Source organism: Vanellus vanellus (assembly GCF_965231255.1).
Source record: "Vanellus vanellus genome assembly, chromosome: 1".
NCBI lineage: Eukaryota > Metazoa > Chordata > Aves > Charadriiformes > Charadriidae > Vanellus > Vanellus vanellus.
In genome coordinates, this window is record NC_138905.1 from 149,180,665 (window position 1) to 149,424,457 (window position 243,793).

The 243,793-nt window shown below is 40.7% G+C and overlaps 10 protein-coding genes across 13 annotated transcripts; 3 read left to right on the forward strand and 7 right to left on the reverse strand.

The window, feature by feature from the left end:
- Nucleotides 1-17,022: 17,022 nt before the first annotated feature.
- Nucleotides 17,023-42,079, reverse strand: TSGA10 (testis specific 10; the record flags this gene model as incomplete). Its single annotated transcript, XM_082492835.1, has 14 exons — nt 17,023-17,071; nt 19,957-20,091; nt 24,411-24,515; nt 24,848-25,050; nt 29,210-29,395; nt 29,943-30,053; nt 32,215-32,383; nt 32,612-32,667; nt 34,210-34,364; nt 37,010-37,125; nt 38,538-38,689; nt 41,254-41,331; nt 41,489-41,662; nt 42,008-42,079. The coding sequence occupies 14 exons, from the start codon at nt 42,077-42,079 to the stop codon at nt 17,023-17,025; spliced, it is 1,761 nt and encodes a 586-aa protein (XP_082348961.1).
- Nucleotides 42,080-64,284: 22,205 nt separating this feature from the next.
- On the forward strand, nt 64,285-66,182 carry LIPT1 (lipoyltransferase 1). Its single transcript, XM_082484561.1, has one exon. The coding sequence runs from the start codon at nt 64,983-64,985 to the stop codon at nt 66,099-66,101; it is 1,119 nt and encodes a 372-aa protein (XP_082340687.1). The 5' UTR covers nt 64,285-64,982; the 3' UTR covers nt 66,102-66,182.
- Nucleotides 66,183-70,800: 4,618 nt separating this feature from the next.
- MITD1 (microtubule interacting and trafficking domain containing 1) lies at nt 70,801-73,271 on the reverse strand. Its single transcript, XM_082499036.1, has 7 exons — nt 73,090-73,271; nt 72,696-72,797; nt 72,432-72,568; nt 72,263-72,349; nt 71,488-71,603; nt 71,090-71,150; nt 70,801-71,002 (listed from the first exon to the last, which is right to left on the reverse strand). Exons 1-7 carry the CDS (start codon nt 73,241-73,243, stop codon nt 70,907-70,909), a joined length of 753 nt encoding a protein of 250 aa, XP_082355162.1. The 5' UTR covers nt 73,244-73,271; the 3' UTR covers nt 70,801-70,906.
- A 146-nt stretch (nt 73,272-73,417) lies between these two features.
- Nucleotides 73,418-77,444, forward strand: MRPL30 (mitochondrial ribosomal protein L30). Its single transcript, XM_082499025.1, has 5 exons — nt 73,418-73,511; nt 74,035-74,115; nt 75,956-76,102; nt 76,951-77,024; nt 77,108-77,444. Exons 1-5 carry the CDS (start codon nt 73,461-73,463, stop codon nt 77,238-77,240), a joined length of 486 nt encoding a protein of 161 aa, XP_082355151.1. The 5' UTR covers nt 73,418-73,460; the 3' UTR covers nt 77,241-77,444.
- Nucleotides 77,031-87,759, reverse strand: LOC309686362 (lysozyme g-like). Its single transcript, XM_082499012.1, has 6 exons — nt 87,735-87,759; nt 86,970-87,059; nt 86,158-86,354; nt 84,981-85,119; nt 84,035-84,177; nt 77,031-77,211 (listed from the first exon to the last, which is right to left on the reverse strand). Exons 1-5 carry the CDS (start codon nt 87,739-87,741, stop codon nt 84,044-84,046), a joined length of 567 nt encoding a protein of 188 aa, XP_082355138.1. The 5' UTR covers nt 87,742-87,759; the 3' UTR covers nt 77,031-77,211; nt 84,035-84,043.
- A 5,027-nt stretch (nt 87,760-92,786) lies between these two features.
- On the reverse strand, nt 92,787-99,058 carry LOC309686348 (lysozyme g-like). 2 transcript variants are annotated; one of them, XM_082498993.1, is made up of 6 exons: nt 98,884-99,058; nt 95,687-95,760; nt 95,204-95,305; nt 94,776-94,972; nt 94,518-94,656; nt 92,787-93,497 (listed from the first exon to the last, which is right to left on the reverse strand). In XM_082498993.1, the coding sequence occupies exons 2-6, from the start codon at nt 95,742-95,744 to the stop codon at nt 93,364-93,366; spliced, it is 630 nt and encodes a 209-aa protein (XP_082355119.1). In that variant the 5' UTR covers nt 95,745-95,760; nt 98,884-99,058; the 3' UTR covers nt 92,787-93,363. The 2 variants fall into 2 exon arrangements, with proteins under 2 accessions (XP_082355119.1, XP_082355118.1); XM_082498992.1 differs by lacking the exon at nt 98,884-99,058 and having other exon boundaries at nt 95,687-95,846.
- A 12,144-nt stretch (nt 99,059-111,202) lies between these two features.
- On the reverse strand, nt 111,203-122,905 carry LOC309686216 (lysozyme g-like). Of its 2 annotated transcripts, XM_082498784.1 has the most exons (6): nt 122,874-122,905; nt 116,328-116,402; nt 115,384-115,473; nt 114,140-114,336; nt 113,747-113,885; nt 111,203-112,361 (listed from the first exon to the last, which is right to left on the reverse strand). In XM_082498784.1, the coding sequence occupies exons 2-6, from the start codon at nt 116,368-116,370 to the stop codon at nt 112,231-112,233; spliced, it is 600 nt and encodes a 199-aa protein (XP_082354910.1). In that variant the 5' UTR covers nt 116,371-116,402; nt 122,874-122,905; the 3' UTR covers nt 111,203-112,230. The 2 variants fall into 2 exon arrangements, with proteins under 2 accessions (XP_082354910.1, XP_082354909.1); XM_082498783.1 differs by lacking the exons at nt 116,328-116,402; nt 122,874-122,905 and having other exon boundaries at nt 115,384-115,641.
- Nucleotides 122,906-125,844: 2,939 nt separating this feature from the next.
- TXNDC9 (thioredoxin domain containing 9) lies at nt 125,845-136,226 on the reverse strand. The gene is made up of 5 exons (XM_082492438.1): nt 136,196-136,226; nt 134,164-134,380; nt 131,782-131,900; nt 129,686-129,940; nt 125,845-127,382 (listed from the first exon to the last, which is right to left on the reverse strand). The coding sequence occupies exons 2-5, from the start codon at nt 134,350-134,352 to the stop codon at nt 127,265-127,267; spliced, it is 681 nt and encodes a 226-aa protein (XP_082348564.1). The 5' UTR covers nt 134,353-134,380; nt 136,196-136,226; the 3' UTR covers nt 125,845-127,264.
- Nucleotides 136,227-136,626: 400 nt separating this feature from the next.
- On the forward strand, nt 136,627-175,311 carry EIF5B (eukaryotic translation initiation factor 5B). Of its 2 annotated transcripts, XM_082481705.1 has the most exons (25): nt 136,627-136,798; nt 146,282-146,328; nt 151,673-151,798; nt 151,890-151,974; nt 152,374-153,019; nt 153,497-153,717; nt 153,896-154,046; nt 155,562-155,657; nt 156,789-156,875; nt 158,324-158,413; nt 160,809-161,104; nt 161,708-161,815; nt 161,972-162,082; nt 162,976-163,043; nt 164,162-164,303; nt 165,803-165,934; nt 166,593-166,775; nt 166,910-167,071; nt 169,499-169,630; nt 170,942-171,073; nt 171,183-171,259; nt 171,380-171,544; nt 172,676-172,814; nt 173,427-173,588; nt 174,523-175,311. In XM_082481705.1, the coding sequence occupies exons 1-25, from the start codon at nt 136,691-136,693 to the stop codon at nt 174,628-174,630; spliced, it is 3,774 nt and encodes a 1,257-aa protein (XP_082337831.1). In that variant the 5' UTR covers nt 136,627-136,690; the 3' UTR covers nt 174,631-175,311. The 2 variants fall into 2 exon arrangements, with proteins under 2 accessions (XP_082337831.1, XP_082337832.1); XM_082481706.1 differs by lacking the exons at nt 136,627-136,798; nt 146,282-146,328 and adding an exon at nt 137,556-137,674.
- A 3,713-nt stretch (nt 175,312-179,024) lies between these two features.
- On the reverse strand, nt 179,025-243,490 carry REV1 (REV1 DNA directed polymerase). The gene is made up of 23 exons (XM_082479378.1): nt 243,425-243,490; nt 229,369-229,435; nt 228,447-228,579; nt 226,925-227,093; nt 218,560-218,709; nt 215,709-216,424; nt 213,802-213,909; nt 212,149-212,265; nt 207,299-207,428; nt 206,337-206,465; nt 205,530-205,684; nt 203,168-203,287; nt 198,805-199,025; nt 197,709-197,881; nt 193,437-193,539; nt 191,120-191,276; nt 190,553-190,755; nt 187,752-187,985; nt 183,590-183,698; nt 182,304-182,515; nt 181,969-182,125; nt 180,839-180,941; nt 179,025-179,431 (listed from the first exon to the last, which is right to left on the reverse strand). The coding sequence occupies exons 2-23, from the start codon at nt 229,423-229,425 to the stop codon at nt 179,320-179,322; spliced, it is 3,768 nt and encodes a 1,255-aa protein (XP_082335504.1). The 5' UTR covers nt 229,426-229,435; nt 243,425-243,490; the 3' UTR covers nt 179,025-179,319.
- Nucleotides 243,491-243,793: the final 303 nt, after the last annotated feature.

Consider the following 243,793-nt stretch of genomic DNA (forward strand, 5'->3'; position numbering starts at 1 on the left):
AAAAGAAGCTGGTGAGCCTGTTCTACAACATAGAGGCCACAAACAGGAGGACAGGAGGACAGCTACACATCACGCTAACCAGTGGGACCCAACGCTCACAGGAGCTGCTAGAAGAGCCCCCTTCTCCTGTGCTGAACTCTGCCAGTCTTTCACAGGAGCCAGTAATGCTCCTCACTGTATTCTGAAGCTCAGTTTACCAGACACGTTACCTTCACACCATCAGGGCACCCACACTCCTTCGGACACATGTACAGGGAAAGCAGGTACCTGTGAAATTCCATCCAGCAGAGAGAAGAGCAGATTTCCTGAAGTTGCTTCGGCTGATTGCAGTATATGCCGTGGTTTCTCCAAACTAATCAGTTGTTTCAGAGAAACATGAAACTTATGAGGAGAACGTGTCAATTCATTCACAATATATGCTCCTCTACAAATACATAACACAGATTGGAACTGACAATTAAGATGACCCACACCCTATATAAGCCTCACAAAAACTGCCTAGTTATTCACTTTTCAAGCTTGGCAAACTAAGCCTCCATACTCAGTGTCAAGCTAAAACATTTGTTAAAATAATTCTTGGCTGCCTTCCAATCCAAACAAATTTATCAGGGAGATATTTCAACTCATTTTTGACTCAAGCAAGCAGAAGTAGGGAGGTAGAAAAGTAAAGGTATAAAAGCCTTCATTAGCTAGAATATTATTTTTTGTACAACTTTTTCTTCCACATAAGGATAATGGAAGGTTTCGGCTATTTTTGAGGTCACTGTCTCCAATTAAGAGTAACGCATGAGCTTTAAATAAATCAGACAACCGTGGAACAATTTTAATCCCTGAATGAATAAATCCCTTGGGGGACCTGGCTGCAGAAAATCAATGGGCAATTCTATTAAGCCTTAACATCAAATAAGGCACAATCTGGCTTCTACAGCGAACCTCAAAGCCACAAATCCTGTCATAAGAATTTATCAGATTTGTGTGATCAGTCATCAGTGTACAGAGCCCGATTACGCCCAGAATGTCTTCTGCTTACAGCAGCTGTTGAAACAGCATTGTGCAAGATCATCTTTGGGTTAGGGGCTATAATCTTATGTGGAAAAATAAGAGAGTAATAAGTGTTAACTGGGTGAATACTTATTTATTCCAGGGAACTCCTACCCTTATCAGCACCCTGCTGCCCACTGACCTTACCTCTAGCTCAGAAGCGTTAAGAGGAGTGTCAGTTGTGACTGTGAGAAGCTCAGCATTTGCTTCCACAGCCTTTCACAGCAACATAGAAATGACCTCTCCTGCCCTACAGACTAGAAGTGCTCTCTCTAACTGTGGGATCAAACACAAATCATTCATACTGTGCTACAAAAATACACCACAGGCTGACACAAAAAAATAGAACTGTGCTTCCTCTCCCCTGCAATAGAACTAAACCCTCACCTACTGACATGTCTCAGGGTAAGGATAAAATCACTTTGTCTGGTGTGGTTGATACAGCCTAGCCCATACCTTGGAGCCTCTATGGTATGCCTCAGGATGCATCTCTTCTTGTAAATTAAACGCTCTCAGGACTGTTCTATGGCACTGGAGCCAATGGCTTGAAATCAGACTGCTAAACTCTCATGGTCCTTGGAAGATGGCGACTACATCCACACTGCTTGTTGAAAACCATCACCAGCCTTAACGAGGACTGTGTCCAGGGCTGTTCTAACAACCTGAGAGGATAGGTGCCCAGTGCCTGACTCAGGAACGTTCCCTGTGCTGTTCAGTAGAACAGATGCATTTTCCCTGTCCAGTTACCGAAACTGTTCAGATCTGGGGCATGTCCAAGGTGCATGACAGCTGCCTGTTGGCTCACTGAACCAAATTTCTTTTTCTTGAAACCAAGGCACGTGAATAAGGAAAGAGGGTGAAAATAACTCACATACAGCTACTAGCCAGACAGATCTGTGATACAGACATGGCACACCCGGTGCTCAGAAGTTCAGAAGTACTCACTCCGAGCATCCACTCATTAGATACATAGTTCTAAAGGGTCAAGTTTTCAGAGCCATTATATGCTTAAAGGTAGAGCTGTCAGCCATCACCTCTTGCAATGAATATGAATCATTAACTGATAAGATGTACAGTGGGATTTCCAGGTTAGGTGCCTCAATCCTATTGCAGCTGACTGGAATTATATCCCTGAAGATGTTAAAAGCCTCTGTATAAGAGAGATGCCTCTGTTATCCCTCAGCACCCAAGTACAATGTCTCTAATCCACTTTGCTGGCTTATGAAAGAAATACAGAAGCAATACTGCAAGCAAGTGTTTTCCTCCATCTCCTGGGTAAATAAAAAATATCACCTGCATATTTCAGCTTTGAGATCTTGCTTCAAGTCTGTCTCTGAGCAAATAAATTGAAGTCTTGGGGGGGTAAAGTTCAACATTGCCTGGTAGCATGAGACACAAGACAGGCAGAAAAAGTTAAGTAGTTTAATTCACACTGGTTTGGCATTCTGTCAAAGGGGGTTTGTGGAAGTAATTAAAAAAGGGAACTTGAAGTCATTAGAAAGAGCAAATAATTTTCACAATGACACTTTACGTTTTTTTTCCCCAGCATCCTTTCACTGATGCATGTTATCCAGAACCCCATAATCTGCACAATCAATTTAAAACACCAATATACAGTTATCACTTCACTTAAAAAAAATAAATTAGTAACGAATCAGAGCAGTCTTCATCAGTTGGTTCAGCAGCAATTAGATAAGCTGGCTTTACAGTCTGCACCATACTTTCTTCCCACTTTCATCTCACAGAAAGATGTGAAAAAGAGCTAGCATATGAGATAAAAAAAAATCATACATATTGTCTACTATAGCACCCATTATTTTGAATCAAATAACCTTTGAGATAAGTATATATTTGAAGTGAATATTTGAGAGCAGTAAACTGGACTGTATCTTCCTATAGAGCAGGTTGGTGCAGAACAAGAAAACCATGGACCAGACATAGTCTATGACTTCACTTTGATAATTTGGGACTGAGTGATTTTGGGGGGATGCATTGCGACAGGAAAGAAAGTGAATCTGAGCCGTGTCAGTTGTGTCTGACAGCTCTCCCCGGGCTGTGGAAAAAAAAAATACTCTAATTTCTGCGATAAAGCATTTAGCACACTGGGAGAAAATTATAGCACACAGTGACACAAGATAATACGCCACATTAACTGTTCCCATAAACCTTAATAGCAAGTAGGAGGGACAGAAGTAAAAAATGTTATCCTCCTTATTGTAACAAGGGCCGTCTTTTTTCAAAATTAACTTGGATGTACTCATGTTTGTAAGCCAAATTTAAGACACCTGAAATAGGCTCCATTTTCATAAACTGTTGAGCACTCCTCTCTGAAAAAAAAAATCAGTCCATCTACCTTCAGTGTCCCAAAGATACTAACCAACTAGGAAAATTCAGAACACTTCACTGAAATACACTAATTTGTCTTTTTTCAAAAGCTCCTTTTCAAAATCCTGGGAGAATATTGCTGATGAAGATAGCATTTTCTTTTTCATGCTTGGATTATGTGCCAGGGTAGCAAAATCCAGCTACCACTGCTGTCCTGAACAGATGAAACAAGACACCAAGAAGGAGGATTTCTATGCATCTGCATATTCATCCATGCTTACAAAACCGAGGACGCACAGATTTAAGAGACTGATTGACTGATTTTAGCTGTTTGCTTAAACAGTGATCAACTCCAACAAGTTTCTCATCTGTTCTTTTTGATTCACACTCTTTTGCACATTTGTTCATGACATGCCGTTGAAGGACTAAGGACTGATCTCTGTTTGGCTAAAGATATCAAGCAAACTCTATTTTATTATGATGCTGCCACCTATAGTCTTTCTGAACACCACATTACCCCGCACAGTTTTGATTTTGATTAAAATTTATTAAAGTTACATTGTTTATCCCTTGATAAAACACTCAACACCAACATCCACCACCCCCACCGCCCCAAGAAACAGGAAATAAAAGGTTTGGGGGGACACTCTTTTGTCATCTTTTCCCCGTGAGATCCAACCCCAAAGATCTTCCCAGTTTTGCCTGCTCTGATGTTCTCTGCAGACTTTGTCATCAGCACAGCTGAGAACAGATGACCCCAAGGTGAATGCTTAACAAACGAGCATGAGCGGTTACTTCCAAATAACAGAGAACATGCCTCAGCACACTACATGACCAGCCTGCAGTGCAGAAGACAGGGACAGAAACGCAATCTAAAGTTTCTGCAAGGCCAAATGGAGAACTCTCACCAACTACTCCTATACATACTTCATTCATGCTCTACTTTTGTACACTAAGTACCACTAAGCAGTGACATTAATTTTCTTCCTCTCCCACCATTTTTCTGTACAATGGTTTTTTTTAAGCTAAGATACCATTAAGTAAAAAACAGATCTTAATGAGATCAGGTTTGTATACCTTTTAGCTGCAGAGCAAAAGACAAAGTGGTGTAAATTCTGGATCTCTCTGCTTTGGAGTCTTAGAAGCAGGGACCTGAGCCATATATGCATCTTTTGCACAGCATTCCCAGCTATGAAACTGTCAACTCAGTGATGATGCATTAAACACTGTACCAACTCAGAAGGTCCATAACTACAGAAATTAGGAGTTCATTCTTCTTCTAGGCGTGGAAGAGGTTAGAAGAACAAACAGCATGTATGTACCTCCTTAACCTCCAATTTATCCAAGTATCTATATTTCTCTTGCACGTTTCAATGGTCAGCTGATGCAGTGTAGCCCTTGCTTCTGCCCAAACCCCTAATACCTTGCAAAAAGCTTAGCGATACTGATTCTAGTATTAACGAAAGAATGTCACAGTCGTAAGATTTCAGGAGTTACTAATTTTGATGGCATACAGTGCCCCTTTATCTACACATCTGAGTCCTTCTTTAAGCTCCATGTTATACATATTGTATTTATAGCTTCTTTCTTCAGTTCTAGAATATTTTCCATTAAGAAGGAAAGAAATCTAATCAAGTAGAGAATAAAATAAACCCCATAATTCTAAAATACAGGCAGCTGATAGCATTGTATTAGACAATGAGTTAGAAGATGAAGCTGTTCCTTTGTTATTCTATTTTTCTTTAAATAGCAGAGTTGCCAAAGCTGATGTGATAAAAGAAGAATGACATGGAGAAAGAGAAGCTGGGTAATCTTCCCATCTTACTTATCACTTTTCAATACAAAGGGGTAAAATTGCAACTTGCCTCCCCTGCCCAGTACGTTCATGTGCTACAGATAAAATAAAAAATAAATAAATAAAAAAATCAAAGCACACTGAGTTTTTAGCTTTTCAGGAAGTCAATTTTAAACAATGCCATTCAAAATAAACTGACTTTCAAAAAAAACCCCAAACTCTTTCGCTGTTTAAAAAAAAGCAGAGCTATTGTTTATTTTTATCCACAGAATAAACTGTTTATTACATTTATGAAGTGCTTTTTATAATTCTGTGTACTCTAGAGAGTGTATCTCCCTTGTAAATTCAAACTTGCACATCATACCTAAACCCATACGTGTATCCATAAAAGAAAAAGCTGTACTTCAGTACAGTCAAAACATTTTCCTTGGAGGATTCTTTTTAAAGCTACTTCTGTCTTAGCTTAACAACAGACTTCATCAGAAAACCAGCTGGTAGAGGACACCACAAAAGTACGTACCACCTTGTACACACATGGGTTTCCCATACCTCCGGGGCTGACTGATGAAGTCTGCTCTGAAGCAGCTGAGAGCACGAAGAACCGCGGGCCTGAGAACTCTGGGAAACAAAATGTACTGGAAGAAATACCAAAGAAACGTGTCCTGTTTTATCTCATTCTCTTTGAACATCGACAGGCTAAAAAACTGTTCGCCGTAAGTAAATACTCTTGTAATTACATTACACCAGACTCCTTCAAGGTCATGAAGAGTCAATGGTGACAAACTACAAAAAAATCCTACTGTCTCTCTCATACCTGTTTTGACACATACTTCTCCAAGTCATCAATTCAATTTTCCTCTTGAATTATTTCAAAAATTGTCAGAATTTAAGGCATCGCCAATGCATACAGTGAAACTTGCTCCCAAGGTACATTTCAAACATGTTCTACAAAGGTAGATACACCATCTGCTGTTTAAAGGACTCTAAGACAGTTTTCTGTTAAATTCCTACAACTCCTGGATAAGCGACTATCGCCAAGTGGAATTTTGCTGGCTCCAGAGAAGGCTATACAGAATATGGGCACCAGGAGCAGTGGGACTTCCAAAACGTATGAACACAATAAAATGTTACCCTTGAAATCAAAACAATGATTATCTAAGTCTCAGCTTCATTAAAAACATTGCTGCTATAGGTTTTGCAGAAATACCTACTAACACATTTATACTATACTCCCAGACTGCTGTCTGTATTTTCCCAGGTGCTGACAGACCCAATTGCATGTTTTTGAACTGCCAAGACTTTTAGTTTCACCCTGTTATAACTCTTCAAACAGATGTAGGCATTTTACACTCAGAATTCCACGGCATACAATGTTCACACTTTATAGATACCAAAAATTAAAGTACTCCAGAATTATTGTACTGATTGCATGGCTCACTTTTATATTTAATTTTAAAGCCTTACATTTTAAATGTATTTTGGAGCAGCCAAAGACCCCATTGCCTTTTACATTGGTTTACACTTTGCTTTATCCACATCTACCTGCAAAACGTTAATCTAATTTGATACTGAATTAGAAAAATCTTCCCATTAATGACTATATGAGATCACAGACATTTAATGAGCATATCTTAGCTTAGCCCTCTTCATGGGTTATGGAGGGAAAAAGGCTGCAGTACTACACCGAGAAGGCACTGGGGAGGGATGTGTGCCAGAATTGGCCTATTCAGAAACATAAACTGAGAGGATTCGACCTTATCAAACCCAAAGCTGAAGGACGGAGAAACATAATTTTGAGGGAGCTCTGCTGGCTTTAGGATGAGTAGCAATCCACAGAAATGATTCGGTACAGATAAAGCCATCTTCCACAAGGCATAATTTTGTCCACAAATGGATATTTCACTGTAACAAAACGGGTAACTAAATGGTCTCCTTCCCTGACCTTTTTGCATAGCCTCTCTTTTCTTTTTAATAATACAGAACCATAAATCTGTCAGTAAGAGAAGACTGTATATTTAATACCTTGGACACATTACATTTTAGTGGTTGATGATTGAATTTCCATCTCTCCTGTGATCGTTAACTCTCTTTCAGAGTATGCAGAACTGGGAAATGAAGTAGCTTTTTCTGTATGAGTGTGTTGCAATCCTGGCATGTACAGCCTTTGTTTTACTGCCTTCCAACAAAGATTGCCATGTTCAAATGGATGTCCTTTAGTATTTTGGACTCATAGAAACCAGACACATTCAGTTCATCAGCACCTAGAGTCTCAGAAATGCGCTTCTAGGCATCTGAAAACATAAAGGTAAATGAATTGTTGTATATATCCAGGAGTGCACATTTAATGAGCCAAAGCCAGTGCTTGCTGTTAAGAAGCAAGACTTCAGAGGGCAAGAGAACTAATGTACTCCAGCTGTGCAGGGCACTGGACAAGAGATCTGTGACACTAGTAAAAACAGACTTAGGAAACACCTTTTATTTCTGCCCAGCAAGTGCTCTGCAGGGTCCTTATCCACTGCATGCTTTGGTTATAGTGCCCCAGTCAGAGACTGGTTGCGCTGGCAACGCACATCTGAAACCAAGAGTGGAATGGCCGGATGCTCTGTGAGGAAATGGCCATTTATTACATCTTCACACAAACACAGGGAGAACTTGTCTCTGTGTCATTAGACATCGGTGATTTCACTTTAGTCCTTCTGAATCTGAAATGTAGCTTTGCCACTGCAATAAACATTTGCCTGAGACATTTCCATAATTTAATCATATTTTCAGTTCCTCAGTAACAGTTCAGTGCCAGTCCCTGCTAATATAGAGCTCTTTCTTTCCTCCTCTTTGTACTCTTCCATCGTGACAATAAATACTGAATCTGCCAGCCAAGTAACCTATAGCTGTAAATGTCCTGCATGAAAGGATAACAGAGGATGTCAGTACCGCTACAGGTCACATGCGAGCAAAGCCCTCTTCTCTGGAGAGCTCAGTGGCAGGCAGAAGGCACTCATATTCCCATGCACCACATCAGGAGCAACACTACTGCAGCAAGGTTACTGCCCAGGTTACTTTCAGAATCAGACTATATATAACTGCAAGCATACTTCACGATAAACAAAACATTTTTAATTAAAAACACAGTACAAGTAAAGTTCGCAAGGTCATTGTGAAAGCAAAGAAACAAGACCTTCTACTGTCTATCAACTCTGACGTCTGTACACAGACAAATTAATTACCCATTACTACAACCACAGAAAGTTCCTACTTCATCACCGGATGAAGCTAAATGCACCTGCTCCCTTTCCTTTAATGATAAGCCAACTCCTACCATGAAACTGCCTTCTTTCAATGATTAAAGAGCTACAAGGCAAGAGCCAGTAATAATGTTACATTTTTTCCTTCTGTAATCTAATCTTTGCCCTGTAGAAACTGCTGATGAGAGCTCGCTTCCACTTAAAATTTACATAAAAACAATCCATATCATGTTGGATGCAAAAGGACTGGTGCCTCAGTATTTATTGGCATGGTGATATGAGGAATGAGAAATTACTCTGATGCAAACATGATACACAGCCTTGCATCAGTATCAAACAGGCTTTGATGCATGGTTACTATTTTTGGCAGCTAATGATAAGTGAGTGATAAAGCAAATGAACTTCTTAATGATGACAAATACAAGAAAATATACAGCACTGACTAGAGAACATGACACCCAGCTGAAGAAAGATTTATGGGAGCTAATTATGGTATGTTAGACTTATAATGGAAAAACAGTAGAAGAGGAAAAAACTTCTGCAAGATCTTGTGTGTGTCAACCTGGAATAACAATTTACTTTCAGACAAAGGATGTAAACATATAGTTCACTGCAAATTTCTAGCTGATATTTATATTGCTTTGGTATTTATACACATATAAAGCCTAAGACATACGTGATTTTATGCAAATTAATTACAATTGAACTAGCTATAGAAAAAATGTAGGTTTTTAACTAGCATGAAAATACGCAAATAATTAGTGCTTATGCTGGTATTAAATATATGTGGGGTTTTTTCAGTTAATTGTACGGCAAAACTGGCATGATGATGTCTTCATGACTAAAATAAATTTCATTGCACTCTTAGAAGAGATCCCCACACAGCAACCTAAGATCTATCAGCAGCAATCAAAATTCAATACACTAAATATACTATTGGCAGTAAAGTTTGTCAACAGAAGCTAATACAATAACGAGAAAAGTTGACCTGTGACATTTCAAATCTTGCATCCAAAAACACATTAGAGGGGAAGAATTGACCATGTTCGAGGATAATTTCAGGCCAGTTAGCATTTTGCGGGATGCCTGAGGAGTGGGAGGGGGAAAAGTCAAAGCCTTTTCGGGGCGAGAAAACACCCCCACAAGCTGAGCTCGTCCTTCTCTGGAGACATTCAAAACCCGCCTGGATGCGTCCCAGTCCATCCTGCTCTGGGTGACCCTGCTCTGGCAGGGGGGCTTGGGCTAGATGATCTCCAGAGGTCCCTTCCAACCCCTATCATGCTGTCAGTCTGTGATTCCAGAGGAGCGCAGGTCCCTTCACCTTCGTCTCATTTCACACCTTTGATAAACCTCTAAACGCCCATCGCCAAGGAGCCTCTTTGCCTACACGGAAACCAGCGCCCGTGCCTTCCTCCTGCGTGACTTCAGCCCCTAAATTAAACGCCTATTTGGATTCAGATTAATCGTCTCCCATCACTATACTCTGAGAAAAACAGACCCCCGGAGAACACAACGGGAAGCGCAGCCCACGGCTGTCCCGCCGCGGCGGACAACCTCCCCACCCGCCCTCGACGGCGGCGGCCGCAGCGGCTCCACCTGGGCCCGACGCCGGGTGAGAAGGAGCCGGCCTGCGGGGCTGCCCTCGCCCTCCCTGCGCCGACCCGCCGGACGGGCGGTCTGAGGCGAGGCGGGCAGCGGCGAAGCCCCGCGGGCAGGGCTGAGGGGATGGTAGACCCCGCCGGCGCCCCCCTCCTCGCACTGCCACGGCCAAGCCCGCAGCAAACGGCCTACCCCCCCCCCCCCCCCGCCTCCTTCCCTCCCCCGGGCAGCGTCCATCTTTGGGCACCTGCCGCCGCTTCCTGGCGGGTTTCCTCGCCTCCCGGTAACATGGGGAGCGGTGGAGCCGCTGAGGCCTCCCCCACTGCTCCGCGGAGACTTAACTTCCAGGCTGCCCGGCGGCGGGGCTCCGTGCTGCCTTCCTTCACTCACCTGGGTCCCGTTGCGAGGAGCGAGAGGCGGCAGCCCTCCGCCGCCGGCCGCGGCGCAGCCCGGGGCACCGTCAGCCCGCAGGCGGCTGGAGAGCGGTGCCCGCGGCTGGCAGCGCCCGGGAGGCGACGGGGAGTGAGTCAGGCGGCAACCGGCCCATCCGAGTGCGCCGCGCCGGAGCCGCTGACCTGCAGCCACCTGCCCGCAGCCCTACCTCACTCCTCCCCGCCCGGCGGGCCTGGCAGCCACCTGCGGCGAAGGACCCGCCCGTAGCCGCGGGGCCAAAGGCGAGGTGAGGCGGCAGCACTGCCCGGGGAGCCGACGGGCGGGGCGCGGCAGCCGGGGCAGGCCAGGCTAGGCCCCTGCCTCGGGCCGGCGGCGGGACAGACGCTGGCTCCGGCCGGGTCCCTGAGGTACACGGGGCTGAGGGAGAAGGGAGCAGACCCGCAGCTGTGAAAGAGTTGTTTGGCCACTCGGGCTTTCTGCCTGGGCTTTGCTTTCCCTTTCGCCTACCCCGAGTGGTGTATGGTACCAACCGGCCGTCACCAGGTGTTTCTCTGGTTTTTTTCCTCGAAGAGGTTAAAGAGTGTAGGAGTTGGCAGGGAAACTGCAGCAGATAGCTACAGTCAGTAGGTACACTTGCTAAAAGCAGATCAGACCCAACTGAAAAATCAGTCAGGGCCCTTACAGCAGTATGGGAGTGAAAGGCTGCAGCTGAAGCTGCTTGCAGCTGTGAATGGTCATACATTTGGATATTCAAATTGCATATTTGAAGCTTAGTTTCCATGCAAGGGACAAGAGATGAAGGCTGGAGGAACTGGCTGGAAGAATTGACAAGAATAACGTCAATGGAATAGTTTCCCACTTTGGCATCTATCTATTCCAATAAAGTTCTCTCAAACTTAACAAGTTCTAGTTTCATCACATAGCGTCTTTGTCTCTACAGACAGTCTCTGGTGTAAAGTCAGTGAGTCTGACGGCAGCTTTGCACAGAAAACACAGGCGTTGCCTGAGAAAAGAAGACATACCACACTGCATTGCCTCATGGTCCAAGGTAAAAATGTTAGAATGAAAAATGCAGTGGAGCTTGCTTGTTTCTTGTGACAGTGGTTAAGAGGAGCAGAAATGAAAACGGAAAACTGGTGCACTCAGTCTTAGAATGGGAAAACATTTCAACATTACTTCTAGAGCAGCCACTGTGGGTCAAAAAAAAAATTCAATTACAGGTTTTATTTCTGTTGAGTAGCATTTTTTTTTTTTAAATGCGTATGCTATTCTGGCAACAGTAATTTTATAAAATACTACTGTGTGCAGGAAGGACATCCTGTTGTGTAAAGCAAATCTGAGAAGCACATTGTTCACCTGCTAGGTTGCACTGCAGCTCTGACAACAAAGAAGTTTTCTGCTTTATGTACTTGATATAATTGCTTGGGTGTAGGCTGCATTCAAGATAAAAAATAGTGTTTGTTCTCCCACCTCAGGAAATAAAAGCCCTGAAAATACAATGTAGATGAGAAGCTAGGAAACTTAAAACTAAGCTTGGACTTTTGTATCTGCTGAAATGAAAAATTAAACTGCTTCATGGGTTTTAATAAAAGTCAAATGTGGGAGAGCCTTGAGAAAAATCAAATTGCAATATATTAGGGAGTCAGGTCAAAAAAATCCATTGTATTGAAACATCATGTCAGGCCATGTCTTATATGTAATGTTTTAATTATAAGAAAACTTTGTTTTTTCAAAGTTTATTAATAAAAATTCTGATCCTTGTCATGAAATAGGGTTGACATAGTCAGTCCAAGTCAAGTCACACGAAAACTTTATCCGTCTTATCAAGCTAGTTTTCTTATGTGTGGAAAGTGTCCAAAATGTAAAACTAACTGTGAAATATCTTTCCACGTGTTCAGGTAACTGTATGTTAATACCACAACAGCAAGTATGATTCATTCATCTTTATTTCACATACTCCCTCTGCTGGAAATGAATATGAAGGTTCAGTGGATCAGAGGGAAGATCATTAAGAGTGCAAGGTACATTAAAAAAAACTCCTGCTTCTTTCATTGAAAGATCACACTTCTTTATAGACACTCCAGTCTGTACAGTAAAATAACTTTCATTCCTTGTTGCAAGGCTATTCATACTGAAATCACAAAGATGTGGAAAGAGGAGATAATGCAGATTAACTAGTTAAATATTCCATATATACTTACTTTCTATGCCTTCTATTGTATCATTTAAGATCTGCTAATATTAAGGTCAGATTAAATAAATATACAAAAGCAAGCAAGTAACAGAGTTACTGATGCTGATAGCCATGTGTCTCTCTAATACTGCAGAGCCTATACTGATACCAACAGGATTAGCTCCTCTCAGAAGAACGGAGGAGGATAATAAAAAAAGCCACTGTGGTACTACCAAAGAGTATCCCACACCATGAACGTTCTTCCTGGTCAAAGACTAAAACCACTTGTTTTAACACTGACAGCAGAATCTTAACTCCAATTACATGTTGCTGCAGTTCAAGCTTTATTAGTGACTGGTTTTCTGGAGTGGAAACAGCAGGATGAATCAGAGATACATGGTTCCAAATGCTGCTGAAAGGTTGCTTGTGTAGATTTTACAAAAAGCAGCGAAATAGTTCTATCCAGCAACATGAAAGGAATTCTTCCTCCTTTGTGGGACTATACGGGTAATGGAGATACTGTTTGGTATATATAGTAGCTCCTATTTCTTCTTAGATGAAGAAAAAGAGACCAAGGAGGGAGGATACCAAAGGGACTGAATTCTTTCTTCTACAAACGCTGTAAACCAGTGATGCTGAAGTAAAAGACCTTCTACTGGTTAATGGTGAAAGTTTCCATTGCCATGAGTAAGCAAAATCAGTTGGAAACAACTCTATAACCAGTGGCTAGACATTAGAAAAATACTGCTGCAGAAGAGCACCTTTTAAAATGCTCTAGGATTCTTTGTTATACAGAAGAGATCATTTTAGATCATCACAGAGTAGCTGAGAACAAGTTTAACATGCTCTTATTTCATATAAAACCAGAAATTGTGTTTTCAGGTTTGCCTATATAAAAATATTGTGGTAAAAGGCAATTAAAAATGTATAAAAAATCAAGTATAGCATTGTTCACAGTTGCAAATTAAGTGTCACAAATGCAAACAAATGATAAATAGATTTTTGGTGTGTGTTTCTTTACAACCAAAATACTGTAATAAACTAAGAACATGAAAATCACCCTCCCACAAGTAACCCACATTATGAGGAGATAGATACTATCACAAAATGTGTAACACATTTCAGTTTGGGCATATACCAGGTACTTCCCAGTTTTTGAAGAAATTAAGGCATGTTACAGATTAGAGAGTTTGCAACCAAAAGTAAAGAACTGCAAATACTCTTGTTTGAGCTACTTATCTCACTTTGCTTAAGGATGAAGCAAAGTTTCCTATTCAGCAATGGTCTGAAGGTTTTTAGACTACTGGAGCAGTACATAAAATTCCCAACCTACAGTGTTCAAGTCCTCTTGGGCTGTTACTACAGACATTGCCAACAAGCAGGTTTTTTGTTAAACTGAAAGGTACAACAAAAGCAAGTGCAAGGTCCTGCACCTGGGGAGGAAGCATGCTAGGCACCAGTACAGGTTAGGGGTGGACATGCTGGGAAGTAGTTCTGAGGAGAAGGATCTGGGGGTCCTAGTAGACAGTAAATTATCCATGAGCAAGCAATGTGCCCTTGTTGCCAAAAAGGCCAATGGAATCCTGGGCTGCATAGGGAAGAGTGTGGCCAGTAGGCCGAAGGAGGTCATTCTCCCCCTCTACTCTGCACTGGTGAGGCCACAACTGGAATACTGTGTCCAGTTTGGGGCTCCCCAGTTCAAGAGGGACAGGGAACTGCTGGAGCGAGTCCAGCAAAGGGCAACTAAGATGATTAAGGGCTTGGAGCATCTGCCTTATGAGGAAAGGCTGAGAGAGCTGGGACTCTTTAGATTGGAGAAGAGAAGGCTGAAGGGAGACCTTATTAATGATTACAAGTATCTAAAGGGTGGGCTGAAGGAGGATGGAGCCAGGCTCTTTTCAATGGTTCCCAGTGACAGGATGAGGGGTAATGGGCACAAGTTAGAACATAGGAAGTTCCGTTCAAATACACGGAAAAACTTCTTTACAGTGAGGGTGACAGAGCACTGGAACAGGCTGCCCAGGGAGGTTGGGGAGTCCCCTTCTCTGGAGGTTTTCAAGACCCGCCTGGATGCAGTCCTGAGTAATGTGCTCTAGGCAATCCTGCTTTAGCAGGGGAGTTGGACTAGATGATCTCTAGAGGTCCCTTCCAACTCTGAAACTCTGTGATTCTGTGATTCCGTGATTTTTTGCAAACTTCAGCAAATTCAATTAATTCTTTCATTTTTTCTGTCTTCCAGTTTGTGACTGTATTAGGTCAGATGTAGCGGAGTTGCCGCTACGCTGATATTATTCTCTGAATATACTTACTTGAATGATTTATTTTTTCTAACCATCAGTAATTACAGTGCAATTAATTGCTGCCAGAAGTCACTTGAAGTCTATATCCCATCACCATTGTCAAAAGTTCCTTTGGCCCCATCCATCACCTGATGATCCCTTTGCAATTTGCCTGCAGAAAAACAAGGTTCTCATTTCTGTAATATTTTCTACACAAAGGCTAACCCTAATAATAAAGGCTATTACTTTATCAGAGTACTCTAAAAAAAAGCAAGTTTATTACGTCTTCATATTTATAGTCTCATATTCCCTTAATCCTTTCTACTTAAGAGAAGAATTTTGAAGTCCAAATTGCTTAAGAATCTTGCGTTTTTACTTTGTAGGTGAGTCCCTCATTACTGACTTCCTTTATGATCTTATATGGAAAAGCTATCATTATTGCAACTAAGGAATTACATCTTAGGACATGGGCTTCTGTGTAGTATACCCAGTCCCCAAAAGAACTCAGCTTTATCTACTTTATCTAATCTCTCCTCATCTTCTAAATGATAGAATATTAGTTTTATAGACTAAGATCACATTTCTCAAACTTTTTTGTGATCATATTCCAAAAAATCAATACGGCAATATGACTGCAAAACTACAAATCACTTTCTCATCTTCCGGGATGATGATATGATCACCTTCTCTCATCTGCGAAAATATCTGTACAATATGCCTTTTAATAACTGCATAATGTGGAACTAGTTAATATCATTATGTCTGATCCTACAGTCTTTATTACTTGCAAGTAGTCCCATTAACACTGGTGATTGCTGAAATGAGTTTTGTGGCTGTCCCCCAAATAAAGAATGAAGAATCAGGACCTACAAATTAAAATCAAATCACCTGTGCTGAAAAATATTTTTCCTCTTATGGAAGATAATCCTAGAATTTATGTTCGGGGGTGTGTGTGTGTGTATATATATATATATTTTTTTTACATTACTCATCAAAATACTTTTACAGGCTTTTTAAAGCTACATGTTCCTAAAAAGCAACATAGAATCATATCTACAGCTCATATCAACAGCTTTTAAAAGGCAGTTAGGAGCATTCATATGGGTTATGCTGTCTTTAATCATTACTCAAATATGAATGTTAATGTTTAGTAGTCAGGTTATCACAAACAAAATCCATATGAAGGAACATACATGCAAGATGTACATTTAAACCATTACTATGACCAATGTGCCTTTGCTTTCAAAAAAACCCAGAGACCTTCTTTATAAATCTTTTAAGAAGATAGCATGAAAGATGAATCTATTAAAAAAATCGATAAGTTAACGAATTAAACAGGAATTACTTCTCTATTTACAAATACAGAAGTACAAACTTCCCAAATTATTTTTAGGAGAGAATTTTACATTTTCTCTTGCATTTTAAGTGTGAGAATATAGAACACAGACAAATGTTATGGCATAAACAGCAGAAATTCTGAGCAAGTTTATGTGCCAATAACTACCACCAAGCAGTACTCACTCATATTGAAGAACTCTAAGTAGAAACTTCATGCAGCTTTAATAAAACTGTTAGAAGTTGAACACACCTGCAGTATGTATGGAAACATACAAAAAAATATGGATCTTCATAGATGGTTATCAAAACACTGGTATCCGCTGGCATTACTATTTTATTTATCCAAAATAATAAGTCACTCAGGTTTGAAAGAGAAAAAAACCAAACAAACTCTTTCTATCTTGAGATGGCACAGCATTCTCTCAAGCATAATACTCACATAGTTCAGCAAAAATACATCCAAATCATAACACCTGAATATAGACACTTTTTCCCCCAATAAAGTTTCATACTGTTCTTTGCTTTCCCTTTTTTTCTGGTTATATCAATAACCTTTGAAATTATGCACATTTTTTAAATAAAAGCACACTGTCAGTTCAGTAGAAGGAACTTCCTTTTTTTTGTTTGTTTGTTTACTGAGATGGGCCATCTCACACAATAAGACGAGAGCTGGGAGAGAAAGCTATCTAGACTGATTTCTTCCCACTGAACAACATTAAGAGGGCTGAAAAACCTGTGCAAGCATTTGTGAAATATATTTAATGAAATTTAGCATTCAGCAGGGAAAAATCATAAATGAGCATTAAACTTTAACTCTCCAGGTGGTGTGCAGAGTCTTCACAAGCCATTGTAAATATAACAGTATAAGTCCTTGAAACAAGAATTCCTAGAAAGAAAAAGAAATTTAATTTGTTTCATGTTCAGTGAATACAGCAATACATTCTGTTGTTTCCATGTGCAAAATTTTAAGGTTTTGATTCTTAACACACTTTGAGCAGGCTTCCCAGTCTCTTCAACAGTCAATCCAGATCATTTGAAGGATTAGATTTTATTGTACAAAAGTGCTATAATGCACTTTGAAGTGAAAGGCAAGCTTTGGACTCCTATCTCTTAAGAAAATCAGACAGAGAATGTCTTTCCTACTAGGTCTGCAAGAGAAACTACGAGGGACATCTTTTTCACTTTACTCAAACAAGGAGTCTGGTGCAATAAAGACAGAGAGAAAAATGGAAGAAAAAGTAACTGTCCAATTTACTGCTGATATCACATTCTCAATAAAATAAAGAGGTGCCTGACTGCCTCATTTCCCATCACAGTCTGTCTGCAGCCCAGTACCAAAACACTGTAGAGAAGGAAGGGTATTAATGGTGATTCCAGCACTGCTATCTCATTATACTTCATGTACTGCAGAGTCACGCATTAGCTGTGGAAGAAGCCTCTCTACCAGTGACTAGTTGTTTTCAGTCCATGGTAACCTGTCTTCAAGCAGTTAAAAAATGATGTTTCGCCTCCTGGAGGACTATTTCTAGTAGTATTTGGCTTCAAATCCAACAGGAACTTACACCTATATCATGTTTCATCAATTCCCCATACATCTGTTTTAAAAGTCTTAATTCTGCAATTCTGCTGATGATTGCACCCAAATATTTGCATTAATATTCTTGATTTTACTCTCAGGCCATATTTTACATTTTCTCATTTGTTATGGTCTCAATGAATTTTTCTGAATCTTTCTAGAGGTAGCTGGGAGAGAAATTATTTCACCATTCATAAATATTTCAGACATTTCTACTATTCCATCTTTTTCTTGATAAAAACTGCAAGTTTAACAAAATTTATCAGGAATTTTAGTATTCTGGCCATTAGAGCACTCACTCAGACATAGGTAAATCAAAAGTAAATCACTTATACAAAGCAGACAGACCCAGATTCAGATCTCTGCTCTTTCTCAGGAGAGCCTTATCAAACAGGCTATTTTATTCATCTCTGTATCACTACACTACACAGACCTGTTGAATACTTTCCAGTTAAGCTTTAAAAACATAGCACAGACTGCCAAAGTTTCAGTTTTTATTGCACACGGGGTTTTTTATGAAAACAATACCAAAACATTTAGTATAAATAAATAAGTAAGTAAGTAGGTCTGGAGCAACCTTAGTTCTTCCCACTTAGCCAAAAATGTATAACAGAGCTGGATGAGGAAAAAAAGTTACGAATTACATTAGTATCCTGAACACTCAAAAATGGAAAATAACTAAGCAGAAAAAAAAAAAAAATGAGTTCATTTGCACTCAAAACCTACATTGATTTAATTGAGAAAGATTTAGCTTAAGCCAGCTGAAGATTTTAAGCAAACAAAGTATTTATACCTGGCTCACATATTTCATTTTTAGTCCTTAAACTTATTGTTCCCTAGGAATGTGCAAAAGCAGATCATGCCACATAAGGCCAATCAGAAGGAAAAAAAAAAACACCAAACCAAACAAAAAAACCCCACAAAACCCCAAAAGCAAACAAGAAAGGAGTTGAATTCATAATCTAGTTTGTAGAAGATTAGTCTTGATTTGGTATTTAGCCAGAAGTTTACTAATTAGAAAGGAATTCTATCACCCTGAAAAGGGAGTGATACAAATAGAAAAAGCACCATAATCATTAGTTATCAGTGTGGTGGCTACATGGATTGATCCCTTTTCTTTATACCGTATCAAAAATAGAGTAAAGTGTTATGGTAATTAAAAGTAAATGAAACTGTTCCAGTTCTTATTTCAACAAATTTAAGAGCTACACTGTACTCAAGACTAAGGAGTAGACACGGTTTTATCAGAGGAATGAGGACTCCCTGTACTTCCTATCAAAGACTGGCAATAGCTACAAAATCACTGTCTTGCACAGCTGTCTTTTCCTACTAAGGGCACCAGAACCAGCTCACCGACCCAAGGACCCTTGTTTCATATTCTTAGGACCTGTGTACTTAGAGGAGCCTTTGATAACAAAGATTAATCAAATGCCAAAAGTAATAATGTCAGTTAATGAAGTATTAGCAAAATTCATCTTGGAAATACATAACCATCTCAAAAGCAGAAATGATTTCCTGCAAGTGATGAGTTGAGACTTTTTGCCCCGTAACTGGCATTTTTTTTTTTAATGCGTGCTGCCATCAAGCTACCAAAAAAGCATGATGCAACAATCATGCAGCTACCAAATATGAAACTCAGCTGAGACTGAAACTGACAGGGAAGTAGCTGTGCATTGTGGAGGCTCCATTTCACTGATTGTAAAAAGGAAAGCTGCGCTTGCTTCTCCTCAGGGTTACAAGTGTTTGAAGACTTCTAGAATGCATTTATGTTTCTTGTAGAAAATGCACATGTATAGAGTAAAAACTATTCTGAAAACTACTAGAAGGAGAAAGGATGGCTTTTATGTAGGAAAGATGAAAATATTTACATCTACACCTGCACAAAATGGTGGCAAGTCAAGCAGACATTTTCCATAGCATTATTCTATTACTTTTTTAAGAATTTATGACTATAGCATCTCAGTGAAAGTAGTTGCTATTAACCATATAGTTTTGATACAGCTCAATAAAACAAAACAAAATGAATATTATCAAAAGACTGTTATCCTGAATCTTTAACTTTTCTTGGAGCAATGTAATTCCATGGAATTCAGTCAATATTTCAATAAGAAATAACAGAGTTCATGCTTTTTCTCCTCCCCTCCCCCTCTTCCCCCCCTCAGTATTTGAAACTTAAATGTTGTTGAACCACTTATCCTTCCAGGGACCAGTCCGAAAACCAATCAGGAGATTGATGATGGAAATGTTCAGGTGATGATGTTCTTAACGTAGAGCTTAACTGATATGAGATTGTACGATTCTGGCATCGAAGCTCCTGTACAGCGCATTCCCTAAATAGACATTATCTTACAATAAGACTAAGCACTTTTCAAAAATAATCAAAATGATCTCATAGTCACTATCATCATTTTCTTTTTTAAATTGTCAGCTTTTTTATTCTATTTTATTTTAAAAGGAGACGTGATGTTCATCATATCCTTCTCTGAAAGACAGATTAGTGACTTTTTCTGTATTACTTCCTTACTCAGATTTAGTTCTAAATATCCATTGTCTCTATTTTCCATAAAAGACAGAAGCTAGCCATGGTTGCTGCAGGTTAAACTCTACAAACTATAAAACTCTCCTAATTTTAAGGTTATTCACAAGTCTGCAACATAAGGACAATCAGTAAAAACAGCAATGACATTAATGTAAGAACAGTTTTGCCTGTGGTATTCTTGTGCTGTTTGAGTTGGCAAGGCCAGTGTGCTAGAGTCTACCTGAAGTGCCCTGAAACTGATGGGTACTTAAGAGATGCTGGACTCCCCAGTGGGAAAGTTGTAAAATGGTAGTCTAGTCATTTTGACAGCAAGGGGTGGAGCCTGGGTACTGGATCAATCCGTAACTCCTGCATCTAGGTGTATGGGGAGGAAGTATGTGGGATTGGATAATACGTTGGAAAATTTTGGAGGTACATACTCATCTGGGATCCTGGTTTCAGGGTGCCAATTGTTTACATGAGGAGAATCTAGTCTGTGTTGGACTGGGAAACTACTAGGAAGGGTGGCTACAACCACCCCTCAGTTTCAGCATATAACCCCAGTAAAACCTGGAGAACGGTTCATTATAAATGAATGGGTGTACTGGGAGGATAGCACCGACCCAGGCTGGAAAAAAAGGACTCCAAGTTGCCCAAAACCTTGCAAATGAAGGTATAACCAGGACTGAAACTGACTCCAGCGTGCCTTAGCCATTACCAGAGAGCTGCCTATGGAGCAGACCACTGAAGCAGATCACCAAAACCTGCAGCAGAGGGATCAGATCCAGCACCAGCTCACGGATCTGAATCTACAGGCAAGAAAAGGGCTCGATCTAGCAGCAGCAGCCCAGTGAGACGGTAAGTCTTTCACCTAGCTACCAACATCCCACAACCTTGTGCCTGGGGAGGTGTCATATGCTCTGTAAAGACCACAGAACCAGACATCGACGTTGACTGCTAGTCTTACTAGCATTATTGCTTTTAAGGTCTTCACTATGCCCATGCTGTACTGTCTTTAATGGTCAAGATGGTGCTGGCAATGGTGGGAAGTCAGAGTGCAGCTGCTTGCAGCTCTCACAGGGAACACTGCCCTGTAGAATACCAAGTTTGGGTATAAATTTAGCAAAACTGTGACCAGTGGGGAAAAGTAACCATGGCCAACTTTTTTATTTGGGAAGAGACTAGGGCAGAGAAAGGAAGGTACAAGGGCAGCAAAGAAGGGTCAAGAAACAGAAAGGGGTAAAAAGATATGCAAGTCATGCAAGTAGGGTTGTCCAGGGGTATCTGACAGTTAGTCCCTGTGCTTGGTCACCACAGCCAGAACAGGACAATAAATCAAACCTGTTGTCTAAACTGCTTCCACAGTCAGGAGGATGGGAGAGATGGGGAGGTGCTTTTTCTGAATGGTAAAGAAAAAACCCAGGCAGATGGATTAAGCCTCCTAGTATCACTGTGTTGGTGCTTATTCAAGGCCCGACAGCACTGGCACTTCCACCTCCTAATTTCATTCTGTGCCAAGGCAGTAAATCAATATGACTAGCTAAGTCAGTGTTAGAACAAGGATATCATCTACCCACTTGTTTAAACTGACAACAAAAAAACCCCAGTCAGTACTGACATCTTCTATTTCCATTATATACTATCATGATACCAACTTTAATGATAGTATTTTTCTTCTCTGGCTAATTTTCTGATTTTCACTTGCCACTACCAGAAAAAATAGACTGGCTGTAAGAAGCCAACTTGGAGCTTTAATCCCTTTCCCTGCAAGCAAGAGAGATAGATACCTGCTCTGGTAAAGCATGACTTTCTGAAGAAAAACAGAAAAGAAATAAAATTCTTGTAACCTTTGTGGGACATTGATGGGACACTGTTTTGATTTTATGAAAAAAGCTCTAGCCTTTCAAAGATAGCTAAATCTAATGTCAGCCTCAGATTTCTATATAAGAACATTTCAGTCTTTGCTATCTAAGATTTATGCGTGTTGTTTTTGCGACTGACTTACAAACTGCATAATGGAACCCAGCTTTGTTCTTTCCAAAACAATTCAGATAAATATGTTTGTAATTCTCTTGAAGTAGAAGAGGAATGCTCTTCAAGAATGAGAAATGTTGATCTTTGTCTCAGATAGGCTCAATCTAATATCCATTTTGCTAACCATCTGTAAACTAATATTGATACTATTGCAGCTATAAACAACCACATGAGTAACAAATTATCCTTAACTAGGAGAAGAGATTAAGTATGGAGGCTGATTCAAGTCTCTGCCAATGAGTACTTCAAGAAGAAACACTTACAGTCCCTACCAGGGAGCACCCACACACCATGAGATGGATGCATTCACACAGGGGGAGTAGAGAAACAACAGTCTGAAGAAGATCAAGTTTCTTTTAAAACAAAGGTACTCCTGTATTAGCATACAGCCTGGCTCATTCTATGCAGCTGAAGGAGCACAAATGATGCCACCTTTAAACTGACTTGCACATCTAACCCAAAAGTTTAGCAGTTTTTGCCATGACTTCAGGGTAAAGGAGGATCCAATTTGAAATTAAATCATACACTGAAACATTTAAGAAATCCATCTTTGAAATCTATCTGGTATAGAGATGCCCTCTCCAAAACCCTCATCCTTACCTATAAGAGAAACAGAGTATCAACAAAGCAATTTACTACAATTAAACAAGACACCTGATTCTCAAACCTGTGCTATAATCACATCACTCTGCTTCTTTTGGTCATCTCTTTTACATACCCAAAATAATGCCTGACATGGTAATATTTTATCCTCAATACATCCGTGAAATAGAGAAGTACTGTTGTTTCACAGATAAAACTATTTAAGACACTGAGACTACATAGATAAACTAACTCATGAAGCAGAGCAGGGACTGCGCCCTGGTACTGTGGCCAAATCATATGAAACAGCTTGTACATATTGTTAGGTGCTCTTCCCACCCAAAAAAAAAAAAAATAGTACCATTTGGGAATCATCCCTAGCACCTTCTGTGCCCCAAGCAGTACCTAGGAGAAAGCAGGTTGGTATGGGCTAAAATCATTCCAGAGCATGTACCAACAATTAAACTGTATGGACAAGCATACAGTTGGATGGACTTCTCAAGTCAATGCTCTGACCTGGTTTTAGTTCACTAGTACAAGTGTAGCCAAAAGGTAGCCATTTATATCCCCCTGTACTCGGCACTGGTGAGGCCTCACCTCGAGTACTGTGTTCAGTTTTGGGCCCCTCACTACAAGAAGGACATTGAGGTGTTGGAGCGTGTCCAGAGAAGGGCTACAAAGCTGGTGAAGGGTCTGGAGGACAAACCTTATGAGGAACGACTGAGGGATCTGGGGTTGTTTAGCCTGGAGAAGAGGACGCTGAGGGGAGACCTTATCACCCTCTACAAGTACCTGAAAGGAGGTTTTAGAGAGATGGAAGCTGACCTCTTCTCCCTGGTGACAAGTGATAGGACAAGAGGAAACGGGTTCAAGTTATGTCAGGGCAGGTTTAGATTGGATATTAGGAAGCATTTTTTCACTGAAAGGGTTATTAAACATTGGAATAAGCTGCCCAGAGAGGTGGTGGATTCACCATCCCTGGAGGTGTTTAAGAAAAGGGTAGATGAGGTGCTTAGGGACATGGTTTAGAAGTGGTGGTGTTTTTATCAGGGTAGGTTAATGGTTGGACTTGATGATCTTAAAGGTCCCTTCCAACCTCACTGATTCTATGATTCTATATTGCAGAACTAGTCGTCTACAAATTGTTTGTCTAGCCAGCTAGTCACCTAGATTCTCACTATAGATCAAGACAAGCATCACTATAAATGAGTGAAGACAGACGAGCATCTTCAGGAAAGTGATCCATCCCATCCTAAAACAGGCAATTCTGGAGGGCAGTTTATCTTCACTGTCTCGTTCCATTGGCTATAATCTAGACAACTAATTTAGACAGCATGTATAACAGCTACACAGACTGAATTCAGTGACATGAATAGCCTCTGAACACACAGGAGATGTACAGCAGAGCAATATCACACTTTGCTGTTTATCCTACTGATTAGTCCAAGTCTTAGTACTATATTGGTTTTTACCACAATTAGATGGAGGAAGCGCAATACAAAAACATATACTTGCCTTTCAAAGCGCTCAGTCCCCAGCTGACTTTGGGTGATATCCAGTTCCAACTCTAGCTGAGCTACTCTGTTTCTGAGCTGAGTAAAATCTTGACTCTGCATAGCACTGTAAAGTCCATACACTTTGATTAGATAGCAACTATAATCCTCCAAGTATATTACCAAATGCAATTATCCAAAATTAAAAGGGCATCTATAAATGCAATTGAGATTAAGAACATTTTTTTTGGAGTAATTGGAGTAAAATATAACACTACACAGAAAAGTCCATTAGGGTATAGCTGGGGAATCAGAAGCAGGTTTTTGGTATCTTCTGATGTAACAGTAACCAAGGTACATTGGCCATTTGAAAATGCAGCTGGATATAAAACCATCTGTGTGCATGTTCACTTGGAAAGAATGAAAAAACCTGCAATATTCTCCTGGTCATTTACTCACAGTTTATTTTCTGCAAAAGAAAGCTGTTCCTTGAGAAACTGAATGTCAGAGTCTTTTTCTTGCTTTGCTATCTGTGACTGAAATTCTTTCTCACGACTGGACACAAGGAAAGATTCCAGTTTTTTCATAGACGCTCTTTCATTTCCCAGTTGTTTTCTCAGCAGCTCTATTTCAGAATGGGATGACTCACACTTGCTCTGCAGCTAAACAAAGATTTTAAAGTTTTATCTATCTATTATGGTAACCTTAAAAAAAAAAGAGAGAGAGAAAGAGAAAAAAGGAAGTCTGGGATGTATGACCAAAGTTCACTCTCACTCCAAGATGGATGATTCATGTTGTATTTGCCCTCAGTCAAAATCCTGTGTCAGATTTATAAATTCACCCAATGTATATATCAGAATATAAATGTACTTGATAGAAATGACAAAATGCTATGGAATATACGGATCAATGGATACAGACTATAGACTGAAACGTTAAAAAGATGAAGGAAGTTCTACATTTTGCTGAGGCAAGAAAATACTGATTAACCATTTGCATGCAGGAAATGACACCTCGTATAACAAACCTATATCTGGATCTCCAGCACTTATATTACTTAAAGGAGCACTAAGAATAAATTTGAAGGGAAAGGGAAAATGAATAAAATCCAAAATGAGATGAGATTAAGCATCTATGTATCTTGGGGGTATATATATATTATACGGAATAATATCCATAAAACCTAGGATGTTCCACTGAAAAGGGAACAATGGATGTACCTGAGACATAGCTACACAAACAGATTAAAAAAAAATCCCAACAAAACCCAAAGAAATAAACAAAAAACAAAGCCAGAGACAGCGAGTCAGGAAAATGTGTATTGAGTCAGCTACAGAGACACAGAAAACTGCCTGTTTTAATTTTAGTGTTAGCAAGCTAGATGCTATTTTTCCTTCATCTTTTCATGTATGCATTTTATTATGTCTAACTGAGTCCATTTGGGGTACTGCAAACACTTTTATCTGTATTTTACTTGAACCTAGTTTACATTAAGCATAATAATGCTCACCCAAAGGTCATAGTAAACCTATGAACCAAGACTGCACCTCTCCAGCACATTCTTCAGAATTTTCAGAGGATAACCATTTATGTCAGAGGATAACCATTTATGTGTTCAAAGCAGATATTGAGAGAACTAAGGTCATAGGCCAACAGGGAAAAAAGAGAGGGGAAAAAAAAAGGAAAATGCACACAGAAAAAAGCAAAAAGCTTTTTTCACTTTCCAAAGCAAAACTCAAATTATTTGGTTTTACCAAACTAAACTAAAGAATACTGAAAACTGTAGACAGCATAAGTTATAGGAAAATAAACAGTACTAGAAACACTGAAAGAACAGTCTTATTCAGCATTGGGTTTAATTTCCAGTTCTGAATACATATATGCTGCAATTTAGTAATGCAGATTTCTGCATTGAAATACTATGTAAAATAAGAACCCTATATGACAGTTATACATGGCTGATGAAAGGTTACTGGTTGAAAGGTATGAAAAAAAAAAAAGTGAAAATTTCCCAACCTCAGACTTTTCTCCAACTCTCCAACTGAATTTCTGCATTTTTCTCTCCTGAAACTGTTGCTGCTCTCCAGAGTCCCAGCAAACCCCTTCAGTGACAATCTCACAGAAGGATCCAGGAAGGCTTAGTCATATTAGATCTCACAAAAGCTTCAGACAAACATCTTATGCTGGAAATCTTCCCTATCGAAAGCATTGTAGAGTATTCCACAAGCATACCAAAGACATCACACACATTTGGCTGGAACAAATACCCAACAGTCAAACAGCAGCTTTACCCATGGCGTATGAAAAAGGCATAAAGGTCAAAAGAGAATGATGGAAGCCTGTAAAAAACAAGAAATCATCTCAGCTGGAGCAGAGAACGGACAGGACAGTGATAGAATCATACTGAAAATATCTGAATAATCTGAGTATGTATGAACAATTTTTCAGAGTTTATCCAAGATAAGGTTTTAAAGATTTGCCTATCCACTATTAATTTTGTAGGTTTTGCAAAAATTAAGGTCAACAGAAATTGATTTTCAAGGGAAATTAAGGAGAGATTATTAAAACTGATACTTCCTAAAGTAGTCAAGCATTTTAAAGTCCATGTCAAGTTTCTTTACTAATAACCTACTCCAGCTACTCTGCTTACTTAGTGACTAGATGTAAAATCCAAGACATTTTTCAAGAAAACAACCAGTAATTTTACTGACTTTTGATTATTCATAAAAAACTTTGCAAAGCAGTGAGCTTTTCAAATAGTATACAGCATCTACCCTCTGAGGAGTAAGCCCCTAAGGAATGCCAAATTAAACACTTAAAAAATTGAAACAGTAATCATCAACAGGGATTTGTTTCATCATTTGAGATCCCAAAGTAGATTTAGATCCCTTAAGTATAATGTTAGCATAAATTTATTTTTCTAATATATTTCACATACCCTTTCTACCTTCTCTGCAGCGTAAATTAACTGCTGATTTATCTAATCCTTCTTTGACTTTAATGCAAAGTTCTTGTGTAGATGTGAGATTTGCAAGTATAGAGACTCTCTCATGATGTATTTTTGAAGCTCTACATTTTCACAAGAGACTTGCTTAAGGCAGAAATCTGAGACTTGTTTGCAGCATCTGTTGTTAAATGCTACAGTAAAGGAATATCAGGTAATCAAAACTCTACTGCAAAGAAAATTTAAACTGCTTCCAAAAACCATACAAAAGTACTCTGTGTAATTATGGTGAATTTTAAGAGGCAGCAGTAATTTTTTCTAGAATAAACTTTAAAGTTATTTCTTTAAATAACTCCCATATATAAAAACTAGAAGAGAAAAGTTCTTGCTTCTGACAGCAAAATCAGCTACTGACATTTTCAACTGTATTCCTAGAATTCTACTCCTCCTACAGAGCTCATAAGGTTCAAAATTCTGCCATGGGCCCCATTCCATTTTCAGATTAGACCCTCTTATTTTAGCAATAAAATGTATTCTTGCATGTAGATGATCAGTGAATGCTTAGATACCGTCAGTTATATTTATACTGCTGCCACCCATAAACTCAGGCATGACCACGCAGTCAGTAACAGAAGTGACACTAAAGAAAAGTCCACAAGCCAGCAGCAGCAATTCTGACTCCAAGCATTCATAATTTTGTATATTTTAAATTAACATAGCCTAGGTTTTTCCCTTTTGAAAAATGCCTGTACTTTGCCCTGTGACACCTGACTTGTATTTCTGGTCACTTTTAACTACTTAATTTTCAGTAGGTGGCAGAATGAGTCTGGGAGGTTGTTGACAAAAGCAAAGGGAGAGATAAAGCACTGGGGCTTCTTGAAGGATTTCTTAGGAATGAGACCAAAAGAGATGGTTGTAGGGGGAGCACATCACGTTAATTCTAGCTCTGTCTTGCCTAAAAAAACCACAAGGATTTAAATATTAAGATTTTTTAATACAAACTTTTGTGTTTTAGATATGTGCTTTACATGTAACTGCTATGAACCTGAACATGATACCAAATTTGTTGACACAGTTTTCATTAAGAGGCCTGTTTATTATCATACTTAATATCAGGCGTGTGGGAAGGAATTAGAAGGATAAAATCTCTACCCATCTGAGGCTGGCTGGACAAACTAGGACCATGTACCAGTTTTATTATATTAAAAAAAAATGTCAAAACCTGCCAATCTTCTTGTGCTGTTTTGCTACTGTTATGTTCTCATCTATTTCCTGAACAGTAGCAGCTCAGTTCCTCCTGAGTATCTAACGTGCACAGGTAGTCCTCAGTAGCCTATGTGATATACAGGAAGAAGAGATTATCTGCAACAAAAATGGTAACAACCCAAAACAGAAGATAGTTTATATGTTCATAACTCATTTTCAAAGCCATGCTGTGCATGTGCCTTTAAGTTCTTCAGATTTTCAAGGGGGAAGAAAATCTCTGGGACACCTAAAGCAGTGGAAAGAAGGTTGAAAATCTGGAAGAAAGAAAAGCAGGATCAGGAATGTAACAGGTGACAAAGCACTAGGTATGTTTCAGGTATGCTGTGGAGTTGTGTGTGACATTATGCCTTCAGTCACTCAAACATGACAGCATTTTATAGCTTTTTTTTTACCTTGAAATATGCTATTATTTTTTAAGATTTTTTTTTCCAAGTGTGAGTAATGGAATTCTAGTGATGTTATTAAATAAACTCAAACTCCATACATTTTATTGTAGCAAATATCTCTAAAATATGAGAAGTGGCATTAAGCATAATTTTAAACAGCTGCGGGCTTAAAATACTGCCAGACCATTTCAAGGGTGAGCTATGGAAAGAATGATTTCAACTTACTTGCTCTATCTCTGTTCCAAGAGACTCCATTTTCTCTTTCAACCTGCGGTTCTCAGACTCCACACTGATCAGTGCCTGTCTAACAGAGCTACGGTCTGCTTCTGCTTGATGGCATTTTGCTTCCCAAGTTTCTCCTTGTTCACGGGCTTTGTGGCAAGTCTCCAAAAGCTCACAGTTCTCTCTCTCCTAATACATAAAGCTTGTTTGTTTAATAATTTACAGCAAGCTTCACAAAATAGGGTATCTATAGATCTACAGCTATGAGATGGTCTTGGATGTTGTCTTTCCACTGAAAACTTTGCCATTTAGCCAAAACATTGAGAGAATTCTCAAGAACTAGTGTTGTGTTCAAGATGGCTGTATTTTAATGCTCAAAAGGCATCTGTTAAAAATGGCTAAAATAACATTACAAATATGAGATATAGCACTGTATTGCAGAAATATTTTTTTAGTATTAATTCCATATGGTAATACAGTCCCAAGTGTCTGCATTATTCACTGTCCAAATTCTTAAGTTTAATAAACACCCCCCCCCATATATATATAAACACAGTGAAATACACTTCCTTACTGCACAAACAGGTAAGAAAATGTGTTCAAACTATTAGAAACATGTTAGTAGAATGCAAGTAAGTTTCAGCTAGGAAGCAAATTCTTCCATGGAAGTATGGTTAAAATTTCATTTTAAGTTAAAACAACAGCATTTACTAACAAGTTTAATCCATATACTCACTTTAGACTTCAGTACACCCTTCAGCCTGACAATATCTGTGTTTGAATCCTGGACTTTCAACTGCATATCATCAAGCTCATTCTGGTACTTTGCTAGTTTTTTATATAGTACCTATGAAGAAAATTTGTTTCATAAGGTTAAAGTATACTGTTTATACTTTTACCAAAAACCCCCAGAATTAGTGTGTATCTAGTACCTACGGCTTTATTAATTAGTTATTTAAAGGCTATATAAAATTTAAACCATGTTTATTTCTATAAATAAAATTTTGCATATGTCAAAAATATTCACCTTCTTTGGCTTGCAACTAATGCTAAGTCTTCTTAAAAAGAAAAAAAAAATTTAATAGAAGAATGTAGCAGTTAAGAAAAAGACAGATGGTTTATTTAGCAGCTAGGTGGTCATTACAAAATAGCCTGCAGGACTCAATCAGTTCCCTCTTTTTTACATGTTACAGTTTCTTAAAAGCCCACATTGGAAAAAGCAGAAGACAGCTAAAAATGGAATTAACTAATTAAGTGGTTATCTCCTAATCAGGAGAAATAAAGCCGCAAGTATTAGGAGAATGCACACAGCTCTGGCAACTATTGCTTGGGAAACAGAACAGAGTGAAGAAAAAAACCTGCAGAAAGGATGTCTTGAACTGCCCTGTTCAGAAACTCTTCCTTCCTTACAAAATTACTATGACAACACTCAGTTGCAAGAATGAGTGGGGGCAGTGTAACGGGAAAGTAGGCTATGTAGAAACTCCTGTTCCTATTGTGAAAAGGCTGGGAATTGCTGAGAAAAGTTCTGTGAACTTTTTCAGTAAGCCCAACTGAAGAAAAGGGAACACTACTTTAAATACTTTGAATGTCACCTAAATTAATGGAAGAACTCAGAGGAACCATTACATATTATAGAGGCAAGCCTATTAAAATGTAATTGATCCTCTGAGGCTAAAACTTTGTTTCTAACTGTTTCTACAAGCATTTAGGCATTGCAAAGAAAACCATGAAGCTTGCAAAGGTAGCTAGAAGCAGCAGGAGGATTTGGTTTGTACCACCTGACAACAGTATCAACTGTGATTCTGAGAGAAGGTAAAGATTAGCAATTCCCTGGAGTAATCTTTTTCAGCAATCCGCATTTCTAGTGGTACTTGCTACCAACCTTTGGTGCTTAAAGATACTAGGACCTCCACTTTTCTAGCATACGCAAGGAGGGCACTAAAAAGAAAAGATTAATGCATTTGAGAGAAGAGTTATTTAGCATGGGAGTTGTCTCACCTAATTTTCACAGCATAGAATTAGGTATCCGATCTAAACTAATTAGCTACGCTTCCCCTATAATGAAGGGGGAGAGACAGGTAAAGTGAATCACTTTAAAAATTGGGATGGGATCAGTCTCCTTCTGGAATACTTTTCTTCACTTAAAAGGGAGCCTTAATAACTTAAAACTTTTGTATAGCTGAAGTCAGATGAAGTTAATCTGCTCCTTCAAAATTGGGTGGCGCTTCTTGAGGAAGAGAAAGCCAGGTAAGCAGAAAGTATTTTCAAAAACAAAGACATCCTAAGCAGTAGAATAAGTGCAGCAAAGAAAGAGCAAGTATCAGAAAACCTAAATAACAGCAAGAGGTTTAACAAAAAGAAGAAAACGGAACATTACACAGTGATGAACTAGTATAGGTATTAAGCTTAATTTCTAGCTGTTTGGAAAACACATTGAGGCACAAACAGTGTGTGTGCGTGAGACTTTAGTTTTAAGTATTTTAACTACTTTCATTAGTCACAGCACACAGATAAATAACACAGTAGATAATGTAATGTTTTATTATAACCAAATATTTCCAGCATCTTCTATCCAAAAGCCACTTTAAGTAATACTATTAATAGTTTTGAACCTTATTAAAATGTGTACTGTGTTAAATTATTAGCAAGTCAAATTCATAAGCTTGTAAATGCCAGTCACAGCACAGGACAAGAAATACTCACTGGCTCTGTTATAGTACTTTTCCATATAAGCAATAGTTATAACTGCCACAGTGTTTTCACATAAAGATCAGAAAAAAACATTAATTAGCTGTTCCTCAAGATAAACATCCAAGCCACTACATAGCAATAGCTGGTCCTCTTTATGCAATTGAGCTGAGCAACAAGGGAAAAAAATCAGAATTTGAAAAATAAGCTTAAAAACTAATTTGCAGATTTCCTTCAGATGAGGGCCCAACAATTCTATGCACTACTTGAAAAATACGTAACTTTCCTTTTTTGTCAAGGTTTCTCTACAAATATACCTGATTTTCTTCCTTAATATTAGAAAGATGCTCTTGTAACCTGTCATTCTCCTGAGCTAATGATTCTCTGTTCTTGTTAGTCTGTGCAAGTTCTTTGTTGGTTTCTTGTAGCTGTTGACGCAAACTGGTGATATCTTTCTCACAGACACAGAGTGCTTCAGAAGATTTTCTATGCAGCAAATAAAAAATACTTCAGGTATGACAATACTGCCCAACATAATACAAATGATATCTTTTCCAGTAGTTAAGTTTGCAAGTCATGAAACAAAGCTGTAACATTTTAATATTTAATAGAGTAAAAAAATATTTATACATTAGCACATCCTATGAATTAATTTTTTAACTAATGCTGTAAATTAATCAAAATTTAATAATGATCTTGAGATTTTACCCTTACTTTGTGGAATGCTCCATCTCAGAAATCAGGATCTTGAAATCTGAAATTACTTTCTCCTTCAAAAGAAATACAAAATAAAAATAAACCTCTCACCACTCCTCAGTATAAATGGAAAAAAATATTAAATAAGATTATCTGCATTTTCCTTTCATTCAGCTAGCTGATTAACTATTTCACAGAATCACAGAATCACAGAATTATCAGAGTTGGAAGGGACCTCTAGAGATCATCTAGTCCAACTCTCCTGCTAAAGCAGGATTGCCTAGAGCACATTACTCAGGACTGCATCCAGGCGGGTCTTGAAAATCTCCAGGGAAGGGGACTCCACAACCTCCCTGGGCAGCCTGTGCCAGTGCTCTGTCACCCTCACCGTAAAGAACTGTTTCCGTGTATTTGAACGGAACTTCCTGTGTTCTAACTTGTGCCCATTGCCCCTCGTCCATTTGCAAAGTTTAATGCAAAATGGACTGTGGTTTTCCAAGTTTCATCCTGTACTGTTTAGAGCTGAAAATTCCGATAATCTCATTTGGCAAATAAAGGAAAAAAATATTATTATCTTCTGCAGAATATAAAAATTTAATTAAAATTTTTAATCCTTTGTGGTTCTAAAGGTAGCCTTTGGCTCAAACTCCCAAAACTAAATGATGTCTTCTGTCTATTAGATAAGTTATCACAGCTTTTCTACAATGAATAAACTACCAGAGTCTGGTAGTTTGTAATTGATAGAACAATAATTCTGTCACTGTACTTCTATAAAGTACATAGCACAAATTGTATCATTTCACTCCTTTGTCTTTGGATACAGATATTAAAAGAAGTATAGATAGCCTAAGGAAATGTCTTATAGACAGCCATCTCTTCTCTAAAATGGACACCATTTTACAATTTACAGTTTTTAAAATGCAAAGTCAGTGCTTTGATGGCAATCATGGCAAGATGATTATAGCTTGTCCTGTAATTTATTTTCTTTAAGATTTTGTTAAAAATCAGTGCAAATTCCTGAGTTAAGAATTGCAACAGATAAAAAGTACCTTCTTTAGTTTATCCTAAATAAATATCCAGATGACTTAAGCTGAAGTGAAAAACAAAGTTTCAGAACTAAGACCTAACCAGCTTCATTATATAGTTTGAAATCACACTGGGCAATAAACTGATGCAATTTCCTTAGGTAAACTAGTACCGTAAGGTGAAAAGAATACAATTCAGATGCTCCTTCAATGACAACAAAGGCAATATTATTTGGCACCCTGCATCTCTAACATCAGTGGACCCCAGGGAAAAATTTAGGCTAAGTTTTATGATAAACAAAATATATTATTGGCTAATTTACTCTTCTCCACTTCAGAAAAAGTACTTAAAGACTCCTCTCTTGATAAGTATAAACCATACAACACACCAAACATGAGATGCTCAACACTGCTCAAACCTACTGCTTTTGAAGTCAACATGAGTTTTATTATTGCCTTGAAACTGGAGCAGAACTAGGTCAGCACTGAGCACTATTGCAGATACCAATATAAGATAGGTGTGATGACCCAACAGATCCTTTCACTATTTATCTTTTCTGATTATGTGACTATTTACATGTTAGAACATACTTTAATTGCCAGGCTTTCCTCAAAAGTAGCAATCTTCTCTCTTCCTTCTTCCACACAGTCTTGCAAAGTTGCCTTCTCTTTATCAAGTTGTGCAATTGTTTCTTTCAAAGCACCGATCTCCTCTTGTTGTACAAGACTTTGTCTTGAAAAGTTATCTGGACACAATCAGAAAGGCCTCATTTTTATTAATTCAACCCATTTGAAATAAAGACTATTTTGATACACTTCTAAAGCATAAAATAACATGGCAAAAACATGAAAGAAAACACTGAAGCATGTACCTTTTCAAAACATAAATAATCTGACTAATATTTATAGCACTGCATTCTTCCTTAGATTGAGGCCTCAAATTACTTGGCTGAAAGCAAACCTTCTAACAATTACAATAGATAGAAGCAGTATGTAGACTGTAGTGTGTAATGACTGATGAAATAAGAGATCGATATCTTGATATTAGCCAGTTTTTCTGAAATAAATGTTTAATTAAAGTGAACTTTAAGTAAAAAAGAATAATGCATTTATAAAATTCAACACCACTTAAAAATTGCAAAGATCATGGAATCACGGAGTTTCAAAGTTGGAAGGGACCTCTAGAGATCCTCTAGTCCAACTCCCCTGCTAAAGCAGGATTGCCTAGAGCACATTACTCAGGACTGCATCCAGGCGGGTCTTGAAAATCTCCAGAGAAGGGGACTCCACAACCTCCCTGGGCAGCCTGTGCCAGTGCTCTGTCACCCTCACCGTAAAGAACTGTTTCCGTGTATTTGAACAGAACTTCCTGTGTTCTAACTTGTGCCCATTGCCCCTCGTCCTGTTACTGGGAACCATTGAAAAGAGCCTGGCTCCATCCTCCTTCAACCCACCCTTTAGATACTTGTAAGCATTAATAAGGTCTCCCCTCAGCCTTCTCACAATAATGAAAAAAGCAATCCACTCACTACAAAATCAAGTTCTAAAAGATGTCTCTCCCTATCTTCATTCAGCTAATAAGGTGTTACACACTACATTTACCTTTAAATGGTCAGAGAATCAATTCTTATATGATCTACATACATTGCATTCGCAGAGGAGAAACACAGAAACCCTTCTCACAGTGAACCTTTCATCTCATAAAAACCATGCAGGCTGGCGATTACTCTTTAAGTATCAGTGTAATGGTACTTATTGAATGATATTTATTAACCACTTCCAGGAGATAAAACATCCAAAGTAAAATGATCTGTAGCTCAGTCTTTTAGGGACATCATAGCATTTCTTCACATTCTATTTTTTCCACAGAAACTCCCTATTTCAAAATGCAAGATGAAAGGCACTCAAATTTCCACCCCATATTTTTGGATGCATGGCTCTGAAACCTGCTAAGAGAGTGTTCAAACCCAGCTCTAAAGAAAATTCTGATGGAGCAACTAATCCTGGAAACCATTTCCAGATACTTTAAGTATCTGGACAAGAAAGTCCTTCCCCAGCTCTCCTGTAGGTCCCCTTTAGGTACTGGAAGGCCACTATAAGGTCTCCTCGGAGCCTTCTCTTCTCCAGGCTGAGCAACCCCAACTCTCTCAGCCTGTCCTCATAGGAGAGGTGCTCCAGCCCTCAGATCATCCTCGTGGCCCTCCTCTGGACACAATCCAACAGGTCCATGTCCTTCTTATGTTGGGGACTCCAGAGCTGGATGCAGTACTCCAGGTGGGGTCTCACAAGAGTGGAGTAGAGGGGCAGAATCACCTCCTTTGACCTGCTGGCCACACTTCTTTTGATGCAGCCCAGGATACGGTTGGCCTTCTGGGCTGCAATAGCGCATTGCCGGCTCATGTTGAGCTTCTCGTCAGTCAGCTCCCCCAGTTCCTTCTCGTCAGTGCTGCTCTCGATCCATTCTCCACTGAGCCTGTATTTGTGCTTGGGATTGCCCCGACCCAGACGTAGGACTTTGCACTTGCTTTGTTGAACTTCATGAGGTAGGCTTGGGCCCACCTCTGCAGCCTGTGCAGGTCCCTCTGGATGGCATCCCTCCCCTCCAGCATGTCTACCTTACCACACAGCTTGGATCATCAGCAAGCTTGCTGAGGGTGCACTCGATCCTACTGTCCATGTCACCAACAAAGATGTTGAACAGCATGGGTCCCAGTACCAAGCCCAGAGGAACACCACTCATAAGTGGTCTCCACTTGGACTCCATTTTAATAGCATAAGGCAGATCTAACATTAAATATCATTAGCTATATGTTAGCTTCACAAATTCAATACTGCATTTGAGAACAGATTATGTCAACTGCACCTATAGAAAATAATAAAAGACTTCTAACACAATACAGTTGTAATTTTTAAATTGAGAACATATTCCTTGGCACTATGGGAATAATAATTCCTGTATCCACCTCATTTTCCCCCATAATATGAAAAAGGTGCAACATACAATATAAGATATGTACTATAAAGGATGTTTTCCTGATTACATCATCATCACCTTCTGATGCCAAGAGGTGCTACTACCACCTTAGTGGATCATAAATATAACTGATATGCTCAGACACTGCACATTGGTACCAACACACATTGTTCAGCTGACAGTATGTACAGTCACTGAAACTTACTTGCAAGAGATTTATTACATAATTTTTAAATGCAAAAAACTTCCATTAATGAATCAAAACAGATGTTTTGCCCTTAAAATTTTAAAACTGTCAAAAGTATATTTATTTGTATTCAACACTTTTTCTTTCAACTCATAAGAAAAAAAGAAAAAAGCAGTAATATAACAATTAGCCTATTGAATTTTATTACAAAAACTGTATCTGTCGCTCACCAATTTTTTCATCCAAAAGCATAATTTTCTTATGAGTAAGTTGTATTTCCCATCTTTTCTTAGCAAGGCTTCGCTGAGTCTCTGAAAGATTCTGTTCTGTTTTTTCATTCAATAAACTGGAAAAGCAGAAGCATTAAACAGGAAAATTCAGAAGTTTATAAATTATTTTTTTCCTTTTGAAATGTCACAGAAGTTGCAAAAGTTAAGGAAAAGCGAGATTCTTCTGTATATTTTAGACTATTTGGGGTATTTTATGAATGTTAATCTTAATATCTGGATATCAAAGTCTGAATGCTCCTGTAAAGAATCATAGAAAAGTAAGAATTCTTTACAACAGGTGGATGTAAAAACTTCTCAAAAATTATTAAAATAAAAATTATCACTTGGGATATACGCTGGAATGCTTGACCTGTTTCAAGGTATGCCCAAGTCATACATTCAAATCATGTGGAATATTAATAATTCTCAAACTGTGGAAGAAACTGAAGAGATCTATCAGCCTGGTTTGGGTGGAAAATGAAAAGATTTTACTAGCAGCAACTAATTTTCAACAACTCAATTTTTGTAGTATTCCTAAATCTGACAACTTATTATAAAAACAGCAATAACTCAGGACTGGCTTTGCAAAGAAGTTCACGTTATTTTAGAAATCACAGTATCCTTAGGAATGTATTGTAGGCTAGCATAATATTGCACGCTAGTACCCAGCATTCCCACCAATCAAAATCCAATAAGAAAACTACAACACCCATGTGTTGACTACACCAGTCACTTGTAAGGACATATAGGTTTACGAGACTGTTCGCCTGACTGAATTATATTTAAGGAAATAAAAGAGGAAAAAGTCACAGTATCTTCTCTTGCAGTCTGCTCAGTAGCCTAGTTCAGTCTGTGAACTAGTCCTCCTTATCTCTCTGCACAAACTTCACACGTGCTTGATATTTCCCTCCAGTCAGTAAATTATCCTTTTTTATCTTGCACTCACTGGCCTATGCTTTCTTACCTAAAGGCTTCGACTGAGTCTAGTCTCACTACATGCTTCTGAACATAGTTAGGAACTCCAGTTGAGCAGCAGGGCATAAACCCTATGCAAGGCTTCAGTTTTATCTCCTCCCATGAAAAAACTCCAAGACTAAGAAAAGGATGTCTGAAACTAACTACACATCACACTCATTAGTTTATGCGTGTTTGCTTGCCCCTATAAAAACAATAAAAAATAAATATATTTTTTAATTCATATGTAATTTACCAAAAATCATCAATCCCTGCAGCTTCTAATAGAAAGTTCCTAACTCAGAGTGAATTTTACTTTTTCACTGAAGATGGTTTTCAGCATATCATAATATCAACAAGCCAAGACATTTACATATAAATAAGCAAAAAAGAAAACAATTTCATTCCAAAAAGATTGCTCATAAGAACAACTATCGTAAATTCTTTTCCCTTTGAGCTATATAATGGTTATGATAACTAATGAACATAGGCTGACGTTACTTGCAAACTAATGCAATTATATACTTGTACTTACCTAAGTGAAGCATATTCAGCTTCCTGTCGGCTCAGCTCAGTTTCAGAGTCCAGTGCTCTTCTTGCCAATCTTTTCATCTCAGTTTCCAGAGAATCAATGGTGCCTTTCATTAGTGTCACTTTGGACATCTGTTCTAACCGTTCACTATCTAACTATAAATATAATTAAACATTAAAAGCTGAAAAAAGACGATTTATACATAGAATTTCTCCTATAAATTCAAATTCTACTCTGTTTTTAGCACAAATCTTTTACTGAAGGAGAAACGTCCAAGTATCTCATTTACTCAGGGCCTGACTCCAGGTCTACTCATGGTAGTAGGCAAAGGGCTGAAACTTCTTTTGAAGCACAATCAATTTCCTGTCTTTCACATATCTGGGAATATTTTAATTTATTAACGTAAATTTTAGGTTGGTCATTATGCCCAAGGGCAAAAATGTTTGGCATTGATCAATATTTAAAGTTTTCAGTGCAAAATAACATAACAGAAAACATTACTATGAGTATATGAAGGGAGAAATCCCAGTTCAGGATACAACACTACCAATGATGGCTTCTAAGTTAAATAGCTATGACGATAATTGGATAGAGAAATCAGTGTAAAACACTTGCATAAAACACTATATGACCAAGTTACCACCATGAGGCCTTTAGGTCTATACCCAGAACAAAGAACAGTTCCAAAACCTCCTGCATAGACTTCAGGAAAGCTAGTTTGAAATCTCCAATTTAAAGAAAAATGTGTTTCTTTATTAAAATGCTTACACTTAACATTCAAAGAGCTGTCCTTTCTAAATTATTTGAAACAGCTCTTTTAAGGTAAAAAATTCTCACCTCATCCCTCTCCTCATTTACTGATTCTTTCAGTACTAATTTCTGGGTTACTATAATCAAAGATCAGACCTCTAAAGAGCAGGTCCCTGGTACACAGTAACTTTTTCAGTACTAGTGCCATAAATTTCATATTGATGTATCGCCCTCAAAGGGTACCAAATGAACTGAAGAAATAAGATGATGACATAAACCACGACTATTCCCAATATTCACTACACATCATATGTCAAGCATGTGATTAAAGCTAATTTACTACTGGGAGTACTCAGAGCTATTTAAGCTTACAGTGTTTTCTTCATCACAGAGGCACTCAGTTTAATATTCTAATCCTTGGAACTATACTTATAAGCTTGGTAAGATTTAGAAGGCTGAAGAGGAAAAAGAAAATGAACCAGAATTTATAACCACAAGGTCTAGAAGAAAGATACACTACAGAAATCGGTGTTAATCTATTTAAAAATCAAGTTCTACCCAGACTGTAAATATGTTTAAGATTTATATTCACTTTATTAATGTTTTAATTTCCTATTTTAGTGCCAGATGTTAACAAACAATCGCACACACAAGTAACTTAAACCATATTAAACAGGACTTGCCAGAACAGTACAATTACATTTGGTTTTGGAGCATCAGATCTTAATAATATATAATTATAAGATAATTCACATTGGAATGGACTCCAGGTCTCTAGTCTAAACTCCTGCTCAAAGCAGGGTCAGCTTTGAGGTCAGGTTACTCAGGGCTTTCTCCAGCTCAGTTTTGAAAAATCTGCAAGGCTGGAGACTGCTTGACTGCCCTCATGGGAAATAAGTATTTCCTTGTATTCAGCCTGAACCCTTCTTGCTTCAACTGATGCCCATTGTTGCTCATCCTTCCACTATGCACTGCATTGAAAAGCCGGTTTCTGACTTCTTGATGAGTACTGGCAGGTAGGACTTAGGTTCCCCTTAAGCCACCTCTATTTCAGGTGGAACAAGTCCAGTTCCACCAGCCTCCTCTCATAGAGAACGTGCTCCAGACCCAAGTATCTGCTTAGCCCTCCACTAAACTCACTCCAGTTTGGCAATCTCTTTCTTGTACCATGGTGGCAAAACTGGATGCGGTATTCCAGATGTGGTCTAATGACCGTTCAGTAAGGGCGGACAAGCTCAGTAAAGAGGGACAATCACTTCCCTTGAGCTACTGGCTGTGTCCTGTTCACACAGCCTAGTACACTGTTGGCCTCCTTTGCCACCATGGCACACTGCTGGCTTATGTACAGCTTGCTGCATACCAGGGCCTCTGGGGCCTTTTCAGCAGAGCTGCTCCCAAACCCATTGGCCCGCAACTTGTATTGGTGCCAGTGGCTCTTCTTCCAAAATTCAGAACTTGGCATTCATTCTTGTTGGACATCATAAGGTTCCTGTTGTCCATTCTTCCTACCCTGTCTTGGTCTCTGTGGACAACAGCCGTGCTCTTCAGTACATCAACAGCTTTCCCTAATTTGGTGTCATCTGCAAACTTCTGAGAATACATTCTATTACCTCCTTCTGCGCACTGGTAAAGATGTTAAACAGGACAAGCCTCAGAACAAAAACCTGTGGTGCTCCATGTTAACACTCTGCAGGCCAAGTAGTATTAACTGTGACCTGATAAGACTGTCCATCCAATCAAATTTTCTGTCATCTAGCTGCCCACCCATCCAGACCATAACATCCAAAGCTGGATACAAGAACACTGTGGGTAAGAGTGTCAAAAGCCTTGCTACAGTCTTGGTAAATAACACCCACTACTCTCAGCCTGTTGTTTCCTTATAGAAAGCAGTTAGGTTAGTCCTGCAGGATTAACCATGAACATCACCTGTACTACATTTACAGTTCCATAAATAATAATTTTCCCTTACATTTTGAATTGTAGTTTCTAGCTCTTCAATTCTCTGTTCCAAATGAGCCTTTTCATTAAACGCAGTCTCTTGGGAAATCTGTATTAAATAACAACAAAAACACATAGAACAAGTCTGAACTCACCACAGACATGTAATACAATTAACTCTCAGGATTAGAACAGAAATATTTAGCAACTTTTAATTACACTACTAAGTAGTTTTCATGTCAAAATAACCAGGGGAGGAATCAAACCTTTAACTGCTCCCTGAGGCTATCACGTTCTGTAGTCATCCTCTGAAAATCTGACAGTGCTGTATCCCTTTCTATCTCCACATGTCTTAACACAGCTTGAGCTGTCACAGTACTTTTAGGAGTCCTGGGGCATTTGATAAGTTCCAGACGAAGCCGGGAAATCTCTTCCTGTGCCTATTTTTGAAAAAGAGCAGCACAACAGAAATATGGAATAGATAATGTAATAAATTACTGTGGCATATGGCTGGTAATGCAAAGCATCCTAGAAACTGTGCAATATCAAAGATGAAGTAATGATTTGCGCGTATATTCTTTGATTCAGGAAAGCATTCTTAATTCAGGACAGCACTTACAAACTTGTATTTAACTGACAAATTCAAATCACAGAATTTCCATAACTTTATTTCTATTTTTTTTAAAAAAACACATTGCCTTTTTTATACAAAAACAAAAATAGATTTTTTTTCTTGCACATCACCCTGTTATTTTAATTAATCATATAAATGTAAATACAATTACCCGTTCATAAAGATCGACAATTTTGTCTCTCTCAGCTGTTAAAACTTTTAAGTTACCCTGAATTTCTGCCATACGGCGCTCAAGTTTTTTCAGCGTTGACTTAAGTTCTTCACGTTCTCTCAATACTTTCAAAACTTCTGGGTCAGAACTCACTCCCTTAAAGAATAAGGTGATATAAGGTTAAAGTAGAGAAACAAAACTTGATACACTTTTTTATTACATCTGGTATGGAAATTTCTAAAAAAGATTTAATAAGCCTTCAAACTAGTAACCTCTGGACAGTCAAGACTGTACATCACAGTATCACAGTATGCTAGGGATTGGAAGGGACCTCAAAAGATCATCTAGTCCAATCCCCCTGTCGGAGCAGGAACACCTAGATGAGGTTGCACAGGAAGGCGTCCAGGCGAGTTTTGAATGTCTCCAGAGAAGGAGACTCCACAACCTCCCTGGGCAGCCTGTTCCAGTGCTCTGTCACCCTCACTGAGAAGAAGTTTCTTCTCAAATTTAAGTGGAACCTCTTGTGTTCCAGCTTGAATCCATTACCCCTTGTCCTATCATTGGTTGCTACTGAGAAGAGCCTGGCTCCATCCTCATGACATTCCCCCTTTATATATTTATAAACGCTAATAAGATCACCCCTCAGTCTCCTCTTCTCCAAACTAAAGAGACCCAGCTCCCTCAGTCTTTCCTCATAAGGGAGATGCTCCACATATATATTTCTTACTACCAGAGACCAGATATACATACCATTTCCTAAAATACACATTTATTTGAGTAGCACACATCTCTTATAAATGGTACTGATAATCAAGTTAATAATTACTTAAAATGTAAGCAGTTTCAAAAACGATTTAAAGTGATATACATGCATGCAGCGTAAAGCGGCAGTTAAGTTCACATTATTTTCCCACTCCCACCTTATGCATCTCTGATTATAATCAATTCATATTTCTTCCTGGTAATTATGGCTTTGGTAATTAGGCATAAGATAAACCAGTATTTTTTAAAATGCATTCCTCCTCTTCCCAAGTGTTTTCCAAGCTCACCTGGATGGATGAATTTTTTTTTGACATGCTGCCACAAGTAGAGGTTCACTTAGGACTTGAAAATGTGTTTCTAAATACCTTCAGCAATTTCTCAGCCTCACTTTTACAGTATTCGCTGTCCTCTTCCAATGCCTTAAAGGTATCAAGCCTTGAAGGTGATGCCCCTTGCTTTATTTCAGTTTCTGTTTGTAAAATAACCTGCATGTGCAAAACCAATAGATTTCATTCACTGGAATTGTTCACAGGAATCATTCGAGCAGCCAGGGATCAGGTTAGACAAGCTAAAGCCCAGATAGAACTAAATCTGGCCAGGGACATCAAGACAAACAAAAATTCCTTCTTTAAGTATGTCAGTGAGAAAAGAAAGATTAGAGAAAATATGGGCCCTCTCCGGAAGGAAACGCAAGAACTGGTTACCCGGGATAGAGACAGAGCCGAGGTACTCAATGACTTTTTTGCCTCAGTCTTCACTGTCAAGGACTGCAGCCACACTGCCCATGACGCAGCATGCAAAGGCGAGGACTGGGAAAATGGAGAACCGCCCACTGTAGGTGAAGATCAAGTGCGAGACCACCTGAGGAACCTGAAGGTGCACAAGTCCATGGGACCTGATGAAATACATCCGCGGGTCCTGAGGGAACTGGCAGATGAAGTCGCTAAGCCACTAGGCATCATATTTGAGAAGTTGTGGCAGTCTGGTGAGGTTCCTGCCGACTGGAAAAGGGGAAACATAACCCCTATTTTCAAAAAGGGAAATAAGGAAGACCCAAGGAGCTATAGGCCAGTCAGTCTCACCTCTGTGCCTGGCAAGATCATGGAGCAGATCCTCCTGGAAACTCTGCTGAGGCACATAGAAAACAAGGAGGTGATTGGTGATAGCCAGCATGGCTTCACCAAGGGCAAGTCATGCCTGACAAATTTGGTGGCCTTCCACGAAGGGGTTACAGCCGCAGTGGATAAGGGAAGACCAACCGATGTCATCTACCTGGACTTGTGCAAAGCGTTTGACACTGTCCAACACAATATCCTGGTCTCTAAATTGAAGAGACATGGATTCGACAAATGGACCACTCGGTGGATGAAGAACTGGCTGGACAGGCACACTCAAAGAGTTGCGGTCAATGGCTTGATGTCCAAGTGGAGACCAGTGACGAGTGGCGTTCCTCAGCGGTCGGTACTGGGGCCTGTACTGTTCAACATCTTTGTTGGCGACATGGAGAGTGGGGTCAAGTGCACCCTCAGCAAGTTTGCCAACGATACCAAGGTGTTTGGCGAGGTAGACATGCTGGAGAGGAGGGATGCCATCCAGAGGGACCTGCACAGGCTGCAGAGGTGGGCCCAAGCCTACCTCATGAAGTTCAACAAGGCCAAGTGCAAGGTCCTACATCTGGGTCGGGGCAATCCCAAGCACAAATACAGGCTCAGTGGAGAATGGCTGGAGGGCAGCCCTGAGGAGAAGGACCTGGGGGTGCTGATTGACAAGAAGCTCAACATGAGCCAGCAATGTGTGATCGCAGCCCAGAAGGCCAACCGTATCCTGGGCTGCATCAAAAGAAGTGTGGCCAGCAGGTCAAAGGAGGTGATTCTGCCCCTCTACTCCACTCTTGTGAGACCCCACCTGGAGTACTGCATCCAGCTCTGGAGTCCCCAACATAAGAAGGACATGGACCTGTTGGATTGTGTCCAGAGGAGGGCCACGAGGATGATCCGAGGGCTGGAGCACCTCTCCTATGAGGACGGGCTGAAAGAGCTGGGACTGTTCAGCCTGGAGATGAGAAGGCTCTGAGGAGATCTTATTGTGGCCTTCCAGTAACTAAAGAGGGCCTACAGGAGAGCTGGGGAAGGACTTTTTACTCAGGCATGTAGTGATAGGATGAGGGGAAATGGCTTTAACCTGGAAGAGGGCAGGTTCAGATTAAACATTAGGAAGAAATTTTTCACTTTGAGGGTGGTAAGGCACTGGCACAGGTTGCCCAGAGAGGTTGTTGAGGCCCCATCCCTGGAGGTGTTCAAGGCCAGGCTGGACGTGGCCTTGGGCAACCTGATCTAGTGAGAGGTGCCCCTACCTATGGCAGGGGGGTTGGAACTCGATGATCTTCAAGGTCCTTTCCAACCTAAACCATTCTATGATTCTATGAAAATAGAGGACCTTCTCTAATGAATGATCCTTCAGTACAAAATAGGTAAACATGCTCTTCAGAATGAAGATGAAGCAGATATCTAATTAAAATAAATATCCATTTAATACTTTAAAGTAACTTCTGAATGTCTGTATTTTCTCATTTTTGTTATATTGCAGAATATGTCTGAATGTCTTTCTAAAACAAATCTAACAGGACAGAAAAGGACACAAAAGCTAAATGCTAATTAACTTGAAATATAGCTGTTTGAAACTAAGAAGGACAATTAAATAGACTTGTATTGGAATATCTAATGATTTTTTAAATATGAAAGAAATTAGGCCTCTATGTTTTCTTAAGATCTATGAACCAGGAAAACTATGACATAGTGGCTATCACAGAAACGTGGTGGGATGCCTCGCAAGACTGGAGTGCCACAATTGAAGGCTACAAACTCTCCAGGAGACGGGAAAGGAGAGGTGGTGGAGTGGCTGTGTATGTCAGAGAATGCTATGAGAGCTCAGAAATTAAGTATAGTGATAACAGGGTCGAGAGTGTTTGGATTAGGATAAGGGTAAATAAAGGTGATATCGCTGTGGGAGTCTGCTGTAGACCTCCCAACCAAAGCAGTGAGGTGGACGAAGCCTTCTATAAGCAACTGGGAGAAATATCACAGTCGTTTGCCATTGTACTCGTGGGGGACTTTAACTTCCCCGATATCTGCTGGGAATACAACACGGCAGACAGGGAACAATCCAGGAGGTTCCTGGAATGTGTGGAGGATAACTTCCTCATGCAGCTGATAAGTGAGCCGATCAGGGAACGTGCCCTCCTAGACCTGCTTCTTGTGAACAGGGAAGAACTTGTGGGGGAAATAAAGGTTGGAGGCCGTCTAGGGCACAGTCATCATGAGATGATTGAGTTCTCAATCCTTGGAGAAACAAGGAGAAGGGTTACCAAAACTGCCACCTTAGACTTCCGGAGGGCAAATTTTAATCTGTTCAGAGGACTGCTAGATAGAATCCCCTGGGAGGATGCCCTTATGGATACAGGAGTCCAGAAAGGATGGACATACTTCAAGAAAGAAGTCTTAAAGGCACAGGAGCAGGCTGTTCCCATGTGCCGAAAAACAAGTAGGCGGGGAAGGAGGCCAGCCTGGCTAAATAGGGATCTCTTGCTGGATCTCAAAAAAATGAAGAGAGTCTACGACCTTTGGAAGAGGGGGCAAGTCTCTCATGAAGACTATAAAGATGTAGCGAAGCTATGCAGGGAGAAAATAAGGAGAGCCAAAGTGCAGCTAGAGCTGAACCTAGCTACAGCTGTTAAGGATAATAAAAAATGTGTCTATAAATTCATTAATAACAAAAAGAAGATTAGGGAAAATCTCCCTCCTTTATTGAATGCCGAGGGAAACATAGTTACAAAGGATGAGGAAAAGGATGAGGTGCTCAATGCCTACTTTGCGTCAGTCTTTAGCAGTGGAACTAGCTGTTCCCTGGACACCCAGCCTCAAGAGCTAGGAGACAGGGAAGGGAAGCAGAATGAGAGCATCACGATTAAAGAGGAAGAGATCAGTGACCTGCTATGCCGCTTGGATGCACACAAGTCTATGGGACCGGATAGGCTACACCCAAGAGTGCTGAAAGAGTTGGCAGACGTGCTTGCCAAACCGCTTTCCATCATTTACAGGAAATCATGGCTAACTGGGGAGGTCCCAATGGACTGGAGGGTGGCAAATGTAACACCCATATATAAGAAAGGCAAAAAGGAGGATCCAGGTAACTATAGACCTGTCAGTCTAACCTCGATACCAGGGAAGGTCATGGAGCAGGTCATCTTGAGTGCCATCAAAACCCACATAATGGGCAACCAGGGGATCAGGCCTAGTCAGCATGGGTTTATGGAAGGCAGGTCCTGCCAGACAAACCTGATCTCCTTCTATGACAAGATTACCAGAATATTGGACGAGGGAAAGGCTGTTGATATTGTAAACTTGGACTTTCGAAAAGCATTCGATACTATCCCCCATACAATTCTCGTGGAAAAACTGGCTTCGCACGGCCTGAATGAGCATACGATCCGCTGGATCAAGCACTGGCTGACTGGAAGGTCCCAAAGAGTGGTGCTCAATGGATTTAAATCCAGCTGGCGGCCGGTCACAAGTGGTGTGCCTCAGGGCTCAGTGTTGGGACCATTTCTGTTCAACGTCTTTATTGATGATCTTGATAAGGACATAGGGTGTATCATCAGCAAGTTTGCAGATGACACCAAGTTAAGCAGGAGTGTTGATTCCCAGGAGGATAGGGAAGCTCTACAGAGGGACTTGGATAGACTGGACCATTGGGCCAACATCAATGGCATGAGTTTCAACAAGGGCAAGTGCCAGGTTCTGCACTTGGGCCACAATAACCCCATGCAACGCTACAGGCTTGGGGAAGTGTGGCTGGAAAGCTGCCTGGCAGAAAGAGACCTGGGGGTTCTAATTGACAAGCGGCTGAGTATGAGCCAGCAGTGTGCCCAGGTGGCCAAGAAAGCCAATGGCATCCTGGCTTGCATTAGAAATAGCGTGGCCAGCAGAAGTAGGGAGGTGATTGTGCCCCTGTACTCAGCACTGTCAAGGCCACACCTCGAGTATTGTGTCCAGTTTTGGGCACCTCAATACAAGAGAGATATCGAGGTGCTGGAGCGAGTGCAGAGGAGGGCAACGAAGCTGGTGAAGGGCCTAGCAAACAAATCATGTGAAGAGCAGTTGAAGGAGCTGGGACTGTTTAGTTTGAGGAGGAGGAGACTGAGAGGAGACCTCATCACTCTCTACAACTATTTGAAAGGACACTGTAGAGAGGTTGGTGCTGGTCTCTTCTCACAGGTAATTAATGACAGAACAAGAGGGAATGGCTTCAAGCTCCAACAGGGTAGATTTAGACTGAACATTAGGAAAGAATTTTTCACAGAAAGAGTGGTCAGGCATTGGAATAGACTGCCCAGGGAAGTGCTTGAGTCACCATCTCTGGATGTGTTTAAGAGATGTTTAGATGTGGTGTTGGGCGATATGGTGTACGGGAGAACATTGTAGAGTAGGGTAGATGGTTGGACTCGATGATCCCAAGGGTCTCTTCCAACCTAGACAATTCTATGATTCTATGAAAGGTAAATTTTTGAAATGGAAATAAAGTAATGTGCAAATGAGTATAGTTGAAATCTAGGAAGTCATGTAGGGTCCTAAAACAGATTTTGGAGATGAACTGCAATGTCAAAGTTCAAAACTGCACGTCAAATCCCTCTTCGTTACAATCTGTCTGTTGGAAGTACCTGGACTTGTGAAAGTTTAAGCACCTAGGAAAGAGTAAACTCTGTGAAATTTATTTTTTTTTGTTAAGACACAGGTCTTTAAATTGCTGAAAAGCTACAAATTAATCACCTAAATCTATCAGTGAATCTACCTCTCAAATCCCAAACTTTCTGGCTGAAGAATCAAAATCTTTTGGGGGTAAGTGAGCAGTAAGCTCTATATGCTCAGAGTGTTTTTTTTTCCCATAGGGGGTTCTTTGCAGGATTGTGGTATAAGCTCAAATATTTTACATAGGAAAGAAAAAAAAAAAACACCAACACCACCCCCCCTTGAAATTTGAGACAAATCTTTAAATTACAGTACAAAATTATTATCTTGAACACATAAAAAAAATCCCTATCAATTTATACTGGAAGCAAGTAAATGAGTCCGCTTAATAAATTCAAATGTTGATTTAAGTTAGCTTTACCACTGGCAGATATTTCTACAATTACAACATTGTATATATTTCAAAATATTCCAACATCGTAACACCTTAAGGAAGATAGAATGTTAAGATAAAAATTTTAAAGAAAAAATGTTTTAGCATTTTAAAATTAAATTAAATTAATTAAAGCATTTAAAAATGCTTTAGCAGGGGAGTTGGACTAGATGATCTCTAGAGGTCCCTTCCAACTCTGAAAATTCCGTGATTCTGTGATAATGTTACTTCTTTCTATTTTGCAAATGATTCGTAAGGTATTCAAAAGTTATATGCAATTTTGTAAAAAAATTATTAAGATTCTCAAAAGCAAAGTCATTATAGGCTAGTGGCAAAACAGAAACAGACTCCCATCCATCTAGAGACAGAGAACTACAAATTAAAACAGATATGTTGATCCACTCTATAACTTGTCTACTATCGATGAAAACAAAGCAAGTGAAATTCACCTGTACTAGTAGTAATTTCATGCAGAAATGAACTGATTTCATAGCTACATGTATATTAAGGATACATGTTTAACTCACAGATTTTAGTGTTTTCACTGTGTGTTCCAGCTTCTTTATCTACTGGTGTCAGCTTCTTTATCTACTGGTCAGCTTCTTTATCTACTGTCAGCTTCTTTATCTACTGGTGTCAAATTTGAATCTACCATAAAAAAATTGAGTGCAAGAGATGCATTAATTTTTTATAATCCTTAGTGCAAATTCAGTATTTTAGCTCAACTGTTCTAGTCCAAAAGAGCATTTTGTACATGTTTTCTAGTTTAACTAGGCTGAAAACACACAATTTAGTAACAATAAACTTTATCTTGAAGGGAATCAGTTAAAAGTTTTATCTTCAGATGCAGTCCAGGATTAGGAAAAACAGTAACAGCTGAGTTACTCTCAGGTGAGTGAATCAAAAAGGAAGCATGAGATACCTTTTCCCAGAACTGTCTTACCAAGAAACCATTCTGTTTATTATTATTATTATCCTGTGAAATCAGAAGTGATTTGCACTGAAATTACATTCTTTCCAACTGCAGGCATGATTTTAATCATTAACCATTCCACACTTGAAAAATACCACAGTGGCCTGAACCTACTCCTCCTTCATCCCAGCAAATGTACTTCAAAGCAGAGACGAAAGCTAGAAATTCATCCCAAAAGGTCAAAAAAAAAAAAAAATCCAAAACCCAAACAGTTCCCCATGATATTAGCAAAAATCAAAATATCACTGCACAGTATTAATTCTAATAAGTAGATACCTTTGCTTCCTCAAGCTCCTTATCAGCAGTTTTTAACAGCAAGTCTCTTTCCAGCTGCTCAGATAGTTTGCCAATTGCAGCAAGTTCTTTACACAGATTATAATTCTTACAGGTGAACCTATCCACTTGACTTTCAGCCACTTGCTTCTTATCAAGCAGATGTATGACGTGTTGCTTTAGCTCATGGTTTATCTTCAGATCTTCAACAAGGACAAGGAGGAAGAAAGTATTCTACTTCAACTCCAAGGATTTGCAGGTAGTATTTCATGATAAGAACTAATGTACACTTAAAAAAATCAGTATGTGTTATTCACAAATGAAGACTATGCACACTACTAGCACCATTTTGAAAAGATTAATTTTGAAGGGTTTTGGACAATGGAGAATCTGATTCTTAATGTTTATGTTAAAAACTAGCTCAAGGTAGGCTGCCACTACAGTTATTCTCCCATAGTACTGTAATAAGAAATGTCTCTCCAGGCCTGATCTCAAGTTTCCAACCTTACTCACTATTGTTCTGTTGCATCTTAGGAATGCCCTTCAATCATCCTCTTTGAGTTCAGCCCATATCCTTCACACATACTTCTCAAAGGCCAGCAGAAATGTAGCAGATCAAGTACTAATACTAATTCATCAATTAATCAATAAAAGTTTAATAATTTTCTGGAAACTATTGTCTTCTAAAAATATATATTGTATGGCCTTTTTGTAAGCAATGAGAAGTTGCTTACTATCTTGCTACTATCAACTTATTGTTACATCTCAGTCTACAGGAACATTATTGCCTCATACAGCTTTTCAATTTTCTGAGTCCTCAGATCTCTGAAATCCCAGCCTAATCAAGATATGGATACAGTGAGATGCAGAAACTCCATTGTTTGCACAGGCTGATCCTGTAATGAATGAGAAATCAGTACAGCTGAATACCGAATTCTGCAAGGTTCACTTGATTCTAATAGTCAGAGAGTTTTCTTCAGGTACTACTAGCAGTGCACAGAAATACATTTTGAATTATTTAGGAAGACCTGAAAGATGCTTTATGACAAAAAAGCTTTCTGGGTGGGCTCTGTCCTGTGACATTCTGTAGCAGTTAATTTTGCCACTTCTTCTGTTCAATGGGTATACAAATATATTAGGAGAGTCAGTGAAAAAGCTATGAATTTATTTTCATTGCAATTTTATCTTTATGTTTTCATCAAGCCTGATCCAGCTAATGCCACTAAGTTAATAACAAAGCACAGTTATAAACCTGAAAATATCATAATTACAGAATGGTTGAGTGGAAAAGTAGTTAGAAAAATAACAAAAAAAAAAAAAAAACAACCAAAACCACCACAGAAAGCATCCACAAAAGGCAGTAGAGATGGCATCTCTGCCTCTGTGTTTTGGGATTCCCACACTTTTATTAAGTTATAAAATTTGGGGAGAATACAGCTCTGCTATTACTGGAGGAAGTTCACAAGGATGCCTGCTTTACACGATGGGAACATGAGTGCTAATGAAGGGCAGGGAGGCTGCTTTGCATCTGAATCATAGAATCATAGAATGGTTTAGGTTGGAAAAGACCTTGAAGATCATCGAGTTCCAACCCCCCTGCCACAGGTAGGGGCACCTCTCACTAGATCAGGTTGCCCAAGGCCACGTCCAGCCTGGCCTTGAACACCTCCAGGGATGGGGCCTCAACAACCTCTCTGGGCAACCTGTGCCAGTGCCTTACCACCCTCAAAGTGAAAAATTTCTTCCTAATGTTTAATCTGAACCTGCCCTCTTCCAGGTTAAAGCCATTTCCCCTCATCCTATCACTACATGCCTGAGTAAAAAGTCCTTCCCCAGCTCTCCTGTAGGCCCTCTTTAGTTACTGGAAGGCCACAATAAGATCTCCTCAGAGCCTTCTCATCTCCAGGCTGAACAGTCCCAGCTCTTTCAGCCCGTCCTCATAGGAGAGGTGCTCCAGCCCTCGGATCATCCTCGTGGCCCTCCTCTGGACACAATCCAACAGGTCCATGTCCTTCTTATGTTGGGGACTCCAGAGCTGGATGCAGTACTCCAGGTGGGGTCTCACAAGAGTGGAGTAGAGGGGCAGAATCACCTCCTTTGACCTGCTGGCCACACTTCTTTTGATGCAGCCCAGGATACGGTTGGCCTTCTGGGCTGCGATCACACATTGCTGGCTCATGTTGAGCTTCTTGTCAATCAGCACCCCCAGGTCCTTCTCCTCAGGGCTGCCCTCCAGCCATTCTCCACTGAGCCTGTATTTGTGCTTGGGATTGCCCCGACCCAGATGTAGGACCTTGCACTTGGCCTTGTTGAACTTCATGAGGTAGGCTTGGGCCCACCTCTGCAGCCTGTGCAGGTCCCTCTGGATGGCATCCCTCATCTCCAGCATGTCTACCTCGCCAAACACCTTGGTATCGTTGGCAAACTTGCTGAGGGTGCACTTGACCCCACTCTCCATGTCGCCAACAAAGATGTTGAACAGTACAGGCCCCAGTACCGACCGCTGAGGAACGCCACTCGTCACTGGTCTCCACTTGGACATCAAGCCATTGACCGCAACTCTTTGAGTGTGCCTGTCCAGCCAGTTCTTCATCCACCGAGTGGTCCATTTGTTGAATCCATGTCTCTTCAATTTAGAGACCAGGATATTGTGTTGGACAGTGTCAAACGCTTTGCACAAGTCCAGGTAGATGACATCGGTTGGTCTTCCCTTATCCACTGCGGCTGTAACCCCTTCGTGGAAGGCCACCAAATTTGTCAGGCATGACTTGCCCTTGGTGAAGCCATGCTGGCTATCACCAATCACCTCCTTGTTTTCTATGTGCCTCAGCAGAGTTTCCAGGAGGATCTGCTCCATGATCTTGCCAGGCACAGAGGTGAGACTGACTGGCCTATAGCTCCTTGGGTCTTCCTTATTTCCCTTTTTGAAAATAGGGGTTATGTTTCCCCTTTTCCAGTCGGCAGGAACCTCACCAGACTGCCACAACTTCTCAAATATGATGCCTAGTGGCTTAGCGACTTCATCTGCCAGTTCCCTCAGGACCCGCGGATGTATTTCATCAGGTCCCATGGACTTGTGCACCTTCAGGTTCCTCAGGTGGTCTCGCACTTGATCTTCACCTACAGTGGGCGGTTCTCCATTTTCCCAGTCCTCGCCTTTGCATGCTGCGTCATGGGCAGTGTGGCTGCAGTCCTTGACAGTGAAGACTGAGGCAAAAAAGTCATTGAGTACCTCGGCTCTGTCTCTATCCCGGGTAACCAGTTCTTGCGTTTCCTTCCGGAGAGGGCCCATATTTTCTCTAATCTTTCTTTTCTCACTGACATACTTAAAGAAGGAATTTTTGTTTGTCTTGATGTCCCTGGCCAGATTTAGTTCTATCTGGGCTTTAGCTTGTCTAACCTGATCCCTGGCTGCTTGAACGATTCCTCTGTATACCTCCCAGGCTACCCGCCCATGTTTCCACTCCCTATAGGTCTCCTTTTTCCTTTTGGTCATATCCAGGAGCTCCTTATTCATCTATGCAGGCCTCCTGGCTTTTCTGCCTGCCTTCCTCTTTGTAGGGATGAATGTACAAACAACACTTAAAATGACAAAATTGAAGTCCAAGTCATGTATACACCCTCAAATAACTGACTATACAAAAAGTGGTTCTGTTGCTCCATACAGCCAAGCTGTATCATATCTTAGAGGTCTTTTCCAACCTAAATGATTCTATGATTTTCCCCCCTCATCTTCTCTTGAATGACCAAGGAAGTTATGGCAAGCATTCAGAGATACCATATTTAGACTACAAACTTAAGGGTTCTTCATGGAATATACCATTTTAGCTATTTACTCTGCTTTATACAGACAGAAATTACAATTTTTGCACCTTAACTAATTACAGTTGTGCTCACAATGCTATATGATGAAAGCAGTCTGTAAGCAGACAAAAATTACTGATTACTTAAGGGTTTATAGACTCAAAACCCAATACCACGCTATTGAAAATACTCATAGCCATCAAAAATCATAAAGACCAACCTTCACTCTTCTCACGTCACTGCATTCTAGCTCATGTCAGCTTGTTGCAGAAATACAAACTGAGGAGCAGAATGCTACCATTTAACTTCCTAGGCACAAAAGGATGCAGAAAAGCATCTTTTTGTAGTTTAGCTATACCAAAATAGAGGAAATACATGATAATAAGAGACAAGGACATAACTTATGAATTATCTCCATCTATCAGCATCCTCCCAAATATGAAGCAAGGCCAGAAACACTTGCAGATGTTCAAATTCTCTGCAATTCAGCTGATCATAGGGATATGGAGCTGGTTAGCACCAACTCACAGTACTACTGCTTATGTTTCCTCACAAATCCACAAACACTTTGAAATACGAGGAAGAGAAAAAGCATTCTCTGCAAGCATTCTCGGAATAACTATGATAAAGTAGGGTCGCTGGAATGAGTCCCTTGATGAAAGATGAACACGCCACAGTGAGACAGGGTGAGTGGCAAGCACACCAGTGTCTCACAGTGCTATTCAATGCCTGACAGTCTGCTCTTGTTACAGGACATGAAGTAGCCCACAGATCTAACAACAGAATATGAACATTGAATTACCCACCAGCAGGAAGCTATCACCACCAGCATGAGTACAACAGTTTCTCTCCATGCTCAGATTACAAAGTTTCAAGGAAGCTGGTTCAATGAGTTATTTCCCTACCACATTCAGCTTCACCTGAATCAAATCTCTGACGCCAATTATCAGTCTGACCATCAGCCTCAAGGTGTTTTTAAGCACCAGTATAAGTGATAGTTTTGTTTAGGACCAAGCTGACTTAATTTTGGGTATCTACAAAGAGGCATTTCTAGATAATGATTCCCATGATCGATTTTAGGCATTCATCTTAAAATTGATCATGCCCTAGGAGTACCTCTGACAATAAAGACAGCCTAGACATCTCTGTTACAGTCATGAACACAGCTGACATGTCAAATGAGATGAGGTGAAACCCATCCTAATATTGTGTTCTCTCTGAAAGCAGGACTCGCAACTTTCTCCAGTTTTATGCACTGCCCTGGTATTTCCAGAAAGGGAAGAGAACAGATCAGAGTAATTTGCAAGCCATCAGTACCTTCAGTACCTCACTGAGCATGGAGGACTTAAATTTACAGATAGAATACATAGTATTTGCTCACTCACAATACTACTTTTACTCAACTTGTGAAAGAGAACTTTTTGAAAAAACATGACAATATTTATATACCCCATAATAACTATTCTTTATGGTTGCCATAAAGTGGGAAGACTTAGCTACCGCTGTTGACCCATTTCACCACCATCCTCTGAACCGCGATAACGCAGCCCCCTTGCCACTGGGATGAAACTTCACATTAGGACCAGTCTAAGCTTCATGCAGCACTAAAGACACCTGAAGCACAACCAAAAGAATTCAGAGTTAGTAAACTTTTTTGACTGATTAAGTCCCTCAAACTATAGAATCCTCTAGGTTGGAAGGGACCTTGAAGATCATCGAGTCCAACCATCAACCCAACACTGCTAAAACCACCACTAAACCATGTCTCTAAGCACCACATCTACAAGCCTTTTAAATATCTCCAGGGACGGTGACTCCACCACTTCCCTGGGCAGCCTGGTCCAATGCTTGGTAACCCTTTATGTGAATAAATTTTTCCTAATATCCAATCTAAACATCCCCTGGCACAACTTGAGGCATTTTCCTCTTGTCCTATCACTTGTTACTTGAGAGAAGAGACCGACCCCCACCTCGCTACAACCTCCTTTCAGGTAGTTGTAGGGAGCATTAAGGTCTCCCCTCAGCCTCCTTTTCTCCAGGATAAACAACCCCAGTTGCCTCAGCCACTCCTCATAAGACTTGTGCTCTACACCCTTCACCAGCTTTGTTGCCCTTCTCCGGACACGCTCTAACACCTCAATGTCTTTCTTGTAGTGAGGGGCCCAAAACTGAACACAGTACTCAAAGTATGACCTCACCAGTTCCAAGTACAGCAGGATTAATAATTTATGATGCTCTTTTCCTTCTTGTTCTCCACAGTGAACACAACACCAGTACCTGAAACGCCCGCACCCCCTGCACCCCCCCCTCCGCACCTCTCGCCGCCGGCCGCTCGGCGCACACCACCCCCCGGGCTCACGGAACAGCCGGGCGGGGCGCCGAGGGGAGGCCCGCCGGTCTCTACCTCGGGGCGACTCACCGCTCCCCCCCTCCGGCGGCCCTGGGGAGCGCCGTGCGCTAATGGCGGCTGCCGGGGACAGGTGAGACACCCTCGGCCCCGCTCCTCCGGCCCGCCGTGCCCCAACAGCTGCCTCCCGCTGCGTCCCCCTGGTGCCTGGCAACGGCCGCGGGGCTGAGGGGGGCAGGAGGCGGGAAGGGACGGCCCAGCGCTGTCGTTTGCCTGCTCCGGGTGAGTCAGGGGTATATGATAGAGACAATAACACATTGTCTACTGATTGACTAGTAGTGATTCATAACCTAAAGGACAGGCCTGATAAAAAATGGACGAAGCAAGAAGTCTTGAGACATTGCCAAGGACAGCTCCTGATAACGAATAAGAGTATGCCTTGAAAAGCGGCTGAAACCAACCCTGCGGTCTGGACCAAGACCAAAGAAGAACTGAGTCTGCGCAGGGACAAAAAGTTACTTGCGGTGATGAAGAGGAATCATCAGCCTTCATCGTCAGGACCCTCAGCGACCACCACCAGGAGGCATTGCGCAAGCGCAGTTGGGAGGAGTTTATGAAAATGATTTCTTAGAGCTAATTTTAATACAAAGCGGGGACAGGTTATGCATATGTATAGGCGTATTGGGAAATCTTATGATTATGTAATTAAGTACTATATATATTTGAGAAGGCTCCTGCATTGGGCGCACACAATTGTGGTGGGGCGACCCCCTGTGCTGCCCAGTGCTGAATAAACATACCTACTTTACAACCTTCTCGGTTGTGGAGTCTCTGGAGTCTCATTTCCGCACATCATGGGGCTCGACCCCACGTCCCAGCTTCTCAGCCCTGGGGGCAGCCCACCGGCCTTTCCGCCAGCGGGCATCTCCTCGCCTCCCCCCTGCCGCGGCCACCGTGGGGCAAAGCTCTCAAGAAGGCCAACAGCATCCTGGCCTGCATCAGCAATAGCGTGGCCAGCAGGGCTAGGGAAGTGATTGTCCCACTGTACTCGGCACTGGTGAGGCCCCACCTTGAGTACTGTGTTCAATTTTGGGTGCCACAGTATAAAGACATTGAGGTGCTGGAGAGGGTCCAGAGAAGGGCAACAAAGCTGGTGAAGGGTCTGGAGAATAAGTCTTATGAGGAGCAGCTGAAGGACTTGGGGTTGTTTAGGCTGAAGAAAAGGAGGCTGAGGGGAGACCTTATCACTCTCTACAACTACCTGAGAGGAGGTTGTAGCAAGGTGGGCATTGGACTCTTCTCACAAGTTACAACCAACAGGATAAGAGGAAATGGTATCAAGCTACACCAGGGGAGGTTTAGGTTAGACATTAGGAAAAACTACACTGAAAGGGTTATCAAAGACCAGAACAGGCTGCCCAGGGAAGTGGTTGAATCGCCATCCTTGGATGTATTTAAAAGCCATCTAGCTATGGTGCTCGGGGACATGGTTTAGAAGTGGGCCTGGTAGAGTTAGATAATGGTTGGACTTGATGATCTTAAAGGTCTTTTCCAGCCATAACAATTCTTTGACTCTATGATTACATTCTCAGAATATTGCCCTTCCCCCTGAGGCTTGGGAGTCCTGTGGGAGAGAAACCGAGCAGCTGCGATGGACATACTTCTGGCACAGCACCAGCACAACAGCTTACCTAAATGGCTCTGTGTAGTGAGCACACAGTCTCTGTGCTTTTATTCTCTGTAATCATGCTTTCAAAGGTGGTCATAACATCCGTTGTCCTTACAGGTGTGTATGACTGAAATGCTAGAGGCAAAACAAAATGAAGGGTTAGAAATAATCTTAAAAAAATAATTAAAAAAAAAGATGCAGTGTAAAATATTGTATGAAATTATCAGTAAACCCCTTTTTTCATCAATTCTGATATAAATATTTGTGAGCACTGCCTTCATAGAATTTTTAATTATTTCTCTACTTGCTTTCACCTTGGGAGGTTTTTGAGTAACTCTTATCTATGAAAATTAAGCTTTCAGATATCAGGTTTATGACTTATAGCATAGTTCCTCAATAAACATTACTGAAGTCAAGAAAATGTGCTCATAAGTCTTTTTGGTTTTAAATACAAATGAATATTGAGTGACCAGTTGCTGCTATACCTTTTTTGAATGGCTTTTTTGTTGGGGCGGGGGGAGCTAAGTGAAGCCTCTCCTCAAGTGACATAATGTTCTCTCCACATCTCGACAGATAAAAGGACAGCTTCCTCAAATAATAGTTCAATTCTTCATAGTTATTTGGGCATGGAAACAGGGAGGTGGGTGACTATCACAGATTGGCATACTCTGACATATGCAATAATAATACGTCCCATTGTTGGTTTGAGTGGCATTCTTTGTTTTTGAAGCACCTTTAATTCAAATCTCCCTGGGCCCATCTGCATACATGCAGCATAGGCCTCACCCCTGATTAATCCTAAAGCCTCAGAGGAAGACAGGGAAAGGCAGCAGGAGCAATGTTTACACGTCAGAAGATTTCAGAGACAAAGTCAAGCAGCAGTGCCTTGTCAGTCCAGCCCCAGGAGAGAAGACGGGTATTCTAAAACTGCCAGAGCTGATCAGCCAGGACAGGCAGTGAGCTCAGGGAGCTCCGCTGAACACCTCTACTCTAATTATGTTAGTCTCCTTCAGAAAGTAATATCCAAGGAGACACTTTTACAGATGAAAACGCCAACAAATGCCATATAATTTCTCTGGCTTGACAAGAACAAAATAACTGTTAGATGAGAAAGACTTAGTCTTATGAAAATAGCCTTCCTTTAATTAAACCTTGTCTTCTATCCGAAACCCATCTAATTTATGTATGTATTTGTAAGATATATGTGCCAGTTGTATTGCCCAGAATAAGTATTACCTTTAACATTACACTTGTTTCTTGACAGTGTCAAGCATTAGCTTCACACATATGATAAACCCCAGTCTGAACTCATTCCTGTTTTTTAATGCTAGGACTAACATATTAACTGGTTCACAAACATTGTTAAGTTAAAATGTCACGGTATTACAAGGCTAATTATGCTTTTCTTTATTCCACGGACAAAATAATATGAAAGAAATGATTTCTTATGTTTTCTTATACCCCAAGACAGGAGTTCTTATTTACAGCACATCTAGCTGCACGTCTCTTCTTGGAATAGCACAGACAGGGATGAGAAGACTGGCGCCTTTGAAGAAAGTGATGTGAAAAGGGTAAGGAGGCTGTGTGAATCCTGTGACTCCTATTGCCTGCTCATGTCTGGCACGGATATGAACAGTCTTTGAAAGAGGCTGTTCTAGGTAGTCCTGAAGTCAAGCTGAGAAACCCAAGAAAATGTACTCTCTTCCCTGTTAGGCATTAGCACAAATTTTATGTTCTGGAGACAGTGCTGGGTGAATGACAGGCTTTTTTGGCAAGCTGCCACTATTAAGCACACATGGATAGAGCGCACGTTTTTGGAGATTAGGAGTGAGTAGTAACTATGCTCCTCATCCAAAAACAGAAGAAATTAGAAGATTTTAATTTCCAGAAAAAGAGAAAGAGAAACAAGTCTTTTTCTTTCCCTCTCCTCATCCTGGATTTCTTATAAGTCTTACTTTCTGATTTTGGTATGGTGGAAATCATCAAAGAAGACTCTGCACTATCATGTTTATCTCCAAAAGACACGTGAAAAATAGCATTTCAGGTTTTCGTAACTTTATCAAAATTATTCTTCATGAAAAAATGATTTTAGGAGTAAAATTATATAGTTTTAATTGGTTTTGTTCTGGTATGTCTATGGTTTTCTCTAAGTGACGTATAGTGAGTTCTCTCCTACATGTTAATGCTGGTCAATGTTGTGCAGAGCAGTTGCTTTTCTTTTTGTGTACCAAACAAAGCTTTGTTGATCAAAGAAAAAATGAAACTCATATGCAGGATTGTTTTCAAAAGCAAAAATAATCACCGCTGTGTTTTGCAGATACACGATTTATACAATAGTAATTGAGACATAAGAAATTTTAAAGTCAAATTCAGAAAGGTTTTTATGTAGGTCCACAAAGAAGATGGCATTATTATAGCTTCACGTGACCTCTCTTATATTAACCTCACCCTCCAAATCTCACAGTTTCCTACATAAAGCAGTCCTCACTAGACTGAATGAAGAGAGAAATAATCACGGTGTGTACACTTTATCCATTGGGAAAGTATCAGATACCACACCTGGAAATTTAGGACAAATTAGGCCAGATGTGGAAACATTATAGTTTGTTCCAAATTACACCGATTGTTGGGGCTAGGGCAGCCGTCAAGGATGTTTTTCTGTAACAGAACGCATGGCCTGTTTAAGGAGTCAGAAAGCCACTAGTCCTGTTAGCCAACATAACATGGCAGAGATATTTTCTGGTTTTGATGTTAATTTGATAGACTTGCCCCTTTCCTGTGTTTCCAGCAGAGAAAATGAAATAATTATTCTCACTTCATTATTAGAGTAGTCACCGAGCTAGCTGATGGGAAATTCAAGCAGTTTACATTGACAGCAATGTGAATGCAGTAAAACATGAACGCAGAATTGCTTACTGGGTAGCTGGGCCGTGAGACTTGAAACCACAGCAACAGCACAAGTCTGGCTTATTTACTGGCCTAAGAAAAACAGAGACCTCCAATCATTACAGGGAGGTCTTTGTTCTAAGGACTGATAGGAAATGGGGAAAATCTCTCTAAAATGAGTTGGGAGAATGTTATGTTTCTAAAGACTTTTAAAAGTTCAAAATTTATGATGACAACAGCAGAGCTAAGGTGACCAGAGTACCTCTTACTGTGGAAGTCCAGTTGGCAAGTTGTATATTTAAAGTCAAGTCTAGAAACGGAAGAAGATATCAGCATTGTTATGACTTTGTTCAACCTCTCTTCCGCTAACACGAGCCGCCTTCCCCCCTCTTGCCCCAGTCACATCTTCATGCATAATTCAGCTCCTGCTAGAGCAAATGAAGAAAGTAATAAATCCTCTTTAGGCTGCTGCCTGGGACTCTGTGAATGTTAACACCGGCTATGCAGATGGATGTTTGCCTCAGACCTCCATGACAGGAGAGCACACAGAGACTGAACTCAGAGTTGCATTCCTGAGAGAAACACTGGAATATGTGTCCCGAAGGCAGTTTTTGCTGGATCCTACCAGGGACTGACTCTATATTCTGAGTGTCTCTGTCAGGATCTTCTGCTGGCTTATAATGTAACATAATCCTGTTTATAAATTCATACTTTTTGCTTACTGCCAGAATATTTCTAATTATCTTGCTGGGTTTGTCTTCGACAATAGCCACTTTTCAAAAGAGTTATTTATTGTTGCATGTCTATTATATCATTCAGCACATCAGAAACAAACCCATGATATTTTTACCTGTCCACCTAATATTCTGCAGACCTCACATTTTTAGCAAGTTTTGGTTCCAATTAAAGGAACAGAATTGCCTTGTTTAGGCCCACGGTTTTCAACTTGAGTGTAACAGCTCACAGTATCTTTTTAGTGACACCCCGTGGCAAAACGACGCATTGCAGATTTCCAGATGCCAAAAAGGAAACAAGTGGTCCAGCATTTTTGTTTTTCAGTAACATCTGAAGTCCCACAAGATGCTTTTCACTTCCTCTAACCAGCGTTAAAGTGCCCAGGTTCAATTTTGCATTCTGCCAACTGCCTCAAAAGTTGATTTTCCAATACTTGGAACACTAAATAAACACATTTTTACAGGCAAACACCACATGCTTTTTATCCTATGCATTTGAGAATAGTTCACCCCAGTGAATAGTTATCACCAGTCTAATTTAGCAACAAGTTATGCCCATTTCAAACTGCTTAAAATGATTACCAACTTTTTTTTTTTTTTAATGTGACAATACAACATGCCAAACGCTGGGGCACACACCACATCACACTCATTTTAGAGTTTTTCTCCCACTAATGACCATCAGTACACATCTGATGATGGTTTGTTACTTTTTGCTTGCCCTGATAGACCCATACATTTCTTTTAAGAGTTTGGTAAGGAACTGTCTTGCTCTTAACAATCCCGTTCTTCAGTAGGAAACAACCCCGAGCTCACATCGTTAATCTCTGAAGCCTTTCACCCTTTATCCACCTTGTTTTCTCCTTCACCTTTCAGGGAATATAGCTATTCTAGTATTATTTCTTCAATCAGAAGGTAAAGGCAATTCAGGCCCCATCATAAGCAGTTTTCTTTATTGGTAAAGCACAGTTACTGTGCTGGGAGAGGCAGTAAAGATCAACACCGACCTATTTTCTTTAGTACCACTTACCATTTACAATCTCTTACAATAGGAGGTTTGTTTTGTGAGTCGTGGTTTTTGTTTTGGTTTGGTTTGGTTTTTTTTAACCAGGCTGAAGAGCCTTAACTTACTCAGCTGCAGGTTGCACAGCACCTAATCATTCTGACTCCTTCCCAGCCTCCCCCACCTTCACCACCATTGTCTAAGACAACTTTTAATCTGAAAAGGCCATGAAATTGATTTGTAAGCCAAGAAAATATTACTGTGTTTAATAATAATAATTGGGGAGCTTAGAAGTTACCTTGTATTGCCAAAGAAACTTTTTAACTGAATTTAGCCAATCTCTCATGATTTTTAAGTATGGTCAAAATCTCCTCAAGGTTTATGAACTTTCTTCAAGAAATAAGTTTTAAAAGTCTTTTTTGACACTAAAAAAAGTCTTTTGGTAGCGTAGATAAGTGTTTGAAGGTGTCTGAAACAAAATTTCAATTCCTTCTAAAGCTGAACGAAACTCAAAAGAAACCTCAAACTGTTAACTGAACAGAGGTATGAATTCAATGTAACAGAATAGAGAAGCACTTCCCACCACATGGCCAAGCTGAGAAGAAATCACATCACCATCACACTTGTAGTAATTGCCTGTACAGAAGCTCCAATTTCTAATAAGTTAGGCAGTGACAGTGTTATAAGTTGATCTCACAAATTGATGCGAGACAGAGTCAATTAAAAATTTGGAATATTTATTTAGCAAGCGGCAGCAAGCAAAACAGCGCTGGGCGGCCCGGGAGTCTCACTCCGCCAACGGCTCGCGCCCGGTTCCTGAAAGTCCCTGGTTTTATACTCTTCTTTTTCCGGTAGAGAGGTACTCTGCATCTGCACGACACGACTTGTTGCTAGGGGGTCGTTTTCTGCTTTCCTTTTCCTCCTGGTTGTCGCAGGGATGAAAGATTCATGTCTTCCTCACATCATGTACTCTTCGTCTTCATGAGCCCCCCTCCCCTCCTCCAAGTCTTTTTCACATCCTACTTTGTTTGCATAACCTGACCTTTGCAGTTTTAGCCTTGCTCGCTCAACAGGATGCTGGCTATCTTGCAACAGCAGGTTCAGCAATTGCCTTTTTGTAAAACAATGTAACAATATAAGTTTCTAGGTTTGGTGAACAAACAGCGCTGAGCTTATCACAACAGTACTGAGAAAATGCAAATACCAGCATCTCATTTTATTCAGAAGAGGGGATTTTTATTTTCATCAACCATCTTCCAGTGACAGAAGGAACTATAACAAGTCTTCTAACTGACTAATTTAATAGATATTCAGGGAGAACTCAGCAGATGCAAATACCTTGATAGCGAATAACTTCAAACTACAGAGCTATTTAAATTCATTGTCTTGAACGTCTTTATTTGCTTAAAATATTTCTATCATCTTGATGATTTTTTTTTTTTTTTTTAAGCAGGGGAAAATCTGTTTAGATAGAGATGAGACAAAGAAGTTTCACAAGCGGAGATTTCACGGAACGCGGTTTCCCCCCTTTCCCGGGCCGCCGTCCCGCCCCCGCCACCTCTCACCTCGGGAAGCGGAAGGCGCCGCGGAAAGCGCTGAGGGGCGTCCCCTCCCCTCCCCTCCCCTCCAGGTCGCCGTGAGTACCGGACGTTGCCGGGGCAAGGGGGTGCATCGCTGCGGGGCGGGACGGGACGGGACAGGGCCGCTGCCGTACGGCGAGGGGCGGCCCGCCGAGGGGAGTCACCGTGGGGCTGCTCCTCGCAGGAACGGCTGCGCCCGGAGAGAAATGGCGGCAGCGAACGGTACCGACGGGGTGAGGCGGTGGGGCTCGCCTGGCCTTTCGGTAGGCAGCTGCGGGCTCCACGGCAGCAAGCCCCGCGCCTGGCTGGCTCGTCACCGACTCAACAAGATCGTGAACTTGATGCCCTTGTTTTTCCTATCCGATCAATATAAAAAAATCCCCAAACCTAATAAAACTGGACTGCTGAAAGTTTAGCAGAATACACAAAACTGTATCCGCAAGACTGTATTGAGTGAGAGAAAAATACAGAGTTTAATTCCATTTCTTCCTTTGGTCTTTTAGGCACTGAGGACTGTGAGAAGCCACTCTGACAAGCCCAGCTTTTATGTTAAGTACGCGTCGGGGTTTGAACGGCATCACTCCTGTCAGGAGGACATGCCTCGCAGCTCACAGCAGCTGAGGAGCATTGCTTCTTTGGGAAGAGCGTGACTGCATTGTGACTGCCACTGGCCATTCTTTTCTGTCACAACAGTGGATTGCGCACTTGCCACATTCAGCTTTACCAGATCAAGCGTTCCTTCCATCTGCTGTTCAGTTACTAAAAACATGGTACTCCGCTCATCATTAAAGAACTGCCTTCAGCTGTTCTGCATCCTCAGGACTCCAAAAGCTGACTTCAGAAACACTAGTGGAGGCCTCATTATCCAGTCTATTTCTAATGATGTTTACCAAAATCTAGCGGTGGAAGACTGGATCCATGACCACATGAATTTAGAGAACCGACAGGTCCTTTTCCTTTGGAGAAATTCCCCTGCTGTGGTAATAGGGAGACATCAGAATCCCTGGCAGGAATGCAACCTCAGGCTATTGCGTCAAAAAAACATAAAACTAGCCAGGAGAAGAAGTGGAGGAGGGACAGTTTACCATGACTTAGGCAATATCAATTTGACTTTCTTTACAACCAGAAAAAAATATGAACGAATAGAAAACCTGAAACTAGTTGTGAAGGCACTGAAATCCTTGCGCCCCCAGTTAGATGTACATGTCACTGACAGGTATGACATCTTGCTAGATAGACATTACAAAATCTCAGGTACTGCTGCGAAGCTGGGACGGACAACTGCTTATCACCACTGTACGTTACTCTGTAATGCAGATAAGTTTGTTTTATCTGCTGTGCTAAAAAGTCCTTATAAAGGGCTAAAAAGCAACGCCACTCCTAGCGTGCCTGCCTCCGTGAAAAATCTCTTTGAAGAGGATCCTAGTTTAACTTGTGAGATGCTCCTGGATGCCATTGCTGAAGAATATGCTACACAACACCAAATAGATCATCACATCACCGTAATAAATCCAGCTGATGAGACTGTGCTTCCTGGAATTAATAATAAAACTAAAGAACTACAAACCTGGGAATGGGTGTATGGAAAGACACCGAAGTTCAGTGTTAACACTTGTTTTGACGTGGTCTATAAAGATTCTGTTCTTGACGTTAAAGTAGATATGGATGTAAAGCATGGAAAGATTGAAGTCTGTAACATTGATCTGCCAGAGCAGTGGCTGCCACCAGCGCTGTGCAGTGAACTGGAGAAGAGCCTTACCGGCAGTAAGTTTTGCCCAAATGAAACCACTACGCTAGTGACAACGTTACTAAGAGTGTGTCCACAAGATGATGAGTTGCAGAGCAGGTGGAATCTGCTGTGTGAGAATCTGATAATGTTAATGTAACTTGCATTTTGAAAATATAAGTTAAACTGCTGCTGCTTTTTTAATTTATTGAAAACAAAATTAAAACATTAATTTCTATAAGCTGAATTTTTTTCTTATTAAAGTGGTTTAATCTTGTGCTTTTCCTTAATATTACCTACTAGCAATTAGATTTCACACTGCCAGTGCCCGGGGTTTCCAAACTGTGGGATGTAAGCCACTACAATAGGCTGCAGCCCTATATCGCTCTGTGCTGATAGACATCGTCACTGCTTACACCAGGGAAAATGGTGAAGGCATCCCAAACTGGCTCTGTAGCAGAGTAGGTACAAATGGCTGACACAGATGGGATGGGGTAGATGGAAAACTGTCGTTGTGTTGCTGCAGTGCATTCCCCGGCCTGCATCCCACTCCTTGGAGTTAGTAGCTCAAAAGTCACATCTCAGCCCCGGAGCTGTGTGGAGAGGGATATCCCCCAGGTTTCTGGTTGAAACTTGCAGAGTGCTGGTGACACTCTGCCTCCACTGTACTAGCATGGCAGTAAGCTAAACTTGCCACTGTGTCGTGACTTAGTACAGCAGTTCCAATCTGGATTAGGGCTTTTGTCCATGGATGTGCAAAAGCAGGGAAAGGATTAGGAAGTTCAGTGTAGGGGTTTATGTGCTGAGGGCAGGAGAGGTTAACTGGGACGGAGGCCATATGTGCTTCCTTTGTACCTGCACTGCCTGGCACAAAGCTGGGAGTTGCTGCTGCCATAGATACCTGTATCTAAGCCAAAAGTGAGAATACTTCTTCTACATTAAGAAATACGCTTGCAAATACAGATCTAGGAGAAAGAGGTTCCTTATGTTGCCACCTAGGAGAAAATTTGCTAATGAAAGGCAATAGGGAACTGAAAATGACAGTTTTCACATTAAATGAAACCAATAGCTCAAGATAAAGTAACATTATGAAAGAAAGGCTCAAGATATATTTCACTGTTGCTGCTGAATAAGCAGACTGCAATTTTGATCAGGTCAGAACAGGAGCAGTTTATTGATATAGGAGACAACCCAGGGCAGCAGTGACAAACTCCACTGTTGTGAACTCTGCACAGATGAGGCAGTTACACAGTTTATATACCTTTATGTTATACAACTCCTTCTTCACCAAACTGTCCTTGAGTAGTAGAATTAGTTACATTTGGAGTGGGAGGTTCATCAAGCAAAAAGCCATAAATTCACCCTGTTGAGGTGTGAGCATATCAAGGTAAATTCCAGTCAGGGCACAATATATGGCACAATAAAAGCCTTTTCCCAGAAGGTTAACCGGGGTGGTAGGACTTCAAAGGAAAGTGCAGTATCCAGAAATGAGCCGGATAGTTACAAAGGGTTTGTTACCAGATGACATATGGGTTGTCCTGAAATACCAACACCATTTACTACTTTTGAAGATAAGGGAACTGCAGGAAAATCAGAGGGACATAAAGTGGATCGAGAAAGGGCAGTATCAATTAGGTAAGAAACAATCTTGCTGTTAATAGGGCAAGATAAATAAGGACCAGTCTGGCCTAAAGAAAGTACAGCAGCAATTATGTTTATGTCCTTGGGGCTGTCCTAATCACATTTCTGAGGCTGGGGCATGAAGGAAGAGTTAGGTAGAAAGAGGGTGATTGAATCCTGCTGGACTTAAAAGACTTATGATTAAGTCTGTAAGGACATTCTGACTTCCAATGTCCTTGTCCACACAGACAACCCTCGGCTGAAGCTCCAGTAGGGATTTCAAAAGGTCACTTACCTTTCTGAGTGGCACCAAGGGGGTTTCAGCAGGGAGCTGTGTCTGTGGTCCTCCCAGCCGAAGCAGGACGCGTGAATCCAAGCCACAGCACCAAATTCTGTCACAGAATAACTGGAATGCAATTTTGATCAGGTCAAACCAGCAGCAGTTTATTGCTATAGGAGAGAACACAGAGCAGCAGAGACAGCCTCTGCTGACAGGAACTCTGCCCAAGTGGGGGCAATTACAGAGTTATATACTGCTTGGTTGTACAATTCGTTCTTCACCAAACTGTCAGATAAGCAGGTTGTGCTAAGCAGGGACTGAAATTCTTCAAATAAGGAGGCTCTAGACAGTCAGATTAGGCCGCCCTAGACAGCATATCCTTTTATGAATACTTCAGTCCTTTGCTAATTAAATCCTGTAGACAAGACCATTAGCAGCAAATATTTCTTAACAAGTAAGGCCTGCAAAGGCCTATGAGGTGTTACTATATTACTTGCACACTGTCCTCTTTAAAAGATGGCACTCAGTAGGAGGAAATGACATGGCAGAAGCGACCTACCTTTAGCTAAGGAGCGCCTTCAATGGGGGTGAATCCAGCCCTCAGCTAGGACTGGCAGTCACACTGTAGGACTGGACGACACTCAGCTGACTCCAGCGGGGAAAGTGGGTTAAACTCATCTCTGCAGATGATGCCAGGACAGACAGTTCTGGCTGCACAATCCAGGTGATGACCTGACTACATAAGTGTGAGTGGCAGCACAGAAGAACATGGCCTGGAGTCAGTAAAATTATTGTGGAACTGTACTCTTTGATTTCTCTGGGGTTTTTTTCCCCATTTATTGATGCTCATTCCTTTTCATACATGGTAAAAATTGCAGCGTAAAAATAGGTAAAAATTGCAGGGCAGCACCAACTGGTATGTCACTAAAGGCTTATATATACATATGTACAGATATTGCATAACCACAGGATCCACAAGGAAATCTGTAGTCTTAGCTGGTGAATTATAGTCTAATTAGAAAACAGAAAAAGTTCTAGCAATGAACAGGCAAAAGACGGAAGACCATGCTTGCCTCTTGTATTTGTAGAGGACCACATCATAGGGGCTTGCTGCTCAAACAAAGGCATATGGTATTACAGAATGCAGAAAGCATAAAGATTTTTATTTACTTTCCAATTAAGTACGAAAATGTAAAGTTAATCTAAAATATTTAAGGTGGCTTTTTATTTTGCCCCTGTACGTTTGAAATAGCTGAACTAGGTTAAAAAGATACAAAGCTTCACATTTGGGAAGCTTACTGTATTTACAGTGAACCTTCTCCCAAAGGTGGCTGATCTATAAGGCATTACCCAGCCTCCTTGAATTACCCTACATAGAACAGAGAATTCAAACAGATGACTAAAACTAAAAGTAAAAAAAAATAACCTTTATTCCCATTAAAAATAGGCATATATTAAACACAACTGAATAAAATTGACAATGACTATAGACCTAGTATCACAGCAGCAAGCCAGGGAGCTTCTATGGAACATTTTGGGGGAACAACTGGTTGCATACAGCTTCTGTGACATATGTTATTCTTTTTGCTGGTGTAACACTGAAAAGCTGAGACATTATTATGCAAAAGGATAAAGAAGGCAGACCACTGGCAAATTGTGACCCAGAGAACAAAGCAAAGACCAGCTCTTTTTCTTCTTAATAGCTGTGGAATAGATTTGTTGCATTAGAGGCAAGAATAAAAGAATAGCAGCATTAGATGACAGATGGTAAAAGAAGAAAAAAGCAAATAATAATAGTAATAATAAAAAAGGATAATGGAATACACCAGCTATCAGAAAAAATAAATACAGAAGAGAGAAAAAGTTCTAGCAATGAACATGCTACTAGAATGTGGAGGCCTATTGTAGTATAAGATGCAGAAAGCGTAAGGCACCTATCAGTCCTGAGGCTGTAAAGATTTTGATGGGACCTGCAAAAGAGGCCCCTGCCTGTTCTTCGTATCAGAGTAAACAACTTTGCCGGATTCTTGCTGACAATGAGCAAGAACTCTCGTATAAGAAGAAAAAGAAGCAGCAGCTCAGGTGATACCTTCTGGTTTCCAAAGGATGAAGGAAAGACAAGAAAAGACTTTGTCTTCTTTCCAATTAGCATATTCCTTAGAATCATTATTAACAAAGTTTTGCGGTATCCAACTTCTGGAAGAATTTAAAAATCAATTACTATATTTTTAGGGGACTACCTTAGTAGCAGGGAAATAGCTTACTGCACTTGAGGCTGGCATGACTAGCTGAAAGGACATTAAACTTGCACATCAGGGAAAAAAGATTGGGAGAGGATCATAAAACCTTTCCAAACCTAATGCAAAGGGTGGAAATCAGGAATGTGACCATATATAATGGAATAAAAGAACACACAGGAATGACAGGGGAAAGAATATAGCTGTTTGCGTCCTTTCCAGCCCAAAGTCCATCATGCAGACACGTAAGATGACCCTAAAATGTCTGTATACTGAACACTACAATGTTTGCAAGGAGCTTGGAAAATGGAATGTTAGATTTGGGGTTACTATTAAAGTCTGTGAAATCAGGTATTATGGGATTGACCAAAACACAGCAGAATAGCAGTCATGGCTAAAATACAGGAACTAAAGGAAATAAATAAGGCTGCTTACAAAAGAGGACATGTAGCAGCCCAGCTTCAAATGTTTGTGAGGTGGTCAAATAAAGATATAAAACCCAAAATTTGCTCAAGACAAAATTAATAGTAAAAATAGAAATGACAATAAAGAGGCCTTTGGGTGTATTGCGGGTCTGTTATAAAATCAAGATGAAATTAGATGTGGATTCAACTAATGAAGATTATGGGAGAAGTACAATGGAGGAATTGTACAGTTGTGTTTTCTCAGATTGAAAATTCTCAAATATTGTTAAAAATTATAAAAGCTGTGCCGGAGTAACTACTTAGAAGAGTTGCTTCTGAGGGTGGACAGCTGGACTCAAGCAGCATCTTCCAGTCTTACTTTTTCATGCTTATAAAAACACTCATTAAAAGCAGTCATATCTGATCACATTTTCTTCGTATGTTTAGTATGAAAGACATCCACTGTTGTTTCATGACAAGGTCGCAAGTCAAAGTCACAGTATCCAATGCTGAAACGACCCTGCAGAAATTAACAGAATTTACATGGTGAACATAGAACGAGCTCTTCTACAGTATAAGTTAATTAAAGAGGTCAAAACATTCTTACCTGTGGTTTCTTAAAATAATCAAGACCCCTTCCAATCTTAATCATCCATCCGTTGTTGAATCTGTTTTAAAAATTCACAAATTTGAATCTGTGAGTATGCTGAATAAAAAAAATAGTTATATCCACATGATGCACAAGCTTCTTGTTTCAATCACAATTGTTTCCTAGTGTAGCCAATACCTGTATGAACCATGGAAGACACTGTTCTGTATAAAGAGGTATCTACTATTATGTTCACAGTTAGAACACATGAAACTATGGAGGGCTGATTTTATCCAGTGAGGGCCACTTCCTTCCACTTTGTTAACCACAGCTGTAATTAGAAATTGTCTCAAAAGTTAGGGTTAAGTAGTTTGACTTCAAATAACTGGCATTCACTGATTTTTCGTATCACCCACCTAATTTCTCTATCATGTATTGAAGATGAAAATTCAATATTCAGTGTTACTCCGTAATTCCTCAATGATTTTTGTATTTCTTCCAAGCCACTTATCTGCTGACTCCTCCCACTACCCTGTTAAAAGTAAAAATAACATGGTAGGTTGTTTTTTTTAACCATGTATTCTACTTCTGGTCACCTCTTCCTAAACTCACCACCAAAACCTTTTTTAGTAATAACTTAAACAAAAAGAAAGTAACTTGGATGAAGGCAGATTCACAGTTTCAAAGACAGGATAAAGAGCAGACATTACAGGTACACTTGCTAAGGAGGAGCTCACTCTCAGCCCTTTGAAGCTAGATAGGAATTGCTATTTGAGCCAAAATAAATGCAGTGATAGTTTGAGATGGTTTGGCTCATCAAAGCCTCTAAAATGACAACTATATACAGCTTTGGAAGAGGAAAAAAAACCATATCTCAATAGATGCTTTGGTTCTGATGACATTTTCCACAACAAAAGCTTCACAAAAATATCTTTTCCGCTTAAGATTCTGCTTGCCAAGAATTTATTAGAGTTACCAGAAAACTCTGAACTTATCCTTATGTTCAACTATCACACTTTCATTTTTCTCTTAATCTGTGTTTTCTGCTGAAGGCATCAGAGCTTCAGTCTAACAAGTACTGATAAATAAGAATAAATCTATTATTTAAAAATAAGTATTTCATATATATATATATTTGCACGTGGTATCACCTGATTACGGGGAAACAGAAACCAAAATCTAGACACTTACTTCATCATAGGAAGTGAGGAGGTGGATTGTTTTCACTTTGCACGGCCCCTTAACTAGCATCTCGCAGAATCGTAGGAAGTTATACAACTGTAAAAGTTTTATTTGATTTAGTAACCTAGAATTTTTTTAGTAGTTACATCTGTATCGGCTACACTGAGTATCTACTTGCCTGATGAACATGCCTAATGTACGGGTCCTCCACCCAAACTTCAGAAAGAATCTCGGTAAGGTACTCTTGGAAAAGCTTTTCATAGCCGAAACCTGTAGCATTTTCCTCTATCCTGATTTGCTTATGGTATTTGCCATCTGAAAACAAAAGAAGTCTCTTTTTCAGTGAAGATTCCCTGTTAATTTCCTGCTAATCACCTTGCCCATAAAACATTCACGTGACAACAGGTCTTTAGGTGAGAAAGGGTACATCGCAGCTCCATACCTTGTTTCTCTTTTTCAACGTGTTTTTTAATGTCTTCGGCTCTGGTCATGTACTCGGATATTTTCTGTCGGTAACGCTGCTTTTTGGCCTCATCTTTCGTGGCTGTGAATCAAAAGGGCACAGGCCAGTTCCCCTCGAGGTGTGTGTGTAAGCGTGTGTGGGGGGTGGTACTGAGGCCTCCGTCTCCAGCTTTCCTCTCCCTCCCCATGAGGCGACGGGGGACCGGGGTCAGCCCTTGGCGCCAAACACGGCTGGTATCTCCTCAAAACCACTCCCGGCTGGCGGCCCCCGACACAGCCGGGTGGTGTTTAACAACTAACCGCCTCAACGGTTGCAGTAAACGGCTGCCAAACCGCCCCTCGCCCGGCGCCACCGCCGCCTCCCCTCCCGGTACCTTTCACCACCTGCAGCAGGAGATCGATGCCCTCCTGGTAACACACCAGCGACTCCTGGAACCGAGACGCCAGGTCCAGCTCCACCGCCCGCTTCACCGTCTCCGCTCCGGCCCGCTCCAGCGCGGCGGTGCCACCGCCCCCCGCCTGCGACATGGGCGCCGCGGCGGGGACCGGGGACCGGGGACGGTGGGGACCGGTACCGGCACCGGCACCTGCGGGAAGTGAGAAGCTACGCATGCACCCGCGCAGAATAGAAACCCAAGCGGAGGAGGAGTGGGGAAAGGGGTTGTGCCTCACCCTTGTCCTTCCGCCGGCGCGGAACTGAAGTGCCGTGGCGGTGGTGCCCGGCCGGAAGGCTGCGCACTGCAAGATGGCGGCCGCTGCGGGCCCGACCGCCCTGGCGCACTCAACCGCTTGGAAGGTGGTGGCTGTGGCTGTGGCTGTGGCTGTGGCTGTGGCTGTGGCTGTGGCTGTGGCTGTGGCTGTGGCTGTGGCTGTGGCTGTGGCTGTGGCTGTGGCTGTGGCTGTGGCTGTGGCTTGGTTCGGGCGCGACGCGGCCTCTGGTTGTGTGCGACCCGTCTGCAGCGGCGGGGGAGGCCTCCCCCGTGAAGCGGCGAGGGGCGGCGGGGAACGGTCCTGTCGGCGCCCCGCAGCCGCCGCTGAGAGGGGGAAGGAGAGCGCGGGGGGGTTGCTAGGGGCCAGGCTTCGCGTTGCTGTGAGCTTCGCCCCCTCGGGGCGCCACCGCCACGAGTCCCGGCCGGTGTCTCTCCTGAGAGGAGAACGCGGCCGTTGGGAAGGCCGGGGAGCCCTGTGTCAGCACCTTCTGTTCTAAACGCGGGATGTGTGCTCAGGCGGTCCGAGTTTGGATGGCTGGGTAATGTCTTTGCAAGTCTGAAGAGCTGTAAGGAAAGTCCCGACAAGTTATGCCCTGCTCTCTTTTGCAGATGCTGGGAAAGAGGATGGAGGGGATGGCGTCCACAGTGTGGGTTCGTTGTCTCTTTACCAGGTCGAGAATTCCAGACTCGGTACGTGCTTCAGTAGCTGAGGAACTGAAAAATCGGTATTAGCCTACTTAATTCTGTGCTTTCTGTGGTATGACATGTTTCTAGAGACTGTGAGGTGAGCAGGTTCACGGTGTGCTGCGTGAAGAGCTGGCTGAAGGGCAGGGCACAAAGGATTGTAGTGAATGGGACTACATCTGACTGGTGACCGGTCACCAGCAGTGTTCCTCAGGGCTTAGTCCCAGGGCCAGTTCTGTTTAATATCTTTATTAGTGATCTGGATGGAGGAGTTGAATGCGCCGTTAACAAGTTTGCTGATGATACCAAACTGGGAAGTGCTGTCAAATCTCTAGAGGAGCTGGAGGCTTTGCAGAGGGATCTAAATAGATCAGAGCATTGGGCAATCATCAGTGGCATGAAACTTAACAAGAAAAAATGCCCAATTCTGCACCTAGGACAGAGTAATGCTAGGCACAAGTATAAACTGGGAGAGGAGTGGCTGGAGAGCAGCCCTGCAGAAGGTGGTCTGGGGGTGCTGGTTGACAGCTGGCTCAATAGATATGCCCAGTTTGCTTTATGTATTCTTTAACCTGATCCTGAATCCTGCTTGCTTCAGCCTTTTCACCTGGTCTCAGGGGTCTGGGATTCCTGAAGACTGGTCTTACTACTGGAAACAAGTATAAACTGGGAGAGGAGTGGCTGGAGAGCAGCCCTGCAGAAAGGTATCTGAGGGTGCTGGTCGGCAGCAGGCTCAACAGGAGTCGGCAGTGTGCCCTGGCAGCCAAGAGGGCAAACCACATCCTGGAGTGCATCAAACACACCATAACTAGCCAGTCAAAAGAGCCCGCTGTATTCAGCATTGGTGTGGCTCTTAGCTTGAGTATTGCGTGTGGTTCTGGGCCCCACAATTTAAGAAGGATGTTAAGGGTCCTTGAGTGCATCCAGAGGAGGGCAACAAAACTGATGAAAGGGCTGGAAGGCATGTCCTCTGAGGAGCGGCTAAGGATGTTGGGCTTGTCTAGTTTGGAGAGGAGGAGGCTGAGGGGTGACCTCATTGCTCTTTTCAGCCTCCACTTCCCTGAGGAGGGGAAGTGGAGAGGGAGGTGCTGAGCTCTTCTCCCTGGGATCCAGTGACAGGACGTGTGGGAATGGTTCAAGATTGTGCCAGGGGAGGTTTAGACTGGACATTAGGAGCATTTCTTTACCAAGAGAGTGGTTAAACACTGGAACAGGCTTCCTAAAGAGGTGGTTGATGCCTCAAGCCTGTCAGTGTTAAGAAACATTTGGATAATGCTCGTAACAACATGCTTAACTTTTGGTCAGCCCTCAATTGGTCAGGCAGTTGGACTACATGATCGTTGTACGTCCCTTCCACTGAAATATTCTATTCAATAAATAACTAAAACCAAAGAGATGGGAAGTTTGACTTACATTGTACATTTTTACATTTACCTTTTTAGCTTATGTTTTGGCAAGATACCATCTAGTGTCATTTGACTCTTCCTTAAAATCATTCTTAAAGCCTGTGGAAAAACTTAGCGTTCAAAGGCTAAGCAGAGGTTCTTCAATGAGATGTATGTGAATTAAGTGCTGTGCCGGTATAGTATTGTCCGTGTATTTCTATGCAGTTGTATGGCCAAACTCAAGAGTGAAAACCATTATAAAAATCAGTTTGACTTAATGTTGTAAAAGCTAAATTTGAGGTCACTTGTTGGTGCTTTGACCTTCTGAAAAGAAAGGTAGTTTAATATGTTAGAATTTTTATCAAAGTTGAAGTATGTTTTAGAGAGTTATTTTGCTAGCTATAATAATAATTCTGATATTTAGGAAGAAAACTTCTGTTTTTGTGAACTTGTTATTCTAGGTATTTCAGCCACGACCTGGAGATCATGAAAAGTATGGAGGTGACCCTGAGCAGCCTCACAAAATTCACGTTGTTACTAGAATAAAAAGTGTAATTGGTCGCCCATATTGGGAAAAGAAGATAATACATGATCTTGGACTGGATAAAGTATGATTGCTGTTCTTTGTTTTTATTGTGTGCATCAGAAATGTAGAAACATAGGGTAGAATTAAGGTGGTGGCTTTTTTTAAGGACCTTGATTTTGCAGTCTCAAAACTCAGATTGCTTTACAGCTGCTATAAATGTAATTGAGAAATCGATGTACGTTTAAGAGCTGAGAGGAACACTAAAGGCAAACACTCATTTAGTGGGAATTCCGAATATCGCTGTATGGTATTGTTCTGCATGCCTGAGGAGAACCTTACCTTGAGAATTCTGCTAAAATAATGAAAATAGATTTGTAAATTCACTGAGTTCAGTTTTCTCTGTGGGTCATATTATTCAGATATTGCTGGTAGGCAAATAAGACTCAGTTATTAATGAAAAGGATTCCAAATCCAAAAGGGATGATACATTTTCAAAGAGACTCTTAAAGAGTTTGTGTGAAAGATGCATTTGTCCAAATTTTTTAGGCCAACTGCACATTGTGCAAAAATTTGTCTTGTCAGTGTTATGTTATAGAAACAATGTTTGGTTGATCAATTTAAGATCTGAAGCAAGCAGTCTTACCTCTAAACTACTGTATTTACATCCATAGTATTTTCAACAGCTGGAAGAAATTGGGACATATTGATAATGTAATGGGAATAAAGCTGAAATTGTCCTTTTACTGGAATCAAGAGTTTGACCAAGTTTTGATTTTGTGTTTTTATGTATGTTCTTGGTGCAAATCATATTTTTCTAAATCTTATGTTTGCAAATATGGTTTATATTTTTAATGATAGTGTGAAAAGTTCAGTGAACAGAGATTTGGGGTTTGGCAATGCATTTGTAATACCAATTCTATCTTTTTATAGGCGCATCAGCCAAGACTGCACAAAAATATCCCTTCTGTGAATTCCAAACTGAAAGTTGTTAAACATTTGATAAGGTTTGTGAACTATTTGTTTAATTTGGAACACTTAACTCTATTCTGGTCATAGGGCTTCACTAAGCAAACTCTTTTGCCTGTAGAATACAGCCACTGAAGCTACCTTATGGGTTGCCAACAGAAGAAGAAATGTCGGACACCTTTCTTAGCAGCAAGGGAGAGCTTGTCATTAAACGGCATCTGAAACCTGTGGAGCAGAAAGAAATTAAATCATAAGGTGTGCTGATTGGTTTTATATTTTATAAAATAAATAATTTGACTCCTGAGTGAAGAGTTTGTGTGTGAAATGTAAGTTTAATTCTTACCCTGTCTGGTATGAGAGGCAGAGGTGACACTGATGTTTAAAGAAGGATTACATGTGTACAGATATAAAATTCAGTGTTGGTAATGTTTGCCTGAAATATTAAATGAATGATAGGCTTTCTGTCCTTGTGTTTTAATTTTGTGGCTAGATTACTGCAGTTCATGGCTAGCTATTAGAGAACTTTATCAACAAAGTCAGATAAGCAGAGAAGTAGGTAAAATAGATCTACCTGATGATGGTCATGACATTTCCCAGCTAACAGTAATGGCTTACAATGGTGGTGCATGACTTCACCTTTACTGTGTGAAGGAACTGGAAATTAAAAGCCCTCTGTTTACCAGTTACATGAGAATCAACTGGCTGTCTGCCAAGGGTGTAATTTGATTGAGTCAGGCATTTGGGGATGATTTACCTTGGTCATCCAGATCTCACACTTGTTCCTTAGCAAACAGTCTATCATCTGGCCTCCTCTGTAGCTTAAAAAGTACCTGAACTCCCCATTTGGGAGTAACAGGAGGGGTGAATAACATCTTAGTAGGCTATATAATTAGTCTTTCAGGAAACATGTTATCTCACTTCATATGTATTTCTTAATCCTCAATGTTTAATAGTAATGGCCTAAGAGCTGCAGTCTGTGTGAAAGTTGATGCTTTTCCTGTTATAAAATTGCAAACTTTAGAAATGTTAGGACCCTGAACCATACCTCTTTGCAAGTTAGTAATTATGGGCTGGCAAGCTTATAACACCTTCTACTGAAGGATCTTGAATAGTACTGTGTGCATATTTTTATTTACAGTTTTAAGAGTTGTGGCTGAAGTTCAGAAGCTGCTGCTGTATCAAATGATAAAGTAGTTTTCATTCCAGTGAGCATAAACTCCATAGTTAACCATACTGTGAGCCTCTCCCGCACTAGACAAACTGTAGAGGAGTTAATCTTAATGACTGTATGTTGTGAGAAGATCAGAGGGATGCAGTCGCTGAAAATGAGTGTTTATCCTTTCTGCGTGCTTCCAGAGAAGAGTAAACACCAGTAGGAGTTCAAAGGAATAGACAAATCAGTAGAGGGACATGAAAGCTGTATACACAAGGTGCAGAAGAAGGAAAGTGGTATTGAAGTGGCATTGAAGAATGTAACGGCTCCTACCAGCAGGCTGAAGGCAGAAACACAAAACTGAGCTGAAAACTCTCAATTTCTCAACAAGCTACAGGCTGTAGTTAGATGGACACAGAAAACACCAGTGTCAGTTTGAAATGTACAGAATGACAAGGAAAAAGAAGCAGCTAAATTAATGTTGCTTTTCTGTCCACCCACCTTCCTTCTAGCATCTGCATACCATCTTGCACTGCAGTGGCTTATAACTGTGTGGTGTTGACCATATTCTCACAGGGAGTTTCTTAGTAAAGCTGAAATTCCAGCCCTTTTGAAGGACATGTAGTGCATCCAAAGTACAGGTCATGGTTAAAAGAGATGGCACAAGTACTAGGGTCAAGGAAATTAGGCAAAGGGGTCTTGTTGCTGAGGGATAGCAAACATAAACATTGTACTGGGATTAGTGGCCCAGGGCATCAAAGCCAGGAATTGCTCAGCCTTACTAAGCACGATCGGGATTTGTGTCCATGGCACTAGAGCCTGGTGAACCTCCAACAGCAGGAACGCTGTCAGTTCTGTCATATACTGTTTGTGTATGAAGATGGATCTTCTATTCATTGCACTATGTAGATGCTAAAACCTTCAAAAGTACTGCAATGTAAACTGGAAAGACTGTGTTAATAAACAAGCTTGATTAGTGCTGAGCACAACTTAAAAATGTGTGATAAACTGCCTAAGTTAGAGCAGAGCTACTAACTGCTTCCCCAGTACAGAGAATGGAAAATGCTTTAGAGTACCCTGTTATTTATGGGTAAGATTTAGCTATGAGAGATGTTTACAGCTGTCTTTAAGTGACAAGCTGGCAGTTTTTGTGAAAAATTGTGTTTTCTTACAACTTTTAATACATGTGTAAGTTTTGAGGGGTTTCTGAAATGGTATTTCCTCCAAGGTCACAACTGTCATATAGTCAATCTGCTATCCCAGACCTTCTCTGTATAAGCATACATTCTCTGAAGATTTGCTCTCAGGTCTAAAACCTGAGCCAACAGGGTGCACAAACATTGTGTGTGTCCACATCCTTTCATTAATGGAGCATTGTAAATGCTTCATGTAAATCTTCATGAAGCACAGGTAAGAGATAGTGCCTTTTTGTGCAGGGAACAAACAGGTTGACTTAAGATGATAGTAAAAGTCCAGTTGGAAGGTACCTCGCAGGTCTCTAGTCCAACCTCCTGCTCAACGCAGGGCCGGCACTGAGGTCAGACCAGGTTGCTCAGAACTTTGTCCAGTCAGGTCTTGAAAACCTCTGAGGCTAGGGACAGCTCAGCCTTTCTGGGCAGCCTGCTCTGCAGCCTGGCTGTCCTCACAGGGAAAAGGTTATATGCAGAATAGTCTTGTATCCAGTCTGAACCTCTCTTCTTTCAGCTTACGCCTGTTGTCGCTTCTCTTCCCACCTTGTGCTACCGCAAGGAACCAGCCTGGCTCCATCTCCTCAATTATCCCTCACAGGTAAGTGCTGTGGGGCTGCTGTTAGATCTGCCTGAAGCTGCTCCTTCTCACGGGGCAAGTGCTCTGGCCCCAACAACCTTGGTGGCTCTCCACTGACCTCTCTCTACTTCATTGGTCTTTCCTGTGTTGGGGGGCCCAAAACTGGACACTATTCTGCAGTCTAACAAGTCTGTGTAATCCCTTCCCTTGGTCAAGCTGTGCTTCTCTTCATGCAGCCCAGGGTACCCTTAGCTGCCTTTGCTGCTTGGGCATGCAGCTGGCTCACACTGACCTTGCTTCTTGGGTAGGAACCATTTGCTGTGTCTACCTGCCGTAGCATTTAAAGTATATTAAAACAAATCTTTGGTGTAATATGTGGTAGCAATGTGGAAACGTACTGTTTTAAGAATAAATTTATATTTCTATGCTATTGCTCTGTTGCAGGTTCGCTTACTGTTTCAGATTTGGTAATTAATACTGTAGTGCGAGTACATCAATTCTATTAATAGCATCAGGATCTTTTTTAATCACAGGTACAAAATACTAGCTATAAAAAATGCACCATATTTAAAACAAACAAACAGACAAACACCCCTACATGCTCTTTGTTATTTCTACTTTAGCCCCTAGTGATATGCTTGAGCGTTTTTTTTAACCACTCTAAAACACTTACTTTCCCCTCTTGTGTCTTGAAATGGCTGAATGAACCCAACAACTCTGACGCTAAATCTCCCCAAAAGCTTTACTATATGACTGATTAAAAGGATCTGTTTATTGTGCATGAACTTGCATCAGATTTTATAAACTATGTGCCATTTTAAAAACATAATGTACATGTTCTTACTCCATGCCCTGCATTGAAACTAGTATGTAGCTTCAATAGAAGCATTCATTACAGCAGCTTGAGTTTTACAGATTGTTTGCAGCTGTAAAGACTAAAATGAAGTAGTATAAAGGGCAAAAAAAGTTAAGGATAGCTTAGTATTTTCCCTTCTGTCACGAGAAACCACGACTTTGGGGTCACATCACCGAAGTTAAGAGCAATTATTCTGAAAGGATATGATACACTGTGATATACTCTTCTGGTAGATTAAACATATACAATATGTATTGCAAATATTCAGTTCCAAAATTGCAAATTGTTAACAACCAATTTTGTACTGCTATTAGACACGTGTATTGACAGATAAAATCTAAGGCAGATAAAATCTTGTTAGGCAGTGATAACTTTCTTGTAGCATTAATCTGCTGCTTGAGAAACTGCAAGCACAGAAGCACAGATGAAAACTCATCTTGAATATTCTCATGAAGTGAGATAAAAAATAAATGGCAAAAGATAGGTTACAGTTTGGATTATTAGCAGTGCTGTCATTTAAAGTGACTTTTAGCCTAGGTGAAAAAAAAATCCTTGAAAGCTTGCACTTGTTTCTGGCTTCATTGCCCTCCCCCATTCTTACTGATTCTGGGTAAGAAATCCAGGGTTTTTTTAATTAGAAGCAAAGTATGCAATCAGTAACCCAAATCTAATCACAGAATCACAGAATTTTCAGAGTTGGAAGGGACCTCTAGAGGTCATCTAGTCCAACTCCCCTGCTAAAGCAGGATTGTCTAGAGCACATTACTCAGGACTGCATCCAGGCGGGTCTTGAAAATCTCCAGAGAAGGGGACTCCACAACCTCCCTGGGCAGCCTGTTCCAGTGCTCTGTCACCCTCACTGTAAAGAAGTTTTTCCGTGTATTTGAACGGAACTTCCTATGTTCTAACTTGTGCCCATTACCCCTCATCCTGTCACTGGGAACCATTGAAAAGAGCCTGGCTCCATCCTCCTCCAACCCACCCTTTAGATACTTGTACGCCATAATAAGGTCTCCCCTCAGCCTTCTCTTCTCCAGACTAAAGAGTCCCAGCTCTCTCAGCCTTTCCTCATAAGGCAGATGCTCCAAGCCCTTAATCATCTTAGTTGCCCTTCGCTGGACTCGCTCCAGCAGTTCCCTGTCCCTCTTGAACTGGGGAGCCCAAAACTGGACACAGTATTCCAGTTGTGGCCTCACCAGTGCAGAGTAGAGGGGGAGAATGACCTCCTTCGGCCTACTGGCCACACTCTTCCCTATGCAGCCCAGGATTCCATTGGCCTTTTTGGCAACAAGGGCACATTGCTTGCTCATGGATAATTTACTGTCTACTAGGACCCCCAGATCCTTCTCCTCAGAGCTACTTCCCAGCAGGTCCGCCCCTAACCTGTACTGGTGCCTAGAATTCTTCCTCCCCAGGTGCAGGACCTTGCACTTGCTTTTGTTGAACCTCATTAGGTTCTTCTCTGCCCAGCTCTCCAGCCTGTCCAGGTCACGCGGGATGGCAGCACGGCCCTCTGGGGTGTCAGCCACCCCACCCAGTTTGGTATCATCAGCAAACTTGCTGAGGATACACTCTGTCCCCTTATCCAGGTCATTAATGAAAATATTAAACAAAATTGGACCAAGTATTGACCCCTGGGGGACACCACTGCTTACAGGCCTCCAACTAGACTCTGTGCCGCTGATCACAACCCTCTGAGTTCTGTCCCGCAGCCAACTCTCAATCCACCTCGCTGTCACCTCATCTAGCCCATACTTCCTCAGCTTCCTAATGAGGATGTCATGGGAGACAGTGTCAAAAGCCTTGCTAAAGTCAAGGTAGATGACATCCACGACTCTCCCCTCATCCAGCCAACCACTTATAACATCATAGAAAGCTATCAGATTGGTCAAGCATGATTTACCCTTGGTAAATCCATGTTGACCACTTCCAATAACTTCCTGTTCCTCAATATGTTTGGAGAGGACACCCAGAATGAGTCGCTCCATTACCTTCCCAGGGACAGAGGTGAGACTAACTGGTCTGTAGTTCCCTGGGTCCTCCTTCTTGCCTTTTTTGAAGATTGGAGTGATGTCAGCCTTCCTCCAGTCCTCAGGCACCTCTCCTGTTCTCCATGACCGTTCAAAGACGATGGAGAGTGGTCTAGCAATAACATCCACCAGCTCTCTCAGCACTCGTGGATGCATGCCATCAGGGCCCATGGACTTGTGAATGTCCAGCTTGGCCAAGTGGTCTCTGATACGGTCCTCCTCAACTGAGGGAAAATCTTCCTCTCTCCAGACCTTCCCCTTTGCCTTCAGAGTATGGGATTCATGAGGGACAGCTTTAGCAGTGAAGACCGAAGAAAAGGCGGCATTCAGTAACTCTGCCTTCTCTGTGTCTTCCACCACTAGGGCACCTGTCTCATTCACCAGTGGGCCTACATTTTCCCTAGTCTTCCTTTTTCTATTGATATACTGGAAGAATCTCTTCTTATTGTCTTTAACTGCAGTGGCCAAGTTGAGTTCTGATTGAGCTTTGGCCCTTCTCATTTTCCCCCTACATAGCTTTGTTATATCTTGATAGTCCTCATAAGTTGCCAACCCCCTTTTCCAGAGAATGTAAACTTCCCTTTTTTTCCCGAGGTCCAGCCAAAGTTCTCTATTTAGCCAGGCTGGTCGTCTTCCCCGTCTGCTCATTTTTTGAGACAATGGGATGGCCTTCTCCTGCGCTTTTAAGAGCACCTGCTTGAAGTATGCCCAGCCTTCCTGGGCACCTTTGGTCTTCAAAACTGCCTCCCAAGGGACACTCTCAACCATGCTCCTAAACAGGCTAAAGTCTGCCCTTCGGAAATCCAAGGTGGCAGTTCTGCTGTCTCCCTGCCTTACTTGATCAAGAATTGAAAACTCTATCATTTCGTGATCACTGTGCCCAAGGCGACCTCCAACCTTTACATCCCCCACAAGACCTTCTCTGTTAACAAACAGTAGGTCCAGTAGGGCACTTCCCTTAGTTGGTTCCTTCACCAGCTGTGTTAGGAAGTTGTCTTCCACACACTCCAGGAACCTACATGACTGTTCCCTCTCTGCTGTGTAGTATTTCCAGCAGACGTCTGGGAAGTTGAAGTCCCCAACAAGAACAAGGGCAGATGATCGTGAGACCTCTGCCAGCTGCTTATAGAATACTTCATCGGCTTCTACATCCTGATTGGGAGGTCTATAACAAACTCCCATCACGATGTCTGCCTTATTGGCCTTCCCCTTAATTCTTATCCATACACACTCAATCATTACCTGAATATCTCAGTATCCATTTCTCTTATAAAACTTGGCTCTTGCAACCACATCATTGGCGTAATCATTGTGTGTTGTGCCAATATCCATTCTGTTGTAGGTCTGGACATTTTTAGGTCCCGCATTATAGGCTGAGATCCCACCTGAAATGAAAGTGAAAGAAACTCATAAACAGAGATGATACTTTGTGCATAAATAAGCAAACAAACAAACCCCACAGCTTACATGCATTGCTTTAGTTTGTAGCTCTCTTTTCACCAGTATTGTTTGCAACAGTATTACGATTTCCAGCTATTTTTGTCACCGAGGTGCTCCTTTTGTGTTCTGACTTTGTGAAGAAATCAGATTTTCCTCCTTTGCATCCAGACTTGCTGATCATTGTCCCCTTGCTCTATTTTGCTAACATAACATCTTCAGCTGTATGACTGTTTCCTTTTGTGCATATTCTTTCGTTCCTGCCTGCATTAATAACCTCAGACATATTTGTCTTATATTTGGAATAAAGGGACCCAACCATAATGACTGCTTCAGCTGTAATCAGAGAATATAACCATCAAGAATATAACCATATTTCCTCCAGAGGACCATACATTTTCAGAATTAACATGTTCCTTCTTCAGAGTTCCCAGGATAGTAGCTTTTTTGTAGGTGAGTATGGAAACACAAAACAAGTGAAATGGGAAGAGGAGACGGAAAAACCCACCCTTGCTCCTTTCAAGTGAAAAATGTCATGATATTTGCCAGCTTTTCCAAAAGCCTGCTAGAAAGCTAACCAAATCGTATTCCTCTATTTCGTTTAGTGAGCACTAAGGAATATTATTCCACACCTCAATAAAACAAACAGGGGGACTGGGATGTGTTTATTTTTCTGCAGTGCTTGGTTTTACAGCGTTACCACGCTTGACTTTTATATGTATGAAGTGTTTTAAAGCTGGCAAAACTCTACCTTTGAGCTGCTGTTCCTTTGTCCAAGTTGGGAATTTCTTCTGGATTGCCGTTATCATCTCCCGTAAAATCTCTGTGCCTTGTGCCAAGTGCTCTTCACTGTCCCATGACCCGACAATGTTATGGTACCGTTTGTCAACCTGAAGGTGAGACAGCAATATCAGCACACCAAAAATGCCACTATTTATCCAGAGCTCTTCATTGCTTACAGGCTGCTTGTATTCATTTTTGATCTCTAATCTCATGATTTACCTCTTTTGTAATTGTACAGGGCAAAAGCAAGCAGATGCGTGAATAGCAGACGATCAGGGCACTGAAGGGGAATACCTGCCTGCCCCACCTCCTTGTCTCTCAGAGCCTTAAACCAACTCACCTGCTGCTGTAAAGGTGTCAGGGTGCAGAAAGCTGGCTTACTGTTCCTTAAGCTTTTCCAGCTGCAAGGAGACTTCTCCTCTCCTCCCCACCTGTGTCAAGGGTCAGAAACCCTGTTTCCTCTAGGGATCTCCCCTGGATCTCTGCCCCTGTTCTCCTTCTCCTTTCTTCTTCTCTTTTCTCCTTCTCCTTTCTTCTTCTCTTTTCTCCTTCTCTTTTCTCCTTCTCCTTTCTCCATCTCTTATCCATAGGTTAGTAAAGCACAAATCTGAGGGGGCTGGAGCTGTTACAGAAGCGGATCCCAATGCGTGCAGCAAATGTTTAGGGATTGTGCGGATAAGCATGCAACTTGGCAAACCAGTGAGGCGTGAATGTAGGCATGAATAATGAAGCAAGATTCCCCACTAGCCAGGCCCCTGTGGTGCATATAGGGTAATTAACCTGACTGTATGTTGCTGCAGCCTACAGGCCTCTGTGCTCAGTTAAAAAAAGAAAAAAGCTTTTTAAAACAAGATTTATTATCTAAAGTATGAAATAAGAACAATTAATATCTTAATTCCCAAGAGAGTGCTGGGAAGCAAGCAGCGGTTTCACGGTGCAAAAGCAGTCTGCTTGTGCCCTGACACTCAGCAGGGTCCTTCCTTGGTGCCGGGAGCTGACAGCTGGGTCAGCATCAGCTTTATTCTGGCCAAAGACTTGGCAGAAAAGTTTTAGGGGGGTGCCTTTCAATGGGTCCCCTGCTGCTCTTCTGACTTTCTGCTTCAAAAGAAGGATGAGGTTTGTGTTTTTAAGAAGGTTAACTGTACCTGCATTAAACCAAATCCATTTCCGTGGTCACCCCAGCCGCCCTCCAGCACTGTTCCAGCGTGCGACTCTCGAGAGATAATACCAGCAATCACAGCTGGATCAATACACTTGCTGTTGCCAACTTTTATAATTTTGGCTCGGTATTTCTCCATGTTCCTCAAATCTTTTCTTGCAATTGTCTCCGAGGCAGGAACTCCTACAGCACAACATGCATGACTTTTCCTTTTGTTTTTAAAATCAGAAACAAGTTGTTCTAACAGTCATTATGACTGAGATGACATTTTGAATCCTTCTTAATGTACTTTGGGAGAAGCAATGATAGAATTGACCAATTTTGCTAAAGGGCAAGTGCCCTAGAAATCAATACACAGATGATATAAAAGACTTTTTTTCTAATACAGAGGGCAGTTCTCTAGTGTGCAGACTACAAGGCGGGCAGTTTGTTTTAAATCTAAGGTGGATTAGTCCCAGATTTAGTTTCTTTTTATTTAGGACTATAATGGGGAAATGTTCAGAAACTTAGGTCGTGAGGGAAACCCTCTTAAGGGAATGAGAAAAGCAGGCTCGATAGCAGGGGTTGGATGCACCCAGCAGACCTTGCATTTTGTTTGTGACAGTCTTGAATATTTCTCAGACCATCTCAAAGGCAACTCCATTCCCAACATAAACTTACATACCCAAGTAGAATCTTTATTGGTTGTGGAAAAATCTGCTTGCTTGGCAATGACTGACAGCCAGAGACTGGGATCCATAATCAGTGTGAGCTTGTGCGTGGATGTAAGGGGAGATGAACAACTGAATTAGTGCCTACCTGCATAGCTCAGACCTTCCGGTTTTGCGGTTGCTTCCGAAGCTCCAGTCGTGTCAACATTCAGTATATTCCCATAACGTTCCAAACAGCCTAAAGAGCAGTATTTACAATGAAATGTCAGACCAGCGCGGACACATACTGTTAAAATGTTTTCAGATCCATGACTGAAACCCGTGGCATCCTTTCAGTGCAGGTGCAAGCCATTTGTGTTAGCAGATGCAGTCATGGTATCGGATGCTCTGGAAAGGATTAACTCTTGGTCACGCTAGCCTAAAGCCACAGTGTAGCTTGTGAGGTGAACTAGTGCTTTGTGCACAATTCATCTTCCCTAATTTTAGCTTGCCTAAAACTTAGCTGTCTAGTCTAAGCTTGTGACTTGGACTGCCCCATAACCAATGAAGAAAGGCACCTCCAAAAGGCAGATTTTCTATTCCAAAATAAAAAAAAACAAATCTATGAGTGTCAAAAGAAATCCTACACTACTTGCTGGCTCCAGCTTGCTTTTCCATAGCTACCATCAACAGGAAAAATCAAAGAGAAACATCCTTCGATTACATCCATTACAATTTATCTGACTTGCCATTTGTCTGTGTTTATCTGTTGCCTCAACACACCATCGCAGAAGGGAGAACACACAAACAGCAACTGAGAGGAACAATGCTAACCCCAGCCCAGCAGTTGATGGAAAACAGACTTTGGTACAGTGAATTATTTCAAGAATATTAGATATTAGCAATACAAGAATATTGGACAGATATCACAGACCTGACATGTTTGCTGCAGGATGTCTCCCCACCTTCTCGCTGCACTTCCTAGAGACAAATGGGCTTTTTATCTGCTGGTGGTGTTTTGGAGCAGCTGATTCAGGGCACTTCCCAGAAGCCGCTGGTATTACAGGAAAAGGAAACGCCCAACAACTTCTTGTGCATCCACTCAAACACAACAGGGTTTCTGCTCAACTGCACAAACACAATTACAATTTTAAAAACTAAACACCTTTTAATTTAATTTAAAACCCTGTTGCTAACAGTATGGAACTAAGACGAGCCTCGTCTGAAAACAACTGCTCCCCTCCAGTTGTTGGGAGCAGTAATGTGCTGACAACCAGTAAGCAGGACACTGGACTGTCGGCTGTAATAAAGTTTTTGCAGGCAAAGACCCAGCAACAATAACAAGATACAGAGCTGCAACCACTGAGAATTTGGATATGCAGAGAATATGCCAGGTCCTTGTTGCTGTCCCCTCTTGTGCAGTGAGAACAAAGGGGAAGGCACAAACCCAAATTAGCAGGCAGTGGGGATCAAAGCCACTGTAGCTGTTCAGCAGTAAGGAAAAAAGCCACTGGATGGCAGACCTCCCCATCCCTGCTAATCCATCCAGACATGGGTCTCTCCCACGGTAAATTTTGTGAGGGTGAAATGCTGTTTCGGTCTTTCATCAGCTCTTTCACATTTTAAGGCGGGGAATTTGTCCTGTGTCATAGTGTTGAAAGATTCAGTTCTGTAAATTTTTCCTGTACTGTTGATGCCTCACATTGAGAACCACCTGCAGGAAATCACAGCACCCCATGCACAGAGCTCTTCATGTTCACGATTACAAGTGAGTTCAAGGACAGCTGAAACATAGGGAAGTATCTCTGCCGAGAAAGAAAACAAAATAGATACATGTCATACAGGAGTGACATAAAAAGATATTGAAAATTCAAAACAATGCTGAAGATGATTCACAAACCATTACTCTCCAAATGGCGACTAAATTGCAGGTAGACAACATCCACAGGTTACTTTGTCATAGAAGGAGATCAAGATAGTCAACAGGACCTGCCTTTCATAAACCCATGCTGACTGGGCCTGATCACCTGGTTGTCCTGTACGTGCCACGCTCAAGACAATCTGCTCCATTACCTTTCCTGGAACTGAGGTCAGACTGACAGGCCTGTAATTCCCCGGTTCTTCCTTCTGGCCCTTCTTGTAAATGGATGTCACATTTGCTAAATTCCAGTAAACTGGGACCTCCCTGGTTAGCCAGGACTGCTGATAAATGATGGAAGCTGGCTTGACCTTCTGCCAGGTCCCTCAGTACCCTTGGGTGGATCCTATCTGGGCCCATAGACTTGTGTGTGTCTAAGTGATGTAGCAGGTCACTAACCTTTTCCTCTTGGATTATGGGGGCCTCATTCTGCTCCTCATCCCTGTCTTCCAGGTCAGAGGGGCTGGGTTCCTGGAGAACAACTGGTCTTACTATTAAAGACTGAGACAAAGAAGGCATTAAGTGCCTCAGCCTTTTTCTCATCCTGTCACTATGTTTTCCCCGCATCCAATAAAGGATGGAGATTCTCCTTAGCCCTCCTTTTGTTGCTAATGTATTTATAGAAACACTTTTTGTTGTCTTTTATGGCAGTAGCCAGACTGAGTTCTAGTTGGGCTTTAGCCCTTCTAATTTAGATAAATACTCAAGTATTTTGGAAGTCTTGTTCATGACTTCACCTAAGTACAGCAAAGGTTGTTCTTGTTGTAAGATAAATACTGAAGATCAATACTTAAATGCTTGTACTCATTGTTGGTTAAAAATGAAAGCCAAAAATGGGAAACTACATGTATTTTTCCATTTATGTATGTGCACTTGCTCTACTCTGTCCACATGGATGTGGCAAACCTGTTTACTTCTTTCCCTTTCCTGGCTGTCTATTACATAGTTGTAGACACATATACCTGTCCTTAGCATGTTTTTTCTTGTCTCAGCCATCCCAGTTCTTCAGTCTCTTCAGGTCACAATTTTTCACTTCTGATCATGTTTGTTGCTGTGGTTTTGAGGTTCTCCAGTTGGTCTCCATCTTTGCTGAGCTATGGCAACCCAAACCCAACACAGTCCTTAGCTGAGGCTTTTCTGGTGCTGATTAGCATGAAGACTTCATGTGTCTTGCAGAGGGTACGCTATGCTGTGTATCCTAGTGTGTTGGTTTCCTTTGCACCACAGCACGACACTTCTGCCCTCCCCACTCCCGTCTCCCACCCCACTGCCTTGCTCTGGCCCTGGGCTAGGGATGCTGGCAGTGTCAGTCCCTGGGCTAGAGGACAGGAGATGGTGGATGCTGGAGACTAAATTCCCTCTGTAGCTGTGGGAGGCAAATCCTGGCACACAGAGCGCAGGACACTGTGGTGGCATGGATGGGGAGAGGGTGAAGTTGCCACCCATCCATGTGGAGGGATGTCTGAAGTGAACATCTGCTGTGAGGTGTGCAGCCAGCTCCGTGTGTTTGTAAGGAGGACCTTGTGAAGATACATATAAAGCCAATTATATCTTTGCTAAGGCAAATGACAAAGCTTTGGAGGCTTTTTTCTGAATAAGAAACAAAAAGGCAGGATGTTTTTGACATGTATTTATTATATGACTACCGGAAAACTCTGCTACATCAACTGCCAGGAAGTAGAAAATACAAAGGTGATCATGTTTAAATCTATTTAAATGCACAATGGCCCTTACCTCACCTGATGTTGGCTGTCACTTCATTGACAGGTGACATTGACCTCACCTGACATTGGGCTCAGGGGGGTTAGTATGGAGACTGCCAGTGCTAAGACCTTGGCTTCAGATGTATTACTAAGCAACTTGGTACAAGGTAAGACAAGAGAAAGTAGCTTTAAAACATGTATGTTGAACACAAGTAATTTCATAGCAGCTGTAGCTGAAGTGTCAGCAAAGTGCCGTCCAGCTAATGAAGCCTGTGGGTTGGTGAGCCCTGGGACAGGGACATCCCTCTGTGCTGGTCCCAGGAACAAGTGGCATGAGGCATCTGCAGAAGTGGTTGATCAGAGTCAATCTGCAGGACTAACGGGGTCGATATAAGAGTTGAATAGTGATCAGCATTTGTTACCTCTGGGTGATTTCTATAGCCTGCATTTAAAAATCAAGTGAATCAGCTAGGTTTCCAAGCGTATGCTGTCAGCCACTTCTCCAGGGTGGCAATGAGGCAGACACCTCCCAGCCTGCCTTCCTATGCAGACTGTTCACAGCACCATGTGGGCTGTGGTGATGGCAAGCAAGGTCTTGCTAAGTCGAGGTGACCTGCTCGGACAAGTCTGTAGTTACAAGACAGGTTCAAGAGCAAGCCAGCAAGGAAAGTCAGCCAGGCAAAGTCAGGATCAGTAGATTACAAAGTCAGGTGCAGGCCGACTTCCAGCGCAGCTCAGGTGAGGACTCGGGGCAAAGTTGTGAGCACAAATGCAGCTCTTGAGCCAGCAGACAGAAGGTGCATGGGAGTGGAGAGCAGATGAGGCTTGTCCTAGTGCAATATCAGAGCTGACCTTCAATGCAGGCAGCCAGACCCTCAGGAGAGAGGGAGAAGAGGCTGCAGAGCCTGTCAGTGCAGTCAAAGCCCAGACAGCGTGGTCACCCCAAAGCTGACTCTTCTCCAGGCTGAGAGGAAACAGCTTCCTCAGCCTCTCCTTGCCTGTCCTGTGCTACAGCCCTTGACCAGCTTGGTGGTCTGTGCTGGACTTGCTCCAGCGTGTCAATGTCCCTCTTGTATCAGGGAGCCCTGAACTGGATACAGTGCTCCAGGTGCGGTTTCACAAGCACAAAAGAGAAGGAAATGATCACTCCCCTCCCTGCTGGCTAGAATTTTGCTAATGGAGCTCAGGGTGCTTTTAGTCTACATCTCCGTGAGGGCCCATGATGTCCGCCAAGACCCCTAGCTCCCCTTTTTGCACAGCTTACTTTCTAGACAGTTGCATCCTAGCCCATACTGGTGCATGGGGGTATTCTGTCCCAGGTGTAGGGTTTTAACTTTGTTTTAATTGGTCATCATGGTGTTACCATCAGCCCATTTCTCCAGCCTCTCCAGGACCCACCATTTGGTATCATCTGCGAACTTGCTGGAAGTGCTTTGTGTTCCTAGTACTGAATTGCTGCTAAAGAATCAAAGCAATACTGGCTGCAGGTTCCATCCCAGGGGGATGCCACTAGCAACTGGCCACCAGCTGAACGCTGTGGCACTGACCACCGTGCTTTGAGCCCAGCAAATTTCTAGCCAAATTTCTACCTGCCTACCCAGTTCATGTCTCACTAGTCTGGCTATAAGGATACTAGAGCAGGTTGGGGCAAAGGCCTTGCTAGGTCAAGGTATACCATATCCGCTCCTCTCCCCTTTTCTATAAAGCCGGTCATCTCATCACAGGAGGCAAACAGGTTGGCCAGGCACTATTTACCCTGCTTGAATCCATGCTGGATGTTTTCAAGCATGGTCTCTGATTGCTCCTGGGAGGATGTGTATCGTAACTCTGTGCACTGTTGATGGGTTTGGATTGCGTTTTCCTGACCATTTAAGACACTTCCAGACTGTGTTTTTTCTAGTTATTTTGACATACAGTTATTCCCAGTCCCAGAAGGTGTGCTCATCATGGAAGAATAAAGGAAGCCCCCTCAGAATGCAAGCAGAATGCTGGTGGGACAGGCCTGGCTTGCACTGCTTGCTGCCAGGCCAAAACCAGCTCTTACTTTGGCTGTGGAAAATGAGTGTCCCTCAGTTCTGCAGGCATCTACCCCTCTGCTTTCCTTGCCTTTCCACTCTTCCACCCCCAAAATAGTTCAGTTCCGTGTCTAGAAGGAATAGGAGAACTAAAATATGCCAAACTCAAAAGACTGCTGTTTTTCTGAGTGTTACTCTTCTGCAAGCAGCAGAGAGGGAAAACAAATTTATGAGCAACAAATGTGTTTCAGCCTGTTCCCTTCTCAGTTTCTCTATCTGCCTAAAATTAACATCACACTTATCCAAACCTTGCTAACACACATAACAGTATGAGTACATTGGAGTCCTGCTTCATTTGCTAATAACATTTTTATTCAATTTCTCTTTGCTTGTTTCTGTACGACTGAAAACATCCATCTCTATTCTATGCATTTATATGAAAAATTAGTATTCAGAAAAAAATGACTGCTCCACAGTATAATGTAAATATCGAGCTGCTTTGAAAAAATAAATCATGAAGCTAATACCCAAGGAAGTATTTTGCCTTTTGATTTCTTAAGAGAATGACAGATTTTGGCAGAAATGTGTTTTAAGATCTGGAAGGCAGCAAATTATCAACAGCGAAACAAGATAGTCCTTGTAACTCAGAGGAATGTGTAGATAGCAGAACAAATTATTAAGAATTTGGCAATATCACTTTCGTAAAATCCAAACCGTATTGCTTGTAAAGAAACTACCTGACTGGTGTCTTACTGAATATTGTTTTAAAAGCTCGTGGCTTTAGTCTGCAAATTCTTATTCATGTAAATCATTCCTGAACATTTGCATCTGTATGGGTTTGCAGGGTACAGCTGCTCTGAGTCTTGGGTCCCTCGGGGGAGTCATGCAGTTGATGGTAAGGAAGTTACTCGGTAGGGATTCCTGAGTCTAATATCCATGTTTCTTGTAATACTGGGCTCGTGCAACCACGTCGTTGGAGTAGTCGTCATGGGTGGTGCCGATGTCCATTTTGTCATAGCTTTGGACATTTCTAGGACCAGCGTTATAGGCAGAAACCCCACCTGAAATAAAACACCAAAAGAAGTCATACAGACTTAAGAAAAATAGGGAAAATTCCAGCCTGATGTGTTCTGCTTTTACTGGTTTTGAAAGCTTTCACTTATGGGGACTTTGGAAGGGGAGTAGGCAGCATTATTGGAGCTTCTCTGACTGAAGTGATGCTCTGCATGCAGCTTACATTTATTCCTGAATCCATCAAAACATTGGAAAGATACCTCCGGTTTTGTGTTCACAGATATTTGCAGCTTGATCAATTTGTACCATTTACCTGGCCCAAGACAAACCCTTCATTTACAGTGAGCTTGTTCAGAACACAATAGAATAGAATGGGATCATATCATATCACATCATATCATATCATATCCAACATCCTTGTAACTTCTCACGCATCCTTGAAACTTAATGCTCTTAAAAGAGAGTTAAAACACATCCGCGCACTGCATTATGTCTGTCTTGCAGATGCGTATATGCTACTCCGTATGTCGTGTTGAAAAGCAGAGGTATCTGAGAAGGCTGGGAAACGAGCCTGCCGTGGCACTCCAGCGGTCCGAGGGGGGTTGTGGGGCGCAGCCCGCTTTGAAGCAGGCAGCTTTTCCACATGGTGTGGCACAGTTTTGCGATTCCCTGTGAGCAAACACCTCCACTCCTTTGTCAACAGAGATATGGAGTGAACTGCTGGCCCCATTCAAGTAAAACATGGAGCTGTTTGTTAACCTATATGGCTGTAGGAGATTTCTTGTGGTCAGGTAAGGAGAGCTCAGTTCATATATAGAGTAGATTTCAGGTGTATAAATATTTGCCACATGGTGGTGGAAATTCAGCAAGGCTGCTATACTCAGGAAAGGCAGAAACAACACAGAATTGACAAAGCTCGTCTTTTGCTGGTGAAATAAAAGAGGGGTGAAAAGATAAGTGACAGCCTGTTAGAAATGCGGTTTTTGAGGAACACGAGAACTAATTCAGAATGTTCTTTTCCCAAAGTTTTTTTCTCTCCTGGACAAAACCTGTGGCCTGTTCCTTACCTTTCAGCTGTTGATCCTTTGTCCAGCGTGGGAACTTCCCCTGTATTGTCTTTATCATCGTGATAAGTATTTTTGTGCCCTGCATAAGATGAGTTTCGCTGTTCCATTGTCCCACAGGTTTATGTGAGTTTTTGTCAACCTAGAAATATCAAAACAAAAAGAAGTCATTTCCCTGCTGTAACTGATTATATGTTTAGGGGGCTTACTTTTATTTATATGTTGTTTTTTATCACGTTTTAGTGGAGTATCAGCAAATACCTGCATTAAACCAAATCCGTTTCCATTGTCACCCCAGCCATTCTTCAGTATTGTGCCGGCATGAGATTCCCGGGAGATGATGCCAGCGATCAGGGCTGGTTCAACACACAATTTTTCGCCAACTTTCTTAATGAGTGTTTTATATCGATTCATAGCTCTTAGGTCCCGTTCAGCAATCTTTTGTGAAGCCCTAACTCCTGTAATTAAAATCAAAGATATTTTCTTAATAACCCTTACAACCCAGAATTGTCTCTCACCTCTCTCCTTTTAATACAGACAGAATTGCATCGAAATTTTGTTTGCCTTGCCTACAGGGATATTACGCAGGCTCAGCAGCGAGTGTGTGTTCAGCACTTTGGAAATGTGAAGGATTTGGGATTACTGGGCCACGGAGAAATGGAGCCGTCTGACAGAAGAAGGATACTCACCGCAGTACTTTAAACCCTCTGGCTTTGCAGTTTTGCATGAAGCCCCAGGGGTTTTAATTCTGTTTACACTGCCGTAGCAATCCGTGCGGCCCTGGGAGGCACCTGCAGAGGCGATAGGGAAAGGCTCAAGTAATAAAAACCTTTTGTGGCAGCAGGGAAAACCCAAGGGGAGTCTGCAACCCGGAGAGGACGGGCTGCGGGGTGCGGGAGCCACGTGGGGCTGCCTCTGCCGCTCCTTCTGATGGAAAGGAGGCAAGGTCCTGCCCTGCACCCGCTACTCTGAGCCCACCCGTCCCTCAGAGGCCACCCCTCCTTCTGCAAGATTCGCAAGGGGACCCAAGTGCTCACTCCTCCACTAGAGTCTAGTGGCAACCGAGATTTTTGGGAGGGGGTGAGGAGGTGCATCAATGTCTCCTGCTTCCCAACCACGGGGCATTTGTCCCCGGCTGCTTGGGGCAAGGCAGCGAGGGACATCGGACTTACCCAGGAGGGCAGCGAGGCCCAGAAGCACAAGCATCGGGTACATGGGGTGGTTCTTCATGAGTATGCAGAACAGCCTGAAAAATTGATCAGTCAGCACTGGCACGCATGAAGACATGAATATATCTCACTGCCCGCTGAATAAACACAAAGAAACTCTTTCTGAGCTGATGGAGTACTTGTCTTGGGTGGGTTGGCAAAGCGATACACAAATGGAGTCTTTTTTTGTAAGAGACCCCAATGGCACCTTTCCTGCCCTGGCACAAACCAGGCTGCAGCCGTTCACGAGAGACTTGTAACTTCTCATTTCTGCTGGTGTTTCAAACCTGCATCTTCTACGATGTCTTGGTGACTTCCTCCAAATCTCAAACCCCAATATTTAATTCAGAAAAAAACAAAATTAGTAATGTTCAGTGCCCAATGCTGCTGCGCCCCCACCATGAACGCCCTTATTCCCTGCCCATATTCTGTATACAAACCACCTTCACCGCACCTGGACAGCTTTTGCCTGAATCTTCTGAGACCTTCTTTATACTCAGAAATTGGCACTTCCGAGATGCAAGCTGTCTAAATCATTGTGGCTATATCTACTTTAGGGTGAGTTGTACTCTGGGAGCACCCATTTTCCCTCACCGGCTGTGAGGGGAGCCTAGGGAGACAGGCTCACGTATGGATGACAGCCAAATAAATTTAGATGACCTAAATTCAGAACTACAGGACAAATCTCAATATACTTATTCAAGGAGAAATCTTACATGGCAAAAAGCTGCAGCCCCTGGGCCACCAGGGAGAGGGTATTGCTGAAAGGAACGAGAAGAGCTCTTACCCTGCGTGGTCGTATCTTACCTACTTGTCCACAGCTCAGCTTCTGACACAAACTGAGGTTTGGAGAAGTTTAATATATAGGGAAGCTACCTTCCGTTCGGTGGTAATCCGACACTGAGATTAATTGTATTGTGCTGTTGTTTTGTGAAACTTAACAGCTTTTTTTTTTTTCATGTAAACAGAACCTGTTGCACTATAGACATTGGCGTGGTGGCAAGTATGTTCTCGGGAGTGGCATTTCCCGGATTTCCAAAGAGAGAAAAAACACCTTGTTTTTCTCTGGGCGTCTCTCCACCACGTCTCTCTACAGTTGATATTTCACACCTGGAAGGAGCCGTGGTGAGCACTGAGCTAAAGACCCGGCATCCAGCTGTTCTGGAGTTGTTTGCCCCAGTCCTGTCCCAGCATCCTGGGTTATGTCCCTATTGCTCAAGAAAAGAGGGCAGGGACTGACCCTCAGGTACTTGGCACAGAGGGGCTCGCAGCCCTACTGCCTGGGCTAGTACTCTCCTGAGTGTCTGTGACGGTGGCCTCTCTGCCCCTGCTTGGGTGGATTCTCCTGTGACAGCGTGCTCTGCCGATATTGCTTGTCAGCAGACAAAAAACAATGCTGCCTTGTTGGTTCAGCTCTTTTTTTCTTTCATAATAGTTTTTAATGAGCCCAACGCATCTCTCTGAAATGATTCACACAACCCTTTGTCTCAACATTTCTCTCTGCTGTGAGGGAGAGAGGTTTCTGGCATACTCCTGCTTGCGAGTAGAGGGACTGTAATGAGCCAGGTGTTTTCAATCACCAAAACTATGTTTGCCACCTGGGGACAGACACCAATGCTAAGGATACCGGCGTCACCTTGGCAAGGGGTTATTTTCCTGCATTTGCCCAAGTGAGAGGGTCTTGGAGCTCCTTGCCTCCATCTGCTAAGCTCCTCGCCTGCCCTCAGGAGACCTCTCATTCCCTTCGCTTGCCAGCCACGTTTCTGCACACTCACAGCCCTTTCCCTGCCACCTCGTGTCAAAAATACACAAGGGGGAAAAGTGTCATCTGCTGTGGGTGGGGGAGTCTGGTTTGTGTCTTTGGAGGCTGCAGTCAGTCTCCAAAGAGTGTGTAGGGGGCAGAAAGCAAAGCACAGGAGGGTTTGTTGGCTTTGTTAGTGGTGGGACTGACTTGTTCTGCCAATGCCCTTCTTTGCAAGCCCCCATTTCCTTCAACAGTGTGGATGCACAGGGTCTTGCCCCACCTCTGACAGCATCTTCACAAGATGGAGCTGCTGCACAAGGCTGTCTGTGGTGAAAGGAGTGGCATGCTGCTCCTCAAGGTTTACCTTTGTTATTTAATACCTGGGCAAGGAGTGCCTCGTGGACCTGGCATATTTGCCCAAGAAGACTGATATTTTAACACTATCTCTTGGAAATCTCACGGAAGGAGAAGCTGATAATGAAGAGTGGAGTGGGGATTTCCACCTGCTTTTAGTTGGAGCAAGGCAAATAACACTGAGCCGGTTACTAACCAGTTGCTGTTGTCACTGAATTAGCTGAATTTGTGTCTTCACCCTCTCTTTGTCTTTTCTGAGATCACCCTCAGGCCCCAAGATTTCACTTCTCCTGGAGGGCTTGTGCTCCCATGGTGGGACCGCAGTGTTGCCTTTCCCAGACGCTCTGCTCTTCTCTGCCCTGCAGTTTATTCTCCCCAGTATTCTGCAGTCGGAGGAATGAGGGGACCCAAAACAACCTTCTGAAAGCATTGCTTCTTTACCTCTAAAAGCAAAGCCCAGCTTTGCAAGGAGAAGGGCTACAGATGCCAAAGTGCCACTTAATATGCTAGTTGACTTGTTTCAATCCAGGTCTATTTTACTTGGGGTGTTGGCATCACTGTTTACTGACTCTCTCTTGCCCAGCCCTTGAATGACTGATGCCTAAACCATGTTGGTGCTCCCAGAGCCAATGCTGGGAGCTCCTCTGTGTGGCAACCTGCGCAGCATCTGTGCAAGCAGCTCCTTCACATCATGGATGGAGTGATGCTCTTCACTTATAGAGAGAAGCAGTGACACATTTATTGATATAAAACAGGGATTTAACAATGTTTGATAGTAAATGTGACAGTGTTTTAGCAAGATTTGATGGTAAGGCACAGTTTGTAATTTACTGCATAGAGGACAGGGTAAGACAGAACTGTCAGGGAGACCTTCCCGTTGAGTCAAGGTTCAGAAAGGACCCCCTTGCTTTCTAAAATCCTTTTCAGAGAGGAGGCTGGTTGTGGCTGGATCCAATCCTAGTCCCTGATTTGGTCAACAGTTTACGTCGGAAGGTTTATGTATGTGCAACCAATCCTTTATATCACTTAGCTAAGAAAGTTTAGCATGCTAGTAGTCACTTACCGAGGATCTTGCTGCAAGGAATCTCTGAATCTCGAGAAGTAGCCTTGAGAGATGTTCCTACTCAAGGGGAGATCCTGGTGTGCAGCCCACTGCTGTGCAGGAGAGCTCAAAGGGCTCTTGGGCTGTTCACTATTTATGGGAGTAAGGTGATTGACTTATAGTCATATTTGCATGTCGACCACAGTACCAGTATTGTGGTTAGGTGGGTGCATTGCTCAAGTTAGCCCTTGGCTATTTCGTTATCTATCTCCCGCAAACCACGTTGAGCTGGATGCAGCCATCACAACTAGATGCACCCATTATGACCACCACGGGAGGCTATCACTTGGGCAGGGCTACGGGGGACAATGGTCAGGTTGGCGGTGGAGCACACTGTCACACTCCACCCCGTGACTATAGTCAATTCATGTTATTCTCACAGAGTAGTGGTACGGTCTACCTCTTGCCTCTGTGCCATAAATAATATATTGGTAATTTAAGTGCTTACAGGTCCACAGTAAGTAGATAGTGAAATATTGCTATTTGCTATGTATTAGCTTGTATGTTTTGGAGGTTTGGAGCTGGGCTATTTTTTTTATCATGTACCAAACTTTTATATACAATATGATTATAAGCAATAGACACATTAATCACAACTGGGTGAAGCGTGAGATTAAAAACTCCCATTGCTGTTGGTGACCATCCAAGAAGAGTTTCCCACCAATGTTGTTCTCCACCTTTCTTCACTCTTTCCAAGACGTGGTGTACCTCTTTTGTATCATGCTGAACAGTGGTTAGCGTGTTGTGTCCATTGTTTTGGACTCATTCTAGCAGCTGACACAGGTCATCATGTTCTAGTAGTTTCTTCACCAATGTAAGACTCATTCCAATGGTGGTAGACAATAAATCTTGACTCAATGTATAATGAGACTGTAGCAATTAATAAGCTGTAAAGTTACAAATGCAAATATTTGAGTGATTGCTTGTATCTACAGTAATGTTGTATATGAATACAAAATCACAAAGGGCTCTCGTAAAAACACGTCCCATCCCAATATATACAAGTACAGTTTCAGGGGTTTCATCAGGATGTATTTCAAAATGACAAACATTTTGTTCAGTGCCAAGACAAATGTCTTGGGCTTTGATGGTGTTACTCTCACAAATAAATCCTTGTTCCTGTACAACACATGCGTTAATATCAACAGTCTGCCATTTGTTTCCATTTTGTTGGGCCCATACGCTATGTTCTAACGGAGAGAGTATAGCTCCATCGTGATTTAATCCTAGCACAATGATTGGGTATATGGTGTATACCAAAGCATCATGTATTGTTATACAACAATAAAGCTGTAGCCTTATTGTTGATGGGGTCATAAGTAAAAATGACTAAATACCACCAGGATTGGAATTCCCTTTCAAATTCAGTTGCATTGTCCCAGATTACCTTTTAAATTTCAGTGGGTAAGGTGCTTTCTTCACCTTCTTTTATAATTGCTGCTACCATAGATCGCATCCACAGCTGAGCTTGGATTAAGAGCTAGAGAAACATTATTTTGGGCTGCACCAAGTGCATCCACAATCAATTGGTGGTCCCTTTCATCAGTTCTTTCCCTCTGAGACAGTATATCCAATAAAAGCCATTGGTTAGTTCCCAGTGCTAATAGAGAAGACTGCAATGGGTGTAAGCAGCATTGTCAGGGTTTGAAAGAGTAACATGAATTTCCATTTGCCATCCTGCGGGGTGCTGTAAAATAAAACAAAGACTTGTTTTGGCATGGAGAGTCTGAACAGTTTACTCCATTAAGAAGAAGGAAAAATCCATCGTACACTAATTCTATTATTTGTTTGCTGGTGGTAATATCTAATGCAACAGCCTTATATTGCCATTTACCATTTACCTTTCGTGCTGAAGCATCCATAAACCAAATATTTTCTGTCTGTATACCCTCAGTGAGGCGCAGTGCATCCAGAATGGGTGAAGGGTGAAGGCTGTTGTAATGCTAAAGTGTCTGTGTTTATAAGCATGTGCAATTTGGAGACCTTAGTGTGTCCTTCAGTTAATCGCGTATGTTCTGCAACTCCTGTTAGGTAGGCACACCATTTTCTGACAGTGGGTTTTTGTGCAACTCTTTCTGGGGGACCAGTCCCCTTTAGGATTTCTTCTAGTAAATTAAATGGTCCTCTAGTTTGCACAGGTGTATTTTCTCAACTTTTTTAACTGCTCGGACTAAAGATAAAAGTCCTTTTTCCCATTCAGAGTATTGTCCTTCTGTTTCTTTAAATGCGGTTGAGCTGAACAATAAAGGTCTTTTTAGCCCATCGGGGCCAGTTTGGAACAGGTTATAGTAAGCAGCATGTACTGCGAAACCCCTTTTGGTTCTAACAGGATCGCAGGGGTGCACTGGTCCCAGTGCCCAATATGTTTTTAATTCTTCAATTAGAGTTTTCACTGCCTCATTATTTTCTAATTTCCACTCCCAGGATTTGCCTTTGCACAAGAGTGAGTAAAATGGATGGGAAATAATAGAAAATCCAGACACATGCTTCCTCCAATATCCTAAAGTTCCCATTAATTGTTGGAACTCCTTCTTTAACTGGGGCGTTTGCAGCTGTTTGATTTTTTCTTAAGGTATCTGGAGGAATCACAGCACTGCCTGCCATCCAACAAATACCTAAAAATTTTACTTCTTCACTTGGTCCTGACATTTTCCATGTGGGATCTCAATTTCTGCTTTATTTAGTGCTTGCCACAATGCTGCTGCTGCTTCCCCCAGCATCTCAGGGAAAATTCCTCCAATTAGAGTATCATCTATATATTGGTACAGTTTCACATCTTGGGGGAGTGAGACTGCCTGTAAAAGTTCAGCAAGTGCATGTTGGAAGCACAAAACAGTAGCAAAGCCATAAACACCTGGTGCACAGAGCAGACATGAAAACTGGGTGAAGACCCGGTGGTTTGTGCTGCCATGGCACTGGGGAGGAGCGAGAAGTGGGGTGGAGTCCACGTGGTCCCATTTTTCCACTTTTCACAAGAAATGTTTTGTGTAACAGCTAACAGCACAACCACAAGGAGCAAGAAATATTTTGTGCAAGGGCTAACGGTACAACCACAAGGAACAATGGCTTGACCACAGGCCCGCCCACTCACGTTGTACAATAGGCATATAAATATTACCCCGAATTTATACCTAATTGAGGGGTGAGAATTCAACTCCAAACTGTAGGGACAGATCGACGGGTTTGTCCTTCTTGCCCCCGAGCCCCCCCCCCGACCCCTCCAAAAGGGACACCTTTTGGTAAGATTTGTCCTTGGCCATGCTGAGTGCTTACCTGGGAAATCAAGCTTGTGACTGCAATCGTATCTTTAAAGCTATATAGCTATACTGAAGTTTAGTGCATTTATCACCGGCAAACTTAAAGAATCTATATGTTGCACAAAAACATACTATTAATGCACCTGACTGCTCTTTTGAATGCGGCCGGACCTACAGCAGACAGGTTGTTCGTGTATCCGGTGTCAGGCTTATAGTCATGGCAAAAGTTGATTTCACTAAATGCAACAGTGCGGCATGAACAATTGTGGGTGAATGTTTATACCCCTGTGGGCGTCTGTTAAAGGTGTATTGTATTCCCTCCCAAGTGAAACCAAACTTCTCTTTATCCTCTTCCTTGAAAGGAACCATAAAGAACACATCTTTCACTTCTAGTGCCGCCATTGCTCGGTGTGCAGCTGCTTGTAAAGTAGCTGTTAAGTTTGCAATGTTTGGTACAGCAGCTGTTATCGGGGCTGTATTAGCAATTAAGTGTTGATAATCAACTGTTAAACACCACCTCCCACCTCGTTATCACTTGGGCAGGGTTACAGGAGATAAAGGCCACTTTGGTAGTGGGGCACACAATCATGATTTGTCCTCTCTCACCGCATGCGCTGAGATTAGATCTACATTTTCCATTCTCCCTTCTTGCTGCATCTTCATAAAGCCACAGAAGCACAGAGTGACCGAGGTTGGAGAGGACCTCGGGAGGTCTCTAGTCCAACCCCTTGCTCAAAGCAGTATCAACTTTGAATCTAGATTGGGTTTCTCAGGGCCTTGCACTGTCAAGTTTTGAACACCTCTGAGAATGGAGATTCTGCAGCCTCCCTGTGCAACCTGGTACAATGCTTAACCACCCACTGTTTTTTGTGAAAAATTCCTTTTCTTTTATCAAGTTCAAATTTGCCTTGTTGCAACATGTGACTGTTGCTTCTGACCCTCTTGCTATGTACCTCCAAGAAAAGTATGACTCCATCTTCTCTATAAGCTCCACAGAGGTGTCTGGAAATGTCTCCCCAAAGGCTGAGCAGACCTAGTTCCCTCAGCCTCTGCTTGTATAAGTTGTGCTCCAGCTTGGTGGCCTGCACTGTCCTACAGCACGTCAGCATCCATTTTATACTGGGGAGCCCAAAACTTAGCACAAGTGCCAAGTAGATAGGGGGGATCAGTTCCTTGGACTTGCTGGTGATGCTTTTCCTAATGCAGCCCAGGAGTCTGGTAGCTGCCTTTGCTGCAAGGGTGCATTAACCACTCGCGGTCAACTTGTTTTCCACCAGGACCCTCAGGGCTTTCTCTGCAGAACTGCTTTCAAATTGGCTGGTCTCCAGCATGTCCTGTTGCCTGGTGCTTTTTCGTCCCAGGTGAGGGACTTGGCAGCACCTGTAGTTGAATTTAATGAGATTCCTGTCCAGCCTGTCCGCATTCCTCTAACCAGCAGTCCTGTCTCACAAAGCACCTGTGAACTTGCTGGCAGTGCTCTCTGTCCCATGTTGGTACTGAGGACACAGAACAGTACTAGCTGCAGGATCAGTCCCCAAGGGATGCCCCTAGCAGCTGGCCACCAGCAAGACTTTGAACTGTTGGCCATCAACCTTTGGCCACAACAGCCCCGCGAGCTCTACAGCCTCCATATAGAGCAACCTGACGGTCCTGCTACGGAAATAGTTTGGGTATATATTAAGTGCATGACACCTACCTATAGTACATACAGCAAGGGCCACAATGATCCAGTCAATAAACAGTATCCACGACCTATCATTAGGCAGCTCTTCACTGATCACAGCAGTCATACGGGAGAGACGATTCTCGTTTACCCAGAACCCAGACTGCAGGACACTGGATCAGATCAGAAGCAGCTACTCTCTTCTCTCCTGTGTCTGGCAGGAGGGAAGGACAGCCTCTGGCAATTAAATGCTGCGGGGAAGATGTTTGTGGGATAACATGGTCCTCAATACGGCCCTTGTGGTTCAAGCATGCGGCCATGTCTTCTTAGAGATTGTCTCTGTTCCTAAGGAAAAGGTACAAAAAATATGCTGCCAGGATTTTAAGTATTATGACAGGAATTTATATTCCTGATTTCTGTACCCGTGCATATATCCAACCCTCTCCTGAACTTTTGTCAGTTCCTTGATCTGAATCAACTGAGGTGTGGCTGAATAGACAGGGAATTCATAAAATAAAACCTGATTTAAAGGACAGAAACGGGAACAATTTTCTCCTTGCCTGCCTTCCAACAAGAAACATTTCCGGTTCTTGGAAATTAGGTGTTTTTGGAAGGCTGAGGGCTGCAGCAGGGCAGCTGGCAGGGTGAAGGCACAAGAGAGTCTCAGGTCATCTGTGTCCTCACTGTGTGGGTTATTTCATGCTCTTGAACATTTCTCCTCTACTGCTAATTAGCTTAATAAGGGTAGGGTAAGAAATGAATGATCCTAGTTATGCCTTCAGGGGAAAGACTAGGCTGATACAAGCTTCCCAAAGAATTAAACCCATTTAAACTGTGAGAGGTTACCCAACCAGGGGCAGGGAAGCAGGATGTTTTGGGTCCTGGGAGGTCCCGCACTGGGGGCAGGTCCCTTGCCCCAGGGCTGCACCGTGGCCTCGTGGGGAAATGGAGGGGCTTGTAGATAGTTGAGGCACGTAAGGAACTGGTGAAACTTCATGGACAAGAGGAACAGCCTAGAAGGGGCAGGCTGCACCTGAGCTGTAATGCAGCCAGGCTGTGGCACTGGAAATCAAAGAGCTTGTAGAGGAGCATTTCCACTAGAAGCAGGGGAAAGCTGAGAGATGCAGAGGACTACCTGATCTGAACTGATGTGACAACATGGTCGACATGGTTGACATTCAGTTCACCTCTGAAAAAATCAGGAGGAAATAAACAGCACAATCACAATAATTGTTTATTGCTAAAGACAATTGTTTATTATTAAAGACAAAATAGACAAATACAGTGTCAATGGTTTGGTATGTGCAATATTAAGCAATGAAGTGAGGGCAAACTTAAAAGTGCTTCTGCATGGTTGCTAGAGGCTCCAAAAACAAGCCAGAAGAACCCAAATGCCTGGTGCCAAATGACAACCTGAGACAGCAGGCATCTTAGAGACTTGGTGGAGGCTAGAAAACCAATGAGTTACAGTACTGCCAGCCTTATACAAACAACAGAGTATGATGTAGAGGTGAAGAAGTGATGCTGTATGTGAAGGATAAAAGTGTAGCAGCATTAAAATGTTACAGGAAAAGAGAAGCACCCTAAAAACCTGTGGGTGGAAATCCCAGTGGCTATTGCTAAAAATGCCACGGTAGAACTGTACTATTGATCCTTTATGAGGGCAGTGATAGTGGTCATTGAGACCACAGAAGCAGCAAATACAGGCCGGTGGTATGAGTGGGAGCTTGTGTATAGGCTGTATCAGCACCTCGTCAGGATGTGATGCAGAAGCAGAATTTCGGGTGGCAATAAATCACTACTTCCAGGAAGAGATGATCTGGGAACCCACAAAAAACAAGTACTAGGGATAAGTACAAGGGCTTCATTTGAGGAATGCTAGTGGGAAACTGCTCTGAGGTTGCAATCCCACAATATGATCCCTTTTAACACTGAAATGGGAAAAAGCAGGCCATGTGCATCCAATATGGGAGTATTTGTTTTCAAGGAAGACAACACTCTCCAGCAAAAAGGAGCAGCCCCAACTGAAGAAGGCTGCAAGCATCCTGGAGGCTATTAAAAAATACCATGCTAGAAGCCCACACTAAAAGGATGCCACAGCTCCGGAAGAAAAGAAAATGTTGCCCCCTCAAAGGAAAAGTTAAGGGGACGGCCATAGGAAAAAGGCTTCTATGCAGGAAATGAAAACTTATCCATATGAGAATTGGTGGTAAGTTGACACAAAACACAGGTCACACATAAACAAGGAAAAGGGTTTGGAGAGTGCCTTGCAAGGGATGCTCAAGCTGCTAGCAAAAGGTCTTCAAATACATCAAAACCAGCCAGGGGAATGTTAGGGCTGCTTGGTGAAAAAGGTGTGAAAGGGGTACTCAGGGGTGACAAAGCCTTACTAGTCCTTTGTAGCCTTCATGCCCCTCTTTACTGTGGAGGCTGTGGGGACTTTCCCACCCTGGGACAGTTGGTAGGAGCCAGATTAATTCAGTAGTAAGTACTGTAGCAAATAGCCTTTCCGACAGCGAGTCTGCCCCAGATGGGACAGTTGGGGGCACTGAGCTGTGCCACAGCAGAGCAGGCAGCCTGGGCAAGGGCTCTGCTGCTGGGCAGCATCAGTGCCAGCATGCTAGTGGGTGGCCAGTGTCACCCCCAACTGCAGCACTGGGTCCAGAGGGGTCCTTGGGACCACAGGCTGGTGCCTGTCCCTGGACCACATAGGCGAGTGTATGTTAAAGATAAGATCACTGAGGTGATGGATAAACCTTATCAGCTGGGAGACAGGCAGCCCAGCTCCCACAAGGAGCAATCCTGCCTTGGTTCCTGATGGTCTTCTGGGATGGTGTCAGTGAGTACATGGATAAAGGTCAGTTGGTGAAGTATAGCTGGGTCTTCAAACAGGATTTTATAAAGATTCAAACCAGCATTACCAAGAAACCTATGGCCATGGCTTTGCCGCTGTGGAGGCCAACAGCACCAGCACATCCCCAAAGCAACTGGATGGATTTATGGACAACAGCGCCATACAAAGGATGGACGTGACTCCTGCCACTCCTGTTAAACAGCTGGGGATGCTGGGGGAATAGGAGGAAAATGGACTGCAGAAAGCAGCCAAGCTCATGCGTCCTCCCCAAGCAGCATGTCCTCCTGATGCTGCTGGAGACAGACTTCAGGGGTGACTGACCAACCAATATTACCCATTTCTCATATTCATCTGACATCCCCAGATTAAAGGGAAGCCGGTGTTGACCTTTCTGGCCTGGATAAAACATGAGGTTGTTTTTATCAGGAAGAAAACCCCGTAAGATGAGCCTAGTATTTTGGGGTGTGGTCCTGAGTGTGCCTGAGGCAACCACCAGAGAAACACGGTCCTGGGAACAGGTTGCTGGCTAGGAAATCCCAGCCCACTTTTTCAATAAGTAACGAAGCAGAACAAACTCAGTTATTCAGCACTTCATTGCTGTGGTGGCATTTTCCTTTGTTTTCTGTGTCTCTCTCTCGAGAGACACGGATGCGTGGCTCAAACTGATCCAGCTCCAGTCAGTTATCAAAGCAATCTGTTCGCCCACGTGGCTTACGGCTCTGGCCCATGGGAACTTGCTTTTGGCAGTGGTTTCCTACTGCTTCAGTTACTGCTGAAACTGGTTGTTTAATTGCTCCCTCTGCCTGGTGTCTGTGAAAGCCGGTCAGCGCAGCCCCAGACTTTACACAGATCCCTGCCTGAGCCGTTGAAGGGATCGGCCCACACGACCGGCAGCTTAACAAATGGGTGAGAGAGTAAGTTTGCCACCTCACATCTGCTGTTTATTGTAAGAAGCACATTTCGATACATTTCCCAATACTGACATGGGTTGTAAAACCAAAGCATAGGGCCCTAACAGAGAAAATTTTTGTTCCCTGTCTGTAATTTGTTGTCTTTTCGATTTGCTGACTGCTGATTCTGATGCAGCGCTATTAGCCTGGAAAGGTCCTTAAACAACACCTATTGCATTTCCCCACCCTATAGTAGCATGACATACAGCTACTTTAACATGTTGGTTTTGCTTCTTCTTTAAAACACCCAGTGAATGTTGTATTGCTTCATCACCGTGAAAGTTTTTTGAGGTATCCAACACAAACCTGCTGCCGAACTCAATGCTACTTGCCTTACCCTCAAGGGGAAGGGAAAGACGTGGGTCATTGCCCTCCATTCCTTTTGCATATTAGAAAATCGTAACTGTGTCTTCTTTCCCTTTTCTGGAAAAAAAAAAGAAAATCTAATTCCTTGTTTCCTACAGGCTGTACCTTCCACTTGAGTTGCGATCCTCCTGAGCACTTTTTTGTTGGTGTGACAGACTGTAGCCGAGCCTCATTGATGCTGACAGCTGCAGAGCTGAGAGAAGAATTACACCAGGTGCTTCATACACAGTGCTATGATAAAGATAAAACCCTAAATGGGATTTTGCCTCCTCTGTTTTTCTCTTCCTCCCTCCCCCCAGCCCTGGCATTGACTTGTTCAGTTCCTGCTGTCCCCCTGCTCCCTGCCCCAACCCTTTCTGCAGATGGTGGCCTGCCCGCTCCTCCCCTGTTTATACTCCTGCTTGGGCTCCTCGAGCGTTTTGCACCTGTGTTTACTTTATTTCGGTACTTTGAAAACTAACAAATTTTCATAGTTTTTAATCATTAGTGGAAGTGCTCGTGTTCCCTCTCGGTGTGGCCATCACCCATGGTTTGATAGCTCTTGATAGTTCACCATTCATTTTCTGACCACAAATTTGAGAGAAACTGATGTAGGACAGGCTTGTGAGGCTCCACTTGAAATATCTTACCAGTTTGACCACAAGCTGCTGACAATCAGTGCTTTTTGTACTTACCTTAAGGCACTTCACATACGAGGGCACTTCCGATTGCTGCCTGATCGGGCTCATGATACGGCACAACCACGGCTTCTCTCTTGGCCACTTACCCAGTGAGATAAGGACTTTGGTTGGTCTGAGGTGGTTTTTCCCTGCCAAGACAGGCTGCCAGAGCCCTCCTGACTGTTTCTTGCTGCTTCGTTGTCCCCAGGTGTTCATGAAACAATCATTCAATCCTTTAGCATCTTTCTCGGTGTTGCAGCCAGGTGCCCTGGCCTGTGATTCCCTGGCCCTTTCTTTCCCCTCTGATTTGGCTTTTCCTTAACAGATGTTTTTTCCTTACCTGTTGTGGTGGGCTGACCTTGGCTAGATGCCAGGTGCCCACCAAGCTGCTCTATCACTCCCTGCCTCAGCAGGACAAAGTGGGGAGAAAATAAGGTGGAAAAAAACCCTCATGAGTCAAGATAAAGGCAGTTGAATAAAGCAAAAGCAAAGGCCGCATGTGGAAGCAAAGGAAAACAAAAGATTTATTCTCTTATTCCCATCAGCATGTGATGTCCAGCCACCGGGAAGTAGGGCTTCAGTATGCGTAGCGGTTGCTCTGGAAGACAAATGTAATAACAAATGCTCCCCCTCCTTCTCCTTTCTCTTAGCTTTTATTGCTGTGTAGGTGTCATATGGTACGGAATATCCCTTTGGTCAGTTTGGGTCAGCTGTCCTGGCTATGTCCCCTCCCAAGATCTTGCCCACCCCCAGCCTACTGGTGAGGCGGGAACGTTGGAGAGACAGCCTTGGTGCTGTGTGAGCACCGCTCAGCAGTGGCCAAACCACTGGTGTGTTATCGACACCTTTTTAGCTACCAATACAATGCACAGCACTATGGGGGCTGCCATGGGGAAAGCTAACTCCATCTCAGCCAGACCCAATACACCTGTGCTGCTGCTTTGGTGTTACTTGGTATTAGAACACGTGCCTTGCAAGCTGCCTGTGTTTTTTTAATCAGCCACGGGTCAAAGGAGTGACCAAGGGTGCAACCGCAGCAGCCCTGCGTATGCCAGCCAGACGAGTAACTTCCAGTAACATGGGCATGGGTGACCAGAAAAAGATTGGAGGGGAAAAGCAATCTGAACTCACTATCAGGAAAGCTTTTGATCAAATCTTAAGGCAGTCCACCAGTGTTAAACTTTCCTTAATTATTTACCCCTCCCTGCCAATTTATCAAGCAATTATATTTCAACTCATTTTCTGCAGAGACTTGCCTTACTCACTACAAAGTGCTGATACCCTAAAATAATATTTGAAACAAAATATGGAATTCCCATAATCAGGACTTTTAAATAGACTTTAAAAATAAGTAATTATTTGTAGCAATGCTGCAGAAGCCAGCAGGCAGGACCGCAGGCCCTTGGCTGCTGCTACCAGAACATGAAGCAGCAGCTTCATAGGTAACACATGGAGAAATTGAACTCCCGAGGAGCTCATGGATCCGCAGGGATGGCAACACCAGTAGTGATGACAGGGAGCCTGCTGGCAGCAATTAAAGATGTCACAAAGGGAACCAAACAAAGCTCCACTCTTGTTCACCCTCTAAATTCAAAAAAACACCTTTATACACGTAGGCAGCAATGAGATTCCCTGCCCCGTTTGAAGTTTATACTGATCTACCAAAAATGCATTCATAGGTTTTACATAAGAGGTTTGTATAACATAAATGTTTATATAACATAATGCACCAAAGACTTCAACCTATGAATTTTACATAAGCTATTTCAATTAGAAGGGATCAAACCATGTGATATGTCTCACAAGTTTGTATTACAAAGCAATGATTTTACTAAAATTATCTTAGTATAGTGCAGAATTCACAAAAGACTAAATAATATATAGTTTAATACTGCCGATTGCTCAACGCTGAACTGTTTTCGGTAGCCTTAAGAAAAATCGGTAACATTAGCAATGTCCTAGAGCTCCCTCTGGTCTCCAGAGATGATAAAATGAGTTTGCTTGCAAATACGTTAATCACGCACAGTCCTTGCCGCAACAGTAAGCAGATGAGTGACTGGCAAGACAAGGAGCACAGCATTAAAATTGCTCCACTTGCCAAAGCCGTATCAGAATGAGCTCTCACGCTGCCTGTGTTGAACCTGCCTGGCAGCCCGGGCACACGCACAGCGCAGCCCCATGCTGCCGGGCAGGGACCACCAAGCAAACCTTTTCTGCACTGGCAATGGTGACAGCCAGCACAAAGGTGCCCTGATGCCTCCCAAATGGTTATTCAAAAGGTTAAATGTGAATGTCTTCATTCCCCTGTTCACAGATATGGGGTGAGAAGTGCGGCTCGGGCTGCCTCATGCCCTGCCTCCCAGCCCAGATCTTCTCATCCACCCCAGTCTGCAGCACCATTTTCCTCTCCGTGTTCTCAAAATTGAGTTTTAGACCCATTCCAAGAATACTGAATTGGGTTATTTACTCAAGTTGCAGGTTGCTGCCCACGGGGCTCCATGAAATTGAAAAAAAAAAAAAAGATTGGGATTCAACATTTATCTTTATTTTCTCTCTTATTCTCAGTGTTATTCTCAATAAACCTAAATTTGCACCCAGACCCGTCCACATGGAAGAACACTTTCAAACAGAGCTTATAAACCCAGAGCAAATTCACTCCTAATTAGAAGCTGCGATTCCTGGCAGAGGGACAGATGCTGAAACTTTTTTAAACTTGGAGGAAACCCAGCATAAAGGTGCCAAAGCTAAAGCAGGAAAGGTTGTGGTTTTTTTTTTTGCCAACACTATTGTTGCAATACAGCTCCTGAGGTGAGCACGTAGGGGGATGGCTTCTGCTTGGAGGGCTGCTCTCTAATGGAAAGGTGTTTTGCGTGCCTGCTGTGGCACTTGCAGTACTTCCCATACAGAGGATTGCCCCTGTGTGAGGATGATTTTCACCCTGAAGAGGTCTCCAGCCCCTCCACAGCCGTGGTCTCCGGGACTCAGGAGACTAACAGAAGCATGTTTAGTGTTGCCCCCTGCAAGGCTGGCCACGGGAATACACAGCTAGTGCAGAAACATGCAGAGAGCAGAGGCTCGTTGAGCAGTCTCTTCATTGTCCACTAGCTATCACAATCAAGGGGAAGGAAGATTTCAATTTCTCCCCTTTGTTGACCAGGGAGAGAGAAGGAGGTGGATGGAAAAGACGGGAAGAGCACAGCCGATGCCCATGGAGAGCTGATTGCACGGCCACACCTGGGGGACGCACAAAAAGCCCTGGGTTCAGCTCTGAATGAGAGGAGGCACCTTCCTCACCTACCACTTAAACATTGATGGTCTGTCCCCGCCTGCCTTTCAAAGGCCCCAAGCTCATGGTTTCTCTTCCCTGCAGATCCTGTAGACGGCAGTGTTAAGCTTGCCCATCGATGAGTGGGGAGCTGGGGTTTGCTGGAGCAAGCAAGGTGTGGTTGCCAACAGCATTGGTCGTGCCAGGAGACCTGAGGAACTGCTCTGGGTACTATGATCACTACTGGGCTAGTCTATGTAGAGGAGAGGCTCAGTGGTGGGGCAGGTTCATGAGCTAGAACCCATGTCTTTTAAAGTACTGGGCTCGCCTAATCACACTGTTGACGTAGTAGTTGTCTCTGTCGCATGGGTCTTCCTCATAGACCTGGAGGTTGCCCATCTTTGCACGGTAGGTGCAGATTCCCCCTGGAAAAAGTTAAGAAGTTGTTACCGGCTTAGAAGTAAGAAATAGAGATTTAAAAGCAAAAATTCCTAGCCAAAAGGGCCATGCATCTCACCAAACCTGCACAACTGCTTGGGAAATTGCACATTATTGACAAATTGCACATATTGACAAAAAGTGACTGATTTTGTAAAAGCCTTATTTCTATGGTGAAGGAACCCGTGACTGTCTCCAAATGCAGGTGGGAATGGCACACTTGTCCCAGAAAAGAGTGTAATCTAAAAGGGCAAGTATGGGAGAGCAAGAAATAACATAGGGTGAACAACCCAGCAGGCAGATAACAGGACTATAAGCAAACCTGGATCCCAACCTTCCTTGACACAATCAACTTAACAGCCTCCCACAATAAGCCTGTTGTGTTGCAGTGCCTCAATTTCTGCCTTTCCCATTGGCTTTTGTTTGGTTGTTTTCTACCTTATTTATCCACCTAACAGCCTTCACTTGTAGGATGAACAGAAAAGAGGATAACTTGAGACCTATTCACGTTCACTGAGCACAACGCCTTTTCCAGGGAATGTAAGGAGGTCCTGGATCCGGCCATTCACCAGCGGTGGCCCAGGCACTCAATGTAGTGGCCCTCTGTGGGTGGTTGTCACTGAAGTCAATGGGCAACCTGCCGAGGCTGTGCCCGACACCTTCGCCCAGCCCTACATGGGGTGCCTCCGTGCCGCTGCAGCAAGTCCCAGGCAGGGCTGGTTTCCCACTGTTTCCTACTGCAGAAAATCTACCAAGGAGCTTGGTGTCCCACCACAGTCTCTCTTCTGCAGGCAGAAACACAGGGGGGCCTGTGAACAATGTTTTGAGCTGGGAGATTGCATCTATATTCAGACCTCTTGCCGGTCTGTTGTTTTGGGTTGCCTCTTTTAAAGTAAAAAACTTTTCAGTTTTTTTTTTTTCTTTTTGTTTGGTAAGAGATGCTGTAAAATCTGCCAGACTGATGCTCTTTTTTCCTTAAAAGTGACGCCGATGAATGCACAGCACTCCCATCACTGAGGGGCCTCTGCCTTATTGTAATACAAACAACAAACAGACACCAGGTATTAATTAAATGTTATTAGAAATCTTATTGGGATATTTAAATGCCAATAAAAAAGATGCACTAACAGACCAGCATGTAGGATACCACACTGAACCTACACCAGTATGAAAATGCCTCAATGTGTGCACCGGACTGCAAATTGCAAACCAAAGTACTAACAGAGAAACGTAAAAGAGGGCTGTTAATTTTTTTCTGGTTTAAGAATCTCAGCTATTCATGTCTTGACAGTGCAGATAACGCAACTTTCCCTCTTTGATTCCAGATATAACCTCGAGTGTGTCCCTTTCTGGTATAGAGCCCATCATGTACCTCTCAGCTGCTGGTCCCAGGTCCAGTTAGGATGCCTTGCCCGTACTTCATTAATTGCAAGAACCAGGATAGTTGAGCACTGATTTATGTGTTCTTCACTATCCCACATTCCGAAAGGGGGGAGTTGCTGCCCACCAAGCTAGAAAAGTCAAGCAAGAAAATGGGTTTCCCTCTGAGCACAACCACCACTGTATCTTCCCCCTCTTCTTTGTCCTCCTGGGATGTGACTCATGGAAGTGACCTATTCAGGATAAAACTTAAGCACAACCTTTGATGTAGAAGGAGCGCATTTAAGTGCTATCTTGAACACAGAACAGTCAGGTGCTAAGGTAAAGCCCTGGGATATAGACTAACATTACTGTTCTGTTACTCATACTTATTGTCCCCCTGTACCTGCATCAAGCCGTACTTGTGCCGACCCTGGTCCCAGCCGTTGTCCAGGAGCAGGCCAGCACGGCTCTCCTGCGAGATGATGGCAGCGATGAGTGCCGGGTCCAAGCACAGGTTTCTGGCTACTCTCTTAATTGGCATCTCGTATTTCCTCAGGCGTACTATATCTGCCTCAGCAGTCCTCCGTACCATGGCAAGTCCTGCAGCATAGGAAAAGGCAGACTTACACACCCTCCCATCCACACCCCTCGCTTTCACCTTGAGTACATGTATCAAAGGAGTAACTCCACCAATTTGGGCAGTGGTGCTTGAGGAGCAAGCACAGCCCTGTTGGCTCTGGCCATGGCCGGGGAGCTGCCATGCCAGTACCCGAGGATGACGAGGGGAAGAGGGAGGCTTCTCAGGAGGTGGGACTGCATGTTTTTGGTCTTCTGCTGCTGCCGCACCTCCAGAAATGCGGCTGTGGAGTCAGAAAAATGACATTTCAAAATACATTTGAAAAAAGAGAGAAATGCATCACTACCAACCAGCCAAACGGCAGTAACAGCTACATTGTTAGTCTGTGTATAGAAAGGTGGGATGTTTTTTTAAGTAGTTTTGGGATAGCTTGAAAACAAGAAAGTGAATTCAGATCCATGCTTGGACATGCGCAGTCATGTGTCTGCCCTAGAGGTCCAAGGTACATAGCAAAGTCCCTGGAGATCAGGGGGGTCTGAACCTGATGTAGTCAGTTGTGCAGTGACATGGGGCAATAACACAAGGCAAGAACGAGGGAAATGGGAAGGAGTTACCAAAAACGGGTCACCCAGAGGTAGGATGGCTACACACCTGGGACTTTCCCCCTGCAAAATGTGTTTCTGGCAGGTGGTTGCTGGCCAGTTCAGCCAACAAACACACCAGCACTCAGGACCTGGCTCTGTGCATCTTCTCCTTTGAGCAGACAGGCCTTAGGGTTTTGTGAGGATGCTGATGCTAAAGACCTGGCTGATGAAGAAGTCGTTTCAACAGAAAAGGGGTTGCACTGTTTCCCTTTACTTAGAGACTGAGGATCCAGACTGTGGGACCTGAGGTTTGTCCTCCAGCTTCCCATCAGATGTGGAGGTTTCACAGAACATGCCACTTGGGGAGGAGAGGTGTTGGGTTTTCCCTTTTGCTAATTGAATAGTTGCACCACATTTAATACAAGGTGAAGCATCTCTCTGTCAGGTACAAACAGGTTGACAAATCAAGCAATGAATGATACCTACCGCAGTCTGGGGCTCTTACGGCTGTACAGGAGATTGTGGGGGCTTGAAGAGCACTTACATCACCATAGCAACTGTAACTCATGGATGGAGCTGAAAAATTAAACGGAGGTGTTTGAACACCTGAGATCTCAGAGCAATATTGTACAGCGTGCTGCAAGTGACTACAAGTCAAATATGAGGGATTCATCCGGACCCGTAATCCACATCACCTTGTGTTGGCCATGCTTGTATCATTGCCACTGTTCTCCATCAGTATTATTATCAATGAAAGCTAGAGAACAGAAATTTGTTCTTTTCTAATTGAATAGGTTGAAGCAAATGAAGGTAATGACAATTTAGATGAATAGGTGTCTGTCCCGTTAGGCCTAATGGCTGGTGTGGGAGAGGGGAACCACAGCCTCCACATTTATTTCAGAGGGTTTTTCCCATTTGATGTGCTCTGATGTCCGGGACCCCTCAGATGGCAGCTGCCAGTACCTGAGCATCCTGGCTGGGAATGTCTCCTGTATCCCTCTGTAACTTGGTGAGGAATTCATTCAGGAGAGTGCTTGCCTCAGCCTGGGTCAATTACCCTGCTTCCTCAGTAACTGAGGAATGAACAGCCTCCACCAAACAGCCTGCGGCATTTGTGAGACCATTTCTGAGTAGGCAAAAAGATCGGATAAGGTTAGCTTGGAAAATCAAGAGGAGTTATGTCTGTGACTCCCATTTGGTGCCAGTCCCATACTCCAGACGTGCTGGTTTAAAGGAGGCAGGTGGGCAGCAAGCAGCCTCATATGGCAACCGAGGACCTTCAGCCACACAGGACCTTCAGCCACACAGGGTTTTACAGTGCCCAGCAGAAAGGGCACCTCAGGCCTGACTGCACACCTCCTTTCCGTGGTCCATCTGTAAACAGTTCCCAGGTGTTTTCAACAGCAAATCAAACCCAAACCCCGGCTCACCGACAAGGGCTGTAAGGCCCAGAAAGAGCAGTGCGTGGATCATGGCGATGGCTCTCCTCAGCTGCCCCAGGAGACCTGGAAACACAGCGGTTTGCAAAGTGCGAAGAAATCAGTGCTGGTTTTCAACAGCCCTGTAGCAAAATTTGCGTGCCAAAAGCTCCCACCCCAAAGCACCGGATGGGGATGGCATTAGCTGAAGATGGGTTGGGGAGCAGAGGTACCCTCACCCCCAGCATGCTCCCCCTCTCACCCCCAGCATGGGAGGCAGCCACCAGCTTCAGAGAGTGGTGGTGGGAGGAGAAGCAAGTGAGGAGAAGCAATGCTCCTTATTTGCTCCTTGTTTGGTTGATACAGGCTTCTTCTGCAGCTGAATGTCTCCTCTGTCTCATGTGCCACTACACCATCACATCGAGAAGGAAGGGCTGAGCCTGGGGAGCTCGGAAGCAGGGAGGTCCCTATCAGCAGCCTGAGACCTTTTTCAGCCCCTGTCAGTTTTATATTGCTTGCTCACATGGCCCCTCTTGAACACCCATAGCATGTCTTTACAATGAGAAGGTACAGTACATTTGCTTTAAATATATATGTGTTTGAAGGCTAATGTGCTACAGAGTGCACACATCCTTTGCCTCTCTGTTCAAAAGGCAATGGGATTTTTGCTTGGCTTTTGGAAAGATGAGTTTTCAAAAATCAAGCAATATGACCCTTAATTCTCTGCTAAAAGTATACAAGGCAAAGATTTTGCTGGTGAAATAATACTTCTGCATTAATTCTTGGGTGTGATTATGGCAGATAATCACTTTAGTAATAAATGCGCCAGTTGTGCTTATTAATAAAATTCCAAAATGTCATCAGATAGTAGCTATCACATGGAAAATACATTGACTGTACTTGCCTTGCTGGTGAATGCATTTAAACTGAGCAGGTTTTGTGGCTTACAAATGTTTTTTTTTTCCCCAAGAGGGTTTCAAATACCAAACATGCCATGAGTCTAGTGGGCAATCATCACACAATGCTATTAACGCTTGAAACGCCTTATTGATTTTAATAATGTGTGACCTTTTCTCTAGCCTGTATTTCTACTGCAAACCAGGCTGCATGGATGCACAAACACAAGTAGTCCACTCGTGTCATTGGAAAGACTCCCTTGTCCTGAGGGAGCTTATTCAGGCCAGCAAACACCCACGGCCGGAGCTGGGTCCACGCAGTAGCTCGGTTTGAGGTCTAACACTAACGCTGAGTATTTGCAAGCCTGGATCCATACAGCTTGACCTGATACCTATGAATTCAATGGCAAATCCACATGGGGCCCCACTGAAATCTACAGGCTGTAGCTGTTTCCATATGCTGAAAATTGCTAGATTATAAAGTTTTAAGTTATCGGCCTTTTTTTTTTATCCCCTCCCATCATAAAAATCATCACAGGTCTTAGGTAGAAACAGCGCAGCAATCACAATATTGACATAATACGAAATCAAAACAAAATCAAGGCTTCTGGCTCTAAATAAATATCCTGTGAGTGAATTCAGACTCACCTGTCTTCAGTCGCCCTTCCTCTGAGGTAGGTCACTTCATGACTTTTATATATATATGTATGAAAAGGTATCCACCCTATGGGCTTTGGAATGTTAATTCCTACCTAGTGTGATGACATTTGTTTTAAAATACAATAAGTAATATATATTAAGAGCTTAGAACTGTTACGATTCCTTTCATCTGAAGATTTTCACAAGCAGTGGTTAGTAAGACTCAGGACAACTCTGTGAAAAGAAATAAATACTGTTTTTCCTCCATCAATGGGCACAATGATGCACAGTAGATGACTCGCAGAGAGCATCGCAGTGAATCAGTGGCAGATGCCAGGCAAAAATCAAATCCCTGTCTAGTGCTCTCCTTGCTTTGCATCTCAGATTAGTCTGAACACGTTTCTGGAAGGGGTTTTGTCTTTTTTCCTCAATGATTTCAGGTTGGCAAGCTTTTACCTGAGTACCACAGTTTCATATGAATACCAGAAAGGACAATTAAAGAAAAGCATCTCACTGCTTCATTGCTTGCAGCAAGCCTAATTCAGGAGGGTGACTTGAATACTTTGAGAACAGAGGCAGGGTTTGACTTTCAGATTTGGGGAGGCAGGATGCTGCAGCTGAAATGAGGAGGAAGGGAACTGATCTCAGCAGCTGAAGCTGGTGGGGGAACAGAGAGTGTCTGAAAGACTTGTACCGTGTGGCCAAGACACTTTTCACGTATGCAAAACATTAGTCGGTTGGAGACTGAAAGACGGTCTGGGAGGTCAATGCCCTCTAAGCCTGTCCCCTTCCCCGTATTTTTCTCTTCCCCAGACTCTGCCCAGCATGCGCAGAGGCTAGGAAAGCAAGATTTTCTTCCAGTAGCTTTCTCTTCGTTATTTTATACATCACAAATCCATCTATTCCCATTGCTCTCTTTTGGGCTTGAGACATGGTGGGTAGGAAAGACTCTTTTGGTCAGATACTAATTACTGGGTTCAAAACCGAGCAATGGTTATTAGTCTGTAAAGCACAGGAGATTATTAAATGGGCCTCATCACCTTAAAAATCAACAAACAGAAATATCATGGACTTACATCCTGAAATAATATGAAGGAGGGAAGCTTCACTGGAGAACTTAGCCCTGTTGTTACAGGAGGGTTGGGGTATGAGCTAAGGTGAATCTTAAGTATAAAACTTAAATGCTGGAGGGGGGGGGAGCCAGAAGAAATGAGCTGTGAAAAGGTCAAACTGCACAGCTCGATGGCAACAAAATAGATATATTAATTTGCTTTCTATAGAACAAGATGATCTCTATTAGAAAGAGATGCATTCTCTCAAATAGATAAAAATAATTGAGCATTAACATCCAGTTATCTTTTATAAAAACAGTATCATGTTAGTGATAATAAACCACTGTTCCTTAGTCACTGAACCTGTGGTTATGCTGATGACTTGGGACCTGTTTTTGAAAAGGAACCTCCAACCTTAGATAAGATTTCTTTCCTAATGCGTTGGTCATTTGCTGATGGTCCTTAAGATAAATTTTTGAATTTAAATGCTGTTTGTTTTTGCTATATATTTTCTTTCTCATTTATTACCCATGTAATCACAGGTTTCTACCTTTCACAGTACTGTCACATGAATTCTTAATGCCCACTCTACATTGCATTGCTCTTTGAATGGCGTATGTTTTAAGTACATTATTTTTATCTGTGCTGTTGTATGCTCTTAGGTCCCTGGGGCAGATTCCTTGTATTCACATAATTTCCAGTATAAGGCCAAAGAAGAGGATATTTTTTCAGCAGCATTATGAATGGGACTTTTTCTCACTAAAATCTCTTTATCCTCACAAAATTTGCCAACTGCCTTTTAGAGCAAATGCTGAAAGCAGCAGCCTCTGTGGAAACAAGATTGTGCTCACATACATTGAGCGGGGCAGGTCTCTAAGCCACTGGGCTTGTCCAAGGCAGCACCACCTAAAAGGACCTGCAGGACACTACAAAACATCATCTTCTGGTCAAAGATCTCTGTGAGACAGTAAACCTGGAGCACTGAATTCAGGTGAACCACTTCATGAGAGTGGGCTGTGTCTGTGACTACTACAGCACTATTTTTCATTTTTATGCTAGATTTAAATTGGAAAATGATGTCAGTTACCTCTGACAGCCCATGACCTAACATAAGGGATGTATACATAGCTGTGATATGATTCTACTTTTGATAGGCTGAAGAGGGGATGAGTTAGAAGGCATCTTTCTGTATAAGTCTAAAGCAGCTCTTTCTAAATGGCAGGACTTCATAAAAAGAATGTGCTGATGTCCCTGAAAAATGCTACCTTCTCTCATAACACTACTGTACCTCTTTTTGTATTTTTCTCTATTATTCTTGGTATTTTGTTTAGAAGCACAAGTTTTTGGATTCATATGGTATTGTGAGACTCCAGAAGGACAGCAAATTGCTAGTCCTCATGGCTGACAGTAGGGAAAATATATGAAAGCCATGGAAATACGATGTGATTATTAAATTAATATTAAAGAGAAAGGACACAAAGTTTATAATTTCAAAAAACCTTATAATTTTAAGCCCATTTTGCTGTTATCTAATTTTTAAACATAAAGGATGCCAGTATACATTCCCCTTCTGCTGGATTTTGGTCAGCACAGTGTGTGATTTGCAGGGAGGGTAATGGAAGGTCAAGGAAAGAGGGTAAGTTCACTTATCAAACGATATCTGCAATTTCTTAAGCTTAAGAAGCAGGAAAGCTTCCTGGTATTCACAGGGGCATCCTGGCAACAAGCTGCAGTCAGTGACCACAGACATGACTTCCCCACGGTCTTCTGCCGACACTGTTAGTTACACTGAGCTAAAGGGAGTACAGAGTGGACACAAAATGCTACCCGATAGAACGGCATCTTCCACCTGTTTTACATAAGCTAGAAAGGCACAAACCTGAGATCTAAAGCACACCAAGGTCTGACCCTTTCTTTCCTACTCACAGATTTCTCAGTTTTGATTTGTTTTTTCCCCTCATGCCAAGTGATCTACCAAGGTGATTTTATTTTAATTCCATTTAATAGAGATGCGATCAAAATGGAGCATAATTTTGAAAAGCATTATGTATTGCACATGCTATTCTCCTTCAGGTCGAGGGTGATATCATCTCATGTCACTGGGCGGTGAGAATGCTAGCTAAAATTACCTGGAACAATACCCGTACTAATTACGATCTCTGTTGTGAGTTTCAACTCTGGTTTCATAACATCGGGAGGCAGATGCATTTCTCAGGTTGTTCCTTTTGTCTGGGATGTAATTATAGGTAACACCGGGTACTCGGACTTTATAACTGCTTTATAGGGAAGCTGCCCACGAGAGCTGACGCATTGGGTGCCTACCACTAACTGGCCAGTTAAAGATTCATCTGTAGCATCACCTCAAACCAACCCTCTATAGCTGTTTTTCCTACCCTTTAAAGCGATATAGCCAGTTTAATAGTTACATTTCCATAGCATTTCTTTTCTACATCTAGTATACCTGTAAGTATTGATAGCAAAGGTGTTCAAACTTGTAAGACATGAGGCTCTCCATTTTCACTGTGTTCAGAACTGAACAGGTGCTGAGGGCCCCAGTCTTTTCCTTTATCTTGCCTTTCTGAAAAAATGCATTGAAATGGCATTCTGCCCTGCACAAAGCATCTCTCTAGCCATCATGTAAAACAACTAAGACCAGAAGTGTTCATGAGGTGGGAAAAAAAAAGTATTTTCTTTCTGTTCTCTAAAACAAGACTTTGAATTTTACTGTAGGAAAGGTCCTCAGTTCACATCCCAGCTTGAAGACAGTCTATCACCTAAAGCGAGTCACTTGAAGTTCGAGCCAGGAGAGGGGTTACGCTCATAAAGCATGAACCAAGGCACTGTTATGCTCCAAAGCTGTGTTCCAAGTACTTGGCTGAGACATAATTCTGCTCCTGTTTAAATCTAAAGTGGCCCAGCTGGAGGAGCTTGGTCCTTACATCCCAAAGTCTGGACACTGGATTCTGCATTCCAATGCCAAAAGCTCTGGGTGAGTGGGAGTTTACAGTGCACACACGCATTTACTCACAAAAAGTGGGTGCGATGCCCTCTTTGTTTAAACCAGCCATGGCAGACAGAAGACCACTCTTAGAAGATAACCTCATGAAGGCAGAAACGCACACTAACCTCCCTTTTGTGTAGAGCACTCACACCCCTCACCAAGACTGGATGCAACGTGTTGAGGTTGTGTTACTGCACAGCAGAGACCACCACTATAGCCCCTGTAGGGACACAGTTGCATCAGCTTCATGTTCCTGAGACTGCCCTGGTGTTTCATATTGAACGGAGGGGGGGGGGGGGAAATCAATGTAATATTTTGTAGTAAGTGTGGCAAATACACAAAGTACTGGGAATAGGGAAGAGAACCTTATCTACTCTGAAATCCCTAAGTTACAAAGTCACATTTTCTCTTGCCCACAAGCCTGACACCCTGCTCAGAAGAGTCAGAAGGGAGGGTGGAAAGGAATGTTACACTTGGGTAAAACATTTTGTAGTTGCTCGCTTTGGCAGCGGTCAACAGCCTTCTGGGTGCCTTGGATCCTGCCCCAGGGCACCACCTGCTGGAGAGGAAACCGACACACCTAATCCCAAATTCTGGATTCCAGGAAGAGACTGAAATTAGATACCAGGGCACCTAATTCTTGATGCTCCTAGGTCCTTCAGTAGAGCTAGTCTTGTTTTGGTTTCCCACATACAAAATGAGGATAGTACATTCGTGACTCACAGAGATGTCAAACTAACACCCATTAAAAATTTATTAACTTTAGCCATTAATCATGATAACTATTAAGAGCATTTCTGTGTGTCTGGAATTCATGATACAAAGTATTGAGGCCTGTCAACATTTTAGAAACCAAACAGGAAACAGTTTCAGATTTTTTTTCTAGGGCAGCACACTAACATCAGAAATAATTAGCAAGGAGGAAGAAGATCAGGAAAGGAATTAATGTGGTTTTGTGTATTACAATTACCTGATTTTCATACAATGTCATCTTGGGAAAATCCAGTGGTTCCTGAATATTGCATGGTTTGTGAAGCAGTTAAGTCAATTTTTAAACCTTTTTTATAAGAGTCACATGTTGAAATCATACCAGGCAGATGATGTCTGAACAGTCTGTGTTCAAAAAGGCAAAGTATATTAACTTGGATTGAACATTGAGCTGACACAGCTCCTGCATCAGTGGTGGTTTACTTTAGGCAGCTCAAACCACAGCTGTAATAGCTAATCCAAAAAATGTAGCCTTAGAATACGCACCTCACTGGATCTCTAAAAGCAAATTTTCTTAACTACCCCCTCTTATAAACAAGCACCAAATATCTCTCAGTGTACATGCACTTAAAATTAATCCACCAAATTTGAACAAGATTCTTTTTGGTGATGCTCTGGTCTCTTATGTACTACTGTCACCGGTTTGATGTGTTAGCTTAAACTGATGAAAAAGATATGGGCACGTGTTCCCTTTTGCAGCGTCCGATACAAAATGGTGTTCTCCAGGGGGACAGGTAACAAGGAGCATCTGGGGGACTGGAATGTCTTGGATCACCACAATCATATTTGACAGGCTTAACGCTGAAGGCTCTAAAGCGTGATCCAGTAACAAAAGATCAGAGTAGCAATTCAAGCAATTACTTCAGAGCAGTAATTTGCTCAAATGTGTTGGAATCTATCTATCTATCCTTTAAAGGGGGCTTAGGGACAACATCCCCCTCAGAAGAGTTCTAAAATATTCTACTGTAAATTCAAGTACCCCCCACTTCTGATTCCTAGAAAGGCTTTCCTTAAATTCTGGAGTGTAACCCTCACTCTCGAACTGTCGTATACAGCTGAGAGACAGACAGATAAACCCACTACTGACAGAAATTTCCCTTAAAAAAGTGGAACACACAGCTATCGAATATGCAATGAGTACAAAACCCAGATTATTTCTGCATCAGCTTGTGCTCGCATGTCTGTGTGCATGCATGTGTGTGTACACAAGACAAAATAACACCATCCCTCACACTGGCTTGAGGACACCAGCTTTACTCTTAAATGGAAGACAAAGGGCTCATTTTAGAAACTGTACTGTTCAAAGCCCAACTTTCTATATGAACTTGTGTAGAAAAGTATTCCTTATGGAATTTCTAAACAGGAAATAGCACAATGTGGATTAGTTGAAACAGAGGACTGGAAGGCATCAATTAATCTTTCCAGTCGGCCTCCCTTAGTGACCCCTATGACACTTGTAGGAAATCCAACCTGCTAATAGGGTCTCAGAGCAGTTGCTCAGTTGTTGCCCTCTCCAGAGTTTGTTTCTCAACCTCTCTCTTTCGGGGACCAGACTTCTTCATACTTCCCAAATCCCAAAGCTCAACTCAGCACTTAACATTTAGGTAGATTTCTTAAGCAGACCATCACAAGTGTAACGCGGGATCAATCAGTGATCAAAGAGTGCCTAGTCAAGTCCAAATAATCCAGCAATAAAAGCTGAATAACACAGATCATCTTTGATTATTATTGTCGCCATGCATTTCTTTAATGATTACTTCATGCAAGCATCAAGTGCAGACCTAAGCACTAATCGTTACTAAAGTTGCATGCTCAGTTCATGCATAAGCCCCATAACTTCAAAGGCTGTATGTGAACATTTTTCATCTCTTTATAGTATAATACCCTTTCATGGCTAACACATGCCAGACCAGGTACCATTATGTGATTATAGGATCAGGAACCTTATTTAGTCATGTCCTTACATATATGATCTATCTGCTGTAAGGAATTAGCCACATGCAACTTGTGTCCCTTCTAGATATTGCCAATCATCATCCATCAGCCACACTGCCACTAGATCGCTGTTGACAAAGTTAAGCGTTGTGCTTTTCAAGCCTGTACAGCTGACACTTTTTTCAGCTGGTGTCAGCTGACCCAGGCCTTATCATCATGGACACTTCATTATTTAATCTGCACTGCAAAATCACTGAGCTTTACCATGAAAGAGTAATTTGTTCCTCACTACTCAAACTAGAAGAATTTTCCAGTTCTTAAAGAATTAGGTTTCAGTGAAAATAAAATTCTTGGATTTGGATTCTCCATCTCAAAGTAATATGCAGATCAAGAATGGAAGTCTTACCAAGAGGACCATTCAATGAGTTTTAATCTTCATTCAAGACAGAAAATGCAGAAAGCAGACATGAAAGCAAAGACTTGAAGCAGACAGATCTATGAGGCTGCTACTTCAAAATAAATTTGAACTTAGTAGTAGAAACAGACTCAACTTCCCCTTTTACCCAAACCATGCATTACTGCAAACTCCTTGTATTAGCACTGGAGTGCATGTGGTCATATTACAAACCAGATGAAGGAAGAGGTCCAACTGGAGATTAACCTAGAAAAAAAATCAGCAGCTTAAAGTGACATGAAACCACAGACTCTGACTAAGATTTGTGTTGAGTTCGTAATGGGGCTATTCACGCATGGAACTGAATAACTTCTAACAATGCACCATGCTGGAATCCTGACAAGCCAATTTGTGTTTCCACACAGCATGCAACTACGTTAGACATGATTTATAGTTCCACAGCCTATTCAACATAATTAGGACTTAGAGATGAGTCCTGCTAAGGCATTCTTAAAAAATGCTGTTGGAACATTGGTTTCCTAATTTCATGCAACTAGATGAAAAACAAATTACAAAAAAGCACTTTCTAGTGCATTTGGAGAATTTATGCATTAAAAAGGAGATCAACTTGAAGCTAGTTTACTTTATGCTTCTAGTAGATTAATGGACAGCTGTGTACATCTTAACCTGATTGCCTTCTCAAAGTGGTCTTAATGTTAGACAGAACTGTAAGCTAGAAATCTAGAAAGAGCATGTGCAACCTTCTGATTGACCTTATTAAAAGAAAAAAAAATAACCTACAGCATCTAGACCACCTTATTTGAAAGGATGCAAAAGTCAACAATAGAATTAAAATAATTTTATTTCAATGTACATGAACAGAAATAAAATATAATTTTTTAAAACATACTTAAGAGAGATATATTGCTGGGCTGGCCCAATCACAAGTGTTCCCTGCTACAAGGCAGCAAGAATGACTAGACCCACTTCACTGCTTTTTGGGCCAACTGGATTCAAAATACCACCTCAAAAGGGTCCTTCAGCACACAGCAAACTTTTTTTTTTTTTTGAAAATGAAAAGAAAACTCAACAACTCCTCACCTAGCCAGAAATTTTACACATTGTGTTCCAAGGAAGATCTCCCTTGAAAATTCTGTCCATTACTTAAGAACAGTACACAGTATGCGGTGCTCTATCTAAACTTAACGGATCAAGGTTTCTCCCAAATACTTTTCTCTATTCTACTCTCTTGTACAAAGCATCTGCTATAAAATCCACACACTCAAAACCACAGAATTATACAAATCTGTGAACAAGGCTGTTTTCAGTATGCTTGTTGCTATGTGCTATTACCCGCTGTATCAGCTTTAACATGCAGCGTACATAGATGGTAAAAGGGCATTTCTCTTGACCATCTATTTCAGAATTCACAGAAGTTACGGCTGTTTTTGCAACTTATAGTGCAATGTAGTTAAGTTATTCAATATCATGATATGGCACCATAAGATAAGCAATTATTTGTTTTACTGATCATTTTATGGTGCTTTACTGATAACATAAGTAACAATAAATTTTAAGAGACAACTGGAAGAGGAACTGATAGGGAAAAATCTTTTTAAAAAGTGTCTATTATCTCCTTTAATAAAGAAAATGGGAAAAAAAGCCTGGAACTGTCAGATTCAAGGAAAACAATAGGAAGTTTTTATTCACACAACACATTTAAACTGTGGACTCCTTGCCGTATGATGTGGATGCGAGGGTAATATAAGAATTTAAAGAGATTTTTCTTCCACGGTTTTAACTACCAAATGCTCTCAGATACAGAGTTCCTCAAGCCCCAGATTTCTCAAAGCATATTCTAGGGAAGCATTGCTAGCTGCTCACCCTGTTTTTACTCTTTCTTGTGCATCTGCTTTTGGCCACTGAGACTGGGTGCTGGGCCAGAGGGACCTTTGGTCTGACTTGGTACAGTTGTTTCTAACAGTTACTTCAAAACACTTCATAAACTTACACTTAAGACAAAGTTCATCGTTTGCCACATTATTTAGTTAAAAGGACTCAGATTTTTGAATTACAAATGACTTTCAAAAGAGGAAAAAAAATATTTAAGCTTTTTTCTGCTATGACTCAGTTGTAAAAAACTGTATAGAAAAATGAGCATTATGTGCAGATGTAATGAAAAGCAGTAAGCTTTATAAAAAACATTCTTAGAAATGTACCAAGCATAAACAAAAGATGATTTACAAATACATTTAGTTGTTCTTCTAGTCATCGTCAGAATCTGAATCATATTTCTTTCCTCTGATGGTCTTCTTATCCAACTTTGTAAAGCTTGTTCCAAATTTCTTTTGACTTTGAAAAGGTGGGTCCATCAAGTTTCCACTAGAGAAAGAGACAGTAAGACACATTCATTAAAGCTGTATTCATGCAGACAGTAAGTAGCACCTCTAATTACCAGTTTCTCCAGAGAAACACTGGAAGAGAACACAACCCCTACTCCCTAGAGCCACCCTAAGTAGCATTGTGGTGTTGCTAGCATAGCAAGCACATCCTGGACAAAATGGCCCGGATAAGTGTAGCTAAAACAGAAGTGTGAGTGTAAACAGCACCTGTGAGTGGAGCTCTAGAGAAAAACTGTCTGAAAGGGCTTTTGCTGCAAACTGATGATACTAAAGAAAACCATCTGTCAGACTAAACAGTAACCAGGGAATTACAGGAGACTTTTCAAAACAAATGAGGAGCCAGAAGTACAAAAGAAGCTAAAATTTTGTAATGGGGACTTCAGAGTAGAAACAGGCAAGTCAAAACCGGGTTTTGTACTGCTAGAAGTCACCTTGTACTATCTCTGCCTAGACCAGACAGAGCAGCTTCCCCATCAGACACTACACTCCAGCTAGTGGACTATAAGGGACTCGCACCTCTGTGCACCTATGACCTTGTGGGAGCTTTCTCACCAGTGTGTGAGCCCATGGGTTGGTGGCAACAGCAGGTGTTCACATAGAGCTGGAGCACCCACGTCTCCCACAGCAGGAGTGTGCTGTAGGAGATCCTCCCCTTGCTCAGAAAATGGTGTGCGTGCTTTCACTCACATGACCTGTGAGGGGTTTGCATATAAGTGTCAGTGAGTGAGCAAGCAATTAGAACCTTCTGGAGTTAGCTAGAGAAGGGTGTTTAGAAATTTGTAGGTATTAACATTTTGTAAATAATATTTTGCTGATATTGATCCTAAGTGTCAGTAATAAGTCAGTACACCACTTGAATCCTGATTTTGGTCAAACAATGTGACCTGAACAGTTTTTCCCCTAAATAGAGTGTATCCTTTCACCACCTGCTATCCCACAGGTTGAATGAAAAGAACTGTTTCTAGGGTCTGAGGAGGACTATCTCCTTTTCAGGAACTCCGGAGAGCGGGACATTATATCCAGAGCAGGGGAGAAATGCAACACTTGTACATAAACGGATGTCTCCCAAAATGGATCTCCTGGGCTGTGCAGATACTGTGGCTCACTTTGCAAAGCCACAGTACCAAACTCAGGATCTGGCAAAATGAATAATGAAACAACTCCCCCACTCCACAAGGAGCTAAGAGCAGAATACACAGTACTAGTAGAGTCAAGTAGGAAGTAAAATTATGCTGTAAGCCAACGTATTGACATTTAGCAAATTCAATATAGCTTGGTACAAGACCACTGAAAGATTTCTCCCACAAAAAGCTGCTGCCGTCTAGAATATATATCAAAGCTGCCCCTGACTCCTCTGCATATTTGCTTGTTACTGAGCTGGGAAGTGAGTATTACCACTTGTTTTGAATTATAAGTTTTCGTTTCAGTCATTTCATCTGAAGTTCAACAGCTACTAAGCTAAACTGAACAGTAGTTTCTTTGCCTTTAAGATACAATAATATTTCTGGCCAAAATTTGGAAATTAGACATTGAAATTCATTCAGATAATGAACTTTAAAATAAAAAAAAAGACATTCAAAACAAAAGAGCAAAATGAACCTAAAAAAATAAAGATGACGCTTTATCCACACTGGAAAGCAAAGCAGAAAGTTCTGGTAAATGCTTTTCCTGTAAAGTTAGACTATTGTGGTGACAGTTATCCTCTACTGCCTTCTATCCTGTAGTCTTAAATGTGGGATTTATAATTATTATATTGTACTGCTACACAAATAATTTATTTGCATTTCTGCAACTTATTTTCACTTTCTGTACTGTTCATCGGAAAAAAAAAATATTCATGCAGGTAATATGATGCAGTTTAAGGATGACTTCCTGAATTTTCTATGAAGTGAATTAAAAATGCTCCAACTTTACTGCATTGCAACTGTGACATCTCGGCATCTATAGCTGATTTAGAAAAGATTACATTAGATGCATGTCTCAGAGGCCATACCAAAGCAGTGTAGCTACTCTATACACCTTATGGTAAGAACTCTGTTCATTTTTATTACTGTACAAAAAGGACAATGTGACGCTCATTATAATGTCCCAATACTTTGCCAAAGAGATACTCTCTTGTTTCCCTTGCCAAAGTACACAGATTAAACAACTGGATTAAACTCTGGTGCGTCTTAAGCATACAACATATCAGTCAGTTACAAACTTTTACAGATTCTCCTGTCTGCAAACATGTTCGCCTTGAGCTGTATCTGAAAATAAAACAATCACAAAACAATTAATTACCTGTAATTAATTACATCTGCACAGCCTAATCTCCATTCTAAGGTCTCTGTAGTGAAGTCATCAGTGTTACCAAGATCAGTAAAGCCCACAACATAGTCTTGTGTTTTTCCATCTTTTACTAGTGCTAGAGTGGGAATTACTTTGATGCGCAGTCTCTCGCACAAGAAAGGAGATTTTTCAGCATTTAATTTCAAGAATTTTGTCTCAACATGCTTTTTTGCCAATACAGTCAAATGTTTGTCCATAATTTGGCACCTGTGAAATAAAACAAAATATATACAGTATTAGTAACAATAAGCTGAAGAGTATGAATTTTATAGAAAATTTAAAAGGAACAGTAAAGAGCTAGTTCTATCATGTTAACTCCTCAGATACGGCCTTTTTAATTAAGAATTTCATTTAAAGAGAAACTGTGTCTCTAAGGTAGCTGGATTTAATGACTAATAGAATAACGGCTTAGAGCACCTTTATTGCATAATTACTGTATCCATTTCTCTAATTTCTTCCTAATTACTCCCACATACACCTGAAAGCCTCTTTCATTTCTTGAGGCCTGCATTTATTGATGAAATTTCCCTCTGACTTCTATTCTTCCTGCTCTAGCTTCAGTACCTGTCAGCTGGAAAAAATTCTCTATAACTAACATTCACGTCTTCAGAAAAGTACTCTCAATATGTTACATTGAAAAAAACAAAACAAAACAAAAAAAAAACAGTCACTACATCCAAAACTGAGATGCAGTAACTCTCTGTACAGAAAAAATAAAGAAGTTATTTGCACAGACTGCTTCAGTAGGGCTATAGGCAGAAATATTTCACTTTTCTGTCGCAATGGAATATGAGTGAGCATACAATTACTGTTTCTCAGCTAGGGCACAGTAACATGACCTGCTCAAAATACTTGTCAGATGGCAGATATTTGTGGACTTGTCACCCGCAATCTCAAATTCCTGGAGTGGGCAAGGATGAAAGCAACTTCATACTGGGGTTGGTAAACCTGACACACTAGCTTCAAGCTGGTTGTCAGCACGACGCATTTTACAAAGTTCTTTCTCCTGTCTGAGTCTACAGACTTTGTTTGTTCAAGAAACAAGAACCAAACAACTCAAACCTGTTCTAAGCTACTTTATTTACAGAGACAGTCTTTCAACTTCTTTTGGTAAAAGCTAGCCAAATACAACCACTTCAGATATTTCTGAAATCAAAATGTTTAACTTAGAAAATGTAGGATGCAGATACCTCACTGCATAATCCAGCTTTCACCTCATTTAATTTCTCACATTGAGGCTGTATCAGTTTATATTCTATAAATTAGAGAGAACATGACACCTTGGGGGGAAAAAAAAAAACAACAACCAAAACCAGGATAAGTGGCTCCTCCTTCAACAAACTACTCTACTTTGCAACGGCATTTTAACAGAAGACCTTGAGACAGACCCACTGAGGAACAGCCTACAACCCAGAACTTTTGAAATTCTTCCAAGGAAGTGGGAGATCTTATTTTAGGTTCCCGTTCTGAGGCAGGACATATTCTCAGATCTAGGTCTCTCACACCCTAAAAAAGTGACATAATCACAAAGGCGCAGGCACAAAGGGAAAGCAGCTGCACTTCGTATCCACAGATCCTTTCAAAATAAAAGTTAAATTCTGAAGATGCCTTAACAAGTTTTTGTTTATATTTTTATTTTTGTTTGCCAGAACTGTCCAGAATATCTCTGTCTGGAATAAACAAAGTGACCTTTTTGAAATGCTGCTCCTGTATTGTCACTACTTTTGCAGACCTGACTCCCTCAAACTACATCAATAATGAAACACAGCGCACTCTCAAATATTGTCAAAGAAGTTATACATTTATATTTTAATCATCTATGTAACAGAATATTAATTATTGTCAAATCATGTTCAGATTAACTGGAATGGAAAAAAAAAATTAAAAAATCAAATCTTGAGAAGGAAGTGAGATTTGGAAAATTAATTAAATGGAATACTTCTAAAAATGCCCACTTATTTCTGGCATTTGAAAGAACAAAAGAACATGCCTGTTTTTTGACACATCTATAAATAAAAGATTTCTTGAGCATAGCTTATTTACTATACCTGAACGTTGTATCTCTATAGAAATGGCAAACCACATTTTTACTTTCTTTGACTTCTTGAAAAAAGTCTCTCTCACTTGGGATTTCTCTGTATTCTCCATGTCCTTTTGAAAGCCACTCCTTTTGGAAAACATAAAAGGAAATAATTAGTATGGAGTTCATTAGTCCTGCACCTACCATGCAAGTTGTACAGCTTTTAAGAAAAATAAAAGAGGGGGCCTGCAGTGGAAACCCATTTCATACAGTAATAAAAGGAGAAAGAAATTACCTCCCCTCCTTTAGTTCTGTTTTGAAAATAGGCAAATGCCACTAGGCTAGACAATACTTTTGGGTTGCCTCTTTCTCAACAACAGATAGGTGGCTGAGCAGTAAGGCTACCTTACTTATTTGGAAATACAAATCTTGTACAGAACTGCATAAATTTCTGCAGTGCAGCCTCTCAGTAAGACTAGACTAGTTCAAAAAGATTGCTGACAGAAAATTCTCAGCATCTGAAAACTGCTAATCAACAGCCTGGGCTACCCTCTCTAAAATGTTTTTGTACACTCAAAGAACTCTTGTCTAAAACTGATTCAAGTCATTACATGTATTAAAATAGATTTCTTCTAATTTTTCCCTCTATGAAAAAATCAAGGAGAAAAAAGCTTACTAACTCACCTGCAACAAATTATGTTTATCTATCAAATATACACTGAAGGTATTTTAATATAGCCAGGCTTACAGGAAACCATTCAGAAAACACATGCATACCATTAGTCACAAAATGTATGGAGAAATATAATTTCATAAGCTAAAATTCACAGCCAACTTCAAAAACTTCCTGATTAAGTGTGCACTTACAGTTTAGAAAAAAGCTAATCTTCTAGATTTCCAACAAAGGCACCTAAGACCAGCTTCTACATTACTGAAAGTTATTTGTAGTGTATTAAAACAAATACAGACTAATCTAAATAATTAGAAGTAGCGCAGTATGACAGAACTTGACAAAAAACCTTTAACTTCCAGTGGGGGGAACAGAATTTAGATAAATCACTGTTCTTGATCTTACAGTTTTGTCTTAGCTGGGGGGCGGGAGGTTTCCAAGCAAACCAAAAATATCCTGTAAGCTAAATTAGGATAGAACAAAGAATTTCCTGAACATTGTACACATTAAAAATGCACAGAAGTATGAGCACATGGACAAGTCATCACGATGCAAATCAAGAACTGACTTATCCTTCAACAGTGAGTATGCATTAATTCCTCTCTGCACAATCCTATTTCAGAATAGTGTGGCAGCTTACTCTTTTTACTAGTAATATACTACTTCAAATTTGCATTTGAAAATGCATGAGAGCAATGATTTAAAATCAACTGACACGAACAAGTTTTTGCACGAGAACTACCACAGGTCACACCCAAGAACATCCAAGTGTTATGACTTCTGAAAAAGGAAAACACTAGAATCGAATCTAAACTGAACTTCTGAAAATAAGCAAATAGTGTGCCACTTTCTCTGCTTCCATGTTTGGAGAGTTAAAGCTGCTAACCCTGCCTGTGCTCCAGCATCCCAACCATGCCATGACATTTTACTGCATTCCTATTTCAAAGCATGGCATTAGCTTTTACAGGTTCCACCACAGCCACAGCATCGCCTTTCAACCCAGTCACCTCTCCCCCAACCCAGTCTATTTCTTTGTTTAGGTTTACTTAGATGGAGAAAGCTAAGAAACCCATGGCTTCCCTACTTACAGTTCAGGCCTCACACCATATGTTACCAAAATTTTGGTGAGGACTATGTTCAAAGAGATTTTTTGGGGAGCACAAAGACCACAATTTAGCATGAGATATCAGGGACCAAAGCAGAATTTCTTTCCTGCAAGAAGAAATGAGCAGGCATACAAAGACATTTCATTAGGTTAGAAGGAGTGGGATGAACAATTCCACCCCAGGAACAAGGAAAGACCCTGTATCATTTTTCTACAAAATACCTTAAGAGAAGAGCATGCATCACTTACATGCCGTAAGTAACAATCTTCAGAATTCAGAAGCTTAAGGAGCCTAAAGACTTATGATTAGGTTGCCTACAAGGCTTATGCTTCCAGATAGCAATATTCAGTGAATACGGACACACTCAAATCTTTGTACGAGACTCTTTATCCTATCCTTATTGTAAACAATCATAGAGGTTCTTCTCTCCTCCTGTTAAAAAACACAAAGCATGCACACAGGGACAGAAACTCGCTTTCCTGGATAATTTAAATAAGTACAGAAAGGTGAGGAAGGAGAAAAAAACAAAACCAAATAACCTCAAAACACTTGGTTCACATACACAGTTTCCCTAGATTTCAAAAAAGTCTGTTACGCTGTACACATCAAGAGTCTATATAACTACAGAAATTACTTGTTTCTGCTGCTGGGCCTTTTTTAGTGCCTCAAGCCTCCTTTGTTTAAGGCGTTCCAATTCATCTTCATCCATTTGGTCCAGCTTCTGCATTTCAGCATCCAGATGTTCTTCCACAACCTTGGTAGTCTGAAGTATTTCATTCTCCAGAACTTTTTGAAGTATTTCAACAGAGGTATCAGCAGCCATCTTTAACTAGAAAGTAACCTCTTCAGACCTGTGGAAACAGCGATACGTGGAATTAAAATTTATACAAACAATTAAAAGTCTGACCTCTTCTACTTGCAGTTCACACTGTAGAGAAACAAAATGCTATGCTATTTGAAGATAACAGTAGATAGTTCTTTTCCATATTGCAACGCACTTTGGAGAATATTTTCACAATGAACAAACAGAGATGGCAACAAAGATACCAGTTAAGTCCTATTCTCTCAATTCCAAAGGCAGCTGTTGAAAGTGCACAGGAACCTGATACTACTCGTCGATATAAAGAAGTAAAATTCACCAGTTCCAAAGGAACGCTCATGCTGAGCCAGATCCATGCACCTTTAATAAATATTCTGAAACTAGAAGATGCAATCAGAAAGCTCCAAGCTGCTGTGAGGAGGTGTAAGATGTCTCAGAATAAGTCTAGGCAATGCTCAGTATGTTAGTTCCCACCAGTAGTTTAAATGCAATTACTTTAAGTACGCAATGTATATTAACATATTTAAATCTGAATTAACACTCCTCTCCTCAGCTAAAAGAAAGACAAGGCGCTCAACAGCAAATGCTTTAGGCCAATGCACTGCTTCAATTAGTACAAGAAAACTGCTATTGCAGACACCACCTTGTGGCAGCCAGTGAAAGGATTTAAAAAAACCCCAACAACCACTACCTAATTGCTGTGTGAAAAAAACACAACTAAAATCACTTTCTGTAAAGCTCCCCCTACCCTAACACTTCCAAAGGCACAAAATACTAAGACTTGGGTGCACGAAGAGCTGGGGCAACGTAATTGATTGGTTTCCCCGATAAACTTGCACTACAAAAAAACCTATCAGTGTTAACAAGTGACAGTTTTGAAACAGGGACCGTACACAATCACCCTAACCAGATTTCTCAACCTGCAGGCCACAGACTTGGTGTGCTGAATTTGGGTTCCAGAACACTTGTGGCTGTATTTCAAAACAGCCAAACTACAAAGCCAATGGCACTGGTAAACACCTTGCATACAAAGCCAAGAAAGCATTTTAAGCAGCAACAAGCAAACTACCAACATCACGGCAGCACTCCAAGTGTAATGCAAAATCAGCAGTGCTAAGCCTGCTGCCACTCTCCATGCATGTCACAGCCACACTGGCTCTGACCTGCAGCACCTTGTCTTAAGTCCCTCTCCCCGAAGCTGCTAACTGCAGTGCCTCCATTAGTGTTTTCTATCCCGCTTTCTTGTATTTCCAGAGAAAATAAGAACCTCGCTAGTGCAGGTCACAGGCTACGAGGTCTTCAGGAGAGGGAGGGAACCCTGCTCCGCTGGGGCAAAGGGAGGCTGGTCCTCCAAGCAAACAGGAAGGAAAACGGAAAGTCAGCCCCGCAGCCAGTCTCTGCTGCAGCCTAAGGTGCCAGAGGGCTCCCGGCTCCCCAGGCCGCGGAAGCCTGGGTGCCAACAAGCGTTTCCGACGCAGCCGGGGGCCCTGAGCCCACGGCTCGCTCCCGGGGGGCTCCGCATCGCTGCCGGGGCCACGGTCCTGCCAGCCCCGCCAGGGAGGGGCGGCGGGGGCCCGGCTGGCACCGCTCGATGGAGACCGCCCACGGCGGGGCTGAGGGGTGCCGCCGGGCTGCGGGGCGGGGGGTAGCAGACAGCGGGACACCGCGCAGGCGCCGCACGCCTCCGCCAGGCCGTTACAGACGACGGTTGCTCGCGCGCCCGCCCACGCAGCTCCTGACAAACTCCACAGGGAAAACCTCACCCTCCGCGGCCACGGTGCCAGCCACACCGCTCCCCCCCGCCCCCAAACGGCCGAAACCCCGCCATAGCGGCAGCACCCCTCACCTCGCCGCCGCTCCGCGCCTCTCCCCGCCCCGCCCGCCGAACCGCGCCCCGCCAGCGTCTCGCGAGAGCCGGGACAGGGCCGCTGCCACGTGCGCGCGCACGCAGAGTTCCCCGGCGCTCCCCTTGATTGGCCAGGGCGGCGGGCGCGCCCCTGCAGTGGGGGCCGACGCCCAGCGCGCATGCGCTGCTGCCGTCTGGGTGTTTGCGCCCGCGGGAGGGGCGAGGCTCAACCCGGAGCCCCTCCCCTTCCGCGCCACAGCTCCGCCCCGCGGGGACTACCCCTACTGGGACGCGCTGCCCACCCACGTCCTGTCCCCATGGCAACCGCGCTCTGGGCGAGGCTTGGCCGCGAGGGGCGTGGCCTATCTCGCCCCTTCCCTCACCTCAGCGTGCCACCGCTGCGGGGCGGGTGAATAGTGTTAGCGGGCGGTTTTAACGGCTGCTGGAAGAGTCGGCCGCCGCCTTTTTGGGGGGCTCCTTCTCGGGGTTGGGCGTATGAGGTCGAAGGCCGAGCCCCTCGCAGGGAGTCGGGGCGCGGCGGGGGCGTATCGGCCGGGAGCCGCGGGGCTGGGCCGGGCCCGGCCCCTCGAGCGATGTCGTGAGGTAAGGGCGGCCCGCGCGGCGCCTGGGAGAGGGCAGGCGGGGCTGGCGGGGGCGGGCGGCGGCGTGGCTCGGCCGGACTGCTGCGGCAGTCTCGTTGAGAAGACGGCAGCGTTGGAGTACCCCGGGCTTGTCGTCTCTTTGCTCTTCTTGCAAGTGCGCTAGAAGACCCACAGATTTAAATAATGGGATATTAAAGTGTGTTTAAAAAACAAACAAACAAACAAACCCGAGTGTTCTGCTTTCTTGTTTCCTGGAAACCTGCCTCCCCGGTTACTGAAGTATGCTGCTGAGGAAGGTGGGGCGGGAAGATAAACTCTTAGCCGTCTCCGCAGTCCGCTGGGAACCTGGGTGGGAGAGGCTGATAAGGAGTTGTAGCTGCGCAAAGGCAGAGGGAAGAAGCGAAGGTTTCAGGGAGCAAAGCAAGATGGAGGTGGCGATCCTGAGGCTGAAGGGTGAAGAGAACCGTCAGGCTTGCTCAGCCCGCTAAAGGGATTGCTGTAACGGGGCCAAACTCCCTGCTCTGACCCCGGAGCCGAGTTGGATAACTGAGGTGTAAACCCGCGTTCCCGGCCAGGCGGCCGCCACCAGCCCTCCCGTCCGCTTCCCCGCCCCGCCCCGGGCCTGGGGCGGGCAGCGCCTTCCGCTCCTCCTCCCGGCCGACAGGGGGCGCCAGAGCGCGGAGGCGCTGCCCGGGCCGCCGCTCGTCGCGTGCCGGCGCGGGGCAGGCCGGGACGGCGGGGGCGGGGCGGGCGGCGGGGGCGGCTGTACCATATGCACGGGGCTGCGCGCGGGCGGGCGGGTAACGCTGAGGTGGGGGACGCGCGTCGGGGCTGCCGTCGCCATGGGCAAAAAGCAGAAGAACAAGAGTGAGGACAGGTAAGGGCGGTGGCGATGCTTTCTCCTTATCCCTTTCCTGAGGCCGCTGACAGCAGCGGCGAGTGCCGGTGCCGCGGCGCTGAGTCAGGCCCTGCCGGGGCTCGCGGCCTCGTTGGAGGCGGCGGGCAGGCGGGGCTCGCCGGGTCCGGCCCGGCGGCCCTTGGCCGGGTGGCGCCGGGGTGGAAGGCCCGGTTGTGTCCCTCGGCCGGGGGAGGGATACCGGCTGTGCGTGCGGGCCCGGCCGGCGGCGAAGGCCCAAGCAGACCGTGGCGGCGGCGGCGAGGGGCGGCTGGGTGTCCCGCGGGCGGCAGTGGGGGGGGGGAGTCTGGCGGTCTCTGAGGCCGGCGGTGGCAGCAGGAGAAACTTGGCCGTTAGCGCTGGAGCGGCTGCGTTGCTGCCGCCGTCTTTGAGCTGCCTCTGAAAGGCGCTTTCCTCAGCCGGGCCCGGGCTCTCGGGGAGTTTGTCTAGGAGCAGGCAGTGACAGGCGGCCGCTGGTTGTGCGCGCAGATCTCGATTGTCAGCTGAAAATAGCTGCTTGGTTCAGTTGCAGCGCCTGGAGTGTTTTTAGGAATTTTTTTTTTTTTCTTTTTTTGATGGGGGACAGTGCTACAGATCATGCTACAACTTAGTGACTTGCGCGTGTTTAATAAATGTAGATGTTAGATATTTTAGTAATTGAGGGATAAGAAGATCCCTACTATGGATATGTGCATATCATCTGGGATACTGCCCCATCTGTGAACTCTTTTTCTTTGCAAGAGGCTCTTACAATGGCAGCTATATTAACCATATGGAATACTGACTGAATAACATTGTGTATATATATGCTAGCAGGAAAGAACATATTGTTACTTGTCACTATAAAATAATAAATACAAAGATACAATCAATTTGGAGAGTGTTTTTAGTTGTTAATACTGAGAAGGAGTTAAATGAAAACTGACATCTTAAAACGTGTATGAACTAGAAACTACAACTTTTCCTTACCTAGACTGCTCACTTTGTATATCCTTTTTGAGTCATTAAGTGTTTCTTTTATGAAAGTACTCCCTGTGAAGGCTTTTTCACAAAATATTGTTTCCTCTGTAAGCATTTCTTACTACCTAGATGTGTATTGCATTAAGATGTTGATGTTAGTGACTTAAGGTTGTTACCCTTTACCAGTTTAGGGTGTAAACTGTTTTAGTTTCTCCGATTCTCTCTGGGTAATGGGTATTTTGCTAATGAGGTATTTTTCTCGTCTGACTGTTTTTTATCTCACCTTTTGCCACACCATCTGTGCTGCTTTATAGTGTCTTGTTATCAGCTTGTTTCATGGGCTGTATTTCACAGGTATATCTTGGGACCAGCTCTGTCGAGATGAGTCAAGTGTGATTCAAGAAAGAAGAGGGAAAGGTTGGAACTTTGTGCTCTAAAGGAAGGAAGGCCTAGTGCTCATGTTTGTACCTGGTGTGGTAGATGACAGAATCATGCAGAAGCCTTTGGGTACTGAAGCACTGCTGCTCGGGGCCCTTCCAGTGACAGCAGCTGGGGTGCAGGGGATGCTTTGAGAGTCTTGGTGCCTACTGGATACCTTGTTCTCTTTGTGTATCTCTGCATGTATTTTTGTGCGTCTGTAAATTACTGAGCATGGGCCTCTGTTGGGTGCTACGGGCAAAATCTCATCTATGGCTAAAAAATAGAAATGTACCTTAACAGGGAAGCCAAGAATTTATTGTTAGAATAATTGAAATCTTAGGAGCCTAATGGTTCTTAATTCAGATGTATTTTTTACAAAAATAAAAAAAAAAAAAGAAAGAGCAATAATGCAGTTAAAGTAGTTGTGCTTACCATCTCGCTTGCTCTGAGTCCTAAGGTCAGTGGCTTCATCCTGGGGGTGGTGAGCTGTTATGATGAGTTGTCATCATCAGATGTCCTTCATGAGGAGCAATATGGTTGCTTCTATTGATGGTTTCATCTTTCTCCGTCTAGGATCCACTTGAGATAATTTTTATATGCTTGCTAACATGCTTATATACCTTTCCTCTTCACTGGTTTGCACCTCTGTGTTGCATCCAAATATGTAAAAGGCACTATATATTAGGCACTATTTCTTTCTTGTTTGTTACTCTTAAAACAAATTTTGTCCAGGTCTGCATTTCTCTTAGCTGACTGCTGGTGACTTGTGGGGTGTCCAGTGCTGAGTCCTGTACAAGCCATCTCTGTTCATCCCATGCCTACACTCCTCTCTGCTGAATCCTGTGTCTCTACTTCCCAAGGCCTCTACGGTCATACCAGGCCTGTATTTCTCTACAGTATCTTTGTTGTAGAGTTGTGAATGTCTCATTCTATACAGAGTGACTGCTTGTTAGTGCTATCTATATGAAACTATGGTTCCAGCATGCCTGGGTAAACAGAAGGAGAACCAATTAGGCATAGGCACCTGGACAATTAGAGAAATTGCTGTCACAGCTAAATCAAGTAAAAGTTGCAGGCAGGCCAAGAAAAGTTCAGCCAAAGTAAGCCTGACGGGCTTTAGTCCTAAGGCTTTGCAAATGCAGTACAGAGCTTAGGGACTGCTACTAGCAGTGGCAATAGTGTGTTAGAGGGCTACACGGTTGTATGGCAATGGGAGGGATGATGTGGAAGAAGAATTTAAATTGATATGTGTTTGAGAAGTAGGGCAGGACTGTTAGACTGGGTATATTTTATAGCAGGGAGTTTGAGAGGATGGGAGTGAGGAAGGACCTGTAAGGCCAGTGACCTTTTGAAGTAGATTTTATCTGCAGAGGTACCCCCATCATCAGGTGGTGTTGGTTCTAGGTGACACCCCTGTGAATGTCAGGCTCCCTTGAGGGAGAAGCTGCATCACATATTTGAATCTGCAGCTTAAAGCTGAGTTTCAACGTCCCTCATCAGTCCCCCTTTCTGTTCCCTATACAGTGAGAGAGGAATGTTGTGTAGTTTTTCCCTTGTTTCTGCTAAGTGCAGTAGAGGTCATACTGATGAGTATTGATATATGGGAAGTGTGCTGGTGAATGAGGGTGAGGATGAATTTTGTCTTGGAAGTATGGTATAAGTATACAGGGAGAAGACCATGAGTGAGATGATAGCTATGGTGAGCAGGGAAAGAATGGGAATGTAGGACTGCCGCCTTTTATGAGTATAGATTGCTACTTGAGCAAATATAGCTATGAATCTGTTTCTACTATACCAGCATCTTTGTTATATTCCTCTGGAACTCTTACTACTGCCACTTGATTGCTGTCCATCTGTCCATGGAGAACATACTTATCTAGAATGGTCAGATATATGGTTGCTGTAGGAAAAGCAGTGTGGTGTGCTAGAGGGGTGCTTTGTAAAGGTGCAGAGTGTCTTGGGTCATAAATAGCTCCTAAGCCATATGGCAGTTGCTTTGTTTTCTCTTTTGGAATTTTTATGGTTGTGTTGATCGCTCATTTTCAAATGCAACTTCCTAACAAACATTTCAATAGAAATAGGAGGTATCTGAATTTCCAGGCTTTCCTAATGGAAGAGTGGGTGTTGAATGTGTAGTCTAGCTCCTCCTGGGAGTGATGTGTTACACTTTGTTTCTTGGATAGAGCTGTAATGGCACAAGGCATGTCAAGGTTCTCCCCTGCTGTCTTTGAGAATTTTAGTATAGGACTTTTTTTTTTTTTTTTTCTTTTCTTTAATGTGTGGGAAGAAAGGCTGTTGTAAACTACAAAACTGTGCTTTGAACTCAAGCCTCAAACTGCTGCTGTAGATTTCCAAGTAAGTGTGCTATATGCTGTATGTTACTAATTATTTCCTGCCTGGAATATGGATCTTTCCCCTGATGGTGTTAGCTTTTCATGTGTTTTTCCACTTCTCCCAATTTTGTTATCTTCTTCTCTTAGTTGTTTTCCTTAGCTTCCTGTAGGCAGTCTTTAGGTGTGTTTATTCTTGTGCCCTTTAATATTTGTGAACTGTTGCCTAGGCATGCCACTCTGATCATTCATACATATTGCTTTAGAAGTTACAAGTGCCAGCTGTGATTCTGCAGCCAAGAGTGAACATTACTGCTAAAATAAGACTTAGAGTGCTAGTGCCAATGCTATACGTTGCTTTCTCTTCTGCAAATTAAATTGCTGGCATTGTCTACTAGTCATTTTATGTGGCTTTTTTTATTAGTGTGTTAAGTAAAATCATCTTAATGTTGTGTAGGAAAGTTCTGTGAAGGGTACAAAGCCTACAAACACCTGTAGTTCAGAAACATTCTGTACACCAGGAAATTTACAGTAATTGTCTCTTACCTGCTTCTCAAATATATCTTTGCAAGCAAAGCTTTCTGTAGCTCCATCAGGACAACAGCTGATAAACCCTTGTAGTCCTTGTTTTGCAAATATGACCTGGAAGATGCCCGGATTTTGTACTGAAAGAGGGAGTAAAATAATGCGAAATAATTTCTCTATTATGGAAACTTATTGGCCTGTTCTATGCAAATGTATATTTATGTTCCCCTCAACCCTATAGTTTTTAACAGAGGCATTTCATATTTATAAGAAAACTGTTTTTATACATTTTGTTGTTGTTTTTTTTTTTAAAGCAAAGCATTATTGTAAAAAAAACTGTAAGGATCTTCAAATATTTGAGGTCATAGCAGCATAACCCAAAAAGCGCTACTGTACACTAAGTAGATTGTTAGAAGGAGCTTTCCGTGTCGAAATCTTGATTCTCTTAATCTGTTACCTTCATGAAGGCATCTAAACCTTATGTGTAAATACTGTTTATTAAATGTATGAAAATAGTACACTGCCAGCCAGCAGGAATTGCAGAAACTGTTCTTTAAGGTTTCTGAAGATCTCTGGAAAGCCTTGCTCAAAATAGAGGTTTACAGTAAGTTAAACTTTGCTGTTGTTGTTAATGACACTCATAATGTCAAGCTGACAGCTTTACAAACTTTTGCCACTTTTAATTCCATTAGTACTGTCATGCTTTTCTGCCTGAGCTTGTGTGCATCGCTGTACATTTGTTCTGTGATGTTCATCACTTAAAAGCTGTCTAGGAGTCAAGGTTACAGTTCTGGACAAAACCCCGTTTGGTAACTTCTAATGCTTGCACAATATTTCTTTTCCTCCTCCCTTGACTCCCTCCACAAAAATAGTCCCCTAGACTGGTAGAGGAAATATTTTTTTTCTGCACACAAAATTATGTGTGCACATAATTAATTCAGTCATTATTTTGGCTTGCTAAAAAAGTACAGTCTGGTATGTGTTCTGATCTGAAAGCAGTTGGTATCTTACAGAAGATGTGTGTTTTGATGATCCTGAGGTTTGCAGCACTGATGACTTATTCTTCCCATATGTCAATTTTTTTTCTTTTACAATAGCGTAGTAGAGATTTTAAACATGAATCTGCTATCTTAACACTGAAATATGTTTCTTTAGATACATGCTGTTATATAAGTATTGGTTTTAATTATAGTTAATGTAGGTGGGCGTCCTTTGCTCTTTAGGATTATAGACAAGCTAAAGTATATTTTGTGAAGTGTTCTAAATGGTATTTTTGTGTTGTATTTTGATTTTATACAATGAGAGGTACATAGGATATGGAAGTTGTGAAACACTGGACTTGGAGGTAATTTCTGTCATCATTACACTTTTTCTAAACAAACAAAACCCAAAAAAGCTAGTTCAGGGAAGACCAAATGCTAGTTCTTTACTTAATGTTTCATATTCTGTGCTTTTAGTCATCTTGTTCTCTTGAGAGGTAAACACTTAAACTGAACCTTGAAAAACTGCTTTCTTCCAGAGCTCTGTGTTGTCAACTACTAGCCACAACAGCAGCTTTTTATCTTGAAGTTCTGCTATATCTTTGTTTAAATAGGAATTTTAGGTTGTAGTGAGCTTCTTTCATTTTTATTTAATTATTATTTTTTTAAATCTGGGCTGTATAAAGGACACTTTCTGTTTTTTTTTTTTTTTTTTTTTTTTCCTAGAATCTGTTGGAATTAAAAGTTTTGTTTGCTCTGTCTTTTTCAGAAGGTTTTGCTTAGCTGATAGTTATTCCACTCTTCTTTTTCCCCAGCCAAACTTGAAAGAGAAGGCATGACTCTTTAATATTGAAATGGAATCGTTGTCTTGGGAGCCTGAATAAAAAGCAATTACTCTTGTAGTCAAATTTTACTTCCTTGCTGTCTCATGTAATTAGGTAGCTTCACCAGCTTGCTTCATCTTACCAAGGAAAAATAGCTAAGGTGTAGTTTCACACCACACTTAATTCAGTTGAGCTGTCAGACGTTTCAAAGCTTGTGGCCTTACTCTTGCTGTCCCCAGCTGCATGTTGTAACTGCTTCCATTGCATTGGATCTAATGCTTATGTGCGCTCAGGTGTGATTTGATCTGCTGCCAAAAAAGTGTTTTCTGCAAGGACTTGTGGCCACAGGATTGCCTGAGCTGATAAGAAGGGGAAGCATGGCTGGGAATGGGGAAGGAAGTCACTTCTCCCCTTCCCTGCCCCATAGTTTGAGGAAGAGGCAAGGGGAGGGTGGCCTTCTAGGGCTGTGATTTTTATTTATTTTTAAACACTGCCAGCTGCGGTGGTGGGTTACATAGCTGGTGCTCATGTGGACGCTCTGTCACTTCTGAGGCTGAGGAAGGAGAGTAGTTCATTCTTTCCTGAATTTCAAACTGTCTCAGGCATGTGCAATTTAAATGTTTTCAGCAGGAAAACCAAGGTAGCTGCTTCTACTCTAAAAAGAGAAATTTGTGGTGTTCACATTCTTTGATAGGTAAGAATGAGAAAAAGGCTATGGCTTTATTTTCATGTTTTGAATAGCCTTGCTGAGCCAGCAGATGCTTGCATTTTCAATTTCATAACCCACTTAAAGAACAAGTTGGTGGTATGTGGTTTTGAACAATTAAATAATTACTTCCAAAGTGGTTTATGTTCTGTAGCATTTTAAACCAGTTGCTCTAAAAGAACATTTCTTTTTCTTTTTTTTGAAGAGAGAATGCCAATTTATCTCAATACTTGCAAGTAAAAACAACTACAAATATGCCATTCAGCACTGGTAACTTGCTAATTTCGGATAAGTTTGTACTTAGATATGCATCCTTATTACTGGGCTTACAACGCACATATACAGAGGATGGGTAAGGTGCTTTAGGAGAGTAATGGTAAAGACCTGTCTAAAAGTATTAGTTTTACTTGCTCTAAAACTATTACAAAACCAAACATATGGAAACAGATGGTTCAGCTTCTTTTCAGTCATTTAGAAGTTCAAGGGCTTTTTTCTTTTTAGGCAAAAGAAAATGACTTAATGACAGTAATGTTCCTTTGAAGGTGGTTAGAAGAGGTAGTGTCATGTAAATGATGAAATATCTCCAAAGTTGCCTCAGCAAAAATGAGTCTTCTGATTATGCAGGAATGTGGGCAGTGAGCTCACATTAGTGATGCAACTTTCTTGCTGTGTCGGTTTACTGACTCTTCTGCCCCATGCACGTGAATGGGTTTTTTTTTTTCAGTTTGTTTTTAATTGTACAGTGTTTTCTGACATTTGAACTTCATCTTTACAGAGACAGCTTAAACCCAATCCTAACTAAAATATTTTTAGCGTAATTTGACTTAGCTTGTTGTCTCAGTTAGCTGTAAGCTGCAGGCAAGCTTTAGTAATCACATTTGTGTCGGTCAGTGCAGTGGATCAAAAAGTACTTGTAATCTTTGAATCTGCGTGTACCCTTTAGTTTTAGTTTCAGCAGGAGAGTGTTATCCTGTTGACTTTGTTTGCAAAGCTGGATGTTGGACTTCCAGTAGTTAAGTGCTTGTTCTCATTTTAAGCTGAATTCTTCCATTTAATTTCTGCAGTTTTAACTGATTGCACTAAAGTCAAATTGATATAAATGAGGGCAACTCAGCTCCTTTGCATACTGCTATTTAATCCCATTGCTCTGCTCTTTCACGTATGGATTAATAGTTTCCTTTGCTCTTTATCTTGCTGCTGCTGAGTCGGGATGCTGTCTCTGTCACACCTAGATGCACAGTACCTATTTATAATGAAGTTTTGCCCTGTGTTTGGGCATATGTGTTGTAGGCACTATAATAAATGTACTCAAAGTCATAATTGTGTGTGGTCTTAGGAAAGAGCATGAGGAAAACGTGTGTTTGCTAGTGGTCTTGCTAATATATGTTTCTCTGTTATAAGAGAGTATATGTGAAATGCTGTTTGTGTCAGTTGGCTTGCAAGGCTGTCCTTCACTAGAACCTGCATGGAAAGCTGGAGGAACTTGTTTGGCAAGGAAGGGCAGTTATGCATTTCAGCTGCAGAAGTTCACTGAGCAAAGAAAAATGCTAAAAGTCTAACTTTTTTTCAATAACTGTAGTCCTGTCTTCCCTGCGCTTGGCCTTGTTTTTCACGGCAATGCCCAGGAATTCTTTCAAGTTTCTATGTGTACATTTGTCAGTAACTGTCCTTAGTATGGAAGCTTCATGCTATGGCAATCCCTAGTGATAAATATATTAACTATGCTGGTACTTGGACTCATTTTTTTTAACCTTCCATAGGTGAGAGAAGTGATAAATAATTAAAATGTAACTGTTCTGAAATACTTTTGTTATGAAGCTCTGATGTTTTTTGTCTTATTTCAGAATTGTCACACTCCAAATCAAGATTTGCACTTACAACTTCTGTTCTGGTGAGATGTGCACTGATTAACCCCTGTAATACCTTAGACTGCAAAAGAAAAGGTAGAACTCCAGACTTCAAAAATACATCTTTCTAATTGTGCAGAAGTGTTAGAAACTATGAAACTCTACAATTTAAGTGTTTGTAAGCAAAATGGCAAAACATTTAAAAACTTAAACTAAAGCAAACACTAGTATGTGGAAACTAGGATTAACGTAAACTGGAACATCTGTAAATCAAAGCTTGTGTTAGTGTGAACTCTGGCCTTGTGATGGCTTCCACAGGGAATTTCTAGGTTCTGGCTGTTGCAGCTCATTGCATCAGAAAAAGAACTGGCTCCAAAACTGTGCTTGTTTCTCATGTTTTTAAAAAACGCTTCCCCCCTCTGCCCCCCCTGTGCTGCCCCACCCCACCCCCCCAAAAAAAAAAAAAAAGTCCAGCACCTTAAGGTGTGTGCTATTTTAGTGTGTTTTTGGCACATACTAAGTAATAGCTGAGGGTTGGTTTTGTTGTGTTTTTTTTTTTTTTTTCCTTTGGTTTTGTGTGTTGTTTTGTTTGTTTCCTTTTTACTGGGGCTCTAGTCTTAAATACTGTTTCCTTGTTGTACTAGCAAGAGAAAGACTGCGACATTTTTTCTACAGATTATGCATCTATCGGGTCATGGGGTTTTTCCACTTTTCTGACTCAATAGCTTGCAACTGAGTGGGATCTTTTAAGTAGGAGAGCTACTTGCTGTCTTTTTACATCTGACTGAGCAGCGGTAGGTGACAGCTCTTCATTTCTTTCCTAACCCTGCTTTAATCCTCATACTGAAAAAGTTTCATACTTTCTTTTATAGGCAGGATTTGGGATTGTAGCTTTATTTGTCACAGGTTTTGCTTAACATGTAACACAAGTAGCTTAGGTTGGATTTTGGAGTGTCAGTTTCTGTTACTGGCCTGATTTGATGCTTTGATTGCATGAGAGATGTTGTTGAACTTCCTTTGTTGCCCATGCCTGTCTTAAAAAATCTCCAAATGCTTACTTGGGATGATCTGGGTATATTTGATCCTTCTTTGGTACAGAATGGTGTGCTAGCACAGCATTTAACTAGTGACCTTGTGAATATTCTGGAGCCGATTCATAACTAGCTTTCCCTCTGTAATGCAGGTTTTCAGTAGTCTATGCAGACAACTTGCACTGGAACCCATTTGGGCAACAGATGATTTCTTAATGTCATTTATAGGGCAGTAAGGTCAATATTTTTTCAGTATAAAGTATGTGAATGTTTCTATATGCAACTTTTAAAATGCTTTGGAATATTTTGAAGTCTTACATTGCCATTTAAGCAGGATTGCAACAAAGGACAGTGAAATTGCATAGGGGAAAACACTTTTTTTTATCAGCGATGTAATTTTAAAGAAAAGTGATTTTTGCTTGGTATATGAAATGTGGTGATCTCTGCATCCTTGTTATGGATTGCTGCCATCTCCTTTAACTAGCCTGACTGCTGTGTCTTCTCCCACTGCATAGTTTTGCCCTCTGTTAGGCACAGACCTCCATGGAGCAATGTCTGCAGCCATTTAATGTTTTGAAAATCGCTTGTTTAGGTTTGTAAGTTAAATACACACACCTAACTCTTGCTGTAACTTACTGCATTGAAATGCCCTTTTAGCAATATCAGAACTGTTTTAATATCTGGCAGCAAAAACAGAGTCTGGAATCCAAAATATGTGGATAAGAAAGGTGGCTTAGGCTTCGCTTTTGAAACAGAGACAAAAGAAAATCAGGGAAATAACCCCTTCTCAGCAGTGCAGTAGCACTTTGCTTTCATTTTCAAGCTTTCCAGACCTCCTTGAGCCTCTTGTGCTGGGGAAACATGGGGTTATCTCAGTGTGTGAACGTGTTCAATAGCAAGCCTCCTTTGAGTCCAAAGCATTATGAGTTTGGATGGCTTAGGGTAGTGGGGCTGTGAAGTCTATATATGAAGTCTTCATGTGAAAGCAATTCAAGATCAGAATTGAAAACTGAGCATACTGGTGCTTTCCAGTTCCTGTATCCAGCATTCTTAGGGTTGGGGTTAGGACCCTTGCAAAGGCTGAGTGGAAGGGCAAGAGAAGATGGGTGGAGACCTTCTGGTGGACTTGGAGGAGGAGGTTCCTGCAAAAGTGTTTGGGTTTCTGAAACATGTGTTTGGGGACTGCTTGAAAAAGTCACAGGAAAAAGTTTCCTCAGTGTATCTTCCAATGCCAATAGGAGAGAAGCTCTCCTGTTATCTATCTAAATGCAGTGGATTCCTTGTGACATAAGAATCTCCCAGGAAGAGAGGGGAGGGCACCTTCTCAATCATCTTTTCAACTTTCTTTTATTATGAAATCCTAGTGGAATATTATTAGAGTTTTGAAAGGTAAGGAAGTTCAAGGCCAGTATGGGAATAAACTCTTAGTAATGGAACCCAATATTTGAATTTTTTGACTTTCCAATGATATTCTTGCTTTACAGTTCTTAAGAAGAATTATAACTGTATATATTGCTGTATATATAAGTGCATGCAGACTTAATTTTACTTTTTGCTTCATTGAGGCTCAAATGTTTGAAGCCTGCAGTGTCAGTTCTTAGTAAATGGAATGTAGTGGAAAGTACAGATTTCTTGGAAACCATTGACTGTTAAGCGGTGGAAGCCAAGGTTGGATCGGCTCTCGTACTATATTTATGCCACTATTATGACAGCTGAACAGTCTTTATTATTCCTAAACTGTTCTTGCTGGTGGGTGTTAAAGTGTAATGTCTGTGAATGAGTTTTTTCAGTGTTTGATTGGAGAGATTTTTTTTTTTCCCAAATAAGTTTTCTTTTTCAGGTTTCAGTTGAAGTGAGTTGGTTAACATACAGATAAACCCCCACCCCCTTAAAGCCTGTGTCCTGGAAGACATAAGGTACTATAAGCATTCTCTTTGCTAGTAGCATAAAAAAAGGGTTTTATGTTTGGACATAACTTTCTGCAAAGTTGCAATGTGAAAAGTCAGCCTTGAGAATATCTGTGTAAAACGTAAGCTGTTTAAAGGCTTGGCTCTTTAATATCTGTACAGCCATATGGTTAAGATCTTGGGGTAGTGGGAGCAGTACAGCCATGGAAGAAGTAGTAGTGGGGCTTGTATTTTGGTCTCTTCAAACTATTTCAAGCTTGGATTTGACTCTGTCTCCTTCATTAACTTCTAGAGTTGAAGGAGGTAAGCAAGCATGCTTAATAAACTGGTACGCTGCACTTAATGCAAAAAGAAACATGAGAACCTATGTGTAGGCCTAGATGTAATATAGTTAGCCTGATATTAGGGCTTTAACTCTAGGTGTAGACATGATTGTTGACATTTTTATTTCAGTTGTCTATGCTACCCCTGCTGCACAGCCAGTTAAACTGCTTATAAAAACAGCTCTTAAATTGCTGAAACATCAAGTCAGCTATTCTTAGGGTGGAAATGGCCAAAAACTTTATTCTTTCCTCTTGAGGGAGGTAGGGATTGCTTTAGAACTCTTGCATTAACTATTTGATAGTTACATTTCTTTGAGAAATGTATTATTTATTATGTCAACGCATAAGAAGTACTACTAGGTATATAAGGTGTGGGTTTTTTTCTTCCTCTTGACTAAAAGTAAGTATTTCTGGTAATAAAGATGCTGTTGTACAGTGAGGTGCTTAGTTTTGCTGCTTTTTACTTGATTTGTTTAGTCTATATACAATAAAATTTAAGTTCTTAAAAATACAAATAATCAATCTTGGCCTTTGGAAAAAAAAAATGAAAAAAGCTTACTGTGCTGTTGTCACACATGAAGGGTATTTGCTGACTTGCTTATGCCCAGTATTTGGGATAAAATGGGTTTGTGAATCTCAGCATTCACTTAAACTTGTAAAATGATTCTCTCAGCCCTCTCCTTTTGCAAAGAGAAATACAACTTAGACTAATTGAATTTCAGAATTTTCAAAGGAATAATTAAGTACTTGATGTTCTTTATTAACATTTAACTTCTGGGTTTGTAAATTGGCAAGGCTTGAAGGTCTGGTAGTGTAGAATTGGCTGATATCTTGGTGGTCCTGAAATATGTCCCTTATCCTTCTGGATATAGATTCTGGTATTTGGTGGGTCAACCTGTCTGGCTCGTTTGTACTAAGTAGTAATTGAGACAGTGAAATTGAAACAAAGAACAGTTTTCTGCCCACATATCTAAGAGGGAGTTAAATGAGATATTAATAGCATCCTAGTATTTCCTACTTTAATAGGCCAGTTTTGGTCTGAGTACCAAAGTTCCTTAAGTGTGAAGCAGGCAATAGCTAAGTCTCCTTTTCTACAATTGTGTTGTGAGTGTGATTAGGTGGAAAAACCTTTGGACACTTGACTTAGTCTTTGCTCAATTTTTGTGGTACAAGTTAAGAAAATGTGCATCTGAATTACAGCTATTGGTAAAGGACAGGGGAAAAAAAGCTGCTTCTGCTTAGTTGCAGGTGAGAGCTTATTTACAGCAAGAAAAGAAAATGGTTTTGAAACAGCAACTTGATATAATGAGGTCTAATGAGGAAGGATGCGTATTTCAGATGCCTAGTGAAACATCTTTTGGCTTTCTTTAGGCCTAGGAGAGGTAATACTAAGGCAAGTGGTGGACATGATTGCTTGCCAACTGCATTGGTATTTTTTTTTATGATCTGCTTTAGAGTCTGGCTTGGGGCTGAACTGTGTTCCTCTGTGTGACTTCTTTTGAAAGATAAGAATAAAACTTCTCAGTCTGATGGCAAAGCATAAGCAACTTATCATAAGCTGGAAGCTGTGAAGAACTTCCACTTATTTGCTAAATAAAAATACAATAGCTTCTTTTGTTTGCTAAAGGGTGTTTAAAGGAGCAGGTAAGTACTTCTTAATAGAATTTCCTGGCTACTAAATTGCAAGATTTCTTCTATTTGTGCTTCGTTTTTAAACTTTCATTGTGGGGGCTGCTTTTCTGTCAGCGACACCTGCTGTTATTTGAAGGGCTAAACAATTTATCCTTTCGAGGAACAAAGTGAAACAGTCTAGTTTCATTCTTCCAAGAAGTTTTATCAAATCTCACATCTAAACTTTTAAAGTTGCAAGAACTGAACAAGTCTTAATGTTCCACCTCCCTTCGAGGCAGACAACAAATGTGAAGGTTTTTCCTTTTTGTCCTACTGGGTGGAATAAGGTAATAGTGCATAATGGTTTGTTAAATGTGGGTTTTGCCCCAGCACTGATTATGATTTGTGATTGATTTTCACATTTTGAAGCTTTTGTTTGTTTTATGCAGATGAAGTCTACTTATGTAAACTCAACAGTTGAACTCTTGATAACCCCACGTTCCTTTTGCATTTTAGTGCAAAAGATGATATTGATATTGATGCCCTTGCTGCTGAGATAGAAGGTGCAGGAGCTGCAAAGGAGCAAGAACCTCAGAAATCCAAAGGCAAAAAAAAAAAAGAGAAAAAGAAACAGGATTTTGAGTAAGTTTTTTTTTCTTTTCTATCTGTCTTATTTAATTCCATTATACAAAAACTCAATTACTTAAGTACCATAACTTTTTTCTTATTTTAGTGAAGATGATATCCTGAAGGAGCTGGAAGAACTGTCAATAGAGGCGCAAGGAGGGAAAGTTGACAGGGAACCTTCTACAGGAAAGGTGAACACTGAGAGGGAGGTGGGGTATTTTATAGGAAATAGTTAAAATACTAGGCATCTCTGTCCCAGAAAAGTTCTAGTGTTGCAGTGTAGTTGGAGTTCCTATGCGAAACATGCAGCTAGCTTGTATTTTCAGTTACATATGATCATATTTGCATAGTAAAGTCAATTGTGAAAGATTTTACCGGAAGTCATGTCTTCACGCTGATAGTTATTTAAAGCCAATCAGAATAAATTGTAATTGTGGGCTGTGGTATAGTACACTCAGCAGGAATAGCTATTGCTTTCAAACTTTCTTTTCTTTGTCAAGAAGTTTTTCTTGACATCTTTCAATGCTACTTCTTAGCTCACAATAGCAAGTAATTTTTCACGGCTAATTATTGAATTGTTTAATTACCAGGTTGAAAATGACAATGAAGAAAGCTTATCAAAACAAGATAAAAAAAGGAAAGGAAAGAGTAAAAAAGCCAATCTGGAAAATGACTATGACAGTGAGGAAGTGGAAGATAAAGACAAAAAATCTAAAAAAACTCAGAAAGCAAAACAAGATATGCTTTCTGGCAGTGATGATGAGGATCATGAAACGCAGCTTAAGAAAAGCAAAGGGAAAACTCAGAGGTCAAATAAAAAGCATGATCTGTCAGAAGAAGATGAAACTAACGTTAAGAAAAGCAAAGAGCGTGCAGTGTCCACAGGTGGGAGTGGTGATGAATCAGATGAGGTCTCCCAATCTAGAAAAGGACAAAAGAAAAACCAAAAACCAAAGTCCATTCCTGCTGCTGAAAGTGGGGATGATGAAGAAGAACCTTCATTCAAAGTAAAAACAGTGGCTCAGAAGAAGGCAGAAAAAAAAGAACGTGAAAGGAAAAAACGTGAGGAAGAAAAAGCCAAACTGAGGAAGCAGAAAGAGAAGGAAGAATTAGAAGGTGGTAAAGAACTGACAAAGCCGAAGGAAGCTCCAAAAAAAAATGAAGAGAAGGCTTCTCCTGAAGTCGTGGCAACTCCTGGCTCTGGGGAAAAAGGAGAGCCTCCTGCAGGAACAGAGGGTTTGTAACATCATTTCTAAAACAGTAATTTAAACACTAGCTTTTATAAGAAGGACAAAGGGTTGTCAGGCAGTGAGGATGATTTGTTGCTTTATTTGAAATCGGGAATACTAGACATTTGGTAGCCTTTTCTGCCTCTTTGTGTTGGCTCACGTGGCTGTTTTTTCTGGCCTGTAGTTTGTTCAGGTACATTGGAAAACAAAAGCCAGATGGCAGATTCTTGTTACAATATATGCTTACAGTTCTGTATTACAAACATACTTTTTCACTTCCCAGTTATTCTGTTAATTTAAGACTTCAGGCCCTGACTTTCTAACTTAAGAGATGGTTTTATTCTTTTCATTATGAGGTGTTTATGTAGTAGCCAGTCAAAATGTTCCTTATTTGGTGTTATTTATCATAGTTGAAACATTAATTGTATTTAGAGTATCTTTAAAATTAGCGGTATCTTTGAACGTATGCCTCTTCTTTCTATAGCCGATGACAATGAGGGGGACAAAAAGAAAAAAGACAAGAAAAAAAAGAAAGGTGAGAAAGAAGAAAAAGAGAAAGAGAAGAAGAAGGGTCCCAGTAAAGCCACAGTTAAAGCTATGCAAGAAGCCTTGGCTAAAATGAAAGAGGAGGAGGAAAGGGCAAAAAGAGAGGAGGAAGAACGCATAAGACGACTGGAGGAACTAGAAGCAAAGCGCAAAGAGGAGGTAACGTGTATCTTACTCTGAACACGGAGTAAGGGAGAGGTACTCTTAACCTGTACCTTTGCTGGTGTAGTTGGTGGGTTAGTCTTTAGTATGTTTCTCATCAATAGAATATGCACTTGCCCAGCTTTTGTGTAAAGTGTGCTTTAAAATTTCTGCATGGTTTTTAACATTTTTCTAGGAACGATTAGAACAAGAGAGGAAAGAAAGAAAGAAACAGAAGGAAAAAGAGAGGAAGGAGCGTTTGAAGAAGGAGGGAAAACTTTTAACGAAAGCTCAACGAGAAGCCAGAGCCAGAGCAGAGGCTACTCTTAAACTACTCCAAGCTCAGGGTAAGCAGTGGAGTTTAAAATAATAATTTTTCATACCTCTTACTGCTCCATGTTTATTTCTTCTGTCTGGAGCTAGGAGGGCAAATACTGAGTAATTCTATGTAAAGCTGCTCTGTTGTCAAGCAAGGCAGGAAGGCAGTGTGTGTGGACCCCCCCCCCCTTTTTTTTTTTTTTAAGTAGGTGTGAATGTCTGTAAACTCTTATCTTACACTTTAAATATCCAACTTCTTAATACATTCTATTTGTGGTTTAAAGATGTCAGTTATAGAACTTAAGAAAAATCACTTCTTTCCATTGCTTAGTCCGAAGGCCAGGAAAAGCAGATGGGCTGTGCTGCAGGTCTTGTAAGACCAGTGATCCAGATTCTCTTGAATTAATTCATGTGCTCGCTTAAGCAGGTGCATTGTTTTGCCTCAAGTTAGCTAGTCCACGGGAATAGTATATTGTCCTCTTGCGTTTGCTTCAGGAAAAGGGTATATAGAGGCTCTTCTGCTTTTTCCATCAAATACAATCTCTTCCCATTGCAATGAAGTGAATGTATCCAGTGTATTGTAAGCCCATGTCCTACTTTGTTCCTGGTAACTTGTTTGTGGCTAAGGAAAGAAATTAATTCCTGGGTGCTGAGTATCCTTCTTTCTGTATTTGTAAAGACCACTGTCTGACACGTTGGTAGGTAGATGTGTAAGGGTAAGAATCTCTGTAGCTAGTAAAATGTTTGGAGCTCTTAAACATACACAAAGGCCGTTTCTCTTAATTTGTTTCTGTAGTTATTAGAATCCTTCTGGTTGTGTGCTGCCACAACTGGATTTTTGTCACATCTACTCTGTAAATCACACAGTACCTGAAGGAATTTTGAGTGTTTCAGAAGGTGCAGCAGTAATTAAATTATTAAATGGTCTTTGCACCAAATTGAATCCCTTCCAACATTACAGTGCTGTCTTTCTGGTGAGGTGAAGATGAAGCTGATGAATTGAACCTGGCATTATTTTAATACCTGAAAACCCCTACAAACAAAAAAAAACCCCAACACTGAGGAAAAGGGAAAATACTATCTACTGAACAACTTTAAGCTTTTAAGAAGAGCTGTGCCTCTTAACTGCTTCAGATTGTCTGAAACTAGGATGACTGGCAGACTAGTTTTGAGTTTTAGCGTAGTAGACTTTAAATTGACGTATGCTTGTTAAACTTGAGGTATGTGTGTTCATGAAATCCTATGTAAGTATGTGATAGCTTCAAACCTGGAGTCTTAGAATCTGAATTTTTTTTGTCTTTTATTTTTTTTTTCGTTAGTAAGCTGACTTCTTTTTGAGAGCATTCAGAGTATCTGAAGAACTGTACTTTGCTCAAGTTTTGCAGCGTTTAAAAATCAGATTTTTAAAAGGATAAAATATACATTGAACCTACTTTCCACTCCCTTCTTCCACCTTGCAATTCTGGAAAACGTGTTCTCATTTAAACCAAAGCTTATGTTTAGTAATTAATCATCTGGATTTTCTAACGATTTTTATTTTGCAGGTGTTGAAGTGCCATCCAAAGACTCTGTGCCAAAGAAAAGGCCAATATATGAAGACAAAAAGAAAAAGAAGCAGCAGCAGCCGGAAAATAAAGAAGGTGTGGTTTGCATATAGGGATACTTAATAGATTAGTCACATTTCCGGAAGTGTTTGTGGAATAAATCAGCTAATCCTAAAATAATTGCACGTCAGGGTTCTTTTGACACCCCTGCCCCCTACATGCAAGTACTGATGTATTGGGATCCTAAAGTTGTTTTGGAGACTGCTCACCTAATCCTTTGTTTTGCAATCCACTTGACTTATTTTTTTTCCTAACTTGGGTGTTTTCTTCATAGCTTCTAAATGTTGGAGACGTACAGAATGTAAAGGCCTTTTACGAATGTGAGGTTGAATGCTTTGTCTGCATATGTAGGTTAAATACAATGTAATTTAGGTAGTAATGATTTGTAATTAAGTTGAAGTTGATGTCCCAGGATGAAAGGGGATTGATCCTGTACTTGTCTTTGAAGTTGGAGAGAATTTTTTTTGTTTGTTTTCTTGTATATAAAACCAGTTTTCAGTTTCCAGGGCATGAGTACTTCAGAGAGTGTGCATTTCTGAAAACTTAGAATTTATTGCATTGGTTAAACATAAAGTGAATGTGTCAGAATTGTTTAGTTTTGTGGTTTGTCGTGGGGGTATTACTGTGGCTCTTGTCAAGACTGTTCTGTAGTTTAAACAAAACAAACCCCCCTTGCATCAGTTTTTTTGTTATTTAGCTGTTTTTTTTCTACATGAGGATTATGTGGCTACTTACCACTTAGAAGGGGTGTGTGTAAAGAACAGAGAACAGTGTTTCTCTGAATTATATTTTTTATATGGAACAGTAGAGAAAGAATGGGTAGTTCATTACTATTACTTAATTTTCTCTCGTCTTTTAAAGAAAGTGGGATTTTTTTAATGTTCAAAAGCAATGGTAATCCTCTTAGGCAGTAACTGACCTATCATATAAATCTGAACTGCTTAGAAAGCCTAGTGTTTTTCAAATTAGCCACGTGCTTATGCTCTAACTTTTGTTTTAGCTCAGTAAGTGGGAGTTCAGTTAGCTTGGTATTAAATAAATTCAGGTTTTCTTTACTTGTAACAGCACAACTTAAAAATAGAACTTAAATGTGAAACTGCATGTGTAACTAAGTTGGTTTGCACTTTGGAAGAATGTAGCAACCAATTTGCTTTCTTGCAATTTCAGAAAGTTTGGAGGTAACTTCCCCAGCTGAAGATGCTGTAGAACTGGAAACACCGGTAAAAGAAGAGACTCCTCTTCCAGTAGAGCCAGGTTAGTAGTAATGCTAATAAATTTAAAACACATAAGTCTGTGTGGCAGTACTACATAGTAGGTATCATATCTTGTTGGATAGGGGCTGAGGGGCCATCCTTTCTTGAGGTAGTTACTGCTTTTTTTTCTTTTCCAGTAATGGAGGAACGGATGGAATTTTATGGAATAAAAAGGCATGAAGCTATAGAATGAAACTGTAAAGGTCCCTTATTCTGGGTGGATTCCAGTGTTTAATTGGCTTAGGCAACCATCTCAAATAAGTACATTCAGTGCATTATGATTAGCTCCCTTGACTTTTCATTTCCTTTCTAAAAGGCTGTTTTGTCAGTGGTTAGGTGGGGGTAGGGAGCAAATATGTTGCTTTCTAGTATCAATACTGCAATATTCACAGTGATTGTATTCTTGATTCCAAATGTTTTGCTTTCACAAATGCTGAATGCAGTGGATATGAGTTAACTTGTGAAACTGAGTATCAGCATATCAGGTGATTGTTGCCCTCATTTTTGCATACATACAGTACTTGTTTTGGCAAAATCACATTGTACTGGACTTCTTCCTCAGCAAGGAAAATGTTCAAATTGTTACCCTGATTCTTAAGTCAGGCAAATACTGACAAATACTGACAGTTTTTTGAAAATAAAGCTGAACGCGTACTCTTGATTCTAGCTTTACTTAACTCTTGACGGAGCAATTCCATTGCCATAAAAGAGAAGGGCTCACTGTCAGAACATTAGTTCCTAGTTAATGTTCTAGCAGTCTGGAACTTACACTTCATTTCAAAGAGCTGAAATTTTGTGACACTCCATTTGCTGCAACATGTATGTTGTTTAATGCCCCGTTTGGAGGAGGTTGAGAGTTTGCATTTTTCCATTTGTCTGTTAAGAGCTGCAGTCTCTTCAGAGCTGCAGTCTCTTCATATATCTGACTGAATTCCTTCTGGAATGAATATATTTAATGCTTCTGGAATCCATGGTATAATTATGTTAAGGCACCTGGAGTCCAAAACCAGCACATTTTATAGACAATTTGTTGTTTTCCTACTAATTAAAATTAATACTGTAACCCCACTTGTTTCTCTGTCACTTTGTTACACATGGCTGTTAATTGGGCAGTTCCTTTCACGGAATGTGGTTGTGGTAGAGGTTTGTGTGGCCTGCATTATGCTGGCACTTGCATGATACACAGACAGGAACTAGATGAGTAGTTTAGCTATGTCTTCCAAAAATGAGTTTTGCTAGGCAAAGATGCTAGCACTACAAGATTTTTGTGGAGGGAACTGAAGATTATTTCTTAAGTATGCGGCACTTTCTGTTTAGGGAATATGGAGATAATTTAGTAGAACTATGGTAGCAGCAAACTTGTAAGTTGTATTTGTCAGTATGTCAAAGGAAGGGCATCTAAAAATGTTGTGCGTTGCTGGACTGTTTCTTTAATATTGAATTTCTCAGTTTCAGAAGAAAAGGAGGAAGAAGAAGAAACAGAAGATGGGGGTTTGGATGACTGGGAAGCTATGGTTAGTGATGAAGATGGAGAGAAAGGTGGGCATGTAAATACCAAAAGGATGCTTTTTCTGATTAAGAGGTTTCTCTGGGCTGAGTCTTTTCTTCCTGTATGTCTTGGTTTAACCCCAGCTGGCAACTAGGACCATGCAGCTGTTTGCTCACTCCCCAACACACACACCCTCTCCCTCCCCTCAAGTAGGGCATGGAGAAGAGGCAGAAAAGGAGGGGAAAGGGAAAAAAACCCTATTGGGTGGAGATAAAGGCAGTTTAATAAAACAATAATGGAAAAGGAAAATAACAATAATAATGTTAAAATAATAATAATAATAATAATGGTAAAAGAATATACAAAATAAAATAATACAACACAAGTTGCTGTCACCACCTGAGGGTCAGTTGCTCAGCCCGTCCTGAGCAGTGATTGCAGATCCTTGCCCCCTGGCTAACCCCCATTTATATACTGAGCATGACATCTATGGTATGGAATATTCCTTTTGACCAGCTTGTCCTGTCTATGCTCCCTCTCAGCTTCTATGGGAAGTCAAAAAAGTCTGACTAATGTAAATATCACCTAGCAACAACTAAAACAATGTGTTATCAACATTCCTCAACATTCTTCTCATACCCAATCCAAAACACAGTAGCTACTAAAAGAAAATTAACTCCATCCTAGCTGAGATTCTCCCTCTGCCACATTAGATAAATTGTGAGGCAAGTGTCATAAGAAATAGATATAAGATCCTCTTCTCAAAGGCAGAGCTTTCAAAACTTGCACAAATACTGCTCAAGAAGACCCTGTAGAAATACTCATGTGCAGTTCTCACCTAGAATAAATAATTTGGATTCTTTTTGTGTTTGTTTTTTTTTATGGGAGTAAAAATCCTCTCCTCTTAATATGTGCTTAACCACCTCTGGGAGTTTAGTGAAACTTTTAACCTGATACTGTATTTCTCTGGTAACCGTTACAAAGCCATAAAAGTTTTTTACTACACAAATCTGGCAACATCTAGGAGATTACCTTCGAGACAAGTTCTCAAAGAAGTGGGGAACTAAGATAGTGTGAAGGTTAGTGTGCACTCATTATCATAAATTCTAGATACTTTCTCTCATCTACTTCTTGGAGAGGCAGGTGTGGAAGAAAGGGGAGAATTGCCAGAACATTAATATTCCTGCATGTATATGCCAAAGCCCATATTCTGTCTGTGGCCAAAAGCAATGTTTATGGGGCAGTTAGAGCTGTGCAAGAATGCAGGGATAACTTCTCAGGTGTTTTCTTCCTAGTGGTGGAAAAAGCTGTATTGCTGCGAGTCTTCATGAATAGGAGTTGATTACTGTTCTTAGCACTTCCATGACGTGTCTTCATTATTTCTTAAGATCAAAGACAATTCATCAAGTATTTTTTGACTTGCTCAGCCCTATACTTCTGGCACCTGTCCTTTCAAGTGTAGTGCTTTATATACATATAAGTACAGCAGTGTGGATTTTATTTCAGCACAAGTGCATGTTTCTGTGATGCTGGACTCTTCAACTTGCAGTAGAAGAAGGCTGCTTACCTTCTTGAAAATGTGTTGCAGTCTGTTGCCACTGTCCTGGGGAGAATGTCACATTCCACTTCTTGCTGCTTGGATTTGAAGGACCTGCCAATGTGATCCAGAAAAAGAGCCTTCCTGGGAATTAGATTTAGCGTATTACTAAGCTGAGGGACTATCAGCATAGCAAGAAAACATGACTAATTTCTAAGAGCAGTGTGCCTTCTAGTAGCTCTGTAAGGAAGAGAATGCATGGCTTTAAAGTGTTCATTAGCTTGTCTCATGTGATTTCACAAGTATGATAAATGGGAAGCTTTCAAAGAAAGAAAATTACTTTTTGGTAGTTCTTTGTGTTTGTTTACTGAAGAATTCCTTGGAAAAATATTAATCTTTTCTGAACAATCTAGGAGAACTTTAAGGTGAGATTTTTAAAGATGTAGAAGAAACCATTTTTTGATTGTTACTTCTGCTTAGATGTGCATTCCTGATCAGTAATACACCGAATCCATATTGTATTGAATTTGGAGCGTTTTGGCTTTCTGTTTAAAAGCGTTAGTGCATTCATTCCTCTCTAAAGCACACACAGCATTAAAGAATATCACTTTTTCTGAATATTTGCAAATGATGTCAAGTGTAAGTGTGCTGATAGTATTATTCCTCCCTCCCGCCCCAAGCTCACCCTGCTTGTACAGATTCTAAAAAACTCATCAGCTCTGAACATGAAACACTTTTTTATATTGAAAGTTGAAAAATGATCCTGACTAACTCTTCTTGAATGGAACCTAGTCTCAGTCCTCACCCTTTGGTAGTAGCCTGTCTTTGTTTTTTTTTCTTGCCCTCTTCCCCACAAGTATGAATTTAATAGAGAATTCTTACTTTAGATTTTGGGTTTTTTTTGACAGAGAACAAACCTGTCCACATTGAAGTCAAAGAACAAAATGAAGTGGAGGAGGATGAGGAGGAGGAAGAAGAGGAGGAGGAAGAGGAAGAAGAAAGTGAAGAATCTGAAGACAGTGAAGGGAGTGAAGATGAGGATGAAAAGACTTCAGATGAGAGAGAGGCAGACTCCCAAGCTATTGGGAAACAATCTATGGAAAAAAAGCTGAGCAAGGATATTAGCTCTGATTCTGAGTACGACTCTGATGATGACCGCACTAAGGAAGAGCGTGCTTATGACAAAGCTAAACGGAGAATTGAGGTATTGAGATACAGCTCTATTTGAAAAGCTGGACTCTTGTGTTGTATAAGAAACAACTTCAGTTCATTGAAAGGCCTTTTAACCATATTTGTCAAAATGATGGCTGTGTCATGACTAATATTTAGGCAGGCCCAGAAATTGGGTTAATTAAGAAAAAAAGGCCTGTTTTTTCCTGAAGCTGAAGTACTTGATTTTGGATAAATTGATCCGAAAGAGTGGTGGTGTCATTCCCACCACCTCTCCCCCTCCTGGAGAAAGTAGATATTTCAGAGTTTTAAAAGATGTATTTCCAAACTGTTCAACATTTTTTGTGGCTGCTAATGTCCTCAGTTTCCTTACCGAATATGCTGCTTCAGAATGCACCATCAACAAACCCACATGTCAGTGGATATAATAACTTAGCCTACTAGAATGTAACCAAAACCAAACAAAAAAAGCCTTGACTGTTGTAAATTTTTGATTTGCCAAAAGGTGGATTACAGACCTTGAACTGCCTTGCAAATTTAAGTCCCACGGTTAACTATGTTTTACATATGTAATCAAGTCAAGAAGTGAGCTGTGATTTTTGGTTTATACTTACCAATTTTTGTGTCTCTTACATAGAAGCGACGAGCTGAAAACAGCAAAAATGTGAACACTGAAAAGCTTAGAGCACCAGTTATCTGTGTCCTGGGGCATGTAGACACAGGCAAGACCAAAATTTTAGATAAGGTAAGATGGGGAATGTGAAGGCACTTGCATGTGTGCCTTGTTTATGCATGTGTGTTGTTTTTGGTTGAAAATAGAAAGAATGAAAGTGTACTCAAAGAGATGACTTTGGTCTCATACATGTAAGTATTTCTGGTCTGTGTTTTTTTTTGTCTTTAGCTCCGCCATACTCATGTACAGGACAGTGAAGCTGGTGGTATCACTCAGCAGATTGGTGCGACTAATGTCCCCCTTGAAGCTATTAATGAGCAAACTAAGATGGTGAAAAACGTAAGTTATAGCACTTCAAAGACTGTTTTTTTTTTTTTTGTGTGTTGTGTGTGTGTTTTTTTTTTTTTTTTTTAATATGTGATATTTCCTGACATGGGCAGATGTACTCTTTACCCCAGCTGTAATATTGGGGTTGGTTGTTTTTTAATTCCTAGCCTCCCCTCTTCCTCAAAGGGGAGCCTGTCTCATTTTTAATTTTAGTTGATACATTTGGTTTCAGCTAATATATGTTGCCATTTCTTCAGAAAAATACACAAATACTGCTTACTCTGTTCTAGATGGTACAGGTATGTACATAAACTGCTTATTTGTCAATGTTTTGTAAATTGAGACTTTTGAAACTTACTGAGTATATTTTCTGTTAAAAACTTACCTTTTTACTGTGTGTGCTGAAATTGGGCCAATTCCTTTGTGATGAATTTTGTTGTGTTTCAAAAATAGTGACAGTTCTGTATTTCTCATTTTGGATACTATATCCTATTTTGCTTGCAGCAGCAGCTGACTGAAAACCCTTGGTAGTGATGGCTTTTTGCAAAATTTTACTCAATTTATTGAACGTGTGAAGTCAGTGGAGAGGAAGGAAGTGTTCAAGACAAGGATGATAAATCTCACTAGTCTGAACTATTTTTTCCTCTTTTTCTCCTATTTTTTTCTGCCTTGTCTTACAAATTTTAAGCTGGGCTTATGGCCAGTTGATACCTAGGGGAATGTGCTGCATCATTTTTTTTAATATTGAAATGAGCTTTGATTTGATTTGTGCAGGGTGGTGGCATTTCTTAAAATATGTATCTGAATTTTTGAAGTCAAGGCCCTCAGTTATGCTGCCAGCTCTTAAGGTTTTTTAACTTTTCTTGTGTAATATTTACAAGATGGCTAATGTTTTGGAATGTTAGTTTGACAGAGAGAACATAAAAATTCCAGGCATGCTGATAATCGACACTCCAGGACATGAGTCTTTCAGGTAATGTTTTCTCACAATATAGTGCTTCCCAGAAGCTAAAGAAGCTAAAGCTTCTGGATATATTTTTAACAAAGTGCTAGGTCTTTGCCTAATCCTTTGTGTGTGTTCTCCATTTTCAAAACAAAACAAAAAAAACCCCAAACAAACAACCTTGCTCCCCTAAAGTACAGGAATAAGTGGATTTGCTTACTTAGCAGGTGCTTTTTATATCTGGTTAATTGCTGGCCTTTTATAGCTGATTAATTTTCTGTCTTTGTGCCAATTGAGCCATGAATATCTGAAAAAGCAGGTAAATAACTTTTTTTTTTTTTTCTCAATAGTCAAGGTAACTTGACTATTTGACTATTGAGCTCCAGATCATAGTGTCCCAGTTAAGGGAACTAAGTTCATAAGACTGGAAGTTATCAATTGTGCAAGTCAGCCGATTATTAGCAGAGATCATATACTGTCTAGGAACAGCAGTGGCATGCAGGCAAGCCACTAAATCAACTTTTAGGTTTAAAACATGGTATGCACAGCTGTACTCACTGAGGTAGTGCTCAGGTGAAATCTCCAAACAGAAGGATTAAGGCTGATGTGACATTCTTAAACATAAACCTCTGCAAGCATTGAAATACCACTTCTTAGGGCATTTGGTCGGTTCCTTGGCAGCATACCACTTACAACTTTTCATCTTCCAGCCAGATTTTGTTTGGCACCAAAGATGTCTGATAATTTTAGTGTTTATCTAGTATTTTGTATATATAATAAACAATCTTGTTCAGATTTTGCACTCCTGTATTTCACTGTAACCTTCTCAGTTCTCACTCAGAAAAAAACAAACAGAATATACCTTAACTTGTAAAGGTAGATAATAATAGGAAAACCCTTGGGATAATAAAAGTTTCTTATTTTTGCTTACACATACTCTAATATATTCTGTTAAATGGAATTTACACTGTGATTTGAATATTTTTTTTTTTATAATTCACATTTTTGAGGGAAAAATAACTACTTGATCGTCTTTATCTTTTTGTTGGTCAAATGTTGTTTGACATAGTATTTGGTGTTTGTATTAAAGTTCTGTTGCTACATGACTGATTTGTTGTTTTTTATTTTTTCCTCTTTCAATGCCATAGCAATCTAAGAAATAGAGGAAGCTCACTTTGTGATATTGCTATACTCGTAGTTGACATCATGCATGGTTTGGAGCCACAGACAATTGAATCAATAAATCTGTTGAAATCTAAGAAATGCCCATTTATAGTAGCTCTCAACAAGGTGAGATAGCTTTTTACTCTAATAGTGTGTTTTTCTACTCTAATAGTGTATTTGGCATCTGACAACTTTCTGTTTTCTTCCATGAACTTGAATGGTTTGTATAAAGTCTGAAGCGCTGGTTCTTAGATCCTCCCTGTTGCATTTTTCATATCCTTGATACCCCAATGGCTTTACAGGAGTTTTGCAGAACAACCTCAGTTCTTCTCGGAGTCCTTACTGCTAAGTTTCTTTACCTTTTGTGTCTTCCGTGTATAGTACGCACTTCTGGAAGTTGTACTTTGGTTGTGGTTTTTTTTTTCTTGCACCTACTCACATGGATTTGTGTGCATTTACTGATAAAACTGAAAGACAAGCTTCATGTTAAAGTCTTACTTTATTTTGGCTACTGATACTTGTTAGTTGGACTTAAAGACAAGCTGGCTTTTAAGATCATGGAACAGTAATATGTTAATCACTGGTGGGAATTATTTCAGGCTCTGCAATATTAAATGGTAAAGCCAGTTATTTTCAGCCTTGCTTTTAGAAATCCTGTGCATGAGAAACTACGCTGTCTGTTTGTAATAACTTGAGTAAATTTCTTATTATAATTCATACATGACCAATGACTTTGGATGTTATCTGACATCCTGACAGAGAACTTAACAGAAGCGTATTCATGTGCAGTGTAAAAATTGCAGTATGCTTTAAAAAAGAAAATGAGCATTAAGATGGAAGGTTTTTGTAACAGTGGAGGCCATTATCTCATTGCTGAAGAGAGCTGCTTTTTAAAAAAACTATTGGACAGAGAGGTGTTAAGACCTACAGTGAGCCTGAGGTTAAATAGCCAAAAGCTCTTGCATTTCAGGTTATAGTTCTATCATTTGACCAGGTTATAATCCATTTTCTAAAGATGTAGTTTGGACGCGTACAGCAAATGTAATAGTTTCTTGGAGTAAGTCCATCCTGCTTTGAAAACTTACTTAGGGAAGTATATCTGAAGTATGCAGTTGTGTCTTTTGAACAATCCCCTGTGATCCCTTCTATGTAGTAACATGGGAAGGGGTCCAAACTGACCAGTAAGTTTTAAAAGTTCTTTGTAAAGCTAATGCAGTCTCTTTTCAGGAAAAACAAACAAACAAACCCTTTCATGTGTGTTTTGTGTATGTGAAGCTATATGTGGGTCTCTTTCTTCTGAATGCTTTACCTTAAACTTCATGTAATTAATGTATATAAGCTTTTCCCGTATGACCCTAGATTATTATAACTTGAAGTAATATTTCTATCATAGAAGTATTTCTATGGGAAATACATTTACCCAATGTATTTACCAACATTGGGTAAATACATAAACAGAGACAAATATAGCAGCTAAAGCAAACAAAAAAATGTAATTTGATTGCTGGAGCAAATAGATGGCTAGCTACATTGGCTGGTAAAGTATTTCTCTCAGATGATGTGGCATAAGCATAAAGATGCCCTTTAGTAAGCTGTGTAAGATGACATATTACTGTATTTTCAAGATTGATAGGTTATATGACTGGAAAAAAAGTCCAGATACAGATGTAGCTGTCACCTTAAAGAAGCAGAAAAAGAATACAAAAGATGAATTTGAAGAACGTGCAAAAGCTATCATAGTGGAATTTGCAAAACAGGTAGGCTGAAATATTCAAAGTTCTTTGATTAACAGATGTGATGGTAAAGAGGGTGGGTGGGTGGTGTAGTTTGTGTGTGTGGCTGTGGTTTTGTTGTTTTCTTTTCTTTCCACAAAACAACTTGGAATATGGAGAAAACTGTCATCTTTTCTGTCACGTTAGTGTTTACCTCTCATAAACCAAACTTTGTTGTTGTTAAATTAATCTCTTTTAACTGCTCTATCCTTAGATTGCTAGTTTGGAGAAAAGTAGCACCTAATTGCTGTGTGTGGTCAATGGAGTCGTGAATAGCAGATTAAGTTTTCTGTCCCTATTCTTTCTCTCTTTGGGAATTGCCTGAGAGAATCCAATCTGTCTCTTGTTCCCTTGGATGCTGGCAGGGCATGAATCACATCAGTTCTGGGAACTTCTGTTGGTGACATACAATGCTGTCTAGAAGCTGGATGTGGTAACTAGCTTTGTAGAGTTATCCCATACTGCTTCCAAGAGTGGGTTGAGGCTTCATGTTCCATAGCATGCTGTCAGTAACAATGTTGGTTTTGTTTTGTTTTAAATTGGGATTTGAAAACGCAATAGTAAATGACTGGGATTGAATGTTATCGTTAATACTGATGTGTATATATATTTTTCCCTGTATAACTATTAATCCTGATTCCAGGGCTTGAACGCTGCCTTGTTTTATGAGAATAAGGATCCCCGCACTTTTGTTTCTCTTGTACCTACCTCTGCTCACACAGGGGATGGCATGGGAAGTCTGATAGCTCTTCTCGTTGAGCTAACGCAAACTATGCTGACCAAGAGACTGGCTGAGTGTCAGGAGCTGAGAGCTCAAGTCATGGAGGTAATTCAGCAGCTGTTCTTTGAAATTCATCTAGAAATTTCTCCCTACCCTGCCCCCTTCTTCCTGGTAAAAAAAAAAAGGTGTGTTTGAAGTACTTAAATAGGGAGTAACTTTTTTTTTCTCCTTTTATTCAGGTTAAAGCACTGCCAGGCATGGGCACTACCATAGATGTTATTTTGATTAATGGACGCCTGAAAGAAGGAGACACAATTATTGTTCCTGGGGTAGAAGGTCCTATAGTAACTCAGATTAGAGGTCTTCTGCTACCTCCACCTATGAAGGAGCTAAGAGTTAAGGTATGGAAACCGGTTAGTGTACTGACGCTTAGAGAAGATTAAGAATCAGGAAACAAAAATCAAGTTTTATAAAAAATGACTGTAGTAGAGTGCAGTTGTATTAGCAGTATCTAAGGATGACTTAAAGGAGAAGACAGTTGCACATCTAGTGTTTTTGTGACTGTACTTGTATATACCTATTGGCATGTCTGTTCTAACAGTGGCTAAGAAAAAGGGTAAAGGAGTTGCCTTGCAGTGAGTGTTAAGATGTGTATGCTTTACTAAAGGATTCAGACATGTGGCTAGGTGTGAGAGGGAGATACACTCCAGTTTCCATTTTAGATGGGTGCTAGTACACTGGAGTGTACTAGTGTACTTTCTGAGTTAAAGTATACATTACTAGTAAAAGTGTCTTTTTAATCATATACACTTAGATTTCAGAAAAGTGAACAAGTGAGTTTCTAAGAGTAGTTGGTGAATGGCGATGAGCAGGACCCCTGTAGAATCTGCAGCCTTTTGTCATTTTTCAAGAGTTGTTGGAGGTTTTGCTGCCCTAGTCTTAATGGACTAGGGAGAGACACTGAATTTGAGATCCTGCCTGTATTGCTTCCCCTGAAAGGAGGAGGGAGAGCCACAGAAACAAAAGACTATAAATACATTAATATGTACATTAATACATACATTTCAAAGTTGATGAAAAGATGCTCTGATTTTCCTGTTTAAAAGGGAAGGTATGAGTGTCTGCACAGGTTTGCTTAAGGCAAAGAAAACCACACTAGGTGAGTGTAATAGGACAGGCTTTAAATGTTTGGTTTAGAGGTGGAAAAGAAGTGTCAGGGTCCTAATCTAAGGCCATAACAGTTGTGGTGTGCTTCATTTCATTGGAGAACTGTGTCCCTGCAGGCCACTGTAGCCCTTAGTGTTTAATCTAGTTCCTTCCTGCAAACTTAAAAAGCACAACATCTTGTAAAGTAATACTAATAATTGCTGGGCCTGGGTGGATGTTGGTGTTTTCTCTCTGCCATGGTGATTCTGTCTTGTGAGACCATTGTGGCCTCAGAGGTGCTGAAGGGATGCAGTATTGACATTGATGTGGAATCTGAGCAAGGGCTTCTTGGCCTGCTTCCAACAGGAAGAAAAGATCCACTCCTTCCACTTGTGTGTATGGTAGTCTCATCAGTTGTGGGGTAGAGTAGTTGCCTTGGAGAATCTGTGTCAGGCTTCCCGGTATGGAGCGTAGCTTTACAGTCATAACTTGATAATGGCTAGAGAGGGGCAAAAGGAAAATTGACATTTATGCTTAGGTTGTGTTCTCTGCTTTGTTGGAAGCTGTTGAATGCATTCTGGTACTGTGAAGAATGAATTGAAAGCATTTCAGTCTATTTGTTTCCCTTTATTCAAAGCAGAAGATAAACTGGTGTATGAAACTCTTGTGAGACTGAAGTTTTTTTGTGGGACTCAATAGCAACGTAACAGATCACAGGTTCCTGTCAACAAGATCTTCAGATGAGTTTCTGCACTTTGTGGGGAGATGGAATGCAGGGTACCAGCACCATGATGAAGGACACTGGATTTGGGAACCTTTAGCTGGGGAAGTGAACCTAGGGAAGCTGTTGTGGCTTTTTTTTTTTTTTGAAGCAGGCAGTGAGGATACATTTCTATTTGGCCTGTCTGTGGGGTATTGTCATCCTTGAAATAAGACCCAAATTTTGGGGTGGAGGGCTAAAGAATAGAGGCTTGCAGAAACAAAGTCCTTACTGAGGAAGGAAGCTACCTTGCAGTTTCAAGAAAAGGATGGGACATCTCCTAAACAAAAGAAATGAAGAAAAACCAGAAAAATCCCTCCAACGTTGATTTTAATGGTCTTCAGAAATAACTGCTTCTGTGATTACCTTAAAGCTGTGCCCTGAGTGGGGAGGGATCTTCAAGGTTCACCTGGGGGGGGAGGAGCACCTGGGAAATCAAGCGTGGAACTGTGTACATGAGAAGACTGGATGGTAGGTCTCCAGTGGGAGAATGAGACAGCTCTTCCTGTACAGAGCCTCGGGCTGTATTCGCTAAGCTTTGGTACTTTCGTGGAGCTGTCGGCATCTTCCCCTTTCTTCCTTATGGGCCTGAATTTGTAGGTTCAGTGAGCAGCTGCCTATCGGTGTTTGCTCTTTTCTACTATGCATTCCTTTTTAGCCTTCTCCTCTGTTTTCAGATTATTTCCTCTGCCCTGCCCCCCTTGGCAGGGGTGGGTATCTGAAGGGAGAGGAGCATGAGGACCGAAACATGAAAATGCAAAGTGGAGAAAATCACTGACTAAAGATGGGGGAGCTGCTGGACTTCACTGTCATGCTCTCTGCTGTGCTGGCTGGTGGCAAGTTCTTTAGCTGCTCAGCACTGCTTTGTGTTACTGCATAGCATCTCTGTGAACTCTTTGCTCTTGTGTGTTCTCCTTTTCAGAACCAGTATGAAAAGCACAAAGAGGTTGTTGCTGCTCAAGGCGTGAAGATTCTTGGGAAAGATCTGGAAAAAACATTGGCTGGTTTGCCATTGCTTGTAGCTTATAAAGAGGATGAAGTCCCAGTTCTCAAGGTGAGATGGCTAATGTTGAAATAAGACACATAACCTGAGGGTAACAGAGTTCTCTGGTGAAGCAGCTTGTTCAAATATTGAGTGCTCAGTATGCAAGTAACTTGCTTTTTTTGGTTGCCTTTTAAAAACTGTTACATTAATGTGCTGTAGCCTTGTGTCCATGTGATGAAGCATTAGTGTGGTGATGGCTTTAGTATCTTGGCCCTTAGCTTTTCCCTGATATTTTGCTGGGGTGTCTCTGCTGGTAGAATAAGATTTGAAAACAAGTTATCATAGCATAGTTTGACTGTATGTTAATTACTGATTTGGTACTTGTAGTAATTTATGCATATATTTCAATTAAATTTTATTAGGCAAATATCTGCTAGTAAAGTTCTTCAAACCATCATAATTGCAAAGCTTGATTTAAGACTTATTTAGTAAATTTCTTTTGTGACTTATACTTTTAAAATGGCAGAGGAAAGAACGCAGGTATCTTAAAGCCAAAATTGAGATGAGCTGCTCCTGTTCTCCAAAGTCAGGAAGTTAGTTTAAAAGGGAAACGCACATGTTGATAGCTTACTTGTAACCACAGTTTTACTTTGGCCTTCTGTCTACTTATCTTTGCCTGTAAAGGGAGGTTAATCTTTCAGGTCCTCCACATACGGACTGTTTTTCTGGGTACGAGTAGTAGATATGTGAGGGTATAATGTAAATGCAGCACCCGTTCATCTGGCAGAGGAAAAGATTGAGTGGGTTTAAAAGGCATGGCATCTTAAAAAATGTTTTTTCTAAAATTCTCTGGAAGCAGCAAGATGGCCTTGCTGGTCTTTTATCATCTGTTTTGTACCTAGACCTTAAGAGCATTCAGAGTCCTTTCCAGCTCATGCTTTTAGGAGTGTCTGCTTTTATTGATGATGCTCAGTTGGGCAACCAAAGGTGCCGTCACAGGCCCTTGGGGGTGCGTTTGCTCAGTCTTACCAGTAGGAACTTACAGCGCTGGGGAGAGCGATGTGTAGTCTGCAGCAAAATGTTACTAACTCCCCGGATGGGCATCTGCTTTCTGTTACGTGATTGCCTTCTTGCAAAATCCTCAAGTCCAGTTCAGTTCAGGCTTTTCTAATGCCAGACACAAGCAGCCGTGCATTACGGGGCTGTGCATGGCCTATACTGCAAATCTGTATGTCGGTACCTATCAGTATGGCTGTCACGTGCTTGCAGCAGCTCACAAACAGAAAGACTTTGTATCCTGAGGCATAAGTAGCAGTAGAACTAAAGCTTGCTTTTTTTCTTTCCTTTTTTTTTTTTTTTTTACTTTTTTTGTTTCTAAAGGATGAACTAATACACGAACTGAAGCAAACACTGAATGCAATCAAATTAGAAGAGAAAGGCGTTTATGTCCAGGCTTCTACTTTAGGCTCTTTAGAAGCATTACTTGAATTTCTTAAAACATCAGAAGTGCCAGTAAGTACTTCTGTGCTGTACCTGATGTTGTTTCTACAATTTAGTTGGTAACTGTTTCCTCTCAACTCAAAGATTAGTGACTGATTTGTGTGGCTTTCCTCTTCAACAGTATTCAGGAATTAATATAGGTCCTGTCCATAAAAAAGACGTTATGAAGGCATCAGTTATGTTGGAGCACGACCCACAGTAAGTAACTTCTTTGCTTTACTACATTGATTAATGCACCGTGGCGTTTCAGGGGGGGCCCCCCTTAGCGCTGGTTCTATGATCCATCTAGTAAACTGTTTGACTTATTTTCACTTACAGATATGCAGTCATTCTAGCGTTTGATGTGAGGATTGAACGTGATGCACAGGAAATGGCTGATAGTTTAGGAGTTCGAATTTTTAGTGCTGAAATAATTTATCACTTATTTGATGCCTTCACAAAGTATAGACAAGACTACAAAAAGCAGAAACAGGAGGAATTCAAGTAAGTAAAAGCAATCCTATTCTCCATGCTTCCCAAATAATTGTCTTTTAATTTTCTTACTAGAAATGAAATTGCATTTAACTTCTTGTTTCCGTATTATTTAGCATGTAGATCTGATGGGAAGGAAAGGAAGAAGAGGATAGGACAATAACTCCAGTGTAACTGTTTAGCCCTGGGATTAGGCTTACTAGGGTGAAAGCTGCGAAGCAGTTGAAAGATTTAGCTAAAACTCTTATGTAATATGGAGCTTTCTTATTACAGTTTGCTTTGTGTACTTGGCTTCTGTTCCTAGTTTGTGACAGATGGGTTAGTCTTGCAGAGTTAAAAAAACAAACCTAAAGGGATTTGGATTCTGTTGTTTCATATTTATGCAATTCCAGTGTATAGGGCTTAATTCTGACGGCAGTAACATGAATATGCAATCATTTAAGAATTTATAGGGACCCAAAATTAATTTTTGGGGTCTGTGTCATTGGCTGATCCTCAATGAAGTAAGGACAGACAAAATAAATGAAAATGTATTTAATTTTGTATTGATCCCAATTAGAGTTTGTATGCCTCAGTATTTGAACATATTTGTTCCTTTTACAAACAAAAATCTTGAATTTTTGGAGTCCCTGTGATGGGTTGAGGCAGTAATATTTCTATTCCTGCGCTCTTCTGAGACGATAATCACGGAATTATGGAATCATGGAGTTTCAGAGTTGGAAGGGACCTCTAGAGATCATCTAGTCCAACTCCCCTGCTAAAGCAGGATTGCCTAGAGCACATTACTCAGGACTGCATCCAGGCGCGTCTTGAAAATCTCCAGAGAAGGGGACTCCACAACCTCCACAACCTAATTACACCGTGAAATCACTGTTCCTTTCATCTTGGTCTTAGTTGACTGTCCAAGCCAGTCAAAATAAAACCCACGCCAGCCATGCTTGATTTTTGCTCCCTATAGTTCTTGAAGATCAAGTATTGACTAGAACTAGCAAGACTGGAAAATACTTTTTTCCTGCTTGATATCTCTCCAAGTGACGTTCTTGGAATAAATGACCAAGAAGTGTGGGAGAAGACAGAACTGTTAATGTTGTGTACACCGTTCCAGGGTCTATTTCAAATTGCCTTTTCTTTGTTATCTTCCAGGCATATAGCAGTATTTCCTTGCAAGATGAAAATACTCCCTCAGTTCATTTTCAACTCTCGTGACCCAATAGTGATGGGTGTAGTTGTGGAGGCCGGCCAGGTGAAGCAGGGGACTCCCATGTGTGTACCTAGCAAAAACGTAAGTATGCGCCTCTTCACACTGGATGTTTGATCTACCTGGTAGTTCCTGGGATGATGCACCAGGAAACGCTTGCATGCCTTTCCCTGGTATACAGAGTTTTGGTACAAGATGGCATTCAGACTTGTGCATCAAGTCTCTTTCCTGGTGATCAGCGGTCTTGCTGGTCTCTGCTGGAGCAGAGTTGTGCCCTGGTGGTGGGGCACAGCCTCTGGACTGCTGCAGGGCACTGCCAGGAAGCATGGCTAGAGGGTACCTGACCCCTAGAGGGTCAACCTCTCTCCCTCCCCTGCTGCGATTTGTGTATTGCGATATGAAGTAATGAGCAAAGTTGTTATTCCTGGTGGCTAACAGGGGGGGAAAGTCAACTCCTGACGCTTCTAAGGGGTAACAAATTGATATCCTGGATGATCTATGGATGGGTTGATGTCACTGCCCTTTTCAGTGCGATGTGCTTACAGTGCAGCCTGTTTTGCTGCAGTTCTGAGGCAGCCGCTGCAACAGCACAATGCTTCATATGAGCAAGTCTGTGTATATAAACAGGAATTCAGAGAAGAGTGTGTGCACAGAGGCTTTGTGGATGTGTATTACAGCTTCTTCATTGTATTACAGTTTGTTGAAATTGGAATAGTTACAAGTATTGAAGTAAACCATAAGCCAGTGGAGGTTGCAAAAAAAGGCCAAGAAGTATGTGTTAAAATAGAACCTATTCCTGGTGAATCACCTAAAATGTATGGACGACATTTTGAAGCAACAGATATCCTCGTCAGTAAGGTAAAAGCAATCTGCATTTTTAGAGAGGGCTTATGACATAGCGGTAGCTTGCATGAAGGGGAAATATTGCATGAAGCCTGAAAAACATACCCTAGGAACCTTCCATCAGAGACGAAGAGACACTGGGAATGGTTTGCGTGGGGCATTGCTCAGCCCAACTTCTCTGTAGCCTTGTTTGGAGGTTTGTAGTAGTGCCCCTCAAGAGGAGCCAAAGAGTGATGTACTGCAGCTAAAAATACCTTGCAGCTTACTGCACCCGAGAGGGTAAAATGCTAAATGAGCTATTTGCATATGGTTGTATGTAGCTGGTGCTCAGAGCAGCTTAGCAGTCCCCTGTGGCATTACAGCGCGATTGTGTTTGCCTAGTTTTGAAATTGTGCAATAAATAGCAATACTGTAGCTGCTCTGATTCTGGAACGCTGGGCTTGGATGAGGAGATGATCCCTTGTTCAGTTTTCTGCTGTCAGAAGCAAAGCCACAGCTCTCCACATCCCAAACTGCTTTAGTTACCATGTCATAAGATGCCCCCCGCAACCCACACGCTGGGGGCTCGTCCCCATGAATGGGGGGTGAGTAGCCACAGGGGCTTTCCCCGGGGAGATGCAGGGCCTGTGACAGGGACTGGGAGGTGGTGTTGGTGCCGTGGGCACTGGGGGAGGTGGGAGGTCCTCTCTGGTCACAGGCCTTACTGTGCAAGGTGCAAGACGGTCTGTGCTTCTGCAGTCTCTGAAGACCCAGGTGAGGGATGTGAGGAGAAAGAAAGGGAAATGGAGGGGATGGATCATGGAGCAGATCAGTTGCAAAACTGGGATTAGGAGCTTTCCTGCTGTGCAAACTGATGCCTGTTCTTCAGATGGACTGCTTCCAGCGTGCTAAAAGCTGCCTTTATTAATACATGTGTGTTTTTCTGATGGGTTTGTCTTGTGTGTTACAGATCAGTCGTCAGTCCATCGATGCTCTGAAGGACTGGTTCAGGGATGAAATGCAGAAGTCTGACTGGCAGCTTATAGTAGAGCTGAAGAAAGTGTTTGAAATCATCTAGATAACTTTTTACAGCAATGGGGAGGCAGGAATAAACGCGCTATTCCTGTTCTAAAAGTTACCAACAAAGTCATATATTGAAGACAGTGTTGGATAAGTTTAGGAGGAAAATATGTGGATAAAATGTTTTCCATGAGAAACCAAGAAATTTACACTGGTTTGACAGTGGTCAATTTACATGTTCCCATGGTTCCAATGTGCCTGTTCACCTCTCCTACTGCCCTTCCTAATACTGGCTGCTGTTTTAAAGTTTGCCCTTCCTTCTCTTACACCTTCCTTCCACCCTCTTTCCCTTCCTCTCTCCAAATTAAAATAGAATAAATTGAATTTTTATTACAGAACTAAAGCTCTTTCACTTTTATACTGATGAGATCAGTACTGCAGTATTTGATTAACCAAGCTTCTGCAGACTTTGTGATTCTTGGGACATTTTTGATGTAAGAAGTACTTCTTTATTTATGCATACCTCTTCCCTTGGCTCTCTTTTCCAACATTCTTCTGCTTTGTGCCTATAGAAATTTTTTTAAATAGAAAATTAGGCAATTGGATATTTCTGTATTTGCTTTGTGTGAAACAATGATGTAAAGCATAGTTGGCCGCCTTTTACTGCTTGTACAGTTCATGAAAGTCGACCTGTAATCATTATAATGCAGAGCCGCAAATAAAGGAGATGGACATAGAAGCCCATTTGTTTTACAGTTTGCTTCAATACACAAAGTTTCACTTCATGGGCTGTGACAGGCGTGGAAATGCCAGGTGGAGGCTTGCCCCTCTGCGCTTGGCAAAGTCATGGAGGTGTGTTCCAGCGAAGGTGTGTTTTCCTCTGGCTTCACATCCCATCTTGGAGCACACGCTGCGTGTGGTGGTGATCTTGGTGGCTCAAATCTCTTACAGTGTTCCTGAAGCACTGGAGTTGCCAGCTGGGTGTTTAGCAAGTCACAGTTCCCAGAGGGGCTCTGCTGGGAGGAGTTTAGAGGTGGCATCTCTTCTCCAGCTGCTGCTCAGACTCCTGGTAAGCACCTGTAAAATGGTTGTGTGCAAGCCAGGGGTGACCTTGGATGCTGCATCTGACGCTGTGGGACCGAACCCTTTCAAAAGGCGTTTGGTTGATGGTGATAAGGAGTCAGTATGTAATCCCAGTGTTCTCCTACCCTTCCTTCCCCCATGGTTCCCTGCCCAGGATGACAGCCTGACACATCCCTGGGTCAGGCAGTCTCTCCTGGTAACTTACAGCTCATGTTGAGAGGAGCTAAACAAACACTTTTTTCAGCACAAGCTGAAAAAAAATCGATAAGGATCTTACATGTAGCTGAGATTTTTAGCATTTAAAATATTTACAAGAATTTAACTTGCAATAAGTGGTTTGATCAGATTTCTTCTGTCACTTAGATTACTTTGTTGGAAAAATCTGAATTTTATAATTTGGATTGTGCGGACTCCATTACAAAGGAACATTTAACAGCTTCCTTCCTTTGGCAATGGAATTTTAACTTACTGGATTTTTTTGTTTGTTTGTTAGACTTTAAACTTGCCATTGAAAAGGACCTTTTCAGTGTGGCTGGTGTGTGGCGCAAATTCACATCACTGGGTGCGTCAGTGCTCTAGAGTAGAATGGTCACAGTGAGGAGACTGCATTTAATTGTTACAATTTTTCTTTTGCAAACTATGCAATCGTGAAAACTACACTAATAAAAGAAGTTCTTACCTTAAGAAACCAGATGTCAAACATGTGGTTGTGATGTACTCTTGATTGTTTCCTTAAATGGGGAAGGGTGTTCTTCCCACAGGTAAAAAGGCTGATGCTATTTTTGTGGGTTGCTGCTGTGGAATTTAGAAGGCTTTAAGGAAGCAGACAATTGTTGAATGTAGTATTTAAGGGCTTGAAGCGGGGATTACTGAGGGACAATGAAATTATAATTATGAATAGCCTCACTCAGTAATGCTTTGAGAGTCCTTTTTCTTAAAAAAAAAAAAAAAGTTTCAAGTATGTTTTGAGCAGCACTTACAAAACCAGAGTTGTGTACCCGAAACCTAATTGGTAAAATACTTGCTTGAATTTCAGTAAATATATTGCTGTGTGTGAACTGTTCACATGCCAGTTTTCTTAAATGGGGGGAGGCAGCTTCAAAAGCAGCAGCTAAAGGGGCTCTGAAAGACCCAAGCTAGACACTGGTGCAAACCTGGACAGCTTCAGCTGAGCTGAGGTCCCTCTCCCTTCCGCTCTCTGTAGACAGGTATCTACACACAGATGCAGTTCTGTGGACCCGAGCTAACTTAGGGATCTATTGCAGTCACCAAGTCCAAATCCTGCCCTGTGCTCAGGTCACCAAGGACTGTGTCTAGTTGGGTTTTGAGCATCTCCACTGCTGGAGGATCCACAACTACAGACAATCTGTTAAAAGGAATGGTCTGTACTAGTTTGTGCCCATTGTCTTGTGCCCTTTCACTTGATATGACAGAGGAGCGTGTCTTCACCTTCCTTATTCTGTCACTGAGTGTTTGTACGCATGGCTAAGATTTCCCTCCTGCCAGCCTTTTCTCCAGGCTGAAGTCCCAGCCCTCTCAACCCCTCCTTATATTATGAGAGAAGAGCCATTCCCTTAAGCAACTTTGTGGTCTGTGTTGGCCTTGCTCTGTATGTCCATGTCCTTGTACTGAGGAGCCCAGAACTGGAGCCCGGAGTACTCCAGGTGTGTCTCACCTCCATTGACCTGCTGGTGATGTTCTTCCTCATGCAGCCTGGGAGGCTGTTGGCTGCCTTTGCTGTGAGGGAGTATTGCTGGCTCAAGCAACCCACAGGGCCTTATCTGCAGTGCTGCTTTCCAGCCAGTTTAGCCCTCAGTGGCTGGGGTAGCTCTTCCCTGGGTGGAGAACTTTGCATTTCTTGTTGAACTTCATGAGGTTCCCACCAGCCCATTTCTCAGGTCTGTTGGCCTCTGGATGCAGCACAGCCCTCTGCCACATCAGCCAATCTTGTGTCATCAGCAAACCTGCCCAAGGGTTGTGCTCTGCCCCATCATCCAGGTCATTAATGAAGATGATGAACAGGATTTGCCCTGGTACTGTGGGGTTACACCACTTGGGCCTGGCCTCTAACAGAACGTTGTGTCACTGATCACCATGCCCAGGGCCTGCCTGCCCAGTAGCTTTCAACCTACATCTCTTCATCAGCTCATCTACCAGGATGTTACAGGAGATATATGAAAAGCCTTACTAAACCAAGGGAAACAACATTTACTGCCCTTCCCTCATCCCTCACCTTGTTGTAGAAGGCTGCCAGGTTGGTACCTCTCCCAGTGTGTTACAAGGTGTGCCTAGGGCCCAACCTGGAGCTAAAACGTGCTGTTGTACTGTAACCTGTGCTGCAGCCAGTGAAGTGACTGCAGAGTGTTCCCTGCTGCTGTCCTGCTAGTTGCAGCTTATCTGAGTGCAGCAGCTCCTGCCCTGTGCTAGCAGAGATGTTTCCAGCTCAGCTCGTGGTGCAAATCCTGCTCCAGGGCCAGCTCCAGATTGCATTCCAGCTTTCAGTCAGGTGGGCCCACACCCACCCAGGGTTACATGGGGTACTTCTGATTTCCCTTCCCCTCATTGTGTCTTCAGAAAATGAAAGATTTTTCTTACCACCTGTGTTTTCTTCAAGTGGTCAGTCTTTCCAGGCACCTGAACAGCCTTGCTTCAATGTATTGGGCCAAATATGACTGTATGAGGCTGGTGTACATCTGGAAAAAGCAAACTTGCCCAAATTGCAAACTGTAGAGATGCAAGCATACCTTCCCACCATGGACACAAACAGGTAAGGTGGTTTATTTCAGGTATAGACCGACATTTGAAAGACTTCTGCTGCTCACTACAACCTATTTTGTTATGTTGTGTAACTATGGTATTTTAAGAGTGGAAGGTGGCTCTGTCCCAAGCAGGAGCAACGTAGAGGGCTGGTACAGACTTAGCGCTCCATGTCAGCTACTCCCTAGCTGCAGTACAGCAGTGCTTTTGGGTAACTGTTTAAAGATCTCTATTTGTCTTCCTCCCCCCGGTGCACATCTCCAGAAGTGACAGAACACCTGAATACAGAGAGTTCAAAGAGCAACTGTGCTTTAGCTATCACCATGTGTGCTTTGGGAACGGCTGAGCCATGCTGGTTTCTGTCTTTGAAGGATGAAACTGAAAGTGAGCTAATATTCTTCCCTTGGCTTAAAATGTGGAATAAAGTCAGCAGAGAAGAAACAGAAGGCAGGCAGGTGAATGTACCACAGGCTCCTAAGCTTGTTGAGGCAGTGTCACTGTGTGAAACTTTGTAAAATGAATCAAAGCTGCGGCATGAATAAAAGGGGTTAGCTATATTCAAACTGAAGCATCACAAAATAGAATCAGTACAAAAATATACATACAGTTCTTTATTAAACAACTGTAAACACTTCACTGTAAAAATCCATAAAACTTTATAAACAAACATTTTGTAAATAGATTCTATACTACAATAAAAGAATTTTAACACAATTATTTACATGCAATACTGACAAATTTGGCACTTTCTGAAAAGAAATGTACAAAACACTTTGTTGTTTAAAAAGAAATTTGAAATTATAAAAACTCAGGGCATTACTGTCATGCACTTTGCAAATACCTCACAAGCACTTATGGCACAGCTAGCAGAGAGCTCCAGGCTCTCATCGAGCTCTTTACTACAAGTTCAGATAACTTTTAATGTGCTTCCGTAAGTTTGTTGTAGAACTACCTGAACATTGTCAAGAATGAAGTCAAATGCCATATTCCAAACTGATTCCACAGATGACTGCATTAACCTGAAGGGGAAAAGGGAGGAGAGAGAGAAAATTACCATTACAGAACCAGTTCTTTTTACAGTAAGTTTTGGTCTTCATACTGGAAAACAAGATCACAACAGTTCACTAGGAACAGTATTTTGATCCAATCTTTAGGTAAAGCCCCACACCTCTGCAAATTTATCTCATACCACGGGTCCCTCTGCCATTCAGTGGTGAAATTTCTGATTTGAACGGTGTCAGACCACCTTGTAACTGTTAGCGTTTTGCAGTGGTTGTACGCCTGTGGTTGAAGTGGTGACCTTCTACCAACCTCATTCTGAAGAATGAGAAATGGGAGGATTCTGGATCCTGACCTTTCCTTCCTCGTGCCACACATACATGCTACTTTTTTCTTCCAAAGAATGCCAATGCTAAGACATTTAAATAATAGGCTTTGGGGGCACAATATTGTGTTTATTGCTAAAAATGGAACCAAGTCATGGAGGCCCACAGACAGCTATGAGTTGCCTCTATCATTCAGCTGCTACTAGAGGCAAATTAAGGATATGCCCAAGGAAAACAAAGCAGCTCTGTAGTCTCAAAATCCCCTTCTAGATCACTATTACAGGAGAGCAGAGGGTTCCTACACATACAGCTTTGGAAGACCTAACATCAGCATCATATGGACAACTGTGTATCATCCAATTACTGATTCCTTGTCCTACGCTTGTTACCAGGCTTTGGAGAGACACAGTGCCATCGGTGCAAATCTCACATACAGGGACCAGGAACAGGACATGAAGCTTTTTGAAGTGTTTTACAAAGAATTCACTATACAGCCTTCTACAAAACAGTTAACTACACTGTGTGTTTTGCATTTCCTGAGGCCTAACAACATCCCATAATACAAAAGCATGGTGAAGTTTTTACACTGCTGTAGTCTCTTGGGCGTTGATCAATTCCATGAAAGCTGAGCTCCATAGTTAAGTATCAGTCAGTAAGCAAGTCATAAATGGAACTTGGGCCTCCTGCCTCACAGGAAGAGTAATAAGAGCACGATAACTAAGTAATAACAAAGGATTTAATAGGTTGGAGGTGAGACAGGATCTGGATACAGCAGGAGAATGAAATCAAAGATCTGAGGTGCCACAAAAAATGAATGAAAACAGGATGAAGAATGGGGACAATGCTGACAAAAAAGATATCCTTTGTCTAGAAACAAAAGACTTTGTAGCAAATACTATTAAATGCTACTCAATTTTCACAAATTGCCTATTTTAACAGCCCAACTTCTCCCCTCCCTAGTTTTTGAATAAAATTTAAGCTTAAAATATTTACACTCATCAATGGAATGTCTAACGGGCTTGTGGCCTCACATTGAAGCATCTAGTGCATAAATTCTAACAAAAATAGTCTACATGTCACAAATATTAGCAATTAAGCTACCTTTTCATGTACTTAACAACCAGATCTAACTTTTCCAAATCCTTTTCTTCTATTAGATCAGTACAATACTTCACAACCTGTAGAATGTCTTCTTCCATAGGATCTGTAATAAAAAAAAAAAGCAACAAAAAAAGGAGAGAACTTTTCTCTAAGTATACTTAGAATATAATCATAGAATAATTGGAATATAATAGAAAGAAATCCTACAGTTTTAGAGCACCAGGGACCAATCTGACAATTGCTGTATTCCCATACCTCCCCCCAACACCAGAAGTTGTGTACATAAAAGGACTGCAAGGTCCTGAAATATCTGTCTTGTAGACCTCTTCTTTTTCTTCCGTAAGAACAAATGACAGCCAAGCTAATACTAACCAAAGGGAAAAGAATCATAGAATGGTTTGGGTTGGAAGGGACCTTAAGGATCATCGAGTTCCAAACCCCCTGCCATGTGCACAGACACCTCCCATGGTTACACCAGGTTACTCAAAGCCCCATCCAACCTGACCTTGAACACTTCCAGGGATGGGGATTTAGAATGGAATGGCTGTTTTGAAACTCTTAGGAGAATAGTAACATCCAGGGTATGAAAGATCTCACAGGTCAGATTTCCCAAGATATTAAAGTGTTGCTAGTTGTTTGACATAATGTTAAAATTCAAATCACAATTTAGCAATGGTGTTACACTTTTACACTTTATTCTAGATTTTTTTCCAGCAGTTATCTTGGGGAAAAAAAAAAAATCCTTTTCCTCTAAAATGACATGTTCATAGAATTCCCTTTCAATAGCTTTTATCCTAGTGGTTATAACATGTTGGACAAAATAAGGAAAACCTCCCACACGAGTAACATCAAGGCATAAGACAAGGGCCTGACAAATGGGTTGAAGAGAGAGCAGGTGGATTTTCATGAAGTTAAGCAAGAAACAGGAGCTGGCAAAACCATGGAACAACAACTGAGTAGGAAGAATCAAGTTACTCCAAGATTGCAAGGCAGTAAGACTTCAAGATTACTCTGAAAAAAATAACCAATGAAAGGAAGAGTGAAGGAAGAAGGATGAAAGCACAAAAAGCCTAAAAAAATATTTTTCCTTGTGATGCATGCAAGATCACCACTGGCATGACATCCCGTACCTGAAATAGTTGTAATCCATTCTTTCAACAATGTCTTTACATCATTGAATTCAACAGCTCCAGCGAGGTTGGGTGCTTGAGGCCTAAATGAACCAGGCTGTTCAGCCTGCAGAGCTGATGGGCCTGAAGAATCTGAAGTAGATGGAACTGCTTCTGGCTGTTCCAAAAATAAAAGTTGATAATGCTCGGTCTGACAAATATGGTAACACCACATATATACATAGATAAATGTCTAGTAAAGAATCCAGTAAAGAAAACAGGCTGCATTTGTGAACATGGGCTAAGTCTAAAGAAACACGCATACCTTTACCGAAAGCTGTTAGTGTTAAAATTACCTGAGCAGCTGTTCCTTCTTGTTTCAAGAAACCATCTATTAGCTTCTGCGGGCTTCCAGATGTAGCCGGCATGTTTTTTGCAGGGCTGCCAGCAAGTTTGTTTTTCAAAGGACTCTGAATCTTTTTTACAGGACTGACTGGATTTTTTTTCCTGATTTTTTTCTTATTTTTCATTGTTGCATGCTTCAGGTGTTGAAGAGGATTTTTTGACACTGAAAAACACAGGAGTAGTCACCGATTGATACATTTAAAATTTAGTACGTTTCCATTGAAAGGGGGACTCTCTACCTTCCACAAAATCTATGGATCAATTGGGAGAACATAACCTAGATAAAGCAACTTTAACACTCATGTTCCATTCCAGTTACAGGCAATGTTGTAAGTATTTGAAAAGCACTGCTAGACATTACTGTAGTCAGAGGATACTCAACTATTCATAAGCCTTTTAATATCAAGCATTTCAGTGCTTGAATATGAACAGCTGGTGAAATCTGAAGCCTACTGGACAAATTGTTTTGCCTCAGTCAGAGCACTGTCCCACCTAGATACCCGCTAAGACTTCCTACCAGTGGTTATCAGCAAAACCAGCAGCAAAAAGCCCCCCAAACTGCTTTTATCAGTTTACCAAGGAAATAGCTCTCATTCCATCATACTAACTTATCTGCATTAGTCCAAGGACTATGAAATCAAGGTTTCATTATAATAATGCAGTATTTAACTGGCAATGAACCCAATGACATTTATACCTATTTTATGAGAAAGCACATTCACAGGGAATTAATCTTATTTCTTTCTACAGATTATAAAAAGGAGACCTGGGTGATCAGCTCAGAATAAAACCATTAAACTATCAGACATATGGTGAGATGTATCGTATCTCTAGTTGCCTGAAATCCGTACCAGTGGTATGGGTTGCAGGGAACCACGAGAATGCTATCTGAACATAGTTTAACTAACTTAGGTACTGAAGATGCAATGCTTAAATCACAAGACATATCCAGTTTAGATTCCATTCTGCAAACATATGGACACGGGTAAGTTTAGCGCCACAGTCCTCATGAATTGAATTAATTACCCATTTAAGTAAAGCTAGGCATCTGTTTGCAAAATGATAGCACAGCTGGTTGTAATTGACAGTCTGTCAAAAATAAATACAGAAATTCAATTTAACACAGCATCTTCACAGAAGCTTTAGTTCTATTTTCCAGTTTGTTATTTAGGGTTGCATAACTCTCTTTGAATAGTAAACAACTCCTATACAAAACTACTGTAATACATATACTCACCAAAAGTGTTAGCCAGTTGCTGTTCTGATTGCTTTTGCCTTTGATCATATGCATCTTTCAGCTCTGCTTGCAACTCAGCAGGTAGTGCAGCAAAAACCTCAGGGTCCACCTGAACAGTAACATAAGATTAATTTGATCATTTTACCAGTAAGCAACACTGCTTGCTTTCCTCTAGATCACTCACATAAGAAAGGTATTTACATTTTATGCCAAGCAAAAATAAATGAGAGATAACTGAAACACTGTAAAATACGTGGTACATTTTCTTCACGTACTTTAGCTTGTAAAAACCACGAAATTTTCCATTTAATATTACTCTACATTCATTACTTTATTAAATTACTATTTATGGGCCTATAATACACTACCCATCCTTATTCATCTACTTTATTCACCACAATCTTTATTCACCTACTGATATACAGTACAGCCATATTAACAGCACAATTAAATCTAACTCAGAGAACGCTCCCTTCAAATTTCCAAACTCAAACACTATGACAATCAGACTTTTGTTCCTCCTTTTCTTTTGATACTTCTATTTCCTGGAAGCTGCTACGCTCCTCAAACAAAACAACCTTGGAAATAGTCTAGCTTCTTTAAGGACAGGAAATGCAAGTCCAGCTACCCCACATTTTGAACTAGCGCAAAAGGGTTTCATTTCTTTCTCCCACAGTTGTTCACCCCTTGTTCGACTGACAAAAACACAGTCCCTTCCAACTGTCCTAGGGGCTTGACATCTTTTGTTGCCAATTGCCGTACACTCATATGGACAAAATAAAACGTCATGTATTATCGGTCATCTTCACTCACTGTGTGTCTGAAGTAACAAATTAGTGACAGCCTAGTTGCAGATTCTGAGCTTCCCAATATTATTAGACAGTGTTTTCAGTTCATAATCTGCAAAACCTAATTCAAAAAAGCAAATCCTATCATTTAGAGGATTAAATCTTCCCAGTGGGAGAGAGCCCTTCATTTCAGCAGTAAAATTCGGAGATGTGCAAAAAAAAAAATTATTCAAAACTACTATTACTTTCTACAGGCACAATACAATTCATACATCAGTATGCATATATATTAAAAGTTACCTCTTATTTTCAACAGATATTTGATCTTTATTTTAAACCAAAATATGTATGTTATGTCAGGAAAGTAGGCTGTGCTATTCACACATATGATGTCTACATTATATGGATAATAAACATGAACATGCTCCCACATGTAAAACTCATCAATTTAGCACAACATTTTTTCCATTTTTAGAACTCCATGTGCCAACACAAATTTCTCCCCACGCAAAATACGCACTAATTAAAGGAGGAAATGGGAGCAACTCTTATCTCAATTACTGCATACATTGCGCAGAACAAAGCATTAATGTAGCCAATTAAGTCCAGAGGCTTCAGTTATTTTTGAAATATAATTTATTTAATAAAACTATTTTAAAAAGGTTAGTGTTCTCTGGTTAAGCATTTGAGAGTCAGGAATTTGGGAGGCCCTGAATTAACACCGTTTTTTGTGTACACCACTTAAAAATTCATGCAGAAATAATGCACTACAGCGAATGGGACGTGGTTTTGTTATTCCCCCTATCATTTCCCTCTGAAAGCGTAACATGTAAACATTCAGTTAGAACAGCCATCAGTCAAGTTTGTATGAATTCTACACTAATTAATTGGAGTTTCGGGTAATTTATTGTACAGCCAGAGTATTCTAACATAGCTTTCTTTTAGCTGTATCACATTCACATTATGGAGAACCTTGATTTTATTAATTCATGTTATGATTTTATTAATTCATGTTATTACCTCAGCATAGAGCTATCTTTCTTTTTTTTTTTTTTTTATGTGCTTTTATACCATGCTAAGACAATGTAAGAATGAGGTGCAAATTTGCCACTGGTAATTAACTCCACTACTACAAATGTCGTTCATTTCTAAGCATCTGTAATCTTTACTTCTTGCATCCTGTGATTTTACAAGATTCAGCTGCTGCAGAGATATGCAGCTCTTCTAAATTTTAAGATTACTTCAGCAGCTGATGGAAATGAACACAACCTATCTGGATTCTTTTTATGGGAAAATCTTACCCAACAAAGGAAATTTTCCACATGTTTTCTAATGAATAAATCACTGTCAGGCAATTAACTTGGCACCTGGTCATAAAAACACAGTTCAGACAAAAGGAATGAAGGTTTGAAAATCAAACCTAATTAAGCTATAAAAAGATGGCACAGCATTATTTACATTTGCTGAGTTGATGTAGCTAAAGTACTGAATTTGGAGTGGCTTGTAATATTTCTATATCTGAATCCTATTACTACTTAGTTCATTGCATCATTTGAAAGAAAGTAATTTTAAGTGTTTGTGTCCACTTATACAATATACAATTCAACAAAGACTTTGAACAATTAAAAAATTGTGTAAAACTGTATTTAGACAAAGATGATATTCTTGAATTAAATTCACAGAAAAAAATCCTCTTGCATTAATGAACTGGTTTTAGCAGTTTTCTAAGTTTTCTAAGTAAGCTATTTAACCATATTATTCTAGGTATTAAACTTGGACCTAACTCAGAAAATGAAGATTTTAAATCTTAGTTCTCTTTTTGCCAATAAAGGAAGTGGAATGGTTTTCAGGAGGAAATCTGGGGTACAAGCATAAGGCATTCTAAAATAGTATGGATATCCCCAACAAATAAATAGGAAGTAGCCAATTCTTCTTGAGCTACTCTCCTAAGCTGACATTTTTGGATCAAGTAACAGAGGCACAAAATGCATTAGGAGATAGAGACAGAAAAAACAGTGCATTTGAGTGTGTATTTCTAAGACGATTTCAAGAAGTAATGCTGTTATAATAAAAAAACCCCAGCAATCAATTCTCAACTACCTAATTACTAGACAGATACAGCATAAACACAAACTAAATACAATTTTTATAGAAAGCCATATGCAGTTAAAATTTACCCTGAAAAACAGTACTGAGTGGTAAAACAAGTGTGGAGGGCTGTACTTTAAAGCACAGCATAATTTAACACACAAGTCCAAGATAAACTCTTGCCTATGAATAAAGGTAACTACATAATTTAGAACAGCTGGGGTACGGCGAGTTCATATACTATTCACACAGTACTTCCACAGGGGAAACCCAACTTTGCAGTTCAGGAATAAAAACTGACACAACTGTTTTTGAACCAATGAACTTGAACCAAGGCGAAGAAATTTTAGTAGTAGAATAGACTACACATCTTCCAAATAACAATTATGCATTAACTACCATTAACTGAAAACAAGTCAGGAATTTCTATCTAATTTTCTCTGGATTCTTTGTCAGCTAAGCAGCATTATACTTTAGAACCAGCAACAAATATCTCTCTGTAAATCTGCTTAGGTGGTACCACTCAGTTTGAGAACAGCAATGGCATAGCAAATAGAAAAATAAAATTACTGCTCTATTTTAAATGACGCCATATGCATCATTGGGTAACTCAATCTTTGATTTATTTTTTTTTTTATTTTTACCCTACATTTGTTCAGCACCATCTTGGATTGAAGGGTGGGATATCATTAGAAGCATCATTACTACTACCTGCTCCCCCTTCAGACTCCTATTCTGAGGAACAACTTCGCACTTTCCTCATCCCGGACATGCTGTATATGAGCTCATTTAAAAATTATGGAAATATGCACAATCTTTAGCCATGCCTTCCTTTCTCCCAGGAATGTGATACAAATAATCACATCTCTACAGAAGCTAGTAGAGGTTGGCTTTACACCATCAAAACATCCACTTAAAGAGAGTGAGTCTCCTGTGACTAGCTAAGCAGATTTCAGGACTGCTTCAGACTGATGGTGCAGTGTAACTCAGCTGCAATGCAGAAAAAAAGGCTATTTACACACTGGATCACAAAGCAAAGTGTAAATGAGGCGGCTTTACATTAAATAACAGCAAACAGGCATACTGATGACTATAAATCTTTAATAAATACTATCATACTGTGTTATATAGATCAAGCTACATTTAAAAGCACAGACTTCTTAAGATATTAAAGGATCATAAATAATTTTGGTCACAGATTCTAGTAATGCTGTCTCAAGAAAAAACTGTTAACTCTTCCTATAGGTAGAAAGTTGATGTTTATTGATACCCTGCAAACATCCTACCTGTGAGAAAGCTGGCAAGGCTATCACATTAATTCCCGTATTGGTATTTGGTTCTTGGAGCTCTGGTATTTGTAAAAGCACTGTTCCAACTGGTTGTGACAGAAGTGCAGAGTTACATCCATTTATTGTCTCTTTTTTGCTATCTCCGTAATTCTCTCCTTGCTGAATGGTGTATATTTGCTCTACTTGTTCTCGGAGATCAGGCGGCAGAGCTTCTACCACAGACTTATCTAGCTGCAAACATGTAAAAGCTGTTAGATTTTTCTGAGGAATAGGTAACAGTTAATTTTACTCAAAAAATAGTTCTACAGTTCTTGAATTTTAGAAAAAAAGATATTAATTTTAATCTGTGTCTGCAAACATGAACCTGACAATTACACTCTGCAGCAGCAAAATGTAAAAATACCGTTTAAGACTAGGCAGTTCAGTAAATACGAATGCTCAGTTTTACCTTTTCACTATGTTCAGTGTTCTCATCACAAATCATATATAACGTTCCCTCTACACCTACCTAGGGATAAGGAAACCCAAATTCTGAGTTCAAATTATATAGGCAACATGTTGATATGAATACTAAATTGGTGTCTTGTACAAAGCAGTAAGCAATTAATCTTTTTCTTTATGTTGTTCTAGGATACATGCTACTAATTTACTTTAATGGTATCACATATGTTTGCATACTGTCAGACTCTTGTCATAGATTTTGATAATGAAATAAGCTTTAGATTCTAATTTTTGCTTGCTGTAACTCATACTTACCATCAATTATCAACTAAACAACTGAAATGACCCCTCAGTACCCAGAAATTGCTGTATAAAATGACAGCTGCACAAGTGACAGAATGAATGGAACTGACAAGCAGATTTACAGCATCATTTTTCTCACAAGTAAAATTTGAGTAAAACTGTGTAGATAAATGCCAATATTCGCCTGTAAGTTCTGCTAAACGAGACTCCATAGCAGTGTTAGAAAACTTTATCTCTTACCTTTAAGAAGAATATTTGGAGTTTATGAACAGATTCTGGATTTACAGAGAAACACAAATTATCTATGAAAAGATACTTTGCTTATGGTAACTGAGAGGTTTTGATGAAAGCTGTCTGTATTATTAATCTCTATATTCTGTTTGCGTTCCCTCATTCCAAATTTGCTACATATATACTTCTATAAACATTTTCTGGAAATCCTGGGAGTAAAATATCTTGCTGTTGCTCTCCTAGCACACAGTACACAAACAGCAGTATGGGACTAACTGTCACCACTCCTTCCCTGTACTGAATTCCATATTATATTCCATCTTATAATATGCTTATAAAGCAGAAGGAAAGATAAGCATATTGTGCCATAAGGCCACAAAAGCTTTACGAACTTTACTGCACAGCTAGTGCATTTTCACTTGTTCATACATATTCCTCCTATAGGAGAGTGAGTACATGGAGCTTCACGTTGTTCAGTCAAGTTGCTTTTAGATCCTGAGCTAGCATGAGTATTGCATTATGGAAAAAAGTTTTCTGACAAAAGCATAATTGGCTTCTAAAAATGTATAAACATTTGGTAAAGCTGTTAACAGAACATCAACAAATGCTTTTACAGATTTAAATTACAGAAATTAAAATTACAGATTTTTACAGAAAAGTATGTAAATCTGCTTATACCTAACATACCTACAGAATTCAGTGCACCTTGCTCATAGTAGACCCTTATCACAGATGTCGGCTTGAATAACATGTGGTGGGAAATAAGGAGGCTCTTCCTTTGTTAAAGCGTACAAGAAACCCACCCAAACCCACAGAAATATTTTAAATATTTTATTTAAAGATTGTCCTCCTCTCATCTAAAAGGTGATATTCTGTACAAATGTTAAGTGTGCATCTTAGCTTCAATATTATTTGAAGAAAATTTGAAAAAACACAGGAAGATGAATAATTAAATCTAAGTACAAGTTTGACATTCTTTTAGAGATAAACTTAGAGCATAGCCATTGTAAACGTGTATGAGGTAGTGTAAGACTAGTTGCCGTTCAGTTCCTTCTCACTGATTAAATCTTGAAGACAGATTTATAGTGCACTTTAAAGACTGGTATAGAACACATGGCTTTAAAAAATTATGTGGAGATGACTACCTGATTATAGTTTATTGGCATCTGTAGCAAAGAATATTGCTGCCATTAAGAGGGATGGGAAACATTTAGAACTTATGTCTTCATGAGAATGACGCAAAGTACTTGTCAAAATTCTTCTTGAGCCACTCATCAGTGATTAAGCTAATCAGAAATAATTTTTAAGAGCTAACATAGCTAACAAAAGGTAATTCACAAATCTGCATCATATCATAATCATATAAACACTGAGCATTAACTATAGAATACGTCTAATTTCTCTGATGAAAGTTATCCTAAAGTTTATTTCATGTTTTTTATAATTAGGCTCTGGGCTTTGGTTCTGAAAGGTGGAAGGTAAAGGTTTTTAATACTTCATCTTCAGCATCTTTTCCATTCCTTGTTCCATTCCAATCCTTTAGCAAGTAACAGGAAAGGAAAAAGATACTGGAAAACTATATTTTTTTCTTTCAAAAAATGTAAACTTTTTTTGAGTCAGTCTACAAATGACTGCTCTGTAAAAATCCTTTTATTAAGGCAAAATAGTTTTGAATCAATAAGTTTCTTACTGTGCATCGTATTCTACTAGAGCTCTTTTTCTTCAAGAACATGTGTAATGTAACTTTTTTTCTCTCTCCAATTAAGACAAACAATCGCAAGTTATTACAATATATTGAGACATTTTACATTCTCGGATTTTACCTGGGAAGCGGATGGAACTTCAATACTCAAATTAAGCCTGGATTTTACGCTGACAGGAGAATGTACGCCATTCCATTTGACAGCAGACTCAGCGTTGTTAATGTTAGAATTGAGACCAGATGCAAGATGGGTGCCACGAGATGGAAGAAAAGTGCAAGTTCTTGAATCAGAAGATATTTCAAGGTCCATAGCAGCGACAAATACTATACATATGAAAACAAAATACAGAATGATCACCTAATAGTTAAAAACACTCTGAAGATTCAAGATACAGTAAAGCTCATTTCCAGTTTTCTTCCATATTTTACACAATATACAGCATAATGATAACACTTTCTATTTTAAAATATCCTTTATTACTATTAACTTTTGAAAATTATTGGAATAATCCTATACGAAGTTTTACTTGTAGCGTTTTCATTTGCAGCAGCCAAATCCGCTTTCGAAGAGTTCATGTTAAATAATTTGTACTAGTATAATATCGAATAAGTATTCCAAAAGGTTATCTATGCTGGAGCCTTTCAGAAGTCATCATTATCACACATTCAAAGTATAAAGCTTACTGACCTTCCTTATGTTCTTCTTCTGAGCACTTTTTTGCTTTCTGAACATGGAAAAGATCGATCACTGAATGTGATCCACCAGGTAAGTGTCCAGATTGTACTGTTGAGCAAGCCGACGTGGTTTTACTGATGGGAACTAACTGCTGTACCTGAATTCCAACCTAAATCCAAAACATTAATACATTTATTTTATGAAGTTAAAAAAAAATAAAAAAAAATATCTGTAATTCGTTCATAATAGCATTGCCTTCTCTGAAATTGGCTGCCTGTTGTGGGTGGGGAGAGAATGAATAAAAGCATGTTGAAATACACATAAACAGCCACTAAAAACATCCCAAACAAATCCCTGGATTATCCACCACAACCACTAAGAAATTGCAAAGGTACTACCATCTTAACTTCTTTGATATAGAGAAGTGCTGTCAATAGTATTATGAAACAATGCGTTTATTATGAAATTTCTTATACACTAACAAATACAGAAGTACTGACCAGGAAGTGATTAGTTTTAAATATAGCTACCTGTACAAGAAAGGAATGTTTTTCCTGAAAAGAATCTATACTAAACCCATCACTTCAGTCTACAAATGAGAAAATAATGTTGTTTTACTTCTACACATGGCTTTCACGAAGTCTCAATGGATGAAAGTACTTTGGTGAAAGTAGTCTTTATCAGATGAGGTGTTCCTCATTTTGAAAGACATCCTCACTTTTCATTAACTTTTAAATACCGAATCAACAGGGGTGCAAAAACTGTGTCCAACTAAGAATGCACTGGTACATTGTGCAAGTTTACTGCTAATCTTCCATAATTATTAAGAAAAAATCCAACACTTAAAAAAAGAATTGTATATAGGACTCAGAAAGCATGAAGGAGCTCATGTATGTATTTTCAACAGGTTGTCTTCTATAATTACATAGCAAGGTTTCTTAGTTGCAATTAATGAGATATTGAAACGTCATTGTAAAAAGTTTATCTTTGCACTTTTACCTTTTTGCTTTCAAATATTTCTAGATTTAAGTTGTAAAATTTATAAGAAGCCTTTGGAATATTGTGTTTGCTGTGCTGTACAAAAACTCTGCCTTGGGTTTTTTTTGCCTTTTAGGACAAGTGTGTAAGTGTTACATTAAGTCTACGGGACAAGTGAGTGGATTCATCTGCCCAAGTGTAGGCACAAACAGCTAAGGACCTTTTCTAGGTATTGTGAGAAAAAGGACACTTTAAAGAACTACTCACCTCACATACAAGTGAAGCTTAAGGGGACTAGCTCTAATATAAACATAGACATTGGATGTGTCTAAAGTCAGTTGGAAAGAATGCTACTGAGGGACCTTGGATACATCTGCACTTTATTTCATAATCTAGAACTGAATGGCCCCTCCAGAACTGAACAGAGCCACCTGGTTGGAAGTAGTACATTGTTTTGCAAAACATGTACAACATCCACGGAATACTAACTTTAAAGGAGAATCCTCTAAAACAAGGGCTAAAGAAATCAAGTGAAACAGAACAACGTAAGAAGTCAGGAAAGACAGTAAAGGAAGGAGACAGACAAAAAACTAGAAAAAGACAGGGAGAGGATGATAAATATTTCCTTAGCTCCATGAAGAAACCTAAGCAATGGAGCTGACTTTGCAAGGCAACATTGTGAATCAAAACCCTACTTCTACATCTAGATGACCAATAAATGCAGGTTTGGTTAAAAACCAAGCCTCTGTGCCCGGTTGTTACAAATGGCTGATGCCAAAATAGTCTTATCATGGATTCACACTGCTATGAAAAAACCACTGAGATAAGCAAGAGTGTTCTAAAATAAATCATGATTCAAAACAGCCAGCGATTCACCTTCAAATAAAGGCCAAACCAGGGGCTGGTATCTTGTCTGGCTCTAAGACTTGCAGTCTAGAGCAAAAACTCCTCCAATCTGTATCTTTGGTAGGTACTACAAGCAGTATTTATATTAGTTACTTAACTAATAACTGTGCAAAAGTTTACAGAAAATTCTAAGGCAAAGTAAAATTTACACGTGCTAACAGAATTATAGAAGATACAGTCTAACTTTGTTACCTCAGGCTGTTTTAAACTGTGGATTAATCCAGACCACAATAAAATCTTTTTTTACATTTATGGCTTTGTAACCATGTTTTTCAAAGGTAAACACACAAAACATTATATGATTGCATAACCTAATTTACATAAGCTTTGTATTATCAACATTTTTCCTTAAGTTTGGTTATTGTCTATCCTGGAGAACTGAAAATTTATGAAAGAACACAAAGATGGATAAAGAGAAAAATATTCAGTTTTCCCATTAACTCACCCCTCGCATATCTGATATGTTCAGTTTCATCGTGTGAAACATGTTTAGAGTTTCTTTCCCAATTACTTTTGCACTGTCTGTCGCATGGTCTAGAGTCACAGTCCTAACAAAGAATAAAAAAGTGTGGTTGAGAAGGACACTGTTTCACAAAACCTAATGACAACAACAATTCTGTATTTATTCCAGGGAAAACCTCAAAAAAAGACAGATCATAATTTCCTGGCATACACAAACTGTTCTGTGGTTTCTTTTTAAAGGTAATTAGAACTAAGCCTGTTCTACAGAAAAAAAATCCAGATTACTTACTAATTGAACACTCTCAGTGTATGGTCCACACATTACTTTGCCAAATATAGTATACATGCTATCTATTGAAGCAATACTAAAATGTTTCACTTCACAGTACTCATGCACTATCCTTCACTCACGCTTCATTCTTAAAGAGTTTGCCTAGTATTATTTCAGTTGTCAATTGTCAAAGGTCTACAGCCAGAGTTTCAGAAGGAACTGTGAGGGAGAAGCAGATATAGGCATGTGCATGTGGATTACAAACAACTTGGCTTAATGGTAAGTAACTTTAAACAACATTCCAAATACGCATCTTACTCTGTAGACAATTTTCTGCAACAACTCTCACAAAATTACCTGGTTGTGCGTTTTACAAATTGCCACCTGAGAGCTTGGCAGGGCACTATTAGTGCTTGGTAGATCTGGATTCTCTAACTGCACATTTGAGACAGATAAGAACAGAATTTCAGGTGGATAATCAAACATATGTGAATGATGAAAAGTCTTTTGACAAAGGTAACCAATGCCATTTTAACTCTGATGGACAAAAGGAAGTTCCACCTTGGTGTTCTGACGGTGACATCCTGACAACCTACTAAACACTTTGATGGTGTCTCCTTAAATTTTACTCTACTTCTGAATCTGTCAGAAACTGACATGAACAGCCAAGTGATCTCTGGAAAGGTCCGATTCTGCCAATATGAAAAGGAAAAATCTTCCTACTGTGAATGGTATGAAAACCTCCCTGAGCCCTACAGATTAACATTTTTAAGAGAAAGGAGATCAGTATCACCATCAAAATGCAACTATGCAAAGTATTAGGGAGAATTGAAGGATGATGGGTCTAAAGGTACACACCATTTCAGGAGAATATTTTACAAAGGTCTATGCTGTACTATCAGAACTTGGTATCAATGATGCAGTAAAAATACCATTAACATCTCAGAAGTTGAATTTGATTTTAAGCGTGTCTGTGAGTCTGAATTTTTTGTAGCGCTATGATTATCATTCTAGGAAATCTTGACCTGTAGGATGAAAAAGCATAGCAACTCATTCACCTGTGAGGTGAGGGGGCAAGAAATGGGTCATGAGCTATAGCCACAGAGAAAATCTTAAATTGAAGACAGAAACTGGTCACCTTTAGCGCCAGTAAATAATCCCAAACTGTTGGAACTAGGTGTACACAGGAAAAGCATACCTGAGGGAACATCACCCTCAGATTCTAATCCATTTGCCTGGATGCAACTTCCAGAGTTTACCCTGCTGCTGCTAAAAAGCCTTTCACTGGACTGAACACAAATGCTCTAAAGAAGACAGTAATCCAGCATCTATATCATCAAGTAGCATAATTTGGATTGAATGGGGTTGCCAAGTTCATTAGTAAAGCCAAAAGTGGAAACAGAGACACTTGAAAATTAGATCCTGGCATCAGAACTGCTTCAGCTATGTGTGAACAACAGCATCCTTGAGTGGCCCTTTATCTTACCCAAATGAAGACTTCATGAATTAAGGAAATTTCAGGGCACATGTACATCAGCATATCTGATCACTGAAATGAGGTCCAAAGCATTGACCCGTTCATGAGAAAGCATTCTGGTGCTAGTTGCCAATAAAGGAGGAATAAAGCTCTATCTCAACACATCCTCAATCCTAAAAATATGTTCTTAGGCTGTTAAAAGCAAATCTTCAGCTCAAAGAATTCTGTATAGCTAGAGGACAAAAGCATAGACTGATGGATTTTCTTCTTGATATACCAATCCCAAAAGGTGATGAGCTTCTGATAGGGAGAGGTGAATTTTGTAGCTTCAGTTTTTAACACAGCTGAATTGTATGTCACAAGCTCACAAGCATGAGACAGACCTATGCATACAAGTCCTAATGTTGAGCTCTAACCCACTGGAAGAACAGCCCCACCTCTTCAGTTATCAGCAACCCTGACAAATGACTCTTTCGTTCAGGAGAGATTAATCTATTACAACTTGAGATAGAGGGAAAAGCAGAAAAGACCTAGCTTTGAAGATGTCAAATGCACCCTCACACAAACGCCAAGATCATCCCTTTACCTAAGGAACAATTGCTTTGACACAGAAGTGTCTGCCCGTAGAACAAACTTGTATTTAGAAGGTTCTGAGATAATCTTGTATGAAACAGCATATAAATACATGATGCTCTATGCCTATATTTCATTCTTGTGTTTTCAGTACGTGAACATATAAATAAATTAGAGATCAAAAAATCTTTAGTCAACATCATCCAGTTGAATAATAGGAAACAAAGAAGAATCATAAAAAAATAATGGGTAAGAGTAACAGGACTGCTTGTGGAAGCTGAAGGTCCTACTCCTTTGACAGTGACCTATCAACTGATTACACAGGCAGAGTAATTGGGTCATCCCATTTCACCGGGGATGGACAGTCATCACAGGTGGCATCTCAATGAGATCAGCAGTGCCGCAGTGAGACCAAGCAGAAAGAGACTTCATTATGTTGATAATGAGCCACAAGAAAACAAAGGCACTTCTGATGAGGAACTCATGACTATATGAAGAAACATAACTACAAAGGTCAAGAGACAAGAACAAGTTGCCTTCTTGAACAGCTGAAACATGGGGCACAGTCTCCGACCTTGAGATTTTGAGATTCAACTTTCTTAGTTTTACTTCAGATCTTCATTGTCTTTTTTTCTTCTAGGACCAAAAAAATTCTCTGCAGACTTACAGGTGAAACAACAGGAAAGACAGATTTGACACAAAGAAACTTGTCTGTACTAAGATGGACAACTGCAGCCCAAGGTGTCTGATGCCAGCTCTAATCTTCAGAATCGTAAGTGGCCTGTCAGTCCTCTATAGTAAGTTATTCTGCAACTACTGCCCTGGTCCCCACATGCTCTAGACTTGAAGGAGAACAGTACTGATCAGACAGCCTCCTTGACAAGTACAAAGGCAATTTTCTTTGAGAACTGACTCCAACACATGATCAACAACCTATCAAGGAATAGCAGAAAGCCCCCCAAGCAAAAAGAAAATATACAACACTACACAGCTCAGGGAGAGGAAACAGTTTGCAGTAGCAGAACATTTCAATGCTGCTAGTCACTGAAAGAAACGAAAATGCTGCTGCATGCGTGTCATAGTGCAGGATGTAAAAATGTCTTCTACAAGTACTGCAAACGCAAAACCAGCTCCAATATTGAGAAAGCTGGAGAAATGTACACCAACAAGATACATGTACATATGTACTATTGTTTGAAGATAAACCCTATAAAAGATAAAATGCCTTTATTAGCTAGTATTTCATGAGACTATTATCAAATTAAGGGCCACCTTAAACTACAGATTATTAAAATCAAAAAGGAAGAAGAGGAAAAAAATGTACACCCCTACCAAGAGAAATAGATAGTCACAATAATTCACTGAAAATATTTTACTAAATCACTTTAATTTTTAAGTACAATCCACAGACACAGGAGAGTACAGTCTTTCAAGAAAACAATTTCAAACCAGAAAGAATGCCCTTGTGGAGTCAGATTCCTTCTTTCCCATTCCTGCTTTCTCTGAAAACCACAAATCGTTTCTTCTACTATGCCCTAAAACTTTTCAACTTCTGATGTAATTTCTTTTTCCCCCATTTTTCTCTTTGAAGAAACTCAAAGGCAAAAGACGATTGTTAAAATTGTTCTTTCTCTCTGATTGGGACACCTTAAGTCTCTTCCTTCTTTCTCCTCCCAGTATGCTGTGTCTTTTATCATTGGAACATTTACATTTGATGCTGATTACCACAAGACCACATATGTACAACACAAACACAGAGGACTTTTGATAATAATACTCTACTTCTGATTTTGGTGTAGGTTTGATATGTAGACAAAGAGGTACTAAGAACTTTAAAACTTCTGTCCTGTCTTCCTGTAAGTTTTGGTGCTCAAGATCCTGCAGAAGTGTGCTCATGCCTACTACTGACCATTCTTCTTTCCATGCGTAGTTACCTGGCGATATTATCACAGATTCCATGACCTCCGTATTTTGCAGGCTCCACTGGTGCCCCAGCCTTTCTCACCATAATTTTAAGGGTCAATCGTTTACCCTTCATACCAGCAGCTTCAAGTCTACGTTGGATTTCTTCTGAGAGGCTCAGAAGGAAAGCTTCTGCTTCCTTAGGCTGAAGGGGAGAAACAACACGTTTAGATAATGACTAGTTTTCAACTACTGAAGGTAAATCATTAAGGGTTAATGCAATCCAGATTTTGTAAACTGAAAAGAACAAGCTGACTCACAGGCAATTGTCTTATTTAACTTCAAGTGTTTCGTTTACATTGTAGGTTGCTGAAGCTAGGCGAGATAGCAGATTCCTATCCTAATGCTGAAGCAAGTAGGAAATACTAAGTGCTTTTGGAAATAAGTCTTTAAGAAAAAAGTACTTAGAAACCCCAACACAGAATTGCAAGTCTAACTTTAAGCACACACCTTAACATGAAGAGCGTAGGGCTTATAAGGAAAATCTTTTTCACCATGAGTAAAGTCAAGCAGTGGAACAGGCTGCTGAGAGAATTTGTGCAGTCTTTGTTCTTGAAGGTTAAGTCCTGAGCAACTGGTCTGACCTCATAAGGCTGGACTACACAACATCACATGGTCTCTCCCAACCTAATTTTTCTATAAATGCTTAAGTTCTCAACAAAGAGCTGAGTCATTTTTTTAAAAAAAATTTTGTCAACAACACTCTACCCCTACAGTATTTGTAATAAGTCTAATAAAAATGTTGTATTGGAGCAAGCTGGTGATGGTTTCAGACATTGGCATCTTTAAATAATCAGCATTTAAGTGAAAGAGAATGCTAGGTGCTGACAAACCTACTGCAGTTCTCTTTTTCTGTACCGGACATGTATAACAATGCAGAACAGCCAGCTAATTTTGTGCAAGCTTCTTTTCAGTACAACACTTTTGCAGTCTCTCTGGTGTCCTACTTCTTCGTTTTCCTCATTTCTATTTGGTGGCTAAGATGGTGATCAAAGTGTAAGTGAAAATAATCAGAATACGAGAAGTTGAAAGAAGTCACTGGAGAAAAGAAAGAAAGTTTTAGTTTACCTGTGTAAACCTTATTCCATAGTTGATTTCTGCTGAAACAGATTTTCTTTCTTTTTCTGTACGAACAGGTCGATCATCCAAACCACGACAAAATCTGTAGAGCATTTGTCCTGTTTTTGGACCAAATTCTTTTTGCAGTTTTGACATTGAAGCGCATTGCAGATCTCCACAGGTTTTAATTCCTAAAGAAGCCAGCTTAGATTCCATCGTCCTGCCAACTCCTAACAACAAAGTAATTAGTTCTATTAACTCTACACAACTCAGAGCCAGTCACATTTTGAACAAATACAATTTGTCTTTTTAAACCTACACTAGGTCATATCAAATTAATAAATAAATCAACACCATAAAAAATAAATTCCACTCAATGAAACAGGGTTCAAACAGTAACTTTTGCTGTCTTCACCTGTATTTCTTAAATCTGTATCATATATTTAGTTTAAGATGTCATACTGCAGCACGTTTCTTTATTTCTGGGTAAAATGTGAATGGCTCCTGCTTGCAAATCTCCTTGACAAGGTACTGCCTGTTACAGCTCTGAACACTGCAACACTCAGTCCAAAAAGAGTATACAATGTAATATGTTTTGCCATCATATACAAGTGATTTAATCTAAAAGTAAACCAACAAATATTTTGACTACTGTTCCACTGCTTCCTAGATACAAAAAATAATATTTCAAGTAGAAGTGATAGCATACCTATATCACCTGTGCTTTGAATTACCAAGCACTGGAAATTGTAGGTATCCATGGCAACACCACACACATAAGTGTGATAAACTTAAGTATATTTCTGGGTTTTGGAGAGGTGGCCTGTTACTTCTGAAAAATATTAGTCCTATGAGTTTACACTACACCAAAGTCATCAAAAGTTAGAAATCTCAGGTAACCAGCTTCTATCTTTCACAATCCATTTCTTTGTCTAAGTGGTATAATTGACACAAACACTAACAAGTTTTTACTATGAACATGCAAGTGAAATCTGAAAACTTTAAAATACTCGAATCAAAGAAAGCATAGTACTATATGAATAATTTTCTGGAGGAAAAATATCTCCCATAAATCATGCCAAACAGAAATGGCGCTGTGCTGTAAATGATGTTTGGCCATGGAAGGGTTCATGTAAAAAGGATTTCTGGTAAACTTGCACCTGTCTTTGTATGCTATTTCTACCACTTTTCCATTTCAATGTCTATTGCTGTCTACTTTTTATTTCCCTTCTCTCTTTTTTTTTTTTTCTTAAACAGAGAAACATACTATTTTGAACATTTAACACCAAATAAGTATGTACACACGCAGGCTGAGCTCAGCTGTTCACTCACATACAAAGCATAAATGAGTGCTTACCCAGCACTTTTTGCACTATGTCTGTGTCACATAATACTACTGAAGTATTGAATAACAGTACAACACAGAGTTACATGCCAGCAAACTCTTCAGCTTACAACTCTTAAGTATTTTCCTGGAACAATAAACAAAAAATACAATAAAGCCTGTTTTTATACAGGTGTATTCCATATGTCCTTACTGTCTATCACTCTCCCATCACAGTAACTCCAGCTCCCTGCCATCGATCTGTGAATTCCACTATGCCTTGAAGAACCTCTCTAAAACCTGTGAGCCAGAAATGCTTCTTTCCTCCCGTCCAGCTTTCTCTTAGGTCTCCTCTGTCCACAAGCATCCCACCCAATCAATCATAGAATCACAGAATGGTTTAGGTTGGAAAAGACCTTGAAGATCATTGAGTTCCAACCCCCTTGCCATAGACAAGGACACCTCCCAGTAGACCAGGTTGCCCAAGGCCACGTCCAGCCTGGCCTTGAACAACTCCAGGGATGGGGCCTCAACAACCTCTCTGGGCAACCTGTGCCAGTGCCTTACCACCCTCAAAGTGAAAAATTTCTTCCTAATGTTTAATCTGAATCTGCCCTCTTCCAGGTTAAAGCCATTCCCCCTCGTCCTATTGCTACACGCCCTAGTAAAAAGTCTTTCCCCAGCTCTCCTGTAGGCCCCCTTCAGGTACTGGAAGGCCACAATAAGATCTCCCCAGAGCCTTCTCTTCTCCAGGCTGAACAGCCCCAACTGTCTCAGCCTCTCCTCATAGGAGAGGTGCTCCAGCCCTTGGATCATCCTCCTGGCCCTTCTCTGGACGCGCTCCAACAGGTCTGTGTCCTTATGTTGGGGACTCCAGAGCTGGATGCAGTACTCCAGGTGGGGTCTCACAAGAGTGGAGTAGAGGGGCAGAATCGCTTCCTTTGACCTGCTGGCCACACTTCTTCTGATGCAGCCCAGGATATGGTTGGTCTTCTGGGCTGTGATTGCACATTGCTGGCTCATGTTGAGCTTCTCGTCAATCAGCACACCCCCAGGTCCTTCTCCTCAGTGCTGCTCTCGATCCATTCCCCCCTGAGCCTGTATTTGTGCTTGGGATTGCCCCAACCCAGATGTAGGACCTTGCACTTGGCCTTGTTGAACTTCATGAGGTTGGCCTGGGCCCAACTTACTCCCCTGGGTTCCACTTCTCCCTTACTGAAATACCCTTCTCTCTCCTACCTGACCAAGGAATGCAGGACAAAAAACATGTACTGTGGCTATACATATGATGACTGACAACTACTGCCATAATGTACAATAGTTGAATTTTGCCTGCCTTTCTCTCAAAGGATGTACTCATACGGACTGCTCTCCTCTGTCAAGCTGTCATTTTTCACAAAACTTGTGGAAACACTGTGTCATCTGGCTGACAGATAGAGTTCAGAGGGTTGTGGTTAGTAGTGCAGAGTCTAGTTGGAGGTCAGTAACGAGTGGTGTCCCTCAGGGGTCAGTACTGGGTCCAGTCCTGTTCAATATATTCATCAATGACCTGGATGAAGGGATAGAGTGTACCATCAGCAAGTTTGGTGATGACACAAAACTGGGAGGAGTGGCTGACATGCCAGAAGGCTGTGCTGCCTTACAGCGTGACCTGGACAGGGTGGAGAGTTGGGCAGAGAGAAACCTTATGAAATTCAACAAGGGCAAGTGTAGGGTACTGCACCTAGGGAGGAATAACCCCATGCATCAGTACAGCTTGGGGGCTGACCTCCTCGAGAGCAGCTCTGTGGAAAGGGACCTGGGAGTCCCAGTGTACAACAGGATGCCCATGAGCCAGCAATGTGCCCTGGCGGCCAAGAAGGCCAATGGCATCCTGGGGTGCATCAAGAAGAGTGTGGCCAGCAGGTCGAGGGAGGTCATCCTCCCCTCTACTCTGCCCTGGTGAGGCCACATCTGGAGTACTGTGTCCAGTTCTGGGCTCCCCAGTTCAAGAAGGACAGGGAACTGCTGGAGAGGCCCAGCAAAGGGCTACAAAGATGATTAGGAGATTAGAACATCTCTCTTATAAGGAAAAACTGAGGGACTTGGGTCTTTTTAGTCTAGAGAAAAGACCGAGGGGGGGATCTTATTAATGCTTACAAATACTTAAAGGGAGGGTGCCAGGGGGATGGGAACAGTCTTTTTTCTGTGGTGCCCAGTGATAAGACAAGAGGTAATGGGCACAAACTTGAACATTGGAAGTTCCACTTTAACATGAGGAGGAGCTTCTTTACTTTGAGGGTGGCAGAGCACTGGAACAGGCTGCCCAGAGAGGTTTTGGAGTCTCGCACTCTGGAGACATTCAAAACCCGCCTGGACGCCGTCCTGTGCAACTTGCTGTAGGTGACCCTGCTCTGGCAGGGGGGTTGGACTAGATGGTCTCCAGAGGTCCCTTCCAACCCTGACCATTCTGTGATTCTGTGATTAGAATTTCTATTTCTCAGTAAGACTTGGCTGAAATTGCTAAACAGTTCATAAAATTATTAGTACTGTCATACTTGAAAATTATAAATCATAGTTATTGTCACAATAATTTCCTCAGACAACTAGGCAAAAAACAGTATTTGACAAACCTGCTGTTCTTCTTTAAAAGAATCAACACACACTGCCACAGTTTGCAGTATACCATTAACTAAAGATCCTTACACAAAAAAACAGTTTTAAGCAAACCCCGCTTCTCTCAGTGGTAAGTACCTGATGTTACTCATTTGCACTCACTTGAAACAACTCATCTAAATAACTTTATTAAATAATATAAAGTTGTACAACATAGTAAACTCTGAGCTTCTTCCATAGATCATGCCATACAAATCTGTACAATTCTTTACTAAAAAAGATGCTTCTCAAAGATACGCTGATTTCTGAAAAGAATTTCTGTGACCTTTTTGTATCTTCTTTTTTTGGATCGTAACCGTGGGTTAGAATCTAATCTTGTTTGATCCAGAACACAGGTTTGTAGCTGAAACTTTTAGTATCAGGACCAGAATGTCCTCTAAAAGAAAGCAGTACCTGGAAGACTGGTAACAAGTTGCCCTCTGATAAAATCATCTACTTCTTCAGGTTTTAAGTGATACTGTCCATCTGGTTTTGCTTTACGAGTTGCCATTCTGGCCAGCAGAATATTGGAACCTGTAAAAACAACAAATTAAAGTATGTCTGTCTTCTCAAGTAGAATGCCGCAGTTCAACAGTCAAGGGAAAAAATGCAGAAAGTACAGTCAAATTCTTTATCTTTTACAGCAGTGTAACTGTAGCAGTAACCAACCAAACAAAAAAACCCACCAAAATCCCCCAACCAACCAACAAATAAGTGCAGAACACTTCAATAAGAACATGGAATTTATTTGTTTGGTTATGTTCTACACAGGCAGGAGTACAGACAAACAGTTAAGTGCAAATGGCTAAAATATTCAGAAGTGTAATATTTTAACACTACAGAACTTCAAAAAAATCCACTCTGGTTGATGTGAGTAACACTTAGGTGACAATTCTATCAATCATATTATATGTGTAATACTGGAATTGAGGTAATATTTGGGTGTGAGTAGTCACTAAAAAAATCCAATGACTTTTATTAAATTACTATACGCAGTCATAAAGTGTGGTGGGAACAAGACCTATTTCAGCATTTTTTCTTGCTGTTTATAGGCTTACTCATGGTCAGCCAATAAGATATCTGAAATGATATCCAAACACATTCATTATTGCCAATCAAACACTTTGTTCTAAGATAAAGCAAACTAATAAAAGGTCAGAGGAATTCACAACTCACAGCACTGTCTTACGATTGCTTTCCTCCTTCCACCTATGCTCACATTCTTTTTCTCTATTCTAGAATTTGAATCAATAAGAACAATAACAGAGTTTTATGTGCACTGTTTCTCCTGAGAGGTTAAATTGATGAAACAATTAATGACAGATTCCTCATTCAATTTCCTGTTTAACTTTAGGGATCCACATTTTGGCTATAGAGTACTGAAGAGTTTGGATCCTCTTATCTCTCAAACATACCAACATAGCCTCTAATAGCATGAAATCTCAGTGATTTACCTTCTGCAATGTATTATTCCCACAACACTCAAGTAAAGTAGGAAAAAAATAATACTTCACTTAACAAATGAGAAACCAAGATACAGGATGTTTACAGACAAGCATTTAATCTTTCACTAGCATTGTTTAAATCAGTTTAGTTTAGCTGCTAAAATCTCTAGTGTAAAAATTATATTTATTCAACTGGCATAAGCATGTCCTTTAATTTATCTCTAATCAGACAACAATGTTGAGAGGAGATCTCGATAGTATAATTGTATCTATTCAAATTTACATTTTATTATACTGGTACAACTTTCCCATTGGGCAACATATAACTCACACAAGATGTATGTTTCTGGCAGACCACGTTTTTGACATAAGGTCTCTACATTCATGTAACAGTACAATTGTTTCCTCTGATTCATTTACTTAATGTGAATTATGAATGAAGAGAAAAAGTCCTTGTCCTGTATCTGCCATTTGAATTTCTAGAAAGGATACAGAAAATATTTTCCAATATCTCACACACACCGATTGTCAGAAAAAAAAAAAATGCTTGTAGGTATTTGTCTCTTTTAATCAGTAAGAGAACTATGATATCAGATTAGAAAATAATACTTTAAAAACTAATTCCTCTCTATACAAAACCCAAACACACTAAATAAGCATATAAAAGAGATTACAAATGTGTTTCAAGTCAAAACAATACACTAACAGGAATCTAGGGAATTACAGTCTCTGTACTATGGTATCATAAGAAATAAAGGAAGAATTCTGTTTACAGTAATGGATTTCAGCTTGTCTCACAAGTGGATTTCATACATGTATATACACTCAGTGTATTTATTTACAGATACTCAACTCTAGTATTGATTAGGGACAAAAAAACAAAGGAGAAAAGAAGAGGCCAAGTGAAAAGAAATCAAGAAAGTCTCTTCAGATGTGTGATTTCATATACAATACCTACCACAAATCTTTGCTTTCAGTACCTTCCAATACTTACCCTAAATCATGCCACCCTGTAAACTCTTATTGCTATCTCCAATAAGGAACAGAATCTGTGCTCATTTTTCCATTTACTGGAAAAATACAGTAGCATTTCATAGAAATGAATGTAAGAATGTCATAGATGGAATTTTTGCATGCTGTTCAGATAACAAAGGAGAAGTGATAGCAATTTTATAAATTTTTGCTTAAAACTTTCCACTGATGAAGACTTTCTTGCATTTTTATTTACACTAATTTAATGTAAATGGCAAGCACTTGGAGTTTTACTATCTTACATAGTTTTGATACACCTAACAATAGCAGGCACTGCTTGTAAACAGAAATGTACTTACCCATCCCAACAGAAGCAGTGCATTTAGTTTGGGCTTTGATTTCAGTGCGGATAGCATTTGCGAGTTCATCAGGAGTCAGTCTGGTCTCTGTAAGGATTTCAGTGATATCTACTAGTGCTTCATCACAACTGACTGCTTCGATGTTATGAGTATAGCTATCAACACAAAGTAAAGGAGGTGAAACACCAGCAACAGCTCACCATCTGTTAAAACAAATATGTAGCAAATAAAGTCTTCCTTTTGTGGTGGCATTTCCCTGCTTATTTTGTATCACACATCACTTACATATTAAAAATGCTAAGCCAGCAAATTACAGTAACATTACTAATGTAGGACTAATTTCAACATGCATCACGATTTTAAAGGAACAGCTGGAGGAGGAGTTAATACTTAGTTTTCATTGACAATAACAAATTTCCAGTTTTGTTGAAGTGCATTTTAAACCAGAAAGTAGTTTCTAATAGATGTTACTCCAATAACACATTCTTAAGTTAGTCAAAAAAAACTTCTTGGAAGAATCTCACTATTAAGCAGGGATCTGTTTCTCATAGCATAATCAGTTAAAAAATTAACAGTAACTCCTTTGGAAGTTAGATGTTGACTGTTTGCAAGATTTGGCTTCAAGAGAAGCAGCAGCACAGTGCTCAAAATAACAAAAATACTACAAAGGAAGCTCTCAGATAGGAACGGCTGAAGAGTAACATGGAGATGAAAATACTAAAATTGAATAATGGCACTCAGTAATGGCAAATCAAAAATACTTGATAACCTTACCATGAAAGATCACAGAAACAAACAGCACGTTACCTTGCTAATATTTCATATACTGTCCGTGCAACTTCTTTGTAGGCATCAAAATCGTATGAAACTGCTTGAAGACTTGGACACAACTTTTTTGCTTGGCCAAAAAACATTCCATTCTTTATGCCGACTTGTCTAAAATTAAATAATAAAAACCCACCAAGTAAACAGAGTACCAACTTTTTCACAAATTAATATGGGATATTTCCTAATAAAGTACTTGTCTCTTCCTACAAAAATGAATTATCAATAAAAAGGAATTACTGCTAGCAATGGAATAGGTAAGAAAACTGCAAATAGAGTATCTGAAATAGCTGTGTAATATTCAGGCATGCAGCATGGACAGACTGCCTTTGGGAACATGCTTAAGACAAAGAAAAAGTCTCCAGAAAGCAGTGCTTGCTATCTTTTTTCAAATTAAAACCACACATATACTACAGTGACTAAGGTCTTATATTCCACTGTGCAAGCTTACATAATTATGCTCCTGTACTAAATAAACTAATTTTTTAAGATACAAATATAAGCCTGCCTATCCTAGCATGCTTGAGAAAGGTTCCAATGAAGGAATAATTTCTGGAGTGTTATTTCCATCAGGGAAGAAAATCATATTTCCAACACTGTGCTTATAACAAGTTGTTTCATATTCTGAACATTTTTAAGATATGTTATTGGGGATGCTAAACATAATCTGTGTAAGAAATGGTTTTAAGTTTAGTAATCATATTTGGTAATCATATTTACTGTCTGATTTTAACTAAAACCTTCAGTAACAAAGTATTCTTAATTCCATAAAAGCAGCATCCATAGGGAAGACCTTGTGTTAAATTCTAACAACTACAACTTTTGAAAACACAAAAAAAATCTAGATAAATTTGAAGAAACTGACTTAACAACTGCTATTTTTGGACATTTTGTGCCTATCTCTACGAGATTTTCAAGCAACCTGATAGGTAACATTTACCTACCTGGCTTCATAACTACAAGAAGCTATTTCAGCCATGGACAGAACAGTGAGATCAAATTCAGCTCCATTCACTCGTGTGGAATCCGGATGCTCCCAGACTGAGTCGTCCAACTTATCAGGTACTCTAATTTCTGTTTAGAAAATAATATTTACATTTGTTTTTATTTTATTTTTCTTAAGAATTCAACAGCATGAACGTGAATAAAATAAAAATTATGGATTTTATTCTACACAATTTCTATACTGCTACCTGTTGATGAAGAAGTTATTAACACCCTATTGATTCATATCATAGTCCAGAAAAAAACCCGCCCAGAACCCCTCCGCACAGTAATCTCTCTCTACAGACAGGCCTGTACATAATACTGAGAACAATATTAAGCTACAGAAAAATTCTGTTTCTATTTTCCCCCAAATTACTAGACAGCATGCTGCTTGTTGGTGACTACATACACCATACTTTAAAATAAGACTGATTTCAGTTAGCTTTAATGACAATAAAAATGACCAAACACTTGAGGCTAACTGCTACAACCATATCCTGTAAGCAAATGCAAGACACTCAAAAATTTACCAACCAGTTGGCTGAATAAGAAGTCACTTAACTACACTCCTTTTTATAAAAAGCACAACCACCACCAGAATACAGAAATTAAATTCAGAATGCAAACCCACTTTTTATCATACTTACAACCTCTGACTTAAAACTACTTTTCTAATAATCTAGATACCACAAAGTGATTTTAAGAAGTGAAATAACCAGAATGTTAATTAGCTCAAATTAAAAAACACTAGCTAGAACTTGTATTTCCTTTAATACTTTTATGGGGATATTAATTGACAGAACTTCTGCTGTTACTTCCGAATAATTCCCTTACTAGGATATGTTAACTTCTTTCAAGTATCACCAAAAATCTATCTTGGATCAAAATGATACAATTATAAATACTGCAACTCCAGACTTCAAAATGAGATAGCCCTTACCCAATTCTATAGAACTTTACTGCATGCTCTTAGACAAATCTTAAAGAGTCCTCCAGGCCCACTGCATACTAGGTACTAGAACAGAATTCCATGACACTGAATACTGGAATCAAGTAAACCATTTTCTATTTCTTTCTATTTGGGTTTTCATAGTATGTAAACCTTGAAAGATACATGCCTGTACTCTAAATATAGATCAGCCTGAAAAAATGGCTAGATGCAAAAACTACTATGGCCTCCCAAACTCACCATCAGAATCAAACCAATAAGGTATCATAAAGACAAAAAGCTTCTATTTACTTAAAATGAAATCCAATACGTATGTTATAGTTCTTTTTCATTACTGTAGTCTATTTAATACCACACATCCTTGTACTATAATAAACAGGGAGTTTTCTTCAGAGTGCCACAATGCCAAATTATATTTCATGGTGCTAACAACTTGCACACTGACAATTTGACTGAAAGGAAACATGGTGCTACATGCACTTATCAGACCAGAGAAAGTGTTGCAATGAGTGAGTGGAGACAGCAGGGGTAGAGCCTGACTTGTGAAAAAGTGCGTTTATTCAGAATTTCTGCTATATTTGTGCACCTTTTTACGTCTTAAATACTTTAATGTATGATGAGCTCAGTAAGTTACCTAAGATGTCTGCAACTGAAAATTAGAGCAAAATTATGCCCCAAATAAAGATAAGAATGACAAGAACAATTTCTTTAGTCCATGCCTTCCTGTGCCCTGGCCTGAGATGATGCTGTCATCTTGTCTATCTTCATTGGACTCGTCGACTTTTTCCACATCGCAGCAGAGCAGATCCCCCCATGAGCTGATGGAGTCACTTCATGTGAAATTCAGGGCAATGCAGAATACATTGTCCTCAATGGAAGGCAAGGTAGAGAACCTCTCATCAAAAGCTGGGAAACTAGACAGGCACATGGTGAATGTGGAGCAACGGATGGAGAAATCAGAGGCCAGGACCCAAGTCTGTGAAAAAGAAATCGCTGAGAATAAATCTGTGACTAATATGATGGTTAAAATCTGCTGCTCTTTAGAATGAAAAAAGGGAGATACTAGGGTTGAGGGAAAGGAAGCCTAGAAAACATTCACATCTTGGGCATCCTGGCCATGGAAAAGAGACCCCAATCTATGAATCCCGAATAACATGTTAATCTTCTATCGTTAGAACATGAATGTTAAAGATGGCACGTATGTAAAGAAGTAATTTCTACTACCCAGAAAGTCTATCTCCAATTTGGAGATTTAGGGTGAGAATGATATCAAGTTTTTAAATTTAAAAGTTACACATTTTTGGATGGATTCAAACAAGAAAAAGAACGTATTTCATAAAAGAGTCAAGATTCTATTGACACTAGATATTTGTCTAGCAATGCTGATCAAAGGTGAGAATCAGTAGTACTAAAGAAGTAATTTGCAAAAAAAGAAGTAGCTGAAGCAGTAGAATTCAGTATTTGGACAAAAGTGACTCAAGGGTTTGTTTTTGCTTATTTTTGGTTTGTTTTGTAATTTGGAACATTTTTTCTAATAAGCAAGACCTGGAGAATGCAAAATCAGAGAACAGCCTGGAAAGCATGAAGCATCAAAAAATGAAGTGGGTTCCACGTTGAAGCATGGATGTAAAAATATGCTCATGTTCAAAGCTGGTCCCAACTACCTTTTTATTTCATTTATATAACACATCCCCAAACAGAATTGTGTATGTTTAACAGCATAACTGAGCATTCAGTATTTTTGATATTTTAGAAAAAGTACTTTTCTGTGTGACGTGCCTACTGGACCATGTTTACCTCTGGCATGGCACAATTAAACATATGCTGTGAAGGGTTTCACATGCACTTTCTACAATACTGTAATGTTAGAAAAGCCTAACCTGCAATTCCATCTTTTCATCTAAGACCATAACTAACTGTAATTTCTTTCCCCAAAAGGAAGATAAGCCATGTACTTATGAGAATGCAAGCAGAAACAACAGGCTGCATTTTTTGTTGACAAAAACGTTGTACGTGGAGATAAAAATTAATAAAGAGACTCAAAAAAATACTATGAACTGCAGCTAATGAGATAGAGACTATAAAAAGAGTATTAGGAAAAAAATCCTTGCACCAAAACAACAGGTTGCACAATCAGACTAAGTATCAAGAAAGAAAGAGCTAGCTGCCTGCCTGCATGCAAGCCAGTGAGACTGGATGCTGAAGTTAAAGAAATGAATGTGTGGATATCCAGAAAAAGCTGCTGCAGTAAGAAACTGAGTTCGTTATACAATAAAGCTGAAATCTGCTGTATCCTTAAGCAATAAATATAGTAGAAGAGATACTAATGAATTTGTGAATCGCAAAGAACATGCTAGATATCAGCTAAACTTCTGTAATTTAACTGCCTCACTCTCCAAACATCACTTGATTGTATGAAGTCCCACCCTTATCTAGTGTAAGGTCCTAATAAAAGCTACGAAGTCACTGTGTAAAACTGAACTACCAATAATTAGTTCATACACAAGCTATACTACAGAAAGCCCAACTCCATAAAAACCACAACTATCCTTGTAACGCACTTACACATGGCATTGCAAACAACACAGCAGAAGCTAAGTCTAGAGCATCCTGAAAAGTCCTTAAAAAGTTAAAGGCCAATGGGTTTCACAAACATATATTGTGTCTCAGTTTTGACGTGTTCTTAAACTACAGCAAAAAGACAGATAAAACAGCATCACTTCCTGTGATTGGTGGAATTGATGATTGGTAGAACTTATTAAAGGTTTGTTTGTTGGTTTGTTTTTGTTTTAAAGTACTAACATTTCAGAGACAGCCATGGAAGAATAACCTGTTTTTTTCTACCTCTTGTATCTCACTGAGGTGTAAACTTTACAGCAATAGTAGTTGCTACCACAACATCGGTAAAAAGTGCATACACAAGGGACAAAGGAGAAACTCAACTTCCAAATCTAAACTGAAATTAAATAGCAGCTGTGCCTTGGATATACACTTTTTACCATCCTTGTGCTAAAAACTAAGTTTCAAGCTGATTAAGCAGATTGTTGGAGAAAAAAAGAAAAACAATTTGCCAATGTTTAGCAATATACTTTCTCGTATTAAATGCAGATCAGGCAGTATAATAATAATAATAATAATAATAAAACTTGGTAATAAAAGTAGGTTTGTTTAGACTAGTATACCACTTCTTGAGAATGCAGAAAGTAACAAATTTCTAAATTAACACAGGCAAGTAAGGAATTCTCAAACTACAACAGATGCCCTAGTTTTGAGGAAACAAAGTACTGGAGAGATGGAACTCATGGAAGTGTAACAGACTTTCCAGAAACCTAATATGTTCTAAGGACCACCCAAATTAACTCACTGTACACAAATACTGTACACATGCAATTCAAAAGCCAACTTTGAATAATCAATTTCTTCCTGGCCAAGTGCTGTCATTTTATAGTAAAAAAATCTTAGTAGCATTTTAAAATTTATTTTGTACCTTCTTCTCTATTATAGACTTACTCAGAACAAAGTGATCCTGGACAATCTGTATTTATTTCTTACTTTAAAAAAATTACTTAACATTATATCTTATATTCAACCTCAATGAAAGTGAGTAAAACCTGAATCTACTCTAAAATAATTGACCCATAATGAGCAAAGCTAACAATCAAGAAGTCACAGTGGCATATTATTACTGAGGCCACAGATCATCATGTTGTCCAAAGATACTTCTTTTCTGAAATTCCCCGCAAGAAAAAAACAAGTTTATCCACCGTGCACTTTATTAGTAATTTAAAGGTAAAAGTCTTCAGTAACAAAAGTTAAAAACATACAGACAAACAAAGAGACAGACAGATGTATCTGTACCTGCTTTGCCATTCAATAGCTTATTCTGGTAATATTGCTGTTCAAGCTGGGGGTTTGCACCAGGGCGCAGTGGTGCCTTTCCTGCACCTCTGTTACTAGTAACAGCTACTGGTTTTCCTGTGGAGAAGAAATGCATGTATTTGTAAGCCAACATCTATAATAGCCTACATTTTATAAAAGCTCAACGAGGGTATGATCATAAAGATGTCTGCTTTGTTTTTTTATAATTTCTTTCAAGCTTATACACACAGCATTAAGGAGGAAACAGCTATGAAAGTGACTTTGCATTGTGACTATGAATTTGCTGTCTTAATTGCAGTCACATGTAAATAAGAAAAGCTTTTCAACAGTGAAAATACAGCCATACTAGTTTGTCTTTAATAACAAGCATAAATGGAAGCTGTGAAACTTCACCAATGCTCTAATCATTCATTAGTTTAAGACACAGCAAACACTGTACTGATTTTAAATACTTTACCTTGTTTATTAGCTTAAGTAAACTAGAAGAGTATACACATACCACCACACTCAGTTCCACTTGTTTAATTAACTGTACAAAATCAAATCTTTAGTAAACTTTTGACTTTTTAGTAATATCAACACCTCCACAATTTTTTAACAGGAAGCTAAATTATGCACTGAAAGTTCTGGCAGACTTCTGCAGAACAGAAAAAATATTTGCAGAAAAGTCTTAGGTTCTTTATATTCCAGTAATGGAATTTGAAACTTGGAAGAAAATAAGGTTTTAAAGACCCAAACATACCAGGAGTATCTTTGATATAGTTGCTCCTGCCTTTGGACAGAAGAGAGCAAAGGAATTGTATATACAGCTCACTTCTTTTCCAAGTTCTACAATAGGTGGGTGTCAGATGGTCACCACTGCATCAAGTCTTCAGACTTGTGCATCACCAGAGTTCAGTGTTTGCACAGAACAATTAGTATCTCTGTTTCTGAATGGCACATTTGTAAAAAAAAAACAAACACCAAAAGTTGCCAAGGAGCTCCACTAACTCCTCCTGTGCCCTAAGGATAATGACACAACTCAGACTTCTAAACACCAACTGAATTGTTCATCCTCCAGGTCTTACAATACTTCACATGTATGAGCTTAGATAGAAAGGAAGGAGAAGCAAATTTCCCTTGAAGAAGATGAATCAGGCAAAGAGACAATTAGTTCTCAGCCTTAACCTTTCCAGTTTTCTAGTTAAACAAATCTCTGTGCATTACTTCAGGAAGTTTATTAGGATACCCAATTCCTTTTTTTTTTTTTCTTCTTAACAAATAACGACCAAACCCCACTTTTGGTACAAGTAGAATTTGATCTCCAATTTCTAACATGGTAGATTTAAGTCTCAATAAGATAGATGCAACCTTATGGAGAATGGTTACTCCAGATTTTACTTCTCTTTTCTTACTTTAGATACTGAAAGGAGAATTCCAGTTTTTTCTTCCACTTGCTTTTGTATTTTGAGAAAGTAAGCAGGAATATGCAAGTTGCATGGTCTATCAAAGATGCCAGGAAACAAAAGATTAACATGCAAAGTTAATTTTGTAAGTGTGGAAGTTTGTTTTTTGTCGTTAGCCTTTTTTTTAAAAAAAAAAAAAACAACAAACATATTTGAGAAACTGTAACATGTAGAATTAAACACTGACCTTTGAGATCTGGTCTATTTCGGATAGCCACAGACACAAAGAAACAATCCATATCCAGGTGCATTATACAGCTCTGTGGCTTGGCTGAGCTCACAACAGACACATTACCTAGTATGAAGATACACCAATAGAAAACTTGAACCCTAATTTATACACTTTGGTAGTACTCACAGTAGTCATCAAGGACTATTATCAAGTTTTTACCACCTTAAATTATAAAGACTTTTGTTTCTTCTCATCAAGAAGATATTAATTTACAAAATTCTCAGAGAAACGTGAATGTAAACAGTAGACAAACAGTCTAAACAATGCATCAACTTAAAGCTTCTATTTTATTTTCTCATAATTAACACCTTCTACCTAACAATTTCCCTCAACCCAAGGAGATTAATGCATGTTGTGGGAACTGGATCTTAATTTTTCTATTTTAACACTAAATCTGGAACAGAGAACTTTAATCCTTTTTGTTCATCAATCAGAAGACGGTTCCAGAAAATAAACAAAAAAGTTTAGCTGCACTAAGAGCTACCATTAATTCTTCATGAAACACCAACATTAGTTTTAAACCTCCCATGCAGTTGGGAGCAAACATTCAGCAAAGATGAGCAAGATAGCTCCAGACTGAAAAACTTACATGCCTAAAGCACTAGAAATACCCGTCAAGTATTCTAGGAGTTCAAGTCTGCATGTCTATGCTGCTGACCTAGCAGAGGAGGCTATATCCACAAAAAAAAAAAAAAAAAAGGAATCTTAATAGTGGAAAAAATACTTCAATACATCAAATTAATTGTTCTGCTTAACATCTGAGTTAATTGCAGAGCAATCAGAAAAATCTTTCTCTGTTTTTAATAATTTACTATTTAGACTCATTCCTTGAAAAATAAAGACTGTTTTCTAAAGGGCATATTTACAAATCAAGTGATCAAGTTAACACTTAAGCTGCTGCTACTTGTCAACAGAAACATAGTCAACTATATAAATACTCTAGGCCAAATCAAAGAGAGAAAAAAATTAGTTTATACTGTATTTTGATTAAAAAATACACATTAAGATAGTTCGTAAGCTAAAATGTTTTATAACTGGGGTGTTCTAGCACAAACACAGAATCAGTTATTTTATTTATCTAACAATAAACTTTTAGGATGTGGTAGCTTAATCATCAAGCATATTTTCAAACGATTACAAGTGAATATTTTTACAGTACAACAGTCAGAATCTCTTTGATGGTACAGAGCTAGCCTTTTAATTGAATAAGACTGTAAATGAGAGATTCTAAAGATGCAAAGTACTTAATCTATGCTTGTAACACACTGCATCTCATGAATTACACATTTTTTCATTTTGGCCCTTGATGTAATGACGCAAACCATTTCTCTTCTGTCACAAGCTAGGTTCAAAAGTCTCATATGACACTGCTATCCATTTAAACAGCTCCAGAGTATATAGAACTTACTAACAACAACAAAAAAAAAAAATAGATTTTAGTTCAATTCCAAATGTTATTCATCTTTTAAGTTTTCACACTGAACTATAAGCACCGAAGTTTTTTCTTCTTTTTTCTCTTTAGATTTTCACAGAGCAACTACAGACTTGTGTATTTAAATATATATAGTATTTTTTCCCCTTGATCAATCCACATATCTTGGTAAAGTCAGGAATATTATTTCTACAAGGAGGAATTGAATATAGACCAGAGTATCACATTAAGTCACATTTTAAGTTAAAAAACCCAAACAAACCCCAAAGCAGTTGGATCCTTTAGTTTTCAGTGCATCGAGCTTTTCCAGATAGCCTGACTGTAATGTGAATACTGAACACTAACCTACTTAGTCTCAGTTAGACATTTAATGTACAAAGAAAGATATAAGGCATCTTCTCAACATAAACCTTCTTAAACAAGTATCTACCTGTGTCAGTTTTAAGTGCAGACCTGCCTGTTTTCCATTTTTTTAATTTTTCCCTTCCTGGAAAGACACCGCTGTTTTTTCTCTGCAGACTGTTGACAAACTCTGTCAATTCACACTTCCACGTTGATATATGATGCAGTCTTGAACGAGAATAAAAGTCAGAAATAAAACTACAATCTGAAGGTTTGGACACAGGTAAGGAAGCTGCCTTGCTAGGAGGAGTAGGTACAGAAGTGCTTTTTGTGCTTGAAGGCCCCTGAACAGTGGAGTGGTGAGCACCATTGATTTTAGCATTACTGTGCAAAGATGAAGATGAGGATGAGTTACTCATAGTCCTATGTGGATTCAATGAAAAGTCTGTACTTTTGTTGCTTTTCTGCAACTGCTGCGTTGTGCAGTCTCTAAAGTCAACCATGCCTTTTTCAGTCTTCCCCTCCTCCTGCACAGGGCCTGGAGAGAACCTACTTGCAACACCGTTGCCAGAGGGCACCAAGCAATCCTGTGTCTTTAAGGCACTGGTAGAAGTGTGTGTGTGTCCGTTAAAAATGGCAGTGCTGTCTTTGTGAGACTGAATCCCATTTTGTTTCCGTCCGGGAAGGATCTGTTCCAGCTCCGTAAATCCAAAATCATCACTTTCTTCTTCCTCTTCTTCATTCCAGCTACTTATTCCATTGGGTGTGATCTCATTTTCCATCTCACACTTTTTAATATGATTTCTGAAACAGATATGATTATTTAATACCATATCTTTTATAGAAAGGCACATTTACAGGTCATTTCAAGCGCTAAGTATTTATCTTTCTAATTGTTATCAGTATATACTTGAGTAGTTTTTACATTCTCAAGACAATTATCTCAAACTCTGAGCCACGTCCTCTCAATGTCACAAAATATTGTATTGCTGGACAAAAGATTTCACAGAGTTGGTGTATTATTAACGCAGCACTATCAGGAGTTTACATGGGAGCGACCAAAATCACGCTCACATTAGAAAAGCTATTTCTAAGGTCTTTAATTTGACCAGCAGACTCCAATTGAATTACAGTAATTATTTATTTGTTAACAGAACCGTACTACCATGGCAGCCTGAATGGTGCAGAAATATGCATACCATCAGAAGGAGTTATCTTTTTATCAAGAGATATCATTTCCCTTATCTTGTTACAAACAAACACATAAACAAAACCAGAAAAAAAAAAGTATATGTAGAAAACTTCTATTTTTTAGGAAATTATTTTCAATTAATGTGTTAGATTTATTTAATCTCAAGGAAAAATCTATTCAAATTCTATAAATCAAACATATTCTTAGCTTTTGACAAAAACTCAAACAAACTACTTTTCATCTTTTAAGCATATAAAACAAAGTATTCTGCCACAAGTGCACTAGCAGTTTACATTTACTGTGACAGTGTAGAGGCAAAGCTTTCATTCAAAAAATAACTCTGTAACAAAACCCTAAGTGGAATTTGGAATTAAAACCAAAGTCTTCAAGAGTTGTGCATACTCTTGATCAGTTAAAAAAAAACAGCCATCACTCTCAAGTCCCACAGCTAGCAATTTAACTACACACAAAAAAAGTGGGAAATAATTAGCTATCCAGTATACCAGTGAAACCAGAAATCCAATTAACTGTGACAATGATTTGGTTAAGTTTATCACAATCATAAATTATATTAAACATAGTATTTTTGAGGAGTTGCATGGTTTAAAGTTGTATATCCAGTAGTAAATATTTATTATCATTGATAGGGCAGGCTTTTAAACTCATGCTTTTCAGACTAAATTGGTATTTTTGGAAGTCTGAATACTCTTCTCATTTAAAAAACATTAACAATACAATAATAAGAGGTGATGGTGATTGTTTCACTCATCGTTTAAAATACAGGTAAGAAATAATGCTTAGGGTATTCATTTGGTGGCACTGGTTTTCTTTTTCCTAAATATAGACAAAACCCACTCAAGTGGTAAAGTCTCCTCAGCATTATGCAAAACTGGATTTTAAGTAAATCAGTGGACTGTGGGAGAACACATCACCAATACAAATCAGAAAGTATAGTATCTTGTACAGTGTCCTTGGCCCTGTTTCAGCAATAGTGTTGGACCAGGTTATCTCCAGAGGTCTCTTCCAACCTCAATTCTACAATTTTATGATTCTTGCCTCTAAACAACAAACATGTGCTTCTGAAAAAGATGCAGGAACCCTCTTAAATCCACAGTTCAAGTGGAAGGTTTTCTTTCCAAATTCCCATTCCTCTGCCACTTAAAGAGTTTTGCTGGTGCTTTCTCTTCTATTCCCTTCTCAAGTTCTTTTAGGAGATTTTTTTATATTGCAATTGGATTTTTTTAATCCATCTGCTCTCTCAAGTGTAACTTAAACCTTGGTGTTAGCATACATAAAGTATGCTGTGACTTTTTCTTTTATAAAGAAGCTAAAGAAAGAACTTAACAACATGCATTTACATTTGTCTCTAGGCACCTTTAGCAAAAGTAATCAAATCATACCAGCTTTTTGTTTTTGAAATAAAGACCTACTTTTCATTGTCACTAGTCAGAATCCTTTAATATATGCCTCTTGCGTCCATACAGATATGCTGCATCCTAGGACTCCTAGGTCGTGTTACCAAACAAATTGTGGTCCAAAGACTAGATACAAAGCTTGGAGTCAAGGTAACTGTAGTTCTGTCCTTAACTATTTATATAGCTCTAACTTATTTTTAAATTTCAGTGCCCCAGGGCTTCCCTTTTATAAAGCTGAAATTTTGAAATTTTAAAAAAGCTATATAGTTATAAATATGAAGCCATTATGGGTGAATGATTAACATCTGCATTGCAAGATCTGAAACACTTACACCCTGTTGAGATCTTTAGCTATATTGCTTGGACCTGGCATGGCATCTTCAGGTTTGCATATGCTATTAAAGTTGAGACCTTTTTGAATGCTTGACTGCTTGGTGTAAAGCTGATACGGAATGTGCGAGAGGAGACGTCCAGCTTTAATGCTGAAATAAAAAAAAGGAGTAAGTTACTACTTCAGACCTTAAAAAACCCCCCAACCTATGCTAAAAAACACCTAATGTACAATAAACTATTACTCTGGTCATTAACTTTTGCTGTTCTGCTAGATGTACTTGCAGTCCCTTTCCCACAATTAACTGGATTGAACTGAAAAGTAATTTATAATGTGGTGACTGGTACTACAAAAGATATTTGCACAGTTGTGTTGGCTGGTTGTCTACATCCATTTTTCTTCTCTAACTGAGACACACAGAACCCAAAACAAAATAAACAATACCCAGTCAAAAAAAAAAAAAAGATGAGTGGTCCAGGTTATTCTAACTGAACAATGCCGACTGAGCTCTTTAACAATGCAAATGCATGTGTTCCAAGCAAATTTGGGTAGAATTTGAAGAAGGTTAGATAGGACATGGTTCACTATTAAAGGGAAATTACTTTTTCCATTCCAAAAGGATAATTATCCCTTCTTGTGAGAAAATTCACTGAAGAAAGCTAGACAGAAGAATAATTTCCAAATAGAACTTCCATAAATACCTACCACAATCATTCTAGCTCTGTCCTATGTGTTCCACTGTATATCCTTTTTCTTCTTCCACTGAAACTGCATTATACTTCAATAACCGCTAAATTCCTTAGGGAAGTCATGGAGTTTGAAGAGGAATCCTCTCAAAAATATACCACAGCATGATTTCATCTCTCTACCCCAATGCCTGTTGCTGGCAGTAGAGATAAGAGCCTTCCCAGCCCATATTTCACCACTTTTTCCTATACAGCTCTTCATACTGTACACTGGGTCAGAGATGCTGAAACTTCTTACAGCAGAGGAACCTCTCTCATATCAAAGCAGCTTAACATTAGCATTCAGTTTTGATGACAAAACTGGATTCAGAGTTTTAAAGAGAATTTAGCTGAATGACAGATACTGTTTTTCTGTTCTTCAACACCTGAGTGCTTTCTCTTGGAGATGTGCTTTTTAACTAGCTCAAATCTGTACTATTGTCAAGGGAGCAGCACAGTGGAAAAAAAGCCCTTAGGAGATTTCTAGCTGCAATTAGAGAAGAATATAGTGGGAGATTGCATTTCCCAATTAGATAAATTAAAACTAGTTAGGCATATACATACAGACCTGATAAGGTTTCTATGGGAATGGGATAGTAAAAACAGCCCTAAAAATATATCAATCAAATACTGTTTGATAAATGAATATATAGCATTCATAAAGGAACATCCTTTACATTAAACATTGCCAAATAGAGTTAAAAATACACATGGTAAGAATTCCAAAGCTTTCTTGTACAGAAAGTTGTGATGCAGCAACTAAGCTTTTACAATGCATAGTTAAGACTGTTTCTCATATCACCGTGTGAAACTGGGTGGTTATTTGAAAACCATTATCGCAAATTCAAGATGATAAAACCCAACATTTATTGAAGAACTTGTTCATGCTAAGATTTTAGCTACTGGAGTACCTGCATTACTAGATCAATATACAGTTTGTTTGATTGTTTGTTTGTTTGTTTTTTAACTGTATTAAGATGCAGCAATAGGAATCCTATTTTAGATGCATCATTCAACATCTTTCCCCACTCCTTGGTTGCTGAATTCATAAGCACTAAAAAAATCAGGTTAGAAAGGACCTCTGGAGGTCTCTAGTCCAAACACTGCTCAAAGCAGGGTTATCTTTAAAGTTAGATCAGGTTGCCCAGGGCTGAGTCCACCCAAATTTTGAGTATCTCCAAGGGCAGAGATTCCACAGCCTCTCTTGGCACTTGTTCCACTGCTTAGTCTCTTTCACTGTGAAAAGACTTTTCCTTATACTCAGTCAAAATTTTCTTTGCTGCAACTTGCAACTATTGCCTCTTGTCGTCTTGCTGTGCATCTTGAAGAAAAATCTGGCTCCATGCTCTCTGTAACCTCCATATAAGGTAACAAAAGACAACAATTAGGTCCCCTCCTAGTCTCCTCTTCAAGTAGAGCAAAAACTGCTTCCTCAGCCTCTCATCATATATCACACGTTCCAGGCCCCTATTCATGTTGGTGGTTCTCCTCTGAACTCAATCCAATTTGTCAGTATATTTCTTGTATTGAGAAGCTCAAAATCAGACACAGAACTGCAGATGTAGCTTCAGAAGTGCTGAACAGATTGAAATAATCACTTCCCTTGACCTGCTGGCTACGTTCTTGCTAATGCAACCCAGTATGCTGTTATCTCCACAAGGGCACAAGTGCTACTCCATGGTCAACTTGTAGTCCACCAGGACCCTCAAGTCCTTCTCTATAAGGTTGTGTCCTAGCCAGTGAGTCCCTCGCCTGTCTGGCTGCATGAAATTAATTCTGTCCCATGTGCAGGACTCTGCATTTGCCTGTTGAAGTTTCATGACGTTTCTGTCATCTCATTCCTCCACTTTGTTGAGAATCTCCGAAGGGCAGCCCTGCCCTTTGATAAGGGTACATCAACTGTTCCCTTCTATTTGCTGTCATCCACAAACTTGCTGAAGGTACTTTCCATTGCATCACCAATATCCACATTGTTAACAAAGACATTAAACTGTATCTGCTCCAGTATCGACCCTTCAGAAATGCAACTTGTAATCACTTGCTAATTCAACTCTGAACTGTTGACCACTACTGTCTGAGCCACACAGTTGAGCTAGTTCTTCACCCAGCTAGCAGCCCACTATCCAATCCATATCTCCCCAATTTGACTAAAAGAATGCAACAGGGCACTGTATCAAAAGCCCTACTGCAGTGAAAGCAAATGATATCTACTGTTCTCCTGTCGTCCAGTCATCTCACCATAGAAGACAACCAGGCTGGTCAGGCATGATTTGCCACCCTAGATACAGCTTCCAGGAAGGTATCTTCATAGTCTTCAGTGACCATGGTGAAGCTGATCATAATGCAGTTCCCTGGATCCTTCTTCTTTCCCTTTCTGAAGACAGGCATGACATTTGCCTTTTATCCAGTCTTCTGGAAAATCTCATCTGATTTCAACAAATTTTCAAAGGTGACAGAGAGTGCTGTAGCACCGATATCAGCCAGCTTCTTCAGCTCCCTTGGATGCATTCTATCTGGTTGTAGAGATGTATATGTCGTGTTTCCTGAGGTGAACCATAATTTAGGCTTCCTATACCTTTGTTAGCATTTCTTTTTTCCAAACTCTGCCACTAGGCACACAGCCCTTCAAGGCATGAAAGTAGGTTTTGCCACTAAACACTGACGAAAAGGCAGTATTGAGTACCTCAACTTTTTCCATATCCTTTGTCATGAGGTTGCCCCACCATTCAATAGTAGGCCTGCTTCACTTGCTTCCAGTATAGTTACAAAAGCCATCTCCTTCCCCTTCACTGCTTTGCTAGTTTCAAAGAAAAAGCTCCTGTGTTAAATTAACGTGGCATCTCTTCTGAAGGCTGTACTGTTTTATGACTAGTAGCTTTTATTTATTCAAGTATTTTACATTCTGAATCCTCATCAAACTAAGGAATCCACAAATTCTACCGGTAGCTTGCTTTAGTGGCTAGTTAGCCTCAATCTCTGAAAAGTGATTCTATTATAAATGTCGAAGAATATTTCTTAAAAGAATATGCAAATCTGAAAGTCAAGCTCTCAGATCAGGTTATGTCAAAATTTAAACCACTTAAGCAACCTTAATTTGGCTTCCATTGGACATTGCACAACAACCTTTCCAAGCTACATAATTGTGTTGTGTATTTTTCAAATAAATAAAGGAAGAAAGATTTAGAAAGGAGGCCTGCCTGCAAGTCTCTCCTTAAGTTGTTGTAGGAATTGAGAGGTAGCAAAAACACACAACAAGAGGAGTGCAGAAAGAATGATTTTGTCACTAAAGCAACCACACATTTCTCTGCAATACTGGATTTTGCAACTACTGTTACCACAGGATCTCTATGTGATGCTAATGAACCCGAAATTCTGGAGCTACTTGCATTTAACAACAGGTTTATGAGAGTCTGACTTCAGACCATAGTTCAGAATGCTCACAGTTCAGAATATGCAAAGCTTTTAATGCAGCAACAAACTTCAACATATGCCTTACCACCCTCGTACAAGTAACTGAAAAAAATCTTATCTTACATAGTTCATGTGGTGTATTCCGAACTATTGATATTTTTGGTGTTTTACCTTAGTGTCTTTTTGGTGGCTCTCAAACAAAAAATGAAAATAATAGCCATTGTAATAAGTGCCATGCTAAGTTCATTAATCATTGGAAAACAGACAGATGCTATAGTGATAAGCACCAATAAAAGACAGGAATTAATTATTCAGTCCATTATCAGCAAAGAATTCAAGTCATATGCAGTAAGGAAGGAAGAGGGTTCAATGACAAGAAGCAAAAACCAAGACACTGAATTAGCAATTTGCAACCTGAATTCATTCTTTTCTGTGAAGAGAATGTGGCAGGTACCATAGTGAAAAAAGATAGCATGTGATCATGTAATTAAGGACTAGATCATAATGTGTGCACACAAAGAAATAAATCAAAGCTCCACAGACAAACGACCTTTTCATTTTGCAACCCTGGATGACAAGACTGAAGATCTAACAACACTGCTTTACCAGCTATTTGTGGTAGTAACATTTTAGGGTTGATTCTTAACCAAACTAAAAAAAAACCCAAACCCATCATATTGCACTAATGTGATGTGCACATGAATATTCAACAAATTTGGAACCTCTACATCCACTGCACTGATTTTCACCAACTGATCTACCGAGGAGAACATAATTTGGTATTCCTTATACAGAAATAGGGTATTTAACCAATAAGCGTTCCTCGATATTGTTGAGAAGATGGGAAAAATGAGGGGTTGTTGTGAAATTAGCTTTTATTCTAGATTCTGACATAAACACTGTTCTAGTGAGACAACGTCTTCTTGTGCCCAGCCCCATGTATCTGTCTATACTCAGTTCTTCTGACTTAGTACAACCTTCCAGAACCAGGAGATACAGAACCTGAACTCAAAACACCATAATGAAAAATTTTAGGAGATTTCATACATTAGATTCTAGCAAGTGTCTACTGAATGTACACATATTTATTTTTCTAATCATATAATGGTTTAGGTTGGAAGGGACCTTAAAGATCACCTAGTTCCAACACTCCTGCCATGGCCAGGGACACCTTCCACTAGACCAGGTTGCTCAAAGCCCCATCCACCCTGGCCTTCCAGGGACAGGGCCTCCACAACTTCTCTGGGCAATTTGTTCCAGTGTCTCACCACCCTCATAGTGAAAATTTTTTTCCTCATATCTATTCTAAATCTACCCTCTTCTTGTTTGAAGCCATTACCCCTCATCCTACCATATCAAGCTTTAATTGCACCAATGAAAACAGCTGCATCTTTAAAATAAAAACACACCTACCACCAGTTTTGCAAGTCCTTAAACTCATGGGTGAAGCCCTAAAACTGTTTAAAAATGTACCTAAAGTCGTTTTCAAACTGTTCTGACTAATGTTTAACAAAATTTACTTTAAAGATACATGGCATGAAAGAGCTGAATCCAAAGGACTGAAAAATCTGCAAAATGAAAACAGGAACTACAAATAGGACTTTATAAGTATGTGTGCAAACAGTTCCTTGCCCTATTCTGCTGGTTGTCTAGGAAAGAGGCTAGTTATGAACAGCATGACACTGACAGAATGACTTCCAGAACATATTCCTGCCTGTTCTATTTCCCCTGGATTCCTCAGATGGAAGAAAAAAGAGGCAAGCCAGACTAACTGCTCTCAGCCTGGCTATCATCTTTTTCAAGGACCTGAGGACAACTTTAGTTGATCCTATATATTCCAGTGCATGGAGGAACCAAAGAAAATAAATTACTTGTAAATAAAACTTGTGAGGTTTTTTTTCCATGTTGTTTCTGTTTTGTTACAAAGTCACAACATGATAAATATTTAGATGGATTAATTGCAATTTTAGGAAAATGCTTTTCAATTGACATTCTTTATTTACAGATGAAATGAAATTTAGGCAACAGAATCACAGAATTTTCAGAGTTGGAAGGGACCTCTAGAGATCATCTAGTCCAACTCCCCTGCCAAAGCAGGATTGCCCAGAGCACATTACTCAGGACTGCATCCAGGCGGGTCTTGAAAATCTCCAGAGAAGGGGACTCCACAACCTCCCTGGGCAGCCTGTTCCAGTGCTCTGTCACCCTCACCGTAAAGAAGTTTTTCCGTGTATTTGAACGGAACTTCCTGTGTACTAACTTGTGCCCATTACCCCTCGTCCTGTTACTTGGAACCATTGAAAAGAGCCTGGCTCCATCCTCCTTCAACCCACCCTTTAGATACTTGTAAGCATTAATAAGGTCTCCCCTCAGCCTTCTGTTCTCCAGGCTAAAGAGTCCCAGCTCTCTCAGCCTTTCCTCATAAGGCAGATGCTCCAACCACTTAATCATCTTAGTTGCCCTTCGCTGGACTCGCTCCAGCAGTTCCCTGTCCCTCTTGAACTGGGGAGCCCAAAACTGGACACAGTATTCCAGTTGTGGCCTCACCAGTGCAGAGTAGAGGGGGAGAATGACCTCCCTCGACCTACTGGCCACACTCTTCCCTATGCAGCCCAGGATTCCATTGGCCTTTTGTCTACCACAACCCCCAGATCCTTCTCCTCTGAGCTACTTCCCAGCAGGTCCGCCCCTAACCTGTACTGGTGCCTAGCATTCTTCCTCCCCAGGGGCAGGACCTTGCACTTGCTTTTGTTGAACCTCATTAGGTTCTTCTCTGCCCAGCTCTCCAGCCTGTCCAGGTCACGCTGGATGGCAGCACGGCCCTCTGGGGTGTCAGCCACCCTACCCAGTTTGGTATCATCAGCAAACTTGCTGAAGATACACTCTGTCCCCTCATCCAGGTCATTAATAAATATATTAAACAAAATTGGACCGAGTATTGACCCCTGGGGGACACCACTGGTTACAGGCCTCCAACTAGACTCTGTGCCGCTGATCACAACCCTCCGAGTTCTGTCCCGCAGCCAACTCTCAAACCACCTCGCTGTCACCTCATCTAGCCCATACTTCCTCAGCTTCCTAATGAGGATGTCATGGGAGACAGTGTCAAAAGCCTTGCTAAAGTCAAGGTAGATGACATCCACGACTCTCCCCTCATCCAGCCAACCACTTATAACATCATAGAAAGCTATCAGATTGGTCAAGCATGATTTACCCTTGGTAAATCCATGTTGACCACTTCCAATAACTTCCTGTTCCTCAACGTGTTTGGAGATGACATCCAGAATGAGTCGCTCCATTACCTTCCCAGGGACAGAGGTGAGACTAACTGGTCTGTAGTTCCCTGGGTCCTCCTTCTTGCCTTTTTTGAAGATTGGAGTGATGTCAGCCTTCCTCCAGTCCTCAGGCACCTCTCCTGTTCTCCACGACTGTTCAAAGATGATGGAGAGTAGTCTAGCAATAACATCCACCAGCTCTCTCAGCACTCGTGGATGCATGCCATCAGGGCCCATGGACTTGTGAATGTCCAGCTTGGCCAAGTGGTCTCTGACACGGTCCTCCTCAACTGAGGGAAAATCTTCCTCTCTCCAGACCTTCCCCTTTGCCTTCAGAGTATGGGATTCATGAGGGACAGCTATAGCAGTGAAGACTGAAGAAAAGAAGGCATTCAGTAACTCTGCCTTCTCTGTGTCTTCCACCACTAGGGCACCTGTCTCATTCACCAGTGGGCCTACATTTTCCCTAGTCTTCCTTTTTCTATTGATATACTCAAAGAATCTCTTCTTATTGTCTTTAACTGCAGTGGCCAAGTTGAGTTCTGATTGAGCTTTGGCCCTTCTCATTTTCCCCCTACATAGCTTTGTTATATCTTGATAGTCCTCATAAGTTGTACAAGGCAAGAGGATAAAACCCAATCACCTGGCACTTACTGAGACGAAGGCTGGACACTTGATTAGATATTAAATGCAATCAACAGGATAATGTTCAGTTTCCTGATATGCCTGACACTTTCTGCATGTTCTTAGTGAAGTTTCTCTGGGAACAATTACTAAGAAGCATATCTTCAATGTAACAGTGGTATTTTTAGTCAGCTGTTGCAAGGGTAGATTTATTTTAAACTAAACCATAATTTCAAAATGCAATCTTCTATAATGCTGTTTTTCCAGATTTTTCTTTTTTTTTTTTTTTCCCAAAAGGAGAAATCTGCAAAAGCAGTAGACCTAAACTTACCTTTCCATGATCCACTCTGGACGAACTACTTTTTCCCCTTTCAATTCTTTTATTTTGGCATTTGGAAGATTTGTGGCAATGATGTGAGTTGTTTTTGATCTGGAATAATACACATGGTATTGGCCTCCATGCAACATCATTAGCCGTCTCAATTCATCAGCTGAGGGATCTATAAAATTAAAACCAGAAATATTCCTGTTTTGTGTCAGCAAATACAGTAAGAAAAACAACTTTAATTGAGAAATGTGATGCCACAATCAGAAAGAGCGCAAACCATTGTTTTTCTTCTGAAAAACCTTACAAGTTCTTCAAAGAACAAATCAGAAATGCATTTCTGAAGAAATGTAGGAAACTGTAGAAAAAACCCAAGTATTAGATTAACTCACTTATCTTTTCACCAGAGTTTGGGAGAGTAGTTTATACCCAGAAGTAATAGGAAACAATTAGTATCAAAAGGGTTAGCAACAGCACAGAACTCCTACTGTACAATATCTGATTTACTGAAGCAGTTAACTCACTCTTTTCTTACCACATTATTCTTCAGTTGTTACAGGGAACAGAGAATACCTTAAAAACTAACATCTCTTCTTATCCCCTCAATTACGTTAAAAAGAGTACTTCCCCACAGAGGTGGGGAATTAAAAAGCTCAATTTAGGAACCAGTACCTTGAAGAATATGCAAATGCTAGATTTTCACTAAAGAAACCATGTTTATTAAATAAATGATTAAGATGTATTAATAGTTTAACATGTATTAATAGTTTAATATGTCCACCTTAACGTTTTTCAGTCCATTTGAGCCTTGTGCTCAAACCAGCACTGCTCTGTATCACAGAAGCTGTACACATCAGTTATGTAACAGTAACAACATTCCTGGCATAGGTCCCTGAAAAAGGCTTCTGGGAAGTTTCAAAAAGGTTATTAAGCTGCTTTACAGAACCCAGGAGAAATATGAATGTAAGTATGGCAGATTAAAAATCCTACTCCAGTTAACACGCACTATGAGTCCGTTGCAGACAATGCATATGTATGTCTTACCTCTTCTCTTTTTCCTCCTTCCACTATTAATGGTTCACTGTCTCAAGCATTACACCACTCTAAGCAAGAAAACCCCAACATATCCACCCAAACATAAATTCAATGCATACACTCCAAGTCCAATGCAACCATCAACAGTTTGGAAAATTAAAAATTTATGTAGGAGTATGCAGGAAGTTAAAAGGTTTAATTTCAAACAATAAGACCACAGAAAGATGGAAAAAATTGCTATTTCTATCAGTGATCATTCATGTAAATGATTTAGTAAAGTAATATCTATATTCAGAACCTAAATCTGATTTTATATTGAAAACTTTAATCGTGAAATACAAAGGAACATAATATACAAAACATATACAGTAATTGTTATGTATTTACTTAGCTGTAATCTCATGTGTTTTACAGTTCCTTGCTCTACTTAGGATGGATGGTAAACAGACGCCCAACAAAACAGAACAGATCCTTCAAAAAATAAAAGCTTCACCTGTAAATCCATTGACATAGATGGCGACTCCACTAAAGATACTTGATGAATTTCCATCCCTCTGGTGCTGTATGGCTGAATCTGACCGGAATTGATCCTCCAATTTCTTAACTTTTGCTGACATGTATCCACCCTAGTTTTTAATTTAAAACAAAACAAACCACATTATGCTAGTCTTATTTTCTAACGTTTACAGACAGAAACTGGTCAGTTGTAAGACTGGAAAGGTATGCAGCATTCCTTCAAATTGATTTTGGTTGACATACAAAAGACACTGTTTTTCCAAATAAAAAAAAACAGCAAATTCTCCACCCTAAATTCTTATGTATAAGATAATTGCATCTTGCTTCCAACGTGGCAGGATTTATTTCATACTTTTATCTTATTCTATAAGAAAAAGATTCTATCTATATAAAAATTCTTACAGAATAAAAAGAAAGAAGAAAAAAGAAATAAGGGAATGACGCAAGTTTGGATGCTAAATTGGATGCTCATTGCCTAAAGAAATAATATAGAGAATATTCATTAAGCTCCACGTACTTTCAATTCTTAAATATACATGAGACAGTAGTATCGTAAATATTTATGTAAATTAGGTGCCTCAGTTATTGTTTGTCCAACTACATAGAATGTGGTGGAGACAACCATAAATAGTTTTAAAATTATTGAGTTTTTAAATGGTGATTTAAAGCTATTAAAAGGTGTGCACTTATTAATAACACAACTTAGTGGATTATTTTGAACAAAGACTTCAAAACTGAGTAATTTTAAAAAATTCTTTTGAACTTAATTATGTGTTTTTAAATGAAGCAGAAGGGTTTAATTTATAGCACACCTTTAGCATATATAACAAAATTGTAAACCCTTTTTAACCAAAGTGATATCTACCTCTTTATAAAAAAAAAAAGCCACTTGAACATACCCATATTCCCCATCCATCGCCATCGCCAGCCCGTTTCCGCCATCCACCCCGCCTCATACTGAAGCTTCTGCATAGGAAGAAAAATGCTTGATCGATTAGATGTTTAGCAGTATCATCAGTGGCATTTCAATGATGCATTACAGGCCATCTACAGATTACCACAATGATTACATTTTTCAGTGGGCTTCACTGAAGTTTATAAGTTATACAGTTAACCTAGAAATGAAAAATAAAAACCCAGTTACTCAGTTTTTAGTAACGCATACTATGGTTCCTGCTATGTATCAAAAAACACACATGCACATTTTGTTTTATTCACCCAGAATACAAAAAACTCATTACAATGTTCAGTTTCCATTATGATTTATTAAATTCTTCCTGTTCATCATACATCTCTTATAAAAAGGAGTAATAAAAGGTTCTTAAATATAATTGCTACTGTTCATGCAAAATACTGCCCGAGTCCGGAAAAATCTTTTATTTCCTATTTGGTACTATCTATTCGGTGGGATGCAGGCAAACGCCTCCTGCTACTAGAAACTGGACAAATTTCACCAATGGATTTACATCTAATCATGAAATCTCCAAACACTTGCTGCTCCTATGCAATACACTGCATAAAAGCAAAAAACCCAAAGGCCATCTTACAGTCAATGAAAAGCCAGTTGTTTAAGTGACCTAGTATGATCTATAGCTAGGCTTGTGATTTGAGGTTTTTTGGTTGGTTTGTTTGTGTTGCTTAATAATAAATAAATAAATATACCCAACCAGCCAAATTACAGTTTTCCGTTATGCAAGACACTTATCCCTGGACCATGAGCTGTACACAGCAGTGTTCTCAGATGAGCTATTATTTGGCTAGAACAGAACTGGTGGAGAGAAAAAGAAATGTTTTGAACTGTGGCCAGCTGTTCACTGCACCCAAGTGATTGACATTAACTGTAGCTGTTGTAACACTCATTTTAAAATATTGATTAATGATGTTGTAAGATCATGAGGTCACTGCGTACTATTACATCTCTCACTTTCTACTCTAAGCAGTTCCCTAAATAAAACCACTGTTTTGTTTTTTAGGGCTATCAGCTCTCAGAGTTTGAGGACAGGACTCAAACTAAAAGGAAGAAGATTTAAGCCAGTCACCTTTATTTTATTAAATATTTCATTTCTATTCCTTTATCCTCCATAAAAATGCACAAAACTACAGTTAATACACAGAAGGAAGTCAATTGTTTTTTTTTTTCATCCTTGTCTGCTTTTGAGAAGATGCCTATTCTCTGGACTATCCACAGCATTGTCCGGTAATGGAGCACAGAAGCTTCACTCGGTCTCCAGCCTACCAGAAAACACATACAGCTGTGGATGGAGTTAACAATGCATTTTGGTCATTTTCCATTCCTTCTACTGCACTGTTTTGGAGACTGCCTCATTTATCACATTAAAATTTTGTTTCCTCTGAACCTGGCTGAAAGTTGAATTCCAGCTTTTGTCTCTTAAATTCCTTTTGTTCTAGAGCTACCAAGCAGGCATACTCTGAAATCCAGTTAAACCACCCTGGATTGCACGCCAGTTTGACTGCAGAACAAGATACAGCTGCAGGGAAGTTTTCATAAATATGATCATTTTCATGGAATATGCCATTTCATGGCAAATATGCCAAATTAGGCAACCACAGAATTATAGTCAAAAGAGGTATAACTACCTTGGAAAGACAAACTTCAGGTGTATGTTTCAGGACCTCTGCAAACAGAGGAAGATCATGATGCACCTGGTTCTATTCTTCTTTATATTTGCTGTAATTTGATACATAACCTCCACACATATGAAGATTAATCATGTCAAGGACATGAGCTCTACAACAACAACCAAAACAAAGCAACCCCTTATCAGGATGTATATATCAGGTTGTATTTTCTCTCTAGGTACCTGCATTTCTTGCTCAGAGACCAATTTCCAAGACACTGGGATTTCTAAAATTAATTTTTAGTGGTTTGGATTATATCTATTAGATACCACAGAACTCTTAAGGAGTAGTGAGAAAAATGAGAGGAGATGAGTTAGATAACCATGTGAAATACAAAATTGACTTTTTTCCTGTAGAGGACAGTACATACTGGAAGTAGGTAGACAATTTCTTTCATACGGAAAATGCGTATTTTTCCATCAGCTGGAGTCAACTGTAATTCAAATCTATCACTTCTGGCTAAGAAGTTCTTGGAGAAAACAGAAAAATGTAAGTTCAAGAAAAAGGATAAATTATTCATGAAAATGTCATCTGGTGTTTTTAGACATCATAGGTATCAATATATAAGCTCATAAGAGACACCAGTATTTTACCTGTTGATTACCCTTTCTCCTTAATAGAGGATGACAAAGCCTTAAAGGGTGACTACAAAAAGGATAGAGGGTCTCTCTTCACAAGGAGCCACATGGAGAGGACAAGAGGCAACAGGTACAAGTTGCGCTACGAGAGGTTTCATCTTGATACGAGAAAATTTTTTTACAGTGAGAATAATTAATCACTGGAACAAACTCCCCAGGGACATGGTAGAGTTCTCATCACTTGAGGTTTTCAAGCTGCAATTGGACCAAGTGCTAGATAATCTCATCTAGGCTTCCCTACCCATGAAAGGTTGGATGAGACAGTCTCTCGAGATCCCTTCCAATCCAGGCTGTTCTATGATTCTAAGTCTATCAAAGAGAAAATCTCACACGAAAAGAAACTCTTACTCACAAAAAAAACCCCAAAGAACCTTCAAGACTGTATGAAATGCAGTCATTGCGACAGCAGTCTAACAAAGATGTTCTTTATTCCGATCACTGAGTTCTTGAGAAGATAGGATTTGATAGGTAGTTACTCTGACCCCTATACAGACAACCTCTTGCTTAAATTAAAATATCTAATGTCTGATAAACTGAAGAACTGCCTTTATGAGGTTAAGCTTTTCTGAAACCTTGAAACACATTCAATTTTTATTCAGGACTCTGGGATGTGAGGAAGAAAGATCTCTAGTCTAAAAGCCATTAGATCACAATACCACAACCAGTGGGGCCAATAAAAATCAGAATCATGGATAAGTGCCTAGTTTGATTAAAACTAGAAATAAGGAAAACAAAACTACTTTAGGTTATTGTGTTAAAACCACAACTGTTCAAAAGTTGTCTTCCTAGAGCCTGCAAAACTGGAGAAGCTAAACTGTAATGCCTACTTACAACATCTGATAATGATTTACCATTTCCTTGGCAGATGTGATTTTTGACTCAGCCAGTCCACTTAAATTCTAAACACACAAGTTAGGAACATGGTACTTCAGTGATTACTAGATGCCTCTGCCTCAAGTCTTGAGAGTCTTGGATTATTTTCTTAATGCTGATATGAAAACCTGAGAGAGTAATTTCTCCCTTTGTAGTTCCAGGAACTGAATGATGAACCAAGGTTTCTGGACTAAGGAGAATCCCCACTTCTAAAGACTTGTGCTTACAGTGCAAATTTTTCCTTGAGAAAGAAGATAACCTCTACAGCTGCCTTGCTGAAACCTAAGGAACAAATGACTGTGAGAGACATCTTGCACAGGATATATTAAATCAGAGGAGAAGTTAAGCAAGATTTGAAACATGCTCACTGGTTCACGAAGTAAGAAATATAAGGATGATATGATACTCCTTCTACAGAAATCACGATGAAGGGACGAGTAAGAGATGCTTTGCAAAGAACCTTTGAAGTAGGGGCAGGGGAGGGAGAGGAAATCAAGGCAGGGGACGTAAACACCCATCACAAGCACGCCAATTTCAGACAAGAGTTCATCTTTCTCATGAGTATAGTACCTAAATTGTTTCAGAACAGTTTTCTCTGTTTTCACAAATTCAAGAGTACAAATGCACAGTGACTCAGTGAAAGTGAACCACCATAGTTAATAGTTTTCAGAATATGTCTGGAGCCTGAAGGACAAGCTATAAAGTGACCCTTTGCTTAGAGAAAAACTTTTTAAATAAATTGAAACGTTCATATTCTGGACCTGTGAACACAAAGAAATGTTCAGCAACTAAAAAAAAAAAAAAACAAAAACAAACCCCCACCAAACTCTGAAACTGCACAAAAGCCTGTAAAAGTAGAGATAGTACTTCCAGGAATAGAGTCCAAGTTTTCAGTGCAAGAGAAACAACCTTTCAAAGGGGGGGGAAGAAAAAAAAAGAAAAAAAAAAAAAGTCAAGTTAAGAACTCCTGTGATCAAAATTAACATGATTTGGCCCTGCAGCTCTTTCCAGACCAACCATTCAAATAGTAAAATCTTACCATTCCACAAAGTAGAGTCCTTTAACTAAAATTTAACTTTCTATTGGGTGATCCTTTTCAAAAATTGAAGCTAGAAGAGAAACTAAGAGTTTTGATGTTTTGTACATGACTGGCAGCTCAGAAATACTCAATACAGCCCACTAGGAAAAGATATGTTACATCCCTTTGTGCACTGCTTCATAGGTCTAGCATTATACTTCCCAACGCGCAACCACTTAATCCTATTATTAAAGATTGTTAATCAAAGCCTACAGATCAGGTAATGGAATGAAATGTTAACTCTGTATTTTATGAATTCTATAAACATGTCTGTGTGTATAGAGGAGTTGCACAACAACTGTGAGATTTTAGATGGCAAAACAAGGAATGCAGATGTGAATGTTGATGTTAAGTTAATATTTGTTTTAGTCTCATCTGTTACACACAGCCTGATGCAGGAAAGTTATTTCTTTAAAATACTTTAAATTCAGGGTGGTGTGGCTGTAAGACAAGTGGCTTTCCATTACCTCAGGCAGTTGGGATAACACAGATAACGGACAAACCCAGACCAAAACCACAGGTACTATGAGGAAAAATGCTTTGGAGCACAGAAAACAGATCTCAATGACTCTGGAAGAAATGAACATGGATCCTCATGGGCTTTTTAATTCCAGGTCAGTACTAGTCCTACCTAAACTTGAGTAGTGTCTGCCATAGTCTTCAGCATTCCCTTTACCAGGTATATGGTGCAGAAACATTTCTGCTGTCTCTTCAAGTAGCCAACTCTAATCTGGCAGAATATATGCCCTATGGCCCTGCACTACAGGAAAGCATACAAATTATCTCCAAAGACAACATGAGGCTGCCCTGTAACTCAACAAATAACCCTGCCAAACTTGTGTGTAAATACATGGCACAAGTAACTTCTTAGCCAGATAATCCAACTTCAGGTAACTGAAAGCTGAGTGAAAGTATAACACATAACAGCTATTTTGCATTTCTGACCAGAGTGAACATCCTGTCAAATGTCTTCTAATGCAAAAGAACTTGATTTAGTTAACATATTCAAACACCACAAGCCTTACTCTTGAAGGTGTAACTCTACTGCTAACAGAAATATGAATATCTCAGGCCTCTGCTAATGAGTATCAGAAACTTTTGCTTGAATCATAGATTGAATCCATCCCAGCTCAGCAGGGCTTAAAAGTTGTTTCCATCAAGTGGGTATTTTGTGGCCTGTTTGAGTTTCATGCATCTACGTTCCAGCTCCCACATCAAACTCACCACTCTGCTTGGCACTAGTCTGCAAGCTCTTTGAGGAAAGAACTGTCTTACGTGTTTACACATTTCTCAGCACAAGAGATCTTGGCTGAGTCTTCTGGAAAAGAGCTGCTGCTACAGGGTCTAAAACTGTCTTCTACCACATATTGAAAAGTTCAGAACCCAGCAAAAGAACTTAAAAATATAAAAGATAGTTCAGAATTTTTTAAAGATACTGTATTTTTAAATCCTCACGACTTTAGACACTTCAGAGTTAACACTACTGTTCCACATTAAAATGAATTAATTAGTATGTTGCAAAGCAACTGAATTTTATTCTAGGCAGGAAATAAAACTCTCGGGGTGAAGTTTCATAAGATGGTTGAGTCAACTTGATGGCTGACTGCCACCAAAAGGGATGGTTCTGCTCTTCAACCTCAGCTGGCCTAACATGCTTTACTTCTTCTTCCCAACCTCTACACTACTTCTGAACTCACATGATCCCCCTGCTCATACTGGTGCTATGTGCAATTCAGCTCACAAAATCAACAGAAAATTGACATAATTTTATGGGTTAGTTTCCTGCTGGTTCAGCAAGCTGAAGTGACTCACAAAAGCAGCAGAAAAAGCCAAAGGAGACAGGCCAGAAAAGAGGAATGGATGGGACTGTTCCTTTCACTGCCAGTGGGATCTTAAGATTATCTATAACCAAACTGTTGTGTAAATGTGGATACAGAGTTGCAATGAGCTAGCTACTGTTCACTAACTAGCTGTGTGTGTGTGTGTGTCTGTCTGTGTCCTCCCCCCCCCTGCAATAAACAAGAGGGGTAGGCTACCTCACCTTTTCCATTGGGTAAGAGTTTTCAACGCAATTTACAATCAAACAGCTCCCCATCTTAGGCCACATGTGCCCATACGATAATCACTTCTAACTACAAGCACCTGATGTTACAGGGTCAACCAGCAAGTTCTGCTTTGCAGTTCAATCTTTGATGATATTTTAAAGCAACAGAAATGAAATTAGCTGAAGGACACTTAGAAAACATCTGTCCCCAGAGACACCCACCACCACCCTCATCTCCTGTGAGTAAACCTGAGAGTATAAATTAAGGAAGAACAATCATTAAAATGTTAGGCAAATTAAATAGTGAACACAAAACTGTTATTGAGTATGAGAAATTTAGAAATAGTATTTTTTTTAAATATGCATATCCATGGCATTTGCTAGAAAGGTAAAATACTGCAGAATCCACATAAAGCATGGAAAAGTCCTTCAGAATCAACTATTTATGTGTAGATGACTATTCTAAAACTGTTTTGTGCATACTTTCACTTGAGCTTGACAGCAAAGAAATGATACTCTGACCTTCAATTCAATCAGTCCCCCAGAAAGACACAGGAACTCTTTGCTCAACTAATCCAGTTTCCAAACTGATTATTTTTGCAACTCAAAATGGTGTTTATTTCAGACCAGCTTACTTTAACATCAAGGACTTTACATACAAATAACAACTAAGAGATACACATTTCTTTTGCTGGTGAATCATCACAGTGACCTAAAGCAGTTGTACAGCAGGTAACCATTTATACAACAGCTGTACAGGACAAAAGCATTTAGACCTTTTCACAACTGACTTGGAGTCCGGGACAGATGATGGTTTTAATTGTCACAACTTGAGGAACCGTGAGCACCAGGTACAGAAAACAGCATCACTGCACAGTCTGCACCAGCTTTGAGCAATCTGTTTTCAAGAAGATACTCTTCGCTTTTATACATGGCATTTGAGATGGTTAGTTCTTTGAAAAATAGCAAGCCAGATTCAATTTGAGACCAACTGTCAATGTTTCATTCCCCTCTAGGAATAACACTCAGTAGCAACTACAGTCCATTTAGAGCTTGTCACAAATAGTGGTTTAACTTGGTTGAATTTTTCTTCTGCTCACAGAAGACTCTTGCTTCCGTTTCAACATTTCTGCATTTTTTGGCAGTTTCCCCCCGCCATCTTCAGAGTTCCTCAGTGATGAGTGGCTCTTCTTCATAAATTTTCATTGTTACATTTAACCATGTAGCTCAATTAACTTTTTAGTTCAAATATCACCTCTTTGATACAACTGTTCTTATTGCCACAGTACACTAGCAAGTTTCAGCAGACTTCAGCAACTGGCTTCATTATTTCTCTTCTACACTTACACTCTTTTGGGGCTTCAACCCCAAGAGGACTTAGCACACTCACAATCTTTATGCCAGCTTCTAAATGCCTAGATTCCAGAATAAAATCCATTAAGTAAAATCAGAATAAGAAGCACAGCTTGTGGACTTAGGACTCTCAATAGCAACATAGTGAATGGATTGTAAATTACTAAGAGGAAATTCTCTTTCTCTCTTGGACTTGAGGATCTGAAACAATAAACAAGATGAGTATAAGCGTTGGGTAGTCTTCCTTCAAGCCCTATGTTTAGCTGTTTGAGAACAGAGAACCATTACTCTTTTCTTTCAAAAGGAAGAGTGGGATGTCCATTTTTCTATCTAATAAATCAATAGAACTTGTTCAGGAAATTTTTAGTTTGTGCACTCCTCAGTCTGACAACCATCCAGTCCCACAACTCAAGTCTTACACAAGAAGTCTATGCTGAGGCATAGGTCAAGAAGTTGGTAGGTAGCATAAGTAAACCACGATGTCTCCTCCCAAATAATGAGAAGAGTTGCTGCTGCTGAATGATTTAGGACTTCTGAAGACTTCCTAGACACAACCGAAGGAAGTGTCATTGTAAAGTTGAAGAAAAACTTCACAAGGGAAGAAACGTGGGTAAGTGGAGGTATAATCGATAGACATAAATAACTGGAAAATGTGCACAAGGTGATCAAAACAAGGACTCTGGGAATGCTCTGAATTTGTTAACATCAAATTCAGTGGAACTGTGCTGGCAAAAACTTCTGACACACGCTACCTTCAGCTTCCCCAGATTCCCCAGACTTCAGGCCAGTAGACTGGTGAAATCCTGTCAAAAGACACTACATATTTTTGATTGATTTTATGTATTTGTTTGAATATACATGTGCGTATATATTTGTGTGTGTGTGTCTGTGCATGCACACACGTGAAACAAATCTGCTCTCTGACCCAATGCTCTACTCACCGTAACAAGAAGGCACCACTTCTTCTCTAAAAGTTATTTTTTTCTTCGGAGAAGTGCCCAGAGCAGATGTGCCTTATGCTTAACTCAACATTATCAGTGTACACTGAGCAGATGCTGATCAGACCAGGCTTTTGGGGGAAAAAGAAGAGGCAAGACATCCTCTTTGCAAATCTCAAGCGGTAGCTGATGTCGGATACTAAGGAGGACTGTCTCCCTACTCTCATACAGGCAGCACTAAACACATACAGCAGCAAAACTCTAAGAACTCAAGTAACTTTACTAGCAAAAGCACTGATGACTATAGATGTAGATTTTCTGTTCATGGCAGCTTTTGAATGACATTAGTTAATTCCAACTGACATTGCATAGTCATGTTCCCAAATGTTTTTCTGGATTTGCCTTTGAAACTCTCAAAGCTGCAAAATCTTTTTTGAAGTAAAATCTTCACAAGATGTGGCTTCTATACTTAGCCTTGAAGTTTCAAGTTTCTACTCAAGTTTTCTACATCTTTCGTTGGTCCATGGATATTACTTTTATCATCAACTCAGACCAACAAGACTAGGAGGAATCACATGAAACTAGTAAGTGGAGAGATCAAAACAAATGGAAGTATTTTTTCATCTATTGCCTATGCCTAATTTATTTGTGGATTCTCTGACACAGGACACCAAGGATGCTAAAAGTCCATATGGATTGAACAGATGAATTGAATAAGAAGCCATTAAAGATTTTGTTTTAAAGAAAGGTAACAAACTCCAGGAACTCAGAACATAAAGACAAAGTATCTCAGTGTGTTTATTTCTTTACTGTTACCTAGGCAAATTTTTGGTCTGATTCAATATATTCTCAGGTTTCCTCCTAGATTTAGAGGAAAGTGAAAAGAGTACAGTGCTTCTGTGTTTTCCTGGAAAAACACGGTTCTAAGTTCTTAGGACAAAACAAAGAATTAGAGCATTTTTAGGATCCCTAAATAAAACTGAAATCTGAATTGCATTCTTGGCCTCCAGTGGTTTTAAGTTGGTATTTTAAGTGCCTCTGACATCGAAACAACAGTGTTACACTGCTACTTAGTGGAGACAGATCGATACAAAAAGATCACAGAGGAAAAATGGCCTACCCCAGGCAAACATGATGTTTGTAGGACTTAGGTTAAAAACAAATATAGAAATTATGGGAATCATTATGGAGGGGCAACACTTACAACTTCAAATTCCTGATCAGCCCAAAATTAGAGTGAGGAGCCATTACCCCCCCCTCCCCAAACCCCCCCGCAATTGTTTTATAAGAGGATTCTTGGAACTGCTTACCAAATAACACAATTTCAGCACAGAAATCTAGGAAATAGTGACTGAAAAGCCCCTCTTTCCAGTTCTCCAATGCTCGAATGTTTCCTGAAAGCAACAGGCAGATTCAGAAACCAGGAATAGTATCCTTTCAACAAAGACCCTTATTTTAGTTCTTTACTTCAACTGGGAGTTGCATTCAAAAGCACAAAATGGTAAAATACGTTTACTTGGTAAACCATATTAATCATTTACCTTACATGGCACAGGTCGTGGGCTTTCCTATTTGTAAGAATTATCAGCAACTTCATTACTTCCTTTAAACAGCAACAGCTCATAGGCTTCCAAAATGATGTAAGTTGAGCACAACCATTTGTTCAAGGTGCTGACTCATCACACCCTGGACTAACAGCTGATCTGAGTCACCTCAAAAAGATGAAGCCATGAACATGGTGGACAGAACTTTATTTTACTTTGGATATTCACTGAAAACTAGAACCTGACCAAAAACATTAGCAACAGTCCTCAGAATTCTGGCAAAATACACTGCATACCTCACCCTGCCAGAATACTGCCAATCTCTAAGTCAATATGGAAAAACCCGAGAGCAGTTCTCAGCCCTACTCTGCACAGCTTCAGCACTGCTTTCACATTTTGGCATTCAAACCAATCCACCTGCATTTGCAAGAATGACTCTGCAAGGTACTGAGCAGTGTCGTCTCCTAAGCAAAATTAGCTTTCTCTTTTTCAGGATTATTTACTTAGAAATCAAAAAGCTGAAAAGGTTTGCATGAATTCAAGTAGACCAAATAAGGAGGTTACAGCCAATAATTTCCTTATGTAGGGATTTGGTTAAAGTATTTACAGATAGCTGGGAACAGAAAGCAAAACCAACACAGAAGAGTGAACCAAAACATGGCTAAGCTTTACTTACACACGCAACTAAACTTCAAACCACCAGCTTAAGCACTATTAAATAGGTAGAATACCAACTGGGAGACCAGAAGCTTTGAGAAAGGTAAGGAGTCCATCACATCCCATGTCCCCCCACATGCCTGTGTGTCCCCAATTAATAAAATATCACTTGCCCCAAAAAATAACACTGAAATTCAGGGACCATGGTCTGCTTAGGCATTTACAGCCAAGAAAATGGAAGATACAACAATCCTTTCTATGGATTTACCAAACTAGAAGTATCTCCTAGATGAATTTAACGGTCACAGATTCCTTAACTACAGCAGCAGCAGTCCTTCAGTTAGTTTTGAAAATACAAGCCACAGGAATGGAAGTTATCATCACAGCCCAGAATTTAAAGCTGTTCTATGCACTCACTGCTCTTCCACTGAAAAAGGAGAGAGAAGAAGGGCTTCCTAATTCTGACCTCTATCTTATGGGCACTAGTTATTCCACAAGAAATACAGAAGCAGGAGGACCACAGACATGGGAGACTCTCCTCCCTAAAAACATTTGTGTCTCCAATTAAAATGCTGGCTGGTTTCCACAACAGAGCAGAAAGCTGCTCTCAGGGAGAAGTGCTACACAAATTTAGCTCTTAAAAAGAGACACTTCCACAAGTACACTATACTACATGTTTGAGAATTCCTTATGCTTTTTTACATCCACCTAGATTTGCTCTCTTACTTTCAACTTTCTTTATAACTCCATGACCACTCTCATTTCTATTTGCTTCCAGTTTTTCCCCATTTTGCTATGCTTAGGTAAACGCATGGCACTATCACCAAATAAATCTACATCGTATTCTTGAGGGAGGGTTTCAACATTTGGATATTTAGCTCCCTTGTTACATCTATACCAGGCAAACACGTTGCTAAGAGCTGAGAGAGATCTCAGTGATAATATACACCTTTAATTAAAACAGAAAAATGTTCAATACAAAAAAATTCACTCTTCATGAAATAAACAATAGCTAACAAATTAAATGGGGAAATGGCAGGGTCAGGCAAGTTATTCTTTTCCTGCTTGTCCTGAACAACTGATTTATTAAAAAAAGGTCTGTGAAATCATATTAATTTTTTCTACCTACTCAAAACCAGGTTTTGTGTTTGAATCATTCTTACTTTTTTTTTTTTTAAATCTCTCTAGTAACAGAAAGGGATGGTAGAAAGATAGAAAATTTGCCATGAAACTTCTTTAAAAAAGACATCTGGGTAAAGGGATTAAAAAAAAAAGAGTAATCAAAATCAGCACTTGGTTACAACACACTATCACTGCATCAGAACAGGCTGTGACTAAGGAAGAGTACATACATACTACCCAGAATGATGCACTGGTGCTATGTTTGAAAGGCCAATTACTGAATAATGTAATGAAGACACGTATGCTATACGCAGAAAAATGTACAATCAGTTTACTAGCGAGGCTTGAAATATGCTAATGTATTTTTCCTATTAGAGCTTTAATTTTAAAACAACCTGTCTTCAAGTAGTTAAACATCAGTGAGTCACAAGGCAGGTGTCTGCACTGTGCCTCTACTAATACTGTCCTACCAATGACCTCCAGTCTGACAGCTTGGGTTTATTTACTAACAGGGATTTGGTACCTTGTCCAGTGGAAGAAATGGACTGAATGAAAGACCAGTATGGTGGGAATAGGTAATAACTACAGCTTGAGACAAGATGGCAAAGCATTTGTCAGAGATTTGGATTTCTGTGTTAAATGTCATAGACCTTAGTAAGACAGAAATATTCCAGAAATAAATTTTAACTATAACCTCTTGCAACTAACGGTAATTAGGCAAGTGTTTAAAACAGTTGTATGTGAGCAACAACAGCATCTAAATGAATAAAGAATTCGGACCATAAAATTACAATCCCCTGTTTTTGCTTCTTTGGACTACAGTATCAAATTTGAGATTGGACCTGGATTTTACATCAAGATGCAGAACAAACATAAATTCAGCTATTCATGAAGAAAATCTCTCATTAACACAAGCAGAGTATTCACAGCCCTGTCATTCTAGAGGACTTTGACATTAATTTTAAAGCATCAGAAATAATGGAATATTACAGCATACAACACAACAGATTTCCTACCAAAAAATCGTGTGCTTGTGATGTTATCTTTCTCTTCTTTCTTAAGCTTAACGTGCTATTACCGTGCATCTCCCATCAGGGGCTTTATCACAGGTCAAGTCAACGGTAAACATGTAGCAAAAGGCACCGACACGAGATGGGGAAGAGGTGAAGAAGCATCGCTGAACGCATTTGTCCCTCGGTGTTTGTAACCACTGGCTCACTTATCAAGCACAGGTCCTCGTCCTTTCCGCACGCTGGTTCTACCCAGCACGATTGCTCAGCAAATACAACTTGTGACAAACACGATGAAAACCCGCAGGTTTTATGCACGCTGCTACAGCCCAGCGCCACGGCGCGTGGCGTGCTCGAGAGGGCAAGGCTGCACCAGGGCTTGGGCTTCCCTCCTCCTCCTCCAACCTATTTCCCTGCAATGACCCCTTCGCTGGCACAGCACTCGCGGCATCACTCCGACTCTGCCTGGGGAGCCGTGTTGTGTCTGCGGCGCAGGCCCCATGTGACCCACTGACAGACAGACAGACAGACGGACGCACACACCGGTGCCGCGGCTGGCGGGGGCGGCTGACCCAGACATGCACACACCTGGCACACCCGCGGCAACTTGCAGCGAGCGCGCGCCCGCGCGCGCGCCCAGGGACCCAGCCCCCCCCCCCCCCCTTCCCCCGCGCCGCTCCCCCACCCCCCACCCCCGCGCGGGCAAAGCGAGGCCCCCGCACCGGTTACATAACCCCGCGCGCCACCCCCCTCCCCGTGCCCCGCCGAGCCCCGCGCGGGGGAAGCGCTGCGGCGGGGAGGGCCAGGCCGCTGGGCCCAGGGAGGGGCCGAGGGCCCAGGACAGGGGCTACGGGCCCCGCCGCCTCAGGCTCCCCTTTCCTTCATTCCCGCCCCCTCCCCGAGTCGCCCCACGCACGGGGGCGCGCTCGCCAGCGCCGGGCGGTCATGGGGAGGGGGGGGGGCGGTGTGTGTGTGTGGGGGGGGGGGGGTGGGGTGTGGGTGAGGGCCGGGGCCGCCGCGCCGCGAGGGAGAAGGCGCCCGCTCCGGCAGCCGCTCACCTTTCGCTGCGTCCCAGACGCACATTCCGCCCTGCCGGGCCGTGTGTGTGTGAGGGGGGTTCACATCGCGGCTCCCCCCGGCGCGGACGCAGGCAACCACCGCCTCCTGCCCGCCTTCCTCCTCCGCCTCAGCTCCAGCGCCGGCCGCGCTCTCCCTCTCTCTCTCCCTCCCCCCCCCCCCTTCCTTCCTCCCTCCCTCCCTCTCTCTCTCCCCCCCCCCTCCTTCTCCTCCCACTCTCGGTGTCCCCAGCAGCCAGCTCCTCCTTCCCCGCCCTTCCTGCGAGCGCGTCACGAGAGAGTCTCGCGCCACCAACCGCCGCTTGGTCAACAAGCGGCGCGCGCTGGGCAGGCCGTCCGGCCCGCCCGCCC

Coding starts and splice junctions, on each gene's coding strand:
- MRPL30 (XM_082499025.1), top strand. CDS start 73,461: ATGGCGGCCGCTGCGGGCCCGACCGCCCTGGCGCACTCAACCGCTTGG. Junction 76,103..76,950: donor ATGATCTTGGACTGGATAAA/GTATGATTGCTG, acceptor ATCTTTTTATAG/GCGCATCAGCCAAGACTGCA. Junction 77,025..77,107: donor GTTGTTAAACATTTGATAAG/GTTTGTGAACTA, acceptor TTTTGCCTGTAG/AATACAGCCACTGAAGCTAC.
- LOC309686362 (XM_082499012.1), bottom strand. Junction 85,120..86,157: donor ATGGATTTGGTTTAATGCAG/GTACAGTTAACC, acceptor TCTCACCTTCAG/GTTGACAAACGGTACCATAA. Junction 84,178..84,980: donor AAAGGAACAGCAGCTCAAAG/GTAGAGTTTTGC, acceptor CTTTCATTTCAG/GTGGGATCTCAGCCTATAAT.
- MITD1 (XM_082499036.1), bottom strand. CDS start 73,243: ATGTCGCAGGCGGGGGGCGGTGGCACCGCCGCGCTGGAGCGGGCCGGA. Junction 72,350..72,431: donor ACATTAGGCATGTTCATCAG/GCAAGTAGATAC, acceptor AAACTTTTACAG/TTGTATAACTTCCTACGATT. Junction 71,604..72,262: donor TCCTCACTTCCTATGATGAA/GTAAGTGTCTAG, acceptor TACTTTTAACAG/GGTAGTGGGAGGAGTCAGCA.
- LOC309686348 (XM_082498992.1), bottom strand. CDS start 95,801: ATGTCTTCATGCGTGCCAGTGCTGACTGATCAATTTTTCAGGCTGTTC. Junction 94,973..95,203: donor AGAGGGTTTAAAGTACTGCG/GTGAGTATCCTT, acceptor TTTTAATTACAG/GAGTTAGGGCTTCACAAAAG. Junction 93,498..94,517: donor AAAGGATCAACAGCTGAAAG/GTAAGGAACAGG, acceptor GTTTTATTTCAG/GTGGGGTTTCTGCCTATAAC.
- LOC309686216 (XM_082498783.1), bottom strand. CDS start 115,570: ATGAATCCCTCATATTTGACTTGTAGTCACTTGCAGCACGCTGTACAA. Junction 113,886..114,139: donor ACAAGTACGGCTTGATGCAG/GTACAGGGGGAC, acceptor TGACTTTTCTAG/CTTGGTGGGCAGCAACTCCC. Junction 112,362..113,746: donor CTGGGACCAGCAGCTGAGAG/GTACATGATGGG, acceptor AACTTTTTCCAG/GGGGAATCTGCACCTACCGT.
- TXNDC9 (XM_082492438.1), bottom strand. CDS start 134,352: ATGGCTGCTGATACCTCTGTTGAAATACTTCAAAAAGTTCTGGAGAAT. Junction 129,941..131,781: donor TATAGAGATACAACGTTCAG/GTATAGTAAATA, acceptor TTTATTTCACAG/GTGCCAAATTATGGACAAAC. Junction 127,383..129,685: donor GCAGATGTAATTAATTACAG/GTAATTAATTGT, acceptor CTCTTTCTCTAG/TGGAAACTTGATGGACCCAC.
- EIF5B (XM_082481705.1), top strand. CDS start 136,691: ATGAGGTCGAAGGCCGAGCCCCTCGCAGGGAGTCGGGGCGCGGCGGGG. Junction 153,020..153,496: donor GCCTCCTGCAGGAACAGAGG/GTTTGTAACATC, acceptor TTCTTTCTATAG/CCGATGACAATGAGGGGGAC. Junction 161,105..161,707: donor AAGCTAAACGGAGAATTGAG/GTATTGAGATAC, acceptor TCTCTTACATAG/AAGCGACGAGCTGAAAACAG.
- REV1 (XM_082479378.1), bottom strand. CDS start 229,425: ATGAGGCGGGGTGGATGGCGGAAACGGGCTGGCGATGGCGATGGATGG. Junction 216,425..218,559: donor GCTAAAGATCTCAACAGGGT/GTAAGTGTTTCA, acceptor TATCTGTTTCAG/AAATCATATTAAAAAGTGTG. Junction 183,699..187,751: donor CCTTGCCAGCTTTCTCACAG/GTAGGATGTTTG, acceptor GTTACTGTTCAG/GTGGACCCTGAGGTTTTTGC.
- LIPT1 (XM_082484561.1), top strand. CDS start 64,983: ATGGTACTCCGCTCATCATTAAAGAACTGCCTTCAGCTGTTCTGCATC.